The 288,358-nt window shown below is 47.0% G+C and overlaps 3 protein-coding genes across 4 annotated transcripts; 1 reads left to right on the top strand and 2 right to left on the bottom strand.

The window, feature by feature from the left end:
- Positions 1-49,064: 49,064 nt before the first annotated feature.
- LOC144937471 (chitin deacetylase 7-like) lies at positions 49,065-51,659 on the bottom strand. The gene is made up of 2 exons (XM_078864715.1): positions 50,972-51,659; positions 49,065-49,773 (listed from the first exon to the last, which is right to left on the bottom strand). Exons 1-2 carry the CDS (start codon positions 51,657-51,659, stop codon positions 49,067-49,069), a joined length of 1,395 nt encoding a protein of 464 aa, XP_078720841.1. The 3' UTR covers positions 49,065-49,066.
- Positions 51,660-116,053: 64,394 nt separating this feature from the next.
- Positions 116,054-263,344, top strand: LOC144937562 (RING finger protein 150-like). Its single transcript, XM_078864848.1, has 7 exons — positions 116,054-117,109; positions 190,409-190,653; positions 239,721-239,792; positions 241,323-241,405; positions 248,235-248,331; positions 262,706-263,024; positions 263,210-263,344. The coding sequence occupies exons 1-7, from the start codon at positions 116,668-116,670 to the stop codon at positions 263,332-263,334; spliced, it is 1,383 nt and encodes a 460-aa protein (XP_078720974.1). The 5' UTR covers positions 116,054-116,667; the 3' UTR covers positions 263,335-263,344.
- An 8,918-nt stretch (positions 263,345-272,262) lies between these two features.
- Positions 272,263-284,947, bottom strand: CNOT11 (CCR4-NOT transcription complex subunit 11). Of its 2 annotated transcripts, XM_078864846.1 has the most exons (8): positions 284,655-284,947; positions 282,371-282,578; positions 279,158-279,325; positions 278,441-278,590; positions 277,131-277,333; positions 276,435-276,637; positions 275,673-275,769; positions 272,263-275,174 (listed from the first exon to the last, which is right to left on the bottom strand). In XM_078864846.1, exons 1-8 carry the CDS (start codon positions 284,772-284,774, stop codon positions 274,977-274,979), a joined length of 1,347 nt encoding a protein of 448 aa, XP_078720972.1. In that variant the 5' UTR covers positions 284,775-284,947; the 3' UTR covers positions 272,263-274,976. The 2 variants fall into 2 exon arrangements, with proteins under 2 accessions (XP_078720972.1, XP_078720973.1); XM_078864847.1 differs by lacking the exons at positions 282,371-282,578; positions 284,655-284,947 and adding an exon at positions 280,088-280,580 and having other exon boundaries at positions 279,158-279,326.
- Between the last annotated feature and the right edge of the window lie 3,411 nt (positions 284,948-288,358).

The following is a 288,358-nucleotide window of genomic DNA, read 5'->3' as shown; positions in this document are numbered from 1 at the left end:
AATAAACACATAAATATTTTTACACACATTTTTAACTTGCATAGTAAAGTAATTGTATTTTTTCATTTGCTATACAGCCGGATAATACGACAAATCGCTAACCTTAAACACTCAGTCGTTCGTAAAAGTTGAAGGCGGTATAGTACTATAGTAATAGAGCAAGTGCAGAATCACTGAACCGGAATTGATAGCTTGAAAGCATTTAGCGCGGGGCCCTTGAAAGTGCGGGGCCCGTAGCACGTGTAGCAGCTACTTATGCTACTACGATATAATCCAGCACTGGTGGGGTGTGGGGTGGATCACCCCAAGTTGCGCGCGCACGATGGACAGATCGCCCTCTTGTGTCATCGCTGCCCTGATTCCGCCGTCAGCCAGCGGCCGGGTCTGTCACTCTACAATCTCCCGAACTCGGCGAGCGCCGGCTTCTTGCACGCAGCATCTTGCACGCAGCTTGCACGCGGCTTCTTGCACGCAGCATCTTGCACGCAGCTTCTTGCACCGAGCATCTTGCACGCAGCTTGCACGCGGCGAAGACCGTTCGGGTAGTAGTGTAGCTGAAACACAAACATACGTGTTCTCAAGTCAGTGTATTCAATAATAATAATAATAGAGGTTTTCCCCTTTTTTCTGGTAACAAAACTGAAACCTTTTAACAATGAATCATGTCTGCATTAACCACAATAATTGTGATCAAAATGCAAACAAAAAACACTGATAATATATGCATTGTCCTTGAAACTGATTGGTCTTTTGGTGTCCTCTGGTCTAGCACCAATTGAGACGAGGCTCAAAAGAAAGCCGTCTATGGTGTGGACCAATCAGTTTCAAGGAAAATGCATACATTATCAGAGTGTGTTTTTTGTTTGCATTTTGACAACAAGTATTGTGGTTAATGCAGACATGATTCCTTGTTAAAAGGTTTCAGTTTTGTTGCCAGAAAAAGGTGAAAACCCCTATTATATTTTGGTACTTGCAAAGGTGGTATCAGTGTATTCAATTAAGCTTTTTTTTCTCTTGGCCTTTCCCTGTCGTTATGCTCACAAGGCTCCTTGAGACATCAGTGGAAGGCGCCATGGAAGTACTGGAAGTGTAAATTGTTAACAAGCGTGGGGGCAGAGGGTGCCTTGCCCCCCCCCCCCCACCCCTGGTGGCTAAAGACTACGAATTGGGGCCCCCTTGACAGCCACCATGAGATATGAATTCAACAACAGCGTCAGCGAGCAAACGGCTTACGTGAAGATGCGAGTAGGAAAGAGGAGTCCCGATAGACAATAGCCTCACGGGTGCGGCCGTGCGAGACAAATCAAATATTGGGACCCAACCTGCCCGATTGACGCACCCCCCCTGAGCTGGTGATGTCGTCACGACGCCACTGATAATGTCGTCACTACGACACTAATGATGTCGTCACTACGCCACTGATGATGTCGTCACTACGACACTGATGATGTCGTCACTACGCCACTGATGATGTCGTCACTACGCCACTGATGATGTCGTCACTACGACACTGATGATGTCGTCACTACGCCACTGATGATGTCGTCACTACGCCACTGCGTTCGAGTGACACTTGGGTGGTACCCCGGGCCACGGGATGGGGTTTAGACCTCGGCAAGGTAAAGTAAAAGGTGAAAGCAACGAGCCTACCTTTACCCTACCTTTTGCCCTTACCCCATACAAATGACCCGATTACAGGGTAATTACTGGGATACTACTACACATGAACAAGGTTTGTAACAGGTAAATGCTAGGTAGAGCGCTTTATTCATATAGAATACTCTCGATGATTGCAATTCTAAATGGAAGCCACGGACTGTGCTACGGAGCTCTTAGCGAACGGTAAACACACGGTGTTTACCAGGTAATTCTTTGCGCACCTTTACCCTACCCTTTACCTCACCCCTTGGCATGTCGACATCTTTACCTTTACCCTTTCACCCGGTAAAAAGGGTAAAATTACCTTACCTTGCCGAGGCCTAATGGGGTTAGTGACTCACCGCAAGAATTCTGCACACCCCACAAACTGGGCTTATTGTTATTGTTACAATGGCAAAGATCTCCCGTGCATCCTTAATTTACTGTTGGGGGGGGGGGGGTGCTATTAGCGAGCACCTATGAAGTCCGGCACGGCACACGAGGGGGTGGGTGGGCCAGCACCACGCCCGGCCACTTTTGTTTCCCCAGTGGCAATGTCTACACATCAAACTATATACTCATTGCAGGCTGAGTTGACCTGGGGGAGGCCCAGGACCGGTGCAGATAATCGTCACTGGTGCTGGCCGTGAACGGGAATCGAACGCGGGTCGCCGGCTTCGTAGCGCAGTGCGCTAACCGCTGCGCCACCGCTCCCCGCATACTACAAGGGCACACAGGAGCACACATAGCACGTGTGACAGTGCACGCACGGACAACGCGAGCGCACTGCGCACGTGTGCAGAGGAAACCGCGTGGCTGTGACTGCATAACGACGTTGGGATTGCATATTGATATTTAATTACGCTGCTGAAGGAAGGGGGGTTGACCTCCAGATGCAGAGGGAGGGAAATCCAAAACAAAATGACCCCTAAAAAAATTACAATGCCCAATAATCAGCAGTTAATGGACAAGCAACGGCCACCGGTTCGTGGTCACTGACCTGTCGCTAATTACTTGCTCATTACATTATTTTACGTTCCTATTTTGAGGGCCTCGTTGGGGCAGTTGGGGACCATGCTGGATTTACACCCACGGCAGGGGCTGCCTCGACAGAGTCCAGGAATCTCGTGCAGTTGAACTTCTTTCGCACCGTACGTAGCCAACCGTGCTAATCGGAGTGACGCTATTATCGGCCCCGGGTGCGGGCAATCGTAATTTAAATGCAGGAACATATTGTCGCTGCATTGATCTGGACACGGGAACGGTCGAAGGTTTCAGAAATGACCGCCCGTGATCGTTTGAACACCGGACCACCAGTGCTCACTTTCTACTCTCTACGGCACACACGGCTTGACGTTTTCGCTTCGTGGGTTTCCGCGGTTGTTTGTATGTGGATGTGGATATGGAGTGCATTGTTTGTTCACGAAAAAATGTCTTTGGTCCATCACTAAACAAAACAAGTGAACCGTGTTGGTCAACAACGAAGGCGTCATTTCATAAACACGTTCATATTTCGAGGATAAATCCCAGAAGCGACGTCACTTTATCGCGTTACAAATCTTTGCCATCGCCGCAATGCGGGCACTCAAGGAGCGGTCCGTTTCAAATCACGAATCGCTACCGGGGGGATTCGAGAAACACCATTATGCCTGCTCGGGCCTGCATTTGCTGCCGGGTAGGAACAGTGCCCGCAGCTACAGATTGGAAGTAGAAATAAAATTAACCTTTGGCTCCTCGACACATTATTTCGTTGCAACGTTTTGGCAGCGGGACAGCCTCATTTGGGTGTCGAATTCAACATTTTTAGTTTTTTAAATGTATAGTCTAATCTTGGGGAGGAGGGGGTGAGGGTTGGTTTGTTTTCCTTTCAAGTGATGGCAGGTTGAATAACGTTTACATTATAGCGCTTCCTCGTGCAAATCTTGTTATGATTGTTGCGAGGGAGTGGGGAGGACAGAAATGTCGCGCACCGAAATCCGAACTCAGCGTTCCTCGGGTTCTGGACACGGGGGAGAAGATTGGGCCACTTCTCCTCTCAAGCAGGGACTGCGAGCAGCGGGGAATGGAAGGCGACGGAAGAGGAACGAAAGGAAAGGGGGAACGGGGGAGGGGGGGTGCTCGTGTAATTATTGTTAATTTATAAATAGAACGCCTTTAAACCACGTATCAATCTCCGGCACCCAGGCTGGTGGAGCTGGTCTGCCCCGTCCCCTCTCCTCTCGTCGTGAATCCTTTAGGGGGCGGGTCAGGTCGGCTAAAATAGACGACAACAATAACAACGATACAAAAAAAAAGTTCTAAGACGGCGAGTAGAGACTCTGCGTTGTGCTCTCTGGGGGGGCGACCCCACAACAGCTGAGGGTTTGTTAAGCGGCGACACTTTAATTCAAGTCACAAAGGGCAGTGTCGTATCTGCATTCGCGATCAGAGACAACCCCTCCACGTCACAACACCTCAGCTGAATTTCTGACCTCGAAATCCGCCCAAATCTCAATGGGGGACCGTCCTCGTTCCTCCTCTGTGCACGTGGGGGTACTCGTTTTCCAATCCCCGATCGCATTCACTTCGAACAATAACAATAAACGCACCTGGCTATCCAAAACAAAAATGTTCGGTTCCCATTTGCTACAAAGTGCACAATTATGTGCACGACGTGATTGGTCACAGGCGAGCTCACACCGGCTGCACTGTGCGAGTGGCTGGGTCGAGCAAGCAGTCGGCTCCTCCTCATGCTCACGGCGCTCATCCACCGCACCGCAGGACGATGACGCCGCTTCTCCCTTTTCGCCTCTTTCTCGCGCTGCTCAACTTCGCAATTTCCCCCAGTCCGTCTCTTCTTCCCAAACTTCTTATAAACCTCGCTCAGTTCAAGTAAACGTACGATTTGTATGCATTTCAAAAGCGCTTCCTGTTGCTGGCTTTCAATAAGAATTTTATTTCATTTTGCGTCATTCATGCGATTGCATCCCACAACGCTGCACATCAGTACACATATAATATAACAACAACCCCCCACTATTATCCAATAGAAAAAATACGTAAATAACTAGAAAAAAACACACGTAAGAAACAAATCTGATAAAAAAAATCTTTTAAATTATTTTGGCCACTTTTGGTGCCACATTATCATCCTCGTTACGGCTATTGGCGACCACGTCAAAAGCCTACAACGACGGACAAACAATGTTTATGTTTTCGAAACATAAGCAAATGCATTTCCACAAACCCAGAGTGAAGGCCTCTTTTTTTCTCTCTTCTAAAGTAAATATTGTCATTGAGTCATCTTATCGAGCGCTATCGCTCATGAGAAATCGCAGCCCAACACATAGCTACTACGCGAAATCTGCACGGAGTAACGAATCTGTGTTGCTGTCACCCTGCATGCATACCCGTCAACCCCTTATCAGTGCCTACCTTGATTGGAAGCTTTCGCGACTGCAGGAATCCATACTCTTTGGTTCTTTCGGTAAAGTCACGTAGGTAGAAATACACTAAAATAAATCACGACGTTTCGACAACTACAGCAAGAAAAAACTGACGATTGCTTGTGTTGCGATTGAAACGTCGTGATTTATTTTATTTCTACCTACGTGATTTTACCGAAAGAACCAAAGAGTATAGTGCCTACCTTATCACAGACCAATTCAGACCGTATTGGTCACGCCGTGCCCCTTAGCAATCTCAACGTTCATCCTACAAAGTCCCATCACGAGGGAGAAACACAAACAAATAGACAACAAAAAAGTGTTTTTGCCCGCATTGAAACGGCTGTACGCCGTATGGAACTGAAAACTCAATTTCCCTGTACAAGAATACGGGGTAAACCGTGTGGGATTGACAGCTGCTATGCGCATGGTCTGTTCGCTAAACTGTCTGGACTCGCGAGAGGAGGCGGACTTTCACCGGAGTGTCCTGTGGTGCACACTTTATTTCGGTGAGAGAGCGTTGTAAATTGTTGTCAGTTACGGCCGTGCACTCTGCTTGGTTGGTGTTGACCTCGGCGCTTTACGCCCACCCTAATAAAACTGCCTTGTAAATGAGGAATTTCCATCCGCGGCTACAACTTATAAAATGCCGTTTTGATTGAATGAGCCGCATAACGTCAAAGTCACTTTTACAGGCGGCACGACTGGTACACGAATCAATACTTCCACACCACGTGAATCTCTAACAGTTGTTAGCATCATCGTACCGTGGTGATTATTGTTGCTGGTTTTATTTCCCCCATCTTCAAAAAATGTTACTCTGGAATAACAGGCACAGGGATTAAAGTTGTGGATGAGTATGATGTTACTCCGTGAAATTAGTGCATTGTTTGAGATTATTTTGATTTTGTTTTGATACTATAAATGTCCAAATGATGGGCCACTTTATGGAGCTATCATTTGTGGCAAGGTCGCTTCTGAAAAATAAGTTAATACCTCGATGGGGTTTTGCCTGGTAGGATGGGGATGGTTTTGTGTAATTGTTTGTGTTTGGGTGATTTGTTGACCTTTTTTGTACTGTGCGCTACTATCGTGCTTCTGTGCCGTTTGTTATTGTGACGTTCTTACCCCATGCCCCTACTGGACATCTGTGCAGTATAAATACAATATTCTGATTTTTATATATCTGCACCGTGTTTGTAGTTCATTTAATTGTTAAGTATGGTTTACGTAACTAGCAGCACGTGCGTTATACGCGTGATAGATTGCCATGGTTATATAAGCTCGTGAAAGGCATAACTTGAGTCAACTGCAGTTGAAAAACGTTTAAGTATCTTTATTTGTCCTGGATGTACAGCAGATAAACAAAACTAAACAATATAAAATGTCAAATACAATTACAGTACAAACTTACGGGTGGCTGATCTCGCAATAATCTTGACACCATGAAATTTGATATCATATCATATTTTTATCGCGCAAATTGCTATCGTGCCAACCCCACGCGCTTGTTAAGAGTTTCGCAGGAGAAGCCAAATGTCCGCTGTCGACGGGTGCGGAATCCAGTGGCGTGGCTCTGTGGTGAGCAATGCTTGACTTGCCAGGATTAAGAGCCGTGAGTTCGAATTCCAACCAGGGGTTGGCTCACCCTGAGCCATCAGCAGGGGGGGGGGGGGGTCTCAGACACTGCTCCAGCTCACCCCGACCCCCACAGGGCTGACGCTTGTGTTGTGCATAATATAGGTTTTTGGGTCAGATCGCGTTATTTATAAATGTGTCGTAACCCTCCACCACCCAACACGGCTAAACAGTAAAAAATGTGTCACGTTTTTCAAAGGACAAAATAATTCACTTCTTTAGCCCACCGGTGTGCTGAAGAGAGAATCAACAACATTTTGAAATTTGAGTACGACCCAAAAACCTATATTATGATTAATATTGGTCGCGAAAGCCTACGTGTTAAATTGACTTGTGTTGTGATCGAAACTTCGTAGTTTTTGTAATTTGTTTCGTCCTTATTTTATTTTCACCTATCTACGTGACTTTACCGAAAGACCCAAAGAATATGAATTCCTGCAGTCACGAAAGCTTTAAGTCAAGATTCAGACAGAGGCTGTTCATGACGCACACTCGGAGCTTCAGGGACCGTTGATCCACAAAAAGCTGACTTCGCCATAAAAGAATGGAGGTCGATACCGCCCACCCCTCTCCACCCCCCCCCCCACCGGTTTGATCCCTCAAATACTAAACCATCTTCTTGGTTATTTCGGTAAAGTCACGTAGAAGGGAAATAATAAAATAATAATAAAATAAAACATAAAACAAATCAAATACTAAACGTTCAATAACGTTGATTGCAATTGTCTCCTGGGCTCATTGTCTCGCGTGCAATTGTTTAGCAGGTCCCGCGCTGCTAACGAGACGCAGAGAAGTCAGAACCGGTCTGGGATTTGCCTCCCATAAATCCAGCTCAAAGAACACATCGTTCCAAGCAGGCCCTTCTTCGGTGGGAATGCTCAAACACGTGTTTATTCCTACGCGGTGACGCAATGGATAGTGCGCTGCGTTATGGACCCGGCGACTTTGATTCCCAACCCCGGTTAACATCATCGGCCAGTGATATCGGAACCCTTCCTGGGCCTCACCTTCCAATGCCCTTGACGAAGCCGTGCTGACCGGCGTCGTGAATTCGAGTCAAGCAACTTCCATGACTAACATGTCGTGGGGAGACCTTTATTCAGGAGTGGACTGACAACAAAGGGGAGGGGTAGCTATAAAACATTATACGGTATTATTTTACGTATATAAATAGTACAAACAATGCTGTCGGCGTTCATCTCACAGTAATTTTTGTCGTTCATAAGTTTGACGAGTCTTTGCAGTAATCAATATATCGTACTGCACGTTTCATACCACTAGATATCCAGGAACTTAACGATGAGATTCCGATTGGGGGTCCGGAATGGATTGTGCCTGTGGGGGCCATGGAAAAAAAAATGCTGATTGCTTGGGTGTCATTAGCATGTCAAAGCACCGCGGAGTTCAATCATTGTCCACATGGCCCGGTGCACGTGGGCGTGAGTGTGGAGCAGGCTCACGCGTTCCTCATTTCAGAATGCTAATTTGAAAGCTGGCAACAGCGTAGATAACACTATCAAGGGCTGCTTCTGCGGCAGAGCTCACTCCATGAGCGCAAAGCCTCATTATATATTCTCTTAAACATTCTACATAGAAGGAGACCCCTCTGTGCATTTGTTTTTTTATTATTATTATCGCTGCCGCGAAAAAAGCTATATTTTGTTCATTTGAATTCTTAATTTTAGAACCCTTGTTGATAAAGAAAGAAACAATGCGCGTTGCCAATTTTTTTTTGACGTCCTCCGTGGCGCGCGAGCGTCGCCCGCTACGAGTTTCCGAGAGCGCTCTTTTGATGTCTCTCTCTCTGCGGCGTGGATCTTTCAACTTCCTTTGACGCGGACGCAAAATCGCCGCCGCCGCCGCCGCCGCAGCCGCCGCAGACTTTACCCGTGCAGCCGAATGCCTGCCGCGACAGATGGTGCGAGATGGTGCACATTCTCGGCACGCCGGGTTAACACGCGCTCACCCCGATGCAGATCATTTGGAGACGTCACAAGCGTAACGTTTCAGGTTGCAGCCTCTCAGAGTCAAGGTCCATCCTCTCGAGTTGCCCATCTCGGCTGCTATGAGGCTATGATCAAGAAGGCATGATGTTCCTTTTCATAGGGGGTGACCCAACTCTTCACTTATGGACATAACGTAGAACACTTTAAATTGCTTGCAAATGTGTCCACGCATTGAAATGTGCGGCAATCGCTGGCCGCATGGACACGTACGGACAAGTTTAGTTTTAATGTCTAACAACATTTGAAAGCCAGATTGTCTTCCCGTTGAAATAAACACTGAGGCAGTGCACAATTCCATTGAGCGCTGTGAGCCAGTCATGGAAATTCCACATTACCATGGCAGAGTTCAATCTTTCTCATGTGAAAACCCAGCCACTGGGTAGAATAAATAGAGAAATACATAATTATTTTCTTCAAATATTACGTTTCATTTGTACATAATAAACGAGGTGTCAAAGGCTGCATGTGAAAACCGTATCCCTTGAAATGTTATTTGAAAGTGTAATGTGCTGTGAAACTGACCCAGCGTTGATTACATTTCTTAGAATTGCAGATTTTTTTTAAAATTTATTTCCGTGAATTTATTTTGGGAAAAAATAAATATTCAGATTCATCCTTGATTTTTGTCTCGTTTTTACATCCCCAGCCAATATCGTGTTTGGTACCTGTAAGTATATTACTCCATTGCTAGCTTTCATGCATATCTTCATGGTATTTTTGTCCTGCGATAATGCACAATTACTTAGGGATTCGTTCCACATGGAGGCTTCCCATGGTTCATCCTCGCAGCAGCAGCTTCTGGCTCGCCATCGAGCAATGAGAGTCACAGTAACGCGCGCTTTCAGATGCGCTTCTGTGGCCGTCTGGAACGCTCTTCCTTACAATACCAGGAAGCCACTGGAGCTATGCACTTCTAAATCGAGATTGAAAACTCATTTTTTGAGAACTGCTTTTTGTCTTTAGTTTCTTGTTCTTCCCCCGCACCTCCGATTAGCACGGTTGGCTACGTACGGTACGAAAGAAGTTAATAATACGTCCAAGCGGGCGCGCAAATGACGCGTTCACTTTGCGCCAGAGCGTGTGTTGAAACTGCCACATTGAAGGGGTGGACGCGGCAGAGAAAAAAAGGCGAATCGGTGTTGGGATGAGCGTGCAGAGCGGGATAATCCATGTGAATGTTAAAGGCTGGTGGAAATGGAGCGCTGATGTTATACGTGGGAACCACCTGGGAATTTGGGGTAATGCCTTGAACCGTCTGGCTGAGTGGGTGGCGATGAGTGTATGCGATGTTAATGGGGTCCCGGTGACCTTCCAGATGTGCAGACGGACGGACAGCGGTGACCTGAAATCACCTGCAGAACAAACGCACGACAGCACGGGAAAGCCTTCCAGGGGGAATTGGTATTGCAACAACAACAAAAAACCCCCACCCTTTTCATGTTGCTGGATGCGAGGATTGTGCCGCATTTCGTCCAGGCTTGTCGCGTTGTCCGTTTTTTTTTTAACGGCGACTGTGGCCGGAGCTGACTCCATTCAAATCTTCTTAATACGTGGGCCATATTCAATGCGATATGGCCAATTGAAGGCAGAATAGCGAGCATAAGTCAGTGCAGTATAGACCCATTGAAGCATCTATACCTAAACTGGAATGTTTGACCAATATTATTGTAGGGTGTTTGCACTGGGAAAGAAACCAAAGCAACTCCAAGGTATATTCGGAATTGCTCGCTTCGAATCTGGTTTTTATTCGGCCCCTATTGGACATCTGTTGAAAAAGAGTTTCATAGCTAATCAGATTCCTCCTGCAATATCAATACATGTCCTGGTTCTGTGCGTGCGTGCACGAACCTCCCAACCTATGCATGCTATGAGGTGGACAGTGGATGACTACGGCAAAGAGGTTGACCTGTTTGCGTTGATGTTTAAAAACAATTCCATCCCATTGCACGGCTTTCTCTCTGGGCACTCGTTTAACTCAATTCTTAATTTTCTGAAATCATTCAATGTAAATATTAATTAGGCACCTGTTCCTAAGCAAGAATTGGACATCCGTTGACAAAGAGCTTCCTGGCTCATCAGATCCCCCCAGTATAAAATACATATTCTGATTCTTGAGAGGCATCTATGCAGCGTTGTTGAGAGAGAGAGATAGAACGGCTGCCAATCGGTGGCGATAAATTTTTTTTGGGGCCAAAGAAAAAAAATGTTTAGAGCCGCCGCGTGAGCTCCGGCAGTCAGCTGTCGATGTGCGCCACTTCGGGCAACGTTTCATCGTCGGGTCATGCCAATTCACTCGCACTGTACGAACGCGATTTAATTTTCCTGCTCCGTCGACCTTTTTCTAATGCAAATGTCGTTCATCGCGCCTAGCGCCTGCCCGCATTAATATCCCCAGCAAAAAACAAAAAAACTGCGATGACACCAGAGGGCATTCCCAAACAATGGGGGGGGGGGGGAGGAGGAGGGGGTGGTGGGGTTGGTAAAGCATGGACCGGAGTGGCCTGGTTACAGGGATTGTGGTAAGTAAAACAAAACGTCTTACTTGATACAGCAAGCGTGCTGTGACGGTTCCACCTGAAGACGGAAGCTTGTGTTGCCTCCGAAACGTCGTGATTTTTTATTTTACTTTTTTTTTTAATTTAAAATTTTTACCTACGTGACTTTACCGAAAAAACCTAAAAATATTAATCCTTGCAGTCACGAAAGCTTCAAATCTAGAAGTAAAACAAACCCTGGCGCGGCCATCATGCGCACAGCGTTTGCCGACGGGAGTTCGATCCCCGGTTAAAAATGCGTTTGGTTGCGCACGACCAACACAATCCTCTCGTTCATTATACGACGAAAACTCAGCATTCTAATACCTCAAGGTGATCACTGAGCATAACCGGCACCGGTTATTGAACAACCGATGGGTGGGGGCTATGCGAGTGACTGCAGGGGAAAGGGCGGAGTCTCGGAACGGTCGGCACGCTGCGTTATAACTCGGCGAACGGTAAAAGTGTGCATACTCTTAGTTCTTTCGGTAAAGTCACGTAGGTAAAAAAAGAAATTAAAATGAAAATTTGTATTTATTTATTTATTTTAATTTCATTTTCTTTATTAATTTAAATTTCATTTTGTATCTACGTGACTTTACCGAAAGAACTAAGAGTATGAATCCTTGCAGTCACGAAAGCTTCAAATCTAGAAAGGTAAAAGTGTGAACAGTGGTGGTGATCAGCCGCGACGCGCCGCGTCACGCCGGCACTTCTCACGACCCCAGACAACACTAGAGGAGACGTTGCTGGCGGGTGAGTCTTTAATTTCGTGTTCGTTTACGTTTGGAGCCGTCAATAAATGACGTCACGCACCTGGGGGGGGGGGGGTCAGACATTTGTGACGATGTGTGACGAGGGGGGGGGGGTTGAGAAATGTGACGTCACATCAAAATGCGCAACTTTAAATAAATATAGACAACACGTTCTACTTAATTAAATAGACTTTTTAATAAATGTTTTCTCCTACAACATCAGAGTGCAGCGCCACATCAAATACGCACTACAATGACAATAGTTTGGTTAAAGCGATTTGAAGCATGTTTTATTTTCAAAATGGAAATATGGTTTGGGGGGGGCAGAGCTTTGTGACGTCATATTTATGGGGGGGATTGACTTTTTGCGACGCCGTGGGACAAGGGGGGGGGGTCAAAAATCTTCCAAAATCGCGTGACGTCATTTATGAACGGCCCCTTTTCCACCCAGCGCGTCAAGCACCAGATAATCACTTCCGATCAGGCGCCAGGAACCCCCTTCACAATCCCTCTATTCCCTTATTATAATAATAATCATCTCTATTTTATAAAGCGCCTTTCACGTTGGAGTATCTCTAAGCGCCGTACATAACGATATGACTACTCAAGTATCGATAACATCGAAGCGAAATATAAACCTGATCATAATAGCAACATCCGCTATCGAAAATTTAAAACATTGAAGAATCCTCGGCATTGAGAGTCGAGGGCCTAATTCGAACTTCACGAAGCTTTTAGACCCGGTGTATATTTTATTCCGACAAAGGGTTTGCCTCTCCACATCCCGTACACATGCATCTCACCAGCACTTTTCAGAACCCTCCGTGCGGAAGGCGACGCTCGGTGCGAAAGAAGTTCCTACAAACATACACGCAGAACAGTCGCTCTATCCTCTGCTGCGATGTTTTCCGCGGAGGGGAAACGGCAGTGAACATGGGATACAAGACGAATAGGTTCCATGCCATTTCCACTTCCACCACCGAGTATGAACACAACGCAGCGGGATGCTGCTTAACATTCGTGGGCTTTAAGCCAGCGCTGCTTAACATTCGTGGGACATTAGGCTTGAATGCCCAGCTCAGGGTACAACGTGTCCAGTTTATATCACCTGAAGGGATGTCAGAATTAGCTCCTTGATATCTGCGTCAGTGGGCCGTGCTGTTGACACGAAAGTTTTACTTAGTTGCATTGCCCTGGGGGAGGTCTGGATGGACATTTCGTCTCACGCCATCACGCTCGACGATGGTAAGATCGTAATAAAACCGGGGACGACGAGGGAAACAATGAATGTAAACAGGGGAAAGTTGACGGCCCGTTTGCAATGGGCGATGAACTACGGGGACATTTCCCTGCCCCTTTGGCCAATGGGAGGAGAGTACTGTACAGGCTTTCCTTTGAAGGAGGGAGGGCCTCCACCTGCAGTGGCGTGAGGACGAAGGGACGAGCTGATCATCATCATCAATAGCGCTACCATTGCTTTAATCAGACGGTCACTGCATCGCGCGCTATCTGACGCGCTTATGCGGCTGTCTGGAATGCTTTTGCTTCAGATATTAGGAAGCCACTGGAGCTATGCAATGTTCAATCTAGATTGAACATTAATTTATTTAGAACAATGGTTTTGTTTAGTTTGTCGTCCTCCCGCCGCACCCCCGATTAGCACGGCAGGCTACGTACGGTGCGAAAGAAGTTCAATAATATACAACATACATAATCTTTACTTCCAAATATTTGTCATCAGCATGTATACTATTCAGTGCAATTATCCTTCATTTTCATTACTACCATCAACGTTGTTCACGATGGGCATCATCATCCTTCACCATCATGATCCCTTATCGTTACCATAATCACTTATCAAGTTATCATTATCATCATCATCTATCAATACCATTATCATCATAATAACCATCATCATCATCATCTCTTGCTACCCTCCTACATCATCCTACTTCAACATCGACCTCCATCATCATCATCGGTTATATGTGTATGGTATTGTCTTGTGTGTGTATGTGGAATTCAAAGCTCTCCCGATGGAGTTGAAGAAGGGTGGGCACTTGCCAGCATCACAGTACACAAGCCACTCAGCCTGGGGGAGTGGTTTTTAATCCTTTATATTAAGTTCACTTGCTTGCTTGTTTGCGCGCTTACGACCGTGCAAATATTTCGGTCGTTTTTTTAACCCACTTCCCGTGATCCAATCGAGCTGACATTTTACACATAGACTCGTTGTGCGTGACAATTAATTTTCGTGAAAAAATGTTTGCAAAATTTTCCACTTTTTAGGAATTTTTTTTTCATATTTAATTTAAAATACCAATGTGATAAAAATGAAACTCTTACTCAAGAAAACCAGAAATGAATAATAAAATAAAACCGATGCCACGCATATAAAGGATTTATAGTGAAAAACTTTGTTTTTACGGGTTAATTTTTTTTAGAACTATAGCGAGGTAGAGACAATTCGGCCAGACCAAGTATTTCACAAATAATTGAAGAAGACAGGATCCAGTTTCGTCGGCCAAGTCCCGATTAACTGTTGATCTCACAGCATGGACGTTGCATATTTAAATTGGTACTTTGGCTGGCAGGCAGGCAACGTTTGTGTGCGTGGGTTTCCGTCGGCCCTCAATCGCAACACAGTCACGGGATTGGGAACTAAGTTATCAAACTCGATGAGTTAAATCTGCTGCCAGACTCCGCTAAAACACCGACGGCTGGAGGGCTCTATGGGCACTTTACAAACCACCGCGGCCACTTTGCGTTCGCCTCGTGGGGGTCAACAGTCTCCGCCTCGCAGAATTGAACTGCCATATGGCCAGCGGTAGATCTCAGCTGGGTCCGTATTCATGTTTAATTTCGCTCGTGGCCTGGGATCACTGCTCGCGGAAGGCGAACCCATGAACCATCATCCACAGAACAGAGTCAGTGGTGGTGCCAGCCACAGGCGAAGCAAGCAAAACCGTAGGGGTGCTAAGTAGCTCAAGGGGCCCCCCAGATTCACAGAAACAAAATAGGGGTGCAACGAATCTCAGCTCGAATTCAAATACTTATAAACATGAAGACGTTATTAAAATTAACATCTACATCAATCTATATATTTTTTTCTGCATCTCCCATCTGAAGGAACACAACGTAATAATTTGCGTCATCGTGGAGAATCTAAGAAACAAAATGAATTTGCAGAAGGATACATTTCCTTCCCATGATCTGTTACTTTGCATAAAAAATCAAGTAAATGTTTTTACACCCCCCCCCCCCCCGTTAGCCACACAGCCTTCTGGAAGCGATTTTATTTTTCTCAGCGTTGGTTTAATACAATCAACCTCGGGACTGGTTTTAACATTCGTTGTTTTATCAGCTTCTTTGTTTTACTTCTACATAGCTCTCATTAATGACATATTCTGCCCTATTTGTCTCTCTTGCTACATCTCTATCTCTGGTCGACATTCATTGGGTCGTATGAGGATTTTATAAATCAAGGGGCGGGGGTGGGGGGCATAGTTAGGGCCCCCAATGAGCCAGCATCTCTGCTGGACCAGAAGTCTGCACTTTGCACCTTCTGGAAATGGCATTTCCATTATGACGACGGAGCCACGGGCTATATCCTGAGTCGTGCAAGTTATCTGCTTCCCACAAGACACCGCACTGCCTCTGTCAGATGGCCCTCATTAGCCATCGGAAATGCGGATGTAAATATTCATGGCCTATTAACATTCTAATGCCCACCAGTGCCCAAGAGGGTTTCAATTCAACTTGGAGAGTTTAAATGTCTTTGTGTAACCACACGAGGTATGTTTGGTACTGGATATTTTTGAATTGTGTATATTTATTTCCCTCTAAGGTAAATGTATAAGTCATAAAGAACACATGTGCCGCACAGAGCACGTGTGATGCATTATCTTGTACTTAGTTTGCAGACAGCATGCCACTTCTTCCAAGTTAATTTAAACCAGAGTTCACCCGTATTTTCTTTGCAGTTCGGAGGTGCAAAAGCTCGCGAAAAGCATATTGGAATCATCGGTTGTCACGTGTCATTTATCAGAATCAACCTGGGTCAAGGATAGAAAGCAAATGTATTGACTGCCAATGCAAAGGGCTGCAGTTCATCCACCCAGTGAGTGGTCTCTTTGGGCTGTTAGACATAGGCAATGGTGTGTTTAAATAAATTGAAATGCTCCGTATGCTCAGCCTTGAAACGATCCATCATCCACCAGGCACATAGAAACAGCTGGGATAGGGGTAGTGGTACGAAGTCTTCCACCGACTACAAATCACCCCCAGCTGCCTTTAATAGATGCTCACGAACCAAAACGATTCGAGGGGGGTAATCACAGCCCTGGAATCATTGTAAACAGGCAAAGGCAAAGTATATCAATGTGCAAATGAGTGTTGGGCAGTGTTCGCTTACATTGCTGATTCTGAGCCATTGGTAGACACCTCGTGTTGCCACCTGTCCAGTTTTGGCCCAAACAGTCCAAGAATCAAAATCTGTGTTTGCGTGACAGGAATTTATTTGTACCGAAATCTGGTACCGGTATTGTGTTGAACTGTATTACAGTGTACCACATAGTTCTGATGGACCTAAAAGTACTGAGGAATCTTGATTTGAAGCTTTCGTGACTGCAGGAATCCTTACCTTGTGAAATAAAATATAGTTTAGTTGATGAAATGAATACCATTTTGTAGAAAGCGAACTTTGTGGAATATGGATAAACTTCGTGACTTTACCGAAAGAACCAAAGAGTACTTAGAAATATGTCCAGGTTTGGTTTTTGGAAAAGGTAGCAAATCCTATAGACATCTTACATGCATATGGCTGGGCAGAGTTGATCCATATTCCACAAAGTTCGCTTTCTACAAAATGGCATTAATTTCATCAACTAAACTATGTTTTATTTCACCAGGTAAGGCCCACCGAGCTATGTAGCTCTTTATCAGAATAAACCTGGCCACGAGTGATAGCTCAACGAAGTGGCTTATCACGTGGAAATTTATAGCAGCCAAATACTCTAAACGCATGTTTATTGATGTGGTGGAAAAATATTGAGGACCTGGAGAAAAATCCACACCACGGCGGGGAGAAAGACATGCAAACTCCAAATATAAATGCTTCAGGGTCCTGATCGAACCCACGACCTCCAGGAAGTTAACATCTCACCACCGTGGCACCCCAATCGTAGAGGGACAGTGTTACCGACCTCTGAGTGTGTGGGTTGTTGGGGCTATAGGTTGTTAGTGAGCTGGCATGATACACTAAGCAGTGTATATGATGCACGAAGCTGGTGACCAAGGGGATGTCCTAAGAGCAGACGGTGGGAGACAGTGAAGGGCACAACTTGGAGGTTGCGTGTCGACTGCGCAGCAGCTGCGGGATCTGTCAAAATGTGGAGCGCGTTGGCAATGACCGGCATCACACACGGGTTAAGAAGGACTCAGAAATAATACAATTTTCATAGCACGTGAAACAGAATAGTTGGTCATCTTCGCAGCGGCTTTTGGCTGACCAGCGAAAGAAGACGGTCACTGCATCATCGCGCGCTTTCAGATGCGCTTCTGCGGCCGTCTGGAACGCTCTTACTACCGATATTATGAATCCGCTTGAGCCATGCATTTTTAAATCTAAAACTCGTTAATTTAGATCTGCTTTTTGTGTTTAGATTGTTGTCCTTCCCCATTCGATTAGCACGGTTGGTTATGTATGGTGCGAAAGAAGTTCAACATACGTGCATCTTCTTTTGGGAGCTATTCATTTCGACAAATGTCACGTTTTATGGATCGTAAGAGTTTGTATCTATGTGGCGTCACAACAGCAGTAGTCGGTAAATCCACAACATTTACAATCTGAGTAATCTGTGTACTCAGATTGTAAATGTTGTGGATTTTCTCTCCAACACACCGGTCTGCTAATTGGCTGTGTCGGGTGGTGGCGGGTTTAACGACACATATATACTTACACGGTCTAACCCAAAAACAACCCCCTATATTATGCATAACATTGGTCGCAAAAGCCTCCTATGTGTTAAACTTAAAATGTATGAGCGCGAAAGCCCTCCTACTTGTTAAACAGAAGCAGCCGGGTTTCGTGGAAACGTAAAGCGAAGACACCCTCCGCTTGTCGCCGTGACGACCACACGCACAGAAACCACACCGTTACCTGCTTAAGCCGACATTCGAGCCGCGTTTTGGCGAATAAAACGTCAGATTTGCGCTCGTAACACAAAAAAAGGAGTTGATTGTTTGAGCGAAATGTTTGTCGCACTCCTCATACGACGACCGCTGTATCGTTTTTACAGCCGCGTGCGCGTGCGTGCCAGATATAATTCCGCTTGGGCGATACCGGCAGGCAGATGGCTGCCCTGCACGAGGCTGTTGGGGGTTGAGTTGTCTGTTGCAGGGAAAGCTGCTGAAGCGGATGTTCGAATAATTTGAACGTTGCCAAGGCACGCAGTCCAAGTTAATTGCTGCAGTTTCTGACGCGCGTTTTGGGGCATCTCGGTTCTCTTCCGCGTGGCGACAGCGTTAACCCTTCACGTGTGTAATGCGAGCAAGGATTGAGGGGGGGCGGAGTCTGGGTCACGTGGGGAGTGGGTGGAATTAGGGTCACGTGGGAGAGAGGATTTAGGGGGAGAACCGGAAGGGGAAAGGGGAGTTGAGACGGAGTGAAACAGACGGAGGCCACGCTGGGCAGGACGGAGAGAGTGGCGCGGTCGCCACGCGGTGGGAGACGTCGACACCGTCAGCCATCGGTGTCAGACACAGAGCTAGCGGCTGTGGGAGGCTAGCTGTATACGGGGCAGCAGTGAAGCTAGAGAGCGGAGCAGCGGTGTGGCTGCAAGGCGGAGCAGCAGGGAGACTGCCTAACGGAGCAGCAGGGAGACTGCCTATCGGAGCAGCCGAGTGGCTGTGGAGAGAACGTCGAGCGGGACGCGGGCCTGAGCGAGGACGCCGTGGTAACGAGATTCTACGAACCCAATAAAGGACAACGGAGATCGACATCTGAGAGAGAGTCCTTTATTACATGTGCGACCGGGAGAGAGAGACACACAAGGTTTAGGCGTCGCGTTTCGTGTCCACTCGTGCCGACCGCAAGCAACACCAACATATCTCTGACAGGAACTGAATATTCCATGCAAAACCCAACACGCCACTGTAATGACATCCTATCAAATCGATTAAAATCCCTCAGTTGGGATTATTCATTTATTTCAAACTGCGTTTTGTGTTTAGATTGTTGGCTGAGGCTTTCCTTGATCAACAACAATGATACAAATAATTCAATAGCAGTACATTTGGTATTCGTGCCATTCTCGTAGCACGAGGCCATCACGAATGTGCTACTACGTTTCAGATACGAGTATAGTCTGAAGTAGCATTGCAGGAGGCAGCAATGTCGCTGTGTGGCTTTGCCCACCAGGGTTATTTTCAAGTTGGCAAATTCGGACCGTGACGCCTGCACACACGGCCGACTATTTTGTTTGAATAACGTCACGGGATGTGTCACGTCCACCGTGAAGCAGACGGCGCGTATTTTTTTTGGTTAATGTACCCGCGGTATTTACCAGGGCGGCCGTCGGTCTGCAATGCAAACGTTTGCAACCAGCGGAGACTGTGCTGCAGCTGGGACGTTGTCTCTGCCCACCGTAGGGGTGGTGATGATGGTGAAACGCGCGGAGACGATCACGGCTCCTCCGATTTTTCCCTCCACATTTCGAAACGTGCGTTTAGATGATTACTTGTCTGCTATACAGTTCCACGTCATGTGCCAGTTCGTTGAGCTATCATCTGTGGCCAGGTCACATGGAAAAAAAGCTAATAGCTCAGTGAGCCTAACCTGGTAAAATACAAATTGTTTAGTTTTATTTGTAGTTTTGTATTGAGTTGCTTACCTCTCCTATACTTTGCGCTCCAAATTGTTCTCTTGTATTGGTTGTTGTTGTCATGTTCTGACCCGCCCCTACTGAACATCTGTGGGGAAAAAGAGCTTTATAGCTCATCAGATTCCTCCAGTATAAATACATTTTCTGATTCTGTGCGTGTGTGCGCGTGAACCTCCCAACCTATGAATGCTATGAGGTGGCCGTTGGGCGACAGTACAGCAAAGAGGTTGACCTGCTTGCGTTGATGTTGAAAAACAATTCTATCACATTGCACGGCTTTTCTCTGGGCACTCGTTACCCTCAATAATACATTTTCTGAAATAATTAAACATTAAAATTAATGAAGGCACAATTCCTAAGCCTACATTTTCAAAGTCAGTCGATGCTCCCCCTGGAGAAATGGTAATTATTAGTTTTACTTGGTGCAGTATAAATAGGAAGCCTACTGACATGTGACAGCGACTTCACAAAAGATGTAAGAGCGAGGATCGCAAAGGCAAAATGAGTAACGGCGGGATTCAATGACATCTGGAGGAGCAAGAAAATCAGCTGCAAGACCAAATTGAACATCTTAAGAAAATGCGTGCTCAGTACCAGAGGTGTGGACTCGAGTCATGTGACTTGGACTCGAGTCAGACTCGAGTCATGAATTTGATGACTTGCGACTCGACTTGGACTTGCATAACAATGACTTTGTCCCACCTATGAGATGTGGACTCGAGTCATGTGACTTGGACTCGAGTCAGACTCGAGTCATGAATTTGATGACTTGCGACTCGACTTGGACTTGCATAACAATGACTTTGTCCCACCTCTGCTCAGTACAGCTTTGTATGCAAGCGACACTTGGACATTGAAAAAGACTGACAGAGATAAGAAATTGTCATTTGAAGGGTATTGCTATAGAACGGATACCGCATCTAAGCCGGACCCGAAGAGTGACCAACGTAGAAGTAATGACAAGGCTGCACGTAGAGGAAGACGACCTGATGATGATGCAGACAGTGACGAGAAGGAAACCGTCACTATTTGAACACACGTGTAGGATGGGCAACAGCAGGAAAATTAAAAGTGTGTTGTTCAGTAAAAAATGGAAGGAACCGGAAATAGAGGAGGACCTAACAGAGTGATTTCGACGACGATGACAACTGTCTAAGGTTTCTCAATATCTTCTTCTCGAGATCACCGAGTTCAATGTGAAGTTAATTTTATCCCAGCGGATGAGAACGCAAGAGAGCAGGAAAGTCTCGTTTGCTAGAGCGACCTGGGACATTAGTTTGCCAGGTGAGCCATCGCTATTCGCAATCCCGATTGAGTAATTTGGGGTGTTATTTTCTAATTTGGCAAATTTGGACCCTGACGCTGCATGCAATGGCCCACTCTTGCGAACGACATTGAAGGGGGCGGGGGGAATCTTTAACTTTGACTGTAAAGCAGGAGGTCGTGTATCATCACGGTCATTACACCCCCGGTAATAATCAGCAATAATTACAATCTAACATTTCTTCTGCGAGTTAACCACAAAAGCAGGCATCCGGCAAAACGATGCTCTCCTGAATGTTAATGTGCAAAAGGAGCTTAAACCTTCGCAAAATGTCGGTGGAATCCATTCAAATAAGCTTGACCTCCGCGTTTTCATGGGTCTCCGAATCAATTTGAGGGGTCTAGTCGTTGTAGACTGGAAGCTGGCGATGAAAATGTTTCTCTACCCACTTCTGCAAAGCGCAATTGGTGAGGGATTTGATTTTTTTTACTTTAATATTTCATGAATTATTTCGCAGTATCGGTTGACACACATTTCCACCAGGTACCAATCCAGGACCCCACGGGAAAGCCATAATATCACAAAACACAGGCGCGCTTAAATGCAATTGAACCCAGCTTGAGACGGGGATATGTGGGAAACACACACACACATATATACACATACGTACAACCGTAAAGAAAATTGCCTATTTCACGGGTTCACAAATTTGTGAACTGCCTTCTTTCATGCGTTGAATCTATTCCGTGTGGTTTGTTTAGGGAAAACTTCTGCACTGTACACGGTTGGGTCAGCCAATGCAGCCATGGGCAATAGGCTTTGTTCTGGCTATGGCTGTGGAAGATCAGACGACGCATTTCATGTGAGGGTCAGAACCACTGGATCTCTGTGCTCAGACAAGCATGGGGCAGTGCTTTTGTGCCCCTCCTATTGGCCCAAATCCATTGGGAAATTCCTCATTCCTGTGGCAAAAAAAATGTGCATGTATATCCAGAGGACAAACCGCTGCATTCCCACAAAAAAATGGTGATCATTTCATCAACCCCCTGTGTTGATCTCCCACTTCGATTTGAACTCTCAACCATTTTTATTCTCCAAAGCAATATTTTATTAAACGTATAAATGTACTACAAGGACGTAACCGGAGAACGACGTAAACACAAGATCATGTGTTCAAACTGTCAACCTTTGACATACACCCTTTTCACCTTATATCTGTTTATTACTCATCTAACTGAATTTGAAATTGTGCTGTGATCTGTCGAAAACAATCTCTGCCCTTGCTGACTTCCGCTGTGGGGCATTTATTATTTAAAATTGATGATTCTGTTATGGGGCCGTCCATAAATGACGTCACGCACTTAGGGGGGGGGGTTGAGAAATGTGACGTCACATCAAAATGCGCAACTTTAAATAAATATAGCCAACACGTTCTAGTTGATTAAACATACTTTTTAACAAATGTTTTCTCCTACAACATCCGAGTGCAGCGCCACATTAAATACGCACTACAATGACAATAGTTTAAAGCGATTTGAAGCATGTTTTATTTGGGGGGGGGGCAGAGCTTTGTGACGTCATATTTGAGGGGGGTCTGACTTTTTGTGACGCCGTGTGACGAAGGAGGGGGGGGGTCAAAAATCGTCCAAAATCGTGTGACGTCATTTATGGACGGCCCCTATAGTTTCAATTTCTCACGTGACACAATTGTTTTGTTCCGATTTCTAATTCCGATTTCCTTGCTGTACTTTGTTACTTTGATTCGTTTAAGCTTTGTCATTTTGGTATCAGAATCAGAATATCCATACTGGAATAATAACTCTTGCAAATGAGACTCCTTATTCCGGTCTCTTGACGTCTCACCGGGTTCAAGAAAATTCAACTTGGAACCTGCAACCTTGCGGGTTGCGTGTCTGCTGCTGCACCGTTCACACGGCATGCACGTGAAGCCACGGTGGCATTTGCGACTAAAACTGTGGGGACGGGGTGGGGGGGGAGGCGTTCGTCCGGCAGGGGAGAGATCGTGGTTGATGGTGACGATAATATCATGGAACCTTTTTGACATTATCAAAGTATAAAAAAAATAACCATAGGTTTTACCCTTTCAGGCAATAAATAAAATGTGCTAAGATGTTCAAATACCAAATAGAAACCTTTTGCAGGGAATCCAGTTACTGCATTAGCCACACGCACTACTTGTGATGAACATGCAAACAAAGATAGCTCTGATAAAATATAAATTGTCTTTGAAACTGAATGGCCTAGACCAGAGACAGCCTTCTTTATGGCCTCGTCTCACCGGTGTCAGACCATAGAACGCCAAAAGACGAACAGTTAATGCAGACTTGATGCCTTGCAAAATGTATCTATTTGGTGTTTGAACATCTTAACATCTTCATAATAACGGTGTTTGGGTTAGATCGCTTAAGTATAAATGTATCGTAACCCGCCACCACCTGACACAGCCAACCAGTAAGGTTTGTCACATAAATAAAATATGCCAATTAGTTATTGCTTCAGCCCACCAGTGTACTTTATTGCCAGAAAAACTAAAACCTATTCTTATTTTTTTTTACACGCGTTCTATTAACTCACTCTGTCGTTGTTGTATTCTCAAATCTTGTAACTAAATTTTAACCCACTTCCCAATGTGGTATCGACTGAAAACTTGATATACTTATGTCATACTGATGACAATACTATATTCTATCATAAAAATTTTAAGAAGATATTTTTAAACAATCTTTTTTATGTTATGTTTCGGCTTGGGTCTCATTGTCCACAATCAACTGACGTTGGCTGTAAATCACCACGGTCACTTACGTTATGGCAAGCTTGGGGGCCACTTCCTGGAGTCGTGGAGTTCTTCCATTACTAGTAGGGTACGTTTAATTAAAGCGTGTTTTTTTCAAGTTTGTTATAATATATTATTCATACGACGATGATGATGATGACTATAAATTCCCGTGAATAATGCCCTTCTCTCTCCCCCATTGCTCTCACGTTCAAATCCTCTGTCCAATTTGTCTCCCCCAGGGTGTTGCCGGGCGGCAGACAGTGACCTGGAAACCACGGACATCGGTGCACGTTCGGCGCCACTGGTGGACGATGGGTTGGGATTTGGTCGGATTGCTCTCTCCGCTGGCCACTTCTCAATGACGCTAGTGAACCCGTGCACGTGTCAACCTGGCATGTGAAAATCTTTGTTTAAGTGCCGGTGTCGAAGGTACGTGGTAAAACCACTCCCTGCTTTCTGCGATTTAGAGGCCACGCGCGAAATGAAGCCCTTCCTTTTTAGACATTTTATACAACAAAAACGGATGGACGCCCCTGCGTTTGGCTGCCAAAGGAATACGACTGGAGGAATCTATTGCGCAAGAAACAAGCCGAACGCAAAGTGATGGGGCGTCACGTGAACAGTGGTGACAGGGTGAACTGGCAGGCCTGCAGAACCCCTGCTTTTCGACGTACCTTCTTGAGGCTCCGTCTCAACGTTTCTTCCCAACATTCCTCCGCCGTCCTCCTTCTGCGCCGCCTATCGATTCGTCAGCCCGTGGCACGGCTCATTCTCGCCGACTCGTGTTGAATAAAAACAGGCTCATGCGTTGTTTATCACGCATCCCATTTGAACCATTAAGCCAGCATACCCCTTCTGTTGCGTAAATGTCAGTATTCCCGAAAGTACAGAGAACACATTGATAATTAACTTTTTATGTCAATGTATGTATGTTGAACTTCTTTCGCACCGTACGTAGCCGACCGCGCTAAACGGATGCGCAATAGGGAAGGGGCATTATGTTTAGAAATAAAACGTTTCTCAGTGCAGCACTTGTATGCGTAATGTACCGGCAGCCAATCAAAAATTGTGTGCGGTGCATTGGGTGCGTCGGTTCGATGGAATCATGGCTCATGCTCTCGTGTGTTCATTAAAGCCACACGGTGTTGCATATTGGGGTGACACATGTGTGCATGTAACGCATCATGCAATGGGGCACTCATCGGATGTGTTGGAGACAAGAGACGTAGCCTGCCGTCAACACGACTGATAAGGAAGTCATTTGGGATCCATCATGTGACGAATCATTCACTGGATGTGTAACGCCCCTTCTTTCGAGTGAGCAGGGTACATTTTAAACGCTGTCGAATGTGCGGTTTGTCATTTTTAAGCTGAATTAAGATTGTCAGGGTTTTGTCACGAAATGATGGCTAGTCTGTATATATATATTTGTTGAATGTATTTACTCTTTCTGTTTAAGGCAATATTATTGATGAATGTGTTGAGGGATTTTTCTTGTTGTTGTTATTGTTGATTGCGCTTGTGCACCAACACAAATGCAGCATCACCAAATAATTTGTTCATTTGTTCCGCTCCTTCACAGTATCGTATCGTGTATGGTATTCGGACCAACAAGATGCCATGCGTCCCATTAGCTTAACGGGTTGACTTGCCACGCCTCTGCTTCATTCGGTCAGCGTTTGGACCAAACGGTCGTAATGACCTTGTAAGACATCATCAGCTGAACGATTTTGTGAGCAGATGGGCAAAATCATTTTCAATCAATCAACTCGGATCAATCACATTAAAGCTGAAGCGAGTGAGAAGTTTGAAGATTGCCAAAAAAATAAACACATGTATCTATGTGCGTGCGTGCGTATGGAGTAGTCGCTGAGGCTCTGCGTTTAATGACAAGTTTGGAAATGAAGAGCGCCTCACTGCGAGATGCATTGCTTAGCGTGGCTCGTCCCCCTTCGCCTCGCGATTCCTCGTGAAACATCCACCGCGTGTGCGCTCGTACGATTCCTCGTGAAACATCCACCGCGTGTGCCCTCGTACGATTCCTCGTGAAACATCCACCGCGTGTGCCCTCGTACGATTCCTCGTGAAACATCCACCGCGTGTGCCCTCGTACGATTCCTCGTGAAACATCCACCGCGTGTGCGCTCGTACGCTTGACGCAACGACAGCGCGCGTCTCATTACGCGTCCGCGGCCCGTAATCCCGCCCGTTCACCGCACGCCGTCAAGTAGCACTCTCGACAAAGCCCCACGATGCTAACGTCCCCCCCCCCCCCCTCCAAAGGGCTTTAATTGGGTTCACTTATCCGGCATCGGCGGCGTCTGCGCTCACGCCGACACGATGTGACGCTTGTGAGCTTGCCGAACGCGCTGTCGTCAACGTGACACGCCGTGTTTGAGCGTCGTTCGTTTTGTTCTTTGCTTTTTTGTTTTGTTTTCCTCGAGAGATTTTTCTCCCACCTCCAAGGCTGCTGTAAAAACCGTTCCCCGTTTCTGCGCCTCCTCGATAGGGGGGGTCCAAAAAAAATGTCGTCGTCTTTGTGAAATTGTTAACCGTGCGGTTGGTAGTGCTGCCGGTCTTTCGTTGCTTTTGGGCTGTTTTGAGGCCCTCTGTGGTTTTTTACGCAATTACAATGCAGCTGGTGAGTTCATTTACCGGTGAAATAATGTACCGTGCATAAAACACTCAGACTGGAACCGTTTGTCGGTTTGTGCTTCTTATCGTTGTTGTTGTTGATAAATCATCTCAACTGCCAATTGAAAACAACTGTCTCTGACTGATAATCTCACTCGCATGTATGAGAAGTGGTCAACATTTCGTGAAAACGGGATGTAATAATATGCACGCTCGGTTCACGCTCATTATTTCATGTTGAAACGGGACCCCCGATACCAGTCGACGCACGTGGATTATTTGGACAATTAATGGAGAGTTATACGACCGCAATGAGGGGTGATGGTGCATGCCATCGGAAGGCGGCCCATCAGGTTGGTTTCACACCTAGATCTCAAAATAGGGCGCTCTAAAGAGAGCCTCAAGAAGAGAGTTGGCCTACTCTTGCACGGTGGCCAGAAGTCTTAGAAGAGTTGCGAGTGCCCGCACTTTAATCTCACCACACGCAAACCTGCCAATTGACGATGGCGTAGCCATTTATACTGCTGGCTGCACAAAGGTGGGGTGTGAGGTGGGGTGTGGGGTGGGGTTTGGGGTGTGGTGTGGGGTGGGGGTGGGGTGTGGGGTGGGGTGTGGAGTGGGGGGTGGGTGTGGGGTGTGGGGTGTGAGGTGGGGTCTGGGGTGGGGGGTGGGGGTGGGGTGTGGGGTGGGGTGTTGGGGATGGGGTGGGGGCAGGTTTAGGAAGCTTCCCCCCATTGTTTCAAGTGCCGCGCTGGGAAATTGAATCGAACGGGCGACCTGCTGCGCTGCTAACATTACACCACTGTGGCAGTCTCCTGATCCACATTGGATGGTGCACGTTTGTATATGCGCTGCAAACACATGGAATTAAACTGAAAAGTGTAATATTCAGAGATGAAATATTACAACGAGATGACAACCCAAGTTTAATACTGTATGATGATTTTTTTTTGTGCGTGCAGTCATTAGTAACCATCGACTCCCGACACGAGGACCCAGATTAATCACAGCATTCAGAACTGGCCATCTCAGTGCTGGAAAACGCATCGTCTCAGTCATTTAACCCGCCGAGACATTACACCGATGCATCTCAATAACGCGATGGCGTCGCGCGCTCATCCATAACGGCGGGGGGGTGGGGGGGTGGGGGGTGTGGGGGTGGTGGGGGGGGGTGTCCGGGCGAAGCTCGCTCGCTCCCCGTGGAGGACAGAGCCACGGAACGGTATCGTCTTTCACTCGGCGCAGGTGATTTTTTTTATTCTGACGACGCTCCGGCCAGAGAAAATCCACAGTGATGGCGCGGTGACCTATGACCTCGTCTCGCCCTCGGGATTGTCCCGTGAGAGATTAAGCGGCGTGGCGTGCTGGTCCCCCAGCGCTTGCCTCCACGCTGTTTCAACAAAGTGCAACACCTGCGTACCAGTGAAGATCGCAAGCGACGGCGCGCGGTGTGCATGCCAGCCAGATTCGCGAATCAAAGTCCGTTCTTGGTGTCTCCCGCCTCCACTGAGCAATGGGGCGATGCTCATCTCATTTTATGGCCCTGAACCGGTGGTCGAAATTCCACATTCCCGTGGTGGTGGTGGGGGGGGGGAAGCTTCTCTATAGAATCTTCCTTAACTTTTCAAACAACATTTTAAAATACAACGGAATTTTTTTAGAACTTAGTTGGTTTTCGTCATCCATAATCAACGATTTTTGGGTTTAGATCGCGTTATTTATAAATGTGTCGTAACCCTCCACCACCCGACACGGCCAATCAGTAAAAAAAGTGTCACGTTGACAAAAGACAAATAGTTCACTGCTTTAGCCCACCGGTGTGTTTTTGTCTTTTGTCAACGTGACACTTTTTTTACTGATTGGCCGTGTCGGGTGGTGGAGGGTTACGACACATTTATAAATAACGCGATCTAAACCCAAAAATCGTTGATTATGAACAATATTGGTCGCGAAAGCCTACGTGTTAAACTTTCGTCATCCATTCGATCGCATCAGGGAGTAGCTTGACGAGCAGCATCCGTGCCTCCTGTGTGAGTGTGCAACGGGCAGTGGTTTAGTTATTCGATGAGCAGAATGCAATTCAACACGTTCACAAGAGGGAAACTTACTCTTTGGTTCTTTCGGTAAAGTCACGTAGATATAAAATAAATTAAATCACGACTTTTCGATTGCAACACAAGCAATCATCATCAGATTGTGTTGCAATGGAAACGTTGTGATTTAATTCATTTTATTTTATACCTATGTGACTTTACCGAAAGAACCAAAGAGTATGGATTCCCTGCAGTCACGAAAACTTCAAATCAAGAGGGAAACTCTTTCATTTTAGGTTTGTTCTGGAAATAGCTGCATCTCCCGTGGTAATTCCTGCGTCGGGTCTTCAACTCGTTTTTTGTTCTGAGCATCGCAGAACCTCCAACTTTCGAGCCACCGATGACCAACGTCTTTCTTAGCCATCAGCAGTGTCGCCGCATGAACATGTAAAATTGAAATATGTATTTTAAAATAAGATTCGGACATAAATAAAACTAATTACAGGGATGTACTTTTCATGGGTTATGAATTTCCTCAAAGAACATTTATTTTAAAAAATGTTTTACATTCCACTGAATTTTGGAGCTTCATCTGTAATAGCCTAATTAAACATAATATCCAGGCATGTAAGGATTAATTTGTTCAGTTCAATGTTCGCAATACATGCATCTAACCTTTCAAGCGATAATTAATATTATTCAAGATTTATATGAAAAATACACAAATGAAAGGCGAATGTTACTTTGGCTAATGGAGTGATGTATTTAAATTGTTCCTTGACAAATAATAGAGTTCGTAATTATCACTGAGGGATGAGGGGTCTCAACGTTTCAGCCAACTGATCTTTCTCACTAAAGATTTCCAGCTGGCCAAAACACCAAGAGATTTCCTTCTTCTACGTGACAGCTAAAAGGCATGTCATTATTTTTAAATAAACGGTTTCATTTTTTAAGTGCACTGTAGCTGTGACTATAAACTTCACCTGGAAGAGATATGGAGGCGTAAGCCATCCCAGCGTGCTTAAGTACACATTCAAATCAGGATCCTTCTTACTGGTAGGAACCTCCTGGTTACACCAGCCCACAGGGGATTATTCTGTCCGTCCGTCGTGCATCCAGAAATGGGAGGGGTGGGGCTGGGTGGGGAAGGTGGGGAGGGGCAGGGTGGGGAGGAGAGGGTGGGGAGGGGCTGGGTGGGGAGGGTGGGGCTGGGTGGGGTGGGGCTGGTTGGGGAGGGGAGGGGCTGGTCACCCCGTGGTGCCCTTAAACGTTTAACCTACTCACGCCGGCTTGTGCCCGCCCTTACAGTCGGCCATATTTGCGGAATACACCACGCCGCCGTTGACCCTGGCCATTGACCGAGCAATCAAACGTTCCTACCAGCTCCCTCCGCAGGAATGTGTTTAAACTGGAGGAATCCAATGAGCGATGACATACTTTTTCACAGATGTCCAGTAAAAATATATATTGGTAACCCGTGGAGATGCCAGGGATTGAACCCGGGGCCTCACACATGCGCTCCACCACTGAGCTACATCCCCTCATGCTAAAACGTTCCCAGGTGACGTAATAACATCTGTGGGTGGCCAAAACAGCTTTAGATGTATTTATTTTTACAAACAGTAGGTGACATGATGCCACGTATGTCATCATTCCTGTTCTGGTCTTTGTGGATTTTTCTGCAACAACAAAACCCCCTATAATAATACAAAAACATCTGTTGAATATGCATGCACAGTTGTGTCAGTTCTTCAAAACAACTCACTCGGTCACATCGGTGCCAATTATTTCCCTCGTACTATATTCACAAAAGCATTTTATATTAGCTGCCGTTCAGGAGACACGTCAAATACACAGTGGCCTAATCAAGGAGGCTTTCGGCTGCCACGTTTGAAGTCCCTCTCCATGCACAGCTTAGTAAAATCCCCAAGCCAGTACACCATGAGTCTCTGGTAAAACACATACCGAGGCAATCATTCTCCAAACTCCATCAGCTACATGCTTATGATTTCATATTTCATCATCACCCATACATTTCATATAATATCATCATCATGTGAGCCTCCATTCTGGCGTTTAGCAGAAAGTATCGAGGACAAACACATTCCTGCGGAGGGAGCTGGTAGGAACGTTGGGTTGCTCGGTCAATGGCCAGGGTCAACGGCGGCGTGGTGTATTCCGCAAATATGCCCGGCTGTGAGGGCGGGCACAAGCCGGCGCGAGTAGGTTAAACGTTGAGTTTTATCAGGGCACCACGGGGTGACCAGCCCCTCCCCACCCAGCCCCACCCTTCCCACCCTTCACCCAGCCCCTCCCCACCCAGCCCCTCCCTACCCAGCCCCTCCCCACCCTCCCCATCCAGCCCCTCCCGACCCTCCCCTCCCCACCCAGCCCCTCCCCACCCTCCCCACCCAGCCCCTCCCCACCCTCCCCTCTCCACCCAGCCCGACCTCTCCCATTTTTGGATGCACAACGGATGAACGGACACAATAATCCCCTGTGGGCTGGTGGAACCAGGTGGTTCCTACCAGTAAAAATGTTACACCTATTAGCACCTCCTTTAGCACAGTTGGCTACGTACCGTGCGGGAGTGGTTCAACACACGTACGTATCTACGAAAGCCACAAAGGGCGCAACATTAAGGCTGCTACCCTCTCGGTATAAAAACATGGGACGTATCACGGGAGGACGAATATCTCAGGATGCTGGGAGGTTGGAGAACTGCATGTGAATGCATCGTCTTGAGTGGCAGTCTCAGTGCGCACCTGACAAAGACTGAGACTTGTAATGCCTTGAGATGACTTACACATTTCCCTGGACAGCTACCAGAACAGGCAGGTAGGAGACACCAAATGTGAACATGAATTTGTATGGCATGGGCTCCACGATGCCCCATCGGTGCTCCCCAAGCGAGCTACTTCTCCACACTGTGAATTGCTCAATTTACATAATGTGTGGCTACACTGTAAAAAAAAACCCGTCCACATTGCGTCATTCTGAATTAAGTCACCCGTATGTTGCAGAAGGGCTCCGTGGTCAAACTGGCCGTGCACGAGATTGCAAATTGAAGGGGTTTTTTTTTCCTCTCACTCCCAATTGTATGCGGAATCGTCCATCATTCTGCCACTTTTTTTATGGAACGATAATCCGCAATAGTTCAATGAGCCCCAGTGCCTCTGCGCATGTTGTGCAAAATTATGACTTCGAGATGAGTGCACACCTGTTAATAGATTCCAAGAAAAGGGCAGCTCACGCAAGCCGGTTTCCCTCTTGGCAGCCAAACCGCCCCTCACGGGAGGGCTCGTGCGTGCGCGAGAGAGAGCGAGAGAGAAGTCTGCGTGTGAAATTAAGTTCTGAACCTGCACCTGCTCCTTGTTATGCCCTCATTATTTACATTTTCTCCGTATAAGTGCATCCGCACAGCGCCGCCAGTGCTGATCCCGCAAGGTTTGCGGCATGCTGCGGCCTCACCGTTCAAATCTAAATCACACTCGTGGATCTCAGGAGAACCATTGTATTTGCCCCCGGGGTATTTGTGAGGAATCAATTCACAAGCAATTCAACTGTGCTCAGTGTCGGATAAATACAAACGTACATCGCTGAGTCATTGAACAACAACAAAAAACTGCTAAATATTTTTTTTCGTATTAAAAAAAGGAATGTAATGCGCAGTTAATAGGAACATTTTGGGAAGTTGTTATGAGGAGAAATATTTTTTTCAAGTATGTAATACTGTTGTTACAATAACATGCAGTTTTAGTGGGAGTGTTAACGCCTATTGGAAAATGATCACCCATCGACCCAACCTTCACTCCTACCAACGAGAATGACTTTCACAAACCCAGGGTACGCCCACTGTGTCATGCACGTCCTCACGTGCATTTTCCTTTTTAGTAAATAATCTAAACTTACCGTCATGCTATTATTTCCATTACACAAATTAAGGACAGAATAATTGAGTGATGCTCTCCATTCAGATGACAATTAGGATTAAGTAGGACCCATGCCATGCCATCAATTATTGTGACTAATTGGTGGTGGATAATAAGGCAAACTGCTTACTTGCAATAATTCAATCGATGATATAATTTATTTGAGGTCATCTTAACTTGCCACACACGATCTAAAATAAACAATGTTTTATTTTACCAGTTAAGGCCCACTGAGCTATATGGATTTTATTCAGAAGCGACCTGGTCACAAATGACAACTCAACGAAGTGGCTTATCATGTGGAAATGCATATCAGCCAAATATTCTTAACGCGTGTTGGTAAATTTGGAGGGAAAAACTGGAGGACTCAGAGAAACATCCACTCGACCACGGAGCGAACATGCAAACTCCAAACATACAACCATCAAGATCGGGATCGAACTCACGACCTCCTGAATAGCAGGCGAGATAGTTAACATCTCACTGGTTATCTACAGTTCCCTGAGTGTCCTTAATGTGCCAAAGATATGCAATGACGTGCACACATTGAGAAATAGTGCTTAGCACTGAGCTCTGCTCCGGCCAATGTGGGTTCAACCCCTGGCCACATTCTTCACAGTACCAGGTATGTATTTTTTAACCTGGTCCGGGTCTCCGAAGGCCAATTCAACATATAGTTAGGGTTCTATTTGAGGAGGCAAATGTCCTGTCCACATCGTAGTGTGCGGTCCATCAGTTGGCTGCATTGCTGCACCTCTCTCTATGGTAATTTCACCCTTCAGGAAGCTTTTGAAGATAGGCAGCGATAGATATGGAGTACATGGGTATGTATAAATGTGTACACTATAGTTACGTAACATATGTTTTAACTGCAAATATATAACGCATTGAAAATATGAGTATACACGCGCATACATACACACATTCACACCAACACAAGCTTGTGTATGGGTGTGCATGTGCATACAGTGTAAATAAACCGGAGGGTGAAATAACGTGGCTATCAGGCAGCAAGTTGTCTTGAAAATGGAATCGGTCAGTAATAATTGCCTACCCCTGTAAGCCCTGCAGCTGCGCCCATCAGGAGACATGGGCGCTGGCAATACACGTTGGCTTGTGCCATTATATATGGGGGTGTTGACACTGATTGGAAAATTAGCACCATTGCAGACCCAACTCTCTCCCACGAGGCTTGAGGCCACTGAGCGTGGCCCTCAGCACTTTGGTTACAAAATCATGTTTTTAAAAAAATGTTGAGTCCGCGTTTTCCTCCATGGAAAACACTCCTTGCAGACCGCAACTTGAGTACATCACTGAAACTGCGCACACTGGAATGCTACATCTGGTAAATTTTGCTGTACGGAGTAGAGACGTGGACACTGACAACAACAGCAACAAAAAGGCTCGAAGCTTTCGAGATGTGGCTGTATCGAAGAATGCTGAAAATCCCATGAACAGCCAAAACCACCAATACACAAGTTCTGCAAGATATGGGCACTGACAGGCAAACTGCTGAAGACCATAATTAGCAGGAAGTGTTACTAACTAGGCCACATTGCCCGAAACGATCACAAATACCAGCTATTAAAGCAAATCCTGGATGGAAAAATCGAAGGGAAAAAAAACGACCAGGGCGGCCAAAAACGACATGGCTCAGTAACATCAAAACATGGCTACAATTAACAACAGCAGCACAAACTCTACACGCCGTGCTAGACCGGGACCAATATCATCGTGAAGTCGCACACGCCGTTAGGCAGCACTAAAGAAGAAGAAGAAGACACAAAGTCCGAACGTTTATATAACACAGTAGCGCGTGAACGGTAGGATGACTACCGAGTCAGTAGCCAGTAGTTGAGAAGATTTAATATAATTATGGTGCAGTAGAACTACTCTTAAAACATGATAAGGTTGGGGGAGAATTTCCCGGATCCCATCTGGAATGTGACCAGGCTCCAAGCACAGCCCAAACCTCCACAAGTGTGTAGCTGTGCCCGCGCTATTCACTGAATATTAAAATATACTTTATTGCTCATATAACAATGTCCCGTAAATGCGAATTATCCTATTGCCTATAATCTTTACAAATGCTCCTCTTTACTGCTGGCTCTATTGTGGGCCCAGTGAAGTTCTTACACGGATCTAACGAAGAACGTTTAGATAGTTTAACACGTAGCAGGCTTTCGCGACCAGTATCATCCATAATAGATGGGTTTTTTGGGTTAGATCGCGTAAATGTAGCAATGTGTCGTTAAAACCCGCCACCACCGACACAGCCAACTAGTAAGGGTTGTCACGTCAACAGAACGTGGCCAATTCGTCACTAGTACAGCACTAGCGTGTAGTGTATAGTGTAGTGTATTGTGTAGTGTATAGTGTAGTATACTAGTAAAGCACCACCGGTGTGTTGGAGAGCCAGCCACAACATTTACAAACTGAGTACGACATTTCGCCAGTAATCACAACTAGCTTCATCAGGCGACAGCCAGATTTGTGGAGAAGTCAACCTCTTTCGTTCCTTATATCGAGGCGTAGATGTGGTGACCACGCTTCTGTACACTTGCGCAAAGTGGGGGGGGGGGGGGGAGATTACTGAGTCAACGTACATGATGCATTTTCATTATGCGAACCCTTTGATCTTGTCCTTCCTGTCTATTGTGTGTATTAAAATAGCCTACAACGGTAATCCCGATTGAAGTACGCTGCCGTTTGTAGGCATGCATTTAAATAAATTTGTATTTTATGATTCGCTTCCACGCAACATGAAGGCGGTCGCTAAAATTATTTGTATTTCTTAAAATGTCGATAGATTATCTAATTAGTCTTGGCCAGTAGTAGCTAATTCTAGATTTGAAGTTTTCGTCACTGCAAGGATCCATACTCTTTGGTTCTTTCGGTAAAGTCACGTAGATAAGAATAAAAAGAAAAAAAATTAAAATAACTAAATTAAATCACGACGGAAGCTTGTGTTGCCTCCGAAACGTCGTGATTTAATTTAGTTATTTTATTTATTATTTTCACCTACGTGACTTTACCGAAAGAACCAACGAGTGCAGTAGTAGTTAGTTTGGCACAGAACTTCAACATTATCAAAATCAATTGAGTGTCCTTGTTGGCACGCGTGTTTTGCTACTACTATTTGGGAGATGTTCTTTTAGTCTTGTGCTGATCATTCGTCCTGTTTGCCCAACATAACATTTACCAGACGTGCAATTAATCCTGTACACACCTTCTGTTGATAGCTTCGGTAATACATCTTTTGTACCAGATATTAAATTCTGTATTTTATGTGCCGTGCCAAATCTGACTCGGATGTTTTGTTTTTCCAAATATCTGGCTAGTTTATCAGTTACTCCCGCAATTTAGGGTATTTTGATCGTTTTAATTACTTGGGCAGTTTCAATTAACTGCACGTGTGATAAATGTTATGTTGGGCAAACAGGACGAATGATCAGCACGAGACTAAAAGAACATCAGAGAAATATTAAATTCTCCCAAATACAACTGTCAGCAGTAGCAGAACACAACGTGCCAACAAGGACACTCAATTGCTTTTGATAATGTTGAAGTTCTGTGCAAAATTAGCTGCGACTGGCCAAGACTAATTAGAGAATCTATCGAAATTTTAAGAAATACAAATTATTTTAACCGTTCGGATAGCTACCGCCTTAGTGCTGCATGGGAGAGAATCATCAAATAATACATTATTTAAACGCATGCCTACAAAGGGCAGCATACTTCAATAGGAATTGATAATGCATAATGTACGTTGACTCAGTAATCCCCCCCCCCCCCCCACTTTGCGCAAGAGCGCGGAAGCGTGGTCACCACATCTACGCCTCTATATAAGGAACGAAACAGGTGGACTTCTCCACAAATCTGGCTGTCGCCTGATGAAGCTAGTTGTAATTACTGGCGAAACGTCGTACTCTGATTGTAAATGTTGTGGCTTGGCTCTCCAACACACCGGTGTGCTGTACTAGTGACAAATTGGCCACGTTCTGTTTACGTGACAACCCTTACTCATTGGCTGTATCGGATGGTGGCGGGTTTAACGACACATTTATATATTTACGCGATCTAACCCCCAAAAAACCTCTTCTAGATAACATTTAGCTATCCGGTAGCATTTGTTTTAGCGGCCACACTCTATTGACTCAAGAAGGCAACGTGGAAGCCAGTCCAAGTTTTGCCTTGTTACGGAAATGCTCCTGGGATTTCCTTTGGCCATTGTGGAGACATCTAATCGCGTGGAAAAGTAGACACAAAAACACCCTCTGGAGGGTCTCTCTCTAGAGCACCGACTGGGGGAATCCTCTCCTCCATCAGTAGTGCAAAGGAGAGCCGACACAAGGTTGCATGGGGTTCGTCTTCTAATCCTTTTCTCACATCCACACCTGTCCCCAGCCGTCTCAATCTCGTTCCCCCCTAAGGCCCCTTCTTCCCGCCCGTCCTCCCCTTATATCTCCTCGATTACCCCTCCCCCTTCTCCTGTCACCGTCCCACTAACCTTCCTATAGGTGGGTTCCCTTCCCCTGTCACCCCTACGTCAGCAGCATGAGCCAGAAATTGCAGAGCTGCGCCGTCGTCACCTATGACTAAGATTCACTCGCTATTACTCGGCCTCGCTGTTACTGTTTCCGTGATTCCATTTGCTTACACACCCCTAATATATATTTTATCAACAGTGTATATGAATACTCTTTGGTTATTTCGTTAAAGTCACGTAGGTATCAAATAAAATGAATCACGACGTTTCGGGCGCACACACAAGCGTCCATCATCAGGTGGGAAAGTATGGTCTGCTGTTGAGGCAGACTATTTTAAATATTTTTAAAAACCTTTTTAAAACCTTCTTAAAAACTTTTAAAACAGTCTGCATCAGCAGTAGACCATACTTTCCCAACTGATGATGGACGATTGTGTTGCGCCCGAAACGTCGTGATTTATTTTATTTTATACCTACGTAACTTTACCAAAAGAACCAGAGTATTGATTCCTGCAGTCACGAAAGCTTCAAATCAAGAGTGTATATAGAATAAAATAAAACTAGAAATTGACAACAATCTCAATTAATAATTGGGCAACGCTCATCCTGAATGGTGGACCAAATAAAATTCCACATGCTGATGACAGAGGCCAGTCTTTCAATAGGACAATCACTGAAAAGGAAAATAATAACTCAAAATAATGAAGGTGGGGGGGGAAACAAGAGCACATGCATTGCAATATCCCCCAGGCAGATAGGGATAGCTTTTCTGGTCGATCCGCCTCTTCGCGTTCTGGCCATTATTTAAAAGCACACCTGCCTTCACTATCACGGTCATTTGCTTCTGCCCTTGGTTGTTTAATACGTTTATACAGAAATACTTTAGGGTCTGCCAGCGTGGCTGAAATACGAGTTTGAAAGTAATGCTCACCAACGGGAGTGAATCCGTGGTTTGGGATTTCTCTGTGGATGTCCCACCTACTTGTTTAGTGCAATGGCGATGTCTGTAAGTACGGTTCATTCCAAGGATGTGTTTATTCTTTATCTCATACACTCTACGAGGGCACTTGGGACAATAGTACACATGCCCTAAGACGTCTGGTGTTCATGAAATAATGTGCAGTGACGTTTCAGCAGTGTATTGAAAACACGAGGGTTTAGGTGATCCATAGCCTAACAATAACATATTGTTTCATTCACATTTCTGAAATGGATCTGAACATATTTTTTAAACATTTTAGTACAAATATAATATAGTTGCTAAAAAAAACATTCTTAATCTGTAAAAAGTCCCGAAAAATTCCCATATGAAATGGGGTATTAAAATACATCTTTCATAGCTCATGTAAAAAGAAAAATCAACACCACGATGCCGACTGTATATGTTGCATTTGATTTCTACCAAAGGCAATCATGTTGGCTTTGTGTAGAATCCACAGTGTTGTATTTCAATTATATGCTTTAAATAAACGTCTGCCTTGAACTGTTGTCCGATGTAGAACACTTGTGCGTGTTGAAAAAGATGAATCTTATGAGCATATATGAATGCGTACATTCTGACAGGTTTCTTTTATCTATTGCCAGCAGAAACAATGTGTACACCATCATTGTAAAACCCGGTGCATACAAAGGCCCTTCGCGTAACCGATCAGCATCTTTTGTACGTAAAAAATGTGAACAAAAAAATGGGAAAACTAAATGTGTGAAAATTAGATGTTCCAATCATCAATTTTAAGAATAATAATTAGAACTTCAAGTACGTATACATTTTCACGAATAGTGGTCGGGACTGGTGGCTAACGTCAGAGAGTAAAAGCATATTTTGGTGCTGTCTTGTTACGTGGCTGGAATGGCCCCTGGTGCAACGGATGAAATGGGGCCCCATTATTCAATCCCCCCCCTCCTCTTCATAGCCGAGCCCCTGTGCCTCTCTGGTCGGTGGGTCTTGCTGCAATTGAACCCCCTGCACACTCTAGGACGCCTCCGTATTTCGTGGCAGATTCTGGCAGAATACCAGGTTTTGCAAGTGCACGCACATCGCTGGAAACTAATGCAAAATGGCTTGCGAGTCACATGCCCATCTATGATCCATCAATCGGAGGATAAGTAGTCAAATGATCTCTTCATGCATTGCTGAATGGTAATGGTTATGTATGTGATTGCCGGGTGCATTAGGTTCTACTGAGCTTGAAGTGGACAGTTTATATATTTGTTATCATTCACACATGTATATTTGAGTGCTGGGGAAAAAGTAACGTGTTAAAAGGGCCAAGGTTTTCACGTGATTTCTTGTTTTATGAAAAAAAATGAATGCGTAGTATTTTTATAATGAAAAAAATATGGTCACTCGTCCCAACTTGCCCGTGCATTACACAGTACAGCGTACCGCAAACCTTAAACGCAATACTGTGAAACAACCAAACTTATTATCCCCCTGTTAATGTAATGCCCCCTAAATGACCCCTTAATAGGAATGGCATTATAGGCCATTAAACATGCATGATCACAGACCCAAAGGGCACATTTCTTTATGACTAATAATACTCGCGATGGCTCTAATGAGATGTTTACACTCGCCAGACTGCTGCAGTTATGCCACTCTATCCCTGGGTCCAGTCCGCCACTGATTTAATTTACACCTGAAAGGTGAGGGCGCAGCCCTGCAATCACCTGCTCGCGTCGCTGCTGGCAGAAAGGCCTCCACTCGAGGGAGCTCTGAGAGAGTCGTCGAGATTGCATTTGGCCTACTCCGTCAATACCGGCCACACATCTTGGATAAAGGTGGGAGTGCCCGCAATTGATCCCACTAAATGTGACCTGTCGATCAACTTAGCTGCGGTATGTCCCTTTAGACTGCTGGGTGGACAAAGACGGTGCAAGGGGATTTCAAAACTGTGCCCCATTGTGTCAACGGTTGCTCCAGGAGGTGGGACCGATTGTAAGTCGAGCGTGCTGACCGTTACACTTCTACTCATCCTCATGCGCTTTGCAGCCATGAAGGAACAACAGTGCCACGTGATGATGTCTCCCTGATACACTGGACAGCCAATTGTCGGAGAGGCTGTCCTTTCATCATCATCATCACTCCTGCCTGGAGCGGTCGAATCATAAAACACCATCATCGTGTGATAATGCCACGCGGCGGAGCGTTCAAACGGCAGGGATTTCTCGTAATGATAATTACCATTACTGTAAGAGCCGACCCCCCATGCAATAATGGGACTTACCGTTAAGAAGATGCAGACTATCAAACGCCAGCGTTCAACTTTGATGTGCCTGTCCGCTGTGTGGTGATCGCCCAATGCTGCGGCTTTGAAATTTAAATGAGACGCCCAATCACTTGTGAAACACAATGCATTGAATTTGGAGCATCCAATTCAATGTCCTCTAGAATGCGCGATGGTGGTGAGACAGAGCTGCGTTTTACAATGCAGACCTGGATATCTGTACAAACAAGAGAACATCATTGCTGGCTTTATTTATCTTATTTGTTCCACTATTGTTTGCCAATCGTGCTATCGGCTTCATCTCCTACGCCATTCAGCTATTCCGTAGAGCAACGTTTCGTGTTGAACAATGGCCCGCGGAAGTGTATGTCAAAGGTGAGTGGTGAGTGAATGGACATCTGTGCAAAAGAGCCACGAAGCTCATCAGATTCTTCCAGTCGAAATAAAGGTTCTGATTCTGGTTATGGGCAGGTGAGTGGTGAGTATTGAATCTCATTGTCAAGCAATCAAAATGCATGGTGTGGCGACCCTGGGATTATTATTCACACAAAGTGAAGGCATGGCTCGCCCTCTCGTTTAATGTTTTACACACCATGTGAATACGTTGTAAAGTTAACCGAATTAGTAAATAATCGATTCTCATGAGCTTACGGCAATGTGACGTTGATAATGGACAAGTGCGCATTGTACTTCCGGTGTTTGTCTATGCGGGGAGCGGTAGTGCAGCGATTAGCGCTGCGCTACGAAACTGGCGACCCGGGTTCGATTCCCGCTCACGGTCACCACCAGTGACGATTATTTGAAGGAGTCCTGGGGCCTCCCCTAGGTCGACTCATCCTCAAATGAGCACCTGGTGCGATGGATGAACATTGTTACTCGGGAGACAAAGGCGGTCGGGCGTGGTGCTGGCCACCGACGGCCTAGTGTGCCGTGTCGGCCTTCATAGGTGCTACTCGCTAACATCACTTGCCTCAACAGTCTGTTAAGGCTATACGGGGGATCTTTGTCTTTGTTGTCTATGGGGAGTTGCCAACGTGCGCCGTCCTGTGGCGATCACGGCAATCGCCCCTCCAGGCACCTATATTCTTGGTTCTTTCGGTAAAGTCACGTAAATAGAAAAACCAAAAAAATTTTAATTAAATAAATATCACAAAAGCACAATAATAAATAATAAAAGCAAATAAATTATTTTATAATAAAACCAAAAAACTATTTAGTTAAATATTATTTAAAATAATAATGATTTTCAATTAATTAAAGCAAAAAACCTACGACATTTTTTTTTACATTTTGGTTTTCTATCTACGTGACTTTACCGAAAGAACCAAGCATATGAATTCCTGCAGTCACGAAAGTTTCAAGTCAAAATTCCTACAGGCACCGTTTGGATGGCGCCTCCAGCGACAATGGCCTTTAAGATATTTTATTCTTTGACAGCCTACGATTCTTCCCTACTCCTTTCAATTTCAGGCTCTCAAGTTTCAAGTTTCATTTATTAGGTTTTGCCCTGTGAGCCATTCGGCTCTTTAATTATTTAACATTTTCTCACATCGTCATCAAAATGATTGCGATGCTGGTGTCGTTTTAACCGTCAGAATTCCAATCAAGTGAAAGGAAATGTTTTATTTGGGAAATCATGGAAACCCTTCGGGTGTTTGGCTACAGCACTCGTGTATGTGGTACACGTATTACTTCACTGGTACAAGTAAGTCAGCAAATGTGGTAGGGTACCCAGCAAGAAAGTTTCACACGATTGAGGTTCGCTTATCGGCCACCAAAGCCCGGAAAGCGGCAAGGACCAGATGGCATTTTCCTCGAGTTTTTTGTTTTTAACCGGAACCCAAACAAACAAGGAGGCGTGTTGGCCGACATCTCGCCGAATGTGGAGTGAGGCGAAGGTAACCCGCCCGCGAGAAGCCTGGGAAGCCAGCTGACGACGCCTCGAGCCATCGGCCGGCTTGTCGGCCCGAATCACCACTGCTCGCAGAAGCAGCAGCACGCCTCCAACGACCGTGGCCAGAGGGCGAATCTCCTCCGATTTACGAGGCGCGCTTCCAAGCACCGATTGCTAGCGCGTGGTCTCAACACCGGCTCACAGACTTAACATCATCATCATCTTGACTAACCACCGCCATTCATCCCAGAATAATTCCCTCATCAAAACTCTACACCATTGAGCTCGTTATATTTCCGACCGTCACCACCTAGACAGTGAACTGGAGCACGTATACCAAGCCCTCAAGAAGAATGGATATTCAGACTTCACAATCCTTAAAGCTATCACCACAACCGTTGGGAAAGAACCATCTGAGGACCCAATCAAAACCATCACCATAGCAGGGGTCAGCAAATATATTTCCAAAATCATGAGCAAACACAAGATCCAGGTACGGTTCAACACAGGACATAAAATTCGTGATTTTATCCCATCTGTGAAAGGATGTGATCCCTGACATGCAATACCCCGGCGTCTACAAACTAAGCTGTGTCTGCGGCAGCAGTTACATTGGGGAAACTAAGCGACATGTCTCAGACCGGGTCCGTGAACACAAGGCAGATCTGAAACACGGCAGGACCAATACCTCAGCCGTGGCTGATCATTGTTTTAACGCGGTGGGCTCACACGAAATTGATTTTGCCAAGACGAAGGTACTCTGCAAACCCACTGGCTATCAGCAAAGATTCGTTCATGAAGCCATCCATATATATATAGACACAGACACAATTTCAACTGAGAAGATGGGTACAAACTGAGCAATCATTGGAAGGACGTTATTAACCAGTTTAGGTCATAACTGGCTGTGATGTTTCCATCCTACTTACCTATGTTATCAGTTATTTTGGACTTTCTGAGTGACACTCACTAACACAGCCAACCTTTAGGTGTGTTAGTAAATGGCGGCTTGCCACTGCGTCATCCGGGCCCTAGCCGAGCTCACATTTACATTTACAAGCAAATTTCTCTCTCCTACTGGCTCTCTCCTACTCGCTCTCTCCTACTCGCACTCTCCTACTCGCTCCTACAATTACATTATCTGCTCCGCCCATCTCTAAACCTTTATAAACAGCCTGCCTCAGCAGATTTCCCTCTTTTTCACCTGAAGACGATTGCTTGTTCTAGATTTGAAGTTTTCGTGACTGCAAGGATCCATACTCTTTCGGTAAAGTCACGTAGGTGAAAAAATAAAAATCTAATAAATAAATAAAACCACATTCATTAAATTTATTTATTTTTATTTCATTTTTTCACGATTGCTTGTGTTGCGATCGAAACGTCGTGATTTTCATTTTTGTATTTTTTTCTATCTACGTAGCTTTACCGAAAGACCCACAGAATATGAATTCCTGCAGTCACGAAAGCTTTAAGTCAAGATCATCATCGTCGTCTGCTCATTGTCCAGTCTGGAGACACAGATTGTGAATGAAAACAGATGTTTTGTGCCTGTCTAAAGGAAACGACCTCGCCTGGTGCACAGGAGGTCGTGGGCTCGATCCAGACCCTGACGCCTGCTGTATATTTGGAGTTTGCGTGTTCTCTCTTTCTCCCCGTGGTCGCGTGGATTTTTCTCCGGCTACTCCGGGTTTTCCCTCCACATTTAGAATCAACATGCGTTTCGAGTACTTGGCTGCTATAAATTTCCAGTTGATAAGCCACTTCGTTGTGCAATCATTTGTGGCCAGGTCGTTTCCGGATAAAGAGCAACGTAACTCAGTGGGCCTTACCTGGTGAAATAAAAATAGTAAATAAAATAATAATAATAGGGTTTTCCCCCTTTTTCTGGCAACAAAACTGAAACCTTTTAACAAGGATTCATGTCTACATTAACCACGATACTTGCAGTCAAATGCAAACAAGGGACAGCTTTCTAAAGTGTGTTTTTTGTTTGCATTTGACTGAGCTTTCTGAAATCTGCTGAGATCGGGAGAATTTCAGGTGATTTAGTCATAGGCTATGAGCGCTTACTGAAAGGCAGAACAAGTTATAAAGCGTTTCATACCATCCTGTCTGCCGTCCAATGAACGAGGACCAGAATTTATGATGAACACACAGGTGTATAACTTGGTCATAGGCTACGTTTTGTCACAAAACCCATTTTTGTTTTGTACTCATACACTCCCACGTCTATGCTCCCCGCCTTCAACAACCTGCACGGACTAGCGCGGTGAAATATGACCCGTACCTGGGATTTATTTTAATATCCAGCAGTGGCTATAGCATGGCTCATGGTGCTGACGACCTGGGTATCTTGCACGATTCTCATTCAAAAGTAGGTACGCATTTACACAACTTCGTAATGAATTAGGGTTATTTTACAGAAATAAATCATTTTTCTCATTAGCTGCTCATGCACCATTTGTTCCTTCCACTTTCTTGCCAATTATTGATGACGCTGACATGGTTAATAAATCTGCTCAAGTTACAGCATTGAATCGTTGTGCTCCCGGCTTTCCATTTGATTTGCCCTTTTATTCTAAATGAGAACAAACTTGTCTCATTGTGATGACTTTGCAATGAAACTCCTCTCACCTGATGTTCTGTTTTATGCAGAGATGCTGTCGTGGTGACCTTACATACACCGCATAATGACCCCACCTGCACCGCCGAATATATTGCTCCAATTAATGTTGTTAAACGGATACACAAATGTTTTAAACTAATTAATGAAGCCTGTCTTCGCCAGGCAAAAGTTTTCAATAAATATAATAATTAACCTATGATTTCTTTTTTAAAAATTTTCTTCCAAAATGTGTATTTTTCTGGAAGAAAAACTAAAATTGCTGACAGCTTGATTAAATTTGTTAAATTTAAAGATGTACCCATCAGAAACCACTCAATTTAAAGATTCCGTTCTTTTGTATTAGAAATAACAAAAATGAATGAACTTTATACTCTGAGGGAAAGCGCCTCTCTTTTACTGATTTTAATTATTCAGATTTGAACATCATAAAATTTATATTTTTTTCGTTCAAAACCGCTTTAATCCGAAATATCTAAAAAAAAGATAACAATGGTTCTCGCTTTAATTTTATTTGCTGTTTAACGCTCTATCAAACGAAAAAACCTCGCAATATTTTCATATGAACGGTTTCTGAATGACACTACGCACAAACATGTTTATGGGGCACTTAAAATCGAGATTTGAGGGCCTTAAAATGAACATTTTCGCATTTTCAGATGTGGCATGTTGTTTGTGTCCCAAAAGCGACCTATGTACCAAATGTCAGCTACCTAGTCTGGAAGCTCCCTATAGGTTTTTGAGACATACAGACTGATGTCTCTGTTTATTCAGAAGATAGTCTACGAGTGGAGCAACGCGGCATGGCCGTGTATGAACACGCCGGCACCGGCGCAAACCGCTGCTCTAATTGGAAGAGAAGCTGAACTAATGACACATTGCGAGTGCTTCATAAATGTGGTTCGACGGCACGTGACGGAGCACATCTCACAGTTGCATCCACTGCTTTGAAGCCTTCGGATAATGCCACCAAGACACGTGGCACTCCAGGAGCTCACCGGGGCCACAGAGGGATGATGACGACCTCGCACTCACCGAAGCACTCCAGCCACTCACTCACTCGTGGTCGGTCACCCCCGTATCGCTCTTCTATCGCTACTACCATGGTTGCTGTTCCCGTGAACTTCACTCATTGGTTCCCTCCACCCATATTGAGGACGCGGCCGACGAGACTGGCCGTATCGTCTCAGCCACACTGTGTTCAACCACCAGACTGCTGCATCGCGCGCACGGATCGACCTTGCTATGAATTTCCTTCCATCGTGTCACTTCTCAAATTCTTATCACCTTGCTCAATTCAAGAAACGTGCTAACGTTTACTTATTAACACATTCCTGCGGAGGGAGCTGGTAGGAACGTTGGGTTGCTCGGTCAATGGCCAGGGTCAACGGCGGCGGGGTGTATTCCTGAAATATGGCCGACTGTGAGGGCGGGCTCAAGTCGGCGTGAGTAGGTTAAACTTTGAGTTTTACTGGTAGGAACGAAGTGAACCAGCCTACAATAGTTTTATTATTTGTTTCTTTCGGTTAAGTCACGTCTAAAGCCTACAATAGATTATATCGTCCGTCCGTCCGTGTAGCAACATCGCCCCCTACTGCAAACACTTGGCAGGACCCTACAAAAACCTTTAGACTCAGTGACGCTTTTCTGGCTAAACAAGTGTAACATTCCCTTATAATTCCCTTATAATTCCCTGACATAGCTTTTAATTAAAACATTTAAATTAAAAATTTACTCACAGCGGCCTAAAGCCTACAGCTAGGCCTAAAGCCTAGAACTAGGCCTCAAACTCTCCCTTCGTATCGTACCCCCGCGTGTGTGAAAGGGAGTTAATGTTTAACAATGTTACATTCCCTGATGTTTTAAAATAGAAACATTTACATTTAAAGCTTTTACATTTATAATAAAAAAATTAAATTATACATTAATAATTAAAACATTAAATTAAAAGTTAACTCACAGCGGCCTAAAGCCTACAGCTAGGCCTAAAGCCTAGAACTAGGCCTCAAACTCTCCCTTCGTATCGTCCGATTAGGTGTAGCAACATCGCCCCCTACTGCAAACACTTGGCAGGACCCTACAAAAACCTTTACACTCAGTGAGGCTTTCCTGGCTAAACAAGTGTAATAATACATTATGTTTATATTCTTTGGTTATTCGTTCCTACCAGCCCACCCCGCAGGGACCTGTTATAAGGGCACCACGGGGTGACCAGCCCCTCCCCACCCAGCCCCACCCAGCCCCACCTTCCCCACCCAGCCCCTCCCCACCCTCCCCACCCAGCCCCTCCCCACCCTCCCCTCCCCACCCAGCCCCTCCCTGCACGACGGACGGACACAATAATCCCCTGTGGGCTGGTGTAACCAGGAGGTTCCTACCAGTAACACGACGGACGGACACAATAATCCCCTGTGGGCTGGTGTAACCAGGAGGTTCCTACCAGTAACACTTCAATAGTGCTGTATGTTGCTAGCCGCTTAGCAAATCGAGCTGTTCAGACTTTTGCTCAGCAAACCAGAATCGTCAATAGCAAATTGCACACAGCATCTCGCTAGCCACCTTCATTAATTTGTTGTAATTGGTCACCAGGGACCCCTACGGACAGACGACTGAACTGGAATGTTTCAAACCTCTCATTAAAATCTACATCATTAAATATCGTGCACCGGTACATAGAAACATAGGGACATTTAAAAGCACACACACACACAAAACGCCGGCTTGTCTCGCCAAATGTGCGACCGCACTTTTATTTGTTAACTTTGGCCAATGGCCGAATAGGACAAACACGGTTGATCTCCTCCATAATCGTACTCATGTTTATCAACCTTAGGAGGATGACGATGATAATTAGATTAATTGATTCTCCTGGACATCTGTGAAAAAGAGCTTCATAGCTCATCAGATTCCTCCAGTAACAATACATTATCATTCTGATATTCATAACATTCTGATTGAGAGGCATGCACTCCAATTGCAGCTCCAGCCTGCTGGATATTATAATGGCAGTTAGTTTTCCCGAATATGATTTGAGTTATACCACAGACATGTAAGGGATATTTTTGCAATGCATGTTACATTGCCTTCAGTATCAATTGTGTGCCTTTGATATTTCGCCAGACATTAATGTCATCCCTAAGCAACGTGGCTCCGTTGTGAACACACTGACCATATGATTGCCAACATTCCTCTGAATGACCTCCAGTGGGATTCAATGCCTGTAGAAGGGCAAATGACAAATGAAACAAACAGACGAAAGGGCAGACCGTAAGGCACAATGCAGTGTTTGTTTGGCACCGCTGATTTTGACTAAAACGACCAAACTTATGCAAACGTGGGGAAAGCACACCTGCTGTGAAATTGATAAACATTTTCTTCGAGGCCATTAATCTACGAAGTAAAATCAGGCAGACGTGCACGAGCTCTGTAACGCTTTCCAAGACGCACGTTTGTCCTCCAGAGTATTTACGGTCATTATTAGCAACACCGGTAGCGCCTACGGGAGGCGTACAGGAGTTAGGCCGCACTGAGACCACGGGCTCACATAGCGGCCCTGCCCGGGAGGGCGCGTGGGCCTCGGCCGGTAGCACACATCACTTAGTGCGGGTTTTGTAGAGGACAAGTCCCTCATAGCAACACAAATGTATACAACAGTTTTGTTCGGATTGTATATTTATGTGAGGTTTCAAGCTCCACATCTCTTTAGACAGACATATGGACGTACAGAGCCAATGCACTAACGTTTAGTTGGAAAACGTAGAGCTCAATCGAGTGAGAGATGATATTGGCCCTGTGACCCAGAGACACGTTTATTCTCGTGCGTGACCAGCTGTTTCTAAATTTCCATTTCGTTTTTTGTATTATATACTTTTCTTGGCATTACCCCAGAAAGTGAAATGACATAAAACACAAAAAAATACAAGCATAATTCAAAGTGTATTGTTTGTTAAATTATGCATTATTTCTCTCTCATCTGTGCCTAATTGGGAAAAATGTAACTTTTTGGAAAATAACAAGGGAGATGAGCTTAACAGAGGTGGACAGCTCCTGCTATGCCAAGAAGCAGTAGTCTTATCACACTATAACTCTTGCAGACAAGGGCACGTAATTTTTAAACGACTAATATTTGGGGATTGGTGCCTGGTTATCCTCGGGAGGAAGTGGCCACAACCCCAAAAACCATCACCAGCATTGCAATGCACAAAACTCATCAGCATTGGCTTGGGGCCACCAACTGAGATGAGTTGGGTGGAGAGCAGGCACTTCCATCGCTAGCTTGATTGGGGGGCCTCGCTCACTGTCCATTGGGGTTTCCAAACCAGGGGAAGAAGGGCGGGCACGGCGCCACGCAGGAGACGAGCTTCTTGAAAATGTTGGCGTTGGCGAACACGGGCATGAGCCCGGAGATGAGCGCGTTGGCCTCGTCATAGTAGCAGACGGTGACGTCCTCCTCGGAGCAGGCGGGCGGCAGCGCCTCGCCGTCGCGGCACTGCCACGGCGGGAAGTGCGCGATGTCCTCCAGGATCGTGGGCCTGCGGAGCCACGCGATCACCTTGGAGACGGGCACAAGGTACACGTCCTTGTAGGCGGCGAGGTGGTCCAGGAACTGCTCCACCTCGCGCAGCACCGCGACCGCCCGGCCCGTGCCCGAGAAGCACGAGGAGGAGAGGGACACGACGAAGGGCGCCCTGTTGAAGTTGTAGTGGCGGTGGAAGCTGCGCAACAGCAGCCGGTAGACCTGGCCGTGCCCCGCGCGGAGCCTCTCGCTGATGTGGAACACTGGCCGGCCGTTGATGGCCCCGTACTCGGGCTGCGGGAGCACCCAGAGGCCCGGGAAGCTGTTGATGGGGCAGAGGTGGGCGCCGCAGTCCTGCGTGCTGCGGTAGTCCAGCGTGTAGGGCCACAGCGGCGGGTCCCTGCCGGTGGAGTCGCGGGACGCCGTCAGCGACGCCTCGTACTTGAAGTTGAGGTCGTACAGCGCCTGGAATTGAGCGTCACCACCTTTTTGGTCGCGGGGACGGAGAAAACAATGGCACACTGGTTAAATGTGGGCTTTAATATACCGAAGATAACACACCGGTGCAGTGAGGGCTTAAATGGACTGAAGATACCACGCCGGGCGCATTTTCTCATGCCTGAAAGCAACAAAGGCATTCACGGTGGAGGATTGGTGGATCGCGGTTGGCAAGCACATTTGCCTAAAGAATCAAAAATCCGAAGTGGCCAGCAACGAATTTGAAGGTGTAATACATCTTCAATCGTGCTGTTTGGTTACCGACCTGCAGGTTACTGACCCGAATTGGAATTTTAGGTTAAATTACGTGGGATTTCTTTGGGTAGATGTATTTAAATGTACTTTACGTGCAAAATCTGCATGAAGAAAACTGCTAAACATCTACAAGTGAGTCTTGAAACTAAATATGGCTTCCCAATATACATAGACGATAATACTGCTGTACCAGCAGTTTAAATGATGACCTCCACTGTCAATATAATAATGAGTGCAACTTTGTAAGCATACAACAGTTGTAATTGTACGGAGAGATTGGCCTCGTCATAGGAATATGGAATTTCCACCACCAAGCCTGAGCCACCAATGACGATGAGAAATGGCCCTTGCTCATTTCAGATGGGAGATCCATGAAATGTAAGTTTTTATGTTTTATACAGATTCACTGGAGGCTTCCATGCAGCTGCAAATTTTCGGTCACATGCGGAGGTCCCTTCACAACGACTCCCCTAGTAGAAGGTGGCAACAGCCACAAGCGTAGATTTGAAGCTTTCGTGACTGCAAGGATTCATACTCTTTGGTTTTTTTCAGTAAAGTCACGTAGGTAAAAAATAATAATACTAATACTAATAATAAAATAATAGAAATGATAATAGAAATAAAATAATAAATCACGACGTTTCGGAGGCAACACAAGTCTCCGTCATCAGGTGGGACCGTCACAGCTAGATTTACTGTATCAAGTAGCTGTGACGTGACTTCACAGACAATACCTAAGAGTAGCCACAAGCGTGACACCTACTTCCCGACCCAAGTATGGTTATTATCTTTATTTACTGGTAAACCCTCGCGTGCATCGCTTGATTTTCCACACAAAAACCCCCCCACACTTTCCTGCATTATTATTCTTTCTGAGTCCACGCCTGGCCTTTTCGTTTTGTTACCCACTGCCTCCAATGAATGCGAGACCTTGCTCGAGAAACGGCGCACGGAATCCAACCACGTCGCTCTCGACGATGCTGGCGAACGCGCGCAGGGTCTCGCGCACCCCCGCCGCTTCCTCCACCCAGTCCATGTAGGTGGCGTTAGCTGACCACCAGCGCGGCGGCAGCCGGTGCGTCAGCCCGCTCGCCGCGATCTCGTGGCCCTGCGAGCGCAGCAGCTGCACCCTGAAGTAGTTGGTGCACCGAAGCTTCCCGACGACCCGGCCGCCACCCGGCAAAACGTCGCCGACGTCCGGAGCCGCGGGCTGAACGTGCGACACGAAGAAGGTGGCCCGCGCCGGGCAGCCGGAGGGCGTGGAGCGGTTGGCGAGCAGCGTCCGCGCGCCGACGTACGTGGCTTCGTCCACGACGCCCTGCACGCCGAGCGCCACGGCCTGCGGCACGAGGCGCGCGTCGAGGCCGCCCGGCACCGCCGCGCCGCTGCAGAGGCACGCGGGCAGCTGGCACGCGGCGGGGTCGCAGCGCGAGCTGGGGCCCGACTGGGCGTGCTGCGTGTAGCGCCGGTAGCCGAGGTGGCCCAGGCCCAGGAGGCCGCTGTAGACGGTGCAGACGGCGAGCAGGCAGCCGCCCAGCAGAAGCAGGAGGGCGCCGGCGTACACGAGGCGCTGCGACTGCCTGCCCTTGCCCGTTTGCAGGGACACGATGAGGTCCATTGTCCGTGGAGTGGGGGAGGTCGAGGCTGAGCGTGGTGGCCTAAAAAAAACGAGATTGTAAAAAAAAAATGTTTTTATGTAAGCCACCACTGCTGAGCACAGGCCCAAGATTACAAGCAGCCAGAAACAAAGTGCGATAAAAGATATGCAGAGTACTAGGTAAGAATTGAGCAAGGTTATAAGCACTTGGAAAAAGAGACGATGGGGGGGAATTCGAAAGTTGAGCAGCGAGATGAAGAAGCTGAAAGGTGTTTTGACCTGCAGTATGCTGGTTGAATAGCATCTATATAAGTTTGTCTGCCATTAGATATCTAGCTGAGTGCAACATAGCAAAGAGAAATCGGAGAAAAAACTACTGTCACATGAGAAATGTCATATTAGCCTTGTGGCGGAACCTCGGGGTCCCATAAGCCCCCAGCTCTAACATAAACATTATTTTATAATGTAAACAAAAACTTTGCTCTTTTTCACCAATGGGTTTGAAGGATGGTGGCAAGTGTTGTCTTGTAAAACTATGCCTTTAAAACTGAAAACTACTTACCTGCAGTACCTCTATTTAAAAACAATATTGAAAAAATAAATTAGACCCCTCTGCCAATCATCGTGTTTCTCAGTGTGGATTTGTGAACACACTTTGTAAACAGTACATAAAATAGTACGCGTTTTCAATGCGCTGTTCATATTGTAACAAGCGTTTATACCAATGTTACTCTACAGAGTAGTGGGTCGCCGCTCCTCTTATCCATATTGATACGAGCGGTATGTGGGGACTATGGCTTAACCGCAAAAAAACATCTGCACAGATGCATACGGACAAGAGAAGTATTATCAAACAGAAGGAATTACCGGTGCAACGCATCTCATCTGTTAAATATCTGCAGGTAATAGGATTGTCATCGATTGATCCTGTGGCTGCAGACATTGGTAGGTCACAAATAATAATGAAGATAAGAGAGCAGTTTCACTGTAGTACTCAAACCGTGATGACAAATAAAGGACTTTAATCGTGTAGACAGTTTGAGCAGCTTTGGATAAGACTTATGATCCTGCCCATACCCGAGCATGGAGTGCATTCGCTTGTTCAGCTCTTCTGCGCATTCATCTTCGCTGCTGGGCTTAGACATGACACGACAACAGAATGATCCGCACCAAGTGGATCGCGGCGTTGATGTGCGTGGTGGGACGGAGTCGCCAAAAATAAATGAATTACGATTTTCACTTCCGTTTATTCGGGACCCCGGGGTCCCGCCATAAGGTTCCATATATTGCACGTAAGTCAATGTTATGTCATAAATTCCCTGTGGCATTTATAGGTTCGGGCAGATTATTTTTAGACAAATCATAGTATGTCAGCCTAATAAGTGTTGGCAGCAATTATTTCGTTTAAAAGAATGGTGAAAGTGGGAGTGTGTAGAGTAGATAATAACACGATACCATTGCACTGCATACACTTTCTTTTACTTTAATGTTACATCAGACCACTTTTCACTGTCCTAGTTTCACTCTTGGTAAACCATTGTAATTATTTTAATAGTAGTAGGTCCTTGTGAAGAAACGCCTCTATGCTTAAAATTTAGTTTGAGGCATTAAACCCTGACCTTAAAAAATACCTAATTTATTTAGTAACTTTTCTGTAGAAAATCTGGCATATTAAAATTTCGTAATAAATTGCATTTTTATGGAAAGCCTGACCTTGTGAATTGGTTGTTTCAGCTTCGAAGAGTAATTCTTCCGTATTGAAAACTTTTGTAGCTGTGACGATGTGACAGGCAACACTATTTGTTAACACGGTACTGTGTTAATGTAAGTACACGTGCTTGTTCAATCACAATTCTCCTGTCGGGCATGACCCACAGGTTTGGGAAGCCTCAGCCGCTGAAGTTATTTTAAGCCACGTGGATCCGTGACAGCTACCACATCATCGTTTGGTGCGTCCACTGACATTGTAAAAAACGAGAGGACACTCATTTAAATTCAAGTTTGGTTATTTTCATGCCGCTTATTAAAATAAACTGGATGTTGCTCAAGCACTGGGTGACTGTACAGAGGTAAGGGTTCCATTATATATTTACTATTTACTAAATTATGTTTGTCGAAATCAGAATTATAATTGTATTTACACGCTTTTATTTAACTCACTCTGTTGTTGTTGTATCCTCAAATCTTGTAACTCAATGTTAACCCACTTCCCAATGTGGTATCGACTGCAAACTTGGTATGCTTATGCCATACTGATGACAATACTATATTCTATCATTAAAAATATATATTTTTAAACATTATTTTTTATATGTTATGTTTCGCCTTGGGTCTAATTGTCCACGGTCAACTGACGTTGGCTGTAAATCCCCACGGCCTCTTACGTTGTGGCAAGCTTCGGGGCCACTTCCTGTAGTCGTGGAGTTCTGCCATTACTAGTACGGTACATTTCATTAAAGCGTGTTTAAAAAAAAAAGTATTTTTAAATGTTACTTATTTAATAAATGAATCAATACCAATTATATTGCTGCGTTATACATGTGGTTGAGAATATTTGCTACGTTTTTTTTTTTACCAAAGTGGGAACGCCCGTGGTACCAAGTGCAAGTGGTGGACATTCCTACGGAGGTCGGCCATTCATCAAATGACCACTGTTGATTTCCTACCGATAGCAATGCCATTTAAGAACGCCAAACATTCCCAACATCGGCCATATATCCCAATGTAGGAATTTCCTGAAATGTCTAAATACTCGTTGAGCCTTTCCTTGGGGTGATAATTTAAATTATCATTACGAGTGGTCCTTATTTTACTGGCCATGCAAGGATGATATGCTGCGTTGACTCCCAACTGGGATGTAATCCCGCAACGATCCATTGTGATGCAAAGCCCCACGTGGCCTGACTGATGTGCTCAAATAGCCGTTCACATTCAGTGGAACACGCGCGCTACATCGTGGCCATTAACAGTGCCGTAGAGAGTGGAGCTGCATTACTCTGCTTTGCGTTTTCTTTACCTGACTAGATTAATAGGGAACAATGCGAATGGGATTAACATTATGAAACGAAATTCAATAACGTCCGTTGTCCCAATAGCGTGCACGGTCAAAAAAAAAATCTGAGTTTTAATCCTTAAATCAGTGGATAAAATTAGAGCGGCGTTTTGCATCAGACACAGCTTTACATAAACATAAATTCATTATCCTGAGTGCTGGCGTATCTACACTCTGAATTAATGCACATGCTCACTGCCGCTGAAGATTTAAGCCACATTAGCCTTGGCGTATTATTAGAGGCACAATTGTTACTCATTTCGCGCATCACAAAAGGTTATTGCGGCTCCTCCAGAGCCTGATTAATGCGCAGCTAGCAGGCACGGGTGTGCTCCGGTATATCAAACCGTGCCTTACAAATTCCCCAAGAGCGCCCCTTTGAATGATCATTTTCCCCTCAATTATTATTTTTTTACAAAAAAGATACGCGCAGTATCTTTCAACACTTTGTCGAAAATGTCCTGGTGGTTTCTGCCTTGTGGTTATGTAGCTTTATACTGGCAGCAACCTCCTGGTTACACCAGACCACAGGGGATTATTGTGTCCGTCCGTCGTGCAAGGAGCGGCTGGGTGGGGAGGGAGGGGCTGGGTGGGGAGGCGAGGGTGGGGAGGGGCTTGGTGCGGAGAGTGGGGCTGGGTGGGGAGGGGAGGGTGGGGAGGGGCTGGGTGGGGAGGGTGGGGAGGGGCTGGGTATGGAGGGGCTGGTCACCCCGTGGTGCCCTTATAAAACTCAACGTTTAACCTACTCACGCCGGCTTGTGCCCGCCCTCACAGTCGGCCATACTTGCGGAATACACCACGCCGCCGTTGACCCTGGCCATTGACCGAGCAACCCAACGTTCCTACCAGCTCCCTCCGCAGGAATGTGTTTAGGCTGCGGTCATCGCACTGGTTTTAAATACAGCACCAAACGACACGCCTGAAGCAAGGGAACACTCACACCGCCGCTATCGTTGTGTTCTCGCTGGTAAACTACGTGTGGGGCTATGGGGGTCCCGAGCCACTGCTGGAAATTCCTAATGCTTACGGTGGGGTTGAGGCGACACAACACAACCCTCCGATGTCTTTCCACTGCATCGTACTTGTTTTTATTTTAAGATAAATCCTGGAGGCATAATGGGCAGAGTCACCTCCTGACCTAGAATCGAACTCGCACCCTTCCGCTCGTGTGTCGAGCACTCGCAGATGGATGCTCCAAAAACTACAAAAAGCACAGTAATCACTACAACACAAAATGCTACAAACCGTCCTGTTCTGTCTTTCCGACAGACCTGTTCTTCCCCTAAGGACGGCTGCTTGTGTTGTGGCCGAAACGTCGTGAGAATTGTATTTTATAATGTTTTATTTTTATTATTTTATTATTTCCCTTCTACGTGACTTTACCGAAAGAACCAAGAAGATGAATACCTGCAGTCACGAAAGCTTTAAATCGAAAAAATGCTACAAACCGGTAAAATAATTGCATCGTCGCCACACGCACTTTGAAATACGACAATAATACCAACAGCAAAAACAAAACCCCCACATTAAAATAAACACAAACCCAATTCCGACAGCCAAGCCAGCTGAGAAATCTTCCCAGGTACATACCCCCCCACCCCCCCTTCTGACAAGATGCACGCGTGAAGAGACGAGAGGCACCTTTTTCGAAAGTGACCGAGCGTGCCCCGCTCGGCGTTGTTCCCCGAGGCCCGGCGTGAGACGACTGACTGTGTGGGCCTCACGGCGTTGCCCCTCTCATCTCCACCACATGCCGGATGAGCTCACGCGCATCCTGTTCGCGTCCCTCTCACTCCGCCCGTCAAGAGGCCCTTGGCGCATCGCTCACCACCGCACGAGACTCGCCAGCCCCTCGGTGTCGCCACGCAATTTGCCCGAATCTTTGTAGAGATGGCCCCGTTTTTGTTACAGAGAGCAGCATCGTGTTGACTTGAGCACGCTGGCAACGGAAAGCGCCCCACGACTGTGCCTCGGTGCTCGCTAACAGCGCTTGCCCCGAAAGTATTTTCAAGGCGATACGGAGGGGATCTTTGTCTTGCAGTGACAGCAATGATTGTGCAGTGGGGAACGGGTGGTGCATCAGCCAGTTGTCTCAGTTAACTCACAACACCTCGATCTGTCCTGTGACTTCCTCACAGCGAATCAAGAGCCGAAAGGCTCACAGGGCTATACCTAATAAATTAACTTGAACTTCCTATGGCCTCAAAGTGCACATAGCTTGGCACAAGTTCCAAGGTGAATCAACCGCCACTTGGTGGTGGTTGTTGTGGTGGTGTGTACAGTCGTGGCAAACACACACACAGACGTGGGCGCAGCTTGGGAACACAGGTGGCGCATTTACCAGTGACCCTTGGGTCGATTAACCCCCTGGACACTGGACAACAACCTGCTGCGCCCGTCCCGTGAGCCGCCTGAGAGCGGTTCGTGGACTCCACGTGGCCCCCTAAAGTGCACACCGAGCCTGGCAAGCCACGTGGCCCCCTAAAGTGCACACCGAGCCTGACAAGAGCAGCGAGGGATTGACTGTGGCGGCGAATGCAGCTCGCGGTTGTCGATGTCGTGTTTGATCACCTGGAGATCTTGTGTTTAAACAATTTTTTGAGTTCTTAAAAAAATTTGAAACGTGAACTGCGCTGCCGGCGCCACGTGCCGTTTAATGGGCAAAATGAAGCGAGTGTCCGTAAACATCAGCCGCTGTGAGCGCCACCAACAAGCAACCGTGTGCATCAACAGCAGCGCCAACATATTGTTGGTTCTTTCGGTAAAGTCACGCGGAAGGGAAATAATAAAATAAAAAATATATAAAACAATAAAAATTCTCACGACGTTTCGACTGCAACACGAGCAATCATCGTCAGGTGTGAAATCCACAGCAAGGAAATAATTTTCGTGTGTTGCAGTCGAAACGTCGTGATAATTTTTTTATTGTTTTATATTTTTATTATTTTATTATTTCCCTTCTACGTGACTTTACCGAAATAACTAAGAATATCCCTGCAGTCACGAAAGCTTTAAATCAACAGTGCCAACGTTGATAACATCTCTGACGGTCTTAAACGTCGCCCTCAATAATAAAATAATAAAAATAAAACATAATAAAATAAAAATTCTCACGTTTCGGCCACAACACAAGCAGCCGTCTTCAGGTGAAGAACAGGGCTGTCGGAAAGACAGCGTTCCAATGAACACCGCCAAGCTTGGCAGCGTATATTTAGGCTGGGTCGGGGGAGTAGAGCGCCTTGACAAGGGAGTTTACATATCAAGACCGGAATTAAGCATATTGATGGAAAATGCAGATGTGGGAGGTAGTGCACATTTTAGTTCAGACCAAGTTAGAGCAGTGATGAGAAATAATTAGTTTCGTAAAGTGATACAGTACGCTGATAACACCACTTCCACAAACATTGGGAAATGAAGTGCAAATCAAATGGAACGCGTGCAGAGCTTTACGTTAATAATAATAAAAAATCTGCTGAAACCTGCTTAAGAAAAGTAACGATTATGCTGGTCTGTACAGCAATATGAGTCATTATATCCAAACGAAGGCCATGAGGTGCGCGCCATTTTTTCTTCACATTTTTCAATTTACAACTGTTACATCAAACGTGAAAATCGTTTACTCTAATATCGTTTAAAAAATAATGTGCAACAAAATACGCATACCTCATTAATGTTTTAGTGCTATTGCAATTATTGCAAACTGTTATGGAGCGGGCTGGCTTTTGCAGTTAGGCAGCATTAATACGATAATGAAGTGACGCTGTGGCGCTAAGGGGCCCACAGCGTTGTTTATTGTTTTGGCAATGAGCCATGGCTGCTGAGTTTCACTTCTGAACAACTGAAAACACCGACCGGTGTTTCCTCAATTTCGGAAGGTTGTGTAATGAACGACGTTAGTTTAGCTTTGAATCACCGTTCAAAAACACGTTTGAGAGCAATTGCAAAAACATTGTTTCAGTTCCATGCTGTGATGGTATCTAGGTTAATAATGATTCGAGTTGATGAACGAGTTGTGTGAGGAGTCAGACGGCTTATTGGTACACTACGTTGCAACATCACCACCACGAACTATGGGCAGAGAGCCCGTGGGTGTCCACTGCACATTTCGTCAAGCGGTGGCCACGTCTTTCTGGGCACCAATCTCTCATGTCGTCGTCGTCGTCAAGCCATTGTGCGAGGTCTTCTCTTTGCGGTTCTTTCCATTTTCGCGAACCACACACTTTTAGTGATCTTGTCCATCCTACACGTGTGTCCAAATAGTGCCAATTTCCTTCTCATCACTGATTGCATCATCAGGTTTTTCTGCAAACATAAGGAAGTCAAAAGGAATTTGATGGCAACTATAAAATGGTACCCCTCAGAGAGCAATTGCCAGCGTACATCTCTCCAAAATGGAACAAAAAAGCACAGAATCAAACCTTGTGGAGTAATTCCATGCATATCACATGAGACGGACAATGCATATACTCCAGGAAACAAAAAGGAAAATATTAGGATGTTCATCGTGATATACTTGAATATGTTACCACTGAGAGAGTGAAATCAATGGAGATCCTATTATGTTTGTTGATACAAAAAATGTTTAGCTCATGATTTAAAAATAATATTAATCGAAAGTCAAGTCAAAGTGTCCACTACAGGTCAACATGTGGTAAGGTCACCTTAATCGATGGAATAAGCACACGGTGGAAATTCCACGTTCCTATGGTGGTGCCAATGTATCCGTAGGACAACCACAAACGGTAATCAATGTATTGGCCCTGGATCAGGATTTTAACTCACTACCTCCTGGGCGAGAGTCACAACTCTAGCTAACAACGGCACTGCCCAGCCACACGTTGTTTGATTCGTTATCAATAAAGCGGCATTTGGAGGTAACGCTGAACTGCAATTCAATCCAATGGTGTTAAATTACCTGTGCATCTTCTATCCGATGGTTGCATGTGCCCATAATAAAGCAATGTGCTTGGAGTAGGTGTATATTGCTTTCAAAATGAGGCATGATGATAACATTCCATGCAACAGTGAACAACCCAATTCCATTTCGTTACAGTTGCAATGCACGCAAGGCTGTGGCGGTTGGGGTTGCTAAATTCGCTTATGCAAACAGACTCACAATATGTGTAGTAGTCACTTCAGAGACACTAATAGTAGGAGGCACACATGTTTATTCTACACTTCCACAGTACAAGGGATACCTCCACACAGGTCAGGACAGCAGGCACACTGCCTGACCCACAACGGGGACGGCGGGTTCCATTCCCAACGACAGCCCCGACCCAGCATCGGGACTTCCCTTTTATCCTCCCCAGCGTGGCTCGGCCACGCCCCCCTCTGGAACCTACCAGAAGGTCCTGGGCTTCGCCCCGCGTGTCCCCTCTGTCACCTTTACCCCACATCCCTTACTCCGGCCCATCACGCGCCCTGCTGGCAGACTGGCTCCTGCGTCCTCAGATCCCCCCTCCCTGCCAGCAACCGGCGCTACGCACTCCAGTGGCACATTTCACCTGCCCTGCTGGTAGACCGGGCTACTACACCCACAATTCCGTCTCTCTACCAGTAACCAGCGCTATGAGCCCTCGTGACCCATTTTATGTAACTACATCTGTATGGCTGGATAACCTATCTGCAGCAACACCGGGACTGAAATGGACACGGCCTTTCAGCTCATTCATTACTCTGCCGACCAAAACATGTTGCCTACACGTACAAGAGGGTTAGACTGTAATAATCTGCTCCTTATCTGAAACGTGTTGTCCCTTTACAAGTTAAAATGTAAGCATGTAAACAAACAATATAAATTTTTTGAATGAAATGAATTTCTCCCCTTGTACCCGTAATATGTATTCACGGTTTGGATGCACGTTGTCTTCGTCTGCAAAGCCAATGTATAAGATGCAAACGTGTAGCAAAAGTAAGTACATATGCTATGGGCCCCGCACTTTCAAGGGCCCCGTGCTAAATGCTTTCAAGCTATCAATTCTGGTTCAGTGATTCTGCACTTTCTCTATTACTATAGTACTATACTGCCTTCAACTTTTATGAATGAACTGGGTGTTTAAGGTTAGCGATTTGTCGTATTATCTGGCTGTATAACAAATGAAAAAATACAATTACTTTACTATGCAAGTGTAATGACATGATGACACCTGCCAGTTGGAAAAGGGATGCACGGGTACGGGCACCACTAAAATATCAACCAATCCCAAAGGGAAATGTATCTGGGCCAAAGGTAAGGGGCGGGGCTGGCCGAGATATTCCGGGAACTTGCGGGAAGGTTCCACGAGAGGGCGTGGCCAGAGGCGGAGCCGAGCCGCGTCTGCGGCAATATAAGCGGGGGCGGAGGAGGATTCGTGGTCGGTGTGTGTGGTCTTGGGTCCGGACTGTGTCGCTGCTCGCTGTCATCTCTCTCCGTCGTCCTGCCACGTCGCAGATCTCCTGCCGAGTCCACCACCCTCGCCGGCACGCCGTCAGCCAGCGGCGAGGCCGGGAGTGGACGGGTGGAACCACGCCGGATGATCGACCGTGTGTGTAGCCTGTAGGGACGCTAACATCTAAGTGTTGTACTCGGGAAAAGAAGAAGATAGAGTTGGCCTGTGTTGTGCCCGTATGTGAAATAAAGAAGAGACCCATCTACACGACGTGTCGCGAAAGTCGCTCATTACACAAATAAAAAATGTGTTTTAATATTTATCTTTTTTAATTTAGGGCCCCTTTATAACATATGCTACAGGCCCTGCACTAGCTTAATCCGGCACTGAGATGCAACAGTGCCAGTCTTGCACACACGTGGACAGATCATAACATTAAAAACAGAGTACCGTACACCAAATCAGAACTGTGTTTGTTGTGGAACAGGGAAGGCAAACGCAGGCTGAGACTGCAATGCTTAGAGTTAGCGTGGGAGTGGGTGTTCAGGTCGTCTCTTTGCATTAAAGTGGGTACATTTTTGCTGTAAACACATTTTTTTGTTGATTGTCTTCCCAATCCATAAAAACACAAAGACAAATATACCCCCTATAGCAGTGGCGGCTCCTGCAAAATCTCTCAGGGGGGGCAAATGTCTGGATGATTGATAAGGATAAGGTCCACCCATGCAATGGATAAATTAACAGCTTAAGCATGTGTAGGGGTGTTAGAGAGAGAGCCATTATGCATGGCAGCTTATGGGAAACAAACACAGTGGGCGGGGCTACGTGAGTGCACGGGGGGGGGGTGCTCTCAACGACGTCCGCACCAGGCAGCCCGGGGCCCCACCCCTCAGCGGGGGTTGAGTATAAAGGGGGATGTGTCAGAGGGCTCGGGGCAGAATGTTAAAGCTAAACCAGTGAAGACCGAAGATCGTCTAGCTAGAGCCCTGGACTCCCCTGGGACGCCGCCCTTGTCAGGGCCGCGCAGGACCGAGCCAGCGGCGTGGTCCCGAGAACCAAGAGCTAGTGCTCTGGGACTCCGGGTACCGTAGCCCGACTTACCAGTGTCGGGCCAGACAGCCTCCCCTAGCCCGTTAGTGGAGGACTAGGAGGTAGGTCAGAGATAGCTAGCAGTGTATTCCCAGCTAGCCGGGTGAGGGGGCCGATACCCCCTCCAGTATTGTATGTCCGCGGTTGTGACAACTGTTGCGGAATAAATACGTGTGCCTCAACCCCGGGTGTCCAAGAGTCCTCAACGGTATTACACATGTAAAGGCAACTTCACTTCTTTAATATTAATGAAAAATAAAGTGACTCTTACAATACATCTTGTTTGTTTCTATACTCACTATTAAAACAAACCACTCAAGTTTATTTTATTAAAGATTCCACTAGGTGGCGACAAATTATATTGTTGGATGAAACGTGCTTACGTATGATGACGTAAGCACGTATGATGACGTAAGCACGTTAGGGCGAGCCCTCCCGGAAGCCATAGAGAATGCATTGCAGCGCCCCCGTTCGAAAAAAAACATCTTTGAATGTAAGTCTATGGGACCACTCGGGGCGATTCTCAGCTGGAGGGAAATCGCCCAAAAAGAGGCGGTACTCCACAGAACGTAGCATGACGCTGATTGGACTATATCCAGAGGCACAGTGACGGCTAGCGTGACTCTGTGGTTGAATGACATTGGTGGTGCGTCGCCCAATCGCCCTAATGAAGAAACCGCCCCTGCCCTATAGACTGTTGGGGCAAGTGCTGTTCGCGAGCATCTATGGAGGCCGGCACGGCACACGAGGGGGTGGGTGTCCAGCACCACGCCTGGCCGCCTTTGTCTGCCCAGTGGCGATGTTTACACACCGCCCCAGGGACTCATTTGAGGCTGAGTCGACCTAGGGGAGGCCCAGGACCGGTAGAAATAATAGTCCCTGTAGTTGGCAGCGAGCGGGAATCGTAGTGGAGCGCGCTAACCACTACACTGCCATTCCCCGCTTCCCAATCCATATATTGTACAGGATATCACATCCTAACATGTCGAATACCTTCTTACATGTGTTCTACAACATGTCCATTGCTCGCTTATCATATCTTCTTCTCCAAACCCCCCTTCTCTGAAGAGTCTTCAGACTGAGTTATGCTCTCCCGGATGCTGGACGTTATTCGAAGTCCAACCTCGCTCTTGGCTTCGGTGCGCCAACGTGGCTCAGCATTGCCCCCAGCTGTCCGCGTGGACAACATCGCGTCCCATAAGTGCAATGCACGGTATGCAATCCAGTGGCTGTCATTCTCCGCACCCAGCACGTGGTGGAATAGGGAAGGAGCACAATTATACTGGTAGGAACCACCTGGTTCCACCAGCCCACAGGGGATTATTGTGTCCGTCCGTCGTGCATCCAAAAATGGGAGGGGTGGGACTGGGTGGGGAGGGGCTGGTCACCCCGTGGTGCCCTTATAAAACTCAACGTTTAATCTACTCACGCCGGCTTGTGCCCGCCCTCACAGTCGGCCATATTTGCGGAATACACCACGCCGCCGTTGACCCTGGCCATTGACCGAGCAACCCAACGTTCCTTACCAGCTCCCTCGGCAGGACAATGTGTTTATTTCTGCGTTTCCACGGTCGTTTTAAATCGGTCCCAAGCCGTGCCGGGCGATTCTAGGCACGAGTTAGCACCACTGCATCCTCCCTCGCCCTCTCTCCTCTGTCTTTTTGCAACAGCAGAAAAGAGCAATGCGGTTTATATAATTATGTTCAACGAGTCGAAAAACCGGTTGCTCTGCAACGGAAAGAAAAATACAGCTGCTATTTGCATGCTCTTCTCGCGGCCCTGTAATTATAATCGGAGCACTAAAAGTAATCTGAAATTAGTTTTACGTAATCCAGTGCCAAGATAGGATGTATTGTGTGGGTTGGTTTTATTTTAATTTTCTCCAGGCTTTAAAGATTATTCTGGGGAAATAATGACATTCATAGGAACACAAATTGTTCTAAGTTTGGGCAATTTTAATTCACCGTGGTTAGTCTTCTGTATTTTGTTACGGCCACATCTTCGGTGTCGCTATCCATGGTTAATTATTGTCTTCTGAACTTCTGCCGTTTCAATGCAATGTCGATTTGTTCCACGAAAAATCCCGTTTGACCAGTTGGGGGCCGTCCATAAAGGACGTCACGCACCTGGGGGGGGAGGGGTCAGATATTTGTGACGATGTGTGACGTCACATCAAAATGCGCAACTTTAAATAATTATAGAATTGTCATAATTGTTATAACAACACTCCTACAACATCAGAGTGCAGCGCTACATTAAATACGCACTACAATGACAATAGTTTAAAGCGATTTGAAGCATTATTTATTTTCAAAATGGAAATATGGTTTTGGGGGGGGGGGGGCAGAGCTTTGTGACGTCATATTTTAGGGGGGGGTCTGACTTTTTGTGACGCCGTATGACGAGGGGGGGGTCAAACATCGTCCAAAATCGCGTGACGTCATTTATGGACGGCCCCTTACCCAGCGAGTTTAGGTGGCAACGGCTCAGCCGCGATTGGTGTGGTGGAGAAGAACCCAGCCAGCAGCCAGCCAGGTAACACGAGGCATCGATTCGTGTTCATCGCAGTATGGATTATTATTCGTGTACAGAATCCGTAACTGCATCATTCTGGAGTTACAAAATTGCTTCCAGATTATTTCTAGTATGTGCTTGTCCTTGTGGTGTTTTCTCCTCTAATTGGAGCTGGACTAAGTTGATTAGCCGGCTACACATTGTAATCAACTACCTTTTGTGATGGATTATTTGGGCCCCAATAAATATTGCGGCTGACCCCAATATCCCGTCTCCCGAAGGCTGGAAACCCCCACAAAAGCCACACCCAGAAGTGACGCTACTGATCATGATGCCGGGAACAGAAGTGAGACTTTTTGTGACAATTTTCGTGTTTCCAATAAGTCGATTAATCGAACGGATAATAGGGAGAGTGGTCGATTACTTACGTACTCGGATAGTCCAGCTCAGAGGTCGCAAACGAGTTTTGATTCCTTACCCGTACCCGTACCCGGCCGCACCAGGGTCGCAAATGGGTACCCGTACACGTACCCTACCCGATACCCGGCTACCCGTACCCGGCCGGGTATCGGGTAGGGTACGGGTACCCGATTGCGACCTCTAGGATGAAGCCATGTTGCAGGCGCGGGTGGGTTTATTCCAGGAACTTGAATTGTGAGAAGAGACAAGACGTTGGGAAATGAGTGACAAACGGTGACTCACCAGCGACTCACGGCCTACCGGTACCCGTACCCGGCCGGGTACGGGTAGCCGGGTATCGGGTAGGGTACGGGTATCGGGTACCCGATTGCGACCTCTGGTCCAGCTCTTAAATCGCTCTGCATGAGCGTGGCTGGGCTCCGTAACCGCGACCACGTGTGTTCACACGTGACACCAGCAGAGGGCGCTGTGCGGCTTCTGTACGGCATGGCTCTGCCACATTTAAAAGTGCCGGAGGAGTGTTTTACCGGCCGACCTTTCACTTTTGTTTGACACTGGCGGCCCCCATTCACGGAGCGTCTCGTCACATTTTGGGACGATGATGGCTGCTTTCGCATACAATCTGAAGATTCTGCACTTTCTGCAAAACGGGTTGGGCCGATTTTACACAAAAACCACAGCCATTCCACACCGCTACTCATTACACAACTCTTTGAGACTGTTGGGGGGAATTCTGCACAGTTCTTGAGGGGTTGGAGTGCGGTTGCACCCGATTCAAGAGCCGAATGGCTCACAGGGCTATACCAAATAAATTAAACTGAAACTGAATGACCAGCACCGCACTTAGATGCCAATGATTTCTCAAGTGCTGATGTTAACAAAACCTTCCCAATGCAATTTTTTAAAGCGGAGTCAACTCTGGTGATGGCCAAGGACATGTTCAGATAATCACTGACTTTAGGCCTGGCTGGGAATCAAACTTGTCCGACTGGGTTCATAGCGCAGTGCCCTTACCAATCCAGTCACATCACGACAGCTTGATGACCGAGCAATGCAAAGCACCATCCACGAATGGGTCCCGAGTTTGACAAAGGACGCATGGGCGATCACTGTGTTCTGCGCGTGCGCTGAGTGCACTTTACATTTAACAATGAGGACCTATTTCCCAGCGAAAGGAAATTCGCTTGTGATTATGACAGCGAACTTTGAGCATCAATCGGGCTGCCAGAGACCAGGGCGTTAGAGCCTGCTGATGCAACGCGCCGCTGTTTCGCAGCAGGATCATCGCTGACCGTCGGCGCTTAAGCAAAAGATCAAGACACGTCTTATTTGCACCCGCAGCAGTCTCCTGTCAAACATAGGCGCCGACCCACTTAATCATCCACGTGCGCTCGGACTGCAGCTCCGTAACGCCGAACGCCCCCCCCGCACCCCATCACAACGCGTCTCCAGCGTTCAGTGCGCATTGCAGCATCAGCAGCAGTGTTGCACACTGCAGATCGGCGTGACCACAGGCCCGTTCAACAACTCTTAGCATTAATTGCTATAGACAAATACTGGGCGGTCACTTGCTGCGTGATTAATGCAGCGTGTGCTGCAAATAACGTGGGTGGAAATACCGCATCACGCGACATTGTCATCATTAAGCCATCGTTAATCCACTGCTGAGTGAAGGCACCCCCCCCCACTCCTCTGACGATCTCGCGATGTGATGATCGTCAGAGAAGGTGAAGTGGGGGGGGGAGGGTTTTTTGAGGACCCGTAAAAATCAAAGAGACAAGTGGGCTACATCTTGAAATCCGCACCCCTGAGGCTCAAAAAATGGAGCAGCGTGCCGAAAGCAAAGTTGACTTGTCGGCTGCGTCTCCACTCTGCGCGGTCACGTCATCTGCCAGGCAGTCCCAGGTTAGTGCTGCGCAGTTACTACTGTAGATTGGGTTGTGGATTCCAGAATTGGCTTGTGATTTTCGGTGGTTTCAGTGGTGGGTTCGGTTTTTTGAATCTTTCGATTGTGGAATTTTTCATTTTTATGATGTGAAAAGCAACGTAAATAAGAATCCAATCTTTGGGTTACATTTGGTAGCTGTCGCAATAACGAGGTAATGTTTAGAAAACGGATATAGCAGGATTAACCCACACCTGAATTATCCCCGTATTATGAGAACACACTGTATCTGACCAAATGTCAGTGCAGTTATAATAATATATAAAAATTTAAATTTATCATGCGGATTCCATCCTAGAATCCCAATGCGCAAAGCAGAAAACAAAAACAGAACCAGAGCAACCGACCAAACTAAAGAGGGAAGGCCACTTTAAAGAGATGTGTTTTCAAAGCAGACAAATTTATTTAACGACTGATTTCCTCACTCTAAATGGCGAGGCGTTCCATTGCGTGGGTGCCAGGCAAACAAAATCCCGATCGCCAAAAGAGCCCAACCTAGACCTGGGAGTGTAGAGAGTAGTTGGAGATGAGAATATCTTAAGGGCCTTGATGCAATATATAAATGTATTAGTTCCCGCAAGTAATGTGGGGTGAGCCCTTTTAAAGCCGTATCGGCTAATAGCAGTATCTTAAAATCTACTCGGAATTTGACCGTTAGCCAATGAAGGGATACGATGACTGGTGTGATGTGTCTTCTTGGTGCTTTCGGCTTCAGACGCTGTCTTCTCGACAGACCTGTTCTTCACCTGAGGACGGCTGCTTGCGTTGTGGCCGAAACGTCGTGAGAATAATTTTATTATGTTTTATTTTTATTATTTTATTATTTCCATTCTACGTGACTTTACCGAAAGAACCAAGAAGATGAATCCCTGCAGTCACGAAAGCTTTAAATCGAATTTTGGTGTGATGTGCTCACGGAATAGTGTACGTGGTGTGAGCACTCTAGCAGCTGCATTCTGAACAAGCTGGAGTCTACCGAATACTTTGCTCGGCATCCCAGCCAATAAGGCGGTGCAGTAATTGAGTCGGGATAATACAAAAGCATGGACCAGTCTCTCCAAGTCAGCAGGTGACAGGAAGTGATGCATTCTGGCAACATTTATTAGGTGGAAGAAAGGACATTTTAACCACCTTAGATGTATGTGCCTCAAAGGATAATGGCTGGTTAAACTGAACACGAAGGCTTCTGACTTCCTGTGTGGGACTGATGTAGTGACCATCAATCAACAAAGGAGGCGAACCAATTTTAGAAAGATGCAGAGGGGAGCCGGTAAATATGGCTTCGATTTTGTCGGCATTTGGTAACAAAAAGTTTTGCCGCAACTATGAATTCACTTCTGTTAGTGATGCAAACAGCGCAGAAGATGCCGTTGCATAGTCTGGTCCTAACTGGATATAAATTTGAGTATCATCCGCATAGCAATGGTAGGCTAAGCCAAGATGTTGGAGCAGAATACCTAATGGTGCCATGTAGATGCTTAAAAGTGATGGTGGCACAAGTTAAAATCCAGGTCGGATATTGATGCAGCCTAACTCCCTTTTGGAGTTAAGGTGCAATTTTGTAGAAAATAAAAAGTGGTCAGCCTATGAAATTGACTGGTCCCTGTGATTGCAATGTGGAATTTTCATTGCTGGATCTGGGCTACTCGTTGAAATGAGCGCATCCCCATTGCCGGTTTGAACATGGAGATGCTTTGATGAAGTTTAATAAATATAATTTGTAATATCCAACATGGAAATGTTAAACATTCATAAAGTTATCCAGTGGCCCAGTGGAAGATTGCCCAACTTTCAAATCAGAAGGTGCTGAAATCAAATCCCGGTTGAGGATCAACTCAGACCTTTGATCCTTCTGCAGTGATTGCACCCGACTTAAGAGCCACATGGCTCACAGGGCTATACCAGATACACGAAACTTGATCAAATGAGCAGCACCATGTCGTACTGATTTGCCTGTCCTTAGGAATTTGGAATTTCCACCAGTGGCTCTGGTTCAGGAAAGGAAATGAGCATTGCCCGGTGTTTGTTTAGATCATGACGACGTTTGACTCGTTACAATTTTGAATGAAGTGGCACTGCGAAGTTGTTTACAGTGCAGGATCCAGACCTGTAAATTGGCAAGCTGCAATGATTTCCATTAATTGGGCACCTCATATGGATACTGTGTGAGTGGTGCATGTTTTTTTTCTCTCTCGCTTTCTCGTGCCTGTATTAACAGTTGTGTAACCTAAAGCCTCTTTTAATGAGCAGAGCAACAGTGATCAGTGCCCACAACAATGTACTGATCCTAACAAAATCACATGAGCTTTAAGATGAGTTTAAAGCAGCTCTGTGCAGTGAGACCCAATTATCCAGATCGGGAGGCCTCGTGAGTAAATGTTCATTTATCTTGACAAGCCGCTATGCTTAATGACTTTTAAATGAACTGATTTAATGAATCATTATTGTAATACGAACATGTTTCCCCGCCTCGGTGTCTAATACGTGAATTAATTACCCGAAATAAAAAGCAACCAGACGAGGAAACGCATAACAAACCTGACCAGTAGCGCACTCATAATTGCCTGTTTTTAAACATTTTGCTTTGTTCTTGTTTGTTTACCTTTAAGCGCATTACTCTTGAATGTTGGCATTAAGAAGACACACTGCACGCAGCCCAGCAACTTTCAAGGGCGAGCTATAGGTGCAGTTAATGCCCCCACCCGCTGCTGCACTGCGAACGCGTCAGCTGCAATATCAGCTGGCAGGCCATTCCTACCAAAGGCTTTTCACATCACAATGCGTGTACAGTGCCTTTGCTGCGGCGTATTACCTGTGCAAGCGCAGTTCACGTGAGTAACTTGAGCTCATACACCACACATAATTCATCACTGTCTATTATACTTGCAAATACAGTTCAACTCAGGTCAGCTAATACACGGGATTCATTATAAAGTCCCATGCATGCAAATTCAGTTAAATTAAGGCAGGCTAATTTTAAAAATATTAATTGCAAACCATTACGCATGCTAATATAATTCATTGAATACGACCTAATCGGAGAGTTTGAATGAAAAGTAGTACACATACTGCGGGTCATTTAAAGTCAGCTGACATGCACGATCGATGGCAAACACCTGTAAATCGTTGGTTTGCAGGTAGGGTTACTCGATCACATACAAGTCACGGGCATGACACACCTCGCGAAAGGCCGTTGAGGTCACAGTACCGCAAAAAGGTTGTTGGCGCATTTTGTGGATTTTGAAATGTCTCGCCCTCGTGCGTGCAGATTTTCTCTCGTTCCTCCGGTTTTCTCCATCATACTAAACGCGCAGTGGGTCATTAGCCAATGCTCCCAAACAGCAGTCCCTTGGGAAAGTCTCCAAACTCCAAATCCTTGGAAGGCGCTCCCTCAATGGGTAAAGAATTGCAATGACTGTATATTTGTTTTTATCATCGTCAGCCGCGGTCGATGATCTGCTGGATGAATACCTCCGCAAGCCGCCACCATCCCTCACGATCTCATTAATAATCCACGCGGGGCACCTGAACACGAGCTGATTTTCATCGCTCCATCTCCATCCGCGAGCAGCCACTCGAATGTGGCCCATCCCTGGGCTGATTTGCAAATCTTGACTCCTATGAATGTCAACGAAGGATGAACTCCCTGCAAGCGGGACACAGCTGGCATGTGTATAAGCGTTAATGCTTCGTGTGCAGGTGTAATCTTATCAATTGTAATAGCCTCCGTCAACACTCTGCCCTGGGATGCAAGGGACTGCATTGATATAAGCAAATAAAGTGTGTGTGTGTGTGATGAGGGACACTCGCAAGCCATAACAATGAGCAGAGCACGGCCCGGACGGATGTTTGTATGTTGAACTTCTTTCGCACCGTACGTTGCCAACCTTCTTATCGGTGGTGCCGGAGAAGGCGAACAAATTAAACACAGGCGTGAAAGAGATTCGCGTTTTTAAATCCTCAATGACGTAAACGTCTGTATGCTTTAAATAAATTGTTAACATAATTACGAGAAAAAGACAATAACTTTTATATCTTGTTTTGAAACTTTCGTGACTGCACGAATCCATACTCTTTGGTTCTTTCGGTAAAGTCACGTGGATAGAAAGTGACACAAAATAAATCACGACGTTTCGAACGCTGCTCGCAGCAGACATCGCGGCTATCGCGATTTTCGCCTGAAGACGGGCGCTTGTGTTGCGTTCGAAACGTCGTGATTTATTTTGTTTCATTTCTACCTACGTGACTTTACCGAAACAACAAAAGAGTATGCACTTTATATGTTCTGCATCATTTGTGGTACCAGATTTGAAGCTTTCGTGACTGCAAGGATTCATATTCTTAGGTTTTTTCGGTAAAGTCACGTAGGTAAAACATTAAAATTAATAAAAGTAAAATAAAATAAAAATCACGACGTTTCGGAGGCAACACAAGCTTCCGTCTTCAGGTGGCTGTGACGGTTCCACCTGAAGACGGAAGCTTGTGTTGCCTCCGAAACGTCGTGATTTTTATTTTATTTTACTTTTATTTATTTTATTGTTTTACCTACGTGACTTTACCGAAAAAACCTAAGAATATTTGTGGTACCCTCTGAGCAAATCATCCGCAATGCACTCGATCTCTCCCGTCAGATGTCGGAAGCTGAGCAGGTTTGAGCCTGGAATTCGATGGTTTGAGCCAACACGAAAGAACGACCGCAGGCTGATTAAGGGGCTGCACTGTGGGCAGGAGAGGCAAGTGCATCAGAATCCCGTGATGCCCTCGATGGTACTTCAATGCTTCCACGTCTACGATCCCCACCTTCACAACCCGCACTGACCAGTGAGGTGCGCCTTTTGGCGTCATCTGGTCCAACACCCTGTGAGACTAGGCTCTAAGGAAAGCTGTCTCGGGTGTGGACCAATCAACTTCAAGGACAGTGCATATATTATCATAGTTGTGTTTTTTGTTTGCATCATGGCTGCAAGTATTGTGGTCTATGCAAACATGACTCCTTGTAAAAAAGGTGTTAGCTTTGTTGCCAGATAGAAGGGTAAAAAACAATTATCATATTTTGTACTGGCAAATGAGGTTCCAATGGTGCAGTGTGGTGAAGTTTGATCGAAGAAAAAAAACCTCCCACGACTCTTCCGGCGCAGGGAAGGCCCTCTCGTCCAGCAGCGGATTGAGCAAAGTCAGCGCGTGTACGCTTTGTGATACGTCAACACGGAAGCGTATACAGTGCAATCATAACGCATTCCAATAAGGGGCCGTCCATAAATGACGTCACACGATTTTGGACGATTTTTGACCCCCCCCCCTCGTTACACGGCTTCACAAAAAGTCAGACCTCCCCCCCTCAAATATGACGTCACAAAGCTCTGCCCCCCCCCACCAACCAAAACCATTTAAAGTTGCGCATTTTGATGTGATGCCTCATTTCTCAAACTCTCCCCCCTCGTCACACATCGTCACAAATGTCTGACCCCCCCCCCAAGTGCGTGACGTCATTTATGGACGCCCCCTAATGTACCCGCAATTTTAATCCATAACCACGGGGCATTATATAACTTTAATCGGAAAAGACAAATCTGCAATGTCGGTTAATAGTTTATGATTACTTCGCACGCGCGCGCGTGTGTGCGAGTTTTTTTTTCTAGAGACAAATAAATATTCGGCCCCGTCAAAGCGGGTGATGAAGGGTGAGTCAAAGCCCAGCAGAGATTGCACGCACGAGCTCACGTTTCCAGGCCGAGCGTTTAACAAAAGCCATTTAATTGAATCTCCCCTCTCCCGTCATGGCCATTCGTGGCAGCCCATTCTCTATCTACCGATGGATGAACGCCGTCTGCCGTCGAAGCAATCTGCCCCCACTCTCTCGCACCTACAATCCATCTTTCTGCGGGGACTCGATGTGCCTTGATTTAATTGCTCCGTCTCCCCTTTGGTCGTTCCACCCCCGCCCCAACCCCGAGCGTACTGCCGAGCGCGTGTCTTCCCCGCACACGGCACCTTGATTGATTGGAGTGTTGGAGTCAGTCGTGAGCGCGCTCATTTGTCACGCAGCAATGAGACACCTAACAGGCACGAACCAGTTTCACCTTTACCAATAGGGGTGAATAAAATGGGCGGTGGGGGAGGGATGGAGTAATGTAAACATAAGAGCGCCTGTTCAAGTGAGGTGTGGATTTCGGCTACGCCAGCGGCTTTTGTGGCACATATTTGTCATCCTGCATCAGATGCGATTGCTGATTCTGGTGGTGGATAAAGGCCTGCCCGAGCCACCGTCACACCTCACGTTCCCTGCGATGGAGCGATCCACCAAGCCCCCGCGCACGACCTCATCCCATCATCGCTCCGTCTCCCTAGCGAACGTCACCTTGGACGCGTTTCATTCCTCGGCTGGCTGCCCCGTTGTTAATTCTTGACCGTTGTCCATCTTGCCTTCCAGCCACGACGCGTCCTTCCCAAGCCCACTTACAATTGTTAAACGTGTGGATGGTGTCACGAGTATGTTGTCTAATCCACGCGTTTCTTGTTCTGTCTCTCAACGTTAACTCGAAGCGTGTGTCTCGCGCCAAGCTTCTGTTCAGAGCCAGGTAGCACACGAGGTAGTACACACTGGTGAAAGACTCTCTTCCATAATAATGCTTTTTTGGGTTAGATCGTGTAAATATGAATGTGTCGTTAAACCCGCCACCACCCGACATAGCCAATTAGTAAGGTCTGTCGCGTAGACAAAACGTGCCAATTCGTTGCTAGTTCCACACCGGTTGTGTGTTGGAGAGTAAACCCACCACAGCATTTACAATTATAGTGTAGTGTATAGTGTAGTATACTAGTTCAACCCACCGGTTGTGTGTTGGAGAGTAAACCCACTACAACGTTTACAATTATAGTGTAGTGTATAGTGTAGTATACTAGTTCAACCCACCGGTTGTGTGTTGGAGAGTAAACCCACTACAACATTTACAATTATAGTGTAGTGTATAGTGTAGTATACTAGTTCAACACACCGGTTGTGTGTTGGAGAGTAAACCCACCACAGCATTTACAATTATAGTGTAGTGTATAGTGTAGTATACTAGTTCAACCCACCGGTTGTGTGTTGGAGAGTAAACCCACTACAACGTTTACAATTATAGTGTAGTGTATAGTGTAGTATACTAGTTCAACACACCGGTTGTGTGTTGGAGAGTAAACCCACCACAGCATTTACAATTATAGTGTAGTGTATAGTGTAGTATACTAGTTCAACCCACCGGTTGTGTGTTGGAGAGTAAACCCACTACAACATTTACAATTATAGTGTAGTGTATAGTGTAGTATACTAGTTCAACACACCGGTTGTGTGTTGGAGAGTAAACCCACTACAACGTTTACAATTATAGTGTAGTGTATAGTGTAGTATACTAGTTCAACCCACCGGTTGTGTTGGAGAGTAAACTCACTACAACATTTACAATCCGAGCACCGTGACGTTTGTAATTACAACAACAACCAGCTTCATCAGGCGACAGCCACAGAGTTTTAGAAAAACCCTCCTCCTGTTGCAGTCTTACAGTACAGGGGGGACGTCGTCACGCGTCAGCCAATCGTGTGCGAAGAAGACTCTTATCACGGTATCTTTCTAAAGGTTTTTCAAAAGCACTCGTCCGACCATTCTCTCGACCGCCTCCTTACCAACTCATTTTCTTGGTTCCCCTTCCAACGGCTGCCCTAGGCACGCACACTCGGCATTGCGTCCCACTCGCATCTATCGACTGGATATCTGTGGAAATTTTTTTTTATAGCTCATCGGATTCCTGCAGTGTAACTACATTTTCTGATTCTGATCACCAACTGTTTGGAGAACTTATTACCCAATTTGAATCGTACAGCACTTACAAATCACATAATTGATTAGAGCCACATTGCAACATCGCTGTGAGGCTACTGAAGACGATAATATTTAAACTTTATGAGCTTTAAATTGTTTATTTTAGCAGGTGAGGCTCCACTGAGATATACAGCTCTTTTTCAGAAGCGACCTGGCCAGACATGATAGGTCAACGAAGTGGCTTATCGCGTGGAAGTCGATCGCAGCTAAATACTCTAACTGCATGTTTCTAATTGTGGAGGGAAACACCAGAGGACCCAGAGAAATATCCACGCGACCACCGGGAGAGAGAACATGCAAACTCCAAATACACAGCAGGCGTCAGGATCGAACCCAGCACCTCCTGCATACAAGGCGAGGCAGTTAACATCTTGCCACCGTATTCTTAGGTTTTTTCGGTAAAGTCACGTAGGTAAAACATAAAAATTAATGAAAGTAAAATGAAATAAAAATCACGACGTTTCGGAGGCAACACAAGTCTCCGTCATCAGGTGGGACCGTCACAGCCAGATTTGCTGCATCACTTGATGCTGTGACGGTCCCACCTGATGGCGGAGACTTGTGTTGCCTCCGAAACGTCGTGATTTTTATTTTATTTTACTTTCATTAATTTTAATGTTTCACCTACGTGACTTTACCGAAAAAACCTAAGAATATGAATCCTTGCAGTCACGAAAGCTTCAAATCTAGAATCTTGCCACCGTGCTGTCCTCTCCCCACTGCGGGCTCTGTGGAGCACAGCACCTTGGTGAAAACCTGGCGCTATTAGAATCGCATGAATATCGCATGACTTGATTTGAATTAACTTAAATGATCTTGTGGTCTTCAAACCCAATATTTAGTGGCAATAATCTGAAATCCAGCGCTTTGGAGGCAATATTGGCTAGTCGTTCAAATTTAATTTCGTGCTATGAGACTCTAAAACCTACTGGACTGCGAGATAGTGAGAATATGGCTGTATAGAATGTCGGTCCATAACCTGCATAGGCAGGCCTTTGAGTGTTATTCCCCCGGGTAGACATCCCGATTTCTTGTCACGTAGAAGAATCTCGTTTAAGGAAAGTATTGGCGAAATATTCCAATGCAGAACCCTCCTGCAAATGACTCTTGACACCCAGTGAGGCGCATCTGGGGTGCGATGATGGGTTGGTTGAGAAGGATCGCACCGCAGTGGCGAGATGTTAACTGCCTTTCGTGGTATACAGGAGGTCGTGGGTTCGATCCCAAGCCTGACGCCTGCTGTATATTTGGAGTTTGCATGTTTTCCCCGTAGTCACGTGGATTTTTCTCCGATTCCTCCGGTTTTTCCCTCCACATTGAGAATCAAGATCACGCGTTTAGATTATTACATTTCCACGTGATCAGCCTTACACGTGATCAGCCACTTCTTTTAGCTATCATTTGTGGCCAGGTCGCTTCTGAAAAAAATATCTCTATATAGCTCAGTGGGCCTTACCTGGTGCATTAAAATAAAATTGTCTAGTTAACAGTTAGTATGACGACTGTAACATGACCATGTTGAGAAGAGAGGAGTGAAATGAGAGCAAAGTTACAAAAAATTAAACAAATAAATAAAATTACGAAATGATGAACGAAGCAAAGTTCCGAATACACCGAGCATCTTCTTGTTTCCACTGATCGTAAAAAAAAAGAGAGAGAGAGTCGCGAGAGAAGATGTTGCCGTGGTGGCGCGGCCTCGCTGCGAGGGTGAGGAAGGGTGGCCGCCGCGCCTGCCCACGCGACACCGACAAAGTGGAAGGGAACAGGAGTCGGGGAAGACGGAGAGCCAGAGGCAGCTGGACGCAGTGGCACGGTGTCCAGAAAAACTATTGAGGCTGAACGAAGCGGCGGCGATACCGGCGAGGGAAAGAAAACTGCTGGAAATCCATTCAGGCCCATCGTCCCTAATGACCTGATGGGAAGGGCCAGATGATGATGATGATAAACATCCAATGTAATTCTGCATCTATTATTGATTTCCCTATTTAAGCGAATGCTTATTTATTTACACGAATGTTACGTGCTTGTTACATGCGCTGTGCTCCGCATGTTGACCGTGAGTCCAGGCGTGCCACAGCGCTGTTTCCACATTGACGGCAGAAATGTTAAGGCACACCGTGTATCTGCAGCACAGCCATGAAACCCAGCGGGCACCGGACCTCAACGCGTCTGGCGGGTTACCGCTGTCTTGCCGGATGAACATAATCCTATTGTTATTATTATTATTTCGTATTGGAATTGTTGCCGTGTATGAATACATTCGGTGCATCTGAATTGGTCGAACGAGGTGGAGAAAATCCGTCTACACGGTCGGTCGGAAGAGAACCACTTAATTTCAGAGAAATACCCAGAAATTCATAATAAAGGTTTTTGGTGTTAGATCGCGTTATTCATAAATGTGTCGCAACCCTCCACCACCCGACACGGCCTAATCAATAAAAAAGTGTCACGTCGACAAAATACAAATAGTTCACTACTTTAGCCCACCCGTGTGTTGAAGCGTGAATCCACAACATTTAAAATGTGTGAGTACGACGTTTCGCTGGTAATTACATCCAGCGTCATCGGGCAAGTTTTCCAGAATAGTTCTTGGTTGCGACACATTTATAAATAACGCGATCTAACCCAAAAACCTCTATTATGAATAATAATGGTCGCGAAAGCCTACGTGTTAAAATCCCAGACATCTTACACCGTCGGATTACTTTTGGAGTCACTTTAATCAACCTCGCTTACCCAACACGAGGCAGCGCAACGCGCCGGCGCGTACATCGTGTTCCGCGAGATCTCAGCCATCTGATAACATCGACAAACTGTTCGCTACAAACATCTGGTAAGTTCACCAGCATTGCTTCCCAGCAAGCATGACTCGGGTGACGAGGCAATGAACGTTGGAACGTATCCAGACGTTTGTATGTTACCCTATGCCGCATGGAACCAACGCGAATGAGATGATGCACTCCAGAAGGCCGTGTCGCTAATGGGACGTGTGAAACATCCCTTTAGTTCTAGATTTGAAGCTTTCGTGACTGCAAGGATTCATACTCTTAGGTTTTTTTCGGTAAAGTCACGTAGGTAAAAAATTTAAATTAATAAAAGTTAAATAAAACTAATAAAAAAATTCACGACGTTTCGGAAGCAACACAATTTTTTTTACCTACGTGACTTTACCGAAAAAACCTAAGAGTATGAATCCCTTTAGTTGTATATGGAGAGACAGATGTAGTAATACTAAATATTTGCACTCAATCGGTACCTTTCACAAAGTCTCAAATCACAGTGCGTGGAAAGAACAAGGTTAACACACAAAAAACTCGTTTGAATCAGAGCTCGAGAGGAACAAAGCGAATTAGAATAAAAGTGTTTTAAGGAAAGTATAACTCTTGTCCGCTGATGTAATGTGTAACTGATGCACTCAACGATTACCTCGTGTTATAAACGTTAGCTGTGTTTGAGCTGGCAGCGTGTACGTCGATGTATAAACGCTACCAATGACGAGCATTTCCGTGCCATAACTCCAACATTTTTAATACTTGTTTCGTTTTTGCGAATGATCTTTTCAAATGGGACGCTTGAAACAGGAAAATGCTCAACGCTGCAGCAAGATAAACGTGCGTGAGATTGTTTCACACCGTGCAAATTTAAACGATGCCGACAGTTTGTAGAATATTAAGGTGGAATTCCTGCTTTGTACTTTGGGAACGCGATGGTGGTGGTAGTGATGATGATGTGAGTGTATCAGTTATGGATAATTAACTGTGGTTTAGGATGTTTTGTGAGACTGTGCTGTGCTCCATCTTATCTTCTTCCACATCAAACACCTCCAATACTCATAGTCCCCAAATTCTGCCGACACCATTCGTGAAGATGCCTACAAATAACGTCTGATCTGCATCGTATCACCAAAGGCATCGTCCTCAAATGTTACACCATATCTTCACTTCATACGTTAAGCACAACCAGAGCAAGTATGTCCCCCCCCCGCCCCCAAGGTAAAGAGCCATTAACATTTCGGGATTTTGTGACCGTGCACACACACACAGATACACACACACACAGACACACACACACACTCAGATACACTCACCCACTCAGATACACACACACACAGATACACACACACTCAGATACACACACACACTCAGATACACTCACACACTCAGATACACACACACACACAGATACACACACACAGATACACACACACACTCAGATACACACAACAACAACAACCGCCATTCGCCACTAAGTGGCGGTGACGTCACCACGACGCTTGTGCCAGGCCATGTGCACCTTGAGGCCACGTGAAGTGTCGAACGCCCGCTGGCAGGAGGTCACGGGGCAGACCCAGCAGGTGCCACGGGTCGACTGATCGAGATGACCGAGATGACTGGCTGATGCACCACCTTTGCCCCCTACTGTGCTTTAGCCACCCGGCCCTCCGCTCGTTGTTGTGAGCGTCGCTCCTCCGCCCTCCGTTGTTTGTGTAGGGCAACTGCCTCCAACTGCACAGTAGCGTCCTTCACGAGCCTCCTCCACTGAGGCCGATCTTGACACCGCTGGTACCAGTCATCGGCAAGTCCACTCAGCTCGACGTCCTCCTGTACCACATCACTCCATCTCTTCTCTAGCCCGTGCCGCGCCCGTTTAGCCCCCGATCCGGCCGAACAAAAGCTGTTTAGGCATGCGGTGGCTGGGCATGCGGGCTACATGACCCAGCCAACGCAGCCTTGCCTGCCGGAGGAGCTCACCGATGGGACTTTGCCCAGATCTTTCAAGGATTTGTGAGCTACTCACACAATCCAGCCTGGTTAAACCCAGGATGGATCGTAGGCAGGCCAGCCTAAATGTTTCCAACTGGCAGATACACACAACAACAACAACCGCCATTCGCCACTAAAGTGGCGGTGACGTCACCACGACGCTTGTGCCAGGCCATGTGCACCCCTGAGGCCACGTGAAGTGTCGAACGCCCGCTGGCAGGAGGGTCACGGGGCAGACCCAGGTGCCACGGGTCGACTGACCGAGATGACCGAGATGACTGGCTGATGCACCACCTGTGCCCCCTACTGTGCCAACTTGCTGTGCTTTAGCCAGATACACACACACACAGATACACACACACTCAGATACACACACACTCAGATACACTCACACACTCAGATACACACACACAGATACACATACACACTCAGATACACACACACTCAGATACACACAGATACACACACTCAGATACACACACACTCAAATACACACACTCAGATACACACACACACAGATGTCGTGACGTTAGCCAAGTTTCCAAGCAACAACGCACGAGAGCGGTCAGCGTAAAGGGCACCTTGGACAGCAGCTGCGGGAAACCTGCGCCCAGGCGCGTCTCTCATCCGCGCTGCTCCCCCGCTAGTTTTCTTACCCCCCCCACCGCTACCTTTCACCCCCCCCCCCACCTTTCTCTCCCCCCCCCCCCCCGCTACATTCCCCCCCCCCCCCGCTACCTTTCTCCCACCCGTGACCTGCAAGCTCAGGGTCTTCTTACTCGGCGCACTGGAATGTCGCGACCGATCGGGGGCCACGTTAATTCGCGCTTGCATAGGCACGGCACGGCAGGGGCACAGCACGGCACGGGCACATCAGGGGCACAGCAAGGCATAGCACGGCATAGCACGGCACGGCACGGGCACAGCAGGGGCACAGCACAGCAGGGGCACAGCACGGCACGGGCACAGCAGGGGCACAGCAAGGCACAGTACAGCACGGCACGGGCAGAGCCCTTCAGTGGTCAGAGCCCGACGTCTGCGGAATCGCGAGCTCACTCGCGCGCGCGCATCGACTCCAGCCAGAATTTGGGGGGCCAGAGGTTGAGACGAGGAATGAGCCCGCGGGTGGCGACCTTCACAAGGTGCGTGGGTAATCTTCATCGGTGGCTCTGAGCCAGCCTGTGGACATTCCACTTTCTCGTGGTCAGAATTCGTCTCTGCGTACGACGGCTACCGCTGACTTCCCGCAAATCAGTAGCTGTTTTATAAACCCTGGAGGAATGACTGATTGGACCCTTGAACAAGATGTGTACTTAAGACCTTCACATTGCTAAGCCGAGTGCCTTAAACACCTACAAGATGCTATCAATACGAACGACTGACATTTGCAGTATAAATGGGTTCACCACATTTAGTTTATCAGCAGGTCACATGCGGCGAGCTAAGGTGCAAGTGCTGCCACCTCTTCCAAGACGTCTGGCCAGCGAGAACTAGGATACACACTCACCTAGAGCTGACTCGAGTGGAGGCCCTTCCATCAACAGTGCTAAGTCCCTGGAAATTGCAGGGCTGCAGATACAGTAATAGACCCGAATTGCCTCCTTTTGCGTCGTTTCGCAAATACGTCGTCGCTTTATTAACGCCGCGACCCGATTCGCGTCGCCTCAGCCCCACACTTACGTCGCTGACAGCACCGTCCGTCAGTTCTCGTGTCTGTCGCCTCTCAGCCAGTGCCGGATTAAGCTAATTCGAGGACTGTAGCATTTGTGATGAAGGGGCCTTAAATTTAAACAAAAACACGTAAATATTAAAACACACATTTTTTACTTGCATAGTAAATTAACTGTATTTTTTCATTTGCTATACAGCCAGATAATACGACAAATCGCTAACCTTAAACACCCAGTCGTTCATAAAAGTTGAAGGCAGTATAGTACTATAGTAATAGAGCGAGTGCAGAATCACTGAATCAGAATTGATAGCTTAAAAGCGATTAGCGCGGGGCCCTTGAAAGTGCGGGGCCCGTAGCTACTACACATGTAGCTACATGTGCAGCTACTACACAAGTAGCTACATGTGCAGCTACTTGTGCTACTGGGATAATCCGGCACTGCTCTCAGCCTTCGCCTCCACCTACCCAGCAAATCGCTTTGATTTACGTCGTTCCGAACGTCGTCCGCCGAAACCTTCCAGGAAGGCATCAGCCCGAACTAAAACTGACTATTACATTAAACGGACGATCCTGCATGGATACACACGGATAATGGGGTCCGCCCCTTGCTTCCCTCGCATCGACTCGGATTGTGGAGGATGTCCATTGCGGTGGTTGTGTGCGGTTGCGTGGAAGCGGTCCTGGTGTGCTTGCTGATGGCTGGGTGATTGAATCCCACACCGGTTTGCTGCTCATCTGTTGCACAGATGTGGCCAATCTGTTCGGCTTGCGGTTTTGCGCAGAGCAAGCCGATTGCACGGCACATTTGTCGCCGTCTGTAGACTCACAAGAAAGCAGTGGGCAGGTCCCAGCAGCAACACTGTTTACCATTTTGATTATCCAAAGGCCAGTTGGGGCGGGCGCCAGTTTCACCTTTGACCCCCGCGTAAATAAGCTTTTCATTTTTCTTCGACCCCTTCTGCAAATTGAAACAATGGGACACGGCGAGTATCGTGCTCAAGGCAATGTTTAAATTGAATGCATAACAACTTAAGCAACCGCAGCAGTGTGAAGAACAGCAGCACCATATCATCGCTATCCTTTTCCAGGAAAAAGTAACATTATAGGCCAACGCTACAGATCAATGGCCATCCTACAGAGCAGAGAGATTAAGGTAGTTTACGACGCCGTTGCTTGAAAACTATGGGACATAGTAAAATATGGAGATACGCGTACCCGATGTGTGAAAATATTAGCACGGTTGGCTACATATGGTGCGAAAGATGTTGTTCAGCATACACACGCACGCTATATATTAAGTAACATACAAACCTGTACATGCTGCCGTGGTGCGATGGTGGGGACAGTGGACTTGCAATGCAGATGTCGCCAGATCTGTTCAATCTCCCCCGCGCAGCAGTTAAAACAATGGGGCAAGGTTCTTATTCTTAAATCGCCCGCACCCCCTCTCTTTCCCCTCGCCTCTATCCACCCAACGATGTAAAATATCTTCTCCACACTTAGTCGATTGGCTGCCCACGTGGTGGGGTGAAGTGTGGGTACTCCCACTCCTTCCAAGATGTCTAGTCAGTGTGGAAGAGTAGGCCAAAGGCCTTCTGAAGGAGCCCTTCAGATGGCCTCTCTAGACTGGAGGCTCTTCTGCCAGCAGTTGCGTGAGTGAGCAACCGCAGGCCTGTGCCTTTATCCTTTAGTTTTGACAGCGATCGAATTAAAATCAGACGTTTGTGTGAAATCTGTACGTAATATAAATGCTATCTTTTTTTAATTACAACTTGGAGGTTTGTTTCCTGCCCGGCATCTGCTGATCGAAACAGTTTTACTGCATGTGCAATAGCGGAGACTTTAATTAAATTTAAGGATTTCGGTAATTTTATTTGTAAAAAAAAACAAATTGTATTGACTCGAATAAAATATTACCAAAATCTTTAATTACCACTTGACGAGTTGAGAGTGATTGTGATAAAAAAATATGTTTTGTACAAATTACATCACCCCTCAAAAAAAAGACGCGTGAATAATGTTGGACATTTTTTTTGTTCGTCTACGTTCATTTTTGTCTTGGGTTTCTTTATATTTCATATTTGTTGTGCGTATACATGTTCAAAGGTGATATGTGTGTTCACAGCATACATCTATCCTTACCCCCACCTCGCACGCATTAGCATACACATATTTATACAGATACCTATGATGGAAAAATGTAATAACTTCAGAAACACAGCAAACAAAGGGAGCATAAACTGTCAAATTAACACGGTGCTTAGGGTATGCAACCAGTGTGGATCTGGTTGTAATTAGAAATGTTTCATAAGCAGGAGATAGAACCCCCAGAGAAATAAATAGAGCTCGTAAGCTTTCAAAGTGTTATTACTCAGGCCAGCCTTCTCCGTGATGCAAGCTCTGTATAAATATTGTCTCATGCACGTGTGTGTGTGTGGGTGGGGGTGTGCGTGCACGCGTGTGATATTTTCCTTTCTCCCTCTAAAGTCTTCTGTTACAACAAGAGCCTTCGGGGCAATATTTGAAAACTCCACTTTTGAAGCTCGGTATTTCAAGTCTCGCTGAATAAGTGTTTCTTAATGGCTTTCGCAATTGGCGAAAACGGTGGGCGTGCAATTTCAATAAAGAGACGAGCTGACATTTCTGCCCGTGGAATCTAAGGCAAGGCTCCTCCAGACAATTGCTCACGCTAACTGGTGGCATGGGCAGCACCTGTGTATCGAGTACCAATTCCATCGATGTGTGTACAGCAGAGTCTCGATTATCTGCACTACTGATGGGGAGGACGACCGCAAATAATTCAAAATCGCGGATAATCCCAAAATATCAATTTTCCACGGATCTCTACGCCAAAAAACACGAATATGTATATTTTGTTAATGAACAAAACTAAAATTTGTAGTAAATAATCGACCGTTCAATGCGCATGCTGAAGATTCGGCCCACTAAGTGGACAGCAGAGCCACGGCAATGAACATCAATTAAACTCCGCCCACTGTTGTAAAGTATGCAACCAGTTTAAAAGGGTAAACCCCTACTACTATATTTTGCCACTGGTAAAAGAGATGTCATAGTGTAAATGCTTACCCCGAGCTCTCAATACTCTGATATTGCACTGTTTGAGGTGTACGCCTTCTGGTGTCATCTGGTCCAGCACCAATGGGGACTAGGCTCTAAAGAAAGCCGTCTCGGGTGTGGACCAATCAACTTCAAGGACAGTGCATATTATTATCATTATCAGAGTTGCTTCTTTTTGTTTGCTTTTTTGACTACTTGTGTTGTGGTTATTGCAAACATGATGCCTTGAATAAAGGTGTCAGTTTTGTACCAGTTTAAAAGGGTAAAACCCTGCTACTATATGCAACTACTGTACTGTAGAGACGATCACGTGGATTTCGGATTACCCAGAGCAACATATTTGTTCGGTTTAAGCACGTGACTTGTAATAAACGTTTCAAAGAATAACAATGTATATCCGTTTTTAGATTATTAATTTGTGCTTAAAGGAAAATCCATGCGTTACTAATTTGTGTGAAAATCTCAGGTGTGCCGTGAATCCACAAATCGGATAAGCTGAACGTGGACAATTGAGGGTCCGCTGTATTTTTTATTGACCCAATGTACGTTACATTCAACAGTTCGCCCGAAGATGCTGGATGTAATTACCAGCGAAACATCGTACTCAAATTCTAAACGTTGTGGATTCCCTCTTCAAACACACCGGTGGGCTGAAGAAGTAACTAACTGGCCTTTTGTTAACGTGACACATTTTTTACTGATTGGCCGTGTCGGGTGGTGGAGGGTTGCGACACATTTATAATAACACGATCTAACCCAAAAACCTTTAATATGAATTCAACATATTCTTGGTTCTTTCGGTAAAGTCACGTAGAAGGGAAATAATAACATGATTAAAATAGTAAAAAAAAACTATATAGTTTTATTATTTCCCTGTCTACGTGACTTTACCGAAAGAACCAATAATATGAATCCCTGCAGTCACGAAAGCTTTAAATCAAAATGAATTCAACAGTTTATATTATTACATTAACCCCCCCCGCCCCCCTCTGATCTTCGCACCTGATAGGCTCACACGTGATGACGTCACCTTGCTCTATTTAAAACCGGAAACAGGAGGACTTCTTCACAATTCTGTCATATCGCCCGCTGAGGCTGGTTGTTGTAATTGCCAGCGAAACGTCACACTACTCGAACTGTTGTGGGCTTACTCTCCAACACACAACCGGTGTGCTGCAGTAGTAACTCATTGGCACCTTTTATTTACGTGACAAATCTTAGTAATGGGCTGTGTCGGCTGGTGGTGGTGGTGGGTTAATGACGCATTTATATTGATGCTATCTAACCAGAAAACCCTTTATTATGAAAGTTAAATAGTTGTTGAACGTGTCTCTGTGCTCATACATTGAGCGTGGAACAGCTATTGTTTCCATTGTAACTTTCTGACCTGCCCCTTCTGGACGCCTGTGAAAAAAAGCTTCATAGCTCATCGGATTTCTCGAGTATAAATTAAGATTCTGATTGGGGATCCTGAGCCCATCACTGCTGGCAATTCCACGTTCTTGTGCGAGGGGATACATGGGACAACCACTGTTGAGTTTACACAGCGGTACCCTGTTGTTTTATTGACTCCTGTGGGATGATGGCCTTCGATTTGGGATTCGAACTCAGCTTCGTGCCTGTGAGTCGCGTGCCAGAGCAGTCGAACCACCCAACCAGACTCTGTTCAAGACACTGTCGTCATTAACACAGGCACCGGCTACATATTCATTGACCAACATGCGTCTTTGCATTTGCTGCAACCAATAACTAATGTCGGTAAGGACATATATAATTGCCAATTAAGCATTTCACTATATATATTCTTGGTTCTTCCGGTAAAGTCACGTAGAAGGGAAATAATAAAATAATATAAATATTAAACAATAACATGTTCTTGCTGTGGATTTCACACCTGATGATGATTGCTTGTGTTGCAGTCGAAACGTCGTGAGAATTTTTATAGTTTTCTATTTATATTATTTTATTATTTACCTTCTACTTGACTTTACCGAAAGAACCAAGAATATGAATCCCTGCAGTCACGAAAGCTTTAAATAATTTCACTATAATTAAATGTAAACTTTAAGTGAGCTGAAAATACACATTGTTGATTGACAATGGACAATACTGTACTTCCCTGACAAATGTGTGATGCTGACTCAGGGTTTAAATATCTTCATTTGAATCAAGGACTCCATTTTATTTTACTTTGCGATGAATGGTAGTGCCTCTAGTGGTCGAAGGGTTCGTGTGACCTAATTACATGCAAGATAAACAAATGAACGTACACACATCAGCCCTTACAAACAATTCGATGCATGTTCCGTGAGCTTAACGTTCGATATTCGTGGATCGATGCACCACCGCATACTTGTTGTGCACTCATGGACACTACTAAGTCATTGCGTACGCCAGTGTCCCAAACCTGCATCGAACACACAATGCGCACACCTTTGGAGATGATAGCAGCGGCTTTCAATTGTCATTTAAAAACGCGTCTCCCGTGGTTACCGATATACCCTGAATTAAATTCTGCCCCCATCTTTCCAATGGCCTCTAAGTGAGAAGATGGAAGAAGAAAAAAACAGCAGGTGCTCCGTGCAGTCTCGCGCACGACGCTGCTTTCCACCGCCGTGTGATCCGCGCTTATTTATTGATGAGACAGCCGACACGAGGTGAGATGAGAAGCGCAGCTTCCTTTCAAGCTCCAGGGTGGATTCGGGAGGAGGAGGAGAAGAAGACCACTTGCAAACGTCCCCTTCGCTTTCCACAAAGACGGGGGACGCGCTTTAGGGGCGGGCACGCGCTGGGAATGAGCGCTGAGCCGCAAAGAGGAAGCCGAGCTCAAGTGGGAGCGCGTGCAGATGTTCCACGGGCGGCCGCGTTCGAACCGGAGCACGACAACAAAAACTTTTTTAAAAAAACACATGCGCGGCGTGGGAATGCAGGAGCTTTTGTGCAAAGGAGCTCTTTTGCATGGGTCAGGATTAATGCTGCCATCTTTTAAATGTGAGTTGCAGTTCTTTCTCTCTCGCCGCTCTGGGCAAGAGAAGCTGCCGGTAAGGTTTTCATGCGGGTGCATATGTCCGCCTAATGAATGTGTAGATCGTCTGATGCGTACCAAATGGGCATAATACGTTTAATGAAGATAAATAACAGCATACCAATGCAGATTCTGTAATAATAACGATGGCTCATTACCCAGGAAAGCCATAACTGCGTCTCAAGACGCTTTTTGCAAGAGGATGCCGTTTTCAGTTATTTTGGCCAATTTAAATGTTAAGCATTTTGAAATGTGGCAGGATTACTGAATGCTGAGAAATGAGGCCCAGACATACAAGGGAATAAGACAGATTGTTCAGAAATGAGTCGTAATCCCTACTTGCTGTGCTGCCTTGTAAAGTAACCTCACTTCCACATGCCTCCCGATGTCACTTCAAAGCCACCGAGTCGCTCAACTGAATGCAAGTGCACACTCACCCGGTCCATTATATTGCTCAATGCGTTTTGGCATCAACGCGAGTTTTTAATGTTCCAAATTGTGTCTTTCTGGGGCCATATTTCTGTTGTTCTGAACTACCCTGGATTGAATGTATGTATGTGATGCGTTCACTTCAAGCGATTATGATAATTATGACATCAGAAAATCTGAGACGGTTAATATTTTATCCGTGTATGCCTTCTCCTTTACAAATGTGGATAATGTGATTAAGCGTCTCTCCTTGTCCGACTCCCCATCTTGATCTGTGCTTTGTGATGCTTTTCCATGCAATCTCAGTGCCGCGATTAAAATGTTTTTGTCTTATTCTTTGTAGATATTTTTTTTATAGACTTCGGTTTGCATGAACTTGGATGAATGCATACATTTCTGCTGAATGAAATGCCTGTTCATGGTCTAACAAAGCTAGGAAGATTGATATTTCATTTCCATTGCTCTTCTTTGGAATCTAAGAGTCTGTGGCCGACAGTAGAGAAACATTCCATACATTTGGCTTGCTCGTGTGAGTTTTTGGCTCATAAATGTTTTGCTGTTATGTTCCCAAGGTTATACAATGATTGAAGAAGGCTGCAAGGCTGAGCTCAAAATAAATATGAGCAAAACAAATATTTACCGTGCAAGAAGTCCGCTAAACACCTGAAGATACCTGTTGGTAGGGGACGTTACCGAGGGCAGACTGGGAACAAAATAATGAAATTAAGAGGTGGGCCAGAACGCAGGTTGGAGCGCTTGTGGATAAATTACTTTAATGACAACGTAACAATGTGCCTAAAGATGAACGTTTATAATCAGTGTCCTGTACGTCATCCACGATGACACATATGGCTCAGGCGTCATCGACATCGACAACGAAAATGGGGCACAAATGCTGAAGGGTGCACAAAGGAGCGTGGAAAGGTGCCCGTTTGGAATGACGCCGATGAGGCAGACAGAGGCCCAGAGAACACGCACAAGCAACAGAAATATGAGTGGTCACCCCCTCCCTATACGCCAGAACTACCCCGAGAATGTTGGTTACTGGTTCCCCTCCTGCTCCTTCACAAAAGCACAAACTCCTACACCTCCCCCTACCCTGTCGGAGGACCCCCTCGAGGTGGTGGACACCAAGCACGTTCATAATCAACGTTTTTGGGTTTAGATCGCGTTATTTATAAATGTGTCGTAACCCTCCACCACCCGACACGGCCAATCAGTAAAAAAGTGTCACGTTTACTGATTGGCCGTGTCGGGTGGTGGAGGGTTACGACACATTTATAAATAACGCGATCTAAACCCAAAAACGCTGATTATGAATAATATTGGTCGCGAAAGCCTACGTGTTAAACTGACCAAGCACGTTGTTCTCCCCATTCCTCGACTTCTGCAAGCGCTGAAAACGCTCCCTTCCCCCCTCGCGGTTTTTCTGTCCCCCTCCCCATAAATTCCCGGCGCTCTGTACGGGACTTGTGGGTATACCTCGCTAAAAAAAAAATCCACGAATATTTATTTTGAAAAAAAAAGTGAGTGGCCTTGGGGAGAGAGGATGTACGATGTCCCGGTGGTCGAGACCGATGATGGAGCGGCAGCCGTCCGAGGGGGAACGCGTGCAGGAGGCGGTGTCAAAATCCGCAGGGATGGAGCCGCGGTGCCAGGGCGTGTTCTGGAAGCGCGATGGACAACACGGAGGAGGGGTCGCATCGCGCCCGCGGCACTGAGAGATGGCGTCGACGCCAGGAATCCTTCATCCGGCAGTAGATCTTTCACGGCTGACGCCGACGATGAGACCTGATGCAGAATCTGGGGTAAAAATTCGATTTCCCCGAGCAATTCGGAGCATCGGATTGAGTTAGCCGGTCACCGGGGACGAAAAGAAAGCAGGAAGGCTGTGATGTCTGCTCCCAGTCGCAACTGTGGTGGCCCCTTGTGCACTCCCCAGAGTGGCAATGATGAGGAGGGCAATGGAGATGAATGGCTAAAAGGGCACAGAGAAAACTTCTGGCACATATCCTCGGCACACATGCAGCACAAGAACAGTGCATAACAATTCAAGCATTCGTCAGAATAGGCCCTGTAACGGTCACCCCTCTGCAATTTGATGACTTTTCCCCAATTCTGGGTCACGCTTTGACTCGAAATATGTAGTTATTGTTTTACATTGCTGTGAATGTGGCGGCTCTAGCGGCTGCAGGAATCACGTGACCCAATTATACACGACACGTAGGTTTCCCTAGCTCTGTGCGATTTCGCGTCCTTGCAGCTCACCTATTGCTCCCAAAAATTCGCTGTATGTGATTTTAAATCACTCATATGCGGCTATGCGGTCTGACGCGGGGCGACGTTGTGTGTGTACTGTAAGCACGACTCGGCAGGCAGCTGTCTCGTGCGGTGCATTGTGGGTTGGGTGACCTTGTGGTCCACGCTACGAGATTTCGCTTTGTGCGACCTTTTTTTACTTATCTTCTACGGCTTACAGCGAGGGATTCGCGTGCTGCATATGGTTAAAAATAGCTGAGTTTCACACGCATGATTTGATCTGTGTATCACGAGCATAATAAACGAATTTAATTGGCGAGTTAATGCATCGTTACGTGGATTGGTGGTGTGGCCCAGATGTTGGAATCCAGAGGCCTCCCTGATCAATAACGGGGGTTTATTAGCTATTAAAAACGTGCTGGCTGCTTCACAGTGGATACGAATGATCCCCTGAACTTATTAGAAACGATGTAGGCCATTGTATACCGGTGCACTTGTCCAAAGTTGCCAAATTAGAAAAATGACTTGCAAACAACTTTAAATGGGATCACAATATAGCAATCATCACCCCTGACTGGCAGGCTAAAGCCAACTTGCAGGCCAGGTGCTGAGTACCCTTCTGCCACACAGGGACAGCTACAACTGGGAGGGCCCTTGACAAATGTTCGAGATGAAATGTGATGGTAAAGCGTGGAAAGCCCTCTGGCAAGAATTCACAGGTGAACAACATCATGCTGGGGCAGGTATTTAAGATATGTACAGAGCGGCCTTCTTGTGTTCTGTACCAAACTGTTATCTGTGGGTGTGTATTGCGGTTATGCTAGTGAATGGCTGTGTTAATGAACCAGAGCTTTATGATGCAATTTTATTATTTACAATGGAAAGTATCAAACGAGCCTCAAGACGTTATCAGCAGGTTCCAGATTGGCGTGTGATCAGTTCTTCACTCGAGGAAGTGACACCACTGGCAAGACTGGAGAGAACAACACAAAACACACAATCAATTGAAATGGAAAGCAAAAGGCAATTTCTGATTTTACAATAATAATAAATCCCTGCCTTTTTTGTTTTTGTGCTAAATGAATATTAAAAATGCAACACACACGCGCGTGCATTGGAGGGGGTGCAATGTGTGCAAACGCACACACATCGTCGTTTAATGGGGCGGAAAAAAACTCAACAAATTCTTCAGTAACACGGTGGCCTTTGAATAAAAAATATATAATTGGCAACATTTCTGGCGATGGTCCTTCTTCATAGCGCATCGTCGTTTCCTGGGGACGGCCGCTCGCATCGGAGCCCACACCTACAAAGACAAAGATCCCCCGTGTAGACTTAACAGACTGTTGGGGAAGGTGCTGTTAGCAAGAAGCACCTATGAAGGCCGGCACAGCACACGAGAGGGTGGGTGGCGAGCATGACGCCCGGCCGCCTTTGTCTCCCCCAGTGGCGATGTTTACACACCGCACCAGGCACTCATTTTGAGGCTGAGTCGACCTAAGGGAGGCCTCGGAACCGGTTCAGATAATCGTCGCTGGTGTTGTCCGTGAGCGGGTTCTTAGCGCACGCCTGCGTGTACACAGGCTGTCGGGGGCAGGTGCGTTCATTAGCGAGCACCTGTTAAGGACGGCACGGGGGACACATGGAGGAGTTGCCGACCGTGAGCACCGTTAGGGTGGCAGCAGCAGCAGCACCCTGAAAGGGAGGACGTGTCAAGGGGGGGGGGGGGGCACCAGCGAGATGGAAGTCATGATGAGTACGTTGAAGTTGTGGCCGGGAATCCAACCCCAGGTCGCCAGCTTCGTTCTCCGTACCTGCTCCTCCGCTCACCTGTCTAACAGGGCATGAGCTCGCGAGCGACGATCTTCGTGGGTCAACCCAATTTGAGGAGGCGACTGGTTCTCCGTCAACGGCACGTGCAGCTGGTGACGGGCGCGTGCGGTTTACTGGCTGCAACGCGAAGGGCGACGTGTCACGGCGTGTCACGACGTGTCACGACGTGTCACCCGCCAGGACTCTTCTCTCCTCGACTGTTTTCATGGACTGCATTGTGCCCATCTGCTGGGGGAAGCCCACTGCTACCGAATTCCAGCCATTCAGTTTGAACCAGCAATTGCACCGAAGGGCTTGCCGCCTGTCCTGGTTTTCTCACGAAGGCCTCTTTTTTGAGTCGATGTCCTGGAGGGAGGGTGGGGGGGGGTGAGAAGTCCCAGGTTTTTTGTCGAGACAACGTTTAGTTCTCCTGCCTCCTGGCATCGTGAAATATTCATTTTCCCAAGACACGGTCCTGGGGTGTTGTTGCTGGTGTTATACCTTCGAGGTGTTTCGATCGTAATTGAACCCACTTGCGCAAGTCGCCCTCGGAATGGGGGAAACGGGAGGCAGTCTGCTGCTGTTGCTGCTGTCGTTTTTGTTGTTGCTGCCTTCCCCAAGTGGAGGCAGGAGACGCCCACGGCATCCGCGGTGAGCGTCAGCGTCGTCGACATTTCACTCCGTCTCGGTGCCTGGGGGCTCTACGAGGCTGAGAGGAGCTCCGTTCGTGGCTTTGGCGTCAGCGGCGTCGTCGCTGATGCCTCTGCTCGAAGAATGTGACGCGCCGCGACGGACGACTCGATTTGAACTTTGCTTCGAGCTATTTTTTTCTCCCCCCCCCACCGTTTAAATTGGGTGCGTTTATATCTTGGGGTAGTGGGGGCAATCATAGCGTTGATGACTCTCGCCCGCGCCTCTTAGCAACCGCCCGTTAGCAAGCGCATCCGACAAGGGAGCCGCTTACAAAGTGTGCGATGGATGTTTGGTTGGTGGTTTTAAAGAGCAAGTGCCGGCACTTTATAGGTCACATTCAACGGTTGTCCTTAAGCTTATTTTCACGACTTAACGTTCTTTTTTTACTGATGTATTGGATTTACATCGGCTACGTGTCGTTAAAAACATACACAATGATTTCTTACCGGATATCAATCTGATGCTATTTAGAAATACAATAAACATTTACTGGGAATATTACGTGCACTCATTTCAATCCGTGTCTCTCCACCCTCCCTGTCTCGCTCGAATTTTGTTGTAAAATAGAATCATTGCAGTGGCTGTAATACAGTCAACCATGTTCAATCTCCAGCTGGATGAGGGCCTGCCCAAGCCACCGCTACCACCGCTCGCGATCGTGCGATGTAACAATCCATCCGGCGCCTGCATCCGAACTGATTTGATCGCTCCATCTCCTAGGACATGCACTCAGATCCTGTTCCACTCCTTGGCTGCGACTCCGTTATTATTCTCGACCATCAGTCATCATCCCTTCTAGCCGTGACGTCTCCTACTCAAGCCCACTTACTTTTCTTAATCATTTGAATTAGGGGCCGTCCATAAATGATGTCACGCACCTGGGGGGGGGGGGGTCAGACATTTGTGACGATGTGTGACGAGGGGGGGGTTTGAGAAATGTGACGTCACATCAAAATGCGCAACTTTAAATAAATATAGACAACACGTTCTACTTAATTAAATATACTTTTAAATAAATGTTTTCTCCTACAGCATTAGAGTGCAGCGGCACATGAAATACACACTACAATGACAATAGTTTAAAGCGATTTGAAGCATGTTTTGTTTTATTGGGGTGGGGGCAGAGCTTTGTGACGTCATATTTGAGGGGTGATCTGACTTTTTGTGACGCCGTGTGACGAAGGGAGGGGGCGGGTCAAAAATCGTCCAAAATCGCGTGACGTCATTTATGGACGGCCCCTTATGTCTTTAACCTGCGTGCGCTTTCTAACTCCCCCGGCCCTCATTCTGTCTCCCTGTAACTACAAGAGTGAGTCTCTCCATGCTTCTTTGCACATTTACACTTTTTGTTGTTTTTTATTTTTATTAATTAATTAACATGTCATAGCAGGTAGTACGCACTGATCGTGTTACTGTTAATTGGCAATTCCGCTGTCGAAACCACTAACATGGCACTATCCCCTGCTCTTCTTATTTTCATCTTTCACTCCATATTTCTTATGATTTATTTTCTTTCATTAGTTTCTTCGTTATTACTTTGGCGGCGCAGACCCCTGCCTCCAACCCCGCCTGCCTCCGCGCCTACTGCGTGGTGCTGCCACAGCTGACAAACGCCGGCTGCAGCGTCACACAGCCCGGATTACCTGCCGCCTCGCTCAGCCGAGCGGCTGTGCGGGTGAACGAGGCCTGCTGCTCACACGCACGCGGCTGGATGACGCCGGCTGCGCTGTTCACGCAGTGCGGACTAACAGCCGCCCCGGGTCCGTTTCCTGCCAGCGACGTCCTCACAAGGGACCTCTTCCGCCACGATCAGTGAGTGGGAGCTTGGCGTGCCCCAGCATCGCCAGCAAGTGGGAGCTCGACGTCTTCCATTCACTGTTCAACACCACCAGCGAGTGGGAACGTGACGCAGACTGTCCACCGCTCAACACGAGGGAGTGGCTTTGCCTGCTGCCCGGCACCACCAGTGAATGGGAGCTCGGCGAGGTTCGTCCACCCTGCCGCATCACCTGCCAGCTGGAGCAGAGCGCGTGGTCAGCTACTCCACTGGACCTCGTGTACGCGCCGCGTGCGTGGTCGTGTCCGCCAGCGTACGTGCTCAACGAGTGTTCACACAGGCGTGTACGCACCCGCCACATGCGTGGGAGCGCGTGCTGACGGCGTGTATCTTGGACACCACTACCTGGACTTGCTGCTCCGAGCAGCACAGCCGCTGATTGGAGTCCACCCGAATCCTGGCCCCCCCATCACCACCACCGGTACAGCGTGGGTTGATATGACAGGGCTTCGACATGCACCACCTCTTCATCACCTGGAACCCGCGCTCCTGAGGACGCTCTCTGGCCTCGGGCTTCTTCGCGGTCAACGTCAGAGACTGCATCGGCACTGTGGTGGCAGAGGCGGTAGGGGCCGCTGTTCACAGGTCAACTTTCAACCAGCCATCTCCTCTGACCTCTCGATGCCACGCCTCTTCGGATCTTCACATCCACCTTTACCCATCCGCCTCGGCCTACTCAACTCAAGCAGCTCCATTACCAACAAATCAGCACTCATTCACGATACCATCTCGGACCACCACATCGACCTTTTGGTTATTACCGAGACCTGGTGCAGGCCAGACTCCCCGCCAGCCATCTCTTTGGAAGTCGCGCCCCCGGGATACAAGGTTCTCCCCAAACCTCGTGCAACTAACCAGCGGGATGGTGGCTTAGCGGTCGTCTGCAATGCACACTTGAAAATTAAAGAGCTCTATCTACCGATGGCTCCCACCACCTTTGAGCTCCAGTCCGTGTCCCTCACGACTACCACCGAGTGCTTTTCCATCATTTCCATCTATCGCCCTCCAGACGGCAGCATCACTACCTTCTTAAACGAGCTTTCCGAATTTCTTAACCTCATTCCTAACCCATCTCACAGGCACGTGCTTACTGGAGACTTTAATTGCCCCGGCAATACCCCAGCCTCCAACCTGGTCATCACCAACTCAGGCCCCACCAGAGCCTCCTCAACAAATGTTGAGAGTATGCTCGACCTGGTTCTGGAACCTGACCAGGATCGACGCATCACTGCACTGGAAGTTTTCCAAACTGGTTACTCCGACCACCACCTCATACTATTTTCTCTTCAAATTCCCAAGCCAATCACCATCAAAATCTCCCGCCACTCTACAGCACCTCCTCGCAAATTCGCCTTCAATGTTATCCCCATCACCCGATACAACCGTCTGTGCTCTTCAACTAGAGGCTGACCTGAGGCCGGCGCTGGACAAGCTGGCTCTATTAAAACCACGAACTGTGAGTCAGCCTTCCCACGACACTCGCTGGCTCTCAAGAGACGCCATCCTTGCTAAGCGAATCAGGAGGCGCCTTGAAAGGATCGCGTCCCACAGTGGTCTTTCCTGCTGATCGAGTTGCCTATAGAGCTGCCTGCAGGGAAACTAACGAAATTATCCTTGCCTCACGTTCCTTCTACATTGAAGAACGCATCAAAACAGCTACCGGAAAACCACGCATCCTTTGGAAAACCCTCAAAGACCTTCTACATCCTGGTAGCACCATGGTCCCTCACCTTAGCGATCCCCTGGCCTCACTGCAACTTGCCACCTCTTTCAAAACTTACTTCACAAACAAGTTGATCACCATCGCACCATCGTACCCCGCTCCCGTTGTCTGAAATGATAAACACTCACCCAGACACCTTTATAACCACGTTCAAGTCGGTGTCTTCAAAAGACGTTTTCTCTTTGATTCAATCACTTCACATGAAGTCATCTCTACTCGACGTCCTCCCAGGTTCCTTGTTCAAGCAATGTGCTCCGGAACTCGCCATCACGATCAGGCACATTGCAAATGCCTCATTCTCTATGGGGTGTTTTCCATGCAACCTCAAATCTGGCCTGGTTTCCCCCCCTGTTAAAGAAACCAAGTCTCTACCCTGATGACCCGTCTAGTTATTGTCTCATCACTAATCTCTCGAACCTCTCTAATCTCCTCGGAAGACTCGCCCTCGCCCAGCTAAAACCCCACATCACCTCCTCCCCAAACTACTGCTCCTTCCAGTCAGCTTACCGTCAAAACTACTCCACAGAAACAGCACTCGCCAGGAGTGCTCGATGACATTTTAATGGCTATTGACTCTGGCTCCATCGTTGCACTTGTAAGTCTGGACATTTCATCAGCCTTTGACACCGTCAACCACTCGCTCCTTACTTCCCTCCTGAAATCCGACTTCGGTATATGTGGCTCAGCACTCAAGTGGATACTGTCGTACCTTTATGATCGGCAATCCTCAGTCAGGGTGGGCTCATCCACATCTCCTTAAACAAAAGCGTCACGTGGCGTCATCCAGGGCTCCGTCCTCGGTCCCCTGCTGTTCACAGCCGACACTTCCTCGATCGGCCGCCTCATCGCAAGCTTCGGTGTCAAGCACCACTCATATGGGGACGACACTATTCTGTTCACCGCCATCAATTCTACCAATGCGTCTGGATTTGAGAGGCTCTTGGAATGCCCCAACGCTCTGCAACAGTGGTTCTCCGCACACAACCTTGCCCTTAATCCGTCAAAGTCAGTGGCCACCATGTTGGGTACCAGGCAACGTCTCAACTCATCCGCGCTCCCAACACACATACACATCTTTGGTCACAGCATCAGGTTCACCGATCATGTCAGCTACCTCGGTGTCATCCTAGATTCAACTTTATCCTTCGACCGTCAACCAATCATATCATCAGTTCATGTAACTTTCACCTGAAGGCTCTCAGACACCTACGTCCTCTCATCTCCACTGAAATTGCCAACACATAGTTGAGTCTCGCCTCGACTATTGCAACTCCGTCCTCGTCCGGTCCTCCTCTGGCAACCTAAAACAACTTCAAAGACTACAAAGCAACCTGGCACGCGTCGCCATTGGCCGCATTCATCCCGTCTCGACTCACTCGCCTGTCTCCGTGACCTCCACTGGCTCCCCATTGCCAGCAGGGTCACATACAAGATCGCCTGCCTCTGCCACCATGCCTTCACATCTGCCTGCCCCCCGTACCTCTCTTCACTATTGACGACTTGCAGCACAGCACACGGCAGATGCCTTCGCAGTGCGACTCGCGACCTCCTCTTGATACCAAGATCCAGGATGGTCACGTCGATGCGCCGCTTCTCGGTGGCTACCCCAACAGTCTGGAACGCCGTCACCCCTCTGCACATTCGCAGCATCACCTCAATCGTCTCCTTCAAGAGACACGTAAAAACTCACCTCTACAACCACGTGCTTTCGAGTGACTCTGAGCTTGGCCCCGTACCTCTGAGTTGCGGCCGTTACGTCCGTAAATTTGCGAGCGTTATAAATTGCATTATTATTATTTGGATTCACGTAGCTTCTAAACGTAGCCGTATTAAAAGATGCTGCGTCATGGGACAATAAGAACACCTTAGCTTTCACAAAGTCAGCTGTCACCCACTACCCAATAAGGCAGCCTCCAGCTGTGTAATTAGCAGAGGCTCTATTGGAATGGCTGAAAGGTAATCATTGTACTCTGCTTTGGCACCAAAACATTTCCCCTGATTCGTTTGATGGGAATGTGGCCCTGCGCATTGAGCGTTTCCCACTGCAACCTGTCATACAATCAAATCCTCACCGCATTTCCTGATGAGTAGAAGTGATTTGGACAAGTGGCTATTGAACAAGCAGCGCTGTGGTTCGTTTCCACCAACACCATTGTCAACACAATCATCATCATCAACACCATCATCAACACCATCATCAACACCATCATCAACATCATCATCAACACCATCATCAACGCCATCAGCACCAATATAATCGACATCATCATCAACACCATCATCAACACCATCATCAACACCATCATCAACACCATCATCAACGCCATCAGCACCAATATAATCGACATCATCATCAACACCATTATCAGCATCTCCGATTAGCACGGTTGGCTACGTACGAAGCGAAATACGTTCAACATACATACATGTGGATGCATGCCAGCCCCACTCTGGGCATTGCCACTCACAAAAACGTAGCGGCCACCATCATGACACGGCTCAGCGGTAGAGCGTTCGAAGCTTCTCGCAGAGGTTCGATGGTAGGTCCCTTCATCTTTCCATCTCGCAGTGAGGAAGCCTTTTTCCAGTTGCACTAGATATGCCTTCTCATCTTCACAAGATGGCCATTGCCACAACATGTGGTCCCCGACCCTACTGGTGATAGAAGACCCTGATGCTGCCCAATTCTTCGTCGCCCACGTTAGCCAACTATTTTCAGAGTCCCTGTTGATCATGTCCACCTTGCGTAACGCCCTATGTGGTACTTTAGTCATAGATTGTTACACCTGATGGCATAGCCTCAACAGACAATCTCTTACTTAGATGTTCACCCCTTCACCACGTTGAGGTGTGGGTCGGACTTTGAAGGAGGGCCATACCTGGTAAAATAAAATAGTTGATAGTTTTTTTTTATAGTTTAAATATGTCTGTGCGGAGTTCCCTGCATGCGTGGGGGTTATCTAAGTAGTCTGGTTACCACCATCAAAAATTCATGAAATTACCCAAGCATCCCAAATGCAGGACCCTTCTGAAAAAGACTCGTAACTATTCTTACGACTGTTTGGGACGCTGTCGTGGTGCACCGGTGGGCACTCTAGACTTGCGATCCAGAGGTCGTCGACTCGATCTCCCGGCACGGCAGTAGATACGATGGTGCAAGGGAGTTCTAAAATACCCCGGGCCACCGTCCGCCCGGCAGTGTAAAAGATGGTCACCACACAGAGCTGAGTGGCAGGTCGCGTTTGGTGGGGTAGAGTGTGGCTACTCCGACCTCTTCCAAGATTTCTGGACAACGTGGGAAAGTAGGCCAAAGGCTCTCTAGAACTCTCTCCAGAGGCCCTTCTGCTAGGTGTAGCGTGAGCAAGGAATTGTAGGGCTGCACCTTTACCGCCTTATGACTGTATTGTCATAAAATGTACTGTACTGTCATTATGAGCATAGTTACGTGGGAGGTCAACAGGAATCAAAGTATGGATCAACTAGCCCCTGCCACATGTATGTGTAATTTTCCACCAATGGCTTAGGGCTACCAAGGGAAAATGAGCATAGCCCCATTGCCCGTTCGACTAAGGAGCCTGTGACATTTTTGAATATCGGAGAGATTTGCTGCCTCAGGAGTTTGACAAGCTCCGTTTGCATTGCGCGGACACACGGCGCATGAGCGGTTGAATTACACTCGACAGAGCTGCAACATCTCGCTCACCTCCGGCACATGCATTTACATGCGACAAGACGCACGGCGGTCATTAATTGCGCCAATCAATCAACACTGGGGACAAGCTGCAATGTGGATAAAAATCAACGTCCATGGCAAGTCATGCCAATGTGTGAGTTATGTACATTGGAGGGACATGCCATCGTTTACTCTGGTCGTAAGGTGCAGGGCATGTCTGGGGGGGCGATATGAATTCACAGGCAGATTGCCGGAGCCCTCATTGGATATGAACCAATCAGTGACATAATTATTTCTGTGCGACTGAGTGTTAAGCCGCGAAACATCACTCTGATTCAAGTCTATGGACCTACAACGGCTGCCAAAAAGGAAGAAGAGGATGGCTTCTATCAGAACCTGTCCAGGGCAGTAAAACGGACTCCCAAAGGAAACATGTTGCTAGTCATCGGCGACTTCAACACCAAAGTAGGGGAAAAAGAGCCGTGTGAACTCACAGCTGTAGTGGGACCATATGGACTAGGAGAGATCAATGAGGCTGGTGATTGTTCAGAACATGACCTGGTATTGGCCATTACATTGCTAGAGCATCGTCCGAGGTGGCTGTATACCTGAACCTCTCCAGATGGACAAACAAGAAATCAGATTGATTATATTATGGTAGCACAGCGATGGAAATTCAGCTTGATGAACTTCAAAACATATCTAGAGGCCGATTGTGACTCAGACCATCACTTGTTGGTGGCAACCCTGAAGGTTAAGCTGAAGAAGGAAGAAAGACAAAGTCCTATCCCACCACTAAACCTTGAGGAACTTAAAGAAGAAAGCAGCACAGTACATGGTAGAAGTGGCTAACAGGTTCAAGTCTCTAGAGTTGTTGAAATAAGAAGAAACACCTCAAGAACTTTGGAAAATCATAAAAAGAGTACTCTTAGATGCCGCAAAGAAAACACTCAGATCCATCAAGGCCAGGAGACGTAAAACATGGTTTTCTGATGAGACCTTCTTCTTAATCAAAGAAAAAAAGGAATCGAACATCAAAGACCTCGAATGATATCGGGAGTTGAAAGCCGAAGTACAGCGGAAGCTACAAATGGATAAGCAGAAGCTGTTTGATGATATGTGTGAGGAACTGGAAGCAGCAAACTGAATAGAAAACACAAGCAAACTTTTCCAGGCAGCCAGGTCAATCACAATGAAGTTTCATCCACGACTGCAATACATCCAAAATGCGACTGGGAAAAATCTCACAGAAGCTTCACAAATTGCCAGGCGGTGGTGAGAGTATTGTGAAGACCTATATGATGACAACGGGGTGGGGGGGGGGGAGTCTGGAACAAGATTACCAGGAGCACGAGCCTCATCCCCTTCGTTCATAAGTTGCTTGAGCCGTTCATCAGACAGCAAGTCACAAGTCTACGGGTCCAGATGACGTCCCTGTGGAATTGTTTGAAGAAGGAGAGGAGATGGTACTTTACAGGATGCTCAGACTATGTGTGGAAATCTGGTGAAGGGACATAAGATTGGATATACTCTACGTTTACTTGTGAAGAAGGGTGATTCTAAACAGTGTACAAATTACAAGACAATAGTACTGGTTTATCATGCTAGCAACGCCCTTCTTAGGATAATCTTTGGAATGAATCTGCTTGAACACAGAAAACGAGATTGCAGATAAGCATGCTGGATTCCGGCAAGGGAGATCGACCAGAGACCAAGTAACCAATCTCAGAATCATCATGCACAAGGCAAGACATCATCAGCCATCATAGCTGTGCTTTGTGGACTTTAATAAAGCGATTGACTCGGTATCACTTGATAATCTCCGGCGGACCACGATGGACATGGGTTTCCCACTACAGTAAAACCTCTGGTCATGGACGCTTCTGACCACGACCAAATCGGGTTCCGACCAAAAAATTCACGAAAATTTTGAATCTGGTCACGAACACAAACTCGGGTGACAATCAAACACGGCCGCGGCCGATTTTCCCTTCCGCGCCATTTTTTTGTAAGCGCCAAATTTCCTGTTGTTTGTTTACAAACAACACAAAGCGTAACAGTTATGTATATAACTTTTGTTATATTAAATTCCTAGTAAGATATTAATTTTGTGAGTGTAGTCATACCCCTCCCCCCTCATTCAAGCCGTAATTTAGAGAGCGAAAGCACTGAGTACGTAAATCGCTAACATTAAAACCCTGGGTTTCCGGACCTTGTGTCTAGAGGCTTCTTTTACCCGACGTGGATCTTCATCGCCAGCAACACGAAGAAACCCGAGCCCCTCACGGGGCCCCATTATATATCGGCCTGGGCTGGGGCTGGCTCCGCCTCTCGCCCCGCCCACCTTCTAGATCTCTCGAGCTCTTTCCCGAAGGCTCCCCGAGAGCTCTTTTAGACCACGTGACCATCCAGCGGCCCCCGTCCACCGGTGGCTCCCCTCTAATATCATCCGGTCACGTGTTGGCAGGTCAACCAGCGTATCGTGCCCCAACGTCACCCTGGCTGGCTGACACTCTCTCTCGCTCCCTCACCGGGAGCCGCACCGCACGCTGTACACGGTGCCTCCGCGCTGACCAGCGCTCACCCAAGCCCCGCTAGGGCTGGTGGTACTACGCCGAATAAGTGGGCTACACATAATGCCAACAGATTATCTGCCGTGGCTTCGTAAGCCCGGTACCACACAGTGACAATCACAGTCGCTACTACATAAGTACCGTGTTATTACTGTATTATCAATATGTGGATTTATACACGCGATATTGTCTAAATATGCAGTATGTGTGTTTTGAATGTATTACCGCATTAAAGCATTAGCGTTGCCCTTGTTAATAATATATTACAAACATAAACACTGTACTCCTTGATGCTGTACTATTGCATTTAGCGATGTAATTGCTAATCGTGACTTTTGACATTGATTTAACTGCGACTGCTGTACACACACAAAATTGCTTGGTCAGGCAAAGCAGGCTTATCCTGTTTGGCAGATGTTTTTTTTTCTTCTCTCAAACATAAAATATGTATATGCATACACATGCAGGTTGCAGTCTTAATCCACCTTAGCACAGCAAAGCAAAGTTAGCCTCTCTGTCTCTCACACAGAAGTAAGATGACACGAAGCGGTAAATAATGTCAGGATACATTTCTTATTATCAATACGGGACATTTAAGGCCATTACAGAAATGTAATATTCATGCTTCTTTTCTACGGTTGGCTTCATTTTCCATTCCTTTCGCTTTGTTGAAGAAGCTGACGCAGAAGGGAAAAGACTCTGGAGCAGAGGAGTGTGTTGGCAGGCAGGGGTAATTAACAAGACACATCGGAGGCAGCGGTGACTCAATTCGGCCAAAGCCAGAATCATCCGTCTTTAGTCTAGCAAACCCCATCTGCTGGTCCACAGGCAGTGGATCAGAGGTCATAGGAGATGCACAGCTTAACAGCTACTTGTTAGTGTGTGGTACACACACACACACACGCGGTCTCAAGTTGTAAATTATGCATCGGCTAGTGTCATCCGCATTCCTTGTAGAAATTCGAGAACCAATATTTTAATAATACCGCCAAATTGCGGCCGTGGCACGGCACACCGATGTTTCTTTGAAACGACCCTCCCGGCCGTTTCACATTCACACCAATTAACACTCGTGTGAACATGACCTCAGCACAGAGAGAAGCAGTTGGACTGATAGAGGTCAGTGACAGCTAGGCACGGCTTTTTGTATAGCTCGTAGAATATATATATATTTGACGCACGTACACTGTTTCTTAAACTACCTGGCCAGGTGCTGATACTGCGGCTAGAGAGCTTTGATTCACAATCGGAAGGTTTTGAATTGAAATAACCAGCCTAGGGGGGGCCTGCTCGGCCTTTGATAGGAAGAGTTATATTTTTGTACTATTTTACTTACTAACTTACTAAGATAACTTTGCCGTGAGAATGTGGAATTCTCATCACTGGCTGGCCCATGACTGCCAATATAAACGAGCACTGCCCCTCTCTTCCTTTTGGAAGTGGGAGACGCAAGCGCCTTCAATTAAATCTGCTGTCAATTCGTGCATATGCTATTTCGTCCACAACACATTTGAACACGCCTCACAACAATGGGCGTGTATTCTCTTTTTAATAAAGGACATGCAGTTTTACTTGTGACTGGAAGCTCTGCACTTTAAACATCGCCAAGACAGACAGCCTATATTTGCACAAACTCAACAGACCGCGAGCATCCAGACTTCCGTCAATGCATTTGTCTAGTTTACAGTTTTCTTAAAGCGTGCGCCTATTATCAGCCAGATCTCTGATGAAAAAGGAATTCAAATCAGCAACGGGGCGGTGATTTTTTTGTATGAATGCCATTAAATAAACGTTTTACTCTGCAAACAAATACTGCCTAAGGGCTGCACACTACAGAGCATTGTGATTGGCAGATGCAAATAGTGGGGTGTTTCGGACAGTTGTGTCCTAACTCTTTAAATATCAGATTGGTAAATAAAAAAAATAGGTAGACATGAGGGATGAATTGAATGAAAATGGAATTCCTATTCTACGAGTTTAAGTTATTATTATTTTCTAAATCGGATGATGCAGTGGGAATACTTGTGCGCCACGGCAAGAAGAACCTGTGTTGGATTCCCAACTCGGGCACCTTGCTGTGTGGAGTTTGTGTGTTCTCCACTTGGTCCTCCGGGTTCTCTGGTTTCCTCCCACAACTAACCACACACACTTTAGCTGGTGTTGGCCAAACATTCCAATGCTGAAAAATTACCTTCAAATTACTCATTTGGGATCTCACACACACACATCACCACCGCCTACTGCTGCTGCGAAAACTTGGCAGGACCCTGCTGAAAACGAGCCTTGAGACTTAGTGAGGCTTTCCTAGGTAAGCTAAAAACTAAACTAGTTTTTTTTTTATTTTACCAGGTAAGGCCCACTAAGGTATATATTTTTTTCAGAAGCGACCTGGCCACAAATGATAGCTCAACAAAGTGGCTTATCATGTGGAGATATATAGCAGCCAACTAACCCTAAACGCATGTTTCTAAATGTGGAAGGAAAAACCAAAGGACCCAGAGAAAAATCCATGCGACCAGGGGGGAGAACACGCAAACTCCAAATATACAGCGGGCATAAGGTGCGGGATCGAGCCCATGCCCTCCTGCATACCAGGCCAGGTAGTTAACATCTGGCCACACACACAGCAAGGGAATTACACGCAGTTGGCCTCAAGTAATTCCGTAGCCTGCAGCTCTTATGCCGCGCTGTGCGGTTATACTTCAGCCATGCAATCACAGTGGGACTACTTTCTCTCAGTGTGCCATGGCTTGTTTTGGCAAAGGCTGGTCGGATGTTCAACACCTGCAGGTAAATTAGCCTTGTCCTTGTGGTCCTGAGCTAATTTCCAAGTCTGAGTCATGCAGGCTCTTTAGCAGGAACTCTCACATGAGTATGTGGTTATGTGCTTGAGTCCTGGCCAAATTAATTTTTAAGGTTACCAACGGTGGAGAGAGAGCATGTGGTATATTTGGAAATATATTCACTCATTTCAGCTGCACGGTATAATTAGCCGGCTAATCAGTTGTTTTTAAGACTCCGAGGCACTGTTTGTGACTGTGTGTGCAACCGCCACACTGCCGCCTAGGAATACCTGATGTGAATTGGCAATGTCTTCATCGTCATGACCACCGCGATTGTCGATACAATCCATTTCAGCCGATCACGTTTTCACTGCTCGATGATCGTCTCCGCATGCTCGCATCGCCGTCTGTGATTGCGAGCAGCGGCACCGCATCGCGTTTTACACATCTTGACCGCCGTCGTTACAGCTTCCCCCTTTCACTCCATGGATCGTGGTTCTCTTGGTGGGCAGCCCTTCACTCGTGTCATCGTCCGTCATCCCATCTTGTCACATGTTCTGCCAAAGCTTGCAAATGCTCCAATTTTTTTTGGAAAAAGCCACTGCCCAAAAACACGCTCCGTGTTCTGTATATGCAGCTGCTGTAAACGGACCCCGAAGACCCGAACGGATTATTTAACCAGTCATGCATTTTCTCTGCCAATAGCTGCGCAATATATATTCCGTCTCAAAAAGTGTTTTCGAGCTCCCAGATGTCTGCGTCTCTGATAATCTCCCAGTGGGTGGCAACAAATTAATGGTAATCAGAAAGGTGGCAATAGAATGTTGTTTGTGCCGCGTGCGACCGTAATTAATGTCATAGTATTCACAGAAAATATCCAGAGCAACCTTCCGCGCTCAAACCAGATGTTGTGTAAATGTCACTAAATGTGCCTCATCATGCAGCGGAGAACACTCGCACGGCAGGCGCTGTCTAGTGTGAGCTTGTGCCGGCAGCTGCCCTCGCTGTATGCAATTATGCCCATCCCCAGGCCGGCTATCCAGTCCAGACACCACAGTGTTCATGCGCCGACGCACATGAACACCGTCATGCTGTTCCCGCAGATTATCAATCACGGGCCTCCTGTGATCTTTGTTGGCGATGGACATGGCGGCTTGTTAGTACGTACGTACGCACTGTACGCATCCAAGCGGTTAGCAAGCTTTCATTTGGGGTAGCAGGAGGCTACGGGGGGGGGGGGGGAGGTTTTGTCAATTGTTGAAACTCTCTCTGGCATGGCCAACAACGGTCAATGTGAGGAGTGTGCCGTCTACTGAAAAGTGGGACGTGAAATCCCTTGCACGGCATTGCGTGTTTGAGAGCAATGCCCTACTACAATGTGATGGACAGCCGACTTGTCAACCCACTGCTGGATCAGGGCTTCCTCAAGCTCGGCAGGTGATAGAGGTTATATATATATATGATCATACTTCACTATGTTGATCAGTGCGGTTTAGAAAAGGTAAGGAGCATAGATGAGAAAACCATGCATGTATGTTGAACTTTTTTCACACCATACGTAGCCAACCGTGCTAATAAGAGGTGCGGGACTAGAAGCTATGTTTATTTTACCAGGTAAGGTCAACTGAGCTCTGTAGCTCTTTTTTCAGAAGTGACCTGGATATCACAAAATGATAGCTCAACGAAGTGGCTTATCACGTGGAAATTTCGAGCGATCAAATACTCTAAAATGCATGTTGATTCTAAAAGTGGAGGGGAAAACCGGAGAACCACGGAGAAAAAGCCACGCAAAAATCCACGCGACAACGGGGAGAACACGTAAACTCGAAATACACAGCAGGCGTCAGGGTTCCGGATCGAACCCACGATCTCCGTGCATACCAGGCGAGGGAGCTAACAGCTGTGCTTAGAAGTATATTACAATATTGTCTGCTGCTGCATTGGCTCTGTGCTGCCCAAACAAAATAGTAACACATACAGCAGCCTATAACACCTGTTTTCTGAATGTTTTCAAGAGCAGTCTATTGAATACGCATCTGTATCACTGCCTGTGTCTGTGTATGAAAGCGTGAGTGAGAAAAAGCACCCATAACCGGTCTATCAATGAAGTCCATGCGCGGCTGTGGGTTGAGTATTGATGCATATGGTTGTGTGCCTAGCCTCCTGGCGCAGTGTCCAGAACATGTCGGTGGTTGTTGGCAGATCATACAGAGATCGTCATACGTGTGAGGCACCAAGCCTGCAAGGCTGTGATGTAGACAGGGGCTAGGATGTGGAGAGGCGACGATAGTTGCTGATATATCACAGCTTTCATAGTTTCTCCGAGCACTCCGGCTTCCTTCACAATCTACATTAAGTAGTTTGTCAAACTTACCAACACGGAAAAGAGTTTTGAGATTCTCTCTTTCCTGGACAATTATAGGACTACAGTACTGTAAAACCTTATCATGGACCATATTAAGCTAAAACAAAAACACTAAAACAACAACAACAACAACCCATACATTCTTAGTATATTCCATTCAACATATGAACTTTATGGCGGGACCCGGGGTCCCATAAACCCCCGGCTCTCGCATAAACTGCGTTGCGACGTAATTTTATGTCTGTTGAAGGCGAACGACTCGGCGATCTATTCCTCTCGACGAGCTCTACGCGATGCGCTAATCAAAGTTTAAAAGTTTTGTTTCTTCTACGCATTCGTCCTCGCTGCTGCTGCGCTTGGACACGACGCGACAACAGAACGTTCCGTGCCAGGCGGCTCGCGGCGTTGATGTGCGCGGTGGGACGGAGTAGCCAAAAAGAAATTGTTCTTTGGTTGTTTCGGTAAAGTCACGTTGGTTAATCACGACGTTTCGGGCGCAACACAAGCGTCCGTCATCAGGTGGGAAAGCATGGTCTGCTGCTGAGGCAGACTGTTTTACCGGTATTACCTTGTTATCGCGGCATCTCTTGAGAAAGGTGAGCGGCTCGATCAGGTGAGCCTTCTTGTCTCGCAGTCTGTTAAAAGCTCTAACAGATGTGTGGAAACCCACCCCGTAGAGGCGGTTCAATCTTGATTTGAAGCTTTCGTGACTGTCTTCGTGATTACCTACGTGACTTTACCGAGAGAACCAAAGAGTATGGATTCCTGCAGTCACGAAAGCTTCAAATCAAGATAAATAAGTTAATTAAGATTTTGACTTCCGTTTATTCGGGACCCCGGGGTCCCGCCATAAGGTTCATATGTCAACATTATTTTACGTTCATCACATGAGTGTACGGGACGTTCTGTGGTTGTGGCCTGTCAAACGTCTGATCACGGAATGATCCCCTTGGCTAACACTGCCCAAAGCAATAATTGGCAGTCAGTGAATACATGTTTATGAAAGGTAAATGTAAACCTTTCACGTCTTGCCCAAGTCTATGCAGACGGCCTTGCCTTTCAGTGGGAATTTAGCCTCCTCTTACGCATGACCGGTCTACATTGATCGTGAGTCTAATTCAATTGCTTTTAGCACATTACTCCACTAACACGGCATAGCAGTAGTGTGGTTTCGGCAACCCCGCCATTCCATATGTCAAGGTCGCCGCAGCAAACTGCCTCTTAATTGGGTCTAAACAATGACAACGTATCGGGACAATATGTCCTCGCATCTGTGTACTGGATTCGTGTATCTGCGTAATTGTATGGTAGAAAGTCACTGAGTCTGTGCCGTATTTGCGTATTTCTTTGTGTACACAGTGGCAGGAACGTAATTATAGAGGTCCCAGCATGAAACATTGCTCACCCTGCAGCTCACGGTCAGTACCCCCTGTGGAAACATCATAGGGACCGTTCTCAAAAGTGCCGGTCTGTTCACTGACAGCTATTTGGGGAGATCTTTTTTAGCTGGGCCATCGAACAAAGACGGTCATTGCATCGCGCGCTTTCAGATGCGCTTCTGCGGCCGTCTGGAACGCTTTTCCTTCCGATATTAGGAAGCCACTGGAGCTATACACTTTTTAATCGATGTTGAAAACTAATTTCTTTTGAACTGCTTTTTGTGTTTAGTTTGTTGTCCTTTGCCCATACCTCCGAATAGCACGGATGGCTACGTACGGTGCAATATAAGTTCAACATACATCTTTGTCTGCACATCAATATTGCATTGCCATTATGGAGCAACGTGTTTGTATATTTTAAAATCTGTGTGTTCTGCTCAAGGTCGATGCATGAGTGTGCTTTTGTGTGAAGAAAGAAGAAATAAAGTCAAACAATACAAGTGTAATAAAAATTAACCTGGTATTAAGGACCACTTAAAAACCTCACTCTTAAAATCCCATGATGGGACGTCTACAGTGCATCTTTGTACCTCCCATAGGTTCTAAATTAAGACGCTGGATAAGAGCGGTAATAAACTGGTAGCTATGCATTTTATTTTTATTACATTCATAATTTGTAGCAAGTTGAAGCTTGTATCTGATGAATACCAAGAATGCACATTAATTTACGTAACATCATTCACGAATTCACTTGTGAAACCAGCGTTAATTAAATCGCACGCTGCTCCATTGTACAATGTGTGATAAGCCCGCTGCAATGTAACGCATTAATTATTTTAACTGTAACCCTATGAATTACAATGAAACACGTTTCAACGGGCTCTTATCCGTCATTAAATAAAGGAACTGGCAGACTGAGGTGTATGCACTGTGACATGAAACGACTCTTTTTGCACAGGAGACTCGGGGGGAAATATGTTTGACTTATGCATCTTGACTTAAAGCTTTCGTGACTGCAGGAAATCGTATTCTTGGGTCTTTCGGTAAAGTCACATAGATAGGTTCAAATAATACTTATGCCTTGTGTAGTTCTATTCATGTCAAATTTGTGCACCTTTAGCTATAAAACTTCATGAAAAGCTTGGTCTGCTGTATCCTACAAAGCTTGCCCTTAGAGGCCAATGAGGTCTCTGGAAATTACAATATCATTAAGAGATAACATTTATCTCTATATACAGTATATCAAAGGGAAAGTTGTGATTATGTGTGTCTGTTTAAAATGTTTAGCGTACTTCCCGACATGCAACAAACTTTAAATTTGCCATGTGGGTAGCTTCCAGACTGTAAACCATGCAGAAATTATCAAAATACACCTTAGTATTTTTGGGGGGGGGGGGGTAAAATAATGCAGACATTTTTTTGCACGGCAAGCCTATGTGTACCTATGGGCGCGCGCGCGTTTGTGTGTGGGGGGATCGGTAGTATAGTGGTTAGCGCGTTGCGCTACAAATCTGGTGACCCGAGTTCGATTCCCGCTCACGGCCACCACCGGTGACGATTATTTCCACCGGTCCTCAGCCTCAAACGAGTAACTGGTGTGGTGTGTGAACATCGCCACTGGGGAGACAAAGGCGGGCCTGGGCGTGGTGAATCCAAGTCCCGGGCAAAGCTAGTATTATATATAACAGATGTTGTTTTTTTGGGGGTTTGATGGCGTAAATAATACACGTTGTCGTGAAACACCGCCACACACCAGACACAGTCAATGAGTGAAGATTGTCACGTGAACAAATTTGCGTGACAAACTTTAATATTGGTCGTGAAAGCCTACGTGTTAAACATTTATATTGCCCATTAAGCTCGAACACACGATGCCCGCGGTACACACTGTAATCCATTCGCTAATGAAACTGGATTAGGTGATGGGTTTTCTCCATCACCAACGGATTTGAACGAGTCACAATTTCGATGTAAAGCTTTCGTGACTGCAGGGATTCATCTTCTTCGTTCTTTCGGTAAAGTCACGTAGAAGGGAATGGACGCTGTCTTTCCGACAGCCCTGTTCTTCACCTGAGGACGGCTGCTTGCGTTGTGGCCGAAACGTGATAATTTTATTTTATTATGTCTTATTTTTATTATTTTATTATTTCCCTTCTACGTGACTTTACCGAAAGAAACAAGAAGATGAGTCACAATTTCGCTAAACTCTTCGTCGTTGCTGTTGTTGTTGGTGTTGTTGTTAGTGGTGGTGTTGTTGGTGTTGTTGTTGGTGTTATTGGTGGTGTTGTGTGCCATTCCACGATGCAACTGCATCACGCGTCCCAGTCGCACTCGCTCGCCTCCTCGGCTTCTCGCAAGTCAGCGCCATCAAGAAGACTCCTCTTCGTCACGAAGACAAACTTTCATTCACGACACAGGTCCCATGCTCTAATCTCGCCATCTCGCAGTAGCGAGATGTCAACGACCTCGCCTGTTACACAGGACGTCTTGGGTTTGATCCCGAGTTTGCATGTTCTCCCCGTGGTCGCGTTGATTCCCCCCCCCCCCCCCGTTTTCCCCTCCACATTCAGAAACAAACATTTAGAGTATTTGGCTGCTATACATTTCCACATGATAAGCCACTTCGTTGAGTGATAATTTATGGCCCAGGTCACTTCTGAAAAAGAGCCACGTAGCTCAGTGGGCTTTTCCTGGTAATATAGAAAGTAGTTCGTAGTTGAAAGCAAAATACCCAGCACCATCCTCGACTGATTTCTCCGCTTTACATTCCCTCTGTACGACACGCACATACGTATATGTATCCTCCCCATGGGAGTCAGTCAGTTTTTTTAGCACGTAGGATTTTGTGACCAATTTATGTTTACGCGCTCAAGTAGTAACTAATTGGCATATTTTGTTCGTGTCACAAACCTTACTAAGTGGCTGTGTCGGATGGTGGCGGATTTAACGACACATTCATATTTACGCCGTCAAACCCCCAAAAAACCCTTCATTATGGATATTCCTTTACTTACAGCAGAGCTACTCAGATGCACGAACAAAATTAGTAATTACAACAATCCTTCATTCTATTTTCGGTGTTTTCTAACATTTTGCCATTTCATTGCCACGGTTTGTTGACTCACCTGCCCTCATCCCATCCAGCAAAGTGCCCTTCCAAAAGCCACCTCGCCGTTCTTGGGAGAGTAAATATTACGTCTCTTAATTCATCATCATTTATTATTTATTTCACGCCCGCCATGAAGTGAGTCTCGAGGCAGCAGAACAAAGGCAGCGCTTGAGATAACAGCAAGAGATTCACTAAAATAGCGCGCAACAAACAATGCAGCACAGTCAAGCACACACACTACACACGTGCAATGTAAATAAACACATTGAAAAGCTAAACTATGCTTGAGATTACTTAATTTGGGTTATGGACTGTACACACTATTTGAAAACAATGTCTTTGCTTACTCATGCATTGATGAATTGTGGGCGCATTAATAATTGCGGTTAAGCTGTTGTACAACCTGTTAATCTCATTAGCTGTTCTTACAATAAAACAATGCTGTTATCACTGGGTGTAGTTTATGGTTTGGGGTGTAATCTTATAATAATTCAGCCAAACATGAGTAGAAGATTAACTAACTGCCCACAGGCAGTGTAGCTCACACAGTCGTGCAAAGAAAGACTGAGAACAAGAGGCCACGTGCAACCGAGCAGTTGGGAAGTGTGTCAAAGCCTCTGACTTGTGCAGAGAGGCCTCAAAGAGGATTGGATAGGGCCAAGGTAATTGAACTGATTGGGAGAGAAATCCAAACGTAAAATGCGGGGAAAACGAGGGTGGACTGTCGGGGTATAACGGTTGACAGCCGTGAGAGAGAAGGAGGATGAGGAGGATTGGCTGAGAGAAATGGGGTGAGCGAACCTTCGAGAAAGGGGAGCTCGAGTGATATAAAAGGGGGAAGGAACGGTTGGAGAGAAGACGAAATCCAAGCGTCAAGAACCGAAGATCGGGACTAGAAATAGTTGTTTGTGTCCAAAATGAAGGCTCTTAGGAAATCAAGAACGTGTGTCGGCGTCACTACACGTGTATCCACTTGAGTTGCTTTATTGGAATGCAGGCATTCTAATAATTAACATCGTCCTGTCCTGATGTTGTCAAACAGTGAGCCAGCCTATAGAACTGGTGAGGTGTAAGCAGCTTTGAAACCCAACCTCTCCTACGGAGACAAGAGAATGCCAATCTCTACGCTTTGGTTCTTTCGGTAAAGTCACGTACGTATAAAATAAAACAGTCTACCTCAGCAGTAGACCATGCTTTCTCACGTGATGATGGACGCTTGTGTTGCGCCCGAAACGTCGTGATTTATTTTATTTTATACCTACGTGACTTTACCGAAAGAACCAAAGAGTATGGATTCCTGCAGTCACAAAAGCTTCAAATCAAGAATGCCAATCTCGTTATTGCTACCTAAGTGTTTCATATGTGAGATGAAAGTAAAACTACATTGCACGGGTTTGGTTTCAAAGTACGGGCACTTGGATAAAAAGTTGCCACTGGTCTCTCACATCTCGAAGTTTATATCGACTACTCTGATGCTCGTTTTAAACATTCTACATACGAATGTATGGTGAACATCGTATGTAGCCAACCGTCTGGATTCTTGACCTGTTCAGCCTTAGATGCTGAAACTGAATTACGTTACCATTTGGAGGTCAATACTTGTGAAGAATAATGCATGACTGCTGTGTGCTGGCGTCTTATTGGAAATAACTGTGTTTAATGTTGATCATGTGAACTGTTTATTTTTCACACTCGTTTCTACGCAGCTTTTGCTCTGATTTCTAATTGCTTCATTTTTGTTTTGATGTTATTGCTTTTATCGTCATTTTGGTGACCCTGGTCACTCTTGCAAACAGAGACTGTCCTCGTCTCTTGCGTTATTGTCTGTTTTTCGCAAATACACATTGACGCTTTATCTCCTGGAACTGGATAGATTTGAATATTGTCCATAAATATTTCGGAAATTAATTCCAAGTTCCGTTTATAGGTCACAGAGTGGGATAATAAATTAGAAACGATAATGGTTTACAGAATATTGAATACTTGTCGAGATCATGTCCAAAGCAGCTGAATACCAGTCCAGATGTGTAAATTGTCCTCTGGTTTATGTGTTGTCAACAATTTGAGTGCAATTGTTGAATCATGTTACATTTTTGAATCATGTTCAATTTTTGTTGGGCATTGTCCATGTTTCGGATCCATTTCATTGTGGGTTATACGCACTGTTTGAAAATGTTCTTCTTCAGGGGCATTGGTATGTTGCTTCGTGGCTCTTCATGAACACATTCATTTATCCAGTCACACCACAATAATGTATGGATTTTTTTGCGTGACTTATCAGCGTGCCTGTACCAATGCTGGTGAACTGACCGATGTTTATACGCAGGGATTCTCTCCGTCAGATATAGGTCCTATGCTGACACAACATATTAAATACATAACACAAATGAATCAGGAGTGTCATTGTGGAGAATATAAGTGAAAAACATTTATCATCAAACAATTCGCCTCCATCACATATCTGTCGCTCCGCATCGAAAATAATTGACAGTAACGAATTGTTGATGATTATTTATGTATCCTTGGCTCTTTCGGTAAAGTCACGTAGCAGGGAAACAATAAAATAATACAAAATCACACCTGATGATGATTGCTTGTGTTGCAATCGAAACGTCGTGAGAATTTTATTGTTTTATATTTTTATTATTTTATTGTTTCCCTTCTACGTGACTTTACCGAATGAACCAAGAATATGAATCCCTGCAGTCACGAAAGCTTTATATCAAAAATATGATTTATGTTTTATTGTATAATTTTTCGTCAAACTAGGACCCACATCTAACAGAGAGAGTCCTTGCCTAGAACCTTCTAGCAGTTCACCGGCGTTGTGTTCAAGCGGCGAGTCTGACTGCTGCTGCTGATGATGAGACATTGAATGTCGATACTGGTCCAGAGTTCTGTTCGTGGCAAACCAATGTTGCTGAAACGATGCATTCCCAGAGGACGTGTGGTGCTGATGGGATGTGTAAAACACTTTAGGGGCCGTCCATGCATGACGTCACGCGATTTTGGACGATTTTTGACCCCCCCTCCTTTCGTCACACGGCGTCACAAAAAGTCAGACTCCCCCCTCAAATATGACGTCACAAAGCTCTCCCCCCCCCCAAAAATAAAACTTGCTTCAAATCGCTTTAAACTATTGTTATTGTAGTGCGTATTTAATGTGGCGCTGCACTCTGATGTAGAAGAAAACATTTATTAAAAAGTATATTTAATTAAGTAGAACGTGTTGTCTATATTTATTTAAAGTTGCGCATTTTGATGTGACGTCACATTTATCACCCCCCCCCCCCCCCGTCACACATCGTCACAAATGTCTGACCCCCCCCCCCCTCCTAGGTGCGTGACGTCATTTATGTACGGCCCTTAGATGTATTTCTTTTCATGTGCAGGGACAGATGCTGTTTGTGAAGAAGGTGTATTGCCTACTTTCCAAAGAGAGGCAATGTTTCATAGCCACAACTTGCTTGTATTTTTTTCTATTTTAAACAACTAATAAACGATGTATAATGTATCTATTATTTTTATGTAGAAGTGTCTATTTTAATGTTTTAGTATGTAATGTGATGGCGCTTTGAGTGGCATATTCATGCCGGAAAGGCACCACGTGTATCATCAAAAATAAAACAAAGACTTGACGGTTCTCAATTATTTAATTAGCAATCGTATTCTCACATGCTGGGTGATTTAAAAACAATCCTAATCATAATAAACACTTCGACTTAAAGCTTTCGTGACTGCAGGGACTCATATTCTTGATTATTTCGGTAAAGTCACGTAGAAGGGAAATAAAAAAACTAAAATAAAAAATACGTGACTTTACCGAAAGACCCAAAACAATATGAATAATAATAAGCACCTTTAAAAAATTGGGGAAATTAGCGTTCTATAAAATGACGTCATTCTGGTAGGGTGACAACGTCGTGAGTGACGTCACCGCGCGGGTGGGGTGGAGGGGGGCGGGTGGTATATAAGGGCGGGCCGCCGGAGATCGCGCACACGACGCGGAGCGCGGAGGCGCGAGGTGCGTTGCTGACGCGGCGCCTCGACTCGCAACTTCGCTCAAAGTCCTCGCCCTCTCCGATAAACCACCGCCGCCACCATCGCCACCCCGCATCATCCACTGACGTGGACAACACAACCTCCACAACTAGCACACAACAACAACGTCGACCACGACGGAGGCGTTGCAAGCGTTCCGACCGTCGGGAGTCGTCGCAGCTCGCGAGAAGTGAGCGAGCGAGCGAGTGGGAGGGGACAAGCGGAACGGCAACACCGCGGGGCAAGCGCCGGGCCCCCCATCACCACCAACAACAACAACCATCGCCCCGTTGCCGCACTTCGCCAGCCCCCCCAACAGCGCGCGGGGAAATTTAATCAATTTTTTTTTCATAAAAAATATTTTATTTTAAAAATTATTCATTTCTCCGAGCCCGAAGCCAAACTACTCGTATCGTCAATTTCCACTAGTTACTTAAACCCCCATTTTTTTCTTTCGACCGTACATTTCCTCCAATTGTTTTTCGTTTCTTTGTTAATTTCTTACTTACACATTCCACTTTTGAGATCTTCTGACCATCTCCGCTCGAACAATTCGTGCCCCTGCAATGGGGACCCGTGGCACGCCGCGGCTGCCGCTGCTGCTCCTCCTGCTGCTGCTGCTGCCGCCGTCCTTGGCCTCGGCGCAGAACGACGAGTGGTACACGGCCTTCGTGAACGTGACGGTGGTGGACCCTCTGGCCTCCAACCGCAGCGTGGCTGCGCTGGGCGCGCCCCCCGCCGAGACAGGCCGCTACGGGGGCCACTCGCCCAAGGAGGACGCCCAGGGGCTGTTGCGGGTCCCTCTGCGCGGGGTGAACGCGTGCGGAGCGGGCAGCCGCTTCTTCGGGCCCGGCGAGACGCCGCCGCCACGCTGGGTGGCCCTCGTGGCACGCGGCAACTGCACGTTCAGGGAGAAGATCGGGAGGGCGCGCAACCAGAGCGCGTCCGCAGTGCTCGTGTACAACCTGCCCGACACGGACGGGGAAGTGGTCACCATGAACCACCAAGGTGGGTGGCTGGGTGGGTGAGAGAGAGTGGCGGTGCGGGGTGAGTGTGGGGGGGGCGGGGGTGTCGCGGCAGGGAGGGTTGGGGGAATGATTGGGGTGGTGGTGGTGGTGGAGCTGTAGTTGTGGTGGAGCGGTGGTGGTGGTTGTGGTGGAGCGGTAGTAGTGGTGGTGGTTGTGGTGGAACGGTGGTGGTGGTTGTGGTGGAACGGTAGTTGTGGTGGTTGTGGTGGAGCGGTGGTTGTGGTGGAGCGGTGGTTGTGGTGGAGCGGTGGTTGTGGTGGAGCGGTGGTTGTGGTGGTGGTTGTGGTGGAGCGGTTGTGGTGGTTGTGGTGGAGCGGTAGTAGTGGTGGTGGTGGTTGTGGGGAGCTGTAGTTGTGGTGGTGGTTGTGGTGGAGCGGTGTTGGTGGTTGTGGAGCGGTGGTGGTGGTGGAGCGGTAGTTGTGGTGGTGGTGGTGGTTGTGGTGGAGCGGTAGTTGTGGTGGTGGTGGTTGTGGTGGAGCGGTAGTTGTGGTGGTGGTGGTTGTGGTGGAGCGGTAGTTGTGGTGGTGGTGGTTGTGGGGAGCGATAGTTGTGGTGGAGCGGTAGTGGTGGTGGTGGTTTTGGTGGAGCGGTAGTTGTGGTGGTGGTTGTGGTGGAGCGGTAGTTGTGGTGGTGGTGGTTGTGGGGAGCGATAGTTGTGGTGGTTGTGGTGGAGCGGTAGTGGTGGTTTTGGTGGAGCGGTAGTTGTGGTGGTGGTTGTGGTGGAGCGGTAGTTGTAGCAGTGAGCGCGCTGCGAAGTCGTCCGCTCGAGTTCGCGTCTCCCGCTCACGGCCAACATCGGTGACGAATATCTGAACCGGTCCTGGGACTCGCCTAGGTCGACTCGGACTGAAATGAATAACCTGGCGCGGTGTGTAACATTGCCACTGGGGAGACAAAGGCGGCCGGGCGTGGTGCTGGCCACCCACCCCCTCGTGTGCCGTGTCGGCCTTCATAGGTGCTCGCTCACCGCACTTGCCCCTACAGTCTGTCAAGGCTATACGGGGGTGGAGGTCTTTGTTTTGGTTGTGGTGGTGATGCTCCTTGAAAGTGTTCGTGGTGCTGATATCATTGATGGCAGTGCTGATGATGTCCGCGGTGCGAATGTCCGTGATGAAAATTTGCGATTGTGTGCCCTGATGACGATGACGCCTGGTGCTCATAACGTCCCAGGTGTTGATGTCTGTAGCAATGTTAAGGGCCAATTCTATACAACACCTAAATTCACCCCCCCCCCCCTCCCATGTACTCCTTTAATGGCATTTACACAGGGACAAGTTCTCATTTATGTATGTTGAACTTCTTTCGCATCGAACGTAACCATCCGTGCTAATCGCGGGGTTTTTGCAACTGGCCGCGTTTAATGTGTTTTGTGCGAGCTGCCCATGATGTGACGATCTTATGATGCTGATGATCATGCACCATGCTAATGTACAGACTAATCGTGTCTCTCGTTGGGTGTTCTGTATTATGATGTTTATGATCAAGTCTGTGGTGCCATGTAAACTTATTTTTGCCAATGTTCAATGGCTTTGATAATGCTGTTCAAACGCATGCGGATTTTGTCCCTTAAATGTTCTGCGTGATGGTGGTGCCCAAGGTAGTACGTTCGTGTTCGCTGATGCTGTCTGTGGTGCAGCTCGCCGTCCTGCTGATGTGCACGTTGATATCCGCTGATGATAGCGATGATGCTGATATCTCCTGCTGATGTCCCATCTTGAGGGTAGATGTCCTTGCTTTTGCTGTCCTTGGTGCTGATATAAATCAGTCGGTGGACAAAACTGTGATCATGCCGTTAATGAAACCAAATGTATAAGTGACTCTTCCACGGTCAAAATGATGGTCATTTTTTTTTTATCCATTGGCTCCAATAAAATTATCATTTTAAAAAACCAAACCAAATCGGACGAGTGTGCGCACCTTTATTTAATTAACATCATTATAAATGTTATCCATGATTAAAATGAAGCATTCGTATTGTGTAGTATATGTCGAGTTAAAATTTGTCATTTTTCACCAACACTAAATATAACCAAGGGCGTAATCCAGATTAACTTCTTAATTCTCATATATGGCATAATTACATTGCCAGATTGTGAATTGCATTTAATATCCAATGATTTTTTGCCAATACAGCACCATTAGTTTACCTGTGTACTCGTGTTTGTCTCCTGTAATAAATTTATTGCGTGTGCTGCACATGAATGCGGTACAAGAATACATCACTGAATCATAGCACATTTCCCTGACAGTGACACATATGTGCACCTGGGAAATGGGCTTTAATTGGCCTGACTTTGCAGACAGCGGTCATAGAGCCTGACCATTAAGAGGCACTGCCATTATGTTGCTTGTGAGTGCATTACTCTTTTGTGGTCATTGTACTCTCAGCCCCAATGCTGATCCCTTCACCTCGCCCCTGTGCCAATGCATGTGCCGAAAATAATGAAATCCGCTTACGGATTACATGGAGGAGGATATGTTTTTTCCGCCTACTTTATAAGTAAACACAATATTTGTGGGTTTTCAGTGGCTTGCTGGATAGCATGCTGTGTTGTGCCTGCCAAGTGGAGGATAATGCTGTAAACTGCGGCATGTGTTCGCTGTGCTGCCCATCACCCGAGCACTCGCTGCGAGTGTCTGGATTGTGGTGGTTGTGGAAATACTCTCATATTTGTCCAGCATGGTTTGCTAACGTAAAGGAGGAGGTTTGTGACCGTCAAGACAAGGGTGTGTACCCATTCCTGGTCGACTCACCCAAACCTAGCCCAGCGAGTTATTTTTATCGGACCGTTTCGGCCACTGTATATTCTAAAGTCTGGTTTTCATTCGGTCACCTTAATCGGAGGGCAGACAGCATGGTATGAAGTGCTTTATCACTTTTGTCTGGCTTCCAGTAAGCACACAGCCGATGAATAAATCACCTGGATTTCTCCCGACATCATCAGATCTTGGAAGCCAAGCAAGTTTGAGCCTGGATCGAGCTTGGATGGGCAACTACCTTGCCCAGCAGATTGGTATCGGCTGCTATGGGGATTTGTGGTAAACAACAGAGCGCAATGGAGTAATAATATCTTGTCTAAATTACGCTTTAACATCTATGCTCCCCCAAGCGTCACCAACCTGCGCTGACCAACGTGATGAAGTATAGTCTAACTACCACGACGTGCACAGTGTGGATACGGCCTCATCCAGCAGTGGACTGACATGTACTTGTAGAAAGTACTCGGAGTGTGTACTTTGGCAGAACTGCTCACTTCGGAATAGATATGCTCCTGTGTACGGTATTCAAAACGGCCTTATCCGCATACTCATTTATCTGTGCTGTAAGAGCAGGTTCACAGATGCAATTTTCAGTTGGGATCAGGGACCGAGTGGTAGATACAATTTTATATAATTTCCAAATTATTTTAAATTTAAAGTAAAATTTTTAAACATGTTTCAAACGTCTCTAAGATGCTTTTAAGCATGCTATATACAATGTTATCATAGTGTACTTTATGCTTCAATATCAGTATCAGTCTGCGGACACGGAAGAAACAACTAACAGACTTGTACTGTTAGTAGTACTTAAAGTATTTAGTCTTCGTCGCCTACCACATTCAGTTTATCGCACAGTTGTAAGTTTAATTGCTTCAACGTGCATTGGGATCTCGTGTGAAACCAATCATCGAGTTAATCTACACACAGACCACACCTGTCTCCACCGGCTGACACTGCCTCTGGCTGGTGTGGCATATGTTCTCGGTTTGCTCCCAATATCCAAGCTCTTTGTTTCGTTTCGGCTCTCAGCTGAGGCTGTGTATAGAATGGCATCGTGGGTTTTGTTGTGCTTGAGGGGGGGTGGGGAGCAGGGCAAATGCGTTGCGGGAGTCAGGTTTGGAGTGTCGACTTTCCACTTCCTGTTGGCACCGATCCTGGAATTTAGAACATAACCCCCATACTGTGTTCACTTACCCCTAATGCCTTATCCAGCTTACAACCAGATATGCACTCACTCCTGGGACATTTTAGAAGACCACACGGTATCTGCTGGTGTATTGCTGTAGTAGTAGGATCTCGATACTGTGTCCTGTGAAGTAGACGTCGGCCAAAGTGCCTACCTCATCGAATGAGCTCTCGGCTCTCTTTGCGTTCCTCAGCCAATGTTGGACATTTTCATTTTCCACACTACCGTGGGGCCAGTGTTTCCATGGGACAACCGCTGTTTACATCTAAGAGCGATTCTAATTTTAATTATTGAACCCCGGAGGGACGATATGATTTGACTTCGCAGGATTTTCAATTTTAAACAAGTCAGCCAAATATCTGTAGGGGTATCTGCTGAATGTTATCGCCATTCAAGGGAGATTTCTGGTGCAGTAAAAGAGTACAGTATTGGCATTAAGTGAAACAACGTAGAGTATGATTCGTATCGTCTCATTCTCGATTGGCCACATTTTTCTCCGGTCCTGCATTGCAGAACATGTTTCTATACCCGCACATTTTTTTTTTATCGCAGTAAAGTGTAGTTCACGTGCAAATGCGTGGTATTTTTCCGCAGGAACCTGGGAATAAGTGGGGAGTACATTCGCGGATGGGAGTGTGGGTAATTGGATACGCAATGTTTACCCCCATCCCATCACTGGAAATCTACTGTAGTTGCTACGCCAATTTGCTAATGTGTTCACCCAACACTTTTGGTAACTATATGTAACACGAATCTGTACGGGATTTGGACTGAACAGTAATTCACGAGGATTGTATTGCACGTCACATGATGCCACGCGTGTGTGTGCAGCTGTGACGACACCAGGTGAGGATTATCTGAACCGGTCTTTGGCCTCCCCTAGGTCGATTCAGCCTCAAATTAGTATCTGGTGCGATGTGTAAATATCACCACTTGGAGGACAAAGTCGACTGGCCCACCCACCCACCGCCTCGTGTACCGTGCCGGCTTTCATAGGTGCTCACTAACAGCACTTGCCCCAACTGTCTATTAAGACTATACCGGTGACTATACCGGTCTTTGTCTTTGCACCTGTGTTCTCCACGCCTCACCAGATTGCGTTTGGCACAAAGTCGCGTCGGAAAAGTGACGGCTTGTTTGACGCTTCCTACCCGCACGCCGTGACTCCCCTTTCCCTCCCTGCAATTACCCTCCCCGCCTCCTGCCTTTGTTGTTGTTGTACCCCTGAGGAGTTGGCTCAATTGACAAGTGCCAATTTTGTGTCTTTTTCATTAAAAAATATATACCGGTACTCTACGATGTAACGACAAGATAAACCTGCAGTGCTGATTGGGGGGGGGGCCCAGGGCGTTTTGGCCCGGTTGAACATTTGCCTGCGCGCCTTCTCCGCCAGTGTCGTTTATAGACGTGTTCCATGGCTTTTACGCGGATGTATTTGTTACAGCGTTGAAGTAATCATTGTAATCGCACATTCTTAAACGAAAGTGTTTGTGGAATTTACACTATTCCTCGTTATTTTACAAACGCACTCGTGCTTTACACACCCACATTGTATAGGGTGGTCCAGATGTCGTGTGACCACCCCCCAATGAATTGAACCATAACATTTTTTTTTAGTTTGCACATTGATTTCTGTTTTAAATAAACCTTACTTGAAATTATTTATCTTTTTGAGAATTAATTGGGGGTTACAAGACATCTGGACCTCCCTGTACTTTGTGGTCAAAAATAAAAAATACCGTCCCGTGAATCTAATTCACACGTGCATTTATTTTTTGTCAATCCACTGCTGGATGTGAAACTCTCCACACTGTATGGGTGGTGGAGATTATTTGTCCATCATTCACCCCGCTGGTCAGTGTAGGTTGGAGAATGCACAACAGAGATGTGGAGTCCTAACCCAAATTAAATTGTAATGCAGCAAAAAAAAATACTTTAATCAGATGATAGAGTTTTCAAATTTGTGATATTCCAGTGTCTTATTGCTTTGAATAGTTGTTAGCCCAATTAAATACCGTGTAAAGTAATGTTTCTATTATTGGCGTTGTAATAGTGCAGAGAAAATTGGGCTCTCTGTGATAGAATGCATAGCCCAATGTTTTGACTTTGGACTCCAATTCTTTTTTCCACTTTCCCCAAGGCACAGACCCATCAGGCCGCATGCTGGTTCATGATGTACGCCGAGGTTATTTGGCGATAAAGATTATCATTTTTCATTTAATGATCTTATCGGTTTCTTTCAACTTAAATGGCACTGATTTGTATTTCTGGTCACAGGTCGCAGAGGAAATTTAATGCACAAAACCCATCGCAATCAGAACCCTTGGTTATCAGCCCTACCCCCGTTTTTACTAGGGCTGATTAGAGAATTTAAAAAGCTGCTATTTCAACCATCACTATAGTGTCGTGCAACTTTACATTCTGATGATTTGAAGCATAATCTGACTTGCCCACACACAACAAGTGTGAATTGGCAGGGACTGACCAATGTAAATAACCCATCTGAATCGTACCAGTTTTTGAACCGACCCAGTTAATGAATTCCCAGGAGGCTTGTATGTGTTTGCATTGGCTGGGTGCCCAGGCCATTATATTACTCGGAAAAATCGAATATTTATGCGGGAATAAATACTCTTACGTGCCTCGCTCAAAATGAAACGCGTAAGTAAGTGTACGGCCAATTTAACGGAAAAAAGTAAACGCAGGGCACGTCGCGAATGTGACTTTCAGGAACGGTCTGAGATATTCCACGGTTATGCGAGGACCAATGTCGCAACTCCTGTTATCGACAATTCTATTCCACTTTTCTGTCCAAAAAATTTGCAGATAATTGAGTAGGGCCACTGATAATTTGGTGTTTTTTGCAGACTCATCGGCCCCTGCAGTTAATAGGAGTTGTGTGTAATCGGGTAATGGATAAGATGACTTATGTGCTGCCATGTATCCCCATGGCTTTGAGTTCAAGGAACCGAATTCTCATGCCCTTGCATGTGTAATGAGTCACTTTCTGAGACACTAATAGTAGGAGGCAACACACGTATATTCTACATCTTTGGACACTGGCACACACGGGATAACTATAAATGGGTCTGAACAGCCGGCACGCTGTCTGACCCATGACGCCGGAGACGAAGACGTCGCACCTTGGGTTCCATTCCACCGACAGACTTATCCAGTCTCGGGACTTCCCCCCCCCCTCGCGTGGCCTGGCTCCGCCCTCGGCCATGCCCCTTTCTGGAACCTACCAGAAGGTTCTGGGCCACCTTACACGTGTCCCCTGCCTGGCTCCGCCCTTGGCTACGGCCCCTGCTGGAACCCACCAGGTGGTTCTGGGCTATGCCTCATGTGTCCCCTCGGTCACCTTTGCCCCACGTCCTTTACCCCGGCCTATCACGTGCTCTACCAGCCGCCCGGTGTGCCCCGTCCTCATATGCCCCCTTCTGCCAGCAGCCAGCGCCACGCACCCTAGTGGCCCACTCCGTGGCATTGCAATGCTCTGCTGGATGAACGGCTGACACACCGGGAGGTTGGCCGTTACGCCCAGATTCCCTCTCTCTGTCAGTAACCAGCGCTACGCACCGTAGTGACCCCATTCTATGTCACTACACATGCACACCTACCTCTGTTAAAACGGGAGCCTTCCCAGTTAGCCAGTGACATGGGGTGCCCAACCACCTTAACGAATTTCATGACTAACCTAACACAAAGAACCATTGTTAAATAATGGCCTCTGGAAGGTGATATCGTTGACCTACTTCTGAGAACCCTTAATATGGCCTCGTATCTACACTCATGCTGCACTTTACAAAATTATCTGCTATATCGAAAAGGTCATTGTATTCCAATAAAATATCTCAACTAAAATGTGGCCATATTTGCACATGGTGCCATTGTTCGCCAGTCCTATGCAATGTGGGTGGCTATTTACGTTGTGTATGCGTGCGTTAGATTGTAACGTTTACAAATCCGGAATTTTGGACCACTGATTTTATACATGGGGACACACAGGGGCTTAAGAAGCCCTGCTTCCTAACCACAGGTTCAACATCGCCCACTCAAGAGCACGCAACAAAACCAGTGTCTCCTGGCGCAGATGAGCAATGGGGCAGCACTCCTCTTCAGTGGCGATCCTGAGCCAGTTATGAGATTTGATGTTGTCTTTCTTGGGGGGGGGGGGGGGGGGCAGTCTTTTCCATAGATTAACCAATGCTGACTTCTCACAAGGCGGTGTTCATTTTGGTCAACTCTGCCTACAATACCACAAGGTATCCGAAGCGGAGTCGACGCCCGATCAATATACAAACTCCTAACCTTCTGAAGTGTTGTAAGCACAGTGTGCATGATCACAATCTGGTTTTGATCATGTATGTATATATGTTGAACTTCTTTCTCACCGTATGTAGCCAACCGTGCTAATTAGAGGTGCGGGGGAGGGGGGGGACAACGAACTAAACACAACAAATTAGTTCCAAATAAATTGGTTTCCAATTTCGATTTCAAAGTGTATAGCTCCAGTGGCTTCCTAACATCGGAAGGAAGAGCGTTCCAGACGGCCGCAGAAGCGCATCCGAAAGCGCGCGATAATGCAGTGACCGATGCGTGCGCTCGCAAAAAAAAATCACACTGACACTCGTACGCATACTCGTTTTGTGCCACGTGCTTGTGGAGCCAGATCTCACGGAGGTGGTTGTTGGTGGTGGCAGTGCGGTTGGCTGAGACTTGGGAAAATGGAGTTCTGGATTGGAGCGGTCGTAGGTTGGCAATGCCGGTGGTGTTCTCCAACTTGGGTTGGCCGCGATATTCACGCTTTAGTGGGAGCTCAACGTGCACCCATCGGCGTATTTTATACAGCATTGGTCTCATTGATTCACCCGTACAAACACATACATGAGTGTACAAGATACATTTTTACAGCACTGTATTTATTTTGCTTGCGTATTAATAGAGTATCCATAAAAAATATATAATGGTGCATTTTTATTAAGTTATCATTATGTGTTTGCCAGTTCATGGTTTTGTAGCTCCATGTTTGGCTTGGGTATACATTCTCCACATTATCAGCACTGTCCTGCAGAGTAAATTCGATGAGAACTTACTGCCTTGCGAAGGTATTTGTTTGCAAATGGAGGCAAAACTTCCCCTCTTTCGCTGACTCGCAACCTTTTAACAAATTACCAGACATCCTTGATGCTGACGATGTCTGATTCTGACACCCAGCCACGTTCCTTAGATCAATTAGGGCGATCAAAATATGTTGTACGTACACACGAAAAAGAAAATTGCCGGGTGATTGAATTGGACACTAATGATGTGTAAGGTTTTTTTTTACTTTACCGAATTATGCTTGCGCTATTACGAGACGTGCGCAGAGGTGGTTTGCGTTAAGTGACGGTTAGATACCCAATGAAATGTGCTGCGATGCACCGTTGCATTGCCGAGCACTGCGAAAATCCTGGGCGATACATAATGGCCTCTGTTGTTAAGACATTAAAATCCGAATGCAGTGGCAATGGCACACATTAAAAGCCAAGTGTAATTGAGAAGGCTTTGTAAGCAGCTAATAGCTTTAGGGGACCATGTTAACCTTATTAAGGTAATTACCTAAAGAGATTAATGAGTCAATGTTAAGAGATGGCGCGTATTTTGCACGATTTTTTTTTATTACGCGGAGATTTGCATTGTACCACAGGGATAGTGTTAATGAGTAGTGCAGTAAGAGGGTTAAAAAAAATCTGGATTCTTGTGGGGCAAAAATTCCCAGCTTAATCCTGCTCAAACGCTTTGCAAAAGAAATGTTTCGTCATCAGATTACGGTTGGAACAATTAAACACGTTCCTTGTTTATTGCCGTCATTGATGTGATGAGACAATGTGGGTGTCCGCTACGAGAGGGTTGTATTCCTTTGCTCATTCAGCTTCGCGCGTTTTTACCTGCTCAGAATTTTAATTGAAACCTTTAATGGCTGGGATGTGTTTGTTTTTTGATGTGCACTGAGCAGATGCCTCCTCGTGTGTTTGGACAACTGCTGTGTGGAATTTGAAATTGATTCTTCCGGGATAAGGGGTAGGGGGTGAGGGCGGTGCTGGGCTTGCGTCTAGATAATGATATTGGCTGGTGGCCTGAGAGGCAACCTTTACACAGAAACTCGGAGCTCTGCACAGCCCCACCGATTTCACCCAGCTCACCGGACATGCTGATCTCGACTGAGGCCGTATTAAGGTTGTCAAGCAGCCCAGGCCCCGTTTTCCTGCAGTAGCCCAGACACAAAAATCTATTTGGCAATAAATAATCCCCCGCAATTTGAAATCCACCTCACAAACGTCAATGTTGGTAAATACAGCAGGGGTGCACGTGTGGCATGCATTGACATTCTCAGGCCTTCTGTTTGTGCTCTTTAAAAGTGCTGTAATTTTGAAATCCCAGGATTAAATGGGGAGAAGGGAGAGGGGGGGACAGCTTTAGGGATTTTTTTGGGGCTCTCCCAAGCACATACGGTGAAACATAGTCCATTACCGAGCCATAACCACACAGTCGTATGGAATTAAATATTCTCTATATCCTGTGCTGTACTAATGTCATGATTTTAATTCTACTTTCAGGAGAGAGGTGGCATAAATACTGAAATGAAAATAAATAATTCAGTCTTAATTTGTTGCGTTTTGACAGATCCAGATGTCTAAAGTACAGTAATATTCCATTATTATGGAGGTCAAGTTTTATGCCAGTTCTGTCACATCGGCATTTTTTTTACAATTGGCCCTGTTTCTAAGTCTGCTCTTTTTGGCAAGGAATGTTGTATCTTCTTCTTGTGGATAGTTAAAGCCTGCATAAGTAATGTGCATTGGGATATGTCTGTTCTCATAAGAGAGTCAATTCCAGAAGACATTATTGACTTTTCTCGATGACTTTGAGAACACTACGAGGATGATTGAATCCTGTGGGTAATGGGGTTTTAAAGTGTCTTGCACATGTGGCAAGAGCTGTTTACCGAACACCCACCATCCGTCCCTGCTAATTCAAATAGACAGACCTGGATATTAAGCCAATGTTCATATCATTTCTTTATTATTCTTCATAATACAGTACTTCCAGCTCTGTGCCTTTCTGAGATGAACTACCTCGCCTGGTATATAGGAGGTAGTGGGTTCCATCCTGACCCTGACGGCTGTATATTTGAAGTTTGCATGTTCTTTCTCCCCAAGGTCGTGTGTATTTTTCTCTGGGTCCTCCAGTTTTTCCCTCCACGTTTAGAATCAATATGCGTTTCGAGTATTTGGCTGCTGTAAGTTCCCACGTGATAAGCCACTTCGTTTAGCCATCATTTGTGGCCAGATCACTTCTCAAAAAGAGCTATGTAGCTCAGTAGGTCTTACCTGGTACAATAAAAAAAATTGTTTAAATAGATTTTAGTTTAAAGTTGTGAGCCTTTCACAGTCAGTAGCCACCTGGAGCGTGAACAGTTGCTGGGCAAACTGACTTTGTGTTGTCTTGCGGCACTGCTTGGTGCTTCATTCCCACGAGGCATTTTGTTTCAAACACTACACTGGCTCTGTGGAACTGCCTTTGAATGCACGTAAGGAGGCACTCAGTATCCCATGGCCTGCAGTCTGTGTGGCTGGCTGCTATGGTGCATTTTTCACAAGGAGGCACTCTGTATGATCCCAAGGCCCGCAGTCTGTGTGGCTGGCTGCTATGGTGCATTTTTCACAAGGCCCGCAGTCTGTGTGGCTGGCTGCTATGATGCCTTTTTCACAAGGAGGCACTCTGTATGATCCCAAGGCCCGCAGTCTGTGTGGCTGGCTGCTACGGTGCCTTTTTTGACAAGGAGGCACTCTGTATGATCCCAAGGCCCGCAGTCTGTGTGGCTGGCTGCTACGGTGCCTTTTTTGACAAGGAGGCACTCTGTATGATCCCAAGGCCCGCAGTCTGTGTGGCTGGCTGCTACGGTGCCTTTTTTGACAAGGAGGCACTCTGTATGATCCCAAGGCCCGCAGTCTGTGTGGCTGGCTGCTACGGTGCCTTTTTTGACAAGGAGGCACTCTGTATGATCCCAAGGCCCGCAGTCTGTGTGGCTGGCTGCTACGGTGCCTTTTTTGACAAGGAGGCACTCTGTATGATCCCAAGGCCCGCAGTCTGTGTGGCTGGCTGCTACGGTGCCTTTTTTGACAAGGAGGCACTCTGTATGATCCCAAGGCCCGCAGTCTGTGTGGCTGGCTGCTACGGTGCCTTTTTTGACAAGGAGGCACTCTGTATGATCCCAAGGCCCGCAGTCTGTGTGGCTGGCTGCTATGGTGCATTTTTCACAAGGCCCGCAGTCTGTGTGGCTGGCTGCTACGGTGCCTTTTTCCGTTCCTCTTTTTACAACGTGCAGAGGGGACGGTGGAGCAGTGAGGTAGTCCAGTTGCTGCTTCACACTTTTCGTGGTTCCCGTGGACCGCCCAGCCCCCCCCCCACACCCATGGTGACAAACCGCACTCGCTTCGCTCCCTAAATACCAGTAATACAAAGTGATTAATATTTCCGGAACATAAAAAAAATGCAGCTATATGGATTCGTTTAGGGGGTAGGTAGGTGGGGGTCATTTAGATCTTAAGGTTAGAGTAGGGTAGTTGACCTAACTTCATTTTTAAATTAAACATCACGAGTAAAATATGAATTAATGTGCTTAAGAAAAGGTATAATAAACATTTTCAGAATTTCCGGACCAACCTGCATTTGCATCACAGCCCCCCGCGGACCCACCAGTGGTACCGGGGACCGCACACTGAGAACTCCTGGGGTAGTGGTTGGTTGGCACATTGCTCTATGAGCTTGGATACGCGAGTTCAATTGCCAGATGTGAATAACCGTAGAGAATGAACCTGTACTGGGCCCTAGCCTCATCAGCTTCCACTGATTTATTGTACGGACGCCCCCGTGACTAATACGGCATGGCGCGAGGGCCTTAATTCATCCAGCAGTGGATTGACAATGGACTAAATGATGTCGTATAATACACATCGGACAAGATGAAACGAGAGGATTTGAATCTTGGACTGCGGTGCCGGAAGACCCCAAGATACTCGTTCAATAATTATCACTCCCTTCTGACGTTAGCCATGGGCAGCAATCAAACTGTGCCATGCGCTAACCACTGCGCCACCGCTCCGCCCCTCCTGGATAAATTAAGGATTATTACTGAATTCTAATTTCAAGTGTAATAACGCATTATAATAATTCCGGTGCCGATATGAAAATCCATTAGTTCATGGCACAGTTTCACAACGTTGCAATATATGTTAATCGAAATGTCGGCTTAAGTCATCCTTTGTGTGGATACCTGTGTATGTGTGTCGTGTCTCGCGTCTCGCGGTTCGCGGTTAGCGCGCTGCGCTGCAAACCCGGTGACCCGAGTTCGATTCCCGCTCACGGCCGACACCAGTGACGATTGTCTGAGCCAGTCCTGGGCCTCCCCTAGGTCGACTCCGCCTCATGAGTACCTGCTGCGGTGTGCAGTAAACATCGCCACTAGGGAGACAAAGGCGGCCGAGCGTGGTGCTGGCCACCTACCCCCCTCGTTTGCCGTGTCGGCCTTCATAGGTGCTCGCAAACAGCACTTGCCTCAACAGTCTGTTAAGGCTATACGGTAGGGTGGGGAATCTTTGTCTTTGTACACGCACTCGTGTTTTGTGTGTGTGCAGGCAGGGGGGGGGGGCCCACCACTCTTAACGCAGTGCGCATTACGCGCTCTAATGATGCAGTAATGGACGTGCAATCGCACTCGCTCGGCTCGCACGAAAGGGGCACTTTGAGTTGCCTCTGGAGCACAACGAGGCGCGCGCTCCTGCAGCCGAGCGTGTTCAGAGTGTGTTTCTTTTAAAAGGCACAAAAATGCTGATGTAATCATCGTGGAGTGTGCGCATGGGGGGGCGGCAGGGGAGGTCTGCCAGCAGCACGATGATGAGTGGCGTCGCTTTCGTTGCCAGGCATTCTCGTCTCCTCCACGAGTCTTTGCGAGAGTTGATTTGTGACCGAGCGGCGCACCCTCGTCCGTGGCACATCCCAATAATTTCATTTGAACTTTTCAGTCCGTAATTGACTCCACGTGGATGTTTTTTTGGTTCAAATTCGTGATTTTGCCATTCGGGCATTGCTGCTGCTGCTGCGCGTGCATGCGTACTGCAAGCTGTTGCCTTGTGTGGTCACAGGTGTGAGTAGCACAGCCGTAGATCATCTTGTTGTTTGGTGTTGTGCATGGTCATGCCACTTGGCAAGGTTGTCAAAGCCATCTGTATGGGTGGAAAATTAATGGTTGTGAACGTACAAGTTTTGGCTATTGCAGTCGGAATTCAGTTGTCTTCTGCTCTAACTAGCACTGGGGCAGTGGTCATCCCCTTTGGCAGTTTTGAGTCGTTGGAAATTCTGCATGACAAGCGCCATCCTATACATCTTGCGAATGCCGTTTTACCGATGATGGAAGAATGATGGGTTGAGCCCATTCAGGTTTTAAATTTCGATCTTCCAATTAAGCGTCAAGTGTTCTGACCGCGCGACCCCTGTCTAATATGGGCGCAACGATTTTGCCATCGCTATTTCAGTGAATTGTCGCGAGTTGGAATCGTGATTACATTTAAGACTGGTGTTGCAGGGCTGTTCGTCGTACGATATCTGAAGGTTCACTCCCGCATGCTGGGAGCTCATAATACTCCAATTTCGAAGAAGTTCCAGATGATTTGTTGTCCTCTCTCGCGAAGCATTCCTTGGTTACTGCGTGGTTGTCCCCCCAGATATTGTCGATGGTTTGTGGCAAGCGGGTCCAGGAGAGTTGGACACCGCTGGCTTGGATGACGGGAAGAATTCTAGTGTTTGATCATAGTATGGTTAAATTGGAGTTTGCTTGGAATTATTTTCAGGGAACGAATGTGCTATATACATCCATTTAAGATAAGATCATTGAAAGTACAAATTATACATATTTGCAGAGGAGTTTTACCTAATTGGTTTTCTTTTTATAAACCAGTAATTAAAATGAATCGATAGACTTCAAACAATACCAAAACGCATTTTTGCTTCGGATTATAAAAAAAAACTCGAACAGATGTCCGCATGTACAGTACTCATTGAAATATTGCCATATCATTCGTATGCTCTGACAGAAGAATGAAACAAATCAAAATTTACATAATTTACGTTCATGTATGAATGGGAGTTTGATTGCACACCAAAAGATTACCACCGGTGCCTGTTGTATTATCCCCTTCCAATGGCCACTGCAGAGACTACAAACATTCTACATATATATTGTGTAGCCTGTTGTGTGTAGACCCAATGTGTCTTGAAAGCAAAGCAACATTGTAAGTAAAATGTTATGCATGCCTCGGGGTTCGTAATTCCACTCTGGTTTGACTAATACTGTGATAAGTTGCATCACTTTCTCTGTACACATCCGCACTCGGGAGCTGTCGGTACACCTGAAATGAGTTTAAACGGAAACGAAACGGTATTTTATTTTATCAGGTAAAGGCCCACTGAGCTGCTATACAGCTCTTTTTAAGTGTCCTAGCTATCGCAAATGAAAGCTCAACGAAGTGGCTGATCATCGTGTGGAAATTTATAGCAGCCAAATACTCTAAAACGCACGTTGATTATAAATGTGGAGGGGAAAAAAACCGGAGGACCCAGAGAAAAATCCACCCGACCACGGGGAGAACATGCCAACTCAAAATATACAGGCTTCAGGGTCGGGATTGAGCCCACGACCACCTGCATATCAGGCAAGGGAGTTAACGTCTCACCACCGAGGCCAGGCAGGAGAGCAGCCAATGCTTAAGTTCCCTTTACTGCATCAACGTTTCTAAGTTATTCCTACTTCGTTGGCATACATTTAACAACATCTCCGTTTATGTTGGGTTTTTTTTAAATCCAGGTTTTGGATTTGATAAAGTAACCCTAATGCCGTTTCACGCCACTGTCGGCATTTTTTGTGAAAGGGGGTAAGGAAAACAGTCACGGGCAGTGTTGCAGATAAGTGGCTTTTTCCCCCAAGTGTAATGACAGAGTGACACCTGCTGGCCTGGAAGGGGAATCACGGGTACGGGCACGGTTAAGTAACAACCAATCAGAGAAGGAGGTGTATCTGGGGCACAGGTAACAGATGGGGTTAGCCGAGATGCTTCGGGAACCTGCTCGAAGGTTCCACGAGAGGGCGTGGCCGGAGGCGGTACCTAGCCACGCCTGGGGGGATACAAGGGGGAGCGGACCCGGGGCTCGTATGGAGTCCTGGGTGCGTCGCTGCTTGCCATGTCCTACCACGTGGAAGATCTCCTGCTTGGTTTCCATCGCCGTCATCGTCACGCCGCCAGCCAGCGGCGTAGCCGAGTGAGGGCAATGGGACCACGCCGAGTGATCGGCTGTGTGTAGCTAGTAGAGACGTTAATACCTAGAGTTATACTCGGTGTGAGGAAGATCAAGTGTTGGCCTGTGTTGTGCCCAGTGTGAGTAATAAAGAAGAAGTACCCTCTACACGACGTGTCGCGGAAGTCACTCATTACGCATGTAAGAGCCAATTGGAATAATGAGATGAGTAATGTACAATTTCCATCACCGGCACAGCGGTGGCCATCAACAGAGATTAGCACACTCCTCATTTTCATTTGACAAGGAAGACGCTCCGAGTTTGGCTTGGCTCTAAAATGACATTGCTGTGAAAACAACGACAGAGTGAGGTAGAAGGTGTTTAATCGCATTTAAGTGACTCGAACGCACCATGACACGCTTGGCTCATTCAGTATTTATCCTGAGCTCCACTTTCGAGATTTATCTTTTTAATTAAAGTTATTTTTTATAATTTCCTGTAAGTTAATTTCCATTGGTGGTTGTAATGACTGTTATCGGCAAATCCGAGACAGTTAATATTTTATTCATTTATATTTATGGCTTAATTTTCCGCAATCATATTTTTCTAAAACATTTTACTGTTTCTGGCAATCATTATGGCGATAGTCTGTCTCCTTGTCCGGTCTTGTTACTTAACTCGTGCAACAACAATGTAGCTTTTCTATTTGGACTTGCTGCTCCCTACATTCATGACGTCCTTCAGCCATATATTCTATCAAGATCATTAAGATCCTCAGATTGTGCATTGCTCACTGTCCCCCACGGTCTAGCTTTCACAAATGGGGTAGTGACGGTGCCTTTGTAGTTGCAGCACCTCGACTCTGGAACTCATTTCCCTTCGAGGTCAGGACTTGCAAGACACTTACAAATCCTCATTTTGTTTTAAATGGTTTTGTCTCTTGAGTTATTTTCAACAGTCTTTCTCATTTGGTAAACTATTGCCCCCTTTCCATGCATAGTGCCTGGAGAATGATTGTTTTATTTAAGGGCGTTTTATAAATTTTAATTACTTTTATTGAATACATCTTCATTTAGACCTTTGTGATAGTTTGGATGACTTCTTAAATGTCCACATCGATAAATGTATTTTCATAGTAAGTGAAAGTTGGGTGTCATGATATTTCATATTCGTTCTTTTTCAGAACCTTATTGAAATATCTTCGTGGTCAATGGAAGATAAACCTTTCCTAAACTACAACGTTTATGGGAAATTGAAGGTGATGAGATGGGGTACCATGGTGGTGAGATATTTACTCCCGTGCCTAGTATGCAGAAGGTCGTTATTTTTACCCTGACGCCTGTGTATTTGATGTTAGCATGTTCTCCCTGTGGTCGTGTGGATTTTTCTCCAGGGCCTCTGGTTTTTTCGTCTACATTTAGAAACATGCGTTTAGAGTACACTAAAACATCATTATTTCAGTATTTGATCGTTCATAATTGGGGATAATTCGGCATGGCTGTGCTTTCTGCATATATAGAGTCTTGTAATTCGCCATTAGCCGAATTGCCGTACCGAATGGTCCAATTTAGGCATACACCAAAACAACGACTCAGTCTCGTGGCGGCGCGCGTGGCGAGTGTTAGTGCAGACCTGTTGCTTTGGACTTCACCTTGTTGATGCACTGTGCAAGCCAACCCTTTCAGAAATGCTGTTTACACCTACATCAAGAAGTAATAGAAAGGGACTGACGTATATAAATCCCTTAGTCTGCGAGACGAATCCAAAGTTTTGGATCGAATTCATGCAGGTGTGTCAATGCGTACGGTGTGTGAAGAGTTTGACGTAAAATCAAGCACCTTTTACGACATCAAGAAAAGCAGGGAGAAGATTAGGAAGCGTGCCTTGACCTTGGAGGATCCTAGCAGCTCCAAAAAGTTACAGAAGAGGATCAAGGCCGCATAGATTGTTGACTTGGATGGTGCAGTGTATAAGTGGTACAAACACGAGCGTGCAGCTGGCGTTAATGTTCGCTGTGTGGAGCAGGATGCACTGGGGAGTACCGTTGTACATAATTCGGAAGATTGGATAATTCAGCAAGCCCCATGTGTGTCGAATTGACAAGGATTTACTGTACTTGGCTGCTATAAAAAAACATATCTATACATGATAAGCCACTCCTTTGAGCTAGTATTTGTGATAGCCAAGTCGCTTCAGTGCGCCTTATCTGGTGAAATAAAACTAGCAGGTAAAACACAATTAGCAACTGCTTTAGAGTTTGCATATCTTGGACGGTTAATGAGAGGTTGGCCGAGATCATAGCGATGACATAAAGTTGCGGGCAACAGCAGGTTGCAGTCACCAGTCGGTGAGTTTCTTTTGCGTGGACAGCTGCAGTCCGTTGCATTGGCTCTCCGTGGTGACCTCTGCTGCATCCCACGTCTCATTGACAGCAGCAGACGCGGAGTTATTGGCGATTTGATTTATCCCGGACACGGGAGAGCAACCGTTAGGTCTCCACCAGCCCGGTGAGGGACGTCTGCCTGATCTGGCGTCGATTGCAAGCTCTTAGAGATTTATGAAGCCATTGGTGAACCTCAGGGCATTTATTTCGGGGCCAGGGGTGAATTCATCCGAGTGTGCAAAGTCTCCAAGTGCGAGTTTTTCACATCTGATAATCACCTAAATGTAGGTTAAAGTGTTCATCAGATGCTTTTGGAGGAAACAAATACTCAGAGTAACGTGCAAATGTTCTTAACATAAGGTGTTAACCAGTGTATAGTACACACTATAACGAGGATCAGAAACATGTACATTGGCAAAGAAAATCAAACAAATTATGAAAAATGTGAGAAATGTGCACTGAGGGGCAGGAATATGATCACATGGCTTGGTGAACATTTTTGCAAATTACATTCATCATATTGTTGGTCCCGAGGTCGGGACTAACGGAACCTATCAGGGGGTACATCTACCGCGGAGATGGAGCGATGGAAATCGGCTTTAATGCAGGAGCTAAAACAGATTATCGCATCGCAAGACTGTGAGAGATGGAGATGGCTTGGTGGCAGGGCGGGGGGGGGGGGTCTTCATCCAGCAGTGGATAGATCATGGCTTATATCGATGAATGCACAAGGGTATATCTAGTGTGATTTTTTTTTCATTTTAAATCAGTGGGACAGTTAGGAACGGTGAAAGACAACGGCAATCGGAGCAACACAGTAGATCAACTTTCCGTTGCAGATCCAGCATCTGCTTTTCGTTGTACACGTCATTATTGCCGCTTGCATACAGCCTTTACATCCGTGTGCGGACGTGTGCGCGCGTGTATTGACCTCCCCACTTACAACGGGCTCTCGGGTGGGCTGCTCGCGGCTGGCGACGTGCATTTCCGAGATCGTGACATCTGTGCCACATCCCCAGCGGCTATATTTAATTCGCCGCTTGCAGACCAGCGTAATTTCGTAAACACACACGTTCGCACCATTAGCCACCAGTGTTGCTCGGCTCGCTCGTATATAAGGCTCCGTGGGGCCACGCAAGTCTAATACGATGTGCGCGCTTTTTTTTTTGTCTAAACGCCTCGTACAAACTGACCGAACATTCTGCAAAAAGGTTCCCGGGCTGACTTGCCAACCCCCCCCCCCCCCCACGTCAGTGCCTCACCGTTAACGAGTTGAGCTTTGTCTGCTTTCGGGTGTGAAGTGCCGTACAGTGGTTAGATGTGTGTGTGTGCGAGCGAATATGAACTCTGTGATCCGGATGATAAAGGTTACGTTGTGGATGTTGCTGTTGTTGCAACTGCTGCTGGTGACGATCATGATGCATGCAGGGCGAGCTTGATGTAGAGGAATGAGGTTTTGGCATGCTCTCATTTTCTCTCTCTAACAGGAAAAAAAGCGTAGCGATGGTTAACACATTCCTGCGGAGGGAGCTGGTGGGACCATTGGGTTGCTCGGTCAATGGCCAGGGTCAACGGCGGCGTGGTGTATTCCGCAAATATGGCCGACTGTGCGGGCGGGCACAAGCCGGCGTGAGTAGGTTAAACGTTGAGTTTTATATGGGCACCACGGGGTGACCAGCCTCTCCCCACCCTCCCCTCTCCACCCAACCCCACCCCTCCAACAATAATCCCCTGTGGGCTGGTGTAACCAGGAGGTTCCTACCAGTACTATATATATTTTTTACGATATTTACCATGGAGTGCGTCGAATTGTAATGTGTGCACATGACATTCTGTAGTTACATTTGCAAGCAATTTTTTGGGTTATGGCTCAATATTGTGTGTTTTTTAGAACTGGAATCTGTTAGAAAACTGTATAAATGACTGGCCACTCTGATCTTTGTTGCAAAAGGGATGCAGTAAAGGATTTAAAATGGGCTCTCAATATGATTTAAAGAACAACGAATGTAATTAACTGATTCATCTATTATCAAAGTCAAAGGTCAATCTGTATCCATGGTCAAATGCGCATTGGGGTAGCGCTCATCTTTGTTGGTCGCCCTCGGCCCTTGCCGGCATTGGCCATAGTTACATGGTAAGGATCAGGAATGATGAGCTAAGTTCTGCCCCCCAACCAAGATGTGAACTACCTCGCCTGGTATACAAACGGTCGTGGGTTCGATGCCGACCCTGAGATTGTATGTTTTTGCCCGTGGTCCATATATAGAATCAACGTGCATTCAATGTATTTGGCTGTTATCATTTCCACATTGATAAGCCACTTAGTTGAGCTATCATTTCTGATAGCCAGGTCACTTCTGAAAAAGAGCTATATATACCTGGTAAAAGAAAAAAATATTTAAAAAAATATTTTGTTTAACACAATCTTTTGATTGCGAGTTTGGTGCACTGCCCACAACAGCCACCTGTCCCAGATGCTGCGATATGTTCTGCACAGCCACAATATAAATTGTGTATGTGCGAACTTTTTATTTAAGGTATAATCACCGTCATTCTGTCGTAACCTTTGACCATATCACCTGGGAATGCGTCCGATTTTCGTCCGATCTCGGAAGCTTAGCAGGATTTTTTGAGCCCGGATAGCTCCTTGGATAGGTGACCCCCACGGTGCACGCCAGGCTGGGTGACCATCACGCACGCCAGCTTGTCATCGAAGGCTGTGGGGCTCTGCTACATTTTGAGCATCAATGGGCAGTGCAGCAAAACACGTTGTTGTACTGCACTTCTGTGCTCCCATGTAGTATTAGTGTAGTTAGCCTGGTGGTCACCACCATAGGTTGTTATTCTGTCAAGGGGTAGTTACCCCGTGTGTTGGAGTTAAATAAATGTGTTGCCTCCAAGTTTACGTCTGCAACTCGGTCGAACTCGCTACACTTGTACAGCTCCTTTGGTCAATCCCCTGCTGGATGAGGGCCTCTACGCCTGCGCCGGTCGTGGGGTTTTAATTGGGCATACTTCACCACGCTGGTTAGGGCTGAATTGTAAATGCAGGGGGTGTAGATGTATGGAGCATAGTACAGCACAACAAATGGATTTAGCTACGCTGCCCTCTTCTGTTGAAAACGGAGCGCTTTTGCAGGATCACTACAACACTCAACTTAATATGGGTGGTCACCCATCCAAAGGCTACCCAGGCTCGACAACAATTCGCCGGTGATTTGGCCGCAGGCAATCTTGTCCCGTAAGCTACTGGTTGGTGTCATCAACCGGGGAAAACAGGTTTGGGTTGTGTTGATCTTGCCTGACTGGGTTCACCCCCGATCGTGGTCTCAGCAGGGAGGACAGTACAGGAGTGCATTTGTGGAATGCAATCCCAGGGAAACATTACACCTGGTTCGCAATTAACACCCGGTCTATTGCATCTCTTCCTTAGGGGGGGGGGGGGGGCGGGGGGGTGCAGCGAAATGAGCTTGGAGTTCATTATACCTATCCCAGTGAAGCGTCCAAAATGTGGTAAATAAATTGTTTATCCCAGGGAGTGCTTTCTGCTCGCTGGATGCGCGTACTAGGACGAAGCCGTTGAGAGCTGTGCACCGGTGGCCGCAACATAAGCTCTCCGCGCTTCTGCTGATGCGAGCGGTATTTAAAACTGTACTGCCACCCTCTTCCAAGAGGTCTGGCCGGTGTGAAGGCATAGGCAAAAATACCCTCCTAGAGCTGGCCCTTCTCTGCTAACCGTAGCATGAGTGTGCAATTGCAAGACTGCACCTTTATCTTGTTTTATGAAGGCTCTAATTTGTGTTTGTTCTCTGGTATATTCATTGACGTTAGTAACCGTTTACCGAAATCAGTATTCTTCTGCGCTTTTTTTTAATGATAAACCATTGCCCAAGCAAACTGTAATTGGGCCCACCACTACGTTCTGGATACATTTCACGGAAACTGGTTCAGCTGTTCATGCGTTTATTGTGGCTTGGGAATCGATCTGCTCTGCATTAATGGAGTGACGCACACAGGAATTATCCAGTAGCAGTGTTCTTAATAAAGCGCCTATGACCAAATCACCCAGAATGGCCGTTGTCATCGGACAGTGGTGGATGTGTGACCACGAAGCACAAACAGGTTGTCAGTGCTATTTGGTTACATGGTGGGCTGCAGAGGGCAGTGCAGAAAAAAAAATCTGTTGTACTTTGATTCGATGCGCACACATATGTATCCTACGTCTACCAACCTGTACTGATGAACATGGTGAAGTATGATAAAAAAAAATCTCTCAGACCCGCATGGCAAAGGGGAGGTCCTCATTCAGCAGTAGATTGAAGAAAATGGCTCTACATGCCTACATCCATCTTACCTATAAACGTCATTTTTTGTCTGTCAGTCCGTCTGTCTGTCTGTGGACGCACACTTGCGAAGGATTTGGCTCGCAAACTGTGGGGTTTATGTTTTGAAAAAGTAGCCGGGTACCACGCCGTAAGCCCCGTGGTGAGCCAGCGCTATTCTGTTTTCCCATCCGTCAACTTTAAAGTAGATAAATTAACAATTTAGTGAAATTGTTCTTTATTTAATCGCACCGCTAAATAAATGCCCGCGGGTTGCACCTTACAACGCACACGCGTCATCAGTCGAGGGGGGGGGGATTTCTCATTCGCGTTCAAAATGCAAAAAAAATACACAACGCTGAGGTAAATTCATCAAGTGTCATGTCCTCTTTTCCACCCCCCCCCCGACCCCAATGTGTGCACTTACTATTATAGGGTCAGTAGATACTAATGTTATAGCACTTAGTATTACTGTAGCGCGGGCGGGGGGGTGGTGGGGGGTGGGGGATAGCGGCCCAGCCCCAGCCTGCAAAGGTGCCACCTCGACCGGCTGGGCAATCTAGGTGAGGCCGGGGGCTCTGCACGGGACTAGGCCTCACCACGCCACTCTGTCAGGTGAGTACTTTGTGCTATAGAGTCCGAATGTACTATTGTAGCGATAGCCGGTATCACCGCAGTCAGTATACACTGCTGTTATCATAGCAGGTACCACCACGGTCAGTATGCACTGCTGTAATCATGGCAGGTACTACCACAGTCAGTATGCACTGCTGTAATCATAGCAGGAACCACCACAGTCAGTATGCACTGCTGTAATCATAGCAGGAACCACCACAGTCAGTATGCACTGCTGTAATCATAGCAGGTACCACCACAGTCAGTATGCACTGCTGTAATCATAGCAGGTTTCGCCACAGTATGCACTGCTGTGTGATAGCAGGTACCACCAAAGTCGGTATGTACTGCTGTAGTGAAAGCAGGTGCTACCACAGTCGGTATGCACTGCTGCAGTGATGGCAGGTAACACCACAGTCGGTATGCACTGCTGTGTGATAGCAGGTACCACCACATTTGGTATGCACTGTTGTAGTGAGAGCAGGTACCATCACAGTCGTTATGCACTGCTGTAGTTATAGCAGGTAGCCACCACAGTCGGTATGCACAAACGGCCCACCGGGCTTTCACCATAGCTTAGTATCTGTGTATGTATATGTAAGGTTTTTCAGAGAAGTTTTGAAAAATATTTTTTTGCCCGGGCAACGCCGGGTACTTCCCGCTAGTCTCTTACCTATAAAAGGCATTTTTTTTGTCCGTGTGTCTGTGTGTGGCCGAAGGATGCGGCTCGCAAATCGTGGGGTTTACGTTGAAAAAATTTAGCCAGGTACCACGCCATTAGCCCGTGCTGAGCCAGCTCTATTCCGATTTCGCGTCCGCCACCTTTAACTTAGTTTAATTTGCGATTTAGTGCTGATATTTCTTATTTATTTATTAGCTATCGAATGTTCGACCCTACCAACTGACACGCGTTCGGTGGGGGGGAGGGGGGAATTCTCTTTCGTGTGGACACTGCACAAGGTAACACACACACACACATTTACAGCTCTCTTTAAACATTCATTTCCCTGACTCTTTACTCATTACAAATTGCCTTTTATAGGTAAGACATTTAATGACAGGGATTAAGCAATGTTTTACCCTAAGTAACAGATTTTCTTCCCGACTACCATTATCTTTGCTTTAGCGACCACGTCTTTATGAGGCCATGAGACTTATGCACACGTTTTCTCTTTGAAAATAGGTACATTTCTAAATATCACTGTCCTGCTCACAAAAAAACAGGTTTGAGGGGAAGAATAGCCTTTTTCTGTACTCTTGAGGCATAAGCAGCCACGCAATATCACTTACTGCACAGGGGAAACCCAATAAATATACTCAAACACATTCCTGTGGAGGGAGCTGGTAGGAACGTTGGGTTGCTCGATCAATGGCCAGGGTCAATGGCGGAGTGGTGTATTCCGCAAATATGCCCGACTGTGAGGGCGGGCACAAGCCGGCGTGAGTAGGTTAAACGTTGAGTTTTATAAGGGCACCACGGGGTGACCAGCCCTTCCCCACCCTCCCCACCCAGCCCTTCCCCACCCTCCCCACTCAGCCCCTCCCCACCCTCCCCACCCTCCCCACCCAGCCCCTCCCCACCCAGCTCCTCCCTGCACGACGGACGGACAAAATAATCCCCTGTGGGCTGGTGTAACCAGGAGGGTTACTACTAGTATTACGTCTTCATTCTATCATATTTACACTTTCCCCCTCAGTACGGGGGTTGAGCAGTGACGTTTTGTCAATTACGCTTGATTGGTGCGCATCTGCTCATAGTCACAGGTAGGTTAGGTTCATTTTGTATTCGTTGACTTTCATTAATTTGCCGCTCTTGCTCGCGGCAAATGTTTGCACCAAAATGGCGAAACACCCTCGCAGTCGCTCCTAATGACTTATTATACACGTGTGCATTTCCCCTCTCCCTTGCTTCTTTCGCTAAAGTCACGTACATAGAAAACTATGATTTACAAACTTATTTAGTCTATATCAAAGTTAGAGTGTGCGTGTGTACGTCCATGTGTGCGCGCGAGTCCATATATGTGTGTGCGAGTCCGTGTGTGTGTGCGAGTCAATGTGTGTGTGTGACAGTCGCTGTATTTGTGTACGTCCATGTGTGTGTGTGCGGTGTGTGTTTAAGTCGATGTGTGTGTGTCAGTCTGTGTGTGTAAGTCCATGTGTTTGTGTTAGTCGGTGTGTGTAAGTCCATATGTGCGTGCGTAGTTCCATGTGTGTGTGAGTCTATGTATGTTTGTGTGTTTAAGTCATGTGTGTGTGGACAAAGATGTGGACAAAGTCCCATCTGTGAGCTCCTCCGGCAGGCAAGGCTGCGTTGGCTGGGTCATGTAGCCCGCATGCCCAGCCACCGAATGCCTAAACGCTTTTGTTCGGCCGGATCGAGGGGGCTAAACGGGCGTGGCACGGGCTAGAGAAGAGATGGAGTGATGTGGTACAGGAGGACGTGGAGCTGAGTGGACTTGCCGATGACTGGTACCAGCGGTGTCAAGATCGGCCTCTGTGGAGGAGGCTCGTGAAGGACGCTACTGGGCAGTTGGAGGCAGTCGCCCTCCAACAACAACGGAGGGCGGAGGAGCTAAAGCACAGCAAGTTGGCGCAGTAGGAGGCACAGGTGGTGCATCAGTCAGTCGACCCGTGGCACCTGCTGGGTCTGCCCCGTGACCTCCTGCCAAGGTGCACATAGCCTGGCACAAGCGTCGTGGTGACATCACCGCCACTTAGTGGCGAATGGCGGTTGTTTGTTTAAGTCCATGTGTGTGTGTCTTAGTCGATATGTGTGTGTGTGTGTGTAGGTCGATGTGAGTGTGAGTCGATGTGTTTGTGTTACTCCAAGTGTGTGTAAGTAGATGTCTGTGTGTTTGAGTCCATATGTGTGTGCAAGTCGATGGAGTTTGTGTGTGTGGCTCGATGTCTGTGTGTGTGTGTGTAAGTCGTGTCTTTTTCGCCTGGGCAACGCCGGGTACTTCCCGCTAGTGTTCATAAAGCAAAACTAGTGTTAAGATTTGTTGCGGTGGCAGGGTCCCCAACTCGCCTTTTGAAAGGGTTACGAGTTCAAATTCCCAGTCTGGGGGTCTCCCCAACCCATTATCCCTCCCAGCATCAATAAAACGGCTACCACTTTGTGGGATGCCAACAGCGGCCGTCATGTGCAAACACTGACCCAATGCAACCCGAATGGAGAATTTCCACCGCAGAGTTTGCTTGCTTGAGCGTGTGGAGACACATCGTGACAGCCCTCCCCACCACCGACCCTTTGAATCGTAATCGTCCAGTTATGAAAATAACAGCAATGGAATCAATCGTAACCTTGACCGTGACCATGAGCAGCATGGGTGTTTGTCAGAATCGTAACGAATGACGCTTTGCTTTATTTCCACATTGATTTTTCAGGGACACGTGCGCGACCTGTGTTGGGTTTCGGGGGGGGGGGGCTCTGTCGCCAGAAGGCCGATCTGGCCAGTGGTTCACTAATCAATGCCTTAATACCAATAATGCTGGTATTTAGACATTTATTTTTCAAGTTGGTGCAATAAAGGCCGCACCGAAATTGCAACATGAACTGACTTGGGGGAAGCTTTCAATGTGAGCAAGTCGAAAGGAAATGACGGATGATCTCAAAGCCGTTTCACATTTGCCACAGTGTTTCTGTATATATATAGAGAGAGTATTGTATTTTGCTAATTTGCTTTCCATTAATAGAAAACCACGTGGAAAATGCAAGCAAGCTGCATAATATATTAACATACTTGCAAGTAAAAGAAATATTATTTTTCATTGACATACAAGGCCCATTCGCAGGGTTATGTTGCCCGTGGTTACGCAATTAATAATGACATTTGTGCAGTTCCATGAATGCTCAAAATTATGCACAGTCCATAGAAGTAGCCTAATTGCCTTTCTTGTAAAAATATGAGCTAAGAATGCCTCCTTCAGGTTCATTCTAATGTAAGAGGTTCCCATTTAGCCTCGGCAACAATGCATGAGCCCCAACGTGTCCACAGGATTGAGGGCTCCTGGTAAGAATGGCAAGGTTGTGCTTAATTGCAGGATACTGTATTTAATTAGTGCCAACAGCTTGATAGCTGCAGCAAATTTAGAAGGAAATCTTTTTTTTATGCAAAAAAATTCTTCCAATTTGTAGGCTGGTGATATTTGCTTCAGCCGCTCATTAAATCGTTGGTGCCACATTGTCACACTACTGACCTTGAATGCGTATGTTTTGCATGTAATGGACACATACAAAACCATGACCCTATGACCGCGGTTGCCACGGTGGCGAGATGTGAACTCCCTCGCCTGGTATGCACGAGGGTCCTGAGTTCGATCCCGACCCTGTGACACCTGCCGTATATTTGGTGTTTTTCCCATGGTCATGTGGATTTTTCTTTGGGTCCTCTGATTTTTTCCCTTCAGATTTTAAAAGTCCGTTTTGAGTATTTAGCTGCTATATATTTCAACATGGTAAGCTACTTCGTAGAATTATCATTTGTGGCCAGTTCGCTTCTGAAAAAGCTGCATAGCTTAGTGGGCTTTAACTGGTAAAATAAAAATAATTTAAAGCTGTGGACTCAACTTGCGGTTGTTGGGACGTTGTAACTTAAAATCCTGGTTGAGACCTGACCGTCATTCCTGAGCTACATTGTGGGAAGTCGGCAATAGTTGTTTGCCAGACAAACTGGCCCCCCTTGTCGGAATATGGAATGAGCAACACTGGCTCAGGACTGCCGACAGAACTGTGAAAATCAAGCAAATCACCTTTGCCTTTTGAATTGATTAAAGTTTACGACAGAGGCTTTTTTCTGTTTGCTGTGCAGCAAATGACCTAATGAAGTATTTTTAGAGCAGATTTTCCCTTGGAGAGTTAGCTTCTAATACGATTGGATTCTTACAAGTATCACTTCTTGCACGAGGGGCGGAGGGGGGGGTTACGTTTCTGTGTTTAATAGTAAAAGGCTGATGTCACGTATCGTAATGCTGCATAAATATCTCTCCCATCTATTGTTAAAGAATTATATTTTGAGCTGCAAATAATTGGATATCGATAGATTTTCCTTGCAGCGGAGATGTGAGTCCACGAATCAATGCGATGATGCCTGCGAGGCAATTAATAGTTTGTAAAATGGTCTTAAAGATCTTTTCCTCTGCACATTTCCTCCGTATTGAACACACGACTGGGAGTGTAATAATAATAATAATAGTCCTTTTATCGAGCAGAGCCTCAGCCGAGTCTTGAGAATCCATATGATTGGGACATTTGGCCGATTCCTTTTCTGAAGTAGTTTTACATTTGGTATTAAACGAGAGCACAGAGGATGCGCCTGCACATACAAGAGGATGTCACTCGCTCAGTCTCTGGATGATCAATCTTCTTGCTCGTATTACTCTTAAGGTTCTAGATTTGAAGCTTTCGTGACTGCAAGGATTCATATTCTTAGGTTTTTTTCGGTAAAGTCGCGTAGGTAGAAAATTCAAATTAATAAAAGTAAAATAAAAATAAAATAAAAATCACGACGTTTCGGAGGCAACACAAGCTTCCGTCTTCAGTTAGAACCGTCACAGCACGATAGCTTTTGTTAATTTTAATTTTTTACCTACGTGACTTTACCGAAAAAACCTAAGAATGTACTCTTAAGGTGTTTCCCGTAGCCCTGGAGGTGAGTGCCTTGTGCACATGATGATGTCCTTGTGATTCACTCCCCGTGCCTTTCAATGAGCTTGATTACACTGCAGTTGATTTCTTTTCTGTTGACCAACAGTGCCTGCTTTCGCCATCCCCTCCACTTCTGGATCATGGCTTCCACATGCTGTGCCGGCTGTGGGGTTACAATGATCATGCTCTCATGTCTATCCTCACTGCCTTCACAAACCCACACTGTGAGTTGGCAAAGGCAATGAGCATAGACATGAGAGCATACAACAAAGAATGTTGTACTGTACTTCTGCCCACCGCCTAGTCCTGCAGCCTATAGCCTGCAGTGGTCACCTATTCGAGGGCTAGGCCCAAACCTTGCTTATCTTGCGAGATCTGACGAGATCGAGTGGTTTGGAGACAGCTCTTTACCGTGATCATTGCCCTTGTCCAAACATAGTTCCCATTGCCAATCGAAGCATTTGCAGTCCTTCTAATTTTCATGTCAATTTGAAAAAAAATCTTCTAAAAGTCTGTTGCAAGTTCGGTTTGAAGCATGCGTAATTTGCAATGGTACTCCTAATAACAAAAGGTAGTCTATTAAAAGCAAAGTGTGGAAAGGAAGGCCGCTCCTGGGCTAACAGGCCGTTGAACGCATGCCTGGTGTCGGCACGAACCTGGTCAGGAGTGACTGCCGCCAAGCATGTTTTTGGGTTAAGCCCTTCGTCTTGTGCTCTAAAAGACACGAGGTGCAATGCAAGGGGTTTGTTGGCACAGAAAATCTCTGAGTCACCGTGCGCGCGCGCACGGTTTCTCTCCCGGCGCCTAATGGGGTTTGTTACTTGTAGTCCAGTTATAATCTCTTAGTAGTTTCTCCCATTCAGGGGAAGAGCCATTTACCTTTGGAGCCATTTGTTTGCCTTCATTGTGTTGGGACAAATGTTGATTCTAAGGGTTGAGGATTATCCGATGGTGGGCTGTGGGCAAGATTCCCTGCGATGATGCTGAATTTAAGGCTTCGGTTGACACTTGCGGTAAAAGTCAGCAGCTGTAATACCCAACGGGATTGACCACCTCAGCCCAGTTACCCATCGCTGCAATGGGCAATTCAGCTGTGAGGTTACAAGCCGGTACGGTGTGAGTTAAAACACACACACAGCATGGTAGAACACGTGCCTCCATCGCAAGAGGCTTGGTGGGATCGCACGATTGTTGTGCATCTCGCCTTTCTGCGAGTGTCGAGGAGGGGTGCTGTTACCCTGGCTTGCCGGGAGAAGATGGTAGAGCAAGATGTGGACTCCGCCTGTTTCATCTGTATGAGGTTATGTAGCCCCTTTGCACGTGTGGGTTTTCTCCAGGTCCTCCTTATTTTCCCAACGTGCAAACACTCATTAAATGGCCAATTACACTTTAATATGGGTTCGATCCCAACTCTGAGGTTTAATCTTGAGCCTGACACCTGTATATTTGGAGATTAATAATAATGCAATTTATAACGCGTGCAAATTTGCGGACGTAACGGCCGCAACTCGGAGGCGTGGAGCCAAGCTCAGAGTCACTCGAAAGCACGTGGCTGTAGAGGTGAGTTTTTAAGTGTCTCTTGAAGGAGACGATTGAGGTGATGCTGCGAATGTGCAGAGGGGTGATGGCGTTCCAGACTGTTGGGGCAGCCACCGAGAAGCGGCGCATCGACGTGACCATCCTGGATCTTGATATCTAGAGGAGGTCGCGAGTCGCACTGCGAAGGCATCTGCCGTGTGCTGTGCTGCAAGTCGTCAATAGTGAAGAGAGGTACGAGGGGCAGACAGATGTGAAGGCGCGGTGGCAGAGGCAGGCGATCTTGTATGTGACCCTGCTGGCAATGGGGAGCCAGTGGAGGTCACGGAGACAGGCGAGTGAGTCGAGACGGGATGAATGCGGCCAATGGCGACGCGTGCCAGGTTGCTTTGTAGTCTTTGAAGTTTTTTTAGGTTGCCAGAGGAGGACCGGACGAGGACGGAGTTGCAATAGTCGAGGCGAGACTCAACTATGTGTTGCCAATTTCAGTGGAGATGAGAGGACGTAGGTGTCTGAGAGCCTTCAGGTGAAAGTTACATGAACTGATGATATGATTGGTTTGACGATCGAAGGATAAAGTTGAATCTAGGATGACACGAGGTATCACGTTCTCCCCATGAAAGCGTGGATTTTTCTCCGGGTCCTCTGGTTTTCCCTCTACATTTAGAATCGACATGCGTTTTAGATTGTTTGGCTGCTGTAAATTGCCACGTGATAAGCCACTTTGTTAAGGCTATCATTTGTGGGTTAGGTCTCTTCTGAAAATCAGCTATATAGCTCAGTGGGCCTTACCTGGTAAAATAAAAATAGTTTAATAATTGTTTATACTTTCATATTAAAGCACCTCGGATATTTGCACGATTGTTGACCGTGCCGCCCCATCGCCTGGCCGTCTTCCCGCTTTCCTGTGGGTTCCTCGTGACTCCGAGTCCTTCTTTCTCTTTGACAGTGAGCAAATACTCTGCGCTGCGTTACAAGTTAAAATTGTATTATATAGACATATATATGCGAGAGCTCCCCGGCGCTCGTGAGCTGTTCATTGGGTGAGACGCTTGCACGAGTAAAATCCTTTGGTGTCTTCTTCCTGGGCTGTTACCTAGCAGGATGTGTCAATCCACTGTCTGGTGGGAGGTAGCGATGATGAAATAAATCTCTGCTCTGCGGCTAAAGCCCGCAGCGCACAATGTGGCCAGAGAATTTTTTTTGAAAGGGAAAAGAAGATCAAACGTTTGCCTCGGGGGGGGGGGGGGGGGGTCTGATTCCACAGAGATGTGGCTGTTGCTGCTGCTCCTGCTAATGAAGACGTTAATGATAAATTAAATAACTCGAATGCATCGGGAATGTGGTTGTGTGGAGAAAAAAACACATTTTCTCCTTTCAAAAAATTCGGTGTTTTGGCATCCTAGGAAGTGTGGTGTGTCTGTTAGGTATGGCTTGTCGCCATTGATCATCTCTTAATCTGTGCCTCCCATTTAAAGATTCATCCACATCCTCTCGGGGTTCTATTTGCTGCCGCAGTGCCTGGGTTGTGTTTTTTTACCAACAACCTTCCTTTTACGTGGAAGAAACTCAAATAATTTGGTGCATTTTATCCAACAAATCAGAATAATATTTCCCCCCTCCCCCGAACATTGCAAATTACAAACCGCCTTAAGGAGGCAATTTTCTTTTATATTTTGGTCAAATCATATGCTCGAAAACCAATTAAATTAATTTCATATAAAATGGGCCATCACTGCCCACGTGAAATAAATGTGTGCATCTCGGTATCCTGGTGTGTGTGTGTGTGTGTCTGTTGTGCCTTTGGGGAGCAGTGGGGCAGTGTTCAGCGCACTGCGCTCTGAACCTGGCAACACGAGTGTGATTCCCGCTCGCGGCTAACACCAGTGATGTCTATCTGAACCGGTTCTGGGCCTCCCCTAGGTCGTCTCGGCCTCAAATGAGTACCTGGTGCGGTGTGTAAACATCGTCGCTGGGCAGACAAAGGCGGCCGGGCGTGGTGCTGGGTACCCACCCCCTCGTGTGCCGTGCCCGCCTTCACTGACAGTACTTTACCCAACAGTCTGTTAAGGCTATACGGGGGTCCTTTGTGTTTGTGTATTTGTCGTGCTAACAGCGTGTAGCCTGGTGTCTGCTTCCTATTTCCGAGGTGTCGTTGCAGTTCGGTCGTTAATTCTTTCCCGTTCCGAGACATCTGCAAGTCGCAGGGTGGGTGTCCCGTTCACCGCTGAAGCTCGGGACGCACAAGCGGTTTAGCATTAATTTTGTTTAGAGGCGTAGCGCCGCTGTTTTTAAAGACATTGCACTCACCGCAGAGAACTGTAGTGACACGACCACACTGATAGCTGGCGCCAAACTGTGCCACACACCCTCCGCACGGCCTTGTCAGAGCCTCGGTACGTCTTCGGGTCAGAAGACGTACCGATACATTGCATTTTTTTCTGACGATGTACGCGTATGTCATCGGAATAGGAAAGGGTTAAGTCGGCGTGGGTTTTAATTTTCGGAAGTCACTGCTTATCACGACTGGGGGATTATCCTGTGTGCGCGAGGCTCTCTATTTTGCAGAGCAGTGTGCTGATGACTCAATTGCGACTTCCAGAGCTCACAAAAGCAAGCAATCAAAGAGTGGAAATATCTCGCTGATAGAAAATTAGGTGCACGATGGCGCTGTTGCGATTTAATTTATTTTTTGACAGGCAGTGCCTTCTTCCAAGGGAGAAAATGCATAGGTTCGTGTAATGGATGTGTGTGTGTATCTAAATAAGTGTGTGTGTGTGTGCATACGATTTGGTGTTTATTTGTATTGCAGAATTAAAAAAAATGGGGCCCAGGGGAGTGATTGATGTGCATTTTAATAAGGTGTTATTTCATTGTATCCAAATGTTATTTCAAAACCCAATGAAGCCCATTTATAAGCATCCTTTATTATTTTACGTGTCAAATATCTATTGTCAACATGTACTGTAAGACAGTCAAAATACGTTACTTTGGAAGTGATGTACACGACGTTTTCAAAAGCAACAGCTGTGCCTTTGAAAGGAAACAAAGACGTTGACACAATGGAAATTTCGCCCCAAACGACGATTCGAAGGAGTACATTTCATTTTGCGGTTCAAAGCGGCCCTCGCATTATTTTGTGGCGAAATTAAAAGTGCCACGGGTTTCTGTGCCCGATACTTGTCGTGTGGCCGACGGTCGCTTTTCTATAAACGTGACGTTGGCTTCACGAATGCCGCTTCTATTTGCTTCATAATGCAGCAACAGGGCAAATTACAGTTCACTCAAGGAGACAATTAATTACGTTGTTGCTGGCCCTGAAAGCAGTTTCTGAGAGGCTGACAAAACGTGCCACCTCACTGCGTTTTGAGCTTTGTCCCCCTGGCTGGTTGTCATGTCTAGCTTGTCAGACGAACCCGGGGTCCTGGAAGCTGTGGTCCCTGGGAAACCATGACGCCAGCCACACCGGATGGTTGGTGCGTGTTACCAGCAGCAGGGGAACATCAACCCGCAGGCATTCCCCAATCTTTATTCTTAAATCCGACGTCTAGGTTGCGTAACGTCGCTGTGGCAGAACTCCAGACTCGCATTCAAGGTGCAGGATCAGTGTCTGGTTGGTGTAAGGGATGGGGCTGGGGGGGGTGGTGGCGGCAGGGGGGGGGGTCCACTTAATTCATCAACCATCTGGGGTCATTAATTGTCTGTAGAAAGCAACAGCAAATACTGCTGGGTTCTGCCCATAGGAATTTTTGATTTTCCTCCACTGGCATCACAGATGTTTGTTTCAGTTTGCAGAAGCCTGAACGTGACCTGTAAATAATAACACAAAAAATGTTGACAGATGTTGTAAAATTCCGAGAATATGGCATTTTATTCCAAAAATCATGCACACTGATGGGTTGTGGTGTGCTGTCGGCCTTGCTGCCAAACCTCGGAAACCTCTCAGCAAACCATAGAAAAAGAGGAGGCGTGATTCCAACTCCGGCAGGGAAATCCGATGGAGCAGTCACTTTCTTTCCCAGGGGCTAATCAAAAAGTAATGTGTGCACGCAGCGGAAGCTCTCGCACTTACGAGCGCTGACCCCGTGCTTTAAAACAATGTTGTTCATTCTTTGTGTAATTGCGAAGCGCAATTGTGCGAGGCGTTATTTAAAAGCTTGTCGTGTGCCAGGGCAATCGCTGTGGCGCGCCGTGTAGATTTGCACGGACGTGCCTTTTGTGTTTTTTTTTTTAAACGAAGCGATGGGCTCGCCGTGAATTGTGACCATTTCACTCTCCACCACGAAGCTTGAACATACACCGAACCGGCCCAGCAGAATGAGTCGCCTGGCCACCACATTGCGACATCGACACCCGCTTCTCTGCTGTTAAGACGCTCAACGTGAATCGCATGGATGATTCGGCAGTGCTCGAAACGTGACGCGCAGTTATTGGTAGCGCGACCTAACATTTGCCGGTGCGTTTATCAGCCAGAGCCTTTCAAGATCAAGGGTGCCGTTTGATGCCGTCACAACTCGCCGTCAATTCCTTCATTCTGCCGGATCAGAGGACTTTTGCGGATTTTTGACGCCCAAACTCCAAGGGCGCTGATCCTTTACAATATCCCACAGTGTCCTTTCTTGTGGTCGCCAACTTTTTGCGTGCTGCTCCACGGCAAATTTTGGCACGTGTGTCATGCACACCGCAACCTCTTCCTACAATTATATCTGCAGTGAGACGACTCCATGTTTCGGCCTATTATTACAACTTTTCAAAAAAATTGTTATGCGTATGGCCCTTTGTCAATCCTAAACAAAATGAAACTTATCTGGTAAAATAAAAAAAGAGCTACTGTGCTATATAGCTCTTTTTGAGAAGCGAGCTGGCCACAAAAGATAGCTCAACAAAGTAGCTTATCACGTGGACATTTATAGCAGCCAAGTACTCTACACGCACGTTGATTCTAAATGTGGAGGGGAAAAACCGGAGGACCCGGAGAAAAATCCACCCGACCACAGGGAGGAAAATGAAATCGCCAAATATACAGCAGGTGTCATGGTCAGGATCGAACCCACGAGCTCTCCTGCACACGAGGCGAGGGAGTTAAGATCTTGCCACCGCAGCTCAATGGGGAGGCCATCATCCAGACATTGCAAGTTGTAACGTAGAAATGTTGCATTTATTTCGCACCTCATGTAGCCAACCGTGCTAATTGGAAGCACGAAAGAGTTGTGGGGGTTGTTTGACTATACGTCACCACACTGGTCAGTGTGGGTTGGTAAAGGCGGGATAGCAATGATGCAGGACCACAATTTACTGCAAGTATCGATTTGATCCTAAATCATTTTTTGTTTACCCATGCAAACTTTAAAGCTGATTTTCTGTCTGTCCTGCCAGAGCGGCATTGTCCACATTCGCCCATCCTCAAAGACCAGCGACTTCTTCTCGAGTTGCTTTATTCAACTTCCGCTTTCTCCCACCCCTTACAGGAACACAGACATTACTCCTTCCGCAAACACCTGTCTCTTACCAACGCCACACTGGTAACACGAGCACAACCTTTACACAAGATTAATATGAGCTCCAGGGCTGCACCTTACAAGAACAGGTTTCTCTCGGCTGAAGCATTACGCAACACCGTACTCCGCTTTCACGAGCCATTGAGATGGCCTCTACTAGCGGCGGCTAAGCCTGTTTTCTCTCACGTGTAATATGACGTACAAGTTAGTTTGCTCTGATTTCGATTTAAAGCTTTCGTGACTGCAGGGATTCATCTTCTTGTTTCTTTCGGTAAAGTCACGTAGAAGGGAAATAATATGATTTTTATTATTTTATTATTTCCCTTCTACGTGACTTTACCGAAAGAACCAAGAAGATGGTTTGCTCTGCTTGAAAACGGCTTGCCTGCAATGATAATAAGGAAATCGATTACTCCAGACTCCCATCATGCATTGTTGTGCGCACACCGTTCTGCATTTTCATGCCGAAGCACTGTGGTAATTTACACGCATGTCTGTGGCCAGCCCTTTCCGGAGCGTGGTTGTAGCGGAGTGCCTGAAGATGAAGGAATGTCGTGCAACCTCGGCATTCCGCGTAGCTTGCAATGCAGCTCTGCGTGTAGAGTTTGTGGGCAAAGTCATGGGGTCGTTGCGGTCGATGCTGTCGATGTTACAACAGTTCGCCATCGCCCCCCCCCCCGCCGCTAGATCCCACAGCTGCTGCAAGGTCGACACCTGACCTCGCAAGCTATCCGTGATCTACAAGGAGCTCGACAATATCAGAATTTAGGTTGCTTCTTGTTTTTATATAACGGTAGGATTACTGGGGTAAATTTTTTTTTTTTAAATAGTGCGTTTTGGACACGTGCTCCAAATCATTGGTATGTAATCGTTTTTTTGAATAGCAACCATCCAATTGAGTAATTGCAAAAAAAGGAATTATTGCTATTAAAGTAGAAAAACTTGTAAAAGATAAACGTATGGCCTAATTACCATATATATGTAAACGTATAAGCAAATGGCATGCCAACAAATGCAATTTGCAGTGTGTTATTTTGGTAATAAAAACACAATTTGCTGTAACTGTTATGTGAATGTTCCCTCTAATGTGGTGGAACCACCGTGCAATTATATTCCATTAGCGGGTGTTCCAAAGTCTCCCGGTGATGTGATTTTGTCAAACATATGTTATTGCCATCTTCCTGGAACCAATGTAAATTCTAATGGTGCACCACGCCAGACCTGTGCTGCTGCTGTTGCTGCGTGTCAGCACAGCTCCGTCACACTACACACGAGTGTAAACCCAAGGGAGGCTGCTGACAGTAACATAATAACATTCCAGCCGAGGCCTTCAGAAACGCACGAACACCAACAAGCATTGCCGAGTACCCGGACAAGGGTGTCAGTGTCCTGCTGTCTTGACTTGTGTCCACATTGATACGGCAGACGCGCGTTCTGTGCTGCCTCCTGCTAGCGCACGACCGAGCGCTGCGTGCCATGTAACAGTGCCGTTTTATCCATGGCGCTCGTCCCTAAATCATACGGGCTCTTGCGAGCCAATGTACACAGACTGCTTTAATTACAGTAATTGAAGAGCCTCAAGTTTATGGCTCGCAATTGAATATTTAAACCGTATTTAAGGCCACTGCCGCCAGTGCTGGTGTGCCCGTGGGTTTTCTTCCCTCTTTTCATGATGGTGTCCCAAAGGGCATACAACACTGTTCCATATAAAATCTGCACGCTGCAATTATCTGGTTATGCATGTGTTAGCTGTACGGTGAAGGTAAAAAAAACATTATTGGACAGCTGTTGGTGAATACAGAAAGATTGCTATTTTGGGATGTGTTTTGGATGAAAACATTTAGATTTAAAAAAATTTCGGGGCAAGTTCGGAGATTTTTGGGGGGATTTTCAGATCGTAGACATGTCAGATATTGACGTGTCCACATGCGAAGAAAAATGATGTTGCCCAATGCCACGTGACACCATATTGGTGGGAAAAGCACGGAAGTAACATCACAGATGTCATTTCCAGTATTCGGATTAATCGTACATTAAAAAAAAAATCAGGTCATCCAAAATGTCGTATCTACACCTCATTTTTCAGATGGATCCATTTTACGAGCACATCCCTAATAGCTTCTGGACTGGGCATCTGCTTTGAATTTGAAATAAAATATCCTTCAGTCCACCGACCAATGCACCTTGTCTACCTCTGTTTGTCGTTGGCATTTCTTTAAACAAGGCTTGTGACGGATAGCGTTTCTTTTGTGTATTACAGGAACCATTTTCCGCAGCACATTACTGCATTTAATTCACCCGCAACTCAATTTCCTAATGGTCCTGAACTGGAACACCCACTCTAAATACTACATGAAGTTGTACCGTAAAGGTTGCATGAAATTTCAATGGAAAAAGTGAAATTAAAAGTGATGGCGCCGATTTTAGCCACGCGAAGGCACTTTTGTTGTTGTCCAACTCCAAATGTGGCTTTTCTGTTTCCATTGATGGCAGCTATTTGCTCACTTGCCAATAATCACTGTTTTACCCCAGTGCCCAACCATCCTCTGAGTCAATGTCTTTCCAGATAACAGTGACGTTTATGTTCGATTGATGCCTATGGACTTCAATTTATTTACCTCCTTTAACAGCCAACTCGCTGGCTCGCCAGCTCATTTGCTTGGCTCTGGAGATGAGCGTTTGCCGAGTTGTTTTTTTCATCTGTATAGAATGCACATCCATCGCACCTTCGATCTTTTTTTTTTGCTATCTATGGTTTAAACGCAACCTTAAAACATTCATTGATTTTCACCTGTCACAGTTGTTAGTCTTGATATTCCTTCTTCAATAATCCATTTTACAATTATTACTACTAACCAGCCGGGTAGTGCTATGGTTAGAGGGCTCAAATAATAATCAACTGTTTCAAATCCCAGTTGTGGGTCAACTCGGCCTATTGTCCGTCTGGGGTCATTAAAATGTTTATCACTTTGTGGGACATCACTGCCGAGGCTGAGTAAGAAAGCATGTGGAATTTTTTACCAACCGAGTCATTCCCCTTTCCCCCAAGCATTCCACCCAAAACATCGTAGCCAACCGGGCCCTGACCCATGGCCCTGTGAATTCAGAACCATTCCCCGTGGCTGTCGTAGACCTTCCAAACAGAAGGCAGCCTCAACTTCTGCATAATGTCGTAAACCGTCCTTGTTCGGGCTCGTCTGCCAAATCTCTTCCTCTCAGCTTCCATTCCTTTCAGGCAATTCTTTTTTTTGGCGATGACAGAGGACCTCCTCCACCCTCTGGATTGACATTTAAGGGGCTACGGGACATCTACCAACAGGCTCCTCAAGTCTATATACCCTGAGCACCTGGGCCAGTTGGGAGCCAACATCACCACCATCAGTGCTCTCCCTTCCTGGCCACCTTCGTGAGCCATGAACCTCCATGAGGCTTTCCTGAGGAAACGAGCATAATAATGGGAGAAAGCCCCCCAGAATCAATATCTGGCCAGGTGACACAGCGGTAGAGCGGAGCAGCTCACAATCGGAAGGTTGCGAGTTCAAATTCCATCATCCCTCCCGGGGTTTCACGAAGAAGTGGTCCTCCTACGGATATACAGGTAGTCACCGAGTTACGATGGTCCGACTTACGATATTTCGATCTTACAATTGCGATAGCGATACGATAAAATTGCCTTTAGCGATTTCATTTTAAGGTTACCACGATAAGATACGTTCAATGCGTGTTAAAAGTTTTTTTTTAATAGCAGATAGGATTGTTTCCTGAAAACTTTCTATTAAATTGCAGTTCATATAGGTAGGCTAAGAATTGACCTTGTTTTTTTTTACTTTACATTTTACTGTGCAATACAGTATTGTAATTAATAAATACATACAGTATATAGTTTATACAGTAGGTACTGTAAATTCCTCTATTTTGCTAAATTATCACCGTTCTTTAAGACTCCTGGGTAGGCTAGGCCATCTTCGACTTACGATATTTTCGACTTACGATGGGGTCGTCGTAACGCATCTCCATCGTAAGTAGAGGACAAACCCGTACACGCCCCTGGCGTGGGAATATGCAAATTTAAACCACTGGTTCAGGGCTGTAAACAGAAGACGAGCACCACATAAATGATCACATGAGCAACGCATCGGTGGGAAAGGTGACGGGAAAGGCATTAGCCCCCCCCCACGTCCACACCAGCAAAAAAGCATTTTTCTCTTTCCCAGCTGTGACACCAGAGCCCGGCTCCTCGTGCGCGTGTGCGTGCGCGTTCATGCCTCCAGGAAAGCGGGGCGTGTGTTTGTGTAAGGATGTCTGGTGCAGCAGGTCACGGGGTTCATTCTCGCGAGCTGTGCGTTTTTTTTTTACGGTCGCCGACAGGTACCTGAGCATTCTTCAAACCCACGAGCAGCAGCGTTTGCCCAGAGAGGGGGTCTAGCCAGGCAAAAGGGACGGCCGAATCTTTGTGAAGTTGGTGGACATCTGCTCCTGGGGATGGAGTCATTTTGTTGTACGTTGTGTCTCCGGCAGATGTTGTGGCGCCTGCAATGTAACTTACAGAGGGGGGGGGGGGGGTGTCTTTGTCCCCTTTTGGACGCCATGTTAACCTGATGTGTAAATAAGTAATATCTCCCATAACAAACAAGGTTCAGCGTTTGTAAACAAGCTCAAAGTGCTTGCCAGCATTTGAGATTTCCAAATAAATAAATAAGCGCCTGTCCATCAAAGCCTCTGCTTTTTACAAGCTTGCGATAATAATTTAAGCACGTTTGCAATATGCTTTACCTTTTTTAAAATTACACGTAGATCTAATGTCTTTGCCATACCTTTTTGTTGATTAAAAAAATGTTTTTATGCTTGGAGGGCCAATTTTGTTTTGCATGTCAGGCTTAGGTTTAGCTGTTTCCTTTGTAATTGGAGCATTGTGACTCCTGGAACCGCTCCATTCATCCTTGGCGTGCGCACACACACCAACACTCGTTAGGTACGCACGCAGGCATATTGAACTTCTTTTACACCATACGTAGCCAACCGTATTGAGCGGAGGTGCAGCAAGGCAGGAAATGGAGTAAAATTAAAAGTAAAAAAACTAGTGGCCCGTCTGTTTCTCGCTTTCTCCGATCCAGCCGTGGAAATGCCACGTGTGTGTGGTCAGAGCCAGTCTCGCGAGAGGACACAACCCCTGTCAAATAATTTGAGTGCTGGTTCTTAGTATACAGCAATATACGCTAACATCAATGCGGCAAATTATGGTTCCTTAATGGGGTTTTTTTTCTTCTCATCTCAGTCTTTTTCGTTGCCCATTGTGGTAATGCTATGTTAATATGCGGCTGTGCACTGCAGTACTTGTGCAAGGATTTTGTATGAAGGAATGTGTGCGCGTGCAGAGGCAAATAGCGGTGCCGTATTGGGTTTGACGCATTTGGAAATTGCAGATGGAGTAATTTAGCGCACACTAGTACTGTCATGTCAATGTCTATCTTGACTGCACACCTTTTTCTCGAGCAATAGAATTAGCATTTCAAGAATTGTTGTAACCAAGATCTGCACTGTATAACATCTGTACCGTCGTCGCAAAATGAAGGCCATGCAATAGAGCCTGGCTGCTCATTGGACCCTTGCTGCTGAAATAGATAAAATCTGTCTAAAAATGTGAACTTCTACACTTTCTCGTATCACTAATAATTATTTTATATATGCAGTATTTTAAGGGGGTGATGTCAGGGAGTCCATGTCATTTTTAACAGCAGCGTCTTAGAACGTGCTTTAATCTTGTACGCACTGTTCTTTTTGCGGCACAGCAGCAATTCCTTACTCTCACATTCTCGCCGATTCCTGGAATGTACACAGCGCTGTGGAATTGAATATTAATTCATTATTTAGTGTATCAACGTTTCTATGCTCCGGAGGGGGTGGGGGGGGTAGAGGCTATATCGTCGCTGATGGGTTGCCAGAGGAGAGATACGCCTGGGAGGACGACCACTGCGGAGATGGAACAACGCGATCCGTTCATGTGCATGCGTGAATGGTTTGTAGGATCACAGGACTGAGAGTGAGATCGTCGGTGCGGGGAGATCTTGATCCAGCCTTGGTTGGACCGTGATTCGTGATGACGAGGGTGATGGCAAAGGTTGTACCATACAAGAAGCCATTGCATAACTGGAGACATACAATATCTAGTTTATATATTATTAACACCGTGCGGAGTCATGTAAATTATTTAATAGCTCTGTCATTATTTAATCACATGGAGATTGTCCTGTGTATATGCTGGTCTCACGTCAGTTTGTGATTGCGGTGCAAAGCTGCTGCTTTTCTATTGTTTGACAGCTCTGGAGAGCAGTGGAATTGGCTTGAGATTTCAAATCCCATTTTACTGTTACTTTATTTTACTAGGTAAAGCCCACTGAGCTATATAGCTCTTTTCATTAAGCCACCTGGCCACAAATGACAGCTCAATGTGGAGGAAAAAAGTGGAGGACTTGGAGAAAAATCCACGTGACTACGGGGAGAACACACAAACTCCAAATATGCAGGCATCAGGGTCTGGATTGAACCCACGCGACTTCCTGTATAACATGCGAGGTAGTAACTGTCGCCACCACGGTGCCCCAAGGTGGATTGGGCCACCATCGCTCACAATTCTGTAATGCGTCAGTTGGTGAGACACATGGGGGGAGACCTGGTTCTGCCATCGGCATTTGTAATTAACGCCACTGACTTGGTGTCACTGGCGGAAATGAGCTTGAATTTGGAGTCGGGGTATTTTTTGCAAAACTTTTTAATAGCCAGGTAGGTGTGTGATGCCTGCTGGTATCGCTGCTAAATTTACCCACGCGTAATAATTCTTGGGTGGCGGCGTTCGAGAAAGGGTGGCTGAACGGCATGGGAGCCAGCATTGCAAGTGAATCGGCATGGGCATTTCAATCATGAGTGCTATTTATTTTTGAGCGTCGTAAAAAGTCATAGGGTTGCACTTGCCCACTGCGATACCTGTGTTTTTACGCACTGTGGACAATGCTCAGGATGCATGTGGTCTCATTAGATCTCGGAAGCTAAGCAGGTTTAGATCGTGGATAATAAACAAAAATATTTTTATTTTACCAGGTAAGATCTCGCTGAGCTGTATAGCTCTTTTTTTCATAAGCGACCTGGCCACAAATGATAACTCAACGAAGTGGCTTACAATGTGGAATTGTATAGCAGCCAAATACTATAAATGTATGTTTATAAATGTGGAGGGGAAAAAATGCAGGACCCAGAGAAAAATCCACTTGACCACGGAGAAAGAGAACGCACAAGTTCCAAATATACAGGCGTCAGGGTCGGGATGGAGCCCACGACCTCCTTTATACCAGGTGAGGTAGTTAACATCTCGCCACCGCGGCATCCCAGGAATGCTTGGAATGGGTGACCACCCTGCATAAAACAGGTGACATCGGGCCTGGCCTATCGTACCGTCCAAAAATATACTCCCTCATGGCTCCCTGCTTTCACCAGGCAACACTGACCAGCATGGCGAAGTATGGTCATGGGGTGTCCTCATCCAGCAATAGATTGATAAAAAGGGCTGCACATATGCATGATCAGACATGTAAGGGAGTGAAAAAAAAATATTCCCAAAGGGCACTGTTTCCGATGAAGCCACTGCCAATGCCAAATCTGCTGCTGCTGCTGTTACTGCTCCTGCTGCCAATGTTAGCGCTGCTGCTACTGCTCCTGTGGTTACCATCCATGCTGCCGATCCTTCTTCTGTTGCCGACCTGTGCGGCCGTCATCGTTGCCGTCAACGCCGCTCGCGTCTCCCACGCCGCTCCTGCTGGCACTGCGACCGCTGGCGCTGCCTCCGTGTAGATGGCCGTGCTGCCAGTGCTGCCGGTGCCACCAAATGTCAGCGGTCGTTGGTATCCATGCCCACGCGTTCGGCGGTGGGCAGCTTCTCGGTTTTAAAAGCCCCCTTTTTTAATATTTAATGAGCACGGATAAAATGTGCCGCTTTTGTACATAATATAGCGCGCGCACAAGGCCTAGCCCCCTGCTCCCCACACAGCGCTATCGACTGAGCCCCCCCATCGCTACCCATCGCAGCCCCCCCTTTCCCCACCTGGCTGCCCCCCTCCCTCCCCCCACGTCTGCTGCTGCTGCCGCCTTCGTCACCGCTGCAAGTTTTGGCACGCGTTTGTCCACATTCGCCCCCTTTCATCTGCTGCCAATAGCAGCACGGTTTGGCCGTGGGCCATCAGCCGCTAAGCCCCTGCCGTGTTAGCAGCGGGATCTCTCAAGGCTTCAAGCCGACCAGCTCCGTCTTTCTCCAACGTGCATGATCCGTGGCGCGGTCGTACGTTACCGGCCACAGCGGTGCTGCTGCTGCTGCCGCTGCATTCTCTGTCGAGTGACGGAGCCACGTTTTGCTCGTGCAGACGATATAAAAATAAATAAATAATCTCGTGCAGGAAGCTGACCGAGCTGTGGAATTGAACCAGACATTGAGTGATGCGTTTTAGGAGGTTTGATGCGCATGGGTTGGTGAGACAGTGGTCCACAGATAGGACGTGACCTCTGGGTCTAATTGGGTAGTGTCCAGGATCATGTTGTTGACGAAATGTGACTAAATATAGCTGCTTTTCAATGCCAGACTTCATGACTCGGCCGCTGTTTTAAAGCATGACGTTACCCCCAAAAAACAAGTGACGCTCCTCTTGTAGATATGCACTTCGGCTATTCGTGTCCCGTGCTGTCCGTATGGATTTTGAAGCCTTTCTGAAATTAGAAAACGGACGTAAAATCATGGTGTTTTTAGTTATCCAGTGATGCTTGCAGCCAGGTCATGCCTCCTGCCGGTTATGGGTTAATTTCAGTAATATACGTACAAGTGGGGCAGAAAATAATCGAAATTCCGTCACCTTTTGCCTGACCCCTACCAAGGAAACGTAAATGCATACGACCTCATGAAATCGCGACTCGGGACAGATAAGTGCTTTGGCACCTTTGGACCAACTTGCGTGTAAAAGTGTTCTTTTAAAACGGCTTAAATCAGACAATTTAGTCGAGAAAATGCGGTGACTCAAATACATTTTTTGTCGAATATCTGTTGATTTAGGTGATCCACTACTCTACAGATTTGATGACTTGAATAATCGGTTGACACGGAAATAGTTTCCGTGCAGGAGGTGATTGGGTCGGGCTCGGTGACATCATCGGCAGGGGTTTCCTGCATTCCAGAGGACAGGACGTTGGAGCAACTGCCATTTATTCAAGTGCCATGAGTAATCGATGACAAAATATGAATTCGTCGTTGACAATTTTTAGTCAATCAATTCAATCAATGGAAAAACAACAAATGAAACTTACAGGCAAATATTCTTAGGTTTTTTCGGTAAAGTAACGTAGGTAAAACATCAAAATTAATAAAAATAAAATAAAAATATTTTTTTTTTATTAATTAAAAATATTTTTATTTTATTTTTATTAATTTTGATGTTTTACCTACGTGACTTTACCGAAAAAACCTAAGAATATGAATCCTTGCAGTCACGAAAGCTTCAAATCTAGAATTACAGGCAAATATTTCGCTTTAACAATCCAGTGACGTGACCATAATGTTACTTCCACGTTATTAAGTTGCGCTAATGCCGTGATGAATAGGGGCGCCATGGTGGTGAGATGTTCACGACCTCGCCTGGTATACAGGAGGTCATAGGTTCGATCACGACCCTGACGCCTGCTGTATATTTGGAGATTGCGTGTTCTCCCTGTGATCGCGTGGATTTTTCTCCGGGTCCTCCGGTTATTCCTTCCACATGAAAAAAACACGCTTTTCGAGTATTTGGTTGCTCTAAATTTACACCTCATTTGTGGCCAGGTCGCTTCTGAAAAATAGCTAGAATAGCGCAGTGGGTCTTAACTGGTGAAATAAAAAATAGTAAAGTTTTAGTTTATTATCTGGAACGGGATGGTGCTAGACTTTGTGATGTAGGCACTCCGTGGCTGTGTAGAGAGCCTGCCTTGAGCACAGTTTCTTTATAACAACCATCGCGGTTGTTATAAAGAACCATCGGTTAGTGTGACCAATGCAATTGCACATGCAGCACAGCTAAAGGTTTATAATGTTTTTTTTTATTGTGTGCAGTCTTTGATGGCTGTGATAAGACAATTAAACTTGCTGCACATAAAGCCCACCTTTTATTACTTGCAGGCCAGTTACAGAGGGCGTCATCCTAGTCTATTGAAGGTGAGTACCATGACATGGGCATTTATCATCATTATCCACCAGCCACCTCCAGATCCTATGAATTTTAAGTAGCAAGACATATCAATGCATTAATAGAGCACGCATGTGGATAGCAGTGCCGGACGTGCAGAGGAGCATCTCCAGGTTCCTTTCATAATTAATGGGAATTGTCATATTCATAGGTGCAGGCGTTATGTTGTATATATATATTTTTATTTATTAAAACATTTCACCTGGAAAATCCCTTGAGATGGAACATGTCGTTTGCAAGGTTGTCCAGGGCGTCATGTTACACGATGCATGACACTCTACGAGGATATAAAATACATTGTCAATCCACTGATGGAAGAAGGCCTACTGCATGCTGTGTCATTCGTGGGGAGGGTTTGACCATACTTCACCGCGCTGGTCAATACGAGTTGTTAAAGGAGGTGGCCCGGGACCGGTTCCGATATCGTTTCTTACCGATGCTCACCGTCGCCGGGTTTGTAGCCAACTCCTCTACTAGGTTATTTAATTTTAGTGTGTCCTCCTGATTTTCAGGCTTACTTGCTGTGCAGCACCACGTCTGTTGACCATTCATTGATATGCTATTTTTTTCTCTAACCCCCCTTCCTTCTCTCTGCCTCCGCCCCCCCCCCTCTGTCTATTTAAGGCCACCCCACAGAGACGATCACCCCTCTCTGTTACCTGTGTTGCTCCCGCTATGTATCTTGGTGATATCTGTCTGCTAATATGTCTGTCTATAGTTTTCTGGTTAGATTTTATGTCGCTATTTCATTATACCTGATGATGATTGCTTGTGTTGCAATCGAAACGTCGTATTCGATTATTTAATTTAATTTATTATTTTATCTTTAGATGTGACTTAACCGAAAGAACCAAATAATAATTCCTGCAGTCACGAAAGTTCTAAAATTAAGATTGAACTCCTCTACCCTCCACTATCTAGAGAGTGGTAAAACAACGATGTACTATGTATTTCCAGAACAGCATTTTGTTTAAAGGGGTTCAGTATCCTGGTGGGTTAGATTGCTGGTTATGTTGCCAATTCATACTCAAGGTGTTGATTGCCACCTGCTAGATTTTTTTTAGGGAGTTACCAAAATTAGTCCATCTGCTGCCAAGGGGTTGTTAAAGGGTGCCACAGTTCAAATGGGGTTAGATTTTTTTAAATGCTAGCTTATATCTAAGTTGATCCAGATGTCCGTTTATAAAATGCACTCCTGAATCAACGGATTAAATTAAGAGCGCAGTTTTTATTCAGAAACTGCGCTTGCATTATGACATGGCAGTTGAATGCGCCGTATTAATAATTTAACGCCACCTCACAACGGGAAGTATGTTTGCATGAAATACTATATGTATATAATACGCAGTGATTGACAAAGGCGGCGATCATTGACGGTGAGATGTGTGCGAGGCGAGGAGAGCTCTCGGGAGGACCCCGCACGCGCCTTGACAAAGCTCGGCGGCTTTGTGTGCGTTGCAAATATGCATCGGCGCTTTCTGTCAGCCAGCTGGTATGGCTATCGCAAACACGAGCTCGGCATCAAAGTGAAAGCGGGCAGCGCTTGGCATAATAATTCGGAGCGAGGGATGGCGAGAGCTGCAATGGGCTTCTCTCAAAAATGCCACGTGGCCGAATGGTCAAGGATCAGAATATTTATTGAGACTGGAAGAGGAGGAATCCGATAAGCTATGAAGCTCTTTCACAGTCGTCCGGCCATGGGCGGGGTCGGCAAGTTACAACAACAAACACGATAGGAGTGCAAATAAAGGAAATGGTAAGCAAGTCACCTAAATATCAATGAGTAATTCTGACATTAATTATACAAGTCCGATTGATCAATATTTAGCAAGGCTGCAAAAGCAACAACAACAATCCCAGACCGCACCAAGTCAACACCACACAGCAGTAGTCGTCCCTCAACAAAATGGCACATCAACATCGAACTCTCGATACACAGGTCATGATTAAAGGATCACATCGCCAACAACCCAAGACATGGTGCTTTGGAGATAGCAACTGCTCATTTAATATAATACCGATTTAACAAAAACCTAGCTTTTGTCATACTATTGGCCAAATACAGTGTTGTTAGAAATGGAACTGTAAAGTGAAAGTCTGGTGTGGTGACGATTTTTGGTTCGAGTGCTCGACTTACAATTAGCCCAGTTCTGTGGGCAAGTCGGTGTCATCCGTCTGAGCTTCATGAAATGAACACCACTTTGCGGGAAGTCGTTGGTGGTTGTATTTGAGTGAGACCACCAGCTCCTGCCCATCAACACGTGGATTTGCCACCACTGGCTTCGACCCACCAGTGTGGATAAGTCAGAATAAGAATATTTTTTTCATCAGAATATCTTTATGCTGCAGGAGGAATCAGATGAGCTATGAAGCCTTTTTCACAGATGTCCAGTAGGGACGGGTATGAACGTTACAACAACGGACAGTACAAAAACAAACACATTCCTGCGGAGGGAGCTGGTAGGAACGTTGGGTTGCTCGGTCAATGGCCAGGGTCAACGGCGCGTATTCTGCAAATATGCCCGACTGTGAGGGCGGGCACTAGCCGGCGTGAGTAGGTTAAACGTTGAGTTTTATAAGAGCACCATGGGGTGACCAGCCCCTCCCCACCCAGCCCCACCCCCCACCCAGCCCCTCCCCACCCTCCCCTCCCCACCCAGCCCCTCCCTGCACGATGGACGGACGGACACATTAATCCCCTGTGGGCTGGTGGAACCAGGAGGGTTCCTACCAGTAAAGGAGACACCTCGGTGCCTGTTTGAGCAGCAAGACGCACTGACCCGATTTTTTGTTGGGTTTCTCTCTAAATAAGGATCATCATCATTATTATTATCATCCATCGGCATCATCATGATAATCGTCGTCATCAGCCAAACACTACAACACTACAGCCTCTGTTCTTGTACAGCTGAAATCCATCTCGCACCAACCGGTTCTAATTTTATCCCTCATTCCTTGCTTTGGGCATTCGCTCTCTCTCATGCAAGATACTCCTCTTGGCTGTCAGTGCTGCTTTGTACATGGGATGAACATTCTTTTTGGCTGTGCGCCTTGCCCAAGTCTACATCTGCAAATGAGTCGAGTGTGTGGCAACTCGCATTCCTGTATTTGCTTTTGTCAATGTGTTTCTCATCTTGTCACTTTCGAGTTTATCCAAGTGTGCATCTTTCCATAATGCTCTGATTTGTGTGTGTGCATGGGGGGGGGGGGTGCGACAGTGTAGTGTTTAGCGTGAAGCGTTATGAAGCCAGCAACCCAAAGTTCGATTCCCGCTCGCGGCCAATATCAGTGATGATTTGAACCAGTCCTGGGCCTCCCCTAGGTTGACTCTGCCTCAAAATGACTACCTGGTGTGTAAACATTGCCACTAGGGAGAAGCAGTCAAGCGTGGTGCTGGCCACCAAATTCATCAAGTGCCGTGCCGGCCTTCGTAGGTGGTCGCTAACCGTACTTGCCCCAAAAGCATGTTAAAGCCATACGGGGGGGGGGGGATCTTTGTCTAATGTATGGGGGGAGGCCCCTTGCCTGTAATAAACAGATAATGGTAGTAATGCACCAACACTTCTTAGATAGTGCCAATCGCGAGCAGCTGGTGAGCAGAAATTAATTAGTTTTTATTGCGGCATGTACTACTCCGTTGGGTTGCTTCGAGGACGAGCTAGCGCCACCGGCACTTAAACCCGTTACCCGAGCCGTGCGTCTCGAGGAGCGACGCACGGTGGGAACGGCGGAAAACGCTTTGCCAAGAGCATAGGAAATTGCTGGAATGCAGCATAATTTCGCACTTTGTGAAATGTCAAAATGTATCCGCGACCAGCCAATGTTATAATTAGCAAGGTTGGCGGACAGTTGGCGACGTAGCGTGCGAAACAAGTTCAACATGCATACATAATTACTGCATTAGTTGGGAGAGCAGGTAACACAAGTGGTGCTCCCTAACGAATAGATAAAGGTGTTAAATTGCTGAAGGGAGGTAGCATTTAAGCCATTGGCCTATGGCCTTGCCTGATCAACGTGTCTTAATAGGTTCAGGATACAAAGTAGCGTTACTTTAACAGGCTACCCTCCTGTGGTACACTAATCCTGGTTGATGGATTCAAAGTCAACCTTTTTCATGGCTTTACACAGCCCCCCCCCTGCTACCTGGACTCCTGTAACAAGGTGGTATTTTGTCCCAAAAGTGGTTCCATTAATTATCAGGATTCTAGCTTCACAATTTTATTCACAAATCAAATGTGTTTTATGTTGTTGTCTCGGTTTAATCGGGGTCTCATTTATACAATCTTGTTTACGCCATTCATCCCATATAAAAAATGGCAATGCTATGGCATAAATTGTACATTTTATTTTAAATCCCTTCCTTACATGATGCGTGAATCACGAGCGTGAGCCGATGCATTGTTGAATACCTGGCGGTTATTACACACGAATGTGGAAAAAGGTCCAAACCCATTGCCCGCTCCATGCCATCAAAACATCTGAATGTATTGCGCGGTGGAGCGAGTATCTCTCTGACACGGTGGCCCGCAGGTGTGCGAGACACGTGTGCTGCCACCATAAATCTGGCTAAATGACCGTGACACTCAAGAGACCCGGATCGCGTGACGGGCGCGGGGAGCCTCTCTCTCCTAACGCACCGCCGCGCGCCCTCCCGTCGATAAACCGAGCGGCCCGCACGCGCCTGCTCGCGTCTCCACCAACGTTCTCCGTGCGAATTCCCGGGGGGAGTCTCGCCGAGGGAGGGAGAGAGGGCTGGGCGCGGTTCGGACTCAAATCACTTGATACAGCTAGCGTGCTGTGACGGTTCCACCTGAAGACAGAAGCTTGTGTTGCCTCCGAAACGTCGTGATTTTTATTTAATTTTACTTTTATTAATTTTAATTTTTTACCCACGTGACTTTACTGAAAAAACCTAACAATATGAATCCTCGCAGTCACGAAAGCTTCAAATCTAGAATTACGAACTCAAATCCTCGCGCGGGAAGCTCTCGCGCCCAGGCCCCGTCAGAAGCGCAACGCGGAGGAATCGTTTGGCGCAATTCAAGTCGGCGTTGTTTTGATAATGTCGCCCCGTTGGCGTTGTAAATGGCCGATGTCGCATTTCGCTGACAGCGCTGTATTTCAGTCGCACGTGGCGTCCAGGCATCGTTACTTCTCTCGTGACGTCGCGCATACGAGGGCTGCGGCCGCGCATGGTGAGGTGTGTGTGTGGCTGTTTAGACATGGATGTTGTTGTACGGCACTCCCTCGTCATTCGCGACGAGGGATACATTCCAGAGATGCTCGTGAATAGTAAATTCTGCCAATAATGATATTGGCCCTAAATAAATACGTAAATAAACTATTAAATGCATGACAAATTATCTCATCATTCTCTCTCGTCACTTTCTCTCTCGCTCTCTCGATGCAGTAGTCGTGTAGAGTTCCAGAAGGCAAATATCCCCATAACAACTACAAGTGATTTCGATTTAAAGCTTTCGTAACTGCAGGGATTCATCTTATTGGTTCTTTCGGTAAAGTCACGTAGAAGTGAGAATAATTTTATTATGTTTTATTTTTATTATTTTATTACTTCCCTTCTACGTGACTTTACCGAAAGAACCAAGAAGATGAACTACAAGTGACATGGCGTGCAAATGACTGTCGTGAGTCACGTGATACTGTGGGTGAGAGGGCTCGCGTGTATGTACGTTGAATTTCTTTCACGCCGTACGTCGCCAACCGTGCCAATCGGAGGTACGTTTCTAATCAGACAGTTCCGAGTTCAAATCGCGCACTCGAGTTAACCCGACCCAGAAACTCTACTGGACTGAAATTATGGTGAAAAGACTGCCCCAGAGATAATTAATCTGATCATTGCAATAGGAATGTGGAATTTTAACTTTGGTTAAAGAGCCACCAGTGGAGATGAGCACCAGCCGGTAATTTTTTGAGCAGGGAATCGCTTTGAAATATGATAACATTTGCATCTTTCGGATGGTGAAATCTTATCTTGAAACTGGCCACATTTGTTGAATGCAGGTTATGTTTTGTGCTGTAGATAAGTGGGCGAGATTCATGTTAATGGGTACCTGATGGAGTGCCTACTCTCGCGATAACGGTTGGGAGATCTGTCAGTTGGTCTCTTTCTGCCTTTCTGGGGCGCAGCGGTGGCGAGATGTAAACTCCCTCGCCTGGTATGCAGGAGGTCGTGGGTTCGATCCCAACGTCTGTATATTTGGAGCTTGCATGTTCTCGCCGTGGTCGTGTGGATTTTTCTCTGGGTCCTGCGTTTTCTCCCTCCACATTTAGAAACATGCATTTAGAGGTATTTGGCTGCTCGACATTTCCACGTGGTAAGCCACTTCGTTGAGCTATCATCTTTTGTCTGGTCGCTTCTGAAAAAGAGCTATTAAGCTTGGTGGGTCTTACCTGGTAAAATAATAAAAAATAGTTTAAACGGTAGCTTTAGTCTCTTGTTGTAAGAACTGTCCCGTGTTGGCACATAAGGAGTGCAACTGTAATGCACTTGGAACTTAATGCAGGCTACAGATGAACCCTGGAAAAATACACAACCATTACTGAACGTAGCATTCGGGTCTGGACAGCTCTCAAGCTGGGCCTATCAGCTGCATGCTAAACAGAAGCGAGAAGCAAAATCCACAGGAAGCTGTAAAATAGAGGGCAAGAGAAGGCACCTGAATTCTGTGGAGATACAAGCAGTGGGCACTGTACAATTCAAAGGCAGTAAATGGGCAAAAATAATGCGGTGACATTTATCCGGCGCAGAGCGGTCGGTCGGGGGGGGGGGACGTGGGCGTGTGCCGGGATATCGTACGCGGGCATTGAGACCTCCCCTCTGGATTTGTCAGCAGGAGAGGGCCGCTTTGAAATAAAAGTGGGTCACCGCACGCGAGACGCCCGCCAATCGCAGCCCTGATCTCTCCTGGTCCCTGGCCCCGTGCGCTTCTCCTGCCTGCCTGGGTCCCAAGGGCAACGCACAGTTTTGTTTTAACCCAGGTCTACACCCAGGGGTCAAAATCCAGAGCTCCGTTATTGTTTGCAACGTCAACTCCTGTCCAGATATGTAAGAATAACGATAATATTAAATTAGTGGATGTGGTAATTGTGCTATCCTCACAGCGAGCACTAGGTTATCTCGATGGCGCAATGTTTCACGGATGATTACAGTCTGCCAGGGTGATTTTGATATAGTGGTTTTATCCAACCGAGTAATTGACAGGTATTTTTTTTTATTTTGGCGAACTTTGACCGTGATGCCGACACACACACGTGTCCCTACTCTTTTTCGATAAAAAAAACCTGAGGTATATTTAACGTCCGCTGTAAAGCAGACATTGCGCAGGATTTAAAGTTAATACGGCCGCAGCACTAACCAGGGCAGCCGCCAGAGGCTCAACCACGAACCTCTGAAGCAAGCGGAAAAACGCATCACCGCTGGGCCGATTTCCTCCGCGCTGCCGTGAGACACCGAGCCGGGGGCTGCGTGCGTGCGTCCATCCTTTTCCCAATTGGCGCCGGTGTCATTTGAGTAGGGGGTGGGGGGGGTAATCGTCCTAACACACACAGCATGAGAGGGCAGAGCGATACGAATTCGCTCTCTCCCATCCTGAGGCCTCCACCTCCCTTCACGGCCCTGTTGTGAGGTAAGGGGGCGGGCGAGCGATCCACATTTGGACACTTTTTTTTTTATCCCTGCTGTTTAAAACGTACGTAATGTGTGTTGGACTTCTTTCGCACCGTACGTAGCCAACCATGCTCATCGGAGGTGCGGGGGAAGGACGACAAAACTAAACGCGCAAAAAAAAACCGGGAACATGTCGACTCGCACACGCCCACCTACCCCCATAACTACATTTTTGTGTAAAATTATTTGTATATCGGCCTCAATTATTATTTTTGGAAGCAAGACCTGCTGTAAATGGATTTTTAAAAGCTTGGTTACCTTGGGTTCATGTAATTTGCGGCATTTTTTATTGCTTCAACAAGTATAAAAATAAATCACTTATCGCTGTAATTGATATGCGACTTTGGTCTCTGTTAATGGATGCCCAAATGTCATTTAATTGCAATTAATTGGCTTAAATGTTCTTGTGAAATGTACCAATTGCCTTAAAATTAAATTAGACGGAGCGTCACTGCATATGGCCTTACATTTCATTTGGCAAATACATTACCGATACTGTATTGCAACCGAATATGACGCGTATGTACTCGTACGCGTTCTTTTATCGTGAACGGTGGAAATGCAGAAAAATTATTGTCGTCTCGTAAGCACAGTTCTGTGCAGGTATGTGAACTTCTTTCACACCGTACGTAGCCAACCATGCTGATCGGAGGTGCAAGCCGTTTCAAGACAAAACGATACATTGCTTCCGATATTTGTCGAGTGCCTTTATATACACTACATCATCTGTGGACATAACGGATCACTTGATAGTGGTTTTCCAGAGTAGGCAACTGTTTATCCGTCTTCACCAGATTTCTATAATCGCCCACGATTTAAATGTTTTCCATATTATTCTTGATGGCTCCTTCTCAGCCAAACTTGACTTAATGACAACAGAGCACAGTCCTTAAGTATGTTGGCGAAGATTAAATTGTATCTCTGTGAATTGAATTAGCATATTTATGCTTGTTCGCACATTACGGTCCCTAGCCGGATGACGCTGTGGTCAGAGCACTTGACTCTCAAATTGAAGTTTGTGAATTCAAATAAGGCCCCATCACCCTGCTGGGGTTGGTCAAAATTAGTACCACTTTGTGGGGAATCAGTGGTGCTTGTGAATCTGTAATGGCTGGCCCGGAGCCCTCGCGGCTGATGAGTGCTGCATCCTGCTCGCTTTCGAGCACAGAATCCACCGACGTGGCTCTAGTTAATTGAACACAATAAACAAGCTAATTGGATTGTGCTTTCATGGAATCATCATCACTGTCTTCATGCAGACACTGCGATTGATATTGCCGCACGTCTGCTCCCCCTCACCCGTTAATCTGTGTCCTTCTGCCGGGACTTCTCCGTCGACAGCAGTAATTTCGCATTCTGACTCCAAACAAAATCAAATGGCGTTGCGTTCGCGTGGCACCGTGCAATCAATACGGTTATCACAATGCACCCCGCGGCCGGTCCCCGGGCCAGACTCCCTGGTGGGGCCAGCTGGCCTGCGCGGTAAGTGGCTGTGTGGCGTGCACTCAAGTATGGCCCGGGAGACTGGAGGTCGGGGGGGAGCTTGGCGAACATGGATGGAGGAGGCAGCAGCAGCGATGAGCACTCGTGCGTGCACGCTCGCTCGCCTCCCTCCTGATGGGGGAAACTCTGCCGCTGTCACCACCTTTTGCCCGGTGGCAGTGAACCCAGGTAATGGTCAATTGAGCCAAACAAGACCTCCGCAGCCCTGCCTCTGGGAATTAAGCGACCGGAGCCCCCTTTAAAATGTAATAACGCGGTGCCTTCAGCATGGCTTAAATTATGCACGATATTTTTTTGGTAGCGGGATTCTTAATAACATGGCACAGTGTTGTAATTGGGTACTATTATAACCCGTTTGTATAAATATAATCATTAAATTTAAATACTCTCCTTATTCAGAAGTTGCCATATAATTTGCCGTGGTTCTTTTGTAATGTAACTATATATACACGCGTCAAAGGCACTTGAGGCATGCCCAAGGTGAGCAATTGGGTGGTGCTCATCACCATTAATGGCCCTCTGAGCCAGTGCTGAAAGTTTCACATTTCCATTGGAGGGTTCATTTTCTCTGCTCAAGAAAGTATTATATTTACTGTGGACAAGTACGTAACTTGTCTCTGAGCCAGTTTGCGCGAGCTTGACAGTTTAATTCTCACATCCGCAGGATAATTATTGAGTACGGTTGCAAAATGGCTGTAAGGTGATGTTAAATACCCTGCAACGTGAACTGCAAAACTAAGCAGTCGTGTGCCATTGTAACGGCTCAAACCTCAAACGTGACATTTGCCAGAAACTCAAACTGTAAATAATGCAAATTATTCCAGAAAACATTCAAGTTTACCCCTCAACGCCCTTTAAGAAGGCCGTGGTTAGCCACTGCTTTTTCCAGCAGGGGCCTGCATTGGGATAATTGGTCCAATTCCATAAACTGGCCTTGGCACTTGTGTTCCGTTGATTCTCATCTGATTAAGTAAAGGGAAATTACACATTATTTTTCATCATTGATTTTTTTGCGTTTGATGTCCAAGTTTATTCCCTGACCTGCATCATAGTTTATACTTTATAAACTTTAATCCCTTGGCTCGTTAATTTGCCTGAATGCCACTTTGGTGCCTAATTTACGAGCTTTATAGTTGGCATAAACCCGTAATCACGATGCAGCTTTGAGTACTTAGCTGCACCACTTCTTTTTATTAAAGGAAATTGTTGTGACTTGATTGTCAAGACCTGGTATTCCTGGGGATAATTTCACACGCCGTGTAGATTTAGGGCTTGGGTAAGTGGGTGGCAGGGGACTGTTGGAAGATTGCTGTCAAACGTTATGGAGTGGAATCCGTTATAATAAATAGTATTCCACTCCTCTGCGCCTTGATTAAAGTTGGGGTTAAGGTCTGTGTTAGGGTGCTAAGAGTTATGGACGTGGTCTGCATTTGGGTTCACATTTAGTGTAAAGGCCAGGGTGTACAGCTTAAGGATTACGGCAGGAGTAGTAAGGGTTACTTCCAGCCTTGTGCTTTGTATCGTATGGCACTCGATGCGTTTTCCACTGCCAAATGATGCATCCAGTGATCCTGATGTGGGACCTGCCATAATAATGCAGAGGTGGGTGCCATCCTACACTCATTGGAGCAGGGAAACCAGTTTGTCTTAAATGTCAGTGTACCCTCACACCCCAACTTGCGTTGGAGCAGTGTACAGGGTGGTCCACATGTCTTGTGAGCACCCCCCCCCCCCCAATTAATTGACCCCTAAAATGTTTTCCCTTGGTATATTCATTTTTGCTTCAAATCAACCTTAAAACAAATTAAAGTTTTGGAGAATTAAATTGAGGTCACAGGACGCCTAGAATGCTCTGTAAGATTGCCAGTGATCCTAGAACAGCAATGGAAATTAATCTAGATTTGTAGCAATGGAAATTCTTCATTACTGTGGCAGAGAACCCACGTATCCATTAGACCAGCGGTCCCCAACCTTTTTGGCACCAGGGACCGGTTTCGTGGAAGGCAATTTTTTTCACGGACCGGGGGGGGGGGGGGGTCATCATTGGGGTCTTTCCCCCTTTTCAAAGAAGCTCTCCAGCGACGTTTGTTTTTTACTCATTGTGGCTCTGGGTTAGCAGCTTGTGGGCTCACCAACACTGTGACTGAGACAAGTGCGCAGTGCGGGAAAGAGGCGCGGACGGAAGTGGTCAATAAAATAATGGGGGCGGGCCACGTGCGGACTCACCGCTCTCACCTCCTGCTGCTGTGCGGCCCGGTTCCTAACAGACCACGGACCGGTACCGGTCCGCGGCCCGGGAGTTGGGGACCCCTGCATTAGACAACTACTGTTGACTTCCAAAAAAGTGGTCTTTATTTATGTAAAGCCCAAGATGACAAGATGCCGAGTCAAACTCCTACCACGAATGCTGAATTAATACCCATTACTGGCTCGATTCCTGTAATGTTCGCCGAGCTTCCAAAGGCTTCTTTCTCTCTTTGAGAACTCCCTTCATCCAGCTTGCCAGACTCGCCACCCCTCTGGTTTCATTAAAACAAAACAACAAAAAATATCATCCAAAGCCTGTTCACATTGGGCATTGTTCGTGCTTGCTGCCTGTGCCAGAACTAAATAAATGGGTAAACAGCCCCGGTACATTTAACCTTTACACTCATGTACAAAGGATTCACTTTGAAAGTAGGGTTTCGAAATTTAAACCTCCGCGTGGCAGAAGCGCGTACAATTGCAACGCTACCGGGGGAGATGCCCCTTCAGTAGAAATCAAACTTGTGAACATCCACAAACAAAACATCTGAGATAAACACAGCCAATGCCACTGCTTCCATTCCGGCCCACCATCTCGCCCTTCTGTTATTCGGGCCTGCACCTGCTGCTGCACATGCTGCTGCACAGTTAACTGTGTCTGACGTATTGTACTCCAGTAACCCACTGTCTTTGGCTTACACTAGAGTTTGGAGGCACAACGTTTATTAACAACCCCAACAGGGTTACTTCCTAAACGTACACGTAGTTAGCTCGACCCTCAACAGGGTAACACTCAACACTGTTAACTGGACCCTTACAGGGTAACTACATAACTGGGTCAGGTCAGGAACGTCTGCCTGACCCACGATGCTGAACATAACGACCGAAGGTTGACGTGACGACCGATGACCCACGTGACGACCAACGACTAAGAGACGTAGCACGGCGAGTCGATTCCAAAAACAGCCCCGATCAGGGCTCGGGACTCGGCCTTTATGGGCTGGGCTCCCCCCTTGGCCACGCCTCTTTCCAGATCCTTCCCGAAGACTCTGGCCCCTACATCACGTGTTCCTCTCCCCTCCTTGCCACCTCGTCTGGTCACGTGCCCTCTCGGGGTCACTCGGACTGTCCTCACCCGACCTCTCTCTCACTGTCACCAGGACAATGCCCCCTAGGGCCCCCTTCCATGGCCTAGCTACTCTGGTGCCAGAGAGAGGCCCAACACACACAGCTCCACTCTTGTGATGGTAGCTGGCGCTAAACGCCATAGTGTGACTCCATTTACGTCACTACACCTTTGTTAGTAACCTGGTCTCCTCTTTCCCGCACACGTGCCACAACCACGGCAACCTCCTCTTCCTAATTACGTCTTCAAATTATTTCTTGCCATGTTATATTCCTGACATACCAGGTTGCTTTTACCTTATACAGCGCTGTGTCGTGTGGTGTGTGTGGTCTGCGACAGTTTTGTTTGTTGTTCTTGCTGCCTTGCCCAAGCTTGGTTAAATCAGACTTATATAATGGACGTATAATTTATTTCTTTACATTTAGTGACTTGCCTTCTTCTCTATTTTGCACTCTTATCGTGTTTTTTATATTGTTTGCTGTTGTAATTTGCTGACCCGTCCAATACTGTACGCCTTTGAAAAAACAGCTTCGTAACTCTTCGGATTCCTCCAGTCTAAATAAACATTCTGATTCTGAACTGCAATAACGTGCCCCACCAAAGCAGAACACGGAACTGGGAACTGGGAAATGGTGGACTTCGTCTGAGTGACTGATGTAACCTTTAAAAACGCAGCCCTGTAATTTGCAGCAAATTACAGCACCGCAATTCTGTTTCCGTTGTGAATATTGCTACCCGCGGATGTGATCGCGTTAACTGCGCCAGCAGCGTTGTAAACGCGCGTGTGCACTGCTTGTACGAGAGCCCAAGACATTAACCTCTCTGTAAGCAAGATAAAATAAATAAATGCGAGCCTAAATAAATGCGCAGCCCACGAATTGCCTCAAGCCGTCGCCTGATCGACGGCGAAATAAATTAGTCGGCAAAAGTAAAGCAGAAAAAGGGAATTAAATTTCTACTGCTCAGACAGGGTGGCAAGAGGCTTGGCAGCTCACCGGTTCTCTCTTATTTCTGATTTTAAAAAGAAAGTATATATTTTAATAAAGCACACGCATACTAACAGTGGTGTCTGTATCAGAGGTCGCAATCGGGTACCTGATACTCGATACCCGGCTACCCGTACCCGGCCGGGTATGGGTACGGGTACCCGTTTGTGACCCTGGTGCGGCCGGGTACGGGTACGGGTAGGCCGTGAGTCACTGGTGAGTCACCGTTTGTCACTCATTTCCCAACGTCTTGTCTCTTCTCACAATTCAAGTTCCTAGAATCAACCCACCCGCGCCTGCAACATAGCTTCATCCCAGAGGTCGCAATCGGGTACCCGTACCCTACCCGATACCCGGCCGGGTACGGGTAGCCGGGTATCGGGTAGGGTACGGGTACCCGTTTGCGACCCTGGTGCGGCCGGGTACGGGTAAGGAATCAAAACCCGTTTGCGACCTCTGGTCTGTATTGTTTTGCCTTGTGTATATAATCTTAGTTGGGGAGTTTCTCTGTCCACATGTGCACGCCTACCTTTCAAAAACACGCGAGCTAGAGTACCAACAAAAGCCAACTGAATGTCAGTGCTGCCTCCTGTCTGCGAGACACTTTGCGTCATTGCCCGTTAAGTCTCCCCCTCTGCTCGAACGGGTGACAATGTGGCGCTTATCTCTGTTGACAGCTCTGAGCCATCGGAAGACATTTTACCTCCTTATTGTGGGTGGTAATGTCCCTACACGACAACTTCTTTGCACTTTACGCAAAGCGGTGCTACTTTTAACTACCACGGCGGGATGATGGGCCAAGCCGACCTCTTACCAGGACCTGGAGCTGCGTGCTTCAAGTGCTTTTAAGTGCAGCGCCTCGTTAGTAAGAGTGTGTGTTGCAAAAGTGCTCGGGTTATGCAGGTTCATTCACAGGTCACATTGGTGTTGAATCATACGAGTCAATTTCCAATTATTTTAAGACCTTTTGGGTCACCTTTTGAATGACATTTCTCAAATGGTTTAGGAGGAATAGGGTCCAAACAAACAATTAACTTGATCTTGCTTCTGAGCTTTTTATTATTCCACTTTTATCCTTCACGTCCAATTCAGCATGGTTCCTTACACACTTACCGTAGTGAAAAAAACCTCACATGGGCCAAATTAACTCCACTACCTTGTGTCTCTATTCCACTGCCCCCCTCTCTAATTTTGATGACTTCCTGTGTGTTGATTGGAACTGGCCTGCATGTTTTCGATTGTCTCTTGTGGGTTTTTTAGGAGTGTCTCCAGGGCAGTAAGCTGTCTGACTCATGCTGCCTACAGAGTGGTTACCCGTCCTCCGACCCACACACACACACACAAGACCACCTGCCTCCAATCCCCTTATCGATCCATCGTAAAGATGCGGACAGAAATGTAACGTCGCCATAAGTCACTGAAATTATTTATCACACGGAGATGGGGAGGATACTAATTCTGCCTATGCTAAGCACCGCGATGGCGAGATGTTAACTACCTCACCTGGTATACATCAGGTTGTGGGTTCGATCCTGACCCTGACGCCTGTATATTTGGAGTTTGCATATTCTCCCCGTGGTCGCGTGTATTTTTCTCCGGGTCCTGCGTTTTTTCCCTACACCTTTTGAGAAACATGCTTTTCGAGTATTTGGCTGCTATAAATTTCCACATGATAAGCCACTTTGTTGAACTATCGCTTGTGGCCGGGTCGCTTCTGAAAAAGAGCTACATAGCTCAGTGGGCCTTAACCAGGTAAAATAAAACATAGTTTATAGTTTCATGATTGAGCAGACGGCTAATGAGTCGTATGCATGAAACGAATGCACTTCCAACACGCCGGCGATTATTTCCTGTAGCATTGTGACCCAAGAGATGGCGACTTTTACGCAATTTGTCATTGCTTAATAAATGCAAGTGCAGCATATGTGGTTGACCTGGCTCTTCCCTTGTTAACCCCTTTGGCTTTATTTAACCTTTTGCAACACCCCTCCTATCGTCTGCCTGCATAAAATATGATAGCTGCCATTTGGCGTATCCATTGCAGCGTTTAAAATTGATTGTGAGTATGCTCACTTTTTTTACCAATGGCGGAGCCAGGATTTTCAGGTGGGGGGGGGGGTCAACCCCTCCAGCAATGAAAAATGATAGAGGAGTTGTTAGTAAGTAAAATCTTGTCTCTTGCTTTTTATTCGACGCGTGTGCGGCGATGGAGCAGCCATCGATCGAGGGTCGAATTCGAACCGCGTTGTGTGATCGGCATCGCACGCAACTGCGCACAATTCTGTGAGTCACTTATAACTGCTTTGCCGTTATTTATTGCCCATTATGGACTCAGACTATTGTTCTATCATCTCATAGAGTCCCTGGCACGTAATAATATGCTACACAGTGGAAATGGGGGTCGCAAAATGCCGATTTATTACTAATAATAAGGGATTTCGATCGGATGATTGGTCCACACCAGAGACAGCTTTCTTTTGAGCCTCGTCTCAAACGGTGTTAGACCAGAGGACGCCAAAAGGCGAACACAGCTCAAAGACCATGCACTATCAGAGCAATGAGAGCTCGAGATGAGCATCTACATAATGGGACCTCCTTTGCCAGTACCGAAATATGAGAATAGGTTTTTTCACCCTCTGGCAACAAAACTGGTGTTATTATTAATTTACCACATTGTTTAAACAAGGCATGAGATTTGCATGGGGCAGTGATGACACACATGGAGGTGACTGTGGTGTTCAGTTCATCGGAAGTGGAGGATCACGTCGTCAATGTGGGCTTTTACTGTTCAAGAGGCTATTTGGGAGGGAAGTGGTTGCACAGGAGATGGTAAATCACGTCTCGTCTCTCCACACGCGATGCGTAATGCTGGGCGATGAGCTACCACAAAGGTAACTTAGAGGCAATGTGGGAATAGAGAGATGAAATGCAGACGCTGAACTCAAAAGTGACGGGCAACACACTTGAGAGTTTAAGGAGACGATACGCATCTTAATTTTAAACCGGGTGTGAACCCATCCCAATATATCAATTGAGACGCGGTATTGCTTGCGTGCGATCGAGCCATGTGTGAACGTCGCATATCCCCCTTGCAAACGAGGAAACCCAAGCAACGCGCTTAAGACCCGTCTCTCCGATGCGCTTTCCGGTTTTGCCGTGTGGCGTTTCATCATGACGACGACACGCAACGCTTCTCTCCACCTCCTGGGAGCTTCTTCCGGGACGGAGCGAAACGTCAGACAACGTGCCGAACAATCGCGCGGCGCCATCACGAGCGAGCAAACCAACGCATCGGCATGCTGAGGACTGATGCGAAAAGGCTGTTGCAGTTGCTGAATAAGATGAATTACGTAAACATTTTCGCTGTCGTGAATATGGCTCGTGTCTACGGGCGGGAGGGGAGGTGTGGCTGAACCGCTTGGTCTGCGTTTTGGGTTGTTGCGAGTTCCAATTCCTGATCCAGGGACTTTGGGAAGCCAATAGTGGCCGTCCACCCCCAAGCATGGGAAATGAGGAATTTCCGCCTTGGGGGCCCCTTTAACGGAGATGATGAGCCGAGACACGAGACACGACATCTTTGTGTGCGTGCGAACTTGCGAGCAGCGGCGCCGTAAATATGTGCCGACGTCCACGTAAGAGTCCTCGAAGTTGTAAATGTGAACCTGTAGCGAAGTCCGGTGCCGTTTATAAATGGACACGTTGTCGGTGCTCGGGACTTCGGATGAAAGAATTGCCGCAGCATTATTGTGCATCGTCATGATCATTATTTCCAATGTGTACTTGATGTGGAAATGTGTCATATTTACATGGCTTTTATGACACCAATGTTTGAAAATAACTCCCTTATTTTGTATTTTGGAAGATGCTTAGGCGTGTAGTGTTACAGGGGGAGTTAATCATTAGCTTGGCCATGACTGCACATTGGTACGGCTTATAATACAGTAGGCGGCTAGAGTATACAGTTGTCGGTTAAAATCTCTTCACCGGTAATACTTCCATTGTGTTCGTAATCCTCAACCGCCATCTATTGCAGCCGTGACACGAATATCAGAAAATCCTATGACATAATTTTCAGGGGCAATCCATTGTCTCCTGTTGTCACTTGTCCAAAATTTCCAATTACCCTTCTGCCATGTTCGAAGCTGACATTTCACCTCTTACCTTACAGGCAGTGGTATTTATTAAATCAAAAGTCAATAGAGTATTTTTTTTAGGTCACACGAGAGCCTGCAATCATCTTTGTTGATGGTACATAATCAGTTGGAGGGAATTCCACATTCCTTTGGCAAGGAAGGGTCCGTCTTTTAACAGGACAAACCCGCTCTTGGTATCCAACAATGTTAAACCCCAGAGGTTTAATGGGCCGAGTCAACCCCTCCAGCTGAATTTGAGCTCTCAACGTTCGGATTGCAAGTCGAACACACTGCCACAGCACCACATTTTGAATATGTAATAATTGATGAGTAACAACTTTGGACAAAAATTGGAGGCGAGCATTTTGCCACCCGCGCTCTACCACTGGGAGTATTGTTCATCACGTGGCGACCAAAATCATTTAAATTCATAGAGCTGGAATGTAATCAAATTTGGTGTTGAACCGAATGTAATGTGCTGGGTTTTTTGTTGTTGTTCAGTCATTGGCTGAGAACAACATCAACTCACAAGCTCGGCTTAATAACATGCAGCTTCCTGGGAAACGAACCCAGGATCTCCAGCGGTGACAACGCCACGCTCTGACATCTCAGCCAGGTGGTCAACTCCGATTTTTGAGTTGCAACTTAAAATTACGTCGGGTTATGCTGAAGCACCGATTACAAATCCGCTCGTGAATGTTATCCCGTGTGCGTGTAGCGTCATCGTCAACCTAAAAGACGAGCAAAACATAAGAATAAGGTGACTGACTTTATCACTGGGCGCTTACAAATTGCACAGTGATGACATCACCTTGTCCTATTTCAGGCCGGTTATGGTAATGAACTCCTTCACAATTCTGGCAAATGAAGCCGGTCGTAATCGCCAGCGAAACGTCGTTAACTCAAATTATAAATGTTGTGGGTTTGTGCTCCAACACACCACCAGTGTGCAGAAGTAGTAACTAATTGACACATTTTGGTCACATGGCCAAACCTTACTAGTTGGTGGTGTCGGGTGGAGGTGGTTATTTTTATTTTACTTGTATTAATTTTAATTTTTTACCTACGTGACTTTACCGAAAAAACCTAAGAATATGAATCCTTGCAGTCACGAAAGCTTCAAATCTAGAAATACATGATCTAACCCAAAAAAATCGTTATTATGAGAAGGATAAACGTCGTGATTTATTTTATTTTCTACCTACGTGACTTTACCGAAAGAACCAAAGAGTGTGGATTCCTGCAGTCACGAAAGCTTCAAATTATGACGAAGGATGTAAGTTAAAATGCTGGTTGTGGGTGAACTCGGCCTATTGTTGTCCTCCATGAAGGTTGAACAAAATGAGTGCCACTCAATGGGAAGTCAAAAGTTGTTTTGCTATGGAGAGACTGCTCTGTCCCATCTTCATCATCTGCATCATCCATGACCAACTCACCGCTGGTTGAAGGCGTTCCCAAGCCATCGGGCATCTCTTATGGTTCTGCGATGTAACAATCCACCTCCACTCCAAATTATTTAATCGTTTCGTTTCCTTTTTTCTGGTGGCCGTCCTCTAAGAGCGCATTCTATAAACTGAACAATATTTTTTCAATAAACTAGCAGCCACATACTCAAAATGCGTGTTGATTCTAAATGTGGAGGGAAAAACCGGAGGACCCGGAGAAAAATCTACGTGAACACGGGGAGAGCACGCAAACTTTGCGTATGCAGGCGTCAGGGTCGGGATCGAACCCAGGTGAGGTTGGCTGCCATTCTGTCACTCGCCTCGGCCACCGGCCCATCATCCTGGAATATGGAATTTCCAAAAATTGCTCTGCGCCGGTGGGGAAGCCCATTTGCTCGCTTGAGTACAGCTTGGGGTTTGCCAGCTTTTTCCGTAGCCCACATCCGAACATATTTCTCAGTCCCGACCTAGGTCCATCAACATTGCAGTACTCTCGAATGCAGTTCTACACAAGACCGGTACCAGATGTTGGTACGATTCAATTCCCGCCGCCCGAACACATGCCAATAACCCGGACTTCCCCGGTCGATCCCGTACAGGAGGCAAGCCGAGCACAGCTTCACCGTGTTCTCTCGTTCTCACAGAACGGGCTGAGAGGGGGGGGGGTAGAGGCAGTTCTCCGTCACCGCAGTGCAGCCACCGCTCCGCGCGGTACAGAGTGCAGCATGAGGTTCGCTTTACCGATGAACTTTAATGAGAGTGAAACTACCTTCTTGCCGCCGAGTCGTCATGGTGTCTGTGTAAAGTAGGGCACGGAATAATGAAGGGGCCTGTGCCGCGTCTAGGTTGTTATACATAATGCAGGCGGTTTGGGGAATTGAAGGCACCGTGCCCGGATTGGCTGTCACGACAAACAAAGTGGGCCCCCCCCCCGGCTAATTAAATAGGGCCGTGCTCGTAATGATATGCGATGTTCCCGGACGTGTGATGTCTGCATTAGTGCCTCCAGGTGGGCGAGTGTCGGTGCGTGTACCGGCACAGCCGCCACGTGCACCGCAATGGTGTGCGAGCCCCGAGTGCGGCGCGAGTGAAGTACAACCGACCGCTTGACGGGCAATGCCGCAGCGCCGCCGCCGCCGCGGTAATCCCGTTATCGGGCATTAGCGCTTCACCTTCGGCTGCACCATAGCCCGGGTGGATCGGCGGTGATTAGCGTGGGGGTTTAATGACTCTTAGGATTTGCGGTAATTAATGAGCTTAACCTGTATAATTCTTGGTCCAGCTTTAATGACCTTAGACGTTAATTATACGTAGATTTTTTTTTTTGTTCTTAAGGGAGGGTTATTCCCTGTGATTTTTTTTTCTCTATACGCAGCCCTTGGTGCTGCACAGGTTCTTGTTTGGAAAGTGTAAATAGCTGAAGGTGTAAACAGTAATGCCAGATGGTGGGATATGCTAAGAGCAGACCTTGGAGGTTGGGTGTTGACAGCTGCAGGCTATAACAGAAGGAGGAAAAACAAGGCAAGGTGTGTCTGTAGCAGTGGCATTGGCTGTGACATTTTGACCTTGTTCGTGATGAGAAAAAAACATTGTTCAGAACCGCTCATTTGTCGACGGATGTACAGCAACGTGTGTGGCTTTTATGTTACGATGAATCCGGATGTCTTCCCTGTTTATCCTGACATAACCAACTATTCGGCAAGAGGGCACCGATGATCTTGCTCAGTTTTTGCTGCATTACGCGAGGATGTCTTGAGATCATTCACGTAACCGATACAATCCTACTGAGACCTTTGAGAAGTTGAAATCACTCTGGGGTTTGGTGCATTGCCTTACCAGATGGTGCCGCTCCTGGAAAAAAAACCTTTCCACGAGAAAATCCATCAGCTGAAGGACCTGACCAGTGAATACTATTTTAGTTGGGCAATGAAATGTACATCTGTTTCCGGCCATCCATCTCCCTCGTCCTGTCTGATTCTCCTGGGTCGTTGGGACGCCGGGCTGGCAGCTCCGGTGATGCTCTCCGCTCCACCTTACCCCGCTCCTCACCCCCTCACCGATCAGCTGGCCATGGCTCAAGCTCACCCAGCCTGCGTTGTCCTCAATCCCAAATCCTCCTTCGGTGCCCTCCCCTCATTCCCATCCCCTTATTGTCACACTCTCAATGGTGCCGTGCGGGATGGTTCGTACAGGTTGCTGGACCTTATCGATTCGCTTGTGGACCACCACGTCTGTCTTTGTTTCATTTGCGGCTGCAAGTCGTCCTTTCTGCCCTGATTGGGTGGTAATTGTGCCCCATACGCATCCGATAGCTGCGTGTGCACCGTGTTAATTTTCAAATGGGGTTTGCTTTCTACTCTTCCCCTTATTAAAAAAATGTGTTTACCTTGTTCGGCCGGTTGCTGCTTCTGCAGCTCATTAGCCGAGTGCGGTAAGATGGGAATGTTGAAGTCTTCGTGAGGTGAAGGTCATCTGCTGGAGACTGCGAGTGAGCCCACTTTGGTCACTGTGTGGAATTTACGACTTCAAGTTGGTTGTTTTCTTATCGGCTCCTTGGTGAAATAGAGACAGAGGCAGTTAACAACGCTCCCGTGGCGTTAGACTACCTGATTGTGATATATTTTATTGCTTGCTACCACTTGGCCCCTTTGGCCCCTGCTCATTTATTAAAGGCTGGTATAGCAGAAAGTACGAGAGTATGCAGCTAGATTCCGAGCTGCCCAGGCATCGTCGTCATGCAGGCTTTGCTCTGGTCCGGGCCCTCGGCTGTCGCCCATCGTCCACACCCAGGGGGTCGGCAACCCTGCCCTGCATGCGGATCTTTATTGAGGACCGCTTCGTGACGTTGATGATGAAGGACTGCCATCTCGTATTCACGTGCATTGCGGAGGCTCTTGAAATTTTGATCTGAAGTTTTCGTGACTGCAATGATCCATACTCTGTGATTCTTTCGGTAAAGTCACGTAGGTATAAAATAAAATACATGAAATTAAAAATTTTTAAATCACGACGTTTCGGAAGCAACACAGCTGCTGTGGTGTTCCCACTTGATGACGGACGCTTGTGTTGCTTCCGAAACGTCGTGATTTAATTTATGTTAATTTTTTGTATTCTATTTTATACCTACGTGAATTTACCGAAAGAACCACAGAGTATGGCTCTTGAAATATTGAGGGTTTTGTTTTTTGCGAATTCAAAAATAAAAATGGCTCTTGTTGTTAGTTTAGTTGCCGACCTCTGGTCCACACCTACGCTGCTTCCCAAGTCTCCTTTTGCTAACCCACCATACGATCGCTTTAACTTAAATACATGTATTGGGTTTATCACGTGTCTGGAACTTACAGAAAAGGGTTTGCTTGAAGGGTATGCTGGCGTGGGGGGGGGAATGGTTTATGGGATGGGTCCTCTGGGTTAACAATTCCCCCATAACGCGTATGTCCATTTGGGGGAGGCCCATTTTGCAATCCAACCATGAGACCTGACTGAAACCTGGCCCAATACGTGTGGTGGGGTAAAGTGTGGCACTCTTGTTGAGACGTCTGATCAAGGTGGACGAGTACTCCAAAATACCCTCCTGCAGGGGCTCTCCTCCCAGAACTTCCTCCGCTTGAGGCCTTTCTGCCAGCAGTAGCGTGATGAAGCAATTTACAGGGCTGCATTCTTGACATTTTACCAGCTTAGAACCTGTGCTCAGGTCAAATTGAGCATTGAAAGAGTGTAAAAAAACTACCTGGGCATAGTCGCCTTCAAAGGCACATCAACGTACTGCATACTGACCCTGTTAAATCAGCTATTCTCGTGGTTAAACTGAGTCACGCTCATTTCATCGTGTAAATGAAGGTGGCTCATACACAGACCATCGCCTCCTTTTGTTGTAGAATGTGGGAGCTTGTGTTTTACAAGTATTGTCTCGAGATGCTTGACATCATTGGTATTCACAGCTCTCCAGGCAAAAAAACATCACAGGTGCCGTGTTAAATTAGAAAAAAAGCTGCATTTTAATTTAAACCTGTCTGACCAAAAGGGCTGTTCTCTGCAAACTCTCATGTTCTAAGTCGCTGTGAAACAAATTCAACTGATCGCAAACAGTGGCAACACGTTTGTGCTATATTTGACCCTCCGTGTACAATACTGGTTTTCCTTTGGTTGAACTTAACCCTACCATGGGAATGTGGAAATTCCACCACTGGCTCTGGGCTACCAACAGAGATTTAGTGCTGCTGCATGTTCAGTTGAGCTGGGAGAGCCACTGACTTTTTGACTATTCTGTATACATATAGTAGTATGTAACTAACCTACCACCAAATTACCTGGCATGCCCCCTCTCTTATCAGATCTTGGAAGCTAAGCATGTTTTGAGCCTGGATAGTGCTTGGATTGTGGCCAACATATACACGTAGGCTGTGCCAGACCTATGTAGTGGGCAGCAGAGGGGCAGTGCTGCAAACTACACTGTTGTACTGTCAGAATCTGTATTTCTGCTGGAGTAATCTGATGAGCTATGAAGCTCGTTTTCACAGATGTCCAGTTGTAGTGGGTCGGCAAGATAACACATTCCTGCGGAGGGAGCTGGTAGGAACGTTGGGTTGCTCGGTCAATGGCCAGGGTCAACGGCGGCGTGGTGTATTCCGCAAATATGGCCGACTGTGAGGGCGGGCACAAGCCGGCGTGAGTAGGTTAAACGTTGAGCACCACGGGGTTGACCAGCCCCTCCCCACCCAGCCCCACCCCTCCCATTTTTGGATGCACGACGGACGGACGGACGGACACAATAATCCCCTGTGGGCTGGTGGAACCAAGTGGTTCCTACCAGTAAAACAACAAACAATACAAACGCGATAGGAGTGCAAAGTACATGAAAGGTAAGCAAACCACAAAAAAAATAAAACTGAACTATTTTTATTTTACCAGGTAGAGCCCACTGAGCTATTAGTTTATTTTTCAAAAGTGACCTGGCTATCACAAATGACAGCTCAACGAAGTGGCTTATCATGCGGAGATATCTAGCAGCCAAATAATCTAAATGCATGTTCTTAAATGTACTTGTGTGCACCAACATCGAGGCCATTGACCGGTGTGGTGAAGTATGGTCAAATAGCCTCCATGATCTGCATAGTGTGGGGAGGCCCTCATCCAGTATTAGTTGATGACGTACGTATGCGTCATCGTAATGGAACTGGAAGAAAAAATTAAATAACTTTTGTGGTACCGAGACTCCCACAAGGCCATGTGGGAGGGTGTGTGGAACAGTTTGATGCCAGTTTTCATAGTGCGGTCGTGTCGCTACAGCTCTTTGCGGTGAGGATAGTGCCTTTAAAAACAACGATGCTATGCCTCTATAATTACAAATTTACGCTGGGCCATTTGTGCGTTCCGAGATTCAGCGGTGAATGGGACCCACCCTGCTGCAACTTGCAGTTGTCTCGGAACGGGAAAGGGTTAATATATTCTCCTGGTGCCAAATGTTCATGTGAATCCGTGGAGCCATGTTGACGTTGCCACCGCGTGTTGTCATTTTGAATAAGCTTCTCGTTTCCACATTTTCTGCTGCTACCCACGAGCAAATTGTTTTTTTGTTCATTCACCAAAATAACGGTGAAAGTGCCGGTGTAGACAATCTTGTTAAAATGAAAACCTGGCGTTTCGAAATCTGTGGATTTCTTTGTCATTTACGGTTCAAATACGTGTTGCAAATACAGAGACGTGCGCGCACACACACACAGCAACATTCATTGTTATTTACCGTGTTATTTATCGCAAGGAGAGCTAGCCTGATGGGAAGAGTCCCTTCTGCGAAATAGCCTAGTTAATGCCGTGTGACCTTCACTCTTTCAAGACAGTTGGAATGTTATGTCTCGCTCTTGTTGTAGCGTCCCTGGATTTTGGAATAGGCAAGGCTTCGTAACTGCCCTTGAGCCTCCTGTCTGTCCACCACTTCTTTTGGGTTAAAATTGGGGGTGGGTGAACACACTCGGGGAAAATGTGAAGGTGCAGCCCTGCAGGTGCTTTTCTCGTACCGCTGCCGGCGGAAAGGGCCTCCGCTTGAGGAGGCTCAAAAGAGAGCCCCCTCGAGAGGAAACTCTCTGCCACACCAGACAGGGGTCTCGGCAGAGGCCGGAGTGAAACCCGCACCTTTTCACGCCAGCACACGCGACCTTGCCGATCGACTTGACCGCACGCCGAGGAGGGGTGGGATGTTTTGTTGGCAGCCACACCGCCAGTTTGTTGCAGACGTGGCTCGGCGTGAGCCGCACACAACAAATGGAACGGTGCTCATTCCAGTGACGGCTTGCAATATGGAGTCGTGCTGTGTTGGGGGTTTGGAGGAACAGGGCTGTGCATGAGACTGTTTTGCCAGATTCGTAGACCGTCTTCTCTTCTTCAAGCGCTTGGTGATAGGGTCGCTATTTATGAATGCTTCCCTTTGCGCTTTACTGCCGGCCACTGGTCCAATGAGTTTTTTGGGGAAATTGCTCAATTTTAAGAATAACATCGAACCGGTGTGTGTGTGTGAATGTTTAACTTCTTTTTCACCGTGCGAGTTGGACGTGTGTGGGAAGGACAACAAACTCAACACAAAAAGCAGTGACCAGCCGTATGGATTGGAAAAACAAGTTTTACCAAAATACAAAACCTTGACATTAAGTTAACATTAACTTAACAAACCTTAACATGAACCTAATATTAATACGTCAGCATACGGGTTATCGCTCCAAAAGAGAAGTGCATTAGTTTACCAAAATACAAAACCTTGACATTTAGTTAACATTAACTTAACAAACCTTAACATGAACCTAATATTAATACGTCAGCATACGGGTTATCGCTCCAAAAGAGAAGTGCATTAGTTAGATAATTACGTTCCCAATGCTTTAGCGGCTGAATTATCTAGATGTGCTATTTAATTGGTAGCAATCAGTGCTTTCATCTAAAATGTCTGCCCTAATTTGAAAGTTTCTACGGACTTAATTGCCTATCAATCACATTACAGAAACTGTACGATGCACATTATTCAGTGAGAGATTCCTCATGCATTGTTGTCACAAGAATCGTATCGTGCGGTGGCTGGGTAGCTGAAGGGTCGGAGCACCGTGCCCACAAAGCTGTGAGAGACCACGCAATAAATAATCACAATTATACACTTCACTTAATTTGGCATAAATGCCATCAATTAGAGTTATAAAGGTGTTTTAATGAATGTAGTTTTGACTGCCGTGCGATGAATATTTCTCAGGAGCAGGGCTTGTGGGACAGTGCACTTCCGAGTGTGCAGATGAAGGGGGGGTTGACTTGAAGGCATCTCGATGGCAGCCCTCTCATATCGGCTTCTCATAAAGCACGTTGTGTTGCACTGCACTGACAGGTTTTAAATGGGTACTTTGTTTTGTGAAATGGCATTGTGAACACAGTTGCAAGAGAAAGCATGGGGGAGGTGAGGCATAAATAATAAATTATGATAATAAAAATGGGAAAAGATGAGACTTTTTTTATCTTCAGAGAAAATCAACAGAGTTATTTTTCAGAAGTATTGTGCGACGGGTGCTCCGTAGCATGGCCCAGTCCTCCTCCACCTCCTCCTCCTTTTTAACACACTACCGCCATGTGTCATCTCTCGCCCCGGCAGGTACGGGCGATATTGTGGCGGTGATGATCCCGTACTGGCAGGGTCAGAAGATGCGGATGCTCATGAGGAACGCGACCCTTTGGGCGTTCATCACCAAGGGCACACGCAACGTGCAATACACGCGCGGGCCCTCCGTCGTGTTCGTCTCGGTCTCCTTCATCCTGCTCATGATCGTCTCGCTCGCCTGGCTCATCTTCTACTACGTGCAAAAGTTCCGCTACGCCTCGGCTCGCAACCGCAACCAGGTAATGCCCGCTCGGCTAGCGGCGGCTGTGTGCGGTTGACTGCGCTCAGGGCCGCGGAGCTTCAAGTGTCGGAGGAAGAAGCTGTTGGCCCCCCTGCGAGCAAGTTAGTCCCCCGATGTGCCATCTGCCGAGGAGGTGCGACCGGTGATTCCAGAGCCTTAAACCGTAGTGTTGGCCTTCGTTGGTGATACTTTGAACCAGTAATGGAAATGGCACATTCCCATAACAATGGCCAGCCATATTCTTGGTTCTTTCGGTAAAGTCACGTAGAAGGGAAATAATAAAATAAAATAAATTTAATTTAATAAAAATTCTCATGACGTTTCGGCCACAAAGGACGGCTGCTTGCGTTGTGGCCGAAACGTCGTGAATTTTATTTTATTACGTTTAATTCTTATTATTTTATTATTTTCCTTCTACGTGACTTTACCGAAAGAACCAATAATATAATGGCCAGCCAGTTTCTCTATTAATGTAAATTGTGTTTTACATGTTTATTAATAGCCATCACTTTTGTAGCAGTTATTGTGTTGGTGTGTATTTGTGCAGTGGTTTGCACACTTCACTCTGATTCTGGTGACTGAGGTTCAATTTACTTCAGTGCCTTGATGTATCTGAACCTGTCTTGGGCCTCTGCCTAGTTCGACTTAGCCTTCAATAACTACCTGGAATGGTGTAAAATATAGCGTTGGGGAGACGAAGGCAGCTGGGCATCGGGCTGGCTGCACTTAACGCCACGCCAACCTTCATTAATAGATGCTCACCAACAGTATTTTTTAATAATTGTGCTTAAACAGGGATTTGTGTCTCTGTGCACGTTTATGTGGATGTATGCAACTGATTGGCCTTGGCAATGTGTTTTGGTTTGTCTCTTTTAATTTACGTTTAATTTAATTTGATCAATTAATTTTGCATGGCCACTTCTGACTGCTGTGTCACAGCTTGGACACAAACACTCCTTAGAATCGTTTGTCCTTGGAATCCCAGTGTCCTTGGAATCCCAGTGTCCCAAGTCCAATTCTTGAGAAGGCACACGAGTGACAGATTGCTTCTGCCCCTGGCGTGGACTTCCCCAAGGTCTGTTCCGTTTTAAAATGTGTACCTGATGAGATATGTCTACAAACAGCAGCACATATCACAAAAAATATGGCTTGGCAGTGTGCTGTCTCTACTGACCAGTCATTTCCCATCGTGGCTATAACCAGAATAATAATTACTGAATAGCTCTTCCATCAACAGCCGCCATATTAAGAGAGTGCCTTTTGTATTGATAATTCAACTATAGGCGGCATTGTGACGAAGCACTAAACTCACAATGCAAAGGTTAAAACTTAATATGCTGGACAGGGTCAGCTAAGCTCACCGTCTAATTCAGGGTCAAAATTGGAAAACCACCTTGTGGGAAATCGCTCCTCTTTGCTATGAATAGACTGGACACCACCATAGGAATGTGGAATTTCTGCAGTGGGTCAGCACTGCCCACAGGGATCAGCACACCACCCAAAGCCAAGACACGATGCCTTTGTGTTTTTTTTTGTTATTTACGTTTTTTTTTCCCCCTTTTCCTCCCGTGTTTGAGGCGGTTGCCCTCGGATAGTGAATGCCAACCGGAGAGATGATGCATTGCGAGGATTTCCTCACCAGATTGAATATCCCACCCCAAGTGGGAGTGCGGGGCTCAGATACCATTGACGGAGGGCGCGCTCGCCTCCAAGGGTATAAACATGCAAATGTGAAACGCGAACCCATTTGTTTTGCTCCCGTCATTATCAGCGAGGAAAAGAAAATGAGCCGCGCCACCACAGAGGTGGCGTGAGCTTGCGCGTCACCAATGAGGGGTCCGAGCGGTTGTGGAGTTTTCGGCATGAGGCCCAGCCAGTGTGCGGGGGTGGATTAGACCGGCCTGCAGGCGGTTGGAACCGAATTTGAAAGGGGGGTGGCTTTTGACCGAGGTCATATTCTTCCACGTGACCCACGCAGTGCAGATATCGTGCTGTTGAATCGTTTGTATGTTAATGTGTGTAAAAGGGAAAAGGTGCAGCCCTGAAGCTGCTTGTTGTGCTTCTTCGACCGTCTGGAACGTTCTTCCTTCCGATATTAGGAAGCCAATGGAGAGATGTATTTTTACATCTAGATTGAAAACTCATTTATCTCGAACTGCTTTTTTAGAACTGCTCGTGTTTACTTGGTTGTTCTTCCCCCGTACCTCCGATTGGCACGGTTGGCAACGTACGGTGCGAAAGGAGTTCAACGTGCATACATTCACGCCACTGCTGGTGGAAGGATCTTTCCACTAGAGGTGTCTTCCCAGAGAGCACCTCTTCACAATATTTGGACTCCTCTTCCATACAGACCAAACATCTTGTAAGAGGTGGAAGTCCCCATACATGTGACCTGCCGGTCAGCTGGCTGACGTGTGAAAATGTACGCCGGGAGATTGAACCCCCTGTCCAGCATGCTTTAAGCATTACACCGTGGCAGCATCCACCACATTAATATCCCAATATATAGCATTAATATGTACTATTGTGTATATATGGCATGTACACACGTGTGTGGGTGTGTATGTGGGAAGCAGTCACGTAGTGGTCAGCGCTGCGCTGCGCCACGAATCCGGCGACCCGAGTTCGATTCCCGCTCTTGGCCAAACACCCAGTGACGAATATCTGAACCGTTCCTGGGCCTCCGCTAAGTCGAGTGCCTCAAATAATGGCTAGCTGGTGTGGTGTGTGAACATCGCCACTGGGGATACAAAGGGCAGTCGGGACTGGTGCTCGCCACCCACCTCCTCGTGTACTTTGCCGGCCTTCATAGGTGCTCCCTAACAGCACTTGCCCCAACAACCTGTGCAGGCTATATGGGGGGACTTTATCTTTTATGTCTCATTATGCTTATACCTGGTGGATTTGTTACTGTGGCTAGAACGCTCGACTGCTTTTTCTCAGTAATTTCTGCAGGAAGTGCTGCTGCCTACTGAAAAGCAGATGTTTAAAAGAACGCATGACATCCCCATTTGTAAGAATAGAGCAAGGCCATTCGTATGCAAGAAGTGTGCGGAAATGTTTTCAACGCAGTGTGGTTTTTGAGACGTGATCTGTCTACTGCTGAACAAAGGCCTCATCCAGGAATCTCTGTCCCACGGTGCCCTGCAGCGTCACAATGCTGTCCCTTGCACGTGAGCCGATCTCATTGCTCCGTCTCCTTGGTGGCCATCCTGTCACCTTTGATCCCTCCTCGCCTGTAATGTGATTTAGTCCGAAATATGAACGTTAATACCCCTGCCCCTGTGAGGCTAGCCCCCCCCCCCCCCCACCGGGTCGTCTTTTGGAAAGGTCCTGAATCTCAGCGGGCTCTCACATCGTTAAATTATCGACATCAAACCAATACACGGTTGAGTATAATACTGCGCATATATATTTGGGTTGTGTAACATTTCAAGGCCTCGGTTATGTCGGCTTACTTCGAGACCACAGCGTGCTGCCTGTAATTTAAAATTAGATTTTTTTTTTCCCCCATTGCAAAAGCATATCACATGTAAGATTGAGAGGAACTGCTTTTAAAAAGTTTCATCACCGCCAACATGTCATATGATGCTATCCAATACCTCGCTTTGCTTTTCGCGCACACAATGCAACCGTGTGTCCCATCGGTTCTTAAATACGCGCGGGGCAGTAAAATTGATCCTCTTTGTCACTATTTTAGCGCATTTTGGCAATGGTACCATTTTGACATTTCAATGGCTCTCTGTTTCCTGTGCCTATTTACACATTCGGTCATTCAGTTATTTTTGAGATTGTTCTAGCAGTCCGGGGTTAATTTACACGCGAGTGGTTGAGAGTGTTGACAAATGAAAACAATTTTAGAACACACACGCTTTCATTGACTTTGCCCTTGGAAGAAGTGACTGAGAAGGATGTGTGTGGTGTTTGTGCGTGTGTGTTGGTCTGCGAGTGAACGGTTCTAAAACACTGCGTTTGTAGGAAGATATTAAAATGATTTGATGACATTAACACGCATTAATGTTCCTGCTAAATCTAACGTGACCTTTTTACAGCGATAATCGCATCAATCTCATAATTATTTCTCCTGGGCTTTACGGTAACTTTTTCATTATTCAGTTATATTTCAGAGTATTTTCCTGCATAAATGAAAATGGTGTATTTCTCATCATATCCGTTGTGAGGGCCTTGAATCGGTGCTATCCATCTTGTGTCACCCTCGTAACTGAGGACTGATGCTCATGACAGATCTTTTCCACCTTTTGCGATCTTTAGCATCTGTCCTCTCTCCCTTTCCATATTCCCTTGCAGAATAATCTTAACCCTTTCCCATTCCGATGCCGTACGTGTACGTACACGTATCTCATTGGAACAGCATCGAAAGTAAAAGGCCAAGCGGGAGGGCATGTGGCGCAGTTTGGCACCAGCTATCGTGGAGTGCGGTTGTGTGGCTACAGTTCTCTGTACAGTTCTCTGTAGCCACACAACCGCAACTTTCAGACGTCTCTGAATGGGAAAGGGTCCGTAATATCCACAGCTCTCCCTCGTAGGACGCGTCCCACACGTGCCACCTTCCCGTCAAGACTCGTCGGTGCTCGATATTCACGTTGTTGTTGTTGTTGTACGTTGGGCTTCCATCGCACACCCTTCGTGTTGTCGGCGATGATCGACCCGCCACGTGACCACCAGCGTCAGCTGCTCGCCAAGCGGTACGAATTTATTTGGCCCCCCGAGAGGGACGGTGGAATGAGCCAACCTTCCTCACCGGGATTTTGAACCAGGAATTTCTATGTACTAAAAACCAACGGTGTTTATTGTTTTCCACGAAGCGTTTATTATCCCTAGATGTGGCTTGATACATGTCGTTTACAATACTGTAAACAAAACTCTAAACTATTTAATCTAGATTTGAAGCTTTCGTGACTGCAGGAATCCATACTCTTTAGTTCTTTCGGTAAAGTCACGTAGGTATAAAATGAAATAAAAATAAATCGCGACGTTTCGGGCGCAACACGAGCATCCGTCATCAGGTGGGAAAACATGACAGCATCGAGAGAGATGGCAGCGGCTTGCAGAGGCCTTCATTCAGCAGTGGATTGACCATGGCTGATGACTGATGAAGCTGTTAATCGGTAAACTGTCGGGTTGCTGTAGTATAGAACATGCGTTTACGTATAATGCTACATTCAAGGCCTTGGTGGCAGTTTACATCATGACAGGATGTGCTTGCAATACGGCGAAGAATAAAGATTACAGTCATTGTAATTTTTGAAAAAAACAGCTCTGCTGCACGAATGCACCACTTGCATCGGGGTCTGTAGACACGGCAACGCTGTGACGACGCCTTCGTTTGTCGAAGGCGCAGCGACGAACGTTATTTTGTCGTTGGGTAGAAAAAAATTAGCCCTGCGAGCAGACGGCGCCCGCAGCGGATCTGTGGCCCGCTGTGACAACGCGCGGTGGTGGCACAGGCGTTTGTATTGGGCAGAAGTGTCTGTTCTATTAAGTTTGAGGGATTAGCAGGTGCTGTGTGTTGGATAGGCCGGTTTTGAACCCGGGGAAGCGAAATGTGGAATGTCCGTCTCCATTGCAAGAACAAGATCCCCTGATGTCTTCGTAACAAAGTCACTGGGTGCTGCTCTGAGCTATTGATGGGAATTACGCTTTCCTATGGCAGGGCCCTGTGCATCCGACAGGATGGACAGCTGTTGACTTTTTGATGAAGTGGTGCCGGGAAAGTCATCCCCTCGCTGGGGTTTGGATTCGTGAGCATGTAACAATGCTTTAATTTTATATAGCGTCATCCATGCCAATAGCATCCCATAATCATATTCTTTGGGTCTTTCGGTAAAGTCACGTAGACAGGTTCAAAGAAAATAACAGAAAACTACGACGTTTCGATGGCAACACAAGCGGGTCGTCATCAGGAATGGGTGGTTAGCCTCTAATGCTGTCCATTAACTATATACAAGAACCAAATCCCATGTACAGGCACTACCAAGAAAATTACAACCCTTCGACCAAACAAAATAAAAAAAAGAATAAACAAAACACAAACAACAAAACTGTTGATAATTGGTTTTTTACCCTTTTATCCGGCAATAAAACTGACACCTTTTTTTACAAGGAGTCATTTTTGCATAGACCACAATACCTGCAGTCGTAATGCAAACAAAAAACATAACTCTGATAATGTATGCACTGTCCTTGAAGTTGATTGGTCCACACCCGAGACAGCTTTCCAACAACATATTGAGCCGAGTCCTCTCCCAGCTGGTTATAAATAAAATTAAACCTACTTCAATAGTAATATGTCCACAATATGGAAAGCGCCTGGGCTTAAATCTCTTTCTCTCCTCTGCCACTCCTCACCTCTATTTGTCCCGGATAGATGGAATACAATTTGGATTCTTAAGACATCCAAATACACATTTTTATCTTATAATGCTTCTCTATAAAGACATTGGCTGGCTTTCTAATTACTTTCCTGCACTATCTTACCCCTAGATTTTTTTTTGTTTAAAATAACAAGATGCCCTTATTATAAAATAGTTTTGCATTCCTTTCATGGTTGTTGTTACTCTCATTATTAGTATTATTATCTAACAGGCGGAGTGATAAAGAGAGAACAGGGTGGTGCAGTGGCCAAATAATGTTACTCTTCTGTTATCTGCCAGGGTTGTAAACAGCATCTAATAAGATCCCAGCTACAACTCCCCTTTTATTACATTATTCCCATTTCTCAACCCTGTCGGGGAATCGCGTGCGGCACATCTGCCCTCATTGTAAATAACCTATGCATTTTGTGTTTTACAACACTCGTGTTCATAAACTATTCATGTGCGGAGTTTATTATTGAAATTTTTTTAGGGGTAAAAAGTAGTGATCGTTTACAAATTGGGAGGTGGCGGCGTGGTTCGACTTGAGGAGCTGCGTAAGGTAAGCAGCGCTCTCGTGTGTCGAGTCTCCGTGCCCAACGCTGCTCAGACGCTGGGTTTTTCTCCAGGCTGCCACTGCAGTGGCGAGAATAATAACTACCTCGCCTGGTATGCAGGAGGTCGTGAGTTTGCATGTTCCACCCCAGGGTCGCGTGGATTTTTTCTCCGGGTCCTCTGGTTTTTCCCTCGACATTTAGAATCGACGTGCGTTTTAGAGTATTTGGCTGCTATAAATTTCCACACCGATGATCAGCCACTTCGTTGACCTTTCATTTGTGGCCAGGTCGCTTCTGAAAAGGAGCTGTTCAGTTCAGTGGGCCTTACCTGGTCAAATGTTTTTGTTTAGTAAAGCCATTACACACAAAGTTGGTTGCGGGGGGGTGGTTCACAGTAAGAGAGATAATGCATGAACACTTTTCAACCTCGGTCGAAGAGCATTACAGAGAGGGAAAACAAACTTTGAGATTCACATCGACAGTAATCTGGTCGACGGTTGTCAATAATAAGAGCAATGTGTTGTTATTGCGCACCAAAATCACGTGACCAAGCAGCGGCGTGATGCAACCGACCCAAGAAATTTCGATTTAATGCTTTCGTGACTGCAGGGATTCGTATTCTTGGTTCTTTCGGTAAAGTCACGTAGAAGGGAAATAATAAAATAATAAAAAGAAAACAATCAAATTCTCACGACGCGTCGATTGCAACACAAGCAATCATCAGGTGTGAAAACCACAGCAAGAGTTTTTTTTTTGTAAACCGCCACTTTTTTAAAACATCTTCTTGCTGTGGTTTTCACACCTGGATGATGATTGCTTGTGTTGCAATCGACACGTCGTGAGAATTTTATTGTTTTATGTTTATTATTTTATTATTTTCCTTCTACGGGTCTTTTACCGAAAACCAAGAAAATTATAGCGGCTGGACTTTTAGGAGGAATTGCTTCCGTCATTGCCATTCCTCAGTGCCGAGCCCCATTCTTTCTCGTTAGCGTGCACTTGGAGATCCCCCGTGTGTTTGCTGGCATCTGGTAACACCGTGATGTATTTGTGTCTACGGGGTACGCGTGCGCACGCGTGCCCGTTTACAGCGGGGGATCTTCGCTGTCGTGTTTAGCGGTGCTGTTGTGTAAAAATCCCAGCAGCCCGGCTATGATGAGCGTCGCTCATGCACATCGGCGGCAGGTGATGTTTGAATGTGTCCGGGGCCTCCCTGAGGTCGGCTCAAACTTCAGTCGACACCTGGTGCTGTTTTGTAAACATCGGCGATAATGCCCCACATACCGATGCTGTGACCACGCCATCCTCTTCATATGCTGCGCCGGCCTTGCCCCAACGGAATACATGGGGGGGGATTGTTTGAGGGTTTATGGCACGTGCCACGTTTTGCCTTAACTCGGATGGCATGTTGATGCTGGGTAATCGGATGCAGTCTGTGCATGAAGTGTGAATTTTCAACAAATGCCCCTAGCGCACACAAACTAGCCACTAAACACGTACGTCCATGTAAAATGTAACGTGCAATTGCACATGCGCACACAATAAATGTAAGGTGCATACGATCAGGGGGTTTGTAAAATGAGACTGGCCCCTGCCATAATAATGTCGACATTTCTCTCCAGGCTTGGTGATTGAGCCGGGAGACATTTTGGCGTTTGCCTCTATTCCCTTAATGCATTATTAATACAGACAAACGAACCCTGACTACGCGGCATACGAAGCGCGCACACCGCAGTGCACCACGTGGTGTACGGCACTTGTACGCCACATGCAAATTCTTGTCTTTGCCGTAAACGCCGCATGTTTGTGGCTTTCGATCGATGGCGATGGCCACACCGATTGAACGGTGCGCGGGTTGTGATTACAAGGAACGGGCCTTGTAGGTCATCGGTGGGTTTCTAAGAAAGGGGGGTTTCTTTCACCGGCGCTCTCCACTTCAGAGACTCGAATCGTGATTCACTGACAAAGCGGACGGCGAGGGCGTTGAGATGTCCAGCGTGGGTCGAGATGTTGCGAACGAGCGGTCGATGCGCGCGGGGGGTCACTTACCACCCTTCACCTCGGGTACCTGGACACCAGTGAATAATTAAACGATGCCAAGATACGGCTCGTACTCGATTACCCCACCGCGTGCGTGTGTGTGTGCACAACCTTCAATAACGCCCGCGCACCGGATATGCAAATTACGCGTGAAGACATCCCCCCCACCACCATCACCACCCCCCATCCGCTGGCCGTCAATAATTATGAATCCACACGTGTGTCACCTTGCGTGGGGAGATGCGGGCAGGTGAATGGCGCGCCTTGTTAAGAAGATGCGCTGTTGTTTTCGAGGATTTGTAAAGCCACGGGGCAGCGTTGCATTATTTAGTTGATGAGCTGTGCAGCAGGTCGATATGGACAGCACTTAGCATAATAACTCAGAGCGCAGATGGGTGGGCTGATTGAAGAGCCAGATTGTTTTTTTTTTACTTAGATGGACATTGCAAAACACTCTGACAAAGTAAACTGGAAAGGAAAATAAATCGGGCCGAGCCCCTACCGTCGCGGAGATAAACATGACCTTGTTAGACTTTGACGTAACAAGGTTTGTTTTAAAATAACCTTCGGATAACGTTTGACCAAGAGCGGGCACACTGGAAGCAAACGATAGTTGATGGTGACTTCTGCAACGTGTTCCGTGCAATAATGGAACAACCTGTGACTCGAGTACAGAAACGTTAAAGGGGGTTGTGAAAGCGTCGTTTCCCGGGTGTTCCCATGTGAATGAGACGGTGGTGACAGCGGAGACATTCCGCGGATGCTCGTAAGCGCTAAGGCAGTCCAGACGGCTGGCGTGCAAACTGTGAATCCACTCTCAGTGCTGGCAATTGGAGAGGGGGAGGGGAAGTGGCAGTAATGTTTTGAAAAACTGATTTCACATGGGACATTTGCACATTTGCTTTTGAGCAAATGACCCTGAATTGCCCCAATCGCATTGCGTCTTCGTAGAGCCGGGGGGGTGGTGGGGGGCTTGTCTGGTTTGCACTTGCGTGGGGGGAGATTGCCTGGCAACACCCACATTTTGTAGGCACGAGCTTGCGAGGGCCTGTACAGCCATTGGAATGAAGCCAGATGCGTGTGGCGCTTTCAATGCTGCCCCCTCGTGTGTATGGGGTTTCTCTGGGTACTCCAGTTTCCACCAACATGCCAGACACTCGTGAATGGGACTGTCCAAAGTGCACTCATGCAGGACCCTGCTGAAAAGAGTATCGAGGCTATGAAGCTTTTATTGGATCAAGGACATCATCATCATTATTATTATTATACTTTCTATAATTATACACCTTTTACTTTGTCTTTAGTGAACTACCGTTTCTTTGAGATTTGGTAATATTGATGTTTTGTTGCCAGATAAAAGGGTAAAAAACCAGTTATCATTTTTTACTGGCAAATTAGGTACCAATGGTGTAAATGCTTTTACCCCAAGCTCTCATACTCTGATGGTGCATTGTCTTTGAGTTGTGCGCCTTTTGCGTCATCTGGTCCAACACCATGTGAGACTAGGCACTAAGGAAAGCTGTCTCGGGTGTGGACCAATCAACTTCAAGGACAGTGCATACATTATCAGAGTTATGTTTTTTGTTTGCATTATGACTGCAGCTTTGTGGTCTATGCAAACATGACTCCTCGTAAAAAAGGTGTCAGTTTTGTTGCCAGATAAAAGGGTATAAAAACAGTTATTATAATATTGATGTGCTTTATACGTGCAAATGATTTGACATTGTATGTATGTTCAACTCCTTTCCCACCGTACATAGCCAAACCGTGCTAATCGGATGTGCGGTGTGTCTATGACCACACTGCTGATATGCTGCTGTTGACTTCAGGGATCATAAATTTGTGTAAATACCGTGACCGCCCTTCCAATGAAAGTCCGCTTGAGGAACGGTAAGATGTCCACTGGTTGTGCAAATTGACGAGGAATTATCTGCAGGTGAGGGAATATGTAGTCGAATGACCAGTGGAATATTAACACGGGAAATTTCCTGTATGGTAAACCAAAAAGAATGTATTTTTGTATTAGAATAAAAACAAATCAAGCATTTTAGCCAATTTTTTTGCTCGGTTTTACGTTTAGCCTTTCTTTTTGCTTTCCAAAATATTTGAGTCTCAACAGGATGTCGTGCGCTATTACATAAATTTGGTCTCGCATTCATTCAGATAACTCGGCCCGTCATCCCTCGAGGGTGGCTAATACCAGTGCCACTTTATGGGAAGCGACTTAAAATTGTCTCATGGGGAGACCGGATCCTACCCATGGTCAGGTGAATTTTCCACCACTTGACTCACGGCTGGCTAAATAAATGAGGACTGTTCCATCATTGCTTGCTTAAGCATGGGGACACTTTGACTTTGAGGGTCTTGCTTAGAGACTTGGCTGGCCAAGATTTGCTTCGGTGCCTGTCGCCCTAAATCTGCTATCTTGGAAGGATTTGTGTAGCTTGATAGACGACGCCCCCCCCCCGTCTTGCCCCGGGGTCTGTCATGAGCTGGTATTTCCATTTCGAGGACGCCAAGGGCGGCATGTTGGCACTCTTAGCAAAATGGAACGAGTGGAGACTTTTTACTCTGAATTACCGACCAGTCACAGTTGATCGCTGGACCGATAACAAGGACTGGCTAAATGGCTTTTAAGGCGCAAGTGGTGATGACCACGCATGATTCGGTAACAAAGCAGCCGAGCTGAACAAAGGGGATGCTTGATGGAGAGAGGGTTTAAGACGACTGTGCACAGTGCAGAATAATGCATCCAACATTCGGTGAGAAAAGTTAAGTAAACATCAGTCTTAATGGACCCGATGTTTGATCGTGTCTAAAGGAAATGTTGCATATTTGAAAACAATATGCCGACTTAAATACACACTGGCTTTTCTGCAAAGAAAGGAGCGCTTGTTCGGTCTTTTATTGACATGCCTAATGGTCTGCTTGCCATTCCACCTGAAACAGGTTGCCGTGGTATCTCCGTACGGTTTGAAAACCTCTGAAGGCTTTGCTCGCAATTGTTCAGTGCGGTATTTGGTTTCAGCCCTTAATCTAAATTGGTCTAATACGACGAGCAGGCTTGAGTCGTGCGGCTCTGTACGCCACCTTTCGTGATCACGATTTTGCACGTGGTATAAACTTTAAAATTACGAAGAAAATTACATGCAAAGCTCCTCTGATTAATTTCTCCCAATCCCAACATTGTAACGTGTGACGGCTGTTAAAACGTGCGCTGGATGTCATGACCGAAAGCAACCCCGTGTCACATATTGAGGACCGTGTTACTTGACTGGAAGGCAAATGAGCCAAACTGGAATCGAATGAGAGAAGCCCTCTTAACTGCCCGGGAGTGAGTGAGAATTGTGCTTGTGGATTTATATTTGTGAGACTCTCGCAATTCATCCCAGTCGCCCCTCTCTCTCTCATTACACCTTAATGCATCTCCAAGCCTAATAAAGTTTTTTTTGGGTTAGATCGCGTAAATATAAATGTGTCGTTAAACCCACCACCACCTGACACAGCCATTTAGTAAGGTTTGTCACTTAAACAAAACGTGCCAATTAGTCACAACTTTGGCGCACCCGTGTGTGGAGAGTAAATCCACGGCATTTACAATTCGATTACCGTGATGTTTCGCTGATGATTACAACCAGCCTCTTCAGGCGACAGCCAGAATTTAATTTACGTGACCTAACCCAAAACATCTTTATTATTAATAATATTGGTCGTGAAAGCCGACGTGTCTTAACATCTCCAGCCCTGCTCGCAACGCAAATGGAACGCGTACCTCGATACGGTGGTGGTGAGGATTGTTCTTGAGGCTCGGCCACGGTGAGCTCAGCTGACACGAAAGCAATCGGCGCGTTTTTTAAGCACGCGGATGCGCCACGACTCAATATGTTGACCGTCTCGGGTGGTGGAGGCTTCGCGATGACACAAATTTGACTCTGATAATTATACAAGTGGCCTGAACCCAAAAGCCATTAGGATTCGTAATATTTGTTGCGAATACTTACGCATGAAGTTAAAAGCGCACACCCTCTGAAAGTATCACGTGTTGTTGAGAGCTACATTATCAGCGAATGCCCCATTTTCATGAGGTGTTATATTTATCTTCTTGGTTCTTTCGGTAAAGTCACGTAGAAGGGAATTAATAAAATAATTAAAATAAAACATAATAAAATAATTCTCACGACGTTTCGGCCACAAAAAATATTTATTATTTTTTTATTATTTCCCTTCTACGTGACTTTACCGAAAGAACCAAGAAGATGAATCCCTGCAGTCATGAAAGCTTTAAATCGGAATTTAGTGTTATATTTACTTGAATGTGAATTAAACTTCAGCACAGTATTCATATTGTTTTTTACTTTTCGCAAATATGATTTCCTTTGATACATTAATGTTGCTTTTAGCTTAATGACATTTGAATTTAACGAGTGGAGGTGTAAAATGATTGCGGTCAGCTCGTGCATATTTACAGTTTGTATTTATTGAGTGTCTAAATCAAACTCAAGATCTGCACATACACACGCTCAGACTATTAATAGTGATCAACCCCAGTTTAACTTCACAGGTTTTGTGCAAGTGCTGTCAGTGAGCACCTACTGAAGCCAGAGTCGGCTGGCGCGATGCCTGCCTGCTCTTGTCTTTTCCACTGCTGTTGTCCACACTGGGATAATTTAAGGCCGAGTTAACCTCGCACGGTACCAGGGATACCTTTTACCTCCTGAAGTTCACACGGTGTGGAAACAACGAGCGTCTGTGTTGCTGCATCAAGCCAAGTCACAAGACCCGGGGCGGGGGAGCCAGAGCTCTGCACATCACCGTCACAGTGGACAGCGTCGCTGACTCTCGCTGAAGTGTAGGTGGATGTGTCAAAAGGTCTGATGTGTGAGCATTTTCATGAGATGACATTTACACAAACGCACAGATAGGGTTCCTGGACAAAAATGAAGCGCATACTACTTTTAAACACGGGGAAATGCTTTACTGTGCTTTAGAAGTAAGCGGATGTACGCGAGGTTAAGAACATAATTACTGTGCGTGATGAGGTTAAATTTATAATGTATGTATGTTGAACTTCTTTCGCACTGAATGTAGCCAACCGTGCGAATCGGATGTGATGGTTACATCATGCACAAATACTTTGCTGGGCGCGGGTGGTTAATTGGTAATGGCAGACATGTGGCGGTCGATATGCGACGATGCATTGTGTAAGGAAAAGGAACGGTGAAGTGGCCTGTGGGAGAAATTCTAAGCGAATTATTTTTATTTGGTGAAAGCTCAAAAATATATATATCATGACCACATTCAAAGTGTTTCCACGAACGACCATATAACTTTCCGGGACAAACACTGGAATGTCAGCCCCGTGGGTAACAGGAGATCGGGCTGCGGAAGCAACGATGGCATCGTCCGTTAAGTGCAATTGTGGCCTGTCAAATAAACCCGGCCATAACCACCCATTTAATATCTTGCATTCAGCTCCAAAATAATGCTTGCTGTAAAAGTCGAGTTTGTCTGGCGTAGAGGCATTGTGATAGCCAGCAGCGCCCAACTCACAATCAAAATATTGCAATTTCCACTTCCAGTTGCTGGGGTGACTCGGCCCATCATCCGTGTAGGGTCGATTTAAATGACTACCGCTTTGTGAGAAGTCCAATGGTGCTTGTCCCTATGGTTTGACTACCACTGAAATAGGGATGTGGAAGTTCCGTCACTGGTTCAGGGCCGGCAACAAATATCATCCTCTCATCATCAGTTGCCATGATCAATCCACTGCTAAATGTAGGCCTCCCGACACCGTCGCCTTTGTTTGTGGTCCTGCGATGCATGCGGAGACGCACATTCGCTGTGTAGATGTGTTATGAATTTGATGGTTTTGGTTGATAGTAATTGTACAAACACATCTATTAAAATTTTGCCTTGACACTTGATCCAACCGAACTTGACTCTGCTGATGTAAATAGGGATACTGCCCAGGAAACTTATTTTCCCCAGTGTGCTAGTTCAGTGGTTTTACCTGCACGTCAAAAAGAAATTTAGCATTGAAATATTCACAGATGCGTTTGAGAGGTGAACTCTGTTTTTATGCAGGAGTAACATTTTTTGGCAGCATTGTGTAAATATTTCAGCAGTTGCCTTTTTTTTTCCAAGCTGACTAATTGGAGGAAATACTGTGTATCTTCGTTTTTTTTTAATAACACCCAAATGCCAAGTCCTAATGAGAGCCTAAATACTGGAAGATGCTTACTGCAAATAATCAACATTCTAGTGGGGGGGGAGTTTGGCTTTCAAAGTTTAGATTTTTATTTTCTGCTAGACGCTCTTACTCTTGATCAAGCATCCGCTGTCTGCTGTGGCTTGGTAAGAAACTCTATGGGTAGACATCAAGGGATGTCCCTACGTGACCATCTGCCTCTGGAGTTCTATCCCATCGGCTCGTGCTTGCGTGTGTGCGTGCGTGATTCTGGCTGCAAATTGAGCGTTTGCCCCACGATGGAATGAAGCTTTTGCTTTGCGCTCAGAAAAAAAAGTCGCATGACAAAATAAACGGAAGAATAAATGAAACCGAGAAAGGAGGAGAGAAAATAAATGGAGTAAAAAAAAACCCACGTCGGTAAAACAGTCACGGGCAGTGAGATTTAAGCTCGGAGCTCCGCCCGCACCGCGCACTGAGCGGAACGACTGATTACGAATTGCAGGCACCTGCGTGGCTGCATTTAGGGATGAGTTATATACATTCTCAAACCAAGCATACTTACTATGTACGTACCGCTCTCTTTATCTGCCACTAAGCGTGATGGATGACATTTTAAAAATGGGCCGCGCTCATTTTCGTTTTGATTACGTTGCTCGCCAAGTGCCTTTTTTTTTGTTGGAGAAGCGGCTGCGGTGGCTGCGGTGGCTGCGGTGGCTGCGGTGGCGGTGGTTTCGGTGGAAATCGCCGGGGCGTGCAACGCGTCGTGCGTTCTCTCACGCCAGCCTGTGTCCGGCTGGCAAGGCACGGCACGCCCGTCTTGGTGGCTGTGCGGGCCAGCGGTTTATTATGCTGGCCCGCCGAGCCGGTTTGCCCCGGAGTGTTTTCGTGCTTTGATGCCAACAAATCCAGCAACTTCCACTGAAGTAGAGAGAGGGTCATCGTTCGTGATGAAAGCTGGGTTAATCAATTCCGACACTTTCTGCAAACGATGAGAAACTCGGTGATACTTAGAAGCGTGTGCAGGCCAGTAACAAGATAGTGTAATAATATATGCAGAAGGTTATTCCTAATAGCTATGAAACTGGTATGAAGTTATCGCCTTTTTCTGCTGCTGTATAAAGCTATTCGATCACAATTTTGCCTCTTTTAAGTTGATGGTCTAAAACAATCCCTTTGTGCATTATACGCACACAGTGTGGTGATGCAGGACGCGATAGTAGGATGTACACACTATTCACAGTCGTCATGCCTTTTGCTGTCTATAAATCACATTTTGTGTGCGTAATGACTCTTAAAATATGGGCGTTTGATTGAAGAATCATGCCTGTGTTGCTGTACGGGTCGAAGAGCTGGGCTTCAAAGCGACTAGGAAATAAACTAATGGCCTTTCTTTTTAAATAACGATGCATGCTGAGGATATGAGTAATTTGATTTCGGATTGAAGTAAAGCAACCTGGAAGTTCACAACAGAATGCGGCAGGAAGGCGGAGGGTGGCAGAAGATGGGTCACGTGCACAGGATGGAGGAGGGCGGGTTACTGGGACATGCATCGGAGTGGTACCCAGGAGCTAGCAACCAAGGGGGAAGATCTAAAGCCTCGTGGTGCAACACTCCTCTAAGTAGAGGCCTTGGAGGCTATGCATCTACTTTGTAAGAGCTACAGAATCGAGCGGCATGAAGGAGGCAATAGTGAGGTGTGGTAGCATCAGTGGCATTGGGCATGATTATTACCTCTTGTGCAGGAGCTGTAGAGATTTACCTAGAGTGTGCACTATTGGCTTTTCCACGATTTTTTTTCCCATAAATATGATAATAGACCATCGTGTGTGTGTTGCTGCCCAAGTGTGAAAATTACCAACATTTCTTGTTGTAAACAAGTAAGTGTGTCCCCATTTGACTATGGATTGACATGTGTCTAACATTAGAGATAATGATCCTCTTATGGCCTCTCATCTGGTCAAAGATCACCTAGCAATTATTCAATCAAGAGGATTTTCATTCGTAAAGGTTTCCTTATTATAATTAACATTTGAAAACCATTTCGCTACTACGCATTCCGCACGCAAGTTGTGCGACTGCTCGACTGAGTACCGTGGCCTCGCCGGTTCACACAACTGAGAGGCCCCAAACTAAAATGAACCCTTCATGCGGGAAGCATTGATGCAGAAATGGACATGGATATTGGATATTGCGATACCGCAGTGTGGTACAACAAGGATGGTGGCATGCGCTTTGTAACCTCGGAACTTTGATGTAAATTGGTGCAAATTTCATAACTTTTGTGAGACACACGCAACCTGCAGGGTTTATGGGGTCACCGATGTCGGTCAGGAAAGCAAGTCTAGGTGGGTGACCTCTGTCTGTGTGTGGATTTTTAAGTGTAACCGTTTGGATATTTTCCAGGTTTTGTCTCGTACACGAGACTACCTTTCAGGAATTGTCCAGAAATCACGGTGCTATGGGTTTTCTGAGTTAATACACCAACAGTCCTGAAGTCAAATGCTGCTCATCTGCATTGCCAACTCTGAACCACTGGTGGAAATTCCACACTCCCATGGCAGAGCCAGTTGATTTTCGACCAAATTTGTGTTTTTTTTTATGGTGTATTAATTATGTAACAATGTGCACGTGCCTCATGAAACAGCCATTTGTCTGCTGGGTAAGTACCCGGGCCTCCATCTCATGCAAGGCATGGGGGTAATTTGACAATACTTCCGTGCGATGGTGAGTAAGGGATAAAGGCCTGCCCATGCTGTGTCGGTCATGGGAGTTGTTTGACCATACTTCACCACAGTACTCTGCGTGGATTTGAGAAGGGGGGGGGTTACCCAGGACTGCTTCGGAAATGGTGTTTATGGGTGAAATTTGCATGTTGGCAGAGGGCCATTTGCCTTGGAGCAGAGCTTTGTGTGTGCTTGTGTGTGTGTGTGCTTGTGTGTGTGCGTGCTTTTGTGTGTGCGTGCTTGTGTGTGCTTGTGTGTGTGTGTGTGCTTGTGTGTGTGTGTGCTTGTGTGTGTGCGTGCGCGGAGCGGCAGTGTAGCGGCTGGTGTGTTGTGCTATGAACTCGGCGACCCCGAGTTCGATTCCCGCTCACGGCCAACACCAGTGATAATTATCTGAACCAGTCCTGGGCCTCCCCTAGGTCGACTCGGCCTTAAATGAGTACGGGGCCATCCATTTAGTACGTACGCATGGGGGGGGGAGGGTTAACCTAAATGCGTACGCTTGCGTATGGGGGGTCTACTGACAATGTACGTACTCATAGGAAGGGGGGGGGGGTGAAGCCTCGATAATAATTTGTTGACATTGGCCTTCAAATGAGCCGCAGTTCAGTTTATTCAGCTGTCCGACAACAAGTCCTGCCGGGAGAAGTTGGCATGTGGGAGAGGTGTCACTCGTGTGTCACCGTGCCCCTGCCTGTTTGCTATCACGCAGCTCGGCAAAATAAGTGGCCAAGGTACACCAACTTAATTATTTAATGCAGCCGGCGGTGGACTATCTGTTCGCTTAAACACGCTAATATTATTAATCCTTCATCGTTTCTGCGTGGATTAAATATCGGCCGTTCTATAGGATTCCGGGGTTGGGGGGTGTAAAAAGTCCGCGTGCGTACAGAGAGGGGGGGGGGGGTCAAGTTTTGACAGATTTTTGCGTACGTACTCAATGGATGGCCCCCTACCTGGTGCGGTGGGCAGTAAAACATCATAAGGCGACCCGGGCGTGGTGCTGGCCACCCACCCCCTCGTGTGCCGTGCCGGCCTTCATAGGTGCTACTCGCTAACAGCACTTGCCCCATCGGTCTGTTACGGCTATACAGGGCATCTTTGTCGTGTGTATGTGTGTGCACTTTTCTATTATCTGCAAGGTGGAGCATGCTTCAGTGATTGGCGCACCTCCAGCGTACAAGTCCAAACCCTTTGTATGCGGTGTAGTGTATCTACTTGACTGACGAGTACCTTCTCCAGATTGCACTGGCATACACGTTGTTATCCGGTGAGGACGGATGAGCCGGCACATTAATAAACTAAAACAGTAAATTGTCGTCGTTGCTGCAGAGACCCACCGTGGAAACTCATTAGGGCTGCGAGAGAGATGCGTTATCACAATGGCATTTTTTTTTAGTTCGTGGCGTCATCGCAGGTCTTTTTCACTCTCTTTGACAACCCGTTCACGGCGAGAGGAGGAGGAGGAGCCACAAGTGGCACCGAATTATCGTGGGTCGTGCCGTGGAGATGTCGGGCAGGCAGGGCATGCGGGAAAATGGCGCAGCTGATGGAGATGAAACCGCTGCCACCGCTGTTATCTTGCATCTGCGCGCAGATACTCGATACTGCCATCATTCATAACTCGATAAAATCCAACCGTGACCAGCCCATGGGGATCAAGTGTGGAGCTGTACTCCCTTGCAGACGATCGCACGGCATAACAGCGCACGGTGATAACCACCACGCTGCCTTGACATCAATCCTCACCTTTGCAATGTTTTTGAGTTCTCATGCTTTGTACAACCGAATGGGTGGTGAGCTGGGGTCAAGTTTCAAGTCCAAGTCTAGGTTGAATGGTCGAATCCAGGACCATTGTAATGAGCAGCATAAGCTGTTGTCTATCTACTGCTGGATCAAGGCTTCCCCCATGCCGTTACCATTCCTCGTGGTCCGGTGCTGCTGCCAACCATCAAAAGCCTGAACGTGTCCCGATCTCAACGCTCCGAGTGGGCCCTACCGTGCAGATGTAAAGTTTCCACTGCCTGCTCATGGCCATAAAGAGATGTGAGCACACTGTGTTCCCATGCTCTTGTGAGTGCAGAACCACTTTTACTTTAGAATTTTTTTTATGTTGATTCCACGTTTGTAGTTAACATTCAAGCCAACTTTTGGCAGCAACATTCTTATTAATGAGATGCCCCCCACGTCTTATTGCTTGTGGATTAAAAAAAATAAGTGCATCAAAAGAACATTGCGTTTAAGAATAACTCAAGACCAGAGCTGCAAATCGGTGGCTGATTTTTGGAAGGGGCTCAAGTAGATTCTGCATGCGTCCCAAGAATGTTCACTCGTCGCCCGTGTTGAGCGGACTTATGTTGTCAATTAGGTCGGAGTGTCGTTGGCTAAAACGTCACGAGGACAAATCATTACAATGGCAGAAATTAGCCGTGTTGTTCTATTAAAGCAATTTGTTCTCGAGGGTCGGCGTCCACAGGAGTTTTCATATCCCTCCCCCTCCGCTCCAGGAGACTACCGACGACGTTACCGGCGTGCGGCTGCATTTTCTCAACGCTGGCAACATCAAACATTTGTGTGACACATTGGGCCCATTGTGGCAACGCATGTCGGCAAGGATTCATAACGCTCGCCTTTGGTTTGACATTGTCATCATTCTTGCGAATTTCGAATCATTGTTGTCGTCGGCGCCATCAATCATCGTCCACGGCCAGTATGTTATTAATTATTCGGCATTATAAATTATACCTTTGCAATCACTGATCAATGTATTTATCAATGTAGGCGTTGGTTAGGGCAATGCATTTTAGTCGTAAAATTTCCATCATCATAATTACCGTTAGAATTCGGCTCGCCATCATCACCGTAATTCATCTGTTTTCTCCATCGGCTCGCACTCAGGAAGCACGGCCGCTTTCAAAGTGGCACAGTTTCAGCCGTCCGTTCCAGAAAGTGCATTTTATTTTTTCTATCGCAAAAATGTGCGAAGTGCTGTACAATGTTCATGGCAGCAGCGATTGATGATATCGTGCGTTTTTTATTTTTAAATGCTGAACTAGGCATGCAACACACCAGTCTCCGGAGAGCCTCATCACGGGGAACGGGGTGTTTACCGTGTCACCCTGACCCCCCCCACCCCCAGCATCAGGGCAGTGCTAATTTGATGACTGCTATCATCAGTCTGAGTTGGCCACGCAGGACGTGCGCTCCCTACCAAGTCCAGCCCCCTGCCAGATGGACGTGCAGGATAGGATTCAACCTTTGGCCCAAATGTAAAATGACGGCAATGACCCTGTCAGAAATGAATATAGATCTGGAGAGAATGGGACTTGCTCTTTGTATGCACCACCACCCTCCTCCAACCATCCCAACCCTCCGCATTACCTATTTGCAATGCGTGTGAAAATTCCAGAGGGGTCATTGTAACCCATCATGTGGTAATGGTGTTGGTTGTGATGCCTTTTTATTTTCCACGTTAAATTCCAGTTATCTAACACGATCTAGTTGGTTAAGTCCGATGTGCCTATGAGCATTGCGTGGTTTTAATTTATATTGCTGGCCCCGAGGCAGATGTTAATTACACATTGTGATGATGAGTTCAGGTCAATCTATAAATAACCACTGTTGACGATAGAAAACGGTGGTTATTTTGTTGATCCCGTAGGGATGATGGGCTGCTTGAACGATGCTAGGAATTTGAACTTGTAAACTTACAATGTTGAGTTTAGCGTTCTGCAGCTGCAGCACCCCAATTTATACCAAGTGATAGCGTTCTTACATGGCTAGGAATGAAACAGGGAAGTTAACTCGCTGACGAGCCGCTTAGTATTTCTGCCTACATGTGTTCAAGGAAGGCATTGTGAATTCCACAGGCGAGTAGACGCAGACGCCCATTGCCCTTCTTGAAGGCCCGTCAGACAAAAAGAGATTGAGCAGTGCTTTTTAGAGTGAATGTTTTACTATTTTTTGTATTTGTGTTTAAATTATGAACAATACAGTCTCAGTTTGAGTTGGCCACACAGGATCTGGGGTCACCCCCATGAATATCGATTTGTGAACAAATTAGGCATCGGCGTACGTTAAGTTACGGTGTTGCACGCTGCAGTGTTACGATCTGCGGTATATAACGCCGCACTACGTAACTCTTGCTGTCATTCTCTGTCTGCAAGAAATATTGTCCCGATTTGTGGGATCGGCATCGTGTCGCGAGACAAAGTATCCTTTCGGATCTCTCCTCAAAAGCAGTGCAACCCTTGAAATTGACGAGAACGGCCCACTGCAGCGTATATCAGAGCTACCGCCGAGATGCCTGCCAGTGGACACTGGGCCACGCACGGCAGACTGCAGCACTTTTCCCCACTCGCTCTGCATGTATGAGAGTAAGGTTCATCGCATTGTGCGGTCAAACCGATTTTGAAATTTTGGCCAATAAAGTGTGCAACCAAATGTCAACGTCATGGGCTTGTTGTGCAGTCATTGGTGGCGAGGGGCTGAGACCATCACGCGAGTTCCAGTCATCCTCGCAGCAGCTTTTGGCTGGCCATCGGACAAAGGCGGGTCACCGCATCGCACGCTTTCAGATGCGCTCCTGCGGCCGTCTGGAACTCTCTTCCTTTCGATGTTAGGAAGCCTCTGGAGCGTATGCACTGTTAAATCATCAACTAGATTAATCTAGAAAGCTAATTTCTTTAGAACTGTTTTTTGTGTTTAGTTTGTTGTCCTTCCCCCGCACCTCCGGTCAGCACGGTTGGCTACATACGGTGCGAAAGAAGTTCTCCATACATACATCGACACGCCACACTTGTCTTCTTGGTTCTTTCGGTAAAGTCACATAGAAGGGAAATAATAAAAATAAAACATAAAATAATAAATTCTCACGACGTTTCGGCCACAACACAAGCAACCATCCTCAGGTTTGGCGTATATATACGCTGCCAAGCTTGGCGGTGTTCATTGGGACGCTGTCTTTCGACAGCTCTGTTTCTTCACCTGAGGACGGCTGCTTGTGTTGTGGCCGAAACGTCGTGAGAATTTTTTATTTTATAATGTAAAATTTTTATTATTTTATTATTTCCCTTCTACGTGACTTTACCGAAAGAACCAAGAAGATGAATCCCTGCAGTCACGAAAGCTTTAAATCGACACACCACACTTGATGACCTAGACTCAAACCCAGGACCTCAGTCGTGCCAGCTCAGTGGCTCTGACCTATGATACCACCCCGCCACCTCCCTGGCCTTCACTCGCATTCAAACGAGGCGTCCATTTATATCCAGAGTTGCCCTGACTGCTGCAGCTTGCCACACATTGGAGAGATCATACGTTTATTAAATTACCCACTTTGCCGTCGATCTGTCTTTATTGCAACGTGTGGTGCTTTGTCGAGTTTTTGTCGCTCATTTTGGGGGGACAGATTAGATTGATTGATTTTGCCGCGTGTGGAAGTTATGCACCCGTTGTGTGTGCGCAATAGTTCATACAAATGACATGCCTTCATTTCCCAACATGTAAAATCGCAGAGAGGAATAACACTGACTTGGGGTGTAAAATTGCATCGATTTGTCAATTAATATTCATTTGCAAACTCACCATATAGGTATCGAATCGCATGCTTAAGAATAAATATTTGTTTTCAGTTTTTGGATGTAGATGATTAACTTGACCCCTCCAGCCACTAGATTCAACTATTCACCACAAAGTGTATATATATATATATTTTTTTATTACGGCCACGATTTACGACATTTCTTTTCAATGCGACGCACGGTGAGAATATTGGAACCTCCAGCAGCGATCATGAATCGCTCGGAGGACCATTTTCACGAATAGCAACTGGGGTGATTGGACATTACATCGGTGTGTTCCACTTACACAATTACAACACAACGTTTATACACACAAGCTAAAGCCGTGAAACATTTTAATCAAACCCACAATAGTATCACTACTTAACCCATGTACATTCTGGTGGTTTTTGTCTGCAGGTGTAATGGAGAAGTCGTGCAGTGGTTCACACTGTGCTACAAATGCCACAACCCCTGTTCGCCACCTGGCCACGGTGACGAGATGTTAACTACCTCGCCTGGTATACAGGAGGTCATGGGTTCGATCCCGGCCCATGAATGTTCTCCCCGTGGTCGTGTGGATTTTCTTCCAGGTCCTTCGGTTTCTTTCCTCCCCATTTAGAATAAACACGCGTTTAGAGTATTTGGCTGATGTAAATTTCTACATGATAAGCCACTTCGTTGAGCTATCATTTGTGGCCAGGTTGCTTCTGAAAAAGAGCTATGGTGCTCAGTAGTCCTTACCTAATATAAAAAATACAATTGTCTTCGTAATGTCAGCGGCGCATGGCTTTTGAACCGTTCCTGGCTCTCCCTCCCGCCCTCCGTTCTCCAACCAGTACCGAGCGGCGTGGTGAAGTATGATCAAACAGCCTCCACAACTGTTACAGCGGTGTTGGGGGTGTGGGTGGGTGGGCGGGGAGTTTCTTTCGGAAGTGGATTTACAAAGCGGTTGTGAGTCATTAAGCAGGAAGTTGTATGTGTGTATGTTAAACTTCTTTCGAACCATACACAATCAACGGTACTGGTCGGGCGGACAGACCCAGCGAGTGGCTCGCGGGCCGACTAAAAAAAAAACGCCCATTATTTGAAGATGCACATGGACGCTCTGTATCATCATGACAAGCTGTCCAACATGAACGTGAATCTTCGTCCCAGGGGGGACAAGTAGCAATTGATAGTTGCCGCCACCAGACTTTTTGGGACACTTATCCAGCACTCTCCTGGTGAGTTGAACACGTATGAGGCTATCGTGAACACTTTCATCCATAATAGAGGTTTTTGGGTTAGATCGCGTAAATATATAAATGTGTCGTTAAAACCCGCCACCACCCGACACGCCCAACTAGTAAGGGTTGTCACATAAACGGAACGTGGCCAATTCTTCGCTAGCACAGCACACCGGTGTGGTGGAGAGCCAAGCCACAACATTTACAAACTGAGTACGACGTTTCGCCAGTAATTACAACCAGCTTAATCTCTCGTCTGGTGACATCACAGCTGTTGGAGTCCGCGGTGCATGCTGGGAGCCGCTCTGTATCGGCCTTTTGAGCCCAGCGCATGAATGCGAATTTGGAATTCCTAATAGCAGCCCTCTTCTTACCCTTTAGCCATGAGCTGAAATTTTGAGAGATGAAAAGGCGTCAGCGCTCGTTTATTTATTCGAGCAGCTGCCAGGTTGCCATCGGTCAACGTTGTTTTGAATGCTGTAGCAAAATAGCTGTGAATTGCGTTTTTTCATCGCGCGTTCCTCTATCGGAGCGTGCGTACACGTCGCCACATGCTGGGTGATACAACAAGAACGTACGGCCTCTTCTTTTTTTTTACCAATTGCATTCCAACTGGGCTGGTTGGTGGCGTCACGTTCATGATGTGAATAACGATGCGTTGGGAAGTATGCGGCATCACCGCTTCACGGAGAACAGACCCAAGGAGGGCGATTTCCCCGAAATGTATCTCTAGTCCTGTCAATAGCCTCCAGCCCATGCTAGGTTACACACCGTCGCATGGCGTGCAGTGTGCGTGTGCGCATTCATTACGCTATCGTTATCAGCATGTAGAGAATGTCGTAATCAGAGCAGCAGTTTCCTGAATTAAGTGGAAAAATGAAATGAACACGGTATTTCTCACGTGTGTGTGTGTGGACATCGTGGGGAGCGGTAGTGTAGCGGTTTAGCGCGCTCCGCTACGAACCCGGCGACCCGAGTTCGATCCCCTAGGTCGACTCGGCCTTAAATGAGTACCTTTGTGGGGTGTAACCATTGCCACTGGGGAGACGAAGGCGGCCAGGGGTGGTGCTGGCCAAACCCCCCTAGTGTGCCGTACCGGCCTTCATAAGTGTTCGCTAACAGCACCTGCTCCAAACAGTATGCTGAGGCTGTCTTTGTAAACATTTATGACTGGACCGAGACCATCAACTTGAGAATGCAGTTTTTTTAATTGATTTGCTGCCGGCATGCAATCCGAGTGTTACTACCAAGCAAGTCTCGGCAGAGTGCTCCTCTACCACGGCATGGCATCCCCACGGAAGCCACTTGGATGCTCCCGAATGGCCGCGTTGGGGTTATTTTTCTTTGGCGCGAATGCCCAGTGCGGATCTTCGGAATTAACGAGAGCTGAATGCGATGCGTGTTGTTCGCTATGCAAGAGGGACCCCCCCCCTCCTCCACCCCAATACCTCTCGTCTGCCCCCCCCCCCCCGTAGCCTCCTTGAAAGTAACGAATTCCCTGCCATCCGGCAAGCGGTTCGTGTTCTGCTGCAGGCGGAACAGCGGCAAGACGAAAGCTAGAGAGCACCAAACGATGTACGCATTTGGCAGGAGGCTGTTGCGGAGCAAGATAATTGGGCTTTGTGGATACAAAATAAAACGTATAATTAAAATTAACTTTCCGAAGTAGATTTTTTTTTGTCAAAGAGTATGCATTATAATGAGCAACCAAATGCCGTTTTCTCTCAAAAAGTAAATATTTATGGGGAAAAGGTGTTTAGTTGCTCGTTACCAACGCCTTTTCCCCATAAATAATTATTTAAGGGGAAAAGACCCAAGGAGGGCGATTTTTTTTATTATTTATGGGGAAAAGGCGTTTGGTTGCTCATTACCATATCAACTATTATAAACCGCATTGTCAGTTCGAAACACAGGAGCCAATAGCGGATGGTTTGTTCATTAGTAGATGTTTTTTTCTCTAACTTAATCCTAGTGAAGAGATTGTGTGAAGCAGATTTGCAGTCATTGTTACTCACCGCATCGTAAAGAAGTCCTTAGAGCTTTCTGAAAGTGCTTCCTTGTACAAACACACGACATTAGGGGTATTTACTGCACAGCGTTTAAATTCGCGCGCATTTAAACCGTGCAGTCGTAAGCTTTAAAACCGTACCCCGGCAGGTCTGGCATGACGCGGTTACTGCTTGCGTTGAGCGATAATAAAGGTGGAAAATCAGGACCCAGGGAGACATCCATATTAACAACCACTCCTAATGCTGGGTTAATGCAAATGCAGAATAGGAGTTGCAATTGGGAACATGATCTGTGTTTGACTAATAAAGAGTAGTCAATGGCTGGCACTGGCAAGGGCTTTTAAACATCCCCAAATGTCAGTTGAATTTTAAATAGGTTTTGGAATTTTTTCTAAAGCGTGTTTCCCCCACCCCCTTTCTCCACAAGACGACACTTTTCTCCGCACTGAGCATTGTGATTTCACCCCATGTCAGTAGTCTGACAAATTTTGACATTGTCTTCCACCAAGACAAATTAGTTGGATACACACAGCTCCCCCCGATGCAGCTTCGAGGTTATACTGCGTGTTTTTTTGGCACGGTGTCCGACGTTTCCCTCCACATGCTGAGCAGCATTACAGTCGAACGATGTACGCTACCCATTGTTTAATCAGGGGTGGGTGCCTCGATTATAAACCCAGTATCTTGGCATTGCTGGTTCAGTGCTGTGCTAACTGCCTCGCATGGTATACAACAATAGGTCGTGGGTTCGATCCCTAACCTCTGACACCTGCCTATTTGGAGTTTGCATGTTCTCCCCGTGACCACGTGGGTTTTTCTCAAAGTCCTCCACATTTACAGCATTGGAACCTCTTTTGCCAGTAGCAAAATATGATAATTGGTTTTTTACCCTAAGAGTGCGCCTTTTGGCGTCATCTGGTCCAACACCATCTGAGACTAGGCTCTAAGAAAAGCTGTCTCGGGTGTGGACCAATCAATTTCAAGGACAAGTGCATACATTATCAGAGTTGTGTTTTTTGTTTGCATTCCGACCGCAGGTATTGTGGTCAATGCAAACATGACTCCTTGTAAAAAAAGGTGTCAGTTTTGTTGCCAGATAAAAAGGGTCAAAAACCAATTATCCTCCACATTTTTTTACAAAACGTGTGTTTTCGAGCATTTGGCTGTTCTACATTTGCGCACGGTCAGCCACTTGGTTGAGCCATCATTTGTGAGGGCCAGGTCGCTTCCGAAAAGAGCTGCGTAACTCAGTGGGCCCTTACCTGCTAAAAAATACAAATAGTGTTAGTTGAGTTTTCGTTTCTCTGAGCTACCAAACACCCAGCTACCACCATGGCAGGGGACACCTTTAAGGCTGACGAGAGGACATTTATCTGCGGTGCTAACATTAACCCTCATTTCACAGGGTCGATAATATCCAGTGGTTTGACACAGGACCTTCATAAGTTAACAAAATACAGCCCTCGACAAGATGTGGCTGTTGGCTGCTATTGTAGACTATTGTTCTGTTAGTGATATTTAATTCCCGCACCGTTCGTGCGTGTATTTTGAAGTCGGTGCAATTTTTTTTTTCTGGAACACGTGTGATGTTCCTGTTAGCCACCGCGTGCCACAACATGCACGCATTTCAAACTGTTGAGTATTGTTGACTTTAAAATTCATCTGCTCCAAAGATAACAGAAAGGACATTAAGCACTCTGTAATAAGCTGTTGAGCCCTTTCATGAAGTGAATCTCTGCTTTTTCCCAGAAGAAAAGCTGCTTAAACCTTTCCAGTGGTAACCTCTCCGTAACCTTGTGGAAATTACTTTGGACTTTATATAGCAATTGGTATTTTTAAAAAGTACAACAATTAGACATGTTCTTGAAGTGGTTGAATTACATAACCTATGATTTAAATAATGATTGTAGGAATGTGCAAATGGCCTTTTACCCAAGACAACCTGCTGAGTTTTCAAGGCTTTTTCAGAAGGGTCAAGGTTCGTGATGCTTTCACTGTGAGCCCTGTATTTTTGTTTTGTGGGAATAGAGCAGACTATCCAGAGAGTGCCAACTCATATGCACATAAATAAATAAAACTCATTTTTTTTCAAATCATAGATAGGGTAGGCAACCTCTTGTTTTGTCACATCTGCTGGCCACTGAAGGGTACCATCAATTATTATAATTTTGACAGCAGTTGGACTTGGAGCTGCGTGGTTCAATGTCGGCGTTGTGGTAAAGATAAAGTCTCCAAACATGAAATCGCTCGAGTGATCTTCAACGGCGCATAGCAAAGCATTTGAAACAATTGCACGTTAAGCTGTTGGGCAAAATTGCTGGGGCTCGCAAATCTTCATACGGTGTGCATCTTCGATACCATGGCATACACGTGGAGGTTGAGAGAAATGAGACTCGTGGGATAAAAGCATCATCATCGTACAGTAAAGTGCGTGTGTAGTAGTTTTTTCAACCACGTACATATCTACAATTAAATAATAAACATAGTCTAACGTTCATGGATATGCTGTCATTGGCCTGATTCACAAACGCTGGCCACTGCATTGCTGGGTTACAGGCGTGCATCACCACGGTGGAGATGTAAATATTGTGACAACCTCTGCATTGAGATGTTTTTAAAATTGTTGTCCACGGTGTTTAGAAAGTGTTCTATTCGTATGTTGAAATATTTTTATTGCAAAGGCTGCGGTTGGATTGAAGTCGAGCTTTGAAAAGTCACAACTCAATGATGGAGTGCCTCTGCAGTGGCTTCCCACAGAAGGTTGCGGAATAAATGCTCTGCTTATACACCCTGCGTTTTCTTTTTTACCCTCTGTATAAATATATCCGCATACAGATGCCATGGCAAGTGGAGTGCAAGGTCGAGTGCAGGGATTATGGTTGGGTCGGTGACCCAGGAAGGCGAGTGAACGATAGCTCTTGGGCGCCGTCGCCATCCCAGATTAGATTGAATTGAAGTGATGACGCATTCAGCCTTGGTGTGGGAGATGCTGCCGTAAGACGCTTTTTTCTCAGCGCAGCACGTTAAATCAGGTGGTGGGTGAGGTGAGTCAATGAAAGCGTTTTGAAATAATCATCATTGTTGTATTTTTTTTTTGGAAAATCAATTTTTTTTGAGAATCAAAAAATAATGAAGGGGGAAAAACAGGGCCCAAGGACATATTGATATTGATTCTCAGGAAGCTAACCTATTAGAATTGCAAAGCGTGGACGAGCAGTACTTTTACCATTGGAAGTTCCTTCAATGGGCCTTTAATTTCTCTCAAAATTCCACTCTAATTGCGCTGTCGGCATCGTGTCACGAGATGAAGACACGTCCACCGCTCGCTGCGAGTAGTGCCATCACCCCCCCCCACCCCCGCGCGTCAAGAGAGCAGCCTGTGAAGGCGATGTTATAAAACAACACAGCAGAATTCATACTCTTTGCTCGTGCCCCCACCAGAGGTTATGGCTACGGATAAGAAGAAGTGGGTGAATGGTAGACGCACGCTAAGGGCTGATGAGCGATGTGGCGGGTGTAGAGGTAGCCTTGAACTGATGCCATGAGCCTGGGCCAGGTAGACAATCCTTGTCTGCTACGCTGATTCACGCGAGACCTCGGAGCTCCCAACCACTCGTGTCTAGTCCTGTCCAGTGTCCGTGCATTTAATTGAAATGCCAGTGCTGGTGAGCAGACTGTTGAGCAGCTATCTCTGCTTGCGGCTCTTGACATTGGCAATGAAAGAAATGCGTAATGGACCATGCTGCCCGGCAGAGCTGGATTCATGGCACGTATCTGCTGGCCTTGCCTTTCCGTGCCTGAAGGGATCACTTACAATCTTACTGGTGCTTTATCACAGCTCGCCCGTAACAGATAGGGGCACGCTTGTCCACAACTGTGTGGGGAGCGTTCATGTAGCGGGTTAGCGCACTGCGCTTCGGACTTGGCCACTCGATTTTCGATTCCTGCTCACGGCCAACACCAGTGACGATTGGCTGAAACGGTCCTGGGCCTCCCCTAGGTCGACTCAGCCTCGATTAGTACCTGGTGTGGTGTGCAAACATCGCTACTAGGGAGACGAAGCCCGCCGGGCGTGGTGCTGGCCATCCACCCCCTCGCGTGCCGTGCCGGCCTTCATAGGTGCTCGCTAACAGAACTTGCCCGAACAGTCTGTTCAGGCTACACGGGGGATCTTTGTCTTTGTGTATGCAGTAGGTACAGATGTAGTTTGGTGATTCCACCTCCTACCATTACATACCCAGTGACTTTTTTGGATTGTGGATCTCTTGGGGAAAAGAAAAATGCCACACAAAATAGCAGGGTAATTAAAATGATTTGTGGTTACGTTTTGTGTTTATCCACAAAAGCCGCAATACTTTAAGGAGGTTCCTGCTTTATTTTATTTGAGGCCTATCTTTTAAATCAATATTTGTACGTGGTAAAAAAAACATACATGTAAGATTGGATAACACTAAAAATACATATACAGAGAGGTATGTTTCCTACTTGCTGCACTGCCACCTACTACTGGCCACCACGTGGCCCTGTAGATTGAGTTTCTAGCATACAGTACCTGATAATATCTAAGCTGTCTTGCGTATCGTGGTATCGCAGGCTTTCTAAGCCTCTCATCCCTGTGGGGCTGATAAGCTGAGTAGTACTACTTTATAGGAAGTCCAAAGTGCTGGCTCTGTAAACAGAATGGGTCCTGAATTTCGTCACAAATCTGTGCACAGAGTTACTGTCTTTTTAACTTTTGAAATGAACATGAGGATTTGTTATCAATGTAAGCCTCGTCGCCGAAGTAACAGGGATTTGTAATAACAATTAAAAAAATGTATAAAACATTGCCGATCTGCTGCCGGATTGAAGACTTTCCCCCCACACTTTGTCGCTCACGTGGGTTGTTTGATCATACGACACCCCGTGCTAGTCAGTGCGGGTTGGTGAAGTGGGGCAGGACAGGGACCAGTTCAGATGTCGCTCGACCCTGATGTGTTCCATGGCTGCGAATCAGCGTCGGGATATTGCGCTATGAACCCACAACCTGACTTTGTCGATGCGGCACAGTGTTTACATTCTAGCTATCGGGAGATTAAAAAAACAACAAAGCACCGCATTTTTCCTTTCATTTCTGCGGTGTCATGGTTCTAGTCCTCATTTATTTCATTTCACGTGCCGTCCCTTGCAGCAGTAGTAGCAGCAGCAGCAGCCTCATTGCCTTGTGAAGTGGGCAATTAGGCTTTTGCGTCCCGTGGTGGAGTGCATATGGAGGGAATGGCACGTATCTTATAACGAGACATATACTCTCTTAATTGAGGGGGGGGGGGGGTGTTTACGGTTATTGGCGGCCGTAATGGCCCGTGATGAGCCCGTTTCACTTTCTATAACAACGGGGCAAAGTCGCTGCCGCCACATAGAACAGGGCATCCCCCAAATGAATTGATGCTTGAAATTGATAAGCTTCACAGTGACACGCAGGCTGCTGACTGGCCGAATGCTGCGTGGGTAGCAATTTGATGTTGAGAGATAACGTTCCCATCCACGCACCTGGAGGCTGCACCGTCGGGTTTCGGGATTTCGAGCGGCGTTTATTTTGCTGTCCTTAATAATGGGCCTCGAAGAGTGGGCGAGAGATTAAGGATCAAGATTTCTGAGGAGTGTTAGACTATCCTGATGTTTGGATTATTTTGTAGCTGGCATCTTTATCTCACTTTACAGCATCCCCAGTTCACGCCTTGCAAAATATTTAGCCGTTTTGCTTATGGGCTGGTGTGTTTATTTAAAAATTACAGCTTTGTTAATCCTACACTGTTCATGTAAAGCATCGGTGAAAGTTATTTTTATGACATTTGCACCTAGAATCCCGTGATTTTTGGAGGCAAGCATTTAGTATTCTTAGGTTTTTTCGGTAAAGTCACGTATTAATTTTAATTTTTTTTACCTACGTGACTTTACCGAAAAAACCTAAGAATATGAATCCTTGCAATCACGCAAGCTTCAAATCTAGAAGCATTTAGTAGTTTACACAGATTGAAATCAGAACTCCACTGTGCAGCAAAGTGGCCAGGAAGAGGTAGTATGGGAAATGGGTTTGTGAACCCTTGCATGTCGACGTGTGTGTGCATGTGTGTTATCCCCTCGTATGCGTGGGGTTTCTCCGGGTGCTCTGGTTTCCTCCTGAATGAAAACCGGCCGAGTCAAAGTAATTTGGTCAAACGTACCAAAGCAGAGACCCCTAAAAAGTTCTCATACTGAGTGAGGCGTTCGTGAAAACAGCAACACTAATCCATAAGAGTTTTTTTTGGGTTAGATCGCGTAAATATAAACGTGGTGTTAAACCCGCCACCACCCGACACAGCCAATTAGTAAGGTTTCTCACGTAAACAAAGCGTGCCAAATTTACGTGACAAACCTTACTAATTGGCTGTGTCGGGTGGTGGCGGGTTTAACAACACTTATTTTTACGCGATCTAACCCAAACACATTATTCGGAGCAGGAGAGAGAGCCCGCTGATTTTTTGATAACCTTCAGCTCTGATCATTTAAGTGATCAGTTTCGCCGTATTGCGAAAAGTGCGCGTTGCGGGTCTCATTGTTTGCTCACGATTCGTGTGCGCAACTTGGTTCCAAAGCGTTTCATGTCGCTGCCGTTGCTCAGAAGTTTTAGAACCAACCGGCGGCGTCTTCTCTGGGGATCACCGCTCTGCCATCGTTCGTACTCTTTTAAACAGACGCCATTGAGGTCGAAACGATACAAATGCGAACGTACGCAATTGTTTTGTACGATCATTTGGTTTTACTCACTTTCATGTTTTCAATATTTCATATCGTGTTTATTAACTCTTGCTGCCGTGTTCTGTCTGCTGGCCGAGTCACCCTTGAAAGAAGGACTGCATAGCTCAATGGGAAATTTACTCGCATAATGAACTTCTGATTCTGAGGTCTATCTAAGAGCAGAGTGTGTATGGGAAAGTGCGACCCTGACTGTCAGGAATAAAGGGCACTCAAAGGTTTCTTTTGACAGAAGTATTGTGAATAATCTCTCCCGCGGCCGTTCTCTGACACATGGGTGGGGGGGGGCGCAATGCGAGAATTACGCATGGATTTTTCTTCCCATGACGTGATGCCAATAGGACAGTTGGAATATGTTGTAGCAAAAAAGACTGAATTTAGGTACACGAGTCAGAAGACGTCCTAAAATATACTCGCTTGTGATACTTAGATCACGCTCGCACACTAGCTGCTCGTTTTGTCCACTGACGAAACTGCCGTACGTGCACGCGATAACGTCCGACTCGTTAGTTTTGCTGGCGTTGGTTGCTGGCATTTTCTTAGCTTGCTCAATCACTTATTCATGGAGAGCTGAGAGCCACTTAGGTAAGCTTTTGTTTTGAGAAACGTGAAGGAATCGGTCACGACTACAACGCCGTGCACTCTTACGCGTCCGTGCGTGTGCCGGCTCTGACGTGCGGGGGCACGAGAATTAGTGCGCTGGTCATTCATATCCCGGCGTCAATCATTATTTTCCACGTTCAGATTATGCTTATGTTTGTGTTGCGCGGATGAGCCCGTGTAGCCAGGGGGCTCGGTGTTTTACAAGGGCGATGCGTGGAGCGTGCGCCCGGCGATGGCAACGGCAAAAGAAAGAGAACAACGTCAGTGTTGTCGCGAACGAGTGCAGGGTCCTTAAGGAATGTTGCACAACTAACACACGATGGATTTGTATGTACGCTTGTTGGACTTCTTTCGCACCATCCGTAGCCGACCGTGCACATCGGATGTAACGGTCGTGAGCAAAGTGCAGGCGAGTCAAAAACGGTGCAAGCGTTCTACGAGACGTCGGGTTTCAGGTGCACGTAAGCGCCATATTTTAGTCTCGCAGTAGCGTCTACGCACGCACATCGCACCAACGAGAGCGTGCAAACATTATGGGAGCGAGAGGTGTCGGACAGAAGGAGAAGGAATCCTGAGTGACCAGAGAAACCCACGCGTATCAAGAGAAAAAATGATAATAATAATGTACGGCCCTTTGTCAATGCACTGCTTACATAATGGCCTCCAAACACCATGTCGGTTCATCGGGATTGTTTGGCCATACTTCACCATGCTGATCAGTTCTTATGGCACGGGGATCGGTTTAGACATCACTCGCTACTGATGTGAGCTGTGGCCGGGAATCAAACTCTATGGTAGCGACATTCATAGCACACCGCGGCTAACCACTGCACCACCGCTCCCCCACCATGAGAAAATTACACCCAAAAATCCAGATGGGCCCGCAACCAACTTGTTCTGTTGGCTCTTTGAAGAAACCTCCTTGCTGCTGAAAGTGACCGTTTTATATACACACACACATTGAGATCTCTGAGAGCTTCACCAACCCCACCTCCAAACATGCGTCACCCATGCCTGTAGTGTGGTTTTGGCTGCTACCGCTTCGTGGGTACTAGTTAAAGCCTCACCCCGCTTTGGCTTGGCTCTCGGATTGCGCTGTGCCCGCATCACCGAGGGCAGCCCATATAACCCATTGGCACAGCAGATCCCTGGTGGAGTTGAGGACCAGCCTGGGTGTATTTGTCCTTGGCCCGAGTTAAGCTGCTTAGCCCGGACTGCCAATGATCTGGCTCTGCATGGCAAATACATAGCCACAGAGCAAACCGAGCCAAAGATTCCCCCGTGCAGCCTACACAGACTGTTGGGGGAAAGTGCTGTAAGTGAGGGCCCATGAAGGCGATAATGGTGCACGAGGGGGGTTGGTGTGGTCAGCACCACACCCCAGCGACCTCTTTTGTCCCCCCCCCCCCCAGAAGTGGTCCGTAAATGTTTACGGACCACTTCAGGCGCCCGTTTCGAGGTTAGGCCCGGACCCGGTTCAGATGTTCGCCACCGATGTTCGTCAGGGCCAAGAATGGAACGCAGGTCACCAGGTTCATAGCACGGTGCACTAACCACGACGTCACCACTCCCCCACAGCACACGAAATACCCAAAACAACAACAATAGCCGCCATTTAACACAAAGTGGCAGTGACGTCACCACAGCACCTGTGCCAGGCTAGATGCACTTTGAGGCCACGTGAAGTGTCGAAGGCTTGCTGCTGGCAGGTGGTCACCTACCCCGACTGTACTGAAATACCCACAACACACAAAGACAAAAATCCCCCATTATAGCATTCACATACTGTTGGGGTAAGTGCTGTTAGTGAGCACCTATGAAGGCCGACACGGACACACGTGGGGGTGGGTGGCCAGCACCACGCCCGGCGGCCTTTGTCTCAAGTGGAGATGTTTGCACACCACAGCAGGTACTAATCGAGGCTGAGTCGACCTAGGGGAGGCCTAGGACCAGTTCACATAATCGTTACTGGTTTTGGCCGGGAGCAGGAATCGAACTTGGGTTGCCGGGTTCGTAGCGCAGCTCGCTCGATGCAACATCACCGCTCCACAAGCATGCACGTGTGCTCGCTGTACAGCCGTTAGTGGAAGTGTTCTCGATTTACATGCGGTTATGTAACGGCGCAATCAATGGTGCCTGCCTTAATCCAGGCAGTACCTGTATGTACGGGCACTGCCTGGGTCTTTTCGTAAGTCTGCGTGGATTCTGGTAGGGGGCTCGGTTGATGGTCATGTTGGCCGGCAGACAAGGCGGTTCAAGCCAGTTCACCAGCGAGCGGGGGTTAACACATTTCGCAAAATTCCATTACTTCGTACGTGGCTGAAAATTGAGGGCAGATGTTAGCAAGTTGTAATCTCCGTCTGTTATATCACACATTTACTGCCGCTGAGTGTGAGCCCATTGGTGGCAGATCTTGACATTCGTATGCACTGTCGGAAGTGAGTAATTCCCCTGAGTCAATGCCAACTTCTCGGTATACGTCAAAATGAACGTTGGACATCATTGCCCATTTAGAGAGCCCGAGCCTCACGTGGAAATTACTCATTGCCATGACAGGGACCAGTCGATGCATAAAACAAACATTGTTGATTTCCCAATAGGAGTACAGTAACAGTGAAACCTCGACCCTATTTTCTTCAGGGGATCGGGAAAATGATCCGGCCAAAGCTTTGCATCAAAGCAGCTATTTCCTGCCATGAACTCGTGCATTTCATGCTGCGTCTTTCACCTCCTCCGCTTCCCTTTCTTTCTCGCTGCCCGCTCGGATGCTGCTGTGTATCTCTTCAAAGCTGCTCGACCAATCCATGCTTCTCTCATGATGTGTCTGCCTCTCGATACCCCCCCCCCCCAAACACCTTGTGTGTCCTCTCGGCTTCCTTCAGAGAAGAGGTTCGATTCCCCGACAATCCAGTTGAGACCCTTGATCAATATTGTGATCGGGCTACGCTGTTCCAGTAATGCACGACGCACACCGCCGTTGTGCAAATGGAGGTTCACTCGCAGTAGGGAAAGGGTGAGTATAACCCTCGGCTCTTGCTGATGTGGACACGTTTATAACACTGTACGTGGAGGGGAAATAAAAAAAATCGTAATTATGTTAGAGGGAGAATGCCTCGCAACAAGCCAGACCCAGCACAAAATAAAATAAATTAATCTGAACATTGAAATAAGGTGGCGTGCAGTAACGCAACACTGAATTAAGACAAAGCACTCGTGGAATAAAGAAAGGTCAAATTTCGTAAAAACAAGAATAAGAATCGTTTTACATCTGTTTTGCTATTTATTTTCAGTCCTTTCACAATGTCGTCGGCCAAAAATAACCAAACCATTTTAAAAGAAACGTGGAGGGGGAAAAAAAAACCCTCACATGGTTTTTATTTGCGATTCACAGTTCAGGGGTGTTTTAGAAAGCCATGCGCAGCACACGCGCATGTGTATATGTCTTTTAATTTGCGCCAGGGGCTTTGGGATCAAATGCCAAGGGAGCACATGCATTATTTGCGTTTAGAACTGTACAGACATCGCATTTTTTGTCCTTAACGTATACCCGAACATTCCATTGTATAACGTTTTGAATATGGTTACCCCTGCAGATGTTTCATTACGAATGCCTCGGAGCAGGTTAGTTTAACGCGCTTACAAGGATCCTGAGTCGTTCCCACAAAACGGCGTGCCTTTTGTTTTTCCACTTGCTTGCGAGAACCCACGGTTGAAATTGCATCTCCCTTGCTCTGTGCAAAGCGTTTGCTCTTAGTGAATCCTTTCCTTTGCTGCTTTGTGATGATTTCTCTCTTTTGACAAGGGGAAGTGCTTGCGCCTGCGAGTTAAGCGTTTTGTGTGCGCGTGTGCTCGCGCGCGCACACGCATCATTGGCGTAGCGGTTTGTGTGCTGTGCTATGATCCCGTTGACCTGAGTTCCATTCCCAGCCATGAACAAGATGAGTGACAGGTTTGGATCTGAACCCGTCCTTGATCTGCAATAGGTCAACACAGACAAATTACTTCTTGTTGAAGTGTGCCAACAGGTACTCGCACTGTGTCGACATTAATAGAGGCTGCCCTAACAGCGGCTTGCTGCGCCCTGCGGTAGCGTGTTCGCCGCTTATATTGCAGAGGTTCACGGTTCGAATCCAGCGGCTGCCCTGGTCAATGCCGTGGGTGTATTAACCTTAAGGATACTAGGCGCTGTCCGCTCCAGAGTGAAGTGAAAAATCCCGTGACATCATTCGCAAAGAGTAGGCCGTTGCGTGTGAGCATCACTGGACAATTGTATATTTTTTTATAGTCGATTGGGATGTACTTAACAATCATCACCCCCGTGGTGCGGAGCGTGTGAGGACCCTCCTGAAAACGTCTTGAGAAAGGCTTTCCCAGGTAAACAAGCGTAATAATAATTAATAACAGCAATTACCCCGACCGGCTGCCATGGCTAAAAGGGGATCTTGTCTGTGCGGGTGCATTCAAGTGCTGGTATATTTGCTTTTGTGAGTCACTGCGTGTGCACGCATGTGTGTGTGTGTGGGGAGCGGTAGTGTAGCGGTTAGCATGCTGCGCTATGAACCCCGTGACCCGTGTTCGATTCCCACTCATGGCCAACACCAGTCTCGATTATCTGTACCGGTCTTGGGCCTCCGGTAGGTTGACTCGGCTTTAAATTAGTATCTGGTGCGGTATATAAACATCGTCACTGGGGAGAGACAAAGGCGGCCGGGCGTGGTGCTGGCCACCCACCCCTTCGTGTGCCGTGCCGGCCTTCATAGGTGCTCACTCACAGCACTTGCCCCAACAGTCTGTGAAGGCTATACGGGGGATCGTTGTGTTTTGTTGTGTGTGTGAGTACGTGTTCTTGTTTGTTTGGATTTCACGTTATGTTCCGAGAGACCACGTGAGACGGCAAGCACAGTCATGCTCTTCCAGTCCACGTAGTTATTGCGAAACATTAATGAATTTTCCTAATTTTAAATCTGCCAAAAATGAAAAGGGACCGATTATAAAACGAAGAAAAGCAATATAAAAGTTGTTAAGCCAATTCATTGGCAGCAATCCAATACCCATCACGAAACCCTCCCGACTAACAGAAAAAACCCAGGCACGTTTTCTTCTTTTTATCACAGTTGTGCAGGGACGTAAGATTGGCCGGCGAGGAAGGGGGGGGGAAGTGTTAATTTTCGATGAAGCAGACCGCTTTCTCTCTCTCTCGGAGCACCCATGGTTCGCGCTCGGCATCCGTAGCGCGGCGATCGTGACTGGGGGTGCTACGGTGGCGAGATGTTTACTACCTCTCCTGGTATGCAGGAGGTTGTGGGTTCGATCCCGACCCTGATGCCTGTATATTTGGAGTTTGCATGTTCTTCTCGTGGTCACGTGGATTTTTCTCCGGGTCCTCTGGGTTTTCCCTCCACATTTATAAACATGCGTTTAGAATATTTGACTGCCTTAAATTTCCACACGATCAGCCACTTCGTTGAGATATCATTTGTGGCCAGGTCGCTTCTGAAAAAGAGCTATATAGCTCAGTGGGATCTTACCTGGTAAAAAAAAAAAAATGTTTTGAATAGTTTTGAGACTGTGGGAACCAGTGACCTTTAAGCCACCGGCAAAAGCGCAATTTTAAAGAATATCACTAGACAATAAAGTGCACTGCTTACATATCTATTACATTATTATCATTTCGATCTGCAAACTTGACAATATTGAAGCTATTGCACGCGCGCTCCTGACGTGATCTGGTCGTTGGTTAGACCGTCGTTTTTTGGCATTGAGGTCTTAATTCCAGTCGCTCTTACAGGGCGATGCCTCCCGTAGGCTGCGTTCCCCCACGGTCTTATTCTGCTCAAATGCGCTCCACAGGCCCCGCGACTTCATGCATGCGATGCGATGCACTGCATTTGCGTAGCCCGGAAAAAACTAATTGACAGCCACAAGGGTAAGAGCCTTCATTTAGACCGCAATGGGATGACCCATTACCTGCCCTCAATAGGGGTGGGGGGGGGACAGTGCCTAAGGACAGACGCAGGCAGAGAGGTAGAAGGGAGTAAACAGACGCTACGAGGAAATATTTTTATTTGTGATTTGAGCAGTGGCTTTGTCCAGCAGGAGGAGGAGCGCCTTCGCTGGTTGTTGCTGAGGTTCATGGTTCCGGATCCACCTGTCCGCCCTGGTTATTACGGGGGTGGGGGGGTGTATTGATTGTACAAATATGCTCCCTCTGCTCTACAGTGGACATTAACGATCCCCCGATGTCGTTCAATAATGAGTTAGGACATTATGTGCTGGGGTTATCGTCCCTAAAAAATACCCCACATTGCCGAATCGGGATCGCACACACGGGAAAACATCGGCTCCCTTATATCGCCGAGGCTTCCCTGGGAACAAGGTGCGTGAGCAGCAGTAGTAGTCGTAAAAAACTAAAAAAAATCATCCCAGCCTCGCAGCCAAATCCATCTCCACGCGCAGGCGTGCCAATTTTTGAGGGTGACGGACGCCGCGGCCCCTCGAGGGAGCGTGCGGTGGCGTAGCCGCGTGTTGATGGCGGGGTCAGCGCGGGAGGTTTTAACATTCACGTCGGGTCCAGCGGTCGGTGCGCCGCTGCACAGTTTCGCCGTCGTATCATCGCGCCCCACTCCTCCGGCGCTCAGGAGGGTTTGACAGCTGTCGGAGCACTGCGACCAGCAGCTCGGCCAACAAAGAAAGCGTCTTTCTTGCTCGCCTCCGACGTTCATGATTCGGAAGCTCGGTGGCAGTCAGTCGCCCCCTTTTCAGTCTTCTGGTTACGCCTCCCGTGAACTTCGCTCATCGATTACCGTCCTTCGTCCCGTGTCGAGGACTTGGTCAAGCAGACTCCGCCGCTCCCTCTCATCCGCACTCTTCAACCACCATCTTAGCTTCTTGATGACGCACGGAGCGAATTTTGTAATTCCCCTGCCCCATCGTCTCTTTCTTTCCATCTCCTCTCTCCCCCCCCTCAAGCTCGTGCAACCTCTCGCTCAATTCAAGAGTCGCGATGATGTCGTTTGTTGTTGTTCTCTTGGCGTTTTGGGACTGTGCTCGGCCCAACTGCGTTTTAAGTAACAAAACGAACGCAGAAAACGAACCCACGATCTCCTCCTACCTGCCTCGTTCCCAAAGAAACCCTGGAGCATGTGGTCGGTTAGGAATGCAACTATTTTCAAAGGTGACGCCCGTAGCCACACATTTACCTGACGCATCCTGACATGTCCCCGTACGAGCTTGAAGCTTCGTTGACGAAACAAAAGACGTAGAAAACGTACAGTCAGGCACTTATTATGCGCAATTCTAGTGCACTTGAGTACAGTGCGTCACTAGCGTGCGCTTGAGTTAAATGCCAGTGCAGTGATGTCACTGCAGTGCTGTTATGGAGTGGCCTTGCTGTGATTCTACGGGGGTTTTTTTTCCACCTCTGAAACGTCAAATCCATGTCGACCAGCCCCTGGGACACGCAGCCTGGGTGTGTGTCCATAAGATGAGGGATGGTTGCGTTTCTTTTTGGGTCGTGCATTCTTTTTAAGTGGCATTGGAGTTTCATTCTGCAAAGTAACTTTTAGTTGGCCGATTTACTTAATGAGATAAATCGTTCACCAGTTGCGCTTGTTCACCTCTATCTGTGTGCTTGGACCGAACCATGGCGATTTAAATTATAATTGTATTGCTATGTGGTGGTGGCGGTGGCGTTGTTTTATGACGTGTCTTGCTTCGTTCTAACATTCATACATAGTGCATTCAGGTGGGTGCTTGGGTGTATCTTGATCTGTGACATTCAACGGCCTTTGTTGTGCTCATTTAAAAGCATCTTCAAGCTCGTGGTTCAATTACAAAGGCTGATAAAAGTGTTCCCGTTGTCAATTATTTCTGTATAATGCAGGGTTTGTTTTTTTGGGATCGATGGGCATTAATGAATGTAACTGCAGTGCCGCATTTTCATCCATATGCAATGCTACTTACCACTGCAGTACACGGGTGCCCTCCCCTCCCTCGAATCCCTCCCTCGCAGAGCGGCAGCGAGAATTATTCATCTCCATGCAAGGTGCACTCACAAAGTAAGCTCCCGCACACCTTCACTACCCCGAGGCATCGCTGATGAATCACGACAGTACGGAGCTGACACACTCTACTCACAGTCCACCGCCACTGGGCTAACCTCTGCCCTACCCACTTGGATTTCAAAATAAGCATGCTGCCGTGTGCCCTTTGCCAGATGTCTCCTCGGTGTGATGAAGTACGTATACGTTCAACTCTCAAAATGGTCTGGCCAATAGAGCACGTCAGAAAATGTCAATGGAGCAGCACAGGAGAGAGGGAATGGGCATCCCTCCCCGTGCCTACTGTGACTTCCCTTGAGCCAGGAGTCTAAAGTCCCTCTTCTTACGGTGGGACCAAGTCAATGCCATAGGGGCAGCCACTGTTGACCTCCCACCACCAGATGGTGCGCCGCCATGAAGAGATGCTCATTTACCTGACCCGGCTGGGACTTGAACTCATGCCCTCACGGTTGGTGGCCAGTATGCAAGAATACAGATCCATTACATTCCTCTGCCTGCATCGTCACCGGTGCCACAATGCGGGATTGCATTCACAATTGGACCTGCATTTCTCGGGCCTGTTGATATGGGGGGCCTCATTCCAGTAGCAGATAGGATGTATTAGGGGTCCCATTGCAGCAACGTGCGTGTGATGCGCTTTGAACCTGGCGACCTGAGTTCGATTCCCGGCTGCAGATATAACATAGGTGGCGAGTGATATTTAAACCGTTCCTGGGCACCTCCTGCGCCACCCCATACTGACCAGCGTGGGGAAGTATGGTCAAACAACATTAGCAACACGCCATGGAGGCCTTCATTCAACAGTGGATGGGCAAAGCGATGTAGTTATTATCATCATCATCATAACCAGGTCATAGCAGTGATGGTGCAGACATAAACTAAATGCCTGTAAGTGGCATTGAAAGTTTCAATTGCCAATTTGTTGCGTAGTCCATTAGGAGGCTATTATTGGACTGAATTACAGACCTTGTTAATATCTATTGACAACACAAATAAAAGAGAGTTATATGAATTTGGTGCACGCTTAGTCTGCGCGTATGTAGACGCTTTCCACCTGTCCGTCTACCGATCTGCCTGCCTGTCTGCCAGTGTCGTTGTTTGTCCCGTGTCTGTCTCTGTACCTGTCCCTGTACCTGTCTCTCTACCTGTTTCTCTACCTGCCCCGCTGCCTCTCTGCTTGTCCTGAGTCCAGTTTCCCAAATGTGTGCTCGGGTCCCTGTACTACAGTCCTGTCGTACTCTCCATACGTCAAATGGATCAAAATGCAGAATTTTGAATGTGAAAATGAATATGATGTCTGTTTCAGCGCAGCCAAAGGTTATTATATTTTCTCCACGTCTCTTTGTATTGCGTAGAGAAATGCAATTTAGCTTTTTAAATCGTCTCTAACACTATTTTAACACGGTATATATTTTTTAAACATTGTCTCTTGTGTTTAAAGACAAGTCTGACTCTTAACCATTCCCAATTTGAGTGAGTGACACATCTCTATTGATGATCTGAATCACCCGTGGGTGTAAATCACATTCCTAATGGCAAGAACCATCCACGCGGCTGGTGCCGTGGCTCGAGCGCTTGACTTGCAAGCGGACCGTTAGCAGTTCACATCCCGATTGCGGGTCGATTCGGCTCATCCATACAAGGAGTATCACCCGGTAGTGGTACTGGTCTCCGTCATGGGATTGAGGAATTTCCAGAACTGTCTCAGGGCCGCAATAGATCATGTGTGCAGCCCCCCCCCCCCATAGCTGAATCTGTGTTTATGGCCATTGGGAGGTCAGCTTGATGCCCAGTGTAAAGGCAGCACGCTCGATTCTCGGCGTACAGATCCTTCAGCGCATTCATTTCAACTAGAGTGCATGGCCAAGATGCGGGTTCAAACCAGCAAACCTCGTAGTGAGCACTGGGCACGGTGCCAACTGAGCAAGGCCTGCAGTGTGCTGATGCGTCGCAGACAAGCTCGTAGACAACGAGAGTGCAAAATCTGTGCACTCTTTCACGCTATTGATTGTTTCTCCCGCAGATTAATAGGGGGGGGGGGGGGAAACGCGCGGGGAGAGCACCTTGTTTGGCGCTGCTTTTGTATTGCAATTAAACGGGGCTATTAAGGCAAACAAGCAAAGCATTTACATTGCTGCCGTGAGTGATTGGGAACGAATAATTCATAAGGACAAGCCTCGGTTCGTGAAGTGTCAGGAGCGTGCACAAAAAACAACGTGCATCAGCGATTGCGCTGCGTGGCATTGCGTGCGGAGCGGACTCCCGAGTGCACTTGGCAGCGTGGTATCGAGTGGAATAAACAAAACATCACTGACACGGCCAATCTGTACACGAACAACTGCAATACACATTGTGGAGTGCAGGCAGAGTTAATCGACAACGTCTCTTCTATGGATCGACTGGCTTCCAGCATTGGAATATTGAATGCTCGCCATTGGCTCGGAAACTGCCAGCAGTAATAAGCACAGCCCAATTCTCGAGTAAGATTGGGACACTGACTTGTATCTTTCTTTAAATATACCTTTTTTAGCACTGAAGGCAAACGTAGATTAATATGCTTGCGTTTAGGAACTCTCCGTAGGGTTGCTGCTGATTCATAAAAAAAATGTGTATTCGATGATCGCAAGCCTGTTGTGTGTGCGTGTAGAGAAAAACGCGTCTTTGGCTGAAGGTGGGTTTGTAATGCCAAGTTGATTCGGCCTCGCTCGCGATGGACCAATTTTGCCGTGCCAAACGCCCGCAAGATGCCAACGACGTTGCGCACTCGAGAATAAGGCCACCAGCGACCCAAGCCATGCGTCTGTTGCCGCCTGGAGACAAGATCAGAGAATGTATCGCCCGCTGTGCTGCGCATGCTACCAGTTGTCAGAATGGCCTCTGTCCCAAATTCATCGTGCTCACCTGTTTGTACCGGGGCCCTTGCCACTAGCAGGGCTGCCACCTACATCTGAACCCTCCAAAATCTGTGCAGCTTGGGTCCTCGTGCCAACGATAATGAATGGACTTGACATGGGCACTGAGACAACTCAAAGCAACTGCTTAACCTCGATGAAATTAATGTTGAACTTCTTTCGCACTGTACGTAGCCAACTGTGCCGATGGGAGGTGCGGGGGGGGGACAACAAACTAAACACAACAATCGGGTCTAAATAATGAGTTTTCAATCTAGGTTTAAAAGTGCATAGCTCCAGTGGCTTCCTAATATTGGAAGGAAGAACGTTCCAGACGACCGCAGAAACGCATCTGAACGCGTGCGATGCATTGGCCATGTTTGTTCGATGGTTAGCCACAAAAAGCAGTTCTAAGGAAATGAGTTTTCAATCTCGAATAGATAGCCACACGATCTTCCGCATCTTTTGGACCAATCGCAGTTGTGAACATGTTATGTTGTTTTCACGTTCCTGACGTGCAGTACCAGTGCCTTTGGCTTCCGAGTTTCAGCGTTTTTGTGTGTGGGCTTTCTTGGCGGAACTCGCAGATGTAAAAAGAAAAAAATTACAAGGGAATTGGTCTAACGTTTAAAGCAGAACTCTCCAGGAAAATAAGTCTTGAATGCTCATTGAGGGGCTCCTTCGGTAATACGAGTTTGAATTATTGTATATTATAAGTGAGTGTGAGGGATACTGCCACAGTGTCACAGAATTTCAACCCAGGAGTCACCGGTTCGATCTCCCAGTGCAGCAGCTGAGACGATGGGGCGAGCGGGACATAGTGAGTTGATGGAGAGGTTTGCGTATTGTGGGGTAAAGCGCGAGTACTCCGACCTTCCAAGTTGTCTCGGCCAGCGCATGGAAGTGGTTCGCTGTGGAGCTCCGCCCTGGTAGAGGCCCTTCTGCCAGCAGTGGAGTGATCGAGGCATTGCAGGGCTGCACTCTTGTATATATCGATCCGTTCTACGGCATGAAAATCAAATTCTTTATACGTTGGCCACCGACACACTCTGTCCTTTTTACAGAGTGTAAAGACCCAGTTTGCTGCACTCAAGTTAATGATGTAGGTAACTCAAGTGTCACGTAAAATTCCTTGGAGGTGGTCTCGCCACCAATTTACGTTAATTTATGTTTTAGTCGCACAAATCGCCATCAAACTTTGGGTGACAGGATAAGCCAAACCAGATGGGATGTTTGCACATAAATAATGAATGTCATTGACTTGAATTCGTTATTTAAGGCTCTGAAAGTTACTCTTTTGTGCTCCGTGGACGTTGCGCGCGTGCCAAACGATTTGCCGGCATCTGTCTGTGAGCTAATTGCCTCGCAGCAAAAGCGATGAATCCAGGGCATTCCATGCACAGCATCTCAGGCGCCACGGCACGCGGACTGACCGTGACCGTAAGCAGAGCCTTCGTTGTTGGATTGTTCCGTTTCATGTTGTGTGTGTAGCAATGGTGAATCTGTAAAAAAAAAAAAAACATCCGCAATCATCGGCAAAAAATTTTAAACACTACGCATTGCGTATCAAATAATAATAACAATAAAATAAAAATGAAGCCCCGTACCGCAAGCGACAGCGTGCGCCATATCGGTCGTGGGAGTTGTTTGACCACCGCGGTCGCTACGAGTGTGCAAAGGGGCGCCCAGGACCAGGTTCAGGAGTTCAACTACCGTAGGGGGCGGGAGGGGGTATGTGGTATGTGGCACCGGTACGTGTCGCATAGGGTTCCAGTCGGCCACAAGGTGGGCCGCCCCCGAATCAACAGATATACAAGTAACAAAAATGTTAAGAAATTTTATTTGAAAAAAATAAGAACTAATATACAGTATATCATTATACATAATAGAGGTTTTTGGTTCGGATCGCTTAAATATGAATGTGTCTGTTAAACTCGCCACCACCCGACACAGCCAAGGTTTGTCACGTAAAATAAACATGCCAATTCGTTACTAGTTCAGCACACCGGTGTGTTGGAGAGTAAACTCACAACATTTACAATTAAAATACCGTGACGTTTCGCCAGTAATTACAACTAGCATCATCAGGCAACAGCCAGAGTTGTGGATAAATCCTCCTGTTTCAACGTGTGAAACTGATATATAGTTATAGTCTACATATTATTGTATACGGGTTAAAACATCTGTAGCTATTTCAATAAAAGTTAGTCGGGAGAAAGGAGTGGGGGGGGGCGCCCACAGTCGTATCTTACATAGCCCCCCCCCCCCCGTTTAAATAGGGCGTTGCTCCGCTATCACTCGCCGCTGATGTTGGCCGTGGCTGAGAGTCGGAACTCGTGTTGCCGTGTACATGGCACAGTGGCACAGGGACAGTGGTGCAGTCCACCACAGCGCTGCTTCTTCGCCTGTGCTTGTCGATGTTTGCGTTTCATTGAGTTGGCGGGTACTGAATTTGCCTCAATTGTTAATGCATGCTTATTACTAAATAATATTCGTTTTCAAATGACTAATTATAAATGTATTGCGTGCTTAAAATGAGTTATTTGTATAAAGCTGTGTGCTGTTCCTAGGGAGGCCGTGATTGCTTAATCGAGTGGCTTTAATGAGCGTAGCCTCATTTTGCCTCGAGTAGATCATTTATAGAGAGGGCCCCATTTTGTATTTATTCAGTCTGTACAATCTCACCGAAGTTAATTTGGCCTCGTTGGCTAAGGCTGTAAAAAATGGATCGATTCTTCAAACAACATCGTTGCTAATGCTCACGGAAGGTACACTTCGTCTTGCGAGTCTGATGTAAGTAATGGGTTAACTTGACCCCTGCAGCCATTAGTGGCCGCTACAGCCCTATCGTCAGTGGCTTGTGCAAAACCCGGCCCTGGACCATCATGCGGTGTGGTGGCGCACCTATGTAGAGCCTTGGGGGTGGGGTTGTTGGGTCACGCAGAGATAATTTTGTACCGTGAGATTCCTTACCTGCAGTATTTGACATACCCTTTATAGAGCTTTACATATATATGTATGTTGAACTTCTTTCACACCGTACATAGCCAACCATGCGAATCGGAGGTGCGGCGGGGGAAGGACAACAAACTAAACACAAAAAGCAGTTCTAAAGAAATTAGTTTTCAATCTGCATTTAAAAGTGAATAGGTCCAGTGGCTTCCTAATCTCGGAAGGAAGAGCGTTCCAGACGACCACAGAAGCGCATCTAAACGCATGCGATGCAGTGACCATCTTTGCTCGATCGCCAGTCAAAAGCTGCTGCGAGGATGACCTGAGTTCGCGTCATGGTTTATGCTCCTTAACGAGATCGGCAAGGTATTGTGGTTCATTTGCAGCAAGCACTCTGTGTGTAATGAGTGCGAGATAATGTGTTCGTTCGGCAACCGAAAGCCAATGCACCTCGTCAAGCACTGGACGGACATGGTCCGATCTTGCCGTACCCGTCATGACACGTGCCAGAGAGTTTTGTACACATTGCAGCTTGCCAGCCATGCCTTAACAAAATATACTCGTTCTCAGGCTGGACTGTTATGTTTATTCAATCCATTTGTTTTCGTCGCGTAGCATTCATATCGATTATTTGTAAAGGTTAATTTGTATGTCATTCATACCTGGAAGCATGTGCCGTGGAGGCACTTGCATTGGTTGATTTTACTAGGGTCGAAATCCCAAACCCACTGGGCTGCAAAGTGGCCAACAGATTGCAGTAGAGAAAGTGGGTTGCCGTTATATCATCTATACAGGTTTTGTTTGACGTTATTTCTATGCGTGTGGAATTCCTCCAGACACACTCGCTACCTCCTTCATGCAAAACGAACCGGTCAAACATCTCAATGCAGGGCTCCTGAAAGCTTAGATTTCTTGGATAAGAAAAGGATATTACGAGTGTTTATTGCGGCCCCCTAAAGGCCGTGCACCTGGCAATGCCACTCACAGCCGCCGCTGGTTTGTTCGATGTAATGGTTTACCTTAGAGCCAGATTGACTCTTGCCTGGTTCTAAATGAAGTCCACGAGGAATTCACCGGTGGCGTCCGTTCTTGTGCTTTGCAGCGCCGATTGGAGGATGCAGCCAAAAAGGCCATTGGACAGATCCCGTCGAAGACCATCAAGAGGGGAGATCGGGTAAGCACGCACTGCGCGTGATATCACAATAGATTTTACCCTTTCGAGCAATAAAACAGGTGTTAAGATACTCTTATGGATTCCTGCAGTCATGAAAGCTTCAAATCAAGGTATTAATATGTCCCTTTTTCAAGGATTCCTGTCTGCATTAACCACACGTACTTGTGGTGAACGTGCAAACATAAACATGCTCTGATAATATATGCATCGTCTTTGAAACTGATTGGTCCACACCAGAGACGGCTTTCTTTTGAGCCTCGTCTCAAAGTGTCAGACCAGAGAAAGCCAAAAGGTGAAAAAAGGCTTCTGTTTGGTGTTTTAACATCTTAACACAGCTGTTTTATTGCTAGAAAGGGTAAAATCTACTGTTATATTTTGATACTGGTAAGAAAGGTCCCATTCTGCATGTGATGTTTGCATCAGGCTTGCGCATTCCGTAGTAAAATATAAAAAAGAAGGCCAAAGTGATGTTCCGCACAAATGTCCATTTAAGATGGATGCTCATCACCGGTTCACAGCCAGTGGTGGAAATTCCCCTTTCCTGTGACGGGAGTGAGTGAGTCCAGCCATAGGACAGCCACTGTTGACCTCCCTGTAAACTGGTGCCTGTTTTAAATCACCCGGAGGGGACGTTGACCGCCGAGTCAACAACCGCCAACCAGGAGTTGAACTCGCAAGCCTTCGACTGCGACGCCGCTCGCTCTGCCGCCGCCAGCAGTCTTCGCATGCGCGCATCGCCGCGCGCCCACCTCATTATCACTTCCTGAAAATGTATCGCTCGGACATTTCAGCCTACTGCCGCGTGTGATCGTTTTTCTTTTTTTGCAAACGGCCCTCTGCAGGGACGGTACAGCACATTTTTGATTGATATACCATCTAAATGAGGCCACATCTCAAGGCGCTGGCAATGAATTTCCAATAGGTAGCAGTACGTGAGGTAGGCTGATGACTAATCCATATGGATTCTTGAATGTCCGCGTGTTTTTCACAAGGCACTCTGATGTCCTCACCACACGGAAATACTCATTAAGTTAATTGGCCAAACATTCTCTCTTTAAAAATGAGGAATTTCCACCACTAGCCCAGGTTTGCCAAGGAAAATGGGTGTCCCCCCCCCCCCCTTTCTCGTTTGAGCGTGGAGAAATTTTGTCTTTGAACGACATCATAAGGAAAACACTCCGATGTGCTGTCGGACGTTTCACTCTGTGCTCTGACCGGCTTCCGTTACTATTCAGAACAACCGTGAAAGCCTGCGCAGTAACATCGCTTGAATGATAAAAACGTGCTTGCTCATACACAGCTTCATCCTGATTGCCTCCCTTAGCCTGTGCAATCAGCACGTTCCCTAGCCCGTGCTGCCCCACGCTGCCCCGCACTGCCCCACGCTGCCCCGCGCTGCCCCACGCTGCCCCGCACTGCCCCGCACTGCCCCATGCTCCCCCTCGCTGCCCCACTTTCCCCCGTGCTGCCCCGTGCCGCCCCGTACAACCGTGCGAGTGTCGCTCTTGGCCACCTCTCTGCCGTCTGCAGGAGACGGAGACGGACTTTGACAACTGCGCCGTGTGCATCGAGGAATACAAGCCCAGCGAGGTGGTGCGGATCCTCCCGTGCAAGTACGCAGCACGCACACGCCCGCCCGCCCAGTGCTCCCTGTGTCATTGAGCAGTCAATATATGTCACCCACCGAGATGGCAAGAGGCGCACGAGCCCGGCAGTGTTTCTGATCGTATAACAGCACAAGTGCGTCAATGTCAAGTGTGTTGCCCCGTCGGAAGTTACGGTGCTTATCTGCGAGTCGGGTCCGAGCACTGGAGCTGGGTCAAGTGTTTTGTCGGCAAGTCGAGGCTAGTGGTGGAAAGTCCACATTGCTCTGCAGGTGGAGACCCAGCCTCATATGGGACAACCACAAAATGTCATTTTATTGACCCCGGATGGATGATTGGCTGTCGCAGCGCTCCAGCCACATCAACATTTAGCTGGTTGACTTGGAATACGCTGCAGAAAAACCAATCATTTCTGCCCCTCGTAGTTTATGACACTGGGAAGATAGGTTTTAATAATTATCATAATCCTGCACATTTTGTAGCAGATGAGGATTTGAAGTGCTGTACGCTGGTAATGATATTCAGACAAAATGAAATGTTTGGCTGAGGTAAAACATAATTAAACCAGCTTAGTTGAAAAGTGTACATACTGCTTCATTAAATGTATACAGTAAGCCAGTGGATTTTTCTTTGAGAGTGACAGGCCCTTAATTAAGCACACTTTTTATTACATGAGGTTAATGATAAAATATATATACTAGAGTTGGTGCACATATGTGTGTGTGTGGATCTATATCCCCATTATTGTACGAATACATAGTCTCAGGCACCACGCTAGAATCTCAGAAAATCCAGGCTCAGTACTTGGTCATTAACATGCATACGTACAACAACAATGATAATTGCAATGTGGCCTAGACCTCCGGTAGGTTGACTTGGCCTAGATGTAGTACTTGATCCTCATATTGTGTATCAATGCTGCGAAGACAACAATGGTTGGGTGTGGTTTTTTTCCGGCCACACCACCAATACATGCACCGTGCCAGCATAACTCACTAACAGCACTTGACCTAACAGTCTTTAAGGCTAAACAGGTGAGCTTTGTCTTTGTTTCTTTGTGTATGTGTGATACGGAGAGGCTGTGGAGGGGTTGGCACACTGACGTATGATTTTTGGTGACCTAGGTTTGATCCCTGGCCATGTACAATATCAGAGGGAATATAGCATCTGAGCATGCCTCCTGTGTCTCCAATAGGCTCGCTCGGTCTGAACGTGTGTACATGGTCGAGGTATCGGGGTTACGCAGAGGTCAGAGCGCTGAACTGGCATTGCTGAGACCTGAGTTTTGAATCCAGGCAGCCGTCCGTGATGAAATCGGGTTTTCAAATGGAGTCACTTTATGGTTTTCAGCTCCGTGACCAATAACTGCATGCGAAAAAAACCAAGCGTATACAATTATTTTATACTTTATATGGCAGAATTACAGCTCAAGAATTGAAAATATTGTTTTGACTATCATGTGACAATTTCTTGGCAGAGTGTGTAGAAACATGTGCCCACTGCTCTGTAAAGGATAACAAGGCCACTTAGGGGATTGTTTTGTCATTCTGTGCAATACACATTTTTCCCATGACGAATTCTAATACACGTGCTGCTGCTGCTGCTGGAGGTTTCCAAAAGGATTCTCCCTCTCGGGACAACGGCAACACGACACAAGTGAATCTGGGGTGGGGGAAAAAAGACGTCGACAAAAAAAATGACACGATGCTGTGCACGAAAATCACCATTGCGTGGACATATGCAGTTACGTGTCTTACTGCCCAAGTCTTCCCCCTTCGTATGCCGTGCCACCCAGCAGTCCCACAGCCAATGCGGCAGCATGGGCAATATTGCAATATGATACGCCGTAGAATTCTCGTTAAGACAATGCAGCACGGGCAAGATTTGCCTTTTTAATTCATACCGAGGTGCGCGCGTGGCTTTTTATACATCTCGGTTAAAACCTGAGCTACTCCAGCCTTGGCGAGAGAATGTGGCATGGCTACATGCTGCTATAAATATGGGCACTACATGCCGTGGTAAAATTAGTTGGCTCTATATTCAGCTGTTAAAGCGTGCGTGGAGAGCTGCATTGCCGACTAGCACTTTACAGTGTCGAAATATCAGTCCCGAGATATGACTGCCCGTTTCAAAGTAGTTTTGCTTGTTCAATGCCACCATCGTCATTAGAGCACACATTACCGTGCGCGAGAGTCTACAGCATTAATAAATATGAGCAGCTGATTCTTATTGCCCAATAATTGGTGCCATAAAGGAAAATACATTGCTACAATAATGTGAGGCAGTCTTACGTCCTAATTACCAGCATTTTTAGATCACTTATACGCTTTATGTACGTATTACTGTGATAAAAGGCTTGTTTTGGCCAATAATTATTTTAAATATTTAGGCAGGATTCAAGGTCAGCTTTACTATATGCGGTGGTCCTCACGTTGGAGCTGCCGTGATGAAGATTCATAGCAATAAACACTCGGCAATGAGCATTACTACGACTCGGAGAGCACTTTGTGGTTCTTAGCAATTGGAACGGTGCTGCAAATGCTGTGTTACTGTTTGTGTAGTGGCATGGTTGACCATGATCACCACTTCTCATAGCCGTCAGTACTAGCTCGTGCCAGTAGGGAGCAGCAGAGAGGCCGGACCGGCTTAATATCCCTGGGGGGGAGCATCGTCACCAACGGTCGGGACCCCAGACCCCAGGCAGGGGGCTGGGGGATGAGGTCATTCTCCAGGCCCTTGGAGAAGGTTCTGGAAGGGAGGCGTGGCCAGGGGCGGAGTGACCCGGGATCCTGTATAAAAGCCAGGTCCCCGAGGGGTCCATCTCGGTCATCGTCCGGCTGAAGACCGAAGAGCCTCACCGGGAGCCCTGAAGAGAAGAGCCCAATGGGCAGAGCCAAACCCGTAGCTAGGGTCGGCTCGAGCTCGTACCAGTGAGAGCTCCAACTTATAACCAGTGAAGACTCAATAGAAGTCTCAAGCCCCAGCAGTGTAGGCGAAGTGGGGGTACTCCCTACATAGAGCATCGGGTGGAAGGGGCCATTACCCCTTGTATTGTAATTTGTTGGTGTTGTAATAAACGTGTTGCCTCAGAGTAAGCTTCCTCCAGTTTATTACCCACTACAACTGGTGCCAGAAGTAGTCTTATATTAGTGACAATGGAAACGCGGAGGAAGATACGTACCAGGTCTCCGGACGAGGGAGAAGACGACACAGCTGCTTTGGACGTGCCAACTCCGGCAGGGGAAGATGAAGCTTAGCCAGCTGAGCTGCTGCCAGCCCGGCCACCCGGCGGGACGTCACCACCAGGGAGAGCGCTGCACGCAGCGCACTCCTGTCTCGCCGAACTCCTACACGCCGCCGCCTCCATCCTCGACGATATTCACCGCGAGGAGTCGGCGGCAAGGGAGGACGGAGCAGTGCGGCGGGTGACGGCCGTTGCTGCCACCGATTCTGGGGTTCATGGCCACTTCCTCTCGTACCGCAAAATGGGATGGACGGAGGAGAAGGCGCTGTGGGCACTCCCGGCCGCGTTGGGCGACGCGGCACTAGCCGCCCTCATCACGATTCCACGGGAAGAGCGGTCCACGTTGCAGCGGGCGTCACAACACTTGGCCGACATCTACGGGCCGCCGTCGGACGTTCGATACCAATTCGCCTCGCGGAAGAAGGGTGAGTCCGAAACTCCCCTCGCCTTCTGCAGCGCGCTGCTCGCCCGAGCGAAGGCTGCCTTTCCTCGAATGGACTTCGAAGGTATCGACGCATTTGTATTAGAAAAAATGCTGGCGCTGGCACGGGACTTGCGGGTGGTGATACACGCCGTCGTAGACGGCGACATGTGTTCCCTGCGGGCCGCGAGATACATTCATGCACACCTCCTTCTTCGTCGGGACATGGGCCTTGCGACCGAGTCCTGCTGTCCGTCGGAGGAGCGTCAACCTGCCCAGGCCTTCGCGTCCACTCCAGCTGGGGGTTGGAGGGCTGACGACTGCCAGCGTCCACGGGATCTTTGACAGCGGGGACAAGCATCTCAACGGACGGACGCTGCCCTCGTCGTCTGCTACAACTGCGGTCTACGGGGGCCTATGTCGTCAGGCTGCCAGGCACCTCGACGTCGCGTCCCCGGGCCGCGTTCTCCTGCTCCTCGCTCCCCCTCGGCTCCACGTCGGCCCCAGGCGAGTCGCAGCAACCCACATGCTCGGCCCCCGCACACACCTCGGCACGGCGCGTCGCGCGGTCATGCTGCATCGGATATCGGGGGTCAGGACTGCCATAATGCCGACTAGGAGCTCCGGCCAAGTCAATGGTCGGAGTTGGCCCATAGGGTCATTGCCGCGGCCACGGGTTCTTCAGTAATTATGGGTTCCATTGAAGGGGTTGCATTTTGGATGCTTGTCGACACGGGTGCGTCTGCCACAATAATTTCGGACCTTATAATATTTTTCGGAAAAATGTCGTTCTTTACTCCCCATTGATGTCCCATGTTTTCTCGCTAATGGGGTGGGTCGCTGGGCCGATCTTGGTCTCTTCATCCCTCGCTTTTCCGTGTCTGCTGGGTACGGATTTTCTGGGCAAGATGCCCATCAAAATCCTAATTGAACAGGGATGTATCGAATTCAGGCGCTGGCGTCCCGAACGGTGCGCATCCCACCAGGTGCGGAGATGTTGGTTCCCCTCCGCCTTCGGAAACCTCTCGGTTCAACGACAAGCGGTGTTCTTATAGGCCCTTAAAATACTGCAGTTCGGGGTTTGGAATTGGTCGGTGCGCAGACGCTGGTATCTGGGGATCGACACCCGTTTATCCAAGTTTTTCTCATCCACCTTGCTGCGGGACGTTTGTGCCATGTTGGGCACGCAGAAAATACGTACCTCCCCATACCACCCGCAGACTGACATGGTCGAACGATTCCACAGAACGCTCACCTCCATGCTTTGTCATCAGGTGAGCCAATCGCAGCTTGACTGGGATCTGCAGATCCCCGGTGTCCTGGCCTCTTACAAGATGGCACCTCATGCGGCCATGGGCTACTCGCCTTTTTACCTCCTGTACGGCAGAGGTTGACCCACCTGTGGAGGTGCAGTTGCATGTAAAACCGGCTTCACGCAAGTCTAAATTGCCTGACCACGTTCGTTTTAACCTACAAAAGTTGTTCGAGGCCAGGGAAGCCGCGAGGGAAAATTCGGTCGGGCGACAGCGTGCCAACGAACGGTTGCGGAACCCTCGTGTGTCCGCTCATGTCTGGAAAGAGGGGGACAAGGCCTGGCTCCACTGCCCCCAGATGCCATTGGCAACGTCGCCAAAATTGCTCCGGCCCTGGCGGGGCCCTGTCGAAATTTTGCAGGTTGTGCGTCCCCAGTGTGTCAAGGTTCAATGGGGCCGCAGATGTTGGTACGTCTATCCGTCGTGCCTGAAACCCTTTGTCGCGCCGCCATCGTCTGTTTCACGCACACATTACAGGGGCCGAGCGCGTGGTGTGTCCGACGAGCCGGGTCGCGTGTCCGCGGAACATAACCCTCAGCGCAGCCATGTTGTTACGCCCCCAGATGCCGAGGTAATGAGCCCCCCACAGCCGTCGTCACCGGCCGCTCCCGTCGACATGGGCTCCGCCGCCAACCCGGATGTCGCCCAGGGGGTGCTGGCCTCTTTTGTCCCCCCTGCGAAACTCCCACTACCGTACGACGGCCCTGCGACACGGACCTGTTCAAGGGACACAAGATTTTCATGCCCCTTCCCACACTCTCACACGCACCGCGACGCGCACCTACCTTGGTGTCGGTCGGGCTGCCACAGTTGATGGCCCTCCTTACCTGTGACTTGCGTTCGGTCATCGCGCCGTTGTTGTTTTGATTGCGTGTGTCGTGGATGGGGCGCCGCGGCGGATTCGGGCGGATATACCCTCTTTCATTGCGTGTGATTGTGTAATTGTACATTTGTACAGGTGGGCTGGGGTATTTATGTCGGGTTGTTCTTGTTGTGTTATTCTTGAGGTGCACGCACTTGTTCTGTTTTTTTACTATTTTGCAGAATTGTTGCCAGCCAGGACAGCTGAATGCTACGAAGGGGGGGGGGGTAATGTAGTGGCATGATTGACCATGATCGCCACTACTCATAGCCGGCAGTACTAGCTCGTGCCAGTAGGGAGCAGTAGAGAGGCTGGACCGGCTTAATAGTGATGATGGGCTGTTGGCCCTAGGCAATCCCTGGGGGGGAGCATCGTCACCAACGGTCGGGACCCCAGACCCCAGGCAGGGGGCTGGGGGATGAGGTCATTCTCCAGGCCCTTGGAGAAGGTTCTGGAAGGGAGGCGTGGCCAGGGACGGAGTGACCCGGGATCCTGTATAAAAGCCAGGTCCCTGAGGGGTCCATCTCAGTCATCGTCCGGCCGAAGAGCCTCGCCGGGAGCCCTGAAGAGAAGAGCCCAATGGGCAGAGCCGAGCCCCTGGCTAGGGTCGGCTCGAGCTCGTCCCAGTGAGAGCTCCAGCTTATAACCAGTGAAGACTCAAGTCTCAAGCCCCAGCAGTGTAGGCATAGTGAGAGCCAGTAAGAGGCGAGCCAGCCGGGGGACTCCCTACGTAGAGCATCGGGTGGAAGGGGCCTGTTACCCCTTGTATTGTAGTTTGTTGGTGTAATAAACGTGTTGCCTCGGACTAAGCTTCCTCCAGTTTATTACCCACTACACTTGCATGAGTAAGTCTGTTGCAAGTTTATGTGAAGTACAAAAGCAAAAATGTGAGGTTTTTTTTGGGAAGGAAACCATAGTGCCCAGATATCAACGACATTGGCCATGATGATCTCTTGACTTGTGTGTGTGTTGTTGTGTCTTTGTCTTTTGTGTTAAAGGCACATGTTCCACAAGACCTGTGTGGACCCTTGGCTCGTGGACCACAGGACATGTCCCATGTGCAAGCTCAACATCCTCAAGGCTTTAGGCATACTGGTGAGTGTGAGTCCATGTGTGTGTACACAAAGGGGGGAGCGGTAGTGTAGCGGTTATCTCGCTGCGCTACGAACCCAATGACCCAAGTTCGATTCCCCCTCTCGGCCAACACCAGTGACGGTTATCTGAACTGGTCCTGGGCTCTCCCCGAGGTCGACTCAGCTTCAAATGAGTACCTGATGCGGTGTGTAAACATCGCCACAAGAGAGACAAAGGCGGCCGGGCGTAGGGCCGGCCACCCACTCCCTCGTGTGCCGTGCCGGACTTCATAGGTGGTCGCTAACAGCACTTGCGCCTACAGTCTGTTCAGGCTATACTGTGGATCTTGGTCTTTGTCTTTGCACACAAGGGGCTATATTAGCTATTAAAGGAAGTCTATTGTGTGCATTTCCCAACCATTGTGCCATTAGTAATATTGATATTTTTATTAACTAGTCAATGTCCGCGCCCGTGATGCTGTCGATTTGCCACCGCCCTTCTTCCCACGACAGAAGGAAACAAAAATGTGGGGCCCCCTACCGGTAGAAGGCTGCCTGTCAAGCTGCGCCTCCGCGAGCGAGCAGCAGCAGCAGGCAGCGTACGTGCGTGTGTGATAACTTCCAAGGATAAAGTAAAATTCATCTGCAGTTGTCATTTCTCCCGCCCTGCCCTGCGATGTGATTAGTGCACCGGGCTTGTCAGGTTATCCTTTGGGAATATTTTAATATTTGTTGTTATTTCATCACTCAGGCCTGAATGGCGACGTAGTTCACCGCCTGTTTGTGGATTGTGCTGCTGGCAGTGTGCTTGATTCACAATTGGAGTTTAAATCCTGGTTGGGGGCAGAGGGAGGGGGGAGTGTTGACTTGGTCAATCATCCTTTTTGGGGGTCAATCAAATAAGTACTGCATCATGACAATAGTGGTATTGCTTTTGAGAGACTGGCCTCTGCCATTGCAATGGGGAATCCACACCTCCTCACTAAGGGCCTCTCTGCGGATATGAGCACACATTCAATGCTCATACTTGCAGAGAGAAACTGTTGAATTAACCACCCTGCGCTCACTCAGACTTAAAATACTTCAGCGCCATGGTGTTGTACACAGTGAACTTTCCCATCTGGCCCATGTGTCTGCTGCTGCTGCTTTCTGTTTTAATGATTTATTTGCTCCTCTCGCTTTCACATTCATGGCGGTTGTTGGCTGCCATTCCAAAAACGTACTTTTGTCCGTCGATCGATCACCATCCCTTCCAGTAATGTGCCTTTGCCCAAGTTCACTTGTAATTGTTAACATTGAGAGCGGTGTTTCGGATCTTTTGCCATCTCCCCTAATCCACGTGTTTGTGAGTCAAGTGTCGGGGGTAGGGGGAGTGTGGGTTAGAAATTTGTCGGGGGGGGGGGCAGTAATTTCGTGTTGCGTTGCTCCGGTGGAAAGAGCTTCTCAAGAGAGCCATTGTCGCACTGAGTGGGAGTCACTTTGCCAAGGCAATAAGACTGATTTTGTTCTGCCGATAATCTTTACCTCCTCGCCTGTTTGCTGTCTCTGTTGACACGCACTGTCTGCAGGAGCCAAGCTCCTGCTGTGCAGATTAGTCATATTTCATGAATTGACCTGGGATTCATGACTCCAGCTTTCTTCATGCCGTTATCTAAATTGAAATATGCGACTTCTTTGAATCCTCTAAGCCGTCGCTGATAATGACAAGCGAAATTGGAAGCATGTTTGACAGCGTGCAGGCTTTCCTAATTAATATTTAGCCAGCCGTGGTTTTACAACTTAATATCCGAGGCGACTTTTACAAAACAGTCTGCCTACACAATCTGCAACGGAGCGATGGTCCTCTGTGAGCCTTTTGGCAGCAATTTGAGAACAATAAAAACGTCACTTTGCTGCTCTGCAAAATGAAAATTTCAATGAGAAATAGCAATTGGTTTATAAGTTGTTGCATTTTGTTTCGTTAAGAACAAACTAAAAAGTTAACTTGCGTGAAAATGAAGCGGTGTGTTTCTCAGCTGACTGTACCGTCATCTCTTGATCCCTTTAAATAGTCAAAACGTCGCCATGCGGATATCAATGTGTAGTGGCCGCTCGTCTCTGTTTTTGGCCCCGAGCCCAGCGGTAGAAATTCCACAATCAATGTCAGGGGCCAGTCTAAAAAAAAACAACCTTTGACTTCCCACCAGCACTGCCGAGTTCACTCTGAAAACAATGGCGGAGCCAGGATTTTTAGGTAGGGGGGGGGGCAACCCCTCCTCCAGCTATGAAAAATTATAGAGGAGTTGTTAGTAAGTAAGGACTTGTCTCTTGCTTTCTATTAGATGCGTGTGCGGCGATGGCGCAGTCATCGATCAAGGGTCGAATTCGAAACGCGTGTGATCGGCATCGCGCTCGCTGAAGGTGTTTGCCTTCAGGGAAGTCGTGTACTGTATACGCAACTGCGCACAATTCTGAGTCACTTCTAACTGCTTTGTCGTTACTCATTGCCAATTATGGACTCAGACTATTGTCCTATCATCTCATAGAGTCCCTGGCACGTAATAATATGCTACACAGTGGCAGTGGGGGTCGCAAAATGTCGATTTATTACTAATAAACCCCAATGATCCGATCAAAATTAGGGATTTCAATCAGATCATTGGGGGGGGCACGTGCCCCCCCCCCCCCACCCCCGCTGGCTCCGCCAGTGTCTAAAACGGTGGTTGACTGATTTAAACCCCTAATCCGGCATTCGATCTGCCAGCTACACTACCTTCAGTGTCACCCAGCTGCATTAATTAAATCGCGCGCGCGGGCGGGCGGGCCCCCGTAGCCGCGGTAACGCGCGCGAGAGTTCGTTCCCATCGGCGTGGATTCAGAAACATCGTGACCGCGATGGGGGAGAATGGGGCTGATTAACATTGTGGCAGCATTCGCAGTGGCGTGAAGGAAACGGGTGATGGCTTTGTTTTATTAAATAACCTTGTTGTTATGCTTATTTACGGCAGCTCGTAGGTTTGCGTCTGTGCCCAAGCATCCGTAATGTGTTCAGACTCGTGCGATTAGAAAGCGTAAGCAGGTTTGAGCCTGGATAGTGCCTTGATAATTGACTGCAATGCCTGCCAGGTCGTCGTAGGCGACCGCCGGGCTGTGCTACATTTGCGGGGTGGCAGGATGGCGAGTGCAGCGAAGGCCACTCTTGTACTGTACTTCCATGCTTCCGTGTCTTTGCTGCCCACTTTACCCATCCGGGACTGAACAGTGTCGTGAAGTATGGCAGCACCGCAACCCACAGGGGAGGCCCTCATCCAGCAGTGGATTGATAATGGGGCTGTACATGCACATAGACTTGCATTTGCCACCGAATGAATGGCCGTGAGTCCCAGGCCATGGAACATTACGCATCGACCGGCCCACTACACTCTGTTGCGAGATATTACGCTTCATATCAAAGTCAACGGAAACTATTTTATGTTTGACCAGGTAAGGCCCGCTGACCTCTACAGCTCTTTTTCAGAAGTGATCTGGCCACAAATGATATCTCAACGAAGTGGCTCATCACGTGGATATTTATAGTAGGCAAATACTCTGAACGCACGTTGATTCTAATGAAGCCAACGCTGATTACGGGGCAGGCTTTGTAAGTTTGGTTGGTGAATCAAGCGGGGGGGGGGGGAGGGTCTTTGCCATGTGATACTCCCAGCTTGCTCCATTTGAAGATGCCTAGTACAGTCATACCTCAGTATACGGCTGCTTTGGAAAACGTTGAATTTGGTATACGTCGTGTTTTGACAGGGAAAAAATGTCTTGGGATACGACATCTTTGCTTGGGATACGACGCGCTTGTTAGAACTTGTATGGGTCGGGATGAGTCACCGCGTACCCGCGTAGACCCCGTTCACGACTCCTCCCCTTCCTCACCACCATCCTCGTAGGCTATCAACTCCTCTCACTCAGCAAGGTAAAATCACGTCACATTTTATTTTTATTTCAATTTATTTATGCATTTATTTTAATTTATGTATGCATTTTAGTAATAAGTAGTGTCTAAATTATTTTATACAACCCCATTAATTTATAATATGCCATATAAAATATAATTTCTTACACACTGGAACGGATTATTTCCCTTCCCTTTATTTCTTATGGGAAAAATTCGTTTGGTATACGTCATTTTCGGTGTAAGTCCGACCTTCTGGAACGAATTAACGATGTATACCGAGGTACCACGGTATAGCCAGGTGGGTTGCTGACCCATATATGGATTTTGGAGTTTATCCTCTTGTATCTCCTCGTGTGCATGGGATTCCACTCGGAATATTTATTTATTTTACCATATAGGGCCCTCCTTAAAATAGTCTTGTGACTCCGTTCTGTAAACTTACAGAGCTATTAATGTTATGGCTAATAAGTCCGCTTGTGAGCATAGCACATCGGGAGAAGGTTAGAAGGGATGATGGCTGATGGACAAGATTGGTCTTGGGATGGCTGCCAAAGGAGAGGGCATGTCCACAGGCATGCAGCGATGAGATCAGCTCATGCTGGATTGTTGCAGGACCGTGAGTTATGAGAAGGGCATAGGGAGGTCTTCATCCAGCAGTTGGATAGAGAATGGCTAATGACGATTTTTATTTCTTCACTTGTTTACTCACGAAAGCCTCAATGAACTCGTTTGCGGGAGGGTCCTGCCAAGTTTGCTAAGTGTAATCCTAAATGAGTAATCTGCAGGTAATTTTTTTTTGCATTGGGATGTTTGGCCACTTCCCCATTACATAGTGTGTGTGTGTGTGTTTAGCTATGGGAGAACCCCTAGGAACCCAGAGGAAACCCATGTAGAACAGGGCGAGAGCCTATCAACTCAAAATAGAAAGGTGTCCGAGTCTGGAATCGAACCCAAACCCTTTTCACTGTGGTGTCTCACAGAATCCCTTTGAATACTCCAGGGGGCTTGAAGGTCCATACTGTAGATTACATGTGTAATGTTAATGTGGCACTCGTTAGATAATTTAAAGGGTCTCCAACCATTGTGAATATCAATGTGCGCTGGTCACAGTGCACAGGTACGCCTAAAAGCATTTCAATTGGCCCTGCCACTTTGAAATGGGTTGCCTTTAATCTTGATTAAGAACAGTGCATGTACACGCGTGGCAAATGTACATGGGAATTAAAGTGCAAAACAACTTACCCGACTCACGTCGGAGCGCTCCTTCGTGTCCCAGCTCTGATGAAACAGCGTGTGCCCGGTGTAAAAGAAGACGCACTTCTCATGAAACTATATATTTTTGTAACAAAAATTGTCACGAGGCTTTTCATAGCATCGTAATTTAGGCTGGAATGCACTTCTGCACAAGCCGTCTTTACGTAGTGGCGGTGCCGTGTGGACATACCAGGCCATTTTAAAAAGTGGGCCCTATATTTCTTTTGGAGTTAAAGCTGTAGCATCATTATTATTCTCATTACTATTGCACAATAATACCAAGATGCAAGGGCAATGCAGTTGCATGGCTCCTGCTCTTGAGATATGAAGTTAAAGTCCCAGCCAGGGACCAGTGAACCCCAACACCCATTGCTGCAGTGCTGATACAACAACTCGCACTTTGGGGGGTATCATAGGTTTGCCGCGCGTTGTTCGGCGCGACGTCCGACGTTCTGCTCCACGTGCCCGGGAACTTCTTCAGGAGCCGAATTAAACGAATTCTGGGATACGGAGCAATTGAACAGCAGGGGCTCCTCCGGATCCTGATGAGTAGGGTTCAAATCTTGGCCATGGCTGTTCCGCTCCCGGCACTCGCAGCGAAACGTCGGGCACAGTCGACTGTCACTTGGTCGGGTGCCTACCAAAAGGTTCTCACCACCGGTTCAGGACTGCCGAATGGACACGAGCGCAGCCCAGTACTCGTTTTAGCAAGCGGGGACCAGACATTGTATGAAAAAAAACTATTCACATCCCACGCTGGTGCATTTGTGGGTTGGTTAACAACCGTTTCGGCCGTTGTGGCGTGCGCTTGACATCTCCGACAGAAGAACCCTGAGTATTTTCTCAGTACGAAGCACTAGAGTTGAGTCTTGAACCATTGCGTATGCTGCTCAGCACACTCACACAGAGGGTCTCTGTTCATCAGTATTCAGTGATGTGTGGGTGGAAGGAAAAGAGGCTAACAGCAGCTATGTTCAATTGGTAAATAGAGCACCTGAAAACATATGCTGGTAGTGGGATGCGTGTGTGTGTGCGTGAGAATGTGATGAATAGTGGTGGGGAGTAGTGGCGCAGCGATTAGCGTTCAGCACAGAAACACGAGTTCGATTCATGCTCACGGCCAACACCAGTGACGATTATCTGAACTTGTCCTGGGCCTCCCCAAAGATTTGTCGATCTTGTTTTTGTGAGGAGCACTGGTGCAGTGGTGCACACACACTGCAATGAGAGTCGAGCAACCATGGGTTAGATTCCTAGCCATGCACAACATTGGCATCAATTGGTAATCTCAATTAATCCGGAACATCTATTTCGAGTAATTCGGTCTGAAATGAGCATCTGGTGTGCTGTGCGACCATCCAGTATTGGGTTGCCTAAAGCAGCTGGGGCATAGTGCTGGCCGACAAAGCCTTTTTCCCACAGCCGTGCTGCTAAAAGTGTTCTCTACCACGGTCTAACTAATTAAGGCATCTTGAATTATTCTACAGCGTCGTAATATATATATGTGTGTAGGATAAAATATATTCTATTCTCAGACTGGGGCTGGCTGGGGGGAGTGCAAAGGGTTAGTGGAAGGGTCACACATTAATACACCCATGAGCCAATGCTGCTCTTGCTGTTGCTGCAGCACAGTAGTCTGTGGCACACTGCCCAGCCTAGGCGCAGAGGATCGGTCCCCACGCCGCATGTATCATCATTAACTATTGAACACAGCCTCCCTCCCCCGTGATTTTCATGTCCGGCTTTTAAAATGAGCCACGTGGGGCTTCAGTTTTCCCCCTCCCCACCTCCAATCTGCCATGGGTTGGAGGGATGACGGTGAGGGGCACTGCTGATTGGCCGGTGTGCGGTTGTTTTCAAGCGTTGCGCGCGTGTGCGCGTCCGTGCGTGGCTTCGATGTCGTTAGGCCGGGCGTCGGAGCATTGCTCCCCCCCCACTACGAAAACTTGGCAGGACCCTCCTGAAAAAGAGTCATGAGACCCATCGAAGCTCTCCGAAGTAATGAAGCATAACAAATACAAATAATAATATCATAATGACTTTGTCATATTCGGTGGGGATGTGACAACAATCTAAACACCACTGAAATGTCTAAAATGGAATAGTGCAGGGCCCCCCCCGATGATAACGCTTTGCTGTTTTCTGCTTGGGCTGCGGCTGCCACTGTTGCTGCTGCAGGCCCTGCAGAGATTGTTTCGTGGGCCCACAGGCCATAGGCGGGTTGCAAGTGGCTAAGTGTGATCAACACGGGCGTGATACTCTATGGGCCCCCCCTCCCCTCCCGCTCTCTGAAGCATCTTGTTGGGGAGGAAAATTGGTGTTTGCGGCGCGCGGCTCCAAAGCCGCCGCGTATTTTCACGTGGAAAAAGCAACAGCGGCCGGCACAAATAAACACAATCAGCCATGCAGGGAACATTTATTCATGGACGCTGGGTCAAGTCAATGTCCCTCTGCATTCGGCATTATATATATTTTGTTTGACGCTTATTTATACCACGAATAGAAGCATTACATCTTGTTTACAGGGGACATGCAGTCCCTCGCTGTGGAAGATCCGATTTGTGAGTTTGACATTCCGAGTTACTTTTTAAATTTGGCAAATTGGCATCACGACTGCAGTGAGAAATGGTTTACCCTTGCGAGTGTTGCCGCAGAGTTCACATCAAAGCAGACACCACACTGTGATTAATGACTCGAGTATTGCTGAGCGGAGATATTAATGTGTTCATTAGCGCTAGTCGTAATTAAAGCTGTGCATCGGCTCTCTAGGTGAAAGAAAAATATCTGCTCTGCCCATCCAACTCAATTAAAGTCCGAGTCCTCCCTGATAAAAACGAGCAATGGGGCATTGCTCCTCTCCATCAGCTGGTGGTGGAAATTCTATGTCCATGACATAGTGATTATAAGAACCATTGGGGATTAACTATAGGAAATTACTGAGCGAAGGGGCTGTAAAAGCTGGACTCAAGGTAAATATGCGCAAAAAAAAAGTCCCGTACAAGCGGTGGACCAGAATCACAGTGACTCGGTAAAGGGGCAAACGAGAATAGGATAGTGCTTTTGGAAAATGTAATTGAATATTAAAAGCCGACATACCATTGTGCCTAAAGAAGAAATGTTTCATTCGGTGCATATTACTCGTATTGGTATGGATCAGAAATATGACTACTGACGAAAAAAATGTAATGCAATCTTTAAGATTGTCAAGATGCGTGGAGAGCTTCATGCCTGGATTAGGGAACAAACACAAGTGGGCTTGGGCAAGGACGCATCGCCAGAAGGAATGGTCACCAACGCAGTCGGCCGGTTGCAGAATGGCAGCCAAAGGTTGGGGACGTGCGATGTGATCCGTGGCTTCGCCAGACCGCGTGGGGTAGCGGCGGCACGGGGGGGGGGGGGGAGGTCTTCATTCGGCATGGATCGTGGCTGATGATGGCGCACAGGTCGATTTCTCCAAAGAACAACTAAATGCTCTCATCTGCGCTTCGCCACCAAGCCATATATTCTAATAATTGGCAACAAAATGAGATGCGAGATGAAACGTGGTATTATAAGTCAGCAACATCTTTTTTGCAGGTTCGAATTCTGGCCAGCACCGAATGTCAACAGTGATCCATTGCATTTATTAGAACCTCGTCACCGCTTGACCTGCCACCCACATTGTATTTCGGTGCCTCCTGCATACAAGCGCGCGCGCGCTCTATTGATTAATGCATTACGAGTTTCCGTATGCTTCAGTGCTCTGTGGGGAAAATGCCCTTTAACTAATTAGCATTCACCGTTACAGTAGCCCACGGGCAATGAGCAGGTGTGGGTGCCCAGGGAATGGCTGCCAGTGTGCGAGGGAGGCTCATCAGTCAGGCGGCGCTGATCAAAAGGCGGCGCATAGTCGTCAAAGCGCACAGAGCAGCAGCCAGTGCTCGCAGGCGCAAGTGCAAGCGCCGGCAGCCACCGCCGCTCCCTTGGAATCTGATCTCCGCTTTTCTCCGGCGAGTAAGACCCCGGCTTTGTGTTTGAATGTCAGGGGGGGTGTGGGGGCTCCCGAGGGAAAGAAAGGAAAAGAAGAATAAAAAAACAAATAAAACTTGGCTTGTTGGAGAAAAAGCCACCGTGGTGATCGCGAAGAGGGAATTATTCTCGACGGTCGTGTCCAGCGGCGCAGCGGTCAGGAGCCCTCAGCTCGCAATCGGAATGCCGGTGTAGCTGTCGAGTGTGCCGGCGGTGCAACTGCCATCTTCATCACCACGGGGCTGGAGGGTTGCTGGGCTATGAAGATGGGTGGGAATTGCAAAAGGGGGGAGGGGGGGAGAGGCTTGTGTTTCATTCGTTGCACCTGATCCCACGCCAGACGTTCTACGGCCACTGATCGGAAGGCTGCGAGTTCAAATCCCAGTCGAGGGTTAACCTGACCCCCCCCCCCCCCTCTGCATCCTGCTGCAATCAATTGAGTGCCACTTGCTGAAGAGCCCTGTGGAGGGATTGTAGAATATGATGTGTTTCTGTGGCACAACCCTTAAACACGTTGGAGGGATAATGTAGAATATTCGCCATTGGCGTATTGCTGCCAGTGGAATTGAGTAATGCCCCATGCTCATTAGAGCAGGGAGACATTTTCACATTATCTGTTAGCCTAACATTCGTGCCAACAGAACATGTGGTTTCATTAAACACTGTTGCTGAGAAGCTAAACTGGTGGCTTGGGATAATCCAGCGGCGTTTGTTGCTAAGGTAGAACCCCGCGGGTCTTGGTGAAATCCCTCAACAAATCAATAAAATCTCTGGACTTGTCAGTTACCACTCTACCTGGAACATTTTCTGTCCAAAGGGGGCAAGTCCTGAAATAAACGATGCTTGTTTTTCAGCAATTCTCTCCAGAATAAATATCTTCAAAACCAAATGTGTAAAAATATAATTGGCCTAAGTCATTGACATACAACTCTTAACACCATTTTTTATGAGAACAAAATGCTTTGAATGCATTGATATAAAAAAGAAACCCACAAATTAGTTTTGAAAGGGTCATTTAATAAGAACTTTCCCAGTGGCGCACCCGCACCTGGGTTTTTATTACACAGCGCAATTCTAATTGTGTACATGAATAATTCATGTGTTTGATTTTGATATTAATAGTGAGCGTTAGACTGGTGAAATGCAACACAGCGATGTAGGAAGGGTTCTCTAAATGCTGCATTGTACCAAAACTGTGTGCGTGCGTGTGCACCCGTGCGTGTGTGCGCGCGCGTGCGTGTGCACCCGTGCGTGTGTTTGTGCGTGTGTGCGCACGCGCGCACGCACGTGTGCATGAGGTCAGCATTGTCTCTTGTCCCTTGGGAATCGCACTTCGCTCGGGAAAGATGCTTACCTCGGATAATTGCGGCAAAAGCTTTTGGCAGCAACAGCGTGCAATTCACACCAAATTAATGGCTAATGGCCATTTACAATCGTATTGCCGTCCGCGGCTCGCCATTAGACAACGCACTGGGCCCGTGGACGTCCGTGAAATGAATGTGGCACGCAATTGCATTCATTTTTGCCAATCGTGGAACGAACAAAAGGGGAGGTGGCATTAAACGTGGTGACATGGGCCGCCACAAACAAGCATGCTGCTCCCCCGCCGTGGCGAGCCGCCGTGGCGAGCCGCCGTGGCGAGCCGCCGTGGCGAGCCGCCGTGGCGAGCCGCCGTGGCGAGCCGCCGTGGCGAGCCGCCGTGGCGAGCCGCCGTGGCGAGCCGCCGTGGCGAGCCGCCGTGGCGAGCCGCCGTGGCGAGCCGCCGTGGCGAGCCGCCGTGGCGAGCCGCCGTGGCGAGCCGCCGTGGCGAGCCGCCGTGGCGAGCCGCCGTGGCGAGCCGCCGTGGCGAGCCGCCGTGGCGAGCCGCCGTGGCGAGCCGCCGTGGCGAGCCGCCGTGGCGAGCCGCCGTGGCGAGCCGCCGTGGCGAGCCGCCGTGGCGAGCCGCCGTGGCGAGCCGCCGTGGCGAGCCGCCGTGGCGAGCCGCCGTGGCGAGCCGCCGTGGCGAGCCGCCGTGGCGAGCCGCCGTGGCGAGCCGCCGTGGCGAGCCGCCGTGGCGAGCCGCCGTGGCGAGCCGCCGTGGCGAGCCGCCGTGGCGAGCCGCCGTGGCGAGCCGCCGTGGCGAGCCGCCGTGGCGAGCCGCCGTGGCGAGCCGCCGTGGCGAGCCGCCGTGGCGAGCCGCCGTGGCGAGCCGCCGTGGCGAGCCGCCGTGGCGAGCCGCCGTGGCGAGCCGCCGTGGCGAGCCGCCGTGGCGACCGAGTTTCCCCGTGCCCGGTGTCGCTCGGCGAAAAACGTCGGGATGAATGCATCGGCTGTTTGTTTGTTTGCACGCTCGCTACGCACTTGCGCCCGTAGCGTTTATCCGAGCCGCAGTTCCAGCGCTCGAGCAGAGGCTTTGGGGAAGAGCGATCCCTACCACCCAATCTCCGCGTTTGGTGGAAACGTTTTTTTGTGCTTTTGATGCCCACGCCCCGAATAACCGTCGTTGTGCGTTTTGGGACATTGGAAGAGACCCCGGGGTTCACGGCGTTGGAACGAAGGTTTTTGATTAATCACTTTCCTAGAGATACAGCTTTGATTGGGGAAATTAGGGATTCGAGAGGGGCTTGTAATGAATCGCACCATTGATTTATGTGCATGAAGTTATTCATTTAATAGATGGTATACGTAATTGGTTGCTCAGCAATCGTAGAGCACGGGGTGGTGTGTGCTCCTTGTCCAGATGGTGATTCCTCTCTACTGTTTGGTTATTCCTCCTGACAAATCAACCGGAATGCAACCAGTCTTATCAGATCTCGAAAGCTTAAGCCCATGTCGTGCTCAAATGAGTGACCCCCATGCATAGCAGGTGTTATAGGTTGCGGGGCTACACGGTCAGAAGCAGAGGGAAATGTGGCGCAAACCATTTTTGTACTGTACTTCTATGCTCTCCTGCCTTCAACCTACACTAACCAGCATGGTGAAGGATGGTCAAATAACCTCCGCGAAATGCACGGTGTGTGGCGGTGCGCATGCACACACGTTGGTGCTTAAAGTGAAACTTCTTAAACAAGCATTGGCGAGATGCTCCTGTCCATTGCAAGCCCTGAGTCGATTGTTTCAGTTTCCACGTTCCCTTGCAAGGGGCCAGTCTATCCAAAGGATGACCGTTGTTAATTGCCCGTAAAATGGTGTTCATTTAATTAACCACGGATGAAAGATTATGGGTTTAGTCATCCCCCAGGCCTGGATTTGAACTCATGATCTCCAATTGTGGGTCGGGCACTCTGCCGCGCAGTGCCATATATTCAGATGCCACTTGGGGTAATTTTTTGTTGGTGCAAATTGCACAACCGTTACGTAAATTTTGTAGTGTTTTGTGCCTTTGGGGTTAATGACCACACGTGGAATTGCAGTGGCACCTGTACCAGGCTAGGTGCACTTTGAGGCTCTGGAGTGGTGAAGGCTCACTGGCCGGAGGTCATGGGGGACAGTCTGGTTGTTATGGCTTCAGAGGCCACAAACACGCGCACATAACAACAACAACAACCACAGCTGCCACAGAGTGGCGGTGACATCACAACAGGGCTTGTGCCAGGTTCGGTGCACGTTTTGAGGCCTCGTGAAGTGTGGAAGGCTGGCTGGCAGGAGGTCACGGGACTACGCCAGATGCCCCCCCCCCCGTATAGCCTTTACAGACTGTTGAGGCAAGTCCTGTTAGCAAGCACCTATAAAGGCTGGCACGGCATACGGAGGGGGTGGGTGGTCAGCGCCATGCCCGGCCGCCTTTGTCTCCCCAGTGGCGATGTTTACACATCACAGTAGGTACTCATTTGAGGCTAAGTTGACCGAGGGGAGGCCCAGAACCGATTCAGAAAATTATCACTGGTATTGACCATGAGCGGGAATGGAACTTGGGTCGTTGGGTTCATAGCGCAGCATCCGAACCATCGCACGACCACTCCTCACAGGTGCCACACACGCACAAAAGCAAACAAGCAAGCACGCAAGCACGCACGGTATCACTCGCTTGCGGCAGCGGTGCCAGGCGCTGGCTGCCGGCTCGCACTGCCACCTGGCGATGCAGGGTGCAGTCCCCGTGCCCGTCACACATTCATCCACTCCATCAATACGACGACAACACGCCGCACTCGGCGAGCACGCAGCGTCACCTTGACGAAGCGACTCCGACCGCAGCCAACGAGGCATGCCGCACATCCGCTTGTGTGCGCCGCCTGTAGTAGCCGCACACCTCTGAGGGATGATGGGCTAAGTCGACCGGGATTTGAATTCGCAGCGCCTCGTTGTTTCACGCTATTCAAGTCGCTCTCAATGCAGTGATGTCACTCGGGTGCACGTTATGGTGGCACGCTTGACCCGAACTTTAATGGGGGTTTTTACCCCCCCCCCCCCTCTTTTCAACTCTTTAAACTCGGGTTGCCTCGATGTGGCGATACCACGATAAATTGTGCGATTTAAGGTCCGGGATAATCGTCTCGTCCATTTTCTAAAATATCACTCTGTCATCGATGTATTTTTTGGGTACGAATATACTTCCTGGCAAAAATGTTGTAAGATAACAAACACAGTAAGTAGATGAAGTTCTAAATACATATCTCTCGTCCGTTAAACATGCAAGTATTCCATCACAATTCCGAATAAGCCGAGACTATTTTAGTAAATGTTATTATTTCATGCGTAACTGACAGCATGTGATGTCTAAGCGTTAAAAGATTATAAAGTGACAATTATTAGAAGGCTTATGGCAGGGCTTATATTGAACGATGTGTGCATTTGAAGAGCTTTAAAGTTTTCTTCATGCATAGAGAAAGGACAGCAGAATGCATTGGCTGCAGTTGCCCTCACTTTGCCAAGGTAACACATTCGTTTCGCGAGTGTGAAACGTCGTAATTGCTTACAATGAAAATGTAAAATGCATTTGCATATTTATGGGAAACAAAGCTTTGCAATAATCGTCAGATCCCGAAAACTGATATGATGTCTCAAACGACGTTGCGGCAAATCTACTTTGAACTCGGACCCTACTTTAAACATCGGGCAATCAAATCTGTAAATTAATCATAAAAAATCTGACCGTAGCAGAAATTACTGTAGATACATATCTATCATGCAGACACAGCCCGGACAGTCTCGACGAGCTCGGCGAAGTGTGCTTGCGACGACCTGCGCTTAAAGAGCGCTCGCTCGCTCGCACGCGCCACCATTCCCGCCGCAGGTTAACGAGGAGGAGTGCGGCGGCGAGGAGGAGCTGGGGGTCGGGGCCAGCGGGGGCACGGGCAGCCACGGGCGGGTGGCCGACGGCATCCTGGGCACGGCCGACCCCAACGCCCACACGAACCAGGCGTTCGTGTCCGAGAGCAGCTCGGCGCAGAGCTCCCCGCCCTACGAGCAGCCGCAGTCGCCCGTCAGCCCGCCGCCCCCATCGTCGTCGCAGCCGCCGCCGTCGTCGCCGCTGTTGTCACCGCCGGCGCCCTGCAGCGAGCCGCCGTCCCCGCTGCCCCCCGTGGAGTCCCCGGAGCCTTACGCCCGCGCCCGTGAGTCATCTCCAGGAGCGGCCTTGCGGGCGTGCGCGTTGGTGGCGCCCGTATGCTCGCAGAACATTGCCCAGCTCGTGTTATACTGCTCTCACCCAGACGACTCTGTTAGACCACAGACATAGGGTGCGTGCATTTGTACGTGTGCTCGAGCTTGTGTGTACGTGTGTGTGTGCGTTGTGCAGTGGCGGGCGCAGTGGAGGTGGAGAGGGTGTGCGTGGGCAGCCCGGACTCTTCTCCGTGTCATGTGGAGATCCGCTCCGTCCTCCCCGAGCTCAACGAACCCCCGCAGTCTGACAACAAGCTCTGAACCCGGGGGGAAGGGGGTGGGAGGGGCAGCGGGGTGGGAGGGGGGGGTATTGGTTGCACAGAAAGGTGATATTGGGAGCTACACATCCCTTAATTAATTTCTTCTCTAACTCCCCAGCACACACTCCTGGTTTCCACATCAATCTGCCTCGTCTATTCCCGCATCCAGTTCCACGCGTCCGCTCAAGGGCTGAAGGTGGAGGCGTATAAGTCGCGGGGCTTGGGAACTAAGCCCCTTAATGTGAGTGGTGGGTGAGAAAATGGGGAGTTGTAATTTGGAAGGGGCATATATAGACAGGGTGGTGGTGGTAACACCGTGTGACAGCTGTAGGCTGTTTCACAGTGAGTGGGAAGCTTTTAGTTATTTTGGGTGGAAAGGTGCATAATTTTATTCAGGGCGAATGGTAGCCCTCCGATCGGCCTTGGGGAATAGCGGGAGAAAAATCCCGAACCGTAAAGTTACTGAGAAACAACACATTAGCTCCAATTGGTTTTTCAGGCTTGGTGAAGACACTTCATGACAATTAAACGGCTACAATTCCTGTTTTAAAGACGACTCAATGTATGCATGCCATTTAAATGACATTTTAGTTTGCTGCTTTTTAGTTCACAATTCTGCTCATGATTAAATACTATTCATGGAACACTGGATCAATTGTAAGCCCTTTAAATATGATTTTCAATGTCATGGTAATGTCACAGCGGTCGAACGTACAATATCTTGGGTATCGTAACAATAATGTAATTCATTTGTTCTAATCTTTTTTTACATAGCGCATTCAATATGCAAATTAAACACCAAATTTAGCTTGTGGTTCACTGCAGGTAAACCATAAATGCATAAATAACTATAAACGAGTGATCGAGGCCTTGCGATGAATTGAATTGGAAAGACACATAATGTGCTGTTCTTAGGAAATTCTATTGATATCAAAATACGAAGCACCTTAAGATTAATTGACACAATCGTGACAAAAGGTGAATCTAAAAAATGATGAGTCTTTTGTAAGTTGCAATTTTATACTCATTAACCGGCATAGGTAATGACCTATTTTTACATTTCTTTGATCCAAAATCGTGTGAAAGATTCAAATTACCTTCTCAATGTATTACAACTTGACATGACAATGGAGCTGCGTTTATTTTTTATTATAAGCAGTTCCTCAATCAACACTGAACGGTTTGTTTCTTTCAATCCTTGATTTTTGTCCCTAGCCCACATGCACGCAATATTGTTTAATGTATTCATACCTGCAGCAGTCCTGTCAAGTGTCAGCCAAGGCTCGTCTCTGTCGGCAGAATGAATGACGACTCAAGACGGAATCTAGCCCAGGTCACAACCTCCTCTGAACATGTACACGATGCAGCAGCAGCAGCAGCAGACAAGACTCACTGTGCTCAGCCCGTTTCCCAAGAGCAGGGCAATGGGTGTGCCGATGTACCGTCATACGGCTGCGTTAACTTTATTCCGTGCTCTCGAACCGCTTGACAAATGGGCACGCAAGCGCCGGGATTTCGTCGGAAGCGAAGCCGACGCTTGCCTAGTGGGGTCTAGCAACGTGTGTGACGTGCTATCCGAACCTATTATTTGTCACGGTTAATAATGCACGAGCAGCCAGGAAGCGCTGCAGCCAGAGCGTGCAATCCGCAATCGGAAGCAAGTTCAAATCCCGGTCAGAGCCATTCATCCCTCGGGGATAGATTAAATAAGAACCACTTCATGGGAAGTCAATGGTGGTTGTCTTTTGGGTGTGCCTGGGCCCTGGCATGAGAATGTGAAATTCTTATCACGGGCTTCGTGCTGTGAATGGAAGTGCGCACTGGCCCTTGCTCAGTTAAGTGACGTAAACCACTTTGAACGATTCAAATGACCTGCTTGCTTTAAACATCCACTTGCAGGACCATCAGGTACGATTGCAGACTGTGGATGCCTCCGAGCATTCTGCATCAAGGCAAGGTGGTTGGCCGTTCGTTTCCCAGGAATGTGGTTAATTTGTGCTCTGCACAGACCGTTATCCCCTGGTGCAATGAATGTGAGTTGCACCCAGATGCCAAATGGGGAGAGTTGCTGCGAGGTACAGACCCCTCCAGTGGGAGGGGGGGGGTGTTCTATTGAGATCTCCCATCGGGTCTGCACGTGGATCTCGAAAATGTACCGGCTGTTTCGGTACTATCGCAACAAAAGCTGGTACGCCCCCCCCCCCACCGCTCCATATTTGCTCAAGTCTCTTAGTCTCTAAGGATATACACACACACAGATGTCAGTGGCTTGCTGTATTTCTTTTTTTAATATTGATCAAGGTGCATTGTGGTTCTTGAATCATTGGGGTTAAATATGAATATGTATTATATTTTTGAGACAGCATTTACCAATGCGGTTACATACTGGTGATGGTGTAAATTACAAAACGCTTTATGAATGAAGATCAGTCTTCTCTCTCTCTCTCTCTATATATATTTTTCTCCTGTGGCTCTTTCCATACGAAATACAGTACTGTATCTAGACGATGTGTAATAATGTAGGATTACTTCAAATCGTGTCCATTGTGCTGTTTGCTATGCAGCATGAACTCTCGTGTTGCTTTACCCCTCGCCGAGGATGTGCTGTGTAAATCAGCAGACAAAAATCAATCCATCGGCATCCGCAGAACCCTCCGGTATTGTAACAAAAAATCATGTTGTCCCTTATCTGTTGTTCTTTTTTCAACAAATGGTGCACACGTTTCCACTTCGCTGTGTACACACTTACATAACGGTTACTGAGCACGGCGTTCTTTCCAGCGCTTTGTGTCTCAAAATGACAACTCCAGAAGGCAATGCCTCGATTGTGGTTTTCATATCTAGCTGTCCGACGTGTTCCCGGATTGTACAGCGTGTTTTCCATCATGATGTCTGACGTTTAACAACGTGTGCCGGGAACTTCTTCAGTTTCAGATTAAAAAAAAACACATCGCAGAACTACACGGCACAACCACACAATCCAACGTAGTTGTATTTCATATGGATCTGGTCCACCGGTCTGAATACTTCAGTTTTCACCTTCCAATTGTGTAGGTCATTTAGTTTCCAGTTGCATTTGCACTGAGTTGAAGAGTTTGCACAGCACTGTTGATGAACCCAAATGTTTCCATGCATGGATCTCTTGTACAAACGCAGATAACATTGGGGAGTAGCAGCGCCACACTCCCATCACGCCGTCTCGGGAGACGAGCGAGTGGAGTGGCAATCACCTCCATTGGCAGCCCTGAGTGAGCAGTGGACTATCTACATTCCCATGGAAGGGGCCAGTCTCTCCACAAGACGGCCACTGTTGATTTCCCACATGACTGCTCATTTTATAAACCCAACAAGGAGTGGTGGGAGAGGTCGCTGGTTCGATCTTCCGGCACGGCAGTAGAAACAATGGCCTTGTTTCTTAAATCCCGCCCCCCCACCTCTGTCCACCCAGTGGAAAGGTGCACCACAGTCGATCGTCAGGTCGTATTTGGTGCGGTAAAGTGAGGGTGCTCCCACTTTCGAAGGCATCTGGACAGCGTGAATGAGTAGGCCAAAATATCACCTGGAGGTCCCTCTAGTGGCGGCCCTTATGTGAGCAGTGGCAGTAATTGCAAGGTTTCAACCTGCACTTATTCGAGTGATGGGCTGAAGTGACCCCTAATTGGGATTTATACTATTGCGAATGCATTCAATCCGCTAAACAGTGCCTCCTTGGTCCGGTCACATGAAAGCACGATCATTCACCTCAATAGGCTGTCTGCCTGACTTTGACGAATCGCCGGGGGAGACTATTGAAGCAGACGACCAGCGCCGCAGCCCGGGCCATTATTTCACACTCGGCACTTTGGATGGGTTTCATAACGACCGAGGCATGGAGGCAGCAGATGGTTCGGTGCGTAATTCGCCCAAATGTCGCCAGTTATGTCACCAGTTATGTCAACTTGCCATGGGCGTGTAAACATTGAGGGAGAGCGGCAATTGCCCCACAAGTTTTGGACTGGAGTGCAGCGACGCCATATGCGGTGTCTCACCGCTTGGATTCTCGATATGGCGCACCGTGGCTGCTTGGCCCCCAAAACTTAAAGATTGCTGGTTGGAGCCTCTTTTAGTCTCACTGCCCTCGTTTTTACCCCTTCCCCACTGGCACGTACGAGCTGAAACCAGTGTGGCGCCCTCACGACTGTCAGAGGCGATCAATCCACTCGCCAGACATCTGGCTCTGGCTCGGGGCCAAGCAGGGCCAGAGAGATGGGATTAATAATCGTCGTCATAACACGCCTAGCAATGCGTGTGGCGTTTGGCGGCACGGCTTGGGTAACGCAGTGGGGAAAGATAGCCCTGGCCACTCCGGCCCCAGAGCAGCTTGAGTTGAAGAGTGGGATAGGAGAGGGATTTGAGTCCTACAAGTGGCTTTGGTGAGCAACACAGAAAACGCTTCTGCACAGTCACCATTGACAGTAGTTGGCATTTAGGCACCACTTTTTGGGACGTTAGTGATTTTTAACTGGTGTCAAACTGGACCCTCCTTCGCACAGGATTGTGCAACTTCAACCAATTGTTCAGGACTGCCAGCATAATCGGCCGTTTCCAAAATTTAACGTTGTTTAATGTCCCCGCATTGTCATTAATTTCAAGTCTGTTGCAATTTTCTGTAAAAAAAAAAGTGTTGCTTCGGTGCATTGATACGTGAGTATAACAGGGTGTTTTTACTCTCAATGTAAGGAAAGTTTCTAATCACTTGTATTCTTAGCATTAATTGGGGGTTTATAATTAAGTCTCACTGGAATTTGGTGCGGTTGGATCAGAATCTCGCATGCCTCGTGTGCTCTGAAAAAAAAGCCGGCATTGTCCAAAGCATTATTCGCCTTACATTTCCCGTTTCGGAGTGGCAGACAGGCACTGGCTAGCACACCAGTTCGATTCCCAGCCACAGCAACAACAAAAAAAAATCAGTGGCGAGCGATATCTGAACTAGTTCTTTGAACTCCCCCACACCAAATCCGCACTAACCAGCATAAAGTACGGTCAAAAATTCGCATCCCTGGCACGCCTTGTTGGAGGAGGCCTTCGTCCGGCAGTAGACTGACAAAAAGGGCTGTCGTTTATTATCAAATAGATTTCTGTTGTACGACGTGGGGCAATGCTGCCTATGCGATGAAGCCCGTTCGTTGTTGGCGTGCGTGTCTACGCCACAGCAAACACGATCGCTTGCATCTCAACCAACACAAAGCACCACGTGGCTTTCTCTCTGTCATAACCCCGCGGGCATTGAGCTTCAACGCGTCACTGTATTATTGCAGTGATGAAGGTCCTAACGCTGATCTGTGGCATTTATAAAAAGTAAAAATAAATCTGGTAATGCGTACGAGACACGGGATTTATACAGAGCTCCCCCCGAATGTTGGATCAACCTCGGTAAGAGTATGATGCATTCATTTTCTCGAGTACCTCTCTTACACGAGTCTCTTCCGTTCAAATGTAATCTCCTCCCTCAAATGCACTTGTATACAAGCATTAATCCTTTCTCAGATTGGAAGTGATGTTGCAATCCCTCAGTAACTGTATGAAATTGCTTTAACCAATGTACTGTATATATCTACAATGAAGCACACCGATTGTGTATATATGGGTGATTGTCAAAGATCTCACCTTGCCGCCAGTTTTTTTCTTCGCGGCAAGTTATAAATAAAAGTAAAATAATTGAGCAAAAAAAATACGAGTCGCGGGTGTCGTGTTGCTTTTCTCGGCGTATGCTGCTTTGTGGAAACGGTGTCGTGTCACGCAGGCGAATATTTCGAGGCTTTCGTACGGGGCAAGAGAGAAGAGGAGGCTTGTGTTGCTTCCGAAACGTCGTGATTTAATTTAGTAGTTTTCATTTTAATTTATTTTTCACCTACGTGACTTTACCGAAAAACCCCAAAAAGTATGAATCTTTGCAGTGACGAAAACTTCAAATCTAGAAGAGCTTCGCCGAGGGCGGCGATGTTTTGGGCTTGGCAAAACTTTGGCACAGAGGGCCTTAAACCCGGGGACCCACAAGCTCATATCATCTGGGCCACTCAAACTTACCATTTGCACAATGGCGCGGCGTGGCTTTGAAATAATTGAGTTGGCCTTGTCGCTAAGAACGGGGGCTTCTGGGGTGGCACGATGCGGGGGTGGAGACGCAGAGGGCTGCAGTGGCTCCGATTATCACGGTTGGCAACGTGTACGGTGTGAAAGAAGTTCAACGTACATACACAGTAGGTGAGATGTGAGGACTGTAAATATTGTGCTCTACGTGTGCGTTTCCCTTTCATCATCAATGGGACCGATCTTTCTTTTCACTTTCCTGAACACATTGTCATTTTTTGCAACACATTTGTCGCTTCTCTACTTAATGCATGCTGTCATATTTTCTGATTACATCTCTTCTGAATGTTGTGAGCTATAGAACTAAAATAAATGGTGCGTTTAAGTGATAAAAGCTTGAAATGTGAACACGTTTTGTGTTCCTGATGAGACTGCCAAGCATGTTGGTGCATGCCTTTAACGGGCATTAAGGTTGGTGGATCACACATTTGTGGAAATCCCAAACCGATAAGATGCCAATACAGTATGCAAATTGAAACCATATGTGCAGTGCCTTAGTCTCCTCCGATTGTGGATTTTTTTTATGCAAGTACATGCCCATGAGAACATACACAGCAGATCGAGCAATGAAATCGGCACGTGCAGGTTAGAGGTGCAATATTACATGGCAGGATGTATGTGTTGAATTTCTTTCGCACCGAACGTAGCCAACCGTGCTAATCGGAAGATAGTGGTGGCTTGGGGAGGCCTTCCATGCAGCCGTGTATTGACCATTGCTGATGATGCAAAGCACTCGTTGATTAAGTTGACGAAACATTCCAATGTAGGACCTCCCTTAAAATAAATCTCAACACTCGGCGAGGATTTCCTGGATTGATGACATGAATATTATTAAAACACGACCACTAAGCCTGCTTCAATTACATGTGGTTTATTGCCTTACAAGACTACAATGAGCATGACGATATACTCATTGTAATGGACTCCAGTTAAGGGCAAATATTCCAATACCAATCTAATTGACAATGTTGCATACACTGCACGTTTTTGCCTCTAATTTAAAGTTCCTCAGCTTTCGAATTGTTCATAACGGGCCTTTAAATATTAACACGTCGCTGTGAATTTTCTAAAGCTGCACTCCTGAAAGTTCGCTTCCCAAGGCTTGGAAAGGTGGGCACGTTTTGTGACATGTCTGCTGTTCACTCTTGTAAGGTTTCAAGTTGAGAACCGATTCTAGTTTCCCGTCTCGGCAGCAGTCTGCTCAAAGAGAATCCTTGGTAACGAAATTGTGGATCCTTCGCGGCCAACAGCTCCGGTTCACACATCCCGATTTATCCGTGTTGCCATCGCGTCCACCGTTCAGCTCACCCCGAACTACCCCCCCCCCCTCCTCGCCAATCGTCACTTTGTGTTTGGCTCGAATGAGTGAATTTCTTTTCTGCTGGAATATCATTCGGCTTAAAGTGGGGGGCAAGTCAGCGGTGGTTTAGTTTTCTCGTGTCCCTTGCAGCAGAGCACAGCCACCTGAAATATCTAAGCGTCCTTGATTTTGCGTGATCGCCGTGCAGTTGTGAACCTCTGTAAACATTTCCCATATCCACAAGCACCTGGAACACCCGGGTGTTCAGCTCGGCACAACCCTCTTAACTTTGCATGACTGCATGATTTCATGGTTAAAACTCGTTAACAAAATGAGCAAGGCATTGTTAAACGCTAAGGAAATGTAACTTCAATTACAGTAGCACATTTACCCAGTGCATGAGCTCGCATGAAGCCAGACTCATGTGCTGCTCATGATAACGTTTGTCTATTTTTAGTGAGAGGGGGGGAAACCACCTCATGAAAAAATTATAATGGAAATTCATCCGAACATTGGCTGAAACAGATTTTTCGCCCAAAACAATCAAGAGTGACGGTCCCATGGTAAACACTGAAAATGAGCTGCACCTATCGAAGCACATCAGCTAGAAAGCATAAATAAAAATACAAACATTTCACACGCTTCAATTTTGTACCGCGAGCCCTCTTGTGACCGCTCATATGGTGGCGTTTCCCTCTCGCTCCAGGCTGCTCAATGGGGGCGGGGGGGAGATACAGCGGGTACAGCGACTGCACAAAGCGGAGAGATCCACGTGAATTCTGCCCAAACCCTAACAGTGAATCTTCTTTGTTCTTTCGAAAGAACCAAGAAGATGAATCCCTGCAGTCACGAAAGCTTTAAATCGAAATCTAACAGCGAATGTTTACAAGCTGATCAATGCAATTGACATGTCTATCCAGTTCTTGCATCGTTGCAGTTCCTCCGAAACCTCGCGAGTCCATTCCATTAGTAGACGAATGGTCGCTACTTAATGAACTCTGGCATGGATCTTGCAGTGAGCATCAATGAAGCGCCGAGAATATCCTCCGGTTTAACAGTGCCTTGCCAGCTTTAAAAACACTGCATGCAATGCAGATTGATTTTATTTTGCTATCTTCACTCTTCGCTTTCACAAACCTGTAAAAGTAATTATGTACTGCTCTGGCAATTTGTGATAAACGCATCACTGAAGGCAGGGTGGGGTCTGTTTGACTGCTTAAAAAAACGAGTAATAAATTGTCCAGCAGGCTTTCCACATCATTCTTATCCCAGTAACATTCATTAGAAAATGCAAACCCCACGACTACCGTAGTTTTGACTTCACCGAGTCGAATTACGTTTATCATAGCTCTTGTCATAACACTGGACTATCCGGCATCATTGGTTTCACAGGCCATAATGCTTCTGCGGAGTCAATGGCCGAAGGGTTTGCCTTGAAACAAATACAGTGCTACCAGTGGTAGTGATCGATGTAATGCTGTCAATCGGGCAACCGAACACTTATGGTTCACTCTCCAAGACAAAACTTGAAATTTTATTTGAAAAAAAGAAAAATGTATCAGAGAAAGCGATCATCCAAATGGCTTCAGATTGAACGTAAAACAAAATGTGTTATTTTCGTCCACGTTCTCTTGAGGACATACACATGCACAGCTAAAGATACTCTTCACAATTTACAAAAAGAGTGCACCGCTTCATGGGACGAGATCGCAACCGAGCCAAATACTACAACCGCGACCTCCTATCAGGCACCCATTCTGAAGAGCTCCACGTTCGCGACTGTGCTTTTTTTCGATTTTTTATCTTGTACAAGCTTTACAGCAATTCTAAAATTGTATGCAAGATCGTCATTGAGATGAAGGAGGGTTATTAAAAGTGATGCTGTAGTTATGGTGAAAGGTGGGCAAACAGGCGGGAGGGGGTTAGAGGTTGGGGTATGCCTTGTAGTTGGTGATCAGCAGGATGGGCTAGGAAGAAGAGATGGGTTTTAATGGAGGAAAGGAAGCAGGTTAGTGACGCCGATTGATGTGCAGCAGAAGTTTGTTCCAGTGAGGAGGAGCAAGGGAAAAAGGAAAGAAAGCGAAATTTGGCGCAGGGCGGCAGACGGTAAGATACGAGACGAGCAAGATAAGTTGGGGCAAGACCATGTCAACATTTTTAGACGAGTGAGAAATTGAAACAAAAGTAGACCAGGAGCCAGTGTGGTTGGTACAGTAGTGTGGGAATTATGTGGGAGGTTAAAATGATTTGCATACATTGAGTAGAAGCTGCCCAGTCACCGATTGAGAACTTGGGATTGAATTGCACTGCGATGTGAGAACAATACTGCAGTCAGCAAAGTTTACATCACTGGCTCGTGGCTACCAAGCGGTTTCAGCAGAAAGATGTTGAATTTTGACTGTGATCATTTACCATGGTCAAATAGAGCCAGGAGTTAAGCACTAATATACTCGATATTGAGTATTATCTTTTGAGTGTGCTTTAAGGATGAAAGGAAACATGTTTTATCACCGGTATCTAGACGATGTGAGAAAATTACAGGTACATTCATGGCAAGGTGATAAATAGTGCGGGATGGATGAATTAATTTTGTATTTTTCCACATTAATATTGAATGAACAGCCTGTTTAAGAGTACACGAGGTGTTATTGATTTAAAGGATAATGCAATATCTGCGCACAGGCTAATACTGTCAAGCGGAGCTGGAAGCAACATAAGCGTGTTAGTGGGGAACTGGGGGAGCGTGTGGTGGTGGCTGAGTGGGCACCGGAGTTGCTGCTCGTGGGATTAGGGGCCACATAATTTCTAATCGATTTTACACATTTTCGCAAACACCCAGCCACCATTCTTCCCGGTGTTCAGCTTTCCCATGCAACAATAGTTGGCCTGGTGAAAAGGGATTTTAAAAAATATCTTAACACATTCCTGCGGAGGGAGTTGGTTGGAACGTTGGGTTGCTCGGTCAATGGCCTGGGTCAACGGCGGCGTGGTGTATTCTGCAAATATGCGTGACTGAGGGCGGGCACAAGCTGGCGTGAATAGGTTAAACGTTGAGTTTTATAAGGGCACCACGGGGTGACCAGCCCCCCCTCACCCAGCCCCTCCCCACCCAGCCCCTCCCTGCACGACGGACACAATAATCCCCTGTGGGCTGGTGTAACCAGGAGGTTCCTACCAGTATGTTACATTTATGGAGCGCTTTAGCTAAAGTTGCTTTACATAGTTTAAAACTGTTAACAAAAGTAGTGATTTAGTAGGGGAGTGGCATGCAAGAGTCTAGGAATGAGCGACCGTAAATGGGGCACATTGGGGTCATGAAATGACAGGGGACAGGAAGGAGTGGAGGGGCAAGAGAAAGGAAAATGGAGAAGAGGTCATGGTCAGAACATTTCTGTAGCATTTGGAATGACAAAGTTAAACCTACAATCACAACGCAACTGACACCTGACAATCACCCGTGAGCCAAGATACTGATTGCTACACTTGGCCTTCGAGAAGAAACAACAATGGACATTGTGCAGCTTAACTACAGCAAACCTCCACCCAGCATGCAGCGGTATTATAGCCACAAACGTATGGGAAATGCTCGTTTTAACCCTCAACTGACTGCAGGATGTCACACCAATTTTGTAAGCATCAACTTGCTACCATGGCTAGGGTAACGTTAACAGTCGTAGGTCACACTTGACAGATGATTGCAATTCTTTAACATTGTGAAGGCCAACCTTTTCTTCCGCACAATGGTTTTCCAATACACGATAGAAAAAAGTTATTTGTTTGTATGAAAAAGTACACGTGCCAAAAAGGAGTAGCTCAGTCCTGTGCACTTACATTACACTGGATACCAGCCTGTGAGTCTAGCAGCCTGTTCTTCATTTAGCCTCTGACAGGCCAAATAAGACCCTTTTAATCACAATGTGACCACTGCACATTCATCGCTTGGCACTGCCACAAAATTCACAAAGAACGGTGTCATAAGCAGAGTTGTCACGGAGGAGGCTAAACGTCAGTTTCAATCGGACTTCTTAACAGGGTTTTTTTAAAGAATTAAACGTTTCCACAACGTGGCTTTTTTTTTATTCCACCCTTATTTTTCCACATCAACGAGGCAAAAATTGAGATCTGCAGGGTCCAACGAGGAGGAGAACATGGCGAGGTGGGCTCGGCTGAGGATGCTCTTCGTGGGACGCTTGGCGCCCATGAGCACCCCTCGGCTACTTGCCCGTCTTGCCGTCGGACGGACCCTCGTTGCACTCGAGCGTCTTGAGGAGCCGGAAGAGGCCGGCCGCCTCGCGGATTCTGCTGAATTCGATGCAGAAGGCCTGCACTTCGATGAACAGGTCCTGCACGTTGATGATCTTGTTGCGGATGAGCGATTGCAGGAAGACGCACACGAGCCGCACCAGCCGGTTCTGCACGCGAGCAGACGGGCACGGCCCACTGTTGCACGGAGGGGCCTTGCTTTTAAGTCCCACCTCTAAGCACGTGCATGAGCCAGGTAACATTCCACAAGTGGAGTCCAACTGTGCACTGTTTATATGTAGCTACGTTTGACCATTGTTTCTTAAACCCAATCACAGGTACTTATACGCATGCACATGAGCCGGGTAACATCCACAGCTGGAGTTCAACTGTGAAGGGTATTTGTATGCGGCTTCCTTTGGATGAGGACATTATACAGTGGGATCATTTGCGGGCTTCGTTTATAACACCCGGCTTGCCTGGGCATGCCCATGAGCCCCACATTCCTAGCAATTTACAAGCAAATTTACAAGCAAATTTACAAGCAACAAATGTACAATGTGGTTTCTGCACGTGAGTGTTTGCGTTGGAGGACAGGTACAATGGTGATCAGTGCAACATGCATGTCACCTGATTTACTGGGCTGGCCTGTTTAGCCCACGACTCACCTGCATGTACTTATCCTTGATGTTTTCACAGGTGGAGATGCAGTTTGAGATGTACAGGTGAATGAATTCTGGAGGAAGGTCCACTGCAGTTGTTAGCCTGAACATGCATTCACATAAACACACACAAGAAATGTATGAAATGTTGATTTACTAATGATTGGTTAATAAATATGTTTCAAATTTGATAAAAAAATAACAAAGTTTTCGTTGGAGCTAAAACTTATACAATATAGCCGCTTCAGAATGCGCAATAACACATTTTATTCTAAGGACATAATCGCAATTAGTTTGGAAAAAGCAAGAACAAGGTTTGCCAAGGTATCAGTACTACAGGCAAATGTAAAACATAAATGACAAAACCGGCTTAAAAGAAGAGCAGAGGCTGCACATTTATCATCGCTGAAAATATATTTTCATTCCACCACAGTGCTCATCCTAGATTGACAGCCATGTCCAGAGGTGAAAAATCCACATTCCCTTGGAAGGGGCTAGACCAGGGGGGGGTCAGCAACATGCGGCTCTTTAGGAACTGCTTTGCGCCTCTCAAAATAGAGGGTTTGTTTTACCAAATTGGAAGAAAAAAATGGCTCTTCTTGTTATTTTGATTGCCAACCCCTGGGCTAGACTCTGTTGGTGACAAACGCGCTTGACTCCGAACAAAACGGTGCTCATTTCACCAACTCCACATTGGTGAATGGCCTTCCGACAACGAGTCCGGCACGCCAGCCAGCGCCCGAAAGTGAAGTCCTCCCCCTCCCCTACCTGTTGACGACCTCCATGGAGTGCAGGGACATCTCCATGTTGACGAGCACGGAGAAGTACTCGGTGATTTGGCTTGACTGCATAAGCTTGAGCAGCATCTCTATGGCCACGAGGGGGTTGTTCTCCACCAGGTCGGGCAGCTTGCTGGGCGTCAGCCCGATGTGGTACACGAGCTTTGGGTCCTTCTCCAGCTCGTTCAGCACCTGCATGCACACAGGGCAACACAGGAGTGTGTCAATTCTGAATCGTCAGAATATTTATTCCTACTGGAGGAATCCGATTAGCTATGAAGCTCTTTTTCACAGACGTCCAATTGCCAGTGTCCACCTTGCGGCAACGAGAAGTTCGACTTAGGAATTGGCGGGAGGTTTGAATTCCAGTGTTTATAAAGTAATCACAATGAATGTTTAGTAAATTAATATTTCCAGCACCCCCCTATCGCCTAAAGCATACCTCAATCTCCAATTAATATTGCAAATTGTTACTCAAAAGTGAGCTTTATGGCTAAAGATATTCTTGGACACCATGAATAGAAATGTTTTGATCTATACTTGATTCAAATTTATCTACCACATTGCATTAAAAAATTTTATTTCAATAAAATTTGTATTTATTTTACTGTGCGTTTTTCCATTTGTGATGATCTACGATTTAATTTGTACGAGCACGGGCGCAACGCAGAACAAAACCTCTCACCTGCTTTTGCTGGTGCACGGTGAGTGGGCTCTTAAACGCCTTGCCCATGAGCCTCTTGATCTCCAGGCCGGCGCTGCTCTGCACACACATGGAGCGGTCCCAGCGCACGCTGTGCTCCGGCTCCGTGGGGTTAATCCAGGCCGGCTCGTCCTCACACACGTGCAGCGGTGGCACCGGGCGGATGAACTCTGGGCGCAGGTGACCTGGAGGCAACAGTGGCACCGTTTGGCACAGCCTCATCCCTCAGCACGTGTAGTTGGCAATGTATGTTTAACTTCTTTCTCACCGTACGTAGCAAACCGTGCTAATCGGAGGTGCGGCAAATGAGCAGGTGGTGCTTGAAGGATGACACTGCCCAAGAATCCAAATAGCTTGTCCTGTGGATACAGTATTCCCTCGTTCTTCACGAACTTGCTATCTACGATTTTTATCATCCGAAAATCACATCTGGAACTCTACACGACAGCATCGAGAGAGAAAGTGATGAGATTAGGTGATGTTATAATTGGCATGTATTCAATAGCTTATTTATGTAGTTAAAGCAATTCATGATTTCAGGTAATTCATTTTCGAAATCATTATCCACAAAATGTGCTATTCTTTGGAACACATCCCTCGCAAATAACGAGGGAATACCGTATCCACATTATCCGTAGAGTTAAAAAGTGTGGATGCATGTAGGGCCTCCATGCTGTGTATATACATTTCCATCACTGGTTCAGGATTCACAGTGGCGATAATAGCTGCCACAATGTTCATTCATAATCTGAATATGTATTTATACTGGAGGAAACTGATGAGCTAGAAAGCTTTTTTTCAAAGATGTCCATTCGAGCAGGGAGAAACATTTACCTCTTTGTAATGCCCACCAGGAGGCAATGCTACAGTACAGGGGTGGCATGCCACTCGTTAAGTTCATGTAGCTCCTAAACAGTTCAAGTGATGCTCATTTAGAGACGCCGCTTAATTTTCAAATTTTCAACGTAACTTTATCTGAAACGGGAAAATGGGAACAGCCCGGGACACTCGCCCATTGGCATTGAAGCCAAACATGAGAACTCTTAGGACACGTCTGCAGATTTCTCAAATAAAAAATTCCACAGCCAACCAGGGTGATTGAACTGACCACGTGACCACTGCAAGTTAAATGTTCATCTTGCGACCGCTGGCAACATGAAGATTTTATTTCATGGCTCCTCCATCTTGGTATGAGGTTTTTAAGAATCAGGCGGTTTGGCCACTCCTGCTCTTTGTGGGTTGGCTGTCGTGTCATTTGCCAGTCATGTAGGAGCGCTGGCCGGGACACATACTGTCGATGGGCGGGTGAGTCCCGGTGAGCAGCGCCTCTGCCACCTGTGCGGCGATGGTGCTGTCAGGCCCCGAGCCGGAGTCAGGATCCGCGTCAGCCAGGATGGCAGGGATCCCCGCTTTGCTCTGGGTCGGTAACTCGGACTGGCGCTCTGAAAGAGAAACCGTACGCCTCTCAATGCCGTGAAGTGGCATGGGCCACCCCAAGAAGAGCCACAACCACCCACGCACGACATTGACCGTGCAACCAAATAAAACAATGCACTCCACAATTTTATTGCACGAGACAAGCTCACTCTCAACCTGTTAAAACTATTTTATATCACAGACTATAACTCTCGTGGTAAAAAGAACATGTTTGTAAGGGCAGAGTAAGGATTAAGGCTGGCAGGGCAAACAAAGGAAAGGTGTGGCCAGAAACACCCACACGTCTCCCCAATACCGATTCTCACTCACCACCTCCGATTAGCACGGTTAGCTACGTACGGTGCAAAAGAAGTTGAACACACATACCAATCTCAGTACTTATTTAAGACGGGGACAGTGAATGATTCGTGGTAGAGGGCTCGGCGAGTAATTCATGGTAGAGTGCTCAGCATATCATTCATGTTTTCAAAGGGGGCTCAATGTACAATTGAAGTTGCATGGCTCTCGTTGTGTAATTCACGGTACAGAGCTCTCGTAACATGGCGCAGGGTATCACTGGCTCGCATACACACCTGCGAGTGCCAACTGCAGCCCACTGATGTCCACAGGCTGCAAGGGCACCGTGGTCATGTCGGTGGCACAGATCTGGCGCGGGGTCTTCTTGAAGAGCTCTCTAGGCGGTGCCAGCATCAGATGCGACAGGAAGAACTTCTCGGCACCCGTGATGGGCGGCAGGAAGCCTACGCACAGGCCGGGTACACAGGACAGGCGTGTTACACACGCATGCTGGAAGACGCACACCGATGGCTTTGAGCATGAGATAGAAGTTTAGGATCTGAGTAGCCTCGGCTTCTCGGTTGCTAAGAAGGCAATAAATGCTTTTCATTGAATTGTTACTGCATTTAAGTGGTGTTTTAGATTTGGAGCCAGGCTGAAGAGTGGTCAACTTGTTTGTGTGAGTTTAACCCAGGCACTCTGGTTTCCTTTTCATACGTCTTAAGTGTGGAGTCCTATTTGACCATAACACAAGTGACATGCCCTTGGTCCCTTCGTCTGGCTCTGAGCCTCAGGTGTTCTCATGAGGTGGAAGAACTCATTTACATTGGTGACCTGGAGACGTTAGTGGAAATCACATTCCCATGGCAAGGGGCCAGTCTCTATATGGAATGACCTTTGTTGACTGATCATGAATTAGTAACATTTTTTTTATCAACTATGAAATAATGATGGCCTGAGTTGACAACCAATATTACAATTCACAAACTTACAATTTTATGTTCGTGTTATAATTATAGTGTTATTTGGCTGAACAATTCCTGTTACAACCTAATCCACTCAGATTGTGGTTTAGACTTTTTTAGAAGTCAAGCATGTATGTATGTTGAACTTCTTTTGCACTGTACGTAGCCAACCATGCTAATCGGAGGCGTGTGTACTAAAAGCAGCCTAACAAAGTGATGGGGCCTTTCTGGATAAAAGCACACAAAGTTTTGGTACTTCCCATGGTTGAAAGAGTTGAAGTTTTGGTAGTATCCACCAAATTCAAGGCCTGTGGAGTCATTGTATGTCATTAACAAAGTTTACCATGTTTTAGCTTATATAGTGACGGATTATTTCATAAATATAACATATTACCATAGTTTAGCTCAAAAGATTAATCGTATGAAATAAAAATGCTCCTGCCTGAGATCAAGAGGCTCATGGGGAAGGCGTTCAAGAGCCCTTTCATATTCAGAAAAATTGCGAGAAATGTTCAAGTTGCATGGGTGTAATGCGAAACGAAAGCACGTTTCATGCTTTGCACAAAAATATAAGGGCATGTTTTGTCAGAGCCACAGCTTTCATGTTGTGCAAGAAAAACAGGATTTTTCCAGAATATTTTAACGTACAGAATGTATACCCAATCATAAAAAATTAAAACGTATCGGCGTACACTGCTTGCATTCTTGCAAAACCTCTTTGCTAAGAATCTCAAAAAGGGAATACAATTATTTGGTATTTTTATCTAGTGGATTCCCATGTAAAAAAATGCATTGCTAAGCTACTATAAGTAGAATACCAGTCAGCTATTCACAAAATATCACAATCCCATTGTTGTGTTGTCATTTAGGGGCTCAGAACTGGGCTGTACATGATTACAGGTTAGAGAAGAGGGCTCTTGAAGGCTGCACAACATAAGGGGGACCAAAAGGACAATGGAATCACGACTGTATTACAACCACACATCAGCTCCACTCACAACACGTGTATGGCTTCAGCCATTTACTTGCGAGTTTACATAACACTGCTCTCCACAGACATGTAATGATTCACTTCCCCGTGATTTCATAAAATGTCATGGTACTGTTATGCTCTGGAAAGTAATATGCTCTTAAAAGTTTTTTCCCAGTGTAATTAAAGTTATACAAATGTGGTCTTGCATACATCAGATTATAAGGTATAAAACACAGGGGGTAAAGTGCCTAAATATGAATAACACAATAGCCTGGGTTAGAATTCAAGAATCAAATTTTTTTCTTGGTTCTACTAACTCGTATAGAGTGTTCCGATGTACAATCTGCATTGTTGATTGTATGGGTCGTTTGTAGTGTCTTGTTTGTCTAATATTGTCTTGAAAAAATAATAGGCTTTAACCTTTCAAACACCAAATAGATACCTATTGCAAGGCATCAAGCATGCACATGTGGTGGTTAATGCATGCGCACAAACATGCTCTGATAATTATATATGCATTGTCCTTGAAATCGAATGGCCTATACCAGAGATACTCCTTTATGGCCTTGTCTCATCCGTGCTAGACCAGAGAGCGCCAAAAGGAACAGCACAAAGGCAATGCAAAGATGAAAGCATCAACAGATCCGGTTGAGCACTTAAATTTACAGGACCATGTTTTTGATAACAGCATTTTCTGATACCGCCAAATATGGTCCTATATATATAGGCTTGTTGGTGCTGTCTACAATGTTATGCAGCATCTGTACCAACTATTTTATACTGTGGTAATTGATGCCTGCTTCATTAGCTAAGGATTTATTTTAGTCAACAAACTGAACAATAGTTAAATGTCTGCTGCCAACTGCATGCAATGGGTCTGTGAGGCACTCTGTCCAACAGTTTCAGGTGGGGTTAGGGGAGACCGTGCTCAACTTTACAATATTCATAACCAATACACACTCCACATTCTAATTCACTATTCATCACGTGGGTGAGGAGAGATGAATAAAAAGAGGTTGATAATATTCAACAATCCATGATCCGAGTAGGGCGAAGCGCTCATCTACACTCTTGGCATAAAAGTAGTGGTATAATTTCCACATTTTCATTTCAATTACTATTTTACAAGTCATTGGTAGGCTGAAGGCCAGTAACTAGTAGATAGTCACAGAGATGTATACTTGATGTGGTGTACAGAATGTTTTTCCTGGTTATCGACCTGAACAAACCCGACTGAAATTAGGCGCAATCTTTACTGCAATACAAGTATTTTCTGTATACTAAAATATATGAACTAAAAACCATGCATAGCAGCAGCACCACCAACACCTAGCACCACGCGCATGCTGCTCCGGGTGCCATCCCTGCTGTTGCCGCTGCTGCTGCCGCTGCTGCTGTTCCTGCTGCAGCTGCACCTGTAGTGGCAGCAGTTCCTGCCCTCCCGGCCGCAGCAGTGGCAGTTGACGCTGCTCCTCCTGCTGCCGGTGCAACTGCAGCAGTAGTGGCAGCAGCTCCTGCCCTCCCAACAGCAGCAGCAGCTGAGGACGACCCTGCTACTGATATTGCTGCACCTCCAGCTGGTGCCACCGCCGAAGCGGCGGGCGAGGGAGACGCCGGGTCGAGGAGGTGCGCGAAGACGGCGGCGAAGGGGCTTGCGGCGGGCGGTTCGGTGCGGTACATCTCCCAAAGGAGGTAGAGAGCGGCAAGACGCTGCGGGGCACCGGGCAGAAGGTCCGGCTGCTGTAGCAATGCCAGCAGCGCCGCCCCGGCACGAAACACCTGCGGGAGATGCCAAAAGATTCGGCGATTAGAATACATTAGAACTGCGGCAGGAGAGCGGTTGTAGATCACGCAATCGGATCAGCGATGGAATTTGAAGCCCCGAGTTGGCGGTACTAGAAGTTGACTCGGGTGGATAAACCATGTGGGAAGAAGAGAAGACAATCACATCGAAAAAAGAACCGTGATGCACATGGAAGCACCAGGGTGGGAATAGAGGGGCAGGCTGAGAGCGAGGCGGATTGACAGTGACTGGTGAACGAGGATAGCAAGGACTGTGAAGTGGACCGTGGACATGACCCAGGACAGGGATGAGTGGAGACTGAGCACCTGTGGCCGTCTGGAACGCTCTTCCTTCCGATATTAGGAAGCCACTGGAGTTATGCACTTTTAAATCTATATTTTAAACTAATTTCTTTATAACTCATTTTTGTCTTTAATCTGTTGTGGTTCCCCCGCAACCTCTGATGAGCACTGTTTCCTACGCACAGTGCGATAGAAGTTCAACATACATTACGTAACACTCACGGTGTGCACGTCTATTCGTGTCTGGGAATAAATTATTTTCAAACATTTTGCCAATTGCATGGATTTTTGTTCCTCATGCCAAACGGGAGTCAGCAATAATGAGACGGCACGAACGAGACGAGAGAGAATGCAGGCGGGACAGAGCAGACAAAACACGGTGCAGAGATGACATGATTAATCGATATTCTCTGGGGACAAACACACCTGCTGATGGATGCTTGTGTTGCGCCCGAAACGTGATTTAATTTAGTTGTTTTCATTTTTATTTTATTTTTTACCTACGTGACTTTACCGAATAAAACCAAAGAGTATGGATTCTTGCAGTCACGAAATCTTCAAATCTAGAACGATTAATCGAATCTCGCTGTACGCACATGGAATATACCGAATCGTGACGAAGCCTAACTTATATCTGCAACCGTTTACACATCACTGCCATATCCAGCAATCATCGCAAGAACCACAATGAATCCCCTACCAATTCACCACCACAGCAAGTCAAACTAAACTAATCCATAACACTGGTCAACACACTTTTTCTGGCATAAGGTATTCCAACGGTTATACGGTAATTTTGGGGTGCTGATTCCAAATCTGGCATCAGTTTTTGTCTATCACATCAGGTTTTTGAGATATCAAATATTGCATTGTCAATAAAAACTGCAGAAGAAAAATATTAAATAAATGTGGATATCTACATAAAATTATATTATAAACACACTATCCTAAAAATACAGCACCATATTTTAACACTAAAGCAGTCACTGACTCGCAGCAAATTGCAATAATAAGTGACAGACTTAATTTCGGGTAAAATCAATGAAAATGGGGTATGCCGATAGCATAAAAATGAGATGTGATAGAGCAAATCTGAGATCAGATTTGGAATCAGCACCCTTTAATTAGTCTAAAACAGTTGCAAAAGTCCAGGCCAGAAAAAAATGCTTTTTTTGTTGACCAGTGTATAATCTAATCCCACTGTTCTTCACTATTTCTCAGAGGGGGGTAGGGGAGAGATCCACTTTCGCCGACAAGACACAAACATGTCAACCCCTTATCAGGGCCTCCTACCTTTTTACAGACCCATGTCAAACCTTATCGATTACCCCCGTGCTCATATAAATCTCAACGTCCATCCTACAAAGTCACATCACAAGGGGAGAAACCACGGATGCTGTTTGTTGCCCACATTGCAACGCCTGTACGCCGTATGGACCTAAAAACTCGCGTACAAGAACACGGGGTAAAAGCCTTGGGGGGGTTGACGGCTATGAAGAAGAACATCGTCGGTGCGAGGGGCCGCCACCACCAGCGCCTGCGAGGGCTGTGTATTGTCGGGGGGGCCCTCACGAAATGCCACTCAGTGGCCCTCACGAAATGGCACGCAGTGGCCCGCGGGCCTTGCAATGAACACTCCGCCTCGCTCACCATCAACAACTGCCGTACGCAACCACAATCAACAACACCACCCCCACCCCACAACACTCGCCACCACCGTCAAACAAACGCAATCCATCGGGAGGGTAACCGACGCAAACGCCTCCTCACCTGCGCTCGCGGGACGCTGTGGGCGAGCGCGGCGGAGAGCGACTCCAGAGACATCTTGGCGCTCGCCTCCTCCGACACGAGCTCGATGAGGGCGCTCAGCTCCTTGGCAGAGAGAGTCATGGCCGGTTTAGCGGCGGCACCCTCCTCCTCCTCCCCAGGTAGAGGGCGAAACGACGCCGGGGAGGGAGGGGGGGAGGTGAGCGAAGCGGCTACGGCGGCCTGTGGCGCTGGTAGTGGAGGCGAAGGCCGCAAACGCCCGCGCGAGAGCGCCGGGTAACGCTCGGCCACGCCCCCCCCTCACCCGACGGGCTCTCGCGAGACTTCGAGCGAGAGTTCGTCAGGATTGCGCGTTGAAAGGGCACGTGGGTTTTGGGTGGGTGCACCGTGGGTTTGGGGTGGTCGTGGGTGCTGGTGGGTGCATGTGGGTGCTGGTGGTGTGGATGCTGGTGGTGTGGGTGGGGTGGTCGGGGGGGCTGGTGGTGTGGGTGGGGTGGTCGGGGGGGCTGGTGGTGTGGGTGGGGTGGTCGGGGGGGCTGGTGGTGTGGGTGGGGTGGTCGGGGGGGCTGGTGGTGTGGGTGGGGTGGTCGGGGGGGCTGGTGGTGTGGGTGGGGTGGTCGGGGGGGCTGGTGGTGTGGGTGGGGTGGTCGGGCGGGCTGGTGGTGTGGGTGGGGTGGTCGGGGGGGCTGGTGGTGTGGGTGGGGTGGTCGGGGGGGCTGGTGGTGTGGGTGGGATGGTCGGGGGGGCTGGTGGTGTGGGTGGGGTGGTCGGGGGGGCTGGTGGTGTGGGTGGGGTGGTCGGGGGGGCTGGTGGTGTGGGTGGGGTGGTCGGGCGGGCGGGCTGGTGGTGTGGGTGGGGTGGTCGGGGGGGCTGGTGGTGTGGGTGGGGTGGTCGGGGGGGCTGGTGGTGTGGGTGGGATGGTCGGGGGGGCTGGTGGTGTGGTGGGGTGGTCGGGGGGGCTGGTGGTGTGGGTGGGGTGGTCGGTGGGGCTGGTGGTGTGGGTGGGGTGGTCGGGGGGGCTGGTGGTGTGGGTGGGGTGGTCGGGGGGGCTGGTGGTGTGGGTGGGGTGGTCGGGGGGGCTGGTGGTGTGGGTGGGGTGGTCGGGGGGGCTGGTGGTGTGGGTGGGGTGGTCGGGCGGGCTGGTGGTGTGGGTGGGGTGGTCGGGGGGGCTGGTGGTGTGGGTGGGGTGGTCGGGGGGGCTGGTGGTGTGGGTGGGATGGTCGGGGGGGCTGGTGGTGTGGGTGGGGTGGTCGGGGGGGCTGGTGGTGTGGGTGGGGTGGTCGGGGGGGCTGGTGGTGTGGGTGGGGTGGTCGGGCGGGCGGGCTGGTGGTGTGGGTGGGGTGGTCGGGGGGGCTGGTGGTGTGGGTGGGGTGGTCGGGGGGGCTGGTGGTGTGGGTGGGATGGTCGGGGGGGCTGGTGGTGTGGGTGGGGTGGTCGGGGGGGCTGGTGGTGTGGGGGGGGGTGGTCGGGGGGGCTGGTGGTGTGGGTGGGGTGGTCGGGGGGGCTGGTGGTGTGGGTGGGGTGGTCGTGGATGCTGGTGGGTTGATCCAGGACTGGGATGCGGTGGTGTAGCGGTGAGCGTCGCGCTGCGCTACGAATCTGATATTTTTTTATATCTACATGGCTTTAACGAAAGACCCAAAGAATATTCAGTGTATCATCGGCAATGCTGGTGAAATTTCACCAATGCTGCTGAAACTCCAGCTATTAATAGGCAAAGACTGTCTATTAGATGTGACTTTACCAGGTGCCTTAAGGTGGGCGTACCCACCACTTCACCCCACCACACGCGATTTGACAATCGACCAACTGGTGCACCAATTTATACTGTACACGTTGGTCCAGATGTCTTGTGACCCGCATTTAATTATCTAACACTTAATATATTTTTTAAAGTAAGGTTTATTTCAAATAAAAATTTCTATGAAACGGAAACAATGTTAGGGGTCAAATAATTGCCAGTCACAAGACATCTGGACCACCCTGTACTATCATGGCCCACATTGGAGAAATTGCCGACTGGGCGAGAGAACCAAAGCTGCAGTGAGTACGGGCAGCAATGAGCATTGCACGGGGGATGACGAATGACGTCACGCACCGGGGGGTGGGGGTCAGACATTTGTGACGATATGTGACGAGGGGGGGGGGTGAGAAATGTGACGTCACATCAAAATGCGCACCTTTAAATAAATATAGACAACACGTTCTACTTAATTAAATATACTTTTTAATAAATGTTTCTCCTACAACATCAGAGTGCAGAGCCACATTAAATACGCACTACAATGACAATAGTTTAAAGCGATTTGAAGCATGTTTTATCTGGGGGGGGCAGAGCTTTGTGACGTCATATTTGAGGGGGGTCTGACTTTTTGTGACGCCGTGTGACGAGAGGGGGGGGGGTCAAAAATCGTCCAAAATCGCGTGACGTCATTTATGGACGGCCCCTTAATCACAAAAAATATATAGCGTGCGTGCAGGCATTCGTATCCCAGAAGATTCAGGATGTCTGAGCTGACTTAACGGCATTTGTGGAAAACCATTTACTTGGTAGAGTTGGTGTTAGCAGAGATTGTGCTGCACTTAGAATGAGCGGCTATTGTGATTGAAAATATTTTTGTATTTCCACAAGCTTTTTCTTCATTTTGTATTAACGGTTGGTAACACCCCAAATGAAACCAGAAAGTAACAAGCACGTGTTCGAGTGTGTCTTCCATGGGTTTCTTTATTTACTGAGAGTTATGCACAATCACCGATGGCGACAACACACGACAGTACACTCAATTCTCCTACAACGCGTGTTGTTTTCATAACGCAAATTGGATATAACGCGATTGAGTAAACGAAACTACGTCGCGCGAGTAGGAATAAGCGGTTGTACGCAGTGGCGGCTCCTGCAAAATCTCTCAGAGGGGGCAAATGTTTGGATGATTGATACGGATAAGGTCCACCCATGCAATGAAGAAATTACAGCTTAAGCATGTAAAGGCAACTTCACTACTTTAATTTTAATGAAAAATAAAGTGACTCTTACAATACATCTCCTTGTTTGTTTCTATACTCACTATTATAACACTGCTTACATCACATTACTCGCTTAATACACTACTTACTTATACCGAAATTTTGCTCTTCTCTCTTTCAAAGTAGCAAAGTGATCAATTACTCTCTCATTGAAAGCAGGCATGTTCCTGACTAGTTCCCTCTTCATGGAAAGCATAGCCAGTGCATTCAGACGTTCCTGTCCCATTACATTTCTCAGGAATGTCTTGATTCTCTTTAAGGTTGAGAAACACCTTTCAGCTTCAGCAGTTGTCATGGGAGTGGTTATGAGGATGTTCAACAGAGCAACAGTCTCTGAAAAAGTATCCTGGAGGTTGTACTTCAGCAAAACCTGGTACAGCGCCAGTGCACCACAACAGCCCTTGAATTCTGGACTCTGATAAATGAGAGACAGTTCAGTCTTCAGCTTCGCCTTATTTAACATAGGGTATGCCCTGATAGTGATGTTCAGAGCCTCAACAGGGAATGTATGGCCATGCTGTTGAAACATCTCTCCTTGTAGCAGCGTGGCACTTACAAGGTGGTCGGTAAAGGAGAACCTTTCTTTGGTGTGGACCAAGATTGTGTCGCAGACCTGACAAAATAAATACATTTATTTTAGTTATAAAATAAATGTATTTAATATAATATAAATATGGAGATAC

The sequence above is a fragment of the Lampetra fluviatilis genome, chromosome 19 (genome assembly GCF_964198595.1).
Source record: "Lampetra fluviatilis chromosome 19, kcLamFluv1.1, whole genome shotgun sequence".
NCBI lineage: Eukaryota > Metazoa > Chordata > Hyperoartia > Petromyzontiformes > Petromyzontidae > Lampetra > Lampetra fluviatilis.
The sequence above is the reverse complement of the archived record's forward strand: the minus strand, read 5'-3'. Positions and strand labels throughout refer to the sequence as shown.

Bases quoted from the DNA above. Each gene is read 5' to 3' on its own strand.
- LOC144937562 (XM_078864848.1), top strand. From the start codon at position 116,668: ATGGGGACCCGTGGCACGCCGCGGCTGCCGCTGCTGCTCCTCCTGCTG. The intron at 117,110-190,408 runs GTGGGTGGCTGG...TCGCCCCGGCAG, and splicing joins GGTCACCATGAACCACCAAG to GTACGGGCGATATTGTGGCG. The intron at 241,406-248,234 runs GTACGCAGCACG...TTTGTGTTAAAG, and splicing joins GTGCGGATCCTCCCGTGCAA to GCACATGTTCCACAAGACCT.
- CNOT11 (XM_078864846.1), bottom strand. From the start codon at position 284,774: ATGACTCTCTCTGCCAAGGAGCTGAGCGCCCTCATCGAGCTCGTGTCG. The intron at 278,591-279,157 runs GTGTGTATGCGA...TTTCTCTTTCAG, and splicing joins GCTGCAGTTGGCACTCGCAG to AGCGCCAGTCCGAGTTACCG. The intron at 275,175-275,672 runs GTGAGTCGTGGG...GCTCGCGTGCAG, and splicing joins TCAAGGATAAGTACATGCAG to AACCGGCTGGTGCGGCTCGT.
- LOC144937471 (XM_078864715.1), bottom strand. From the start codon at position 51,659: ATGGACCTCATCGTGTCCCTGCAAACGGGCAAGGGCAGGCAGTCGCAG. The intron at 49,774-50,971 runs GTCTCGCATTCA...GCGACCAAAAAG, and splicing joins TGCGCCGTTTCTCGAGCAAG to GTGGTGACGCTCAATTCCAG.